Source organism: Schistocerca serialis, chromosome 8 (assembly GCF_023864345.2).
Source record: "Schistocerca serialis cubense isolate TAMUIC-IGC-003099 chromosome 8, iqSchSeri2.2, whole genome shotgun sequence".
Lineage (NCBI taxonomy): Eukaryota > Metazoa > Arthropoda > Insecta > Orthoptera > Acrididae > Schistocerca > Schistocerca serialis.
This window is the reverse complement of record NC_064645.1, coordinates 53,836,678-54,125,035: the sequence shown is the minus strand read 5'-3', so window position 1 is coordinate 54,125,035 and position 288,358 is coordinate 53,836,678. Positions and strand designations below refer to the sequence as shown.

Sequence of the window (288,358 nt, the reverse complement as noted above, 5' to 3'; positions counted from 1 at the left end):
TCTTGTTGTTTTGAGCAATTCGGCTATCACTTGTTTATTCTTTCTTAGCATTCCTACGGCCGTAATATTGTGAGTCAACAGTTATTTCATGTAGGCACACTAGTAAATCCGTTGTCCGTAGTGATTTTGCATCCCAGGTCATATAATGGACACAGAATTCGGTGGACGATATCAGTCACTCTATTTCATTCTCAAAATGGTCCTCCCGGTTGCATACCGACGTAAATCTCAAAATTATAGACATATGGATACTTGGCGTCCACCACCATAATGATCTCTATACCGAACTTCGGTGGATTGTTTGACATGTACGTCAAGGAAGCCCAGCGTCTCTTGAAACCGACTAACTCCTCATCAGTCTTAAGATTTTCTCTGAGAGTGTAATATTACTTACAGCTCTGAAGCATTATATTGGTAATTTGGCGTACTGAAACCAATCAGTCGTTTGCTTGACAAGCCTGGTCGTCTCTTACATCGTCAAAGCAGAGAGCACTTAGTAGGAGTCGGAATCTACTCTCAGATATAATTGTGCATACTAATTCAATGTCAGTACCTTTCGAATCGTCCCAAAAGTACTTTAGATTTCTTAGGCCTGCATGGCAAGTTCCAATTACTAATGAAATGCCTATAATTGCCTTGATATCTATCAGGTCAGTATGGGATGCATTTCTCTCTCTTTGATGTTTGCTTTTTATTGTGTCAATGCAAGTGTATGTCGAATGAACGAGAATGTTTCAAAAATCACCATCGAAAAATAGCAGAAATGATAGAAGAGTTGTTTAGTATCGTTAGCCAAACCTATTCGGCATGGTGGAAGAGCCAATATGTTGTGATACCTGGTTCTTGAGGTGAGTGGTGGGAACTTACTCCATGTCGCAGAATTACGAGAGTGAAAGGTAGCCAAACCCGACAAATGCACATTTTCATCAGCATCGTTTTCCTCGCCTTCCTGTTCCGTATCACACTTGTGAGGAGACACAGCCGGGACATTTTGTTCACCAGCCTTTCTTCACTTTCGCTCAAAACCTCACCGTCTACGTCGTCCTTCAATAGCCGTCACTGAATTTGTCCATCCATCTTATTTATACACTGAAGCGCCAAAGAAACTGGTACAGGTATGTGTATTGAAATACAGAGATACGTAAACAGGCAGAATACGGCGCTCTAATGGGCAACACCTATATAAAACAACAAGTGTCAGGCGCAGTTGTTAGATCGGTCACTGCTGCTACAGTGGCAGGTTATCAAGATTTAAGTGAGTTTAAAGATGGTGTTACAGCCGACGAACGAGCAATGCGACACAACATCTTTGAGGTAGACGCACGACCATTTCACGACTATACCGTGAATATCAGGAATCCTGTAAAACGCAAATCTCCGACATCGCTGCGGCCGGTAAAAGATCCTGCAAGAACGGGACCAACGACGACTGAAGAGAATCGTCAGCATGACAGAAGTGCAAACCTTCTGCAAATTCCTGGAGATTTCAATGTTGGGCCATTAACAGCCTCATGAATCCATGGACTCTGCATGTCAGCAGGATGGTAGATGCTCTGTAATGGTGTGGGGCGTGTGCAGTTGGAGTGATATGGGACTCCTGATACGTCTATATACGACTCTGACAGGTGACACGTACGTAAGAATTCTGTTTGATCACCTGCATCCATTCACGTCCATTGTGCATAATGAGGGACTGGGGCAATTCCAGCAGGACAATGCGACACCTCACACGTCCAGAATTGCTGCATAGTGGCTCCAGGAATACTCTTCTGAGTTTAAACACTTCCGCTGGTCACCGAGCTCCCTAGACATGAACATTGTTGACCATATCTGGGATGCCTTGCAACGTGCTGTTCACAAGAGATTTTCATTCCTTGGTACTCTTAGAGATTTATGGACAGCCGTGCAGGATTCCTGGTGTCCATTCCCTCCAGCACTACTTCAGACATTAGTCGAGTCTATGCCACTTCAGCCGACCAGTGTGGCCGAGCGGTTCTAGGCGCTACAGCCTGGAACCGAGCGACCGCTCCGGTCGCCGGTTCGAATCCTGCCTCGGGCATGAATGTGTGTGATGTCCTTAGGTTAGTTAGGTTTAAGTAGTTCTAAGTTCTAGGGGCTGATGACCTCAGCAGTTAAGTCCCATAGTGCTGAGAGCCATTTGAACCATTTTTATGCCACTTCGTCTTGCGACACTTCTGCGTGCTCACGGTGGTCCTGCACAATATTAGGCAGGTGTACCAGTTTCTGTCGCTCTTCAGTGTATAAACAACAATACAAAGAGTAGAAAATGACTAACTGCAAAAATGCGTACAAATGACAATACTATAAAAAGCGCAATGCTTTCGTAGTATTTATTACAGTACTTGTATCATATTTACCACAGTTTAACAGCTCTTTCAATCAGAAATTTAACTTCCACGAACGATCGCGCGGGCTACAGACGTAGCCAACAGACTTCAGCGACAGTTTATTTACACGTCTTTACGCCGCGGCAGTCGGCGTGCTACTACCGAGAACTGGGACTCATACCTGAGGAATACATGGAACGGCGGCACTGTAGCGCGCTGCTTGCTGATAATAAACTACTGGTTTGGTCGCTGTGCTACACAAGTAGCCCGCGCGTGCGCTCTGGTGTTAACAAAGAAGAAATGTGTGTATGATCTCAAGGGCATCGAATGTTGAGATGCAGTCGTATATGCGCACCTCTGGGGATCACAGGATTACTGAATTTCACAATTGCATGAAGACACTCATGTAGTCTTTCACTCGTCAGCATGCCTTCAACGATACTGTGGCAGCAAATATTCTAAAGATTGGGGGGGAGGGATCACAACGAGTGATTAGGAAATTGGCGTCGCGCGCACTGTTAATTAACGTCAAGGAGAAACATTACAAAAACTTGACTGCTACTCCAGACTGGAACAGGTGAACGAAGACACATTATCCAGTGGTGATCGTTACAGCTTGCACAAGGGGAATCATAACGGCGGTTCCAACCCAGTGGCGCCGCTGCACTACAGACAAAGAATAAACCGCCAAAATAACAAATTGTAATGTCACACGATGGCCACATCTCAGTTTGTTCAGCAGATGCCAGGTGACTTACCGTCTGTGAGGTGTGCCACATTTAAAACTACACTCCTAGTGGCGAGAATCCACGCAGAATACCATATCTTGTTCTGGACGGCAGTTTAATTTAATCTATACACGCTATGCTAACCTCCCTACTTTCATACTGATTCGTTACATGCTTTACTCACCTTCATTGTGTGGCAGGAAGAACCATTCTTATCATCTACAAAAAAATGTTCAAATGTGTGTGAAATCTTATGGGACTTAACTGCTAAGGTCATCGGTCCCTAAGCTTACACACTACTTAACCTAAATTATCCTAAGGACAAACACACACACCCATGCCCGAGGGAGGACTCGAACCTCCGCCGGGACCAGCCGTACGGTCCATGACTGCAGCTTATCATCTAAACACGTGACGGCCGATCAAAGTGATCGCCAGATAATCAATATTGGTTCCAAGTGAATTTAACGTAACTTCACACATGGCGGATGCATTTCAATATTCTATAGACGGATTCGCGAAGCACCCAACAGAAATGTACCCACTTCTTGCAGATTACTCACGTGTTGGCAGTAGACCACTGAGCTTACCAAGTCCATCTTAGATTATTTTTATCAAAATATTCCATAGATTATCACATGCTTTATTGACCTGTTAATTAAAGCTGAAACTTAAGAAAGACAACGTTATGAATTAGCTCTAAAATAAGATGGAACCGATGTGGTTCGACGGTCAGATCAGAACAATGTCAGTGTATAACGCAATCTGAAATTTACTTACAATAAATCACATTCAACACCATTACGCGGCTAAAATCACCGACCCCATTACTCACGTTATAGTCTATGTACTATCGACTCCTCTGTGAAGCGAAGGTACACTTGTCCAGCATATCGCCATGGCATACGTCTCTCACCTTCGAGGCTCTGGAGCGTCGTGTCCGCTGTTCCAGTCGCCCTTCCCCAAGGTGAGGGCGTGGAAGTTCATACCTGTTACCAACCTTGGATCGCACCACGTGTTTTTGGGATGTCGCAGATTCCTCCCGCAGTGGTGAACCTACTAAGTTGGTAACACAGCCCACCGCCTCTCTATCTCTGCCTAAGAAGGGGCGATCTGTAAATCACTCGGACTGCCACAATTACTGAAGGTCCGCACCAGGAGGTGGAAAGATAAGGGAAGGGGACGGATCTGCATCATAACTGAATAAATAACGCCACATTTGCCTTCTCCCTCACGTTTGGCTCTGAGTGCTCAGTACACAAATGAAAGGAAGATACTCAACGGCACTGATGGCTGTACATACATTATTACACAAATTAAATAAGATGTAATAAATTTAATGAAACTGGGTCCAATTGACCCCTTTCATCACCTAAATGTCCTTATGGGAATAGGGTACATATCATTCCAATAGACGTCATGATATTATGAAAAGCAAAGTTACTACTCACCATGCAGCGGAGATGCTGAGTCTCAGATAATTACAGCAAAAAGACTGTCACAAATAAAGCTTTCGGCCCGTAAGGCCTTTGTCAAAAATAGACGGCTGACGTGTGTGTCTGTCGTCTACTTTTGTCGAAGGCCCACAGGCCGAAAGCTTCATTTGTCACAGACTTCTTGCTGTGCTTATCTGTGACTCAGCATCACCGCTATACGGTGAATAGCAACTTTCCTTTTCATAATATTGTTAAATTCCATCCTGGATTTTCTGTTGTTCAATAGACGCCATAAGTCGTTGTGTAACGTCGTTACAAAAAATCTCCAAACCTCGGAGTTCTGCACCTTATTCTAAGAAAGGTTCAGAAGGACATAGTCCACATAACGTTTTTAATTCATATGTTATAAAAATGTATACCTACTGTATAAAGGGGAAGTATTATTAGCAAAACTTTCGAAACGTTCTTGACTAATTTATTTCAAATTCCGCCCAGGGGCTCAGCATTTATTAGCTGTGTACAGGCTAGGTGACCTCGGGTTCCTGAGCTGGAGGACGGGAAGTGCCGCCATTCGTCTGTCACCGTAAGCTCTGGACATGCCTCAGCAATCACTGTGCGGTGCGGCTGTGGAACTTTTGAGTGTCACAGTGAATGGGGGTCTTGGCGTGACCGGCTGGATCACGAGGATGGTAGAAACCTCTATAATAAGTCCCTAGATCTCAAGGTGTGCTGCGCGCGGTTGAAATGCGTGGCTATTGTGGTGGAACAGTCATTAGTGGACAACCTCTGGGGAACCTGCTCCACCCCAGTTGTATAAGGCTTTCCTAGGCACGCAGGGATCTGTCTAGGTGGATTTCCATTTCCTTAGCTACTCGCGGGACCGGGATGGAACCCTCGAAATTCCCTTCTTCTCCTGCCAGCGGAAAGAGTGGACCGCTGGTGGGTACGAACACCTAATCGAACAAGAAGGCTCGTGTAGCCAGTCCTCCAGACTTAGCTGATAATTCGGAAAGTCTTCGGTCTAGTAGAAAACTAACAAGACGCATGCTGGTCATGAGACTGTGTTTTTAATAGTGAAATACGAAGAGAGCATTTTCGAGAATTTTTCGCCTTTCTATATTCAAAGTTTTATAGAGGCTATTTCTGGCACTTTACAGTCAGTTAAGCAATTCTGTAGCGGAGCACTGTTGGCTGAAACATCTAGCTCCCAGAAAGTTAAGAACATACAGAAACGACAATTACTTGCGGAATATGCCATCGAAACTGAGCTGGACAGCGCCCTGAATTACGGTGGAGGTGTTATGATGTGCAGGGATCTGGTGGACATTCGCAAGGAGGAACTGAAAGATGAGTGCGCTCCCGAAGGTATAGTCGACGTGCGAAACATCACGAAGGGGATGTATGGGGAGTTTGTAAAGTCCGACTCCTATATCCTGACGTTTAATAGCACACAACTTCCTGTGCACGTTAAGGTAGATTTTCTTTACCTAAGTGTGCAACCTTATGCCTCCAACCCAAGGTTCTGCTTCAAATGCCAGCACTTTGGACATACTACTCTTGGGTGTAAGGGAGAAGCCACTTGTGGCAAATGTGATAAGGCCTATTCATCTCTGTTGAAATGTGTCAATTGCTCTGTAGCTCACCCTGTCTGGAGTTGGGAATGCAGTGTATATCGGGAAGAATGGAAGATACAAGAGCAGATTACTCTGAAGCACATCGCGTGTGGTGAGGCTAAGAAGATGTATAAAGGTACGCTGCCCCCAACGTCCGCTACCTCGTTTGCTTCTGTTCTTAAACAGCCAGTGAAGAAAGCCGATGCTGCTACACAAACGGAGGTTGCTAGTGCCAATGCACTTGTGCTGCTGCAGTTATTTCTATGCCTCTACCTACCCCAAGAACTTCAGAAAAGGCTGTGCTGCAGCCGTTGCAGAGCTCTCTGCATCTCCAAACATTGAGCCTGGGATGCCTTCCATTGCTGCCGTTACCACGGCCTCATCTATGACTCTGGAGCCCACCCAGGACAAATAATCAAAGTTCAAGCGTCCCCACTGATGAAGTCAAGAAGTAAATAGTCCAATGATATCGACGTTGTTCTCTCTGTCTCCCAAGGTTCTTCCGTAGAACTAATGGACCTTCATGTCGAACTCGAGCAATCATCTCATCCCAAGACTGAACCTCACCCTATTGTGGGCTCACCTCAGTGGCAGAAAGACAGGCTGAAGGTGCTAACCCTGTGACAGATGGCTTCCATCCTCCAGTGGAACATTAATGGCTTTAGGACTCATCTGGAGAAGCTGAAACTTCTAGCAAAGGAACTCCGACTGTGCCTGGGTTTATGGGAAAGGCATTGCCCCTGTATTATGGGGCTATACTCTCTGTCATATGGATGACCTGACTGGAAAAAGGACCAATGGAAGAGAAGCTGCTGTGTTTGTAGATCATGCACACTATTGCTCTGCTCTCCTCCCAACTACTGATTTGCAAGCAGTTGCAGTTGAAACTCATGCAAGTCGGAAGATCACTATTTGCTCACTGTGTTTACCTCAGCATGGTGGCTTTCACCTATCGTATGGAAGAACTTACCCAACAATTTTTCCTACTGCAACACTCCAGTGAACATCGTGTCCTTTGGTGCTCGACCTCTGCTTGCCCTAGGGGTCGAGTTTTGGAAAGTCTCATGACGTCTCATGAGCAATAGATCCCCAGCACAGGTACTCTCACTCATTTCTGTGCTGCTGCAAGATCTTCATGGCTATCGACCACTCATCCTACTCGCCAGCCCTTGTAGACTCCATCCTGTGGGAAGTCATTGACGATCTTCATTCCAGTCACAACTTTCCTCTACGCATTCACTTACTGGATGGAAGATTACTTGAACAGAAGCCACCAAAAAGGTCAGCAGAACTAAATGGACGCTGTTTAGCGATGTGGCTGTGTTTGAGCACCACAACAGCGTCCTGGAAAGTGTGGACTACATCACACGAATGATCCATCATGCTGCGAACTTATCCATCCCAAGGTCGTCAGGTCATCTTAGAAAGCAATGTGTACGTTGGTGGATCAGTGAGAGCCACCCTGCTACTCTGCAATATGGGCCAGGTGTGCGGCAGCTCTTCCACAGTTTAAATACCGCTCAACAGCAGACAACCTCTCAGCATTTCGAGTTGCGAGAGCCGAGGCTCGACACGTGGTTACGGAGAGCAAGAAAAGGTCATGGAAAGCGTTCCTGGACTATCAGTAGTTCCACGTGTTCTACAAACGCATGGGAAGCCAGCAGGTGGACTTCTGGTAAACACAGTCGATTAGCAATAGCAACAGTTCTAAACGGGGGTGTCTCAAAGGAACGCCCACAGACATCACTCAGATGGTGGCCAAGCATTTTGCTGCAACTACGGCCATTGCCAGCCAGGATCCAGCGTTTCGCCGCTACCGTCCAACTACTGAGAGTTGAAAGCTGGACAAAACAACACGTAATAACACTGCATAATATGGTAAATTTTAGAACCAGAAAATATATTGAATTAATAATTTCACTTTCTGTACTAATATGGACAAGCCATAAATACACAACAATACACTATAATGTTTACTACAAACTTCGTACTGTCTATGGATCTGATTAAAATCGGGCATAGGTTACCCTAGAAATAGCACTTTCGAAACACACATACAATGTCAATTTTGAAAAAGATAAAACACTAATAAATTTTGGTTTTATATTGACTTTAACTTTGCTGGTCAAATCAGTTCAGTACACTTCAGAATTTAAATGAATAGAAAAGAAAAGGGGGGGGGGGGACCCTGGAACTGTTACGATCACTGTACTGAAATTTTTGATTATCGAAAATCGTTAAGCACTCAAGATTTCCCATATATGAGTTGCTACTCTTTTTGTCTTATTCTTTAACTACCATTATTTTTGTCTCAAATTAATTAGCATTCATTACTAAACCAATTTCAACATTATCTTCCAACTTTGTCAGACCTATATTATTTACCAATATATTCATTAACAACAAAGTTCTTTAAACATCATTCTAACATAGATAGGTCTGCAGGTAATTATTATTAACATAAACTTTAAATCTTCATCTCGGGACTCTCGGATTGCACAACATGTGGAAAGGACCCTGTCTAGGTTAGAGATGAGGGTAATTAAATGATAGGACAGTTCTGGTAAAAGTTAAGTTGTTATTGAAGAGTAAGGAACAAAAGTAACACTGGCCCACACGAATACAGTACTAAACGTTTCAACCTGTTCGTATCGATGCGGCGGTTGGCGGGCGGCGAGATTGCGAGGCGCAGAGCACACATACACTCACAGCTATGGCTCTTGATGTATCGGCACTTCTTCATAGCGTCGCAATACTTTTCCATTTAGTGCCTATGGAATATTGCCATGCTGTATAGTCGTCGGTAACGGCACATCCGAGGCTCAATGAAACTACGTCTTCCAGGAGAGCCTCCTCGATCCAGAGCGTGTTTCTCAGACCGATGCCCAACTCCGACTACTACTGCTGAGCCCGCTATGCCGTGCCGCGCCCGTGTGCATTTTCCCGCGCTCGCCTGCCATCCACCTTTTACCGCTCCCCTACAGACAGGGTATTCACCCGAGGTTTTGCATTCTACAGATCCTAATACATTACCTACGTATGGACCAGGCGCACAATTACAACTTTAACATCTTACAACAGTTTCAACATTTCTTACATTTCCATTTTGTTGTAATATTGCTTGCAATTTGACATAAACATTAATATTCACATCGAAAATTGTTTGCAGTTCCTTTAACATAATGGCATGAAGCAAAAAAGAAATGAAATCAGGACATCGATTATACCAATTTATCGACAAACAGAAGCAAAATTTATTATATGTACAATAGTATAACGTTGTTGTTGTTACAAGCTTACAGTGTGGAGGTTTGAGGAGTGGGCTGTGAACACAGGTTTCTGCAGAAAAGTGAGTATGTACTCATTTTATTCGTTGCCTTTGAATTTTGATTTACCATTCTGGGCCTCATTCTTGGCTCAAACTGTCGTGGTTAACGCATCTGAGAGACCTGAAAGCCAGAACACTGAATGCACTTGTGTGTGTGCCTGAGGGAGCAGAGAGGGCACGTTTGCTCCAATTTTATAGAGCTTTTGAGTAATCCTGGTTGACTATGGATGCACAACTTACGGGTCAGTGAGGCCTTCTTACCTGAAGATTATTGACGCTACTCACCATGAGGGTATTAGGCTGGCCACAGGTGCTTATAGGATCAGCTCCTACCCAGTCTGTGTATTGAGGCTGGGTTTCCACCACTTACCTTATGGCGGCAACTCCTCATGGTGCGTCAGGCATGTATGTTCCTCGTAGCTCCGATTTCAGTGTAAGATAGAGCTGCTTGTTTGCCTCTGGAACGCCTTTTGTCCAGTCGTCCACGAGCGACATGGCCACTTGGGATTCGTGTATGGCAAGTGCTGGAGACACTAGGTGTGTAGCAAGTACAGCCCCAAATCCAGGGTTTTAACCACCTGCCAACGTAGTTACTGTAGAGGCACATAGCAGTTTTAGATTTCGTGCAGTACAGGGGAGGTGCACTCCTGCATATGTTTCTAATGCGTTACTTACGGACATTTCAACTGCGCACTACATCTTTAGAACTGTCTTTACGTCGGCGTCGAAACAGGGGGACTCTATTGACGGCTATGGTATTTTCCCTGATCGTATCCCTGAGATCCGACTGCCTCAAGACTGTACTGTCTTCGATACGGAATTATATGCGATCTTGCCGGCACTGGAACGGAATGTGATTCGCGTATTAAATTTCTTGTCTATTCCGATTTTCTGAATGCCCCTCTCTCTCTACAACGTTTGTACCCAGCAGATAAAGTAGTCCAGAATGTCCAGGATGCTCTCCTCCAGCTGCAATGACTAGGGTAGGAGGCGTCTTTCTGCTAGGTAGTAGGGCACGTAAGTACTCCGGCGAATGAAAGGGTGGACCTACCAGGCAAGGAGGCGTGTCGTGATGCTCTGTTAGATCGGTGCGTCACCCCCCTGTATGCTGTCTCTTCGCTGTTGAGATACAGAGTCTTGTGTCGACGGAAGGATGCGTGGCTGGAAATGACAGGCAATGAGCTCCTTCTAGTAAAGCCCACAACGCGGTCATGGCGTACCTCCTTCCAGCCGTGTCAACGGCGCGAGGTTCTCCTTACTCGTCTTCGCTTAGGGCACAGCCCTATGACGCACGGTTTCTTGCTCCGGCGATAGGACCCTCCAATCCGTGGTGCTTCTGGTGTACAGATCAGTGTATGCCACATTTTATTAGATTGTGTTTTATTTTCCCCCTACCAGCGGGCGGCGGCGGATTTGCCGGCTCATCTGCCCTGCATTTTGCGTAACGTTCCAACGAACGTGATGAGAGTTGTAAGGTTTTGTGATTTGTCCAACTTGTTTCTGAAAATTTTGAGGAGATGTTAACAGGGTGACTGATTCACCCACTCTTTTTGTAAGTAGTCAGCCAGTCACATTTCCCTGCGCCTTTTTTTAGCTCCTCTGTCGTTTCTCTTGCGTTTTAATCCAATGAACAGCACGTTTTACCCTTTCTCCATTGTCTTCGTGCTCCTGAGATAGAACGATCCGTGGTCAATGTGAGTGAGGTGGGATAGAGTGCATGAGTGTCATTTGATGGATTTCCTCCTCACTGCATCACAACATTTTCGTAATTTTGTACACATTCGTTTCTTTCAATGTGTGTAAAGACGCTGATAACCTCGCCTTTGAGCGCTTTAAGCTCTAAACACACACTTACTGTATTTCAAATTTTCACGCGGAGTTTAGCAAACATTTCGATGGTCATAGGATAAATATTTTCTATTATGTATGGTATAAAAAAAGAGAGGAAACGTTCCTAGGAAAAATATCGGAAAGGTCATGACCGATTTACTTCAGATTTTTACATGGTTCTGTAATAAACTTTTGGAGACAAAGACATAGACAGCACATTTTTAAATAAATATGGTATATAAATATATACATGTGCTTTTATATAAAGACAATGCATTGTTTAACGCTGTTACCAAAAATCTCCAAAATTTCTGAACCAATTTAGTTCAAGTTTCTTGTGCTCTAACAAACATTCAAACACACATAGGCTATACATTTACAATAGTTATAATATATAAATTAAATACTTAATGTATAAAGGGAAACATTATTTCGAAGAAATCTCGATAAGATCTTGAGCGGTTTACTTCAGATTTTTATAGATTACTCTAATAAAGGTTTGGGTGGACATAGGGTACATATTTTTAATAGATGGAATATATAAATTTAATACATGATACATGAAGGGTAAACGTTGTTAGTAAAGATCTCGAAAAGTTCTTCACTGATTATTTCCAAACTTTTGTGATACTCTAATAAATGTAGAGACAGATATACGTTACTAATTTTTGACATATATTTAATGTATAAATAGGAAACGTTGTTAGCAAAAATCTCGAGGACAAGTGGTTGACCGAATTATTTCAGATTTTTTCACAATATTAAAGTAAGCTTTCAGATAGAAATAAGCCATATATTTTAAAAATTATATGTATGTATGTATTATGTATGTATTATGTATTATGTATGTATGTATTATGTAACAAAACATGTCATAGTTGATTGTTCGTGCGCATGGCAATTTTATTTTTTAGCAGTAAAACTGTTGTATTTACACTTTTAAAACGCTCAGACAACCGTTAAAATATGAAATTTAGAGCTCTCAAAACTGTATTTTAACGGTTCTCTGAGCGTTTTAAAAGTGTAAATACAACAGTTTTACTGCTAAAAAATAAAACTGCCATGACATGTTTTGTTACTTAAGTTACATATTATTTATTAGTTTATGATTTGTTACAAAAAATTGTAGTAAGGCGAATACCTACAAGTACGTCCCTCGTCTGTTGGTGTCTACAGCGGAATGTCGTCCGCGAAGCAGCCGAGATTCCACGTAGTTTGAAGGATCAAAACGAGTGGGTGATGGGCCATTCGGCATGAGAAAAAATACAGTAGAGAGGAAAAACTTTTTGTTAAAAGAGACACTCTATCGTCAGTAATGATCAGATTCATCTGCGAAGAGCCTCTCTCACATTCGCTAGATGACTCTACAATTATCTTGATGGTGGTTGTCGACGGAAGCCAATTTGTGGGACAATTTGTTTTGTTTCCACAATTACCAAGTTCTCATTGTTGTCAAAAAGCACTCACGAAATGCTGTACTCGTTATCTCATTTGTTCAACTCAAAGCGAAGTGCAAGTGACTCAACTTCTTTCTTCCCAAAACTTTTGTCTTTAATGTCTTTGTGTGGAATTTATGCCACACTGCGCCCTGCACATTACATTATAGGCTGCAGTGCATAGAGCGAAGCAGCATCGGTAGCCGGTAGTCGGCAAGGCCCACGAGAAAGAAAGGGCGCGGCGCGTACGTCATGAAGGTAGTCGTGAACTCGCTCGCTCAGCTCAGCAGACAAAATGTGTTTCTAAACCTGTTAACTCGCAGCTGGGCGTGAAAGCACTAACGAGAATTGCATCTTCCACTGGAACCTGCTACTGTCAAGTCTTACTGATTAACCGTACTGCAGCAAAATTTAATTTAAGATCAATACTCGATATAAGTGGTATAATGGCTTGTTTATAGCATTTAGTGTCTTCTGCTTAACAATACTCATTACATGCTAGGAGTGGTGCCTTATACAACTGATAATCATTTTAGAATGATTTGATTTTATTGTACGCCGGTACAGCCGTAACAAATTATAAGTAGGCCCATGGACTTCCCATAATTATACGAGGTGCATTCAAGTTCTAAGGCCTCTGATTTTTTTTCTCTGGACTGGAAAGATATAGAAACATGCGCTTTGTTTTAAAATGAGGTCGCGTTCATTGTCAATACGTCCCAGAGATGGCAGCACCGTACGGCAAATGGAATTTTACCGCCAGCGGCGAGAATGAGAACTGTTTTAAGTACTTAAAATGGCGACGTTTTCCTTACTTGAACAGCGTGCAATCATTCGTTTTCTGAATTTGCGTGGTGTGAAACCAATTGAAATTCATCGACAGTTGAAGGAGACATGTGGTGATGGAGTTATGGATGTGTCGAAAGTGCGATCGTGGGTGCGACAGTTTAATGAAGGCAGAACATCGTGTGACAACAAACCGAAACTCGCACAAGCCGGTCTGACGACATGATTGAGAAAGGGGAGAGAATTGTTTTGGGGGATCGCTGATTGACTGTTGAACAGATCACCTCCAGAGTTGGCATTTCTGTGGGTTCTGTGCACACAATCCTGCATGACGACCTGAAAATGTGAAAGTGTCATCCAGGTGGGTGCCACGAATGCTGACTGACGACCACATGGCTGCCCGTGTGGCATGTTGCAAAGCAATGTTGACGCACAACGACAGCATGAATGGGACTTACTTTTTGTCGGTTGTGACAATGGATGAGACGTGGATGCCATTTTTCAATCCAGAAACAAAGCGCCAGTCAGCTGAATGGAAGCACACAGATTCACCGCCACCAAAAAAATTTCGGGTAACCGCCAGTGCTGAAAAAATGATGGTGTCCATGTTCTGGGACAGCGAGGGTGTAATCCTTACCCATTGCGTTCCAAAAGGCACTACGGTAACAGGTGCATGCTACGAAAATGTTTTGAAGAACAAATTCCTCCCTGCACTGCAACAAAAACGTCCGGGAAGGGCTGTGCATGTGCTGTTTCACCAAGACAACGCACCCGCACATCGAGCTAACGTTACGCAACAGTTTCTTCGTGATAACAACTTTGAAGTGATTCCTCATGCTCCCTACTCACCTGACCTGGCTCCTAGAGACTTTTGGCTTTTTCCAACAATGAAAGACACTCTCCGTGGCCGCACATTCACCAGCCGTGCTGCTATTGCCTCAGCAGTTTTCCATTGGTCAAAACAGACTCCTAAAGAAGCCTTCGCCGCTGCCATGGAATCATGGCGTCAGCGTTGTGAAAAATGTGTACGTCTGCAGGGCGATTACGTCGAGAAGTAACCCCAGTTTCATCGATTTCGGGTGAGTAGTTAATTAGAAAAAAAATCGGAGGCCTTAGAATTTGAATGCACCTCGTAGGACTAATAAAAGTAAGATTCCATAATAGCGGATTCCAGTAGAAGATTCAGTTTTAGTTTGTACAGACACGCCTAGTTACGAATGAACAGGTGTCTGCTGATTTGAGCGAGCGAGCTCAGGGCAACCTTCGTGACGTAGGCGCCAGGGCCTGTCTTTCTCGTAGGCCTCGGCAGTTCGTAGCTGACGTCACACCACCCGACGCCAGGTAGTCGCCTACTGTGGGAGCAACGTGGAACGTTCGAGGGGCTTCCTATGCTGGAGCAATGGGGGGCAACCGCATATCCCGCACAGTATGCTGTTGGAGGCTGCTATTAAGCTTTAGCTTCTAACCGTACCGGTGGTCTTGCTTGTACTGAGAGCAGTCATTTAATAATTTCAACAACTTTAATAATCATGTATGAGAATAGTTAGCTGTTTTATTAGAACTTCTTTTATTGAACTTTTATTAGATGTTGAGATGGACCAATCAGAAGCGAGGAGGAGGAGGACACATTCACGAAACGGTGGCTAAGCGGCTGCAGGATTCGCTGTTGGGACTGGCGTGTAAAGTCGTATGTTGTAAGTGGTAGGAGACTGAGTGACGCTGAAATGTTTCGTGTCATGTTACTAGAATTTATGTAAACTGAATGCTGAAGCATATTGCGTCCAGTGACACTGTTGTTCACGGTGTACAGGAAATATTTAAACTTTCAAAATTTACTTTTACTGCCTGTGTGCGCCTGTAGGCTCTTCACGGCAAAGTTTGAATAACCTTGGAGAGGTATTTGTGGCTTCCAAAGTCAGTGTCCGTTTCTTTATTTCGACCGAGTCATAATTTGAAATTTTATTTTTTGCAGCTCTGTTCGTCCTTGCCCCATTCAATATAGTAGAAACGAACTGGTGACCCGCTGAGAAGACGAATCCAATGGCCAGTATCTACAAACGGCATCCATGGGACATCTATAGAAGACACAAGGTGAGCTAAAACACCTCGAGGTAATCAGTGGAGATACAGAGCGGAAATGCAATCCAGTGTTAGGGACTTCAGTTTCATAGTGTCCGTGTTATTATCGTGTAACCTAAACGGTGAAATTCAGTGCCGGATGGTGTAATGTGTGGAAGCGGAAGTATACATACCAATTTTCAGTAGTGTATAGTAGGAACTGAGCATATGCCTTGGAGACCACCGTTTTGGTGATAAAAAGGTTTAATAATCTGCAGTGCACATCACGTTCAACTGCTTGTTTTCACTTCGCTATTTTTTCACTGTATTTGAGTTATATTTCGACCTGGTGCTTGTATCAACTACAGTGAATGAATTGGCCAAAGCTGCATCTTCCCGACTGAACATTCTCTTTCCAGCCGCTAGTGAAAGGTTGTTATAAAACTCAACAGGAGAAATGGACAATTCTTTAGTTTCGTTGCTGACAGGTTCACAGCTTGCTCATAAAAACTTCCCGGGCTATCTTCCAGAGCGGTAAATGTGTTAACCAACATCTGAGGCTCTTTGGAAGCCAGAAGTAAGTCTACATCTCGGTATTGTAATTTCTCGCTCACGTCTGAAAGTTCTTGAAATGTACATCAACGCCAAATCTAAAACAAAACACGTCGATGAGCAGTCCTTCATACTTGCATCTGTCCGAAGACGTGTTGGGTCTTCCTTAGCTGCTGCAAAATGGTCTGCAAGAACCTCCTAATTCTCCCAAAACGCTGAAACTACGAAAACTGGACGAAACCCACCTTGTGTCTAACACTGTTGCAGTTTTCAACAACTGGACGCCAGTCTCGTCTGCAAGCAAACGCACCTCTCGGCTGTTGTTTGGTGAGGTTTGTCAGGGCCGGTCCGTGTTCCGAATGTGCTCCTGCCGTGTCGCGCCGCATGCGTTCCCACGCCCACAGAGCATGCCGCGTGTGAGCTGTGCTCAATCGCCAGTGGAGCAAACAGACGAGGAGGTTGTAGTTGTCCTCGGCACTTATTTAGTTTAGTTGAGCAGAAAACAAGAGTCGGAAAGAAAGAAACGTCGTTACTGGGTTCACCCTCTATTCAGACTAGAGGAAATGGAGAATTCCATTCGATATTTAATAGTCTCGCTGATGATCCTGTGAAATTTGTGAAATACTTTAGAATGAGATTTACTAAATTCAAGAATTTATTGCAATCCCTTCTTCCTGAGCTTCAGACAAAATACGCGACAGCGTGTTTCAGATGAAGAAAGACTGGCTGTAACACTAACGTAAGAACTTCTAACAGCACTTAACACTAATTTTATATTTTATTATGTCTTGCGTATTTACACTTTTACTCTTGATTGTTTATTGTTTTCTTCTCTCTATTAATTCGTTTCAACTTACTTTCTTAGAAGTACCTTGCTACCGGGGATTCTCAAGTTTCTGTTAACTTCAGTTACAGAATATCCCCTGCATTCATAAATGGATCATCATTTCCGCATGTAAGCTCATATGGAAGCTTTAGTCGGCTGTTGAAATGCCGCAGCCAACTCAGGCAATGTCCGTTGTGCATTCCGACGGATTTGGCCAATTCCAGCCGGACAATGCGGCACCCCACACATCCGCAATTGCTACAGAGTGGCTCCAGGAACACTCTTCTGAGTTTAAACCTTTCCGCTGGCCACCAAACTCTCCAGACATGACATGCTGTTCAGAAGATATCTCCACCCCCTCGTGCTCTAACGGATTTATGGATAGCCTTGCAGGATTCATGGTGTCAGTTCCTGTTGTAACTGCGACCATGACGGTCACGGCGTAGCACTGACAGAAGGCGCGGCGGGACCCGCGGAGAGGCCCACGAAAAACAACGCAACGGAAGAGGACGGACACGACCAGCTTAGGACGCAAAGAATACGACAAGGCCGAACAACAGAGTCACAAGGAAACAAACTCGTACACGAACCAGGAAGTAAGTAGTCTAACGCAAAGCGAGGTGTAAACCGACGTAAGCGAGATCAGACTGACTGATTGAGCTTTTTTTTTTTTTCCTTTATTGAGTTTCGATTCCCCCTAAAGGGGGCGGGCTGGTAGCAGCTTATTACGCCGCTCTTCAGCCGAGTGACACGACAACTAAAACAAGAATAAAATAATACATACATAAGGAGATAAAAAAGGGGAACATAAAACAGAGTAAGGGGAGAAAATGGAGGTAAAAATACACTGACATGTAGACGTTGATTGGGGACAGTTAAACAAGTCACCAGAAAGTTAAAAAACACAGTTGGCGATTCTTAAAACACAGAGAAGACACTGGATGCGCATCCACAGGTTAAAAGTTGGCCACAGTATTAAAAAAACTCCGAAACAACACACTTAAAACCCAATTGGAGCACACACGACAAAGAATGAAACTACCAGGTGGGACCTGCCGAGGGAAAGGTCAGAGAGGGTGGAAAAGGAGGGGAGAGCATGGGGCAGCTGGGGAAGCGGCGGGATGAAGAGAGGAGGGGCAACCGTGGGTTCACGAAGAGGCAGGAGACACATGGGGCGGGAGAGGAAAAGGGAAGACAGGGCAGGAGGGAGCGCAGAGACACTGAAAGAAGGCACAAGAGATGGAGGGGGAGTAGGAGGGGGAAGCCGCTCAGGAGGAGGGAGGGGGAGGAGAGGGAGCCCTGAGGAGGAGGCAGGATCTGGCTGAGCGAGTGGCCAGCGCTTAAGTACGCTACCGGGGGCGCCGCTATTGGCCGCAGGGACCCCGTGTTCCACTGTGGCGCCCCCACGCTGAAAGCGGGCCAGGAGGCGCGCGCCGCGATGGTGCAGAGACCTCTATGGGTCTTCGACGTCCGTGACGTCTGGCGCGGATTCAAATTCCGTGGCGCGCGGCACCAGAGTTCCCTGTACTACTACTTCAGTCATTAGTTGATACGATGGCACGCCGTGTTCCGGCACTTCTGCGTCTACGGGGATCCTTCACGATATTAGGTAGGTGTACCAGTTTCTCTAGCTCTTCAGTGTATATAGGGTGCCCATAATTAAATTTCCAGTTTCAAAACTCTCTAGAAAGAGAACCGCTCATCAGAATGACTTCAAATTTGAACAGAATATTATTGACGCAGGGGGAAACTTCAAGGAAGAAAAAATGAAAAAGCTTTGACCAACAGATGGCTCTGTAAGCGTCAGAAAATGGTCACCAACAGACGTGCGGCACGCGGCTGTTCCTCTGATTTCGGGATGCCCAACATGAGTGACTCCACGAAGGATCGCGCGATGCTGCTAAAGCTCTTTAGAAGAACGATAACTGTACGCAGGTAGCCCCACAGAAGTCCCCGACGCTCAAGGGTAAGACAAAAGGCATTCGTCCGATGCACGCTAAGGGTCTGGAGAAAGTGATTACAAAATTTAAAAATACTGGTCCTCATCAAGGGCAATGTGGTAGAGTGAGGGAAGCAGCTAATCCGATGTCCGTCAGAGTTGTGGTCACAGCACTGAAGGAGGGGTCGAGCTGTAGTGTGAAAACAAGCAGTGCACGGGGAATTGCACGAACGTCGGACATACCTGCGAGAACGCTACGTAATATCCTACGAGACATCCTGCATTGCTATCTGTACAAAAGCACACATGTTCCAGAAGTTTCTTCCTGCTGACCTGCCAGCAAGAATTTGTTGCTCGCTTGGAAGTTGACAACCAATGGTGATATAACATTCTGTCGATAGACGAAGCCCATCTCCAAGGACATGACGGCCTCGGTGGCCGTGCGGTTCTAGGTGCTTCAGTACGGAACCGCGCTGCTGCTACGGTCGCAGGTTCGAATACTGCGTCGGGCATGGATGTGTGTGATGTTAGGTTAGTTAAGTTTAAGTAGTTCTAAGTTATAGGGGACTGATGACCTCAGATGTTATGTCCTATAGCGCACAGAGCCATTTGAATCATTTGAATCCAAGGACATGTCAATATACAGAATTGCAGAATATGGGCAACGGAAAACCCGCCCACACATTAACCGGTACCGCTGCATTCTGCAAAAGTGACTGGCTGGTGTTCGATGACGGCATCTTTTATCGCAGAGACGCGTTTTCTCGAGGAGTCCTGTTACCTGTACCGTCACTGGTAAACGCCATGAGAGTCTACTGCTCACCACCGTCATTTCCACATCTACATCTGCGTGGATACTTGCAAATCAAATTCAAGTGCCTGGCAGAGGGTTCATCGAACCACCTTCACAATTCTCGATCATTCCAATCTCGTATAGCGCGCGGAAAGAATGAACACCTATATCTTGCCGTACGAGCTCTGATATTCCTTATTTTATCGTGGTGATCGTTCCTCCCTATGTAGGTCAGTGTCAACAAAATATTTTCACATTGGGAGGAGAAAGTAGATGCTCGGAATTCCGCGAGAAGATTTCGTCGCAACGAAAAACGCCTTTCTTTTAATGACGTCCAGCCCAAATCCTGTATTGTTTCTGTGACACTCTCTCCCATATTTCGCTACAATACAAAACGTGCTGCCTTTCTTTGAACTTTTTCGATGTACTCCGCCATTCCTATCTGGTAAGGATCCCACACCGCGTAGCAGTATTCTAAAAGAGGACGCACAAGCGTAGTGTAGGCAGTCAGTCTCCTTAGTACGTCTGTTACATTCTCTAAGTGTCTTGCCAATAAAACGCTGTCTTTGGTTGTGGTGTTCCTTCCAATTTATGTTGTTCTGTAATACCTAGGTGTTTAGTTGAATTTACGGCTTTTAGGTTAGACTCATTTATCGTGCAACCGAAGTTTGAGTTCCTTTTAGCACTCATGTGGATGACCTCACACTTTAGGGTCAACTGCCACTTTTCGCAGCATTCACATATCTTTTCTAAATCGTTTTGCAATTTGTTTTGGAACTTCAACAGCGTGGACGTGTGGGTAGCATCGTTTTCATGCAACATGGCGCTCCCCTGTACATTGCACAACCAGTGAAGCGGCTGCTGCAGAGGTATTTCGGAAATGCAAGCCGCCGTTTCCCTACAGCCTGGCCGTTCAGATCACCTGAACTTCATACGTGTGACTTGTACGGGTTATCTGAAGGATGTTGCATTCAGTGCGTAGCTGAATTGAAGGCACGCATAGCACAACACATTCCGAACGTGACCCCCTCCCCCCAACCCCCCCCCCCCCTCCTTCCCCGAGGCACACCGATCTGTTGTGGAGTATGCCGGTACTCGATTTCAACCTGTCCCATAAGACGGTGAACAACATATTAAACACGTCTTGAGCCAGTCTCACGTCAGTTATAAACCGATAAATTTTATTTCTTGTGCAGTGTTCGGTCCTGGGATATTTAAAAACCGATGTCTTTTTCTTTAAGCTGTTCTTGGCGTCAGAACGACTAAAAACCGATATTTCCCAGCCCATGTAGTACGACTTTGCCGTCCTGGATGCGCTTACCTAACTAGGAATACCACAACTGTTGACTAACGAAGTTGTGCATTCATACACATTCAACAGTATTGATGGATTAACGTGCAACTCAAACCATTGCGATTCTTCTGTCATTTGTAGCAGACGGAATTTACTTGAAGATCCTTACAGTGCCATCTACTGGTAAAATGTTTCTTAATTTTTTTTGTTCCACGTCGTTTGCGCTCAGTCGATAGTACGATGACCATATCTGACGTCATTACGAGCAGTGGTTCTCTTTCTACAGCGTTTTGAAACTGGAACTTTAGTTATGGGCACTACATATTTATTAGTTTGGTGCATAAGTTCGTAGCGTTTTTGCTTTGCATGTTGGTATTCCGGTTGCTATGGGTTTATTTGTTGACTGTCGTCGTTTATTTGAAGTTTATTGTTGGTATTTGAATTTAAATATTGTCATTTTGTGATCTGGAGACAGTGAGTAGAACTGTGAACGCTAGAAAATAGAGTGCCAAGTAGAGAAATCGGAACGTGTGTGACATATCCTTCTATTTGTGTTTAGAAGAGGGTTGACATTTGCAGAGGCAGCCGGGAACATTTCTGCCGTGTATGGGGACAATGCCGCTGGACAGAGCACGGAGAGAAAATGGTTTTCTCGTTTTAAAATGGTTCAAATGTCTCTGAGCACTATGAGACTTAACATCTGAGGTCATCAGTCCCCTACAACTTATAACTACTTAAACCTAACGATCCTAAGGACATCACACACATCCATGCCAGAGGCAGGATTCGAACCTGCTACAGTGGTTCTCGTTTTAAAGAGGATCGTTTCTCCACGTTTCTCCACGTTCAGGTAGATTTCGGGGTTTGATGAAGATCGTTTAAACTCATTAATCCAAGTCAATGTTCCCCGGAACTTGGAAGTGTCATATACTGTGACCATTCCATCTTGCGGCTTTCGCGTGCAAAGGCGAAGGTTCAAAAATGGGGTGTATGAGAACCGCGTGCTCTAAGTCAAAAATCCAAAAATCAGCGGATGGCCATATGTGTGTCTCTGCTTGCTCGTCGTCAGTTGGCTAGTGAAAAATCCGACCATCCCCATTCTGTATTGTTACTGGTGACGACAAATGGTGTCTCTATGTTAATGTAACTAAAAGAAAGCATTTCAGTGGTGTCAAGTGAGAGCTCTTTTGAGGGCAGAGTGAAGGTCTGTTGTGTGTTGGGACGAAAGCCTGTTCTGCCTCAGTGCCAGTGATGGCTGTGTGTCGGTTAGGAGGAGGCTTTAGAAGGAGGCTGGTTGATGGCCTGCAACCAAACTGCCTGTGTGGTAGATACATTGGATCTACGTCTGGGGTTATTGTATGTAGTGCGATTTTGTATGGCAACAGAAGCACTTAAGCACTCTCGTGGTTATCCCACGCACTCTAACCGCAAATTTGCACGTTAATCTAGTAATTCGACCTATTGCACTGTCATTCACTAACAGCAATTTTGGGAGGGAGGGTCATTTTCCTATAGGGCAACAGGTGGCCCACATACTACTGCTGTAACCCAACATGCTCTACAGAGTGTCGACACGTTAGCTTGGCCTGCTCCATCGGCAGATCTGTCTCCAATGGAGTTCATTTGGGACATTTTGGCTGACAACTGCAGTGTCATCCACAAACAGCATTAACCATCCCTATATCGACCAAGCAAATGCAACATGCATGGAACTCCATCCCACAAACTACCGTCCGGCAACTTTACAACAGCGCGACCGCTACGGTCGCAGGTTCGAATCCTGCCTTGGGCATGGATGCGTGTGGTGTCCTTAGGTTGGTTAGGTTTAAGTAGTTCTAAGTTCTAGGGGACTGATGACCTCAGCTGTTAAGTCCCATAGTGCTCAGAGCCATTTTGAACTGTACAACAAAATGAATGCACGTTTGCATTCTTGCATTCAATATTTTGGAGATTACACAACTTATTAAATCACAAGCATTTCACATTTACAATGACTTATCTCGCACTAACATTCACGTGTAATCTAGCAATGTTAATTATATATATACAGGGTGTTACAAAAAGGTACGGCCAAACTTTCAGGAAACATTCCTCACACACAAATAAAGAAAAGATGTTATGTGGACATGTGCCCGGAAACGCTTAATTTCCATGTTAGAGCTCATTTTAGTTTCGTCATTCCAAAGTGATCAAATTGTAAATTTTCAGAATCAACATGTGTGGGCTGACGAGAATCCGCACGCAATTGTGCAATCACGTCATCAACACGGATTTTCTGTGACCGTTTGGGCAGGCATTGTTGGTGATGTCTTGATTGGGCCCCATGTTCTTCCACCTACGCTCATTGGAGCACGTTATCATGATTTCATACGGGATACTCTACCTGTGCCGCTAGAACATGTGCCTTTACAAGTACGACTCAACATGTGGTTAATGCACGATGGAGCTCCTGCACATTTCAGTCGAAGTGTTCGTAAGCTTCTCAACAACAGATGCGGTGACCGATGTATTGGTAGAGGCGGACCAATTCCATGGCCTCCGCGCTCTCCTGACCTCAACCCTCTTGACTTTCATTTATGGGGGCGTTTGAAAGCTCTTGTCTACGCATCCCCTGTACCAAATGTAGAGACTCTTCGTGCTCGTATTGTGGACGGCTGTGATACAATAAGCCATTCTCCAGGGCTGCATCAGCGCATCAGGGATTCCATGCGATGGAGGGTGGATGCATGTATCCTCGCTAACGGAGGACATTTTGAACATTTCCTGTAACAAAGTGTTTGAAGTCACGCTGGTACGTTCTGTTGCTGTGTGTTTCCATTCCATGATTAATGTGATTTGAAGAGAAGTAATAAAATGAGCTCTAACATGGAAAGTAAGCGTTTCCAGACACATGTCCACATAACATATTTCCTTTCTTTGTGTGTGAGGAATGTTTCCTCAAATTTTGGCCGTACCTTTTTGTAACACCCTGTATATATAACCTAGAGAAATGTATTCTCAAAATTTCATTCCTTTGCATTAAATATTTCTTGGTGATTCGATATTTTTGTGTTGTCATTGTACACTCCTGGAAATTGAAATAAGAAAACCGTCAATTCATTGTCCCAGGAAGGGGAAACTTTATTGACACATTCCTGGGGTCAGATACATCACATGATCACACTGACAGAACCACAGGCACATAGACACAGGCAACAGAGCATGCACAATGTCGGCACTAGTACAGTGTATATCCACCTTTCGCAGCAGTGCAGGCTGCTATTCTCCCATGGAGACGATCGTAGAGATGCTGGATGTAGTCCTGTGGAACGGCTTGCCATGCCATTTCCACCTGGCGCCTCAGTTGGACCAGCGTTCGTGCTGGACGTGCAGACCGCGTGAGACGACGCTTCATCCAGTCCCAAACATGCTCAATGGGGGACAGATCCGGAGATCTTGCTGGCCAGGGTAGTTGACTTACACCTTCTAGAGCATGTTGGGTGGCACGGGATACATGCGGACGTGCATTGTCCTGTTGGAACAGCAAGTTCCCTTGCCGGTCTAGGAATGGTAGAACGATGGGTTCGATGACGGTTTGGATGTACCGTGCACTATTCAGTGTCCCCTCGACGATCACCAGTGGTGTACGGCCAGTGTAGGAGATCGCTCCCCACGCCATGATGCCGGGTGTTGGCCCTGTGTGCCTCGGTCGTATGCAGTCCTGATTGTGGCGCTCACCTGCACGGCGCCAAACACGCATACGACCATCATTGTCACCAAGGCAGAAGCGACTCTCATCGCTGAAGACGACACGTCTCCATTCGTCCCTCCATTCACGCCTGTCGCGACACCACTGGAGGCGGGCTGCACGATGTTGGGGCGTGAGCGGAAGACGGCCTAACGGTGTGCGGGACCGTAGCCCAGCGTCATGGAGACGGTTGCGAATGGTCCTCGCCGATACCCCAGGAGCAACAGTGTCCCTAATTTGCTGGGAAGTGGCGGTGCGGTCCCCTACGGCACTGCGTAGGATCCTACGGTCTTGGCGTGCATCCGTGCGTCGCTGCGGTCCGGTCCCAGGTCGACGGGCACGTGCACCTTCCGCCGACCACTGGCGACAACATCGATGTACTGTGGAGACCTCACACCCCACGTGTTGAGCAATTCGGCGGTACGTCCACCCGGCCTCCCGCATGCCCACTATACGCCCTCGCTCAAAGTCCGTCAACTGCACATACGGTTCACGTCCACGCTGTCGCGGCATGCTACCAGTGTTAAGGACTGCGATGGAGCTCCGTATGCCACGGCAAACTGGCTGACACTGACGGCGGCGGTGCACAAATGCTGCGCAGCTAGCGCCATTCGACGGCCAACACCGCGGTTCCTGGTGTGTCCGCTGTGCCGTGCGTCTGATCATTGCTTGTACAGCCCTCTCGCAGTGTCCGGAGCAAGTATGGTGGGTCTGACACACCGGTGTCAATGTGTTCTTTTTCCATTTGCAGGAGTGTATTTCCATAATTCCTTCAAAACATCCAGTTAGCCATCCAATACCAGCTAAATGAATGGAGCTTCCTCAGTATCTGTGTCATTAAGCATCTAGACTGCTCGCTGGATGTGACAAAGTACTTATTAATGTGTGTGCAAATCGTAGGATGAAAGGTGTCAGTAGCAGACGGCCTTCAATGTGTTTGTTTGAACTCTAGCATAGTGTCGCTGAGATGCTGAAACATACGGACTGGTACACGCTCGAAGACAGACTCATCTATCACATGAAAGCAGACTTAGCACGCTTCAGAAACCATTGTGAAGTGAGGAACCTGGGAATACTGTCCTGCACCCTATGTATCGGTGCTGCATGGGCCGAGCATTTAGACACGACTGGACTACTTGCAGTGTCTACAATGCTGTATTGAGGCTTAATACGTGCAGTGTCATCAATCAACAGCACATCAGTGCTTCAAAGAAGCCTAATACTTTTCCACAAGACAGACAGCCTCTCTCTGAACGTCGACCAGGCGGCAACGCAAATGCGGCTAGAAGCCACAGGTCGCACGGACCTACTGTCTCCTGCCAGACACGTGGTCGAAAACAGATTTGGCTTTGTCCTAGCGCCAAGTAATACTGGGGGCAGCGCTCGAGCCAGACCACACCATATTGCACTGTGCGACTTTCCTGTGTCAAGTGCCGATTCCCAAAACACTCGAGAGCCACATCCGCGACGTCGCTGGGGAGCTGCCAGCTGTGGACTCAGAGCATTCGTGGCCTCCTACCCAAAGAAGACGGCTACTGTCTGGTGGTGGCAGACTGGTGGACTTGTAAATACATTACTGTTTAACTTTCTAATGGCTACCTGATGAACTGAGACAATTTTACTCTCTGGAGAACTTACTCTTTCTTCATTCACTTTTCACTTTAACACTGAGCGTTGAGCATCACCACGAACTTTGACTTTCATGAATGTGTGTTTAATGAACTGGCGTTCAGCAGACAAAAGTGTTTTTTTCTATTCCAAGAAGTGATTTATGTTTTGTTTCAGTCCACTTCAGTGTTCATGTGCTGTTAATCTTGGATAAATAAACTTCTGCAATAGCAGCCACCTCTTTTTTTTAAATTTTTCCGCCATATCACACATAGGTATTTAAACAGTGATTCTTAGCATGCATTGCAAATGTCAATACAGCGAGAATAAATCATGAAGTGTGGAGCAAAGCCAAGTCCCCTCTGCTGTGCAGCTGACAGCAGATTGCAGCTCGTGGGCGTGGACCTAGGCGTCGACATTCCGCCGCAGCGCTAATGGGTCGCAGATTAGGGGGAGGGCCGCGGGTCAGGTTTCGCGGCGCTGCGTCCACAGCTGGCGACGCCCCACTGCGCCTCGGGGGCGCCTCGCAAACATTTGCCTAACTGTCAGGACCGCACTCAATTAGGGCGGAGCCAGGCGACGCAAGGCCACCGAGGCACTCCTCCCCCTTCCCCCTCCATTCAATTTCCCCCCCCCCCCCGCCGCCGCCCTAATTACTAGCGGGAGCGGGCGCAGTGGGGTTCACTTGCTGGCGCCGCTGTCTACCGCCCACTGAGCGTAGAATACGAGGCTACCGGGCACCGGGACAGCCCGGCACCTGCTAGCAGACAACTGGAACGTGCCAGTGTTTGAGACGGGATGGATAAGTAGCAACTGAAGAATCAGCAAAATAGAATTGACCAGGAAAACCTTGTGTGCACCTTAACATGTGCAAGTAAGGATGGAGGATGTAACTTGGATTGCCTATCTTAGTGACCATGCAACATTTTCCTGGGAAATCTTATTTTGGCCACCCTGTAAGTGCGTTCCTGACACACGAGATTATTCATAAGCACCTCTGCAATTTCAGGAGACAACCACAAAAAAAGTACATGCTCTATCTGAACAGACCTCGGAACGTCCAACAGACTGACTGGCCAACATCTCATTCTCAGCCGACTGGCATCATTGGATGTGTATATGGGGCCCATGGGCTCCGAATACTGCGCCCTCTCTCCCAGTGGAGGTTCGAGTCCTCCCTCGGGCGTGGGTGTGTTTGTCCTTAGGATAATTTAGGTTAAGTAGTGTGTACGCTTAGAGACTGATGACCTTAGTAGTTAAGTCCCATAAGATTTCACACATACACTCTCTCCCTCTCCCGGCTGTTGTCAGTTTTCGTGACATGGAGCTGCCGCTGCTCGATCGAGCAGCTCCTCAGTTAGCATAAAGAAGCTGAGTGCACCCCAGAACACATAATCTGCTCGTACACTATGAATTACTTCGAAAGTAAACAGTCTGTTGACACATAGTATGAATTCAGGAAATATCACTGCTATGATACACAACTAGATCTTCATTCTCACAAGGTAATGAGGGCTACTGACAGGGCATCTATAATTGATTCCATCTTTCCAGAAGGCTTTTGACACCATTCCTCCATTCCTCAGAAGAGACTTCTAACCAATTTCGCGCCTACATACCGTTTCAGTTGTGCGACTGGATTCCTGATTACCTGTCAGAAAGGTCACACAGTACGCAGTAATCGACGGAAAATCATCGAGTGAAAGAGAAGTTATATCTGGTTTTCCCCGAGGAGTGGTTTTATGCCCTCTGTTCTTCCTGATCTGCATACAGTCAGTTCCACAAGAAAATGTACGCCGTTATCTGTATGAAATATTATAAATATATGTTTACATGAAAATTCGTATTATTAGTAATTTCACAATTACCCTACAGTTAATTCAATAGCCGCCATTATTGTCATTAGTTTTGCATCTTTTTGGCATGCTTTTCACGAGATTTTCTGCATATTCTGTCCGTCACGATCCCCATATATTCCTGATGTTATGTGACAGCTGATTCAAAGTATATATTATCCTTCCTTTAAGCTTCATCTTAATATACTACCAGACATTTTGATTGGATATGCAGCCGGAGACTTTACAGGCCGATCCATCGTGGACCTTCCATGGTGTTGTTTCTACGGTGTACAGAGACGGCTGCATTGTTTTTGGGTCCATTATCCTCTTGAAGCACCCAGTTTATTTGATTCGAACCAAATAGCTTCTTAATGGACCTCAGAAGGCATTTTTGATAAATACTGCACAGTTTTTCGGCGCTTAAATTGCCTGTAAATAAGTGCAAATAGCCAAAACCGCGTTTGGAGAGAGATCCACAAACATGCACTTCTACCGTGTGTTTGACAGGCCGTTGAAGCAACCTTTCAACGTTTTGCACACCAAGGTTTTGAAAGAGCGGACCAGGCCCAGAAAGGTGATGCCTCCTGACGCTTCATTTTAAATTGCAACCAACAAACAAAACATTCAATTCTCACACTGTTTATCTACACACTGTGCAAAAGCGCGTTGATTACAGATTCGAGACCATTATCAGAAATGTCGCTGTGGACGTTGCATTTAAAATTATGGCGAACACTTTCTTGTAGAACTAAATCTACACATCATAGGACACAATCAGAGCAGCTCTATTAGACTGTTTACGATCTAGTAAAGTTATCGGTAGATCAAAGCCAACTGTAGAATGACTTAAACACTATACCTGTTTGGTGCGAAAAGTGCAGTTGTCTCTGAATAAGGAAAAGTGTGACGTCATACACATGAGTACAAAACGAAATCTGTTGAATTTCTATTAAACAATAGTCCACGGTTGCAGCCATCGGGCAGTAGAACAAATGAAACTTAGAGAGTTGGCAGACGCAACATCCACGCGCTGTAATGTACAGCGAGGTGACAAAAGTCCCGGGATACCTCCCAGTAGCGTGTCGGATTTCCTTTTGCCCCGCGCTGTGCAGCCGCTCTGCTTGGCATCGACTCATCGAGTCGTTGCAGGTCCCTTACAGAAATAATGAGCGTCCATGTTGCGTCTGTAGCCGGCCATAATTGCGTAAGTGTTGCCATTGCAGGATTTTGTGCGTGAATTGACCTCTCGGTTATGTCCCATAAATGTTAGATAGGATTCATATCGGGCGATCTGGGTGGCAAAATCATTCACTCGGATAGTTCAGAATGTTCTACAAAGCAATCACGCACAATTTTGACCGAGTCACATGGCGCATTGTCATCCATAAAAATTCCATCGTCGTTTGCGTACATGAAGTCGACGAACGGCTGCAAATGAACTCCAAGTAGCCGATCATAACCATTTAGAATTTCAGTTTGACCAGAGAGCCCACAACATTCCATGTATACACACCCTGCACCATTATGGAACCACCACCAGCTTTGTTGACAACTTAGGTCCACAGATTCGTGGGGTCTTCGCCACACTCGAAGCCTGCCATCAGCTGTTACCAACTGAGATCGGGAGTCATCTGAGCAGCGCACGGTTTTCCAGACGTCTAGGGTCCAACCGATATGGTCACGAGCCCAGGAAAGGCGCCGCAGCCGATATCGTGCTGTTAGCAAAGGCACCCGTGTAGGTCGTCTACTGCTACAGCCTATTAACGCCAAATTTTGCCGCACTGTTGAAATGGATACGTTCGTCAAACGTCCACATTGATTTCTGCAGTTGGTTCACGCAGTGTTGCTTGGCTGTTAGCTCTGACAACTTACGCAGAACCCGCTGCTTTCGCTCGTTAAGACCGTCGACCATTGCGTTTTCCTTAGGGAGGAGCAAAAGTTGAAATTCGGTGCTTCACATTGTGGATCTCGGAATATTGAATTCCCTAACGATTGCCCACGCGTCAAGCTCCAACTACCATTCCGCGTTCAAAGTTTGTTATTTCACGTCGTGCGGCCATAAACACGTCGGAAACGTTTTCACATGAATCATTTGACTTCAAATGACAGAACCGCCAATGCACTGCGTTTCAGGGCTCTAGAGGCGCTAAACCTCCCATCCCACATGACAGCACAAAGTCATGTTGAACCAGGGCAAGAGTTAAGAAATCTGCATCTCTGGAAAAAAAGGAAACTGCCGATTACTGGCTTTTTTAAGATTTGTGTAGAGGGAAGACGATTTTCTCCAAAGTCGTGTGGCTTCCCAAACCAACAAGCAAGCAGACACAATCTTAAAGATTTTTATCTAAAGCGCCTGTACCTTGGAGCTTGTGTCCTAGCTATGAGGTATAATAAAGATTCTATCTCTAAACGTTTCTCAGATGCCGGAGTTTCTTATACAACTGAGGTGGCTCATGAAAGTGGTTCACAGGACTATTTGCAGTATCGGCGAACATGAAAACATGTGAATTTTTATTACATGTGGCTCTGCAAACAATACCTCGTTTACAACTCCACTATGTAGATGCATCCCTTCAGCCTGTCTCCCCCAGCCCAGGCTTCTGCTCTTAACGTGGCAGGTAGCTCGGCATTGTTCTGCTGGAGACCTGTCTCGATGAGGGGCTGCCCTGTCTGCCCTGTACGACTGTGGGACTGTCCGGTAAGATTTACTGAGGGATGGGCTTGCCCCCCATTGCTTCCAACCACCCAACATGCCGTTTCTATGAGCTAAAAACCATAAAAACACCCTACCAGGCTCCATCTACATCTGCTCAGGCCATTAACTATCTAGAGTCTCGGCCAACGTGTGTCAGGTTGTAATACAATCTTTAATAATTTTCCATATGCCGAAAATAGGTGAGAGAGTAAATTGTCCTCCCTCAACTTGTTCTTACTTGGGAATGGTTTATTAATATGGAGTTGGACCACCATTTGCCCTTAATACAGCTGTGATTCTTCTTGGAATACTGGCATATAATGATTAAATTGTCTCCAGTGGAAAGTTATGCCACTCTTCGTTCACAATCTCCTCTAACTGATGTAGTGACAAGGGAGGCGGAAATCTGCTCAGAGTCTACGCTCCATTACCGCCCACATGGGTTCGATAATGTTCCAGGCCAGTGAAGACGCTGCAACTCAGTTTCATGCTCCTCATACCACGAATGTACTGTCCTGGCTGTGTGAATAGGTGCATTATCGTCCTGAAATATGGCATCGTTGTTGGGGAACAACATTTGAATAATGGGGTGCACCTGATCACCTAAAATGTTCACATAACCGTTGGCTGTAACACGGCCTTTGAGAGTAAAGATGGGATCAGCAGAACACCATGATAAGGCTGCCGACACCATCGCACTTCCACCTCCACGCTCAACCTTTGGAATCTAGCAATCAGGATGGTGTTCTCCAGACGTAAACCCAGCCTGACGTTGGAAATAATGAAAACATTGAATTGTCGGACCATACGTCGTGTTTCCACTGATCAGCTGTCCAGGACTTATGCCTCTGATACGATGTCTTACCCTTCTTTGCGTTGCTTGTCGTCACTGACGGTTTCAATATATGAGCTACTCCACGAATATTCGATTTGTCGAGTTTTTGGCAGACAGTGTCGATAAATACGGGGTCTCAAAAATGGCTATTGAACTCTCTACTCACTTTAGACGCCGTAGTTTCGTGTTGTTTTGACACAATTCCGGTTAGCGTTGGACGATGTCATTTGGTTTTAGATTTGCGCCCACTATTATGTTTACACGATGATGTCTTTTCATGTTTTGTGTAAACATGCTAATCGGGCCCTCACAATTTGCCCTCTTTGGATCTCTTTTAGATCTTTCATTGAAGATCGACCTCGGCCTCTGAATGCAAATACGAAGTGTGCACCACTCGTAAACAACCTGTACTGGTGCGCACTGAACACGCCCAGTCCAGCGCGACGCGTGCCTTACCTGCGTTGTTGACTGTCAAACGCAACCGTCCCATTAGGACCTACTACCACTGTTCACATTATTTTGCCTGTCCCCTGTAGGAGGCAATGTCCCGAAGTCTGAAGTAACAATTTAACCATTCGTTTTTCATTTTGTGCTAGGACTTTCCTGCCGGCTATTTTCTGCCAGTTACTGCTTCCTGGCTTGCTGTGGTAAAGTGAAAAATGTAATCAAGTCAAACGTGAACTTTTGTCAATTAAGGCGCTATGCACATAACATATATTTCACATATATTGAACATATTTCACAAATATTTGTACACATACTCCATCTGTATCTCTGACGATTTTTTCTCTGCACTTTCGCTTCACGTACCGTACCTCAATGTTTACGACGTCTTATCTCCTGACCTGTGTGTCGTACAGTGGTATACTTCTGCAGGTACACTCAGCGGTATATGTAGGTACGGTCTTCGAAATGTGCTGGAAGTAATTAGTAAACAAGTAATGAACGAAAACCTCACGCCTGATGCGGCAGCTTTACTGTAAGAACGGCGGAAACTTAGTAACCGATTAACTTTTTTTCTTTTCATCATTCTGTGTGCTGCAAGCGGTAAAATTTTCGTAAACGTTTGAAATTGAGTGTAAACTTTGTTACAAGTGAGTAAGTGCTCCCAGTATCAAACAGTTGGTGAGAGAAAACTGATATTTTCCCGTCATAGGCTACACTTCTATTCAACCCCGCTCCCTTTTGATAGATAGGTTGTTCTTATCCCCACAGCGCTTGTTTCCAGATAGTAAGACAGATGTGTACCAAGTTTGGTCGATATCGATCCAGTGGTTTAGGAGAAGTTGTTGAACATACATATATATATTTTTGTAGTAAGTATGGATTTGGTTATTTGCTATCCTTCCTGGTGCTGCTGTTCTAATGTCCAGCAGTGAATATAGTAAACTTCCAACGCAAGAAAACTGTAGCTAAATGCAGAAAGTCGGACTGGCAGTTGGCCTTCAAGGTGGATACACGTCAGGTGTTGCTTGTAATTAGGCGAAGACATTAGTTACCGTTCGATTGCATAATGTGAAATATCCAGCAGTAACCGATTGGGGGAGATCTAAAGTGGAACGACCGTATGAAACCAGAAGTAGGAAAAGCAGGCTCAAGGATGAGATTCATTGGAAGAATCCCAAGGAACTTCAGTTCGTCCAATCACTCACCATAATCCTGTGCCAAAGTAGTGCACCCATGAAGGAAGACTCGTTTGACTGAATCTGAGTGAAACTTGGACCGCTACCAGGTAGGGGAAATAGAGGAGGTAGAGCTCTCCGTTCTTTTAGCGCATGTGAGATAGAGAGAGACTGTGTGCTCAATTCTAGTGCAGGAGTGTGCAACAGTTATAGAGATTTTATCCTCATTTGTTTGTTTTAATGAGCGGAAAGGCGCTGATAAACTCGTCGTTGAGCTTCCATAAGCACCAAACACACACAGACACACACACACACACACAGGGTCACGAGCGCGCGCTAAGATCCAAATAAAAGCGGCACGATTCTTGACGGGTTCGTTCAGTAATGGTGAGAGCGCTGCAGAGGTGGTCACAGTCGCAGACGCTAGGAGAACGGCGCCGTACATAGCGGAGAAGTGTGCTGTTAGTATCTCGAGTGGGTTTGTTCCGAGGAGCGTAGGAAAAGAAATTATTTCCACGCACACGAAATGACATGTAAAGCGAAATCTGAGAAAGTGTTCACAGTATGAAGGCTTGGCGGCCGTCGCTCCACCCATGCACTACTGGCGAATGTGACAGGAAAAGTGAGAAATGGCGACAGCAGCCTCCGCGACACAACTTCCCGTTCAGCACGTGCGCCTCCTGCTGTGTCACAGGACGGTTCGTGCACGCTGGCTTCTGTTGCGTAGCTCGTTACACGCAGTCACTGGTCGATTAAGTCTCGCGTGTCGACGCGTCGTCACTCAGCTGTGACGGCGACCGACAGAATGACACCGCCGCCTGCTCTTTTTTGTAGTTCCCCGCAAAGTGGACGAGCTCGAACCGGACAACAGTTACTCTTCAGTGAAACACAGTGGTGTTAAAAGATACGGTGAGCTAAGTGAAACTGGCCGCTTACCTCAGACGCAGAGGTTTAAGTAGCGCTGCCGCTGAGAGACAGAGCATGTGACGCGGGGAAAATTTATTTTTGGGTTCCAGTACTGACAACAGGTGTGCGCCACAGTAATCTCACACGGAAGTAACATGGATTCGTTCATGCTCATTATACAAGCGGTACACACACTGAAGGAAAAAAATCGCAACATCGAGAAGATTTGTGCGGCGTAAACGAAAGTTGGTACGCGTGTTTTTTACATCTGAAAGATGATGTCTGTTCAAATTTCGCGCCAGTCACATAAGAGTGGCGCCAGGAAAGCCACTATGAGCATGCAAATCAGTTTTGCTTTAAATACAATCTGTAACGGGCGTGAGCGTTACTTATCTTTGAGCCTGGACGCTGTGGGTTGATGTTACTCAAGAATGGCTTTAAGGTGACAAAGACGCCATTGTCAACACCTCACTGAGTTCGAATGAGGTCGTGTAACAGGGCTACGAGAAGCTGGATGTCGCTCTTACGATACCACTGAAAGACTTGGCAGGAATGCAACCACTGTACATGATTGCTGGCAGCGGTGATCACGAGAACGTACGGTCGCAAGAAGACCGGACTTCGGATGGCCACGTGGCACCAGCGACAGGAGAGACCATCGTGATCGGCGTATGGCTCTGGCACATCGTACTGCATCTGCAGCAAGCAATTTGAACGGCAGTTGCCACCACAGTGACGCGACGAACTGTTAGAAATCGGTTACTTCGAGGACAGCTGCGAGTCAGACGCTATGTAGCGTGCATACCACTGACCCCAAACCACTGCCATAAGCGACTTCAGTGGTGAGAGGCGAGACCTCACTGGAGAGCAGGGTGGAGGTCTGTTGTGTTTTGTGGTGAAACCCAGTCCTGCTTCTGTACCAGTGATGGCCGTGTGTTGGTCAGAAGGAGACCACATGAGGGTCAACCAACGTGTCTGCGTGCAAGACACGCTAGACCTACACCCGCAGAGATGGTCTGGGGTACCATTTCGTGTGCACTCACTATGCATCCTGACTGAAAATTTGTGCGGCACTCTGGTGATTCGACCAGTTGTGCTGCCATTCACGAACAGCGTTCTGAGACGAGGTAGGGTGTTTTGCAATAGGATAACGCTCGCCCACATATCGCTGTTGTAACCCAAGATGTTCTGAAGAGTGTCGACATGTTGTCTTGACCTGCTCGGTCTCCTGATCTGTCTCCGGTCGACCACATGTGGGTCATAATCGGACTCCTGCGTCGTCGATAAAGACCATTAACCGTCTCTGGACTGACTGACCAAGTGCAACACGCATGGAACTCCATCGCACAAACTAACATCAGGAACCCGTACCACATAATTCATGCACGTTTGCGTGCTTGCATTCAACATTCTGGTGTTTACACCGGTTATTAATATACCAGCATTTCACATTTACAATTACTTATCTCGCGCTAAAGATGTTACCTAAATACTTAAATATCTTACCTAAATATAATAAATATAATAAAATATGTTAAATATGTAACCTAAACAAATGTATTTCCGAAATTTCGTTATTCTGCATTAATTATATTTGTTGTTGCTATTTTTTTCCGTCAGTCTATTTGTAGAAAGGAATATGAAATAAAACTAAGGGTGTTGTAATTCAACACGACGAGTGCAGAAAAATGACAATAAAACACTTAGTAAACATTTGTGGTCCTTTCTCGTATTGGAAGCTGCTTTTAAATATCTGCTCACACAGGCAAAACAACAGTTCGTCGCCGGCCCCAGTGGCCCCGTGGTTCTAGGCGCTTCAATCCGGAACCGCGCTGCTGCTATGGTCGCAGGTTCGAATCCTGCCTCGGGCATGGATGTGTGTGATGTCCTTAGGTTAGTTAGGTTTAAGTAGTTCTAAGTTCTAGGGGACTGATGACCTCAGATTTTAAGTCCCATAGTGCTCACAGCCATTTGAACCATTTTTGAACACTTCGTCACCTGGGGTCGACGAAGGTGGCAACAGAGAACAGTCGACACGAAGTGTTCCGAGTGCTGGCGGCCAATTGATCGCGCCCTTCCTGTAGCCAGTCTGATTCATGTAAGTTAGCAGTCAGTAATAACATAGGCACACACGCAGCCCAAAGTGCCACCGCTCAATCTTATTATTGGCAAAATAGTTTGACGACTACAGCTTTCAAGAGACTTAACGGGCAGTATGTTTTACTATACTTAAAATCGTATACTAGGTGTTCAGAAACTATTCTTTCAAATTAATGCCGCAGTTGGAGAACATCAAAACAAATATATTTCCACTTGGAACCTATGGGCTCTGAAGTCAATTTGTAATGGTAAGAGACATTTTGTTAGCGGTACTGGCATAAGATGTCGTGTCAGTGTACAGACAGGGAGTGTGTACCAACATTCAAACCTGCTCCGCATACGGATCACTGACTCTGAGATCTGCTAGGAAACACACCGATTCATTCGCAGTCATCAACAGCGAATCGGTCCTAATGTGGGGGCCGACAATTTCGGTGATAGGTTGATTGGACCATATATTCTTCCATTCCGCCACAACGGTCGGGGATGTTGCATCTTCGTGGGGTGCGTGTTGTTAGAACTGCTGGAGGATGTGCCTCTGAATGTTAGACGAAGGATGTACTTCCAACACGATGGGTCGCCAGTGAGCCGTGGTAAAAATTGCTGTTTTGAAGAGCGCGCAACAGCGCGTAGTGTGAAGTAGTCGCCCTCCGTTTCTGGTGGTGGCGCCGCTGTGGCAGTCGCAGCTTTGGTATCTCCCTCTGGTGGGAAAGGGGAAAAGTTGCCTGGTCACGTGTATTTAAGGGGCGCTATGAGCTCGCCAGTCGCGGTCAGTCTGGGTCAGTCTCTCGTCCCCAGCTTGCTAGTCTGTCTCTCGTCCACATTTGTTAGGCAGTTAGTGTCAGCCTGTCATTCGGAGTGCTAGTATGTCTGTCGTTCGGATCAACCTTTAAAGCCGCCAAATGAGAGTCTTTACACTCCGCCAGTAAGAGAACTCAGGGAGTGGTCGCCCGGTCGGGGCTTAGTTCCTGCATCTGAGTCTGCCCGTTAGGCCGTCAGTCTGCTCGAGTTTGCTCAGGCAATGGTCATTGGCGGTTGGATCGATCGGTTGGTCGGTCGTGCACTGATACACAAGATGACTTGTCCGCCTTGAGCTTTGGAGCATGTGAGGTCGCCACGTCAGTCCAGTGGGCCGTGGCGTATAGCGAGGGATAGTGACTTCGCGGTAGACACGAGAGCAACAGGAGTCAACCAACGACATCTGTCTGGCTGGTGCGAGCTGCGACGCCGTGAGACGGGAGATCGGCGCGCCTTCCTGGCCCGTTGAAGCGGCTGCCAGCGGACTGTTCGGGAGAGCAGTTTTGGGGTCCTGCGCCAGGTCTTCTCGAGAAATCGCAGTTTATTAGAAGTTAAGTGATTGGTGACATGTTGTTTGAATTACTCTTCTTAAATTCTACTTGTTTTCTTGGTGAGGTCACCACCCGTTTTGCTTTGGGGTCGTCCCACCATTCTTCTACGTTTGCCCACCCGCAGGAAGGTGGTTGTTTATAAATTGGGTGGTCCGTTTTTCCCTTGTGGAGTAGGGGCGGGTTAGAGCAACCTGCAGTTCGGGTTGTTCGGTAATCTCCCTATCAGTCTACCGTACGTTAGTAGGTGCCTCTGTCATGTTTGTCGGATTTAGTGTGATAACGAATTTATTGCTTGGAGTGTAACGGCCTAATTCCTGAAATATGTTTTGATCTTTGGAAACTTTAATATTATTGCCTATGATCTTGAGAGGCGGTATCTGTGTACTGTAGAGCATCTTAACTATTGTTTGACCCACCTTGTAGAATTTTATATAAGATTGCATTTCATGGGCTTTTATTTAAATGATCATTTTAGTGTATAAAATTGCCACCCTTTCACCGTAAGACTTTTCTTAGAAGTTAAAATCAAGTTGCGCCTTCGGTGGCAAGGTTAATATTTTAATTGTTAGTGTTTTGTACCATTTGCATACCTCCTACGGGGGTACATAGTTTGTGTGCTTGTGTAAATTGTTAAAACTCTTAGTTTAAAGTTATCTGGTGTGTTGCAAATTTGCACCAGTGTAGTCTTTCAGAGGCTGTTGTGAGCGGTCATAACTACGGCCGTGCCAAAAGGGAGCGGCAAGGTTCTCTGCCCGAAAGCTCATACAGTCAAACCTTGTTTCTTTCTGCTTCTGAATAAATTGTATATTTTATATTTAGAGGGTGCTTTCTGATTATAATTTTAAATCTGTTTCTTTTAAAACATGCCTTTAGGCACTATTAAAGTGAGTGAAATTCTCATTTGTTAAAGGAATTTGGTTATGATTTCATCAGTTACTCCCTCGCAACTATTTGCATGCTTACATAGTGTGATTAAATGTGTTAATGTTCTTGATGAATCGCTAGTAAATAAAATAAATTCTGAAGAATATCCTTTGAAAATAAATCACGGTTCAGCCATCACAGTTCAGCTCTGTTGTGAGAAGCTGTCTTCGGGAATCGGTGGGTCGCTCGAGGTGGCCCTGTAGGCTGGCCGCACAGCTCACCTCGCCTCACGTCTCTGACTTCTTCCTCTGGACATGTATTTGTAGGATGGTCTGGATGAAGGACTTATAGCGTGGAATAATGGTAGAAGTATGAAATCCCAGCGGCGGTTGTTGGTGTTTTTATTGATTTTAGGCGATTATAGACCTCGTGTTGGGTGGTGGGGATGCATGCACACAAGATTAGTTTTGCATCAAACGTTTGCCCAACGTACTTTTCTGAATTAGGAAGAGGTGCTGGTTGGCCAATGGTGGAGAGATGGAAAGCAGGGTCACAGAATCGCGGTGGACTGCTACAGCCAGAGGTCGTGGCTTCTCTTTTAAGCTGGGTTTCCTGGAAGCTCCCATTTATTACAACAGTCTGTCGGGCGATGCAGGTGATGTTGGAAAGAGGAAATGTGTAATGGGTAGGGAGGTGAGCCGCGCCTTCAGAACACTGAGGTGACGTGTGATGAGCTGGTGCTTTGGGATGTGTGGAACGTTTGCGGTAAGTAGTAGAGGGGGCAAGACAGATCGCTGAGGTAGGCCAGCAGTAGGCTGAAGGAAGGGGGGGCAGGTGTGACTTTGGTTGTGGGACATGTGGGACGCAGGCACTGCACTAATTCCTCCCACTATTTGAGCCTGTGAGTCGCGCCAGGCATGGTCCAAGCCCTGGTACTCAAGTAGAACGGTAAACTGGTAATCAGGTACTCATGCCTCCAGGGCCTGGCACAGGAAGGGGCTAACAATGACGGAACACTATAGACAACGTAAGTAACGTTAAGTCATTTGTCAATCTGACCTGCGGAGTATTTTGTTTGCACAGCTTTTTAAAGTAGTAGTTATTCCTTTCATAAAGTTCCTCTTTGTGGGCTGTTTACTGGGCATGAAAATTCCTTCAAAGTTGGTGGGAAATGTTATAAGAAGGCTGCAACTACACGTTGATTTACAAAAGGGATGGCGTAATTCTGAATTCGTAGAATTGTCCCTGAAGATCATCTTGGTGAAAGTCATTCGAAATCTGCAACCAGAAATAATAGCGTTGTCAACGTATGCAGTATGACAGTATGGTAGGTCCTCATGAAGTAATGTTTTGCACGAAGAATTAACTATGAGAGGTATTTGTGAAAAAGTAGATGCCACGTTATTGGAATACTGGTCACATACAAGGGTGGAAACCAATCACAAAGCAGTACTTCGATTACATAAAATGACAGCTTCATCATATGGCTCTGAAGGAAAGATGTAATATTTATTCCGCTATCGATCTCAACATACAACCAATTTTCAAGCGGTTCTGCGATTCCGTGACGTAAACGGCTGAGCGAAAACCTTATGAATACTGCGCAATGCGAAAACGGATGGCGCCTGGTTGTGGTGACATGGTAAGGAAGAGTGTAAACAGTGCAAACACGAATGAGGAATCGTTTTAGCGACGATACGGGTCGCCAATGGGCAAATCTACTGACTCCGTCGGGGGGCGGACCGTTACGCCCTGACGCCTGGGAACGAGCGTCTCGTCAACGGGGAAGCTAGCCGTCTGTCCGCCCTGCTACTGTCGCGAGCATCAGTGCCAACGACTGAAGGGCAGTGAAACGATGAGTGGGCAACACCGTGTTGGTTGTCATCATCTCACCAGAGTACTTGGATGTCGGAGCCTTACTCGCTCTGTAAAGCAAGGTGCGCGCATCTGATGACAGAGTGCCGTGCCGGTGCAGGCAAAAGTACTCCAGAGCACACCGTGCAGTGTTCGTCGTTGAATATGGGGCTTTACAGCAGACAGTCCAGATATGCTCCAATGTTGACCCAACGATACAGTCAGGCACGACTGCAGTGGGCACGGGATCGTCGGCACTGGACCGTGGGGCGGCGGAAATGCGTCACCTGGTCGGCTGAACGGCGCTTCCCGCTGCACTAGAGCGACGGTGGAGTCGGGACGCGTTGTCATCCAGGCGCCAGGGACACAGGCGAAGGGAGCAGCGTTACACTGGCGGAGACACTCTCCTGCGTTTCCGTCTGACCTGTGGCAGTAACCAGAGACACAACGACGGCTGTGGGCTAACTAAACCTTATTGTGGACGACATGCATCCTTTCTTGCGTGATGTCTCCCTGGATGGTAATGGCAATTTCCACCACAATAACTTTCAGTGTCCCACGGCCAGATTCATGCTACAATGGTTTGAGGAGCGTGATAGTGAGCTCATGTTGGTGCCTTGGATACCAAATTAGCTTGGTCCAAACTCGATGAAACACATCTTTGTTATTGTTAGTCGCTAGCTCCGTGTCCACAAACCATAAGCATGAACTTTACATGAACTGCGTGACCTGTATGATGACTTCTGCTGCTGCATACATTTGCAAATTTACCAAGGAGTCGTCAGACGCATGCTATGCAGAATATGTTCGGTACTAAGCTCCAAAGGTGGTTCAGCACACTGTTAATCATATGGTCACTAGTTTTAGCTCATCAATGTCTTACTACATGATTACTTAAAGTACATTCAGATTCATAAGCAGAAGAGAGTATTGGGACAAGGAGCGTTCTGGCCCACTCTGCATTGTTGACAGATGTATCCAAGATGGCCACGATAACGTCTTACAAGATGGCGACAATGACATCATTCAAGGTGGCTTCTCTTGGTGGGAAGTTTGAATTGTTGTGAGAAGATAGGATAGATAAGTCATCCAACCACCACATCATCCTAGGAACTGGCACAAAGTTTGAATTTTGGTGAGAAGATAGGTCAATCAGATTACCTCCACTACCTTAATCACCCAACCGTCACTTCATCCTAGGAACTGGTGGGAAGTTTGAATTTAGGCTGTAAAGAAACGTCACTTGCGCTACCTCTATCAACCTAAGAAAATGGTGGGAAAGAAAGGGCACTTGGACTAACCTAAGTCACCCAACCGCTACCTCCTCCTAGGAAATGGTAGGAAGAGGACTCAGCCTGTGCTAGACATAAGTCTTTATTATTTTGCATGCACCAGTCTTTATTTAAACAATTTGATGCAGTACACCCACCCAGTGTGTTCACCACGAGGTCATGACTCCAACTGACCCAGTACACAGTACCACTGCCAGAGGACACTCTCATCCATGACATAATCCAAGACAGCGTCATAGTGTAATAGGTCCTCTGCTTTTTGCGATTTACATAAACGATCTGGTTGATGGTATTGACAGAGGCATTAGACTGTTTGCCAATGATGCTGTAGTCTACAGGAAAGCAGTATCACGTGAAAGTTGTGAGCAAATCAATGAGGATTTGCAGAAAATTAATGCATGGTATAATTACTGGCAGTTATCTCTCAATATTAGTAAGTGTAACCTACTGCGTATAACAAGGCGAAAATCACCATTAATGTACGAGTACAAAATAAATGCCCAGTCTTTGGAAGCAGTAACATCCGTTAAGTATCTGGGTGTGACTACTCGAAATGATCTCAAATAGAATGATCAGATTACACAAGTAATGGGCAAGGCGAACTGTAGATTGTGATCTATTGGTAGAATCCTGAAGCAATGCAGTCCTTCCACAAAGAAAATTGCTTACAATACGTTAGTTCGTCCAGTCTTAGAGTATTATTCGTCTGTATGGGATCCTTACCAGTTGGGTCTGATTCAAGAGATTGAGGAGGTCCAAAGAAGAGCGGCAAGATTCGTGACTGGTACATTTAACCATCGCAAGAGCGCTACAAATCTCATAGAAAGTTTGAAGTGGGACACACTTGCAGATAGACGACGCGCTAAACGGAGGGGGCTGCTCATTAAATTTCTAAATCCTGTCATCGCCGAGGATGTAGAGCATATATTATTACCACCAACTTTCAAATCGTGCAGTGATCGCCATTCAATGATAAGGGAAGAGCTCGCACTGCGGCGTTCAGGCAGTCGTTTTTCCCTCGAGTGATCCACCAATGGAACAGAGGGAGAAGGGGGGGGGGGGGGGAGGGATATGACTGTCGCGAATTGTACCCTCCGCCACACCCCTCTTGGTGACTAACGGAGTATATATGTAGATGTAGATGAACAGTTAACTGATAGGGTTGTTCTCATCAGAACAACAGCAAGCCAACGCTGACAACGATGGTTCAGGTACACAAGCCGACGTCGCAAGCTAAAAATGAAGAGATAGAGAAAGTATAAGAGGATACTGAAGGGCTAATTCAGTAAGCAAAGGGAGATGAAAATCTAACGGTTAAGGGGGAATGGAATGCGCTTGTAAGGGAAGGGGTAGAAGAAAGGGTTACCGGCGAATATGGGCTTGGTACTACGAATGAGAGAGGAGAAAGACTAATTGAGTTCTGCAATAAATTTCAGCTAGTAATAGCGAATGCTCTGTTCAAGAATCACAGGAGGAGAAGGTATACTTGGGAAAGGTCGGATGATTTCAATTAGATTACGTCGTGGCCAGGCAGAGATTCCGAAATCAGGTACTAGATTGTAAGTTATACCAAGGACCAGATGTAGACTCAGCTAACAATTTAGTAGTGATGAAGAATCAATACGCAAAGGAGTGGTATACGGAGTTTTAAGGAACGAGAAAATCCGCTTGAAGTTCCATGAGGCTGTAGATACTGCAATAACGAATAGTTCACTAGACAGCTCAGTTTGGTAAGGAATGGACATCTCTAAAAGGGAAATCACGGAAGCTGGAAAGAAAAACATAGTTATAAGAAGGTAACTGCAAAGAAACAGTGGGTAACAGAAGATATGCGTCAGCTGACCGATGAAAGAAGGAAGTACAAAAATGTTCAGGTAAATTCAGGAGTACAGACATAAAAGTCACTTAAGAATGAAAAAAAATGAAGTGCAGGGAAGCTGAGGCGAAATGGCAGCATGAAGAATATAAAGAAATCGAAAAAGAAATGACTATCGGAAAGACTGACTCAGCATACAGAAAATTCAAAATAACCTTCGGCGATATTAAAAGCAAGGGTGGTAACATTAAGAGTGCAACGGGAATTCCTCTTTTATATGCAGAGGAGAGAGCGGATAGATGGAAAGAGTACATTGAATGCTTCTATGAGAGGGTAGATTTGTCTGATGTGATAGAAAAAGAATCAGGAGTAGATATAGAAGATATAGGGGATCCAGTATTAGAATAAGAATTTAAAAGAGCTTTGGAAGACTTAAGATCAAATAATTCAGAGTGGGAAGATAACATCCCATCAGAATTTCTAAAATCATTGAGGGAAGTGGTAGCAAATAGACTTTCCACACTGATTTGTAGACTGTATGAGTCTGACGATATACTATCTGAATTTCGGAAAAATATCACCCACACAATTCCAAAGGTAGCAAGAGCTGACAAGTGCGAGAATTATTGCACAATAAGGTTAACAGCTCATGCATCCAACTTGCTGACGCGAATAATTTACTGAAGAATGGAAAAGAAAGTTGAGGATGTGTTAGATGACGATGAGTTTGGATTTCGGCAAGGTAAAGGCACCATAGAGACAGTTCTGACACTGCACTTGATAATGAAAACAAGAATAAAGAAAAATCAACACACGTTCATAGGATCTGTCGATCTGGGAAAATCTTTCAAAACTGCCAAACAGTGCAAGATGTTCGGAATTCAGAGGGAAACGGGAGTAAGCTATAGGGAGAGACGGGTACTATATGTAATATACGTACAAGAACTAAGAGGGAGCAATATGAATGGAAGACAAAAAACAAAATGCTCGTGTTACGAAGGGTGTAAGACAGAGATGTAGTCCTTCGCTCCTAGTGTTCAGTCTGTACATCAAAGAAGCAATGGCAGGAATAAAAGAAAGATTCAAGAGTAGAAATGAAATTCAAGATGAAAGGATATCAATGATAAGATTCGCTGATGCTATTGCTATCCTCAGTGAAAGTAAAGAAGTATTACAGGATGTGCTGAATGGAATGAACAGTTTAATGAGTATATGATATGGATTGAGAGTAAATCGAAGGAAGAAGAAAGTAATGAGAAGTAGCAGAAATGAGAACAGAGAGAAACTTAACTTCAGGTTTGATAGTCACGGAGTAGATGAAGTTAAGGAATTCTACTACCTAGGCAGAAAAATAACCCATTACGGATGGAACAAGGAGGACACCAAAAGCAGACTAACACTGGCAAAAAGTGCATTCCTGGTCAAGATGAGATTGCCAGTATCACAGATGGGCCTTAAATTGAGGAAGAAATTTCTGAAAGTGTACGTTCGGAGCACAGCATTCTACGGTAGTGAAACATGAAGTCTGGGGAAACCGGAACAGAAGAGAATAGAATTATTTGAAATGTGGTGCTGCAGACGAATGTTGAAAATTAGGTGGACTGATAAGGTAAGGAATGAGGAGGTTCTACGCAGAATCGGAGAGGAAAGGGATATGTGGAAAACATTTGCAAGAAGAAGGGACAGGATGACAGGACACGTGCTAAGGCGTCAGGGAATAGCATCGCCGGCCGGAGTGGCCGAGCGGTTAAAGGCGCTACAGTCTGGAACCGCACGACCTCTACGGTCGCAGGTTCGAATCCTGCCTCGGGCATGGATGTGTGTGATGTCCTTAGGTTACTTAGGTTTAAGTAGTTCTAAGTTCTAGGGGACTTATGACCACAGCAGATGAGTCCCATAGTGCTCAGAGCCATTTGAACCATTTGGAATAGCTTCCATGGTACTAGAGGGAGCTGTAGAGGGCAAAAACTGTAGAGGAAGACAGAGATTGGAATACATGCAGTAAATAATTGAGGCCGTAGGTTCCAAGTGCTACTATCAGATGAAGACTCAAAAAGGATGACCATCTTGTGACCACAAAATTATCTCAAAATGGAATTTATCTTTATCTTGCATACCGCTCAAAATGGTTCAAATGGCTCTGAGCACTATGGGGCTTAACATCTGAGGTCATCAGTTCCCTAGGCTTACAAACTACTTAAACCTAACCAACCTAAGGACACCACCCACGTCCATGCCTGAGGCAGGATTCGAACCTGTGACCGTAGCAGGCGCGCGGTTCCGGACTCAAGCGCCTAGAACTGCTCGGCCCCAGCGGCCGGACCATATCGTTAAAAGTTTTGTAATTTTAATGGACAAACATGTCCATATCAAAAGCTGTACGCACTTTAAGATAAAAAACAATTATGCTGTCCTTACATTAAGTTGTTAATCACGTTTGTTGTTAATTTTTTCACATAAAATTCCTCTCAATTTTCTTTAATGGTGTAGTTCCTCTGATTTACTACATGTCACTGGTCCATTCGCGTGCTGGACATGAAACATGAAGAAACTGTGTAAGACTTTACAAGTTGCGAGTAAGTCTCTGCATTATAAAATCCTCCTTCCTCTTGGGTGAATGATTAAATGTTATTTGTTCCACATGTTTACTGAAACAGGAGAGACGACGGATGGGATGATGGGAACGAATTTTCTTTGTATGAGCAAAATCTGTAATTGTTCGTCCGCAACTAATAGAGTGATTCGTCGCCGTGGAGGGAAATGTGAGTACTTCAACACTAGTATTAGCGAAGGAGAGCAGCGTTTCTTTAAATGGATCAGACATTGAAAACCAAATTTTAAAAAAAAACGCAGGTTCTATTATTGATCACGCTTTATGCATTTAACGTCAGGGCAATAGCTGCCGATCAGTAGCCCTACCATATTACTTACACCAACGTCGTTTTGGCCTCCGATTACAGCTTGTAATCTCCCCACGGAAAATTAACCTCTACCACGCAATAATTAATAATTATCAATCAAATCATCCACATTTATTCACTTTTGAAAAGTATCTGATCGGATTTTCTAGTAATATATGCGCCGAGAGCTCGTCGACGCCAAGGTATTTTTCTAGTACGTTTATTCTTTGGAATAACAGAGAGACATATATGTATTCTCCATGGTTGTTAGAGACGGATAACTAGGACAGCTTCGGAAGTATTTGTTGGAATATTGTCGGGTTGCTAAAAGAGACATATTTGCTCTTCTTCTCGCTAAAGCGAGCTATTAACGTTTGTGCCACTAGCGGGTTATTTGAAGAGAGAGAAAAACTGTAAACGCAAATTAAGAAAGACTTGGAATCAACAGAAAACGGAACATGTAATGGAGATGGATTGAATATACAATTTTCCTCAGAAATAAGGTTTGTGACCCTTTTATTCTAGAGTGAATGACGAATGAGTTCTCTGTCTGAATCATTCATGATTGTCTTGGCCCTGTAATTAGTGGGGAAGTTTCAGTTGCGACGAAGAGAGCCTGCAATCACCGAGATTTTATAAAATCGTCCAAAAAGGCTTCGGACACATCTGAAATTCTAAATCTGTCGTAAAATGAACGAATTGTTCAAACGATCGATTTTCCCAACTGAATGCAGCGCTTAACAAGAATAATAGATATAAAGATCTTTTACAGCAAGCCAGCCGCTGAGTATTAAGACGAAGGGCTCCACCAGAGATTCTATTGGGCTGAGTTCACGTAAATGAAATATTATATTTAAAACTGTATATAGATAAAGGACAGAGAGAGAGAGAGAGAGAGAGAGAGAGAGAGAGAGAGAGAGAGAGAGAGAGAGAGCGAATGAAATTAGAGAAAATACGCAGAATCCTCCATTAGTATAATTGTTTGCCTGTCTTATCACGGATCAGCCTAAAGATAAAACAGGAGGCCCTTACTTTATTGTACAGGTTTATGTGTGAGAGACATTACACCAAGTTAGCGGCAAGCTGCATTCACATACTTTCATCATTTACAGTATAATCCATTATAAGCTCTGAAAAATACATTCAAAAACAAGGTCAGGACAGGAAATTTTAATAAGATTTACACGAAGATAAATCTTTTTAAAAATAAATTTAATTAGTGTAAGTTATACAACATTATCACTTTCTGGTACCCATGCAGATAGAGAAGCTGCAAGAGACAAGATAAGTGATTCGAGACGAAGTAAGTTGTGAGTTTCAAATGGTTTCAGATAAAAACATAAGGAAAAAATACAGAGAATATAATGGTTTAGTGTCCATAGTATCTGGTACTCGGCGAGGCTGTGTATTTCTGTGTTCTTCGATAAAGTGAACCATTTGATTTTTCTTAACTTAAGCACAATAGTTGGCAAGAATACCTTGTTCCAACTTGTTGCGAAATTTTTAATTTAACGGGTCATAGTGGACCTTGTGATAAATTTTTACTTGCAACATGTGCTACGTGCAGAATATATGGGCACACAGCGGATTGCTGCTCAGAGTGTTGAACAAAACTTTGTCACAACTGTAGTTATTAAGGTAGTGTTTGGAGGCGGTACTAGTATGTTCACGAAAAATGGGAAAATAAACTGCACAATATAGCGCACACGCTAGCAGCTAGTACCCCTAGCCACACGACATTTCCATTTTACCAGCGATATGATAGCCACTATTATGGATCAAGTTTCTAAATAGTTAGAAGGCAGTGCACAGCAGAAAGTGTATAGTGAACAGTTGAACCAGCAGTTGCAAGCCTTACTGGCAGGACACCATCCACAGTCGGGTGTCGGCAAAATTAAAACTGCCGTACATGTTTCTTCCTCATCTGTTGATCTTGCAGTCACTAATCCTATAGCCCCTTCTCTGGGAAATCGAAAGAGGACATCACTGCATTTGTACACGATATATTAACCATGGCTACTTTAAGTAACTGGTCAAATCAAACGTGTTTGCAAATAACCAAGTAATGTATCCACATTTCCATAGTTAGCAGAGAGTTTACGGTAAAGGTATAGAGAGCAAAATATCTCACGGTTTTTAACGAAAAACTCGGTAGCGTGCCGGAGAAAGCCAATGAAACAGTAGTTTCCTGATGGGACAGGCAAAGTGAATGCACAGACATCCGAGCCGATACTACAGCCAGATCCAGATGGGGTCGTGCTTAAAGAAGCAGAGAAAATGGCATTAGAAGTTTTCCTGAGAGCGATTACTCCAGAGTTCTCTCTGCGGCTGCGAATGGAAAACTGTGAGGATTTAGCTGCAGCACATCTCGTAGATACACACCCGAGGTGGTTGGAAGACCCTTCCCATTTTGCTCCAAACGTTCTCAGCTAGATAGATAGTGAGCGACCTCTCTGGGTTAGGCATGTACGAAGACAAGCAGTAGAAACCCTTGCTCTCTGCAAGTGGTCATTATTTCGCTGAAATGTTAGTCCTGGATGGCTGATAGTCTGGGCTGCCATTTCTTTTCACTGCAAGAATCCCTCGGTCTGCGCCGAGAGTGTGCTATGTGATTGTTGGATACTGCGAGATGTGTTTTTCTTTATAATGATCATATTGAGGAAGTTATTAATAGTGAACGTAAATACGTCTAAAGTTATTGTAACCTAAAATGAAGTGTGTACTGCTACTCTTATGAGTGGATTCTTAATGAAACCATTGGTAAAGGATGTAGGCTTACTTTTGGTATGGATTTATTAAATTATAGGCCTATTTTTGTTTGTTATTTACGTCATTAATTTGCTTTAGGCAATATTATTTCGTGGAAGTAGCTAGATGTGGGATTGTGTCCATGAAAAATGCTAAATTGCTTTCAAACATATCTCCTGAAACGATGGGTGGTTGAAAACTGTATGTCCCAATGGCTCGAATATGAAACGACCTCTTTAAAACAATTGAGAGTTTACTTTTTCGCAATATAACTTTGTATTGGATACTTTCTGTGATAATAAAGCTTGATGTTGTGAAAAATTTTAAAATGTTATTAAAATTAAACCACCTTCTTAACAGAATTGATTGTTTGCTTTTTGGCAGTTTCTTCGTGTATTCGTTAGCTACTGCACTGACGGAAAATCAAATCACGACACTAAGAAGTCGGTAGGCGTCTTTCTGCATCTGGAAAGTGATATCTGTTCAGATTTCGCCTAGCTGCATCGGCAGTACTAGGATGTAAATGTGGTTTGCTTTAAATACGTGCTGTAACTGTCGTGAGCGATAGCTAGACACACTGGACATGGTCTGGGGTGCGATTTCGTACCACTGTAGGAGCGCTCTCGTGGTTATCCCTGGCATTCTGATCGCAAATTTGTACGTCAGTCTGGTGATTCGACCTGTTGTGCTCTCATTCTTTGAACGGCATTCCAAGGGGGTGTTTTCCAACACGATAACGCTCGTCCAGACGCCGCTGTTGTAGCGCAATACGTTCTACACAGTGTCGACGTGCTGCCTCGGTCTGCTCGACCACCAGATCTGTCTCCAGTCGATCACATATGGCGCATTATCGGAAAACAACTGCAGCGTCACCCACAAACAGCATTAACCGTCCCTGTATTGACCGACCGAGTGCAAGAGGGATGGAACTCTATCCCACAAAGTGACATCCGGCACATACGCAACACAATACATGCACAATACATTCAACATTGTGGTGGGTTCACCAGTTATTCATGTACCAGCATTTCACATTTGGAATGGTTTATGTCGCGCTTACATGAACTTGTGATCTTGCCTTGTTAATCACTTCAGTATGTTACCTTGACAAATGTAGTCCCTAAGTTTCTCTACTGTAGATAAATTGTATTTTGGTGTTGTGATTCTTTTCCATCGGTGTATGATGATAAAAATAAATTTTCTGAAAATTTTTTTTTCTTTATTATTGGGTCTCAAGAGGATTCAGCGCGATGGGAGTCGGCAGCGTCGTGTGACATGTCTCCTCCGCTGTGTGGTACGTGGCGACGTTCTGCCCTTCTGGCTGCGTGGTGCGTGCGCGCATCATTGTCACTGAAAGGTCAGAGCGGCAGCGAGTGGCGCGCGACAGGGGAAGTCCCGAGGCGTCACTGTGCGTCGCCTTGACCCGCGGCCTATGAGCTGCGAGACAACAAACAGAGGGCCGCCGCTCTGGATGGTGAGTGACAGCTCGGCACGCCGCGTCACGCCATGCAGCAGGAGCAGGCACCAGCGCGTCACGTGGCCCACACGGGAGCGCAGGCGAGCGCTGGGTGGCCGGCGTGTGCAGGACGCTCCCTCCACACCCACAGCTCTGGTCAGGCGTGCTGGCGGGGGGCCGTTAATGCGCTGGTGCCAGGCCGTGAGTCACACGCACTTCGCAGTCGCATAAATCTCTGTCACTCGTTGTAACAGTTGCTGCTTTCGTCTAAAGCAATGTAGCTATGATTTCAGCGATGAAATATTGTTGGATCTGAGGTCCGTCAGTTATGCAAAACACCGTGTTTCTCAGTACCCAAACATGTTTCGGCACCACTATGCCATCATCAGTTGGTTTTCGTTTTTATTTATTCTGCAATGTGAACATTTTTGTTAAATGATTATAAAATTATGTGCATTTTTAGTTCAAACAACAGATCGTTTCTTTTTGTAAATAGCCTTACATTTGATGTGAGCCGACCGGTGTGGCCGTGCGGTTCTAGGCGCTTCAGTCTGGAACCGTGTGACCGCTACGGCCGCAGGTTCGAATCCTGTTTTGAGCATGGATGTGTGTGATGTCCTTAGTTAGTTAGGTTTAAGTAGTTCCAAGTTCTAGGGGACTGATGACCACAGATGTTAAGTCCCATAGTGCTTAGAGCCATTTGAACCATTTGGTGTGAATGGATTTTCTGGATCACTTTTGTGTTAATTACTACAGCTAGCTTGTCATCTGCAAGCAAACGATGTTTATGAGAAGTGTTTTGCTGGGAGTTAACCTGTAATCTATAATGCAATTTAGTTTTTCGCGATGTTTTCGCGCCTATTTTTGTTGTTACTTACGTTTTCGTGTGGCAAGCACTTCCATTCTGCCCATCATGCTGAGGTGTTTTGATTCGCACGTAACTATAACAAGTATTTCCCACAAATAACGTAGTAAAACACTTTTCACTTCGCCAGAACACAGTGTGATTGTGCTTTGTTATCAAAATCAATATCGTTTGGTTGCAGATGACAAGTTACCTGTAGTAATTAACACAAACATGATCCAGAAAATTCATGCACACCAAATGTGAAGGTATTTACCAAAAGAAATAATCTGTTGTTTGAAATAAAAATGCACATAATTTTATAATCATTTAACAAAAATGTTCACATTGCAGTATAAATAAAAACGAAAATCCACTCATGATGGCACAGTGGTGCCGAAACATGTTTGGGTACCGAGAAAAACGGTGTTTTGCATAACTGGTGGACCTCAAATCCAACAATTTTAATTTCAAACACGGTCAACACAAGGAGCTGCAAATTAAAATGATGATGAAATATTTATTTACGCTATGTCAGTCATATCGTTATGGAAGCAATGTACGTTGCAGTCTACAGCTTTTTGTTGATTTGGGGTACGGGACCAAACAGCGAGACCATCGGCCCCATCGGATTTGGGAAGAGTGGGGAAGGAAGTCAGCCGTGCTCTTTCAAAGGAAACATGCCGACACTTGCCTGAAGCGGTCTAGGAAAATCACGTAAAATGTAAGTCAGGATGGCCGGACGTGAGTGTGAACCGTCGCCCTCCCGAATGTGAGTCCAGTGGGCTAACCACTGCGCCACCTCGTTCGGTTTCAGGCTACGGCATATAAAATTGTTGTACATAACACTATGTATTATATGTTTATATGGAATGTGTATGTGCGTAAATCAGCTGCAAAAACGCGTGTTAGGGTAAAAAAGTAAGAGGATTGGAACATCAAGAGAAATTAGCACACTAACGAAACAGCGTAACTGCTAAAACGTTAGCAGTTTCAGTGAACGCTAAAGTAACTAAAAAATGTATGCCAGATACCTTCCTCCATTTACATTAACATTAAATGTAAGATTTTTCACTTTGTGTCAAGAGCTTGTAAATGTCGGTTCAGAATTGGACTTGTTGACGTTTCCAACATTTCGCCTCTTCCTATAACAGTAGCACGAAACACTGAAAGACAATCCGATGAAATACAAGCGAGTACGATGTACAGCATTAATCAGGTCATACGCGTGAATGGATGTGGAATGGATATGGATATGGAGCGATACATATCGGAAAATCTGTTACATATCTATTACTGTACAGTTTGTTTGTCAAGATTAGGCACTGCGAAATAGGTATTGGTGACAACTCGCTTTTCTAAGAAGAAAGAAAGTTTGAGGAATTTGTTAAGAACTACCTCGAGGAAGCATTATTCAGATTATTAGGAGAATATTACCAGCATTTTAATAAGCTACCGTGTGCCACTGAAGAAGGCGCTAATATACCCAAGGCACTGCAATCCTTTCAGCACGATGCGTGCTTTACTCATGTTTTGAACACAGTCCTGAAACACATGCTGAATTATGATTATTTAATAAACAGCCTCGGAGTGGTCTATTCTATGATTCATGCTGCTAAAGGTTGTGCCCGTTTCGTGAAGAACACTGGTAACGTGAATCCCACACAGACAAGCTTGAAGCAAGAAACGGAGAGTAAATGTAACAGCTTTCGGAGGTAGGAGTCTCTGAAAAACTTACTGGTTTCGACAACAACAGTGCACACAATCATAATCCGTAGAATCTGGAGTAATCAGTTTAGATCGTGATACGGTTAATCAGTAGAAAAGTTTATTTGAAAACAAATTGAAACATACATACATCATATACAGGGTGGTCCATTGATAGTGACTGGGCCAAATATCTCACGAAATTAGCATCAAACGAAAAAACTACAAAGAACGAAACACGTCTACCTTGAGGAGGGAAACCAGATGGCGCTGTGGTTGGCCCGCTAGATAGCGCTGCCATAGGTCAAACGGATATCAACTGCGTTTTTTTTAAAAAATAGGAACCCCCATTTTTATTACATATTCATGTAGTAAGTAAAGAAATATGAATGTTTTAGTTGGACCACTTTCTTCGCTTTGTGATTGACGGTGCTGTAATGGTCACAAACATGTAAGTACGTGGTATACGTAACATTACGCCAGTGCGGACGGTATTTGCTTCGTGATACGTTACCCGTGTTAAAATGGACCGTTTACCAATTGCGGGAAAGGTCGATATCGTGTTGATGTGTAGCTATTGTGATCAAAATGCCCAACAGGCTGCTCGGTATCCTGGACGACATCATCCAAGTGTCCGGACCGTTCGTCGGATAGTTACGTTATTTAAGGAAACAGGAAGTGTTCAGACACATGTGAAACGTCAACCACGACCTGCAACAAATGATGATGCCCAAGCAGGTGTTTTAGCTGCTGTCGCGGCTAATCCGCACATCAGTAGCAGAAAAATTGCGCGAGAATCGGGAATCTCAAAAACGTCGGTGTTGAAAATGCTATATCAAAATCGATTCTACCCGTACCGCATATCTATGCACCAGGAATTGCATGGCAACGACTTTGAACGTCGTGTACAGTTCTGCCACTGCGCACAAGAGAAATTACGGGACGATGACAGATTTATTGCACGCGTTCTATTTAGTGACGAAGCGTCATTCACCAACAGCGGTAATGTAAACCAGCATAATATGCACTATTCGGCAACGGAAAATCCACGATGGCTGCGACAAGTGGAACATCAGCGACCTTGGCGGGTCGACATTATGGGAGGAAGGATAATTGGTCCCCATTTTATCGATGGAAATCTAAATGGTGCAATGTATTCTGATTTCCTACGTAATGTTCTACCGATGTTACTACAAAATGTTTCACTGCATGACAGAATGACGATGTACTTCCAACATGATGGATGTCCAGCACATTGCTCGCGTGAGGTTGAAGCGGTATTGAATAGCGTATTTCATGACAGGTGGTTTGGTCGTCGAAGCACAATACCAACAATACCATAGCCCGCACGTTCACCGGATCTGACGTCCCCGGGTTTCTTTTTGTGAGGGAAGTTGAAGGATATTTGCTATCGTGATCCACCGACAACGCCTGACAACATGCATCGGTGCATTGTCAATGCGTGTGCGAACATTACGGAAGGCGAACTACTCGCTGTTGAGAGGAATGTCGTTACACGTATTGCCAAATGCATTGAGGTTGACGGGCATCATTTTGAGCATTTATTACATTAATGTGGAATTTACAGGTAATCACGCTGTAACAGCATGCGTTCTCAGAAATGATAAGTTCACAAAGGTACATGTATCACATTGGAACAACCGAAATAAAATGTTCAAACGTACCTACGTTCTGTATTTTACTTTAAAAAACCTACCTCTTCGTCTAAAATTGTGAGCCATATGTTTTTTTGACTAATACAGCGCCATATCTCACAAAGCGAAAAAAGTGGTCTAACTAAAACATTCATATTTCTTTACGTACTACACGAATATGTAATAAAAAAAGGGGTTCCTAATTTGGAGAACGCAGTTGATATCCTTTTGACCTATGGCAGCGCCATCTAGCGGGCCAACCATAGCGGCATCTGATTTCCCCCTTCAAGCTAGACAAGTTTCGTTCTTTGTAGTTTTTTATTTTGAAGCTTATTTCGTGAGATATTTTTCCCGGTCACGATCAATGGACCACCCTGTATGAACAAAAGAAAAATGCAGCTACAATTTATAATACGTCCAGTAACCCGCAGCATCGATAACTGCTTCGTATCTCCGAGGCATTCTTGGAACCAAGTTATTCGCGTATTCACGTGGAAGAGAGTTCCAAATTCGTCGAATTTCCGTTGACAGCTGCTTCAAAGCGAGTTTTTCTTGTGCATGATACAATGTTAAGAATGGGTTCCCGGAAAAAAACTTTAATAGTCATTTTTTTCCATTTTACCGACTGACTTACGTTCTTCAAAGTCGTCCATGTTCTATATCAATTTACAGCGTGTTACCCCCTTTCGTGCAATGAACGTTGATTTCCCCGTACCTTTAGATTCCGCGGTATAGCTCGTTTTCGGACCTTTGGGGTGGCTACAGAGGAACACAGCTTCAAAACGCGACGAGTATACTGCAGTCATGTCTCTTTTTGTGTATCTGTCAGGAATTCAAAACAAACTAATGCTTTACAGACATTGCGTTCAGAACATAGATTTCCTTATTGGGCTACGAACGAACTAAGGCGTTATGTTTTACCATCTGTGTATAATGCCGGCCACGCTCATACTTAACAGACGGTAAGTTGTCTTTGAAAAGCAGCATGCGCCTTTTGTCTGACCTACTTCACTTCTTAATTATCCTTCACCTTTCCTCCAACTAGCCACGATCTGATAAGACATAAGTACGAATGTTAGTTTAAGTGAGAATAATCAATAATTTTTGTTCCAAGATCGTATCATGTTCTTTCATTTTTTTTCCGACTAGTACCCTTGGTATGTTATTGACGGGTTCTGCAGTGCAAGTACGAGTAAGTCTGACGGTATGAAGGCGAATAACGGACTTGGTCTGTATTTGTGTAGGCACCATTATGGATATCTCTCTGTGATCACTACGAATTGTTGTAATTATTCTGGAGCTGCTCGCTGTTTAATTTTACGAAGTATGATTTACTAGTGCGAACAATATTGGAGCACTAAGATATTCGAAGCTTACAAGGTCGTGAAAACGACAAACCAAGGAAGTTATTCCAAAAACATACATTATTTCATCGAAACTATTTTCGATTCACCGTCAATTTAACTTTACAGTACAGTTAAAGTATCAAGCGAAATTTGTGAGTGGATTGATGATTTCCTGGTAAGAAGGACACAGTGTATCTTGGATAGGCAGTCATCGTCAGATGTGGATGTGCCCGTGGAAGCGTGTTGGGACCCTTGCTGTTTATGTTGTGTGCTAATGACCTTGTGGACAATATTGATAGTAACCTCAGACTTTTAGCAAATTATGAAGTTATCTATAGTCAGGTACTCTCTGAAACAAGCCACATAAAAATTCAGTCAGATCTTGATAAGATTTGAAAGTGGTTTAAATGTTCATGAATGTAAAATGGAGCACTTCAAAAAACGAGAAAAAAACATGGTATACTATGACTATAACATTGTTGAGTCACAGTTGGAATCGGCCAGTGCCTACAAATACCTAGGTGTAACACCTTATAGGGATATGAAATTAAATGATCGCATAGCTCAGTCGTAGGTAAAGCAAATGGTAGACTTCAGAATATTGGCACAATATAGGGAAACGTAACTGAAAGTAATTTGCTCTGACTAGATCGTTCGCTCGTTCATGAGCATTAAAATGTTTGCCTCTTTTTACTTAAAACTGAATTTACTGTCCTGTGTTATAATAAGGTTGAACTTAAATTACTATTGCGAACAGCGGGTCTCAGTGCACCCATTTACGTAAAGACAAAACTAATTGGCGTTCACTGTGTAGGAAATTAAATCAAAATTATTACTCAGAAACCTCTACCAAAATCAAAACACTGCCCAAAACACTGAAACACTAAAATCAGGTAGCAATACTATGAAACACACACTGTTCACTGGCTCATTAAAAATCTGAATTATTAAAAAAATGCTTGGAACTTGCCCAATGGAAAAGCAAGATGAGAAACGAAAGCACCAACAAAATATGGAAAGAATCTCACCTGAAATATTACAGCATAATCAGCACCAACAGCACAGCATGAAGAAATAGCGACAGCAAAAATATGGTAAAATAAAACTAAAACAATCTTACTTGAAATGAAAATCTACTCTGTTCATTATAATTCATTATAATGACAATGCTGTATTTTAAACTCTTACAGTGAAGAGCCAAACAAACTGGTACACCTGCCTAATATTATGCAGGGTCCCCGCGAGGACACAGAAGTGCTGCAGAACGACGTGGCATGGACTCGATGGATGTTTGATGAAGTGCTGGAGGGAATTGACACGTTGAATTCCGTAAATCCGTAAGAGTACGAGGGGCTGGAAATCACTTCTGAACAGCACGTTGCAAGGCATCTCAGATATGCTGAATGATGTTCCTGTCTGGGGGGTTTGGTGGCCAGCGGAAGTATTTAAACTCAGAAGTGTGTTTCTGGAGGCCCTTCGTAGCACTTCTAGACGTGTGGGGCTTCGCATTGTGCATTGAAATCTGCAGCAATTTGCGGAAGGGTTGCACTTCTGGCACGCTGAACGATTCTCTTCAGTCGTCGTTGGTCCCATTCTTACAGTATGTTTTTCCGGCCGCAGCGATGTCGGAGATTTGATGTTTTACCGGATTCCCGGTATTCAGCGTACACTAGTGAAATGGTCGTACGGGAAAATCCCCACTTCATCGCTACCTCGGAGATGCGGTGTCCCATCGCTCGCGCGCCGACTATAACACCACTTTCGAACTCACTTAAATCTTGACAACGAGCCGCTGTAGCAGCAGTAACCGATATAACAACTGCGCCAGAAACGTGTTGTCTTATGTAGGCGTTTCCGACCGCAGCGCTGTATTCTGCCTGTTTACACACCTCTGTACTTGAATACGCATGCCTATAGCAGTTTCTCTGATGCTTCAGTGAATTTACTCCCTGTTTGTACCTACCGATATAGAATGTAGCAGCACTCCTGTTCATTGCTTCGAAATCTTCCTGTAGTACAGTGTGTTGGGGATCCAAAACATTGTAACAGTTCCAAAATGAAATTTTCAGTCTGCAGCGGAGTGTGCGCTGATATGAAACTTCCTGGCAGATTAAAACTGTGTGCCCGACCGAGACTCGAACTCGGGACCTTTGCCTTTCGCGGGCAAGTGCTCTACCATCTGAGCTGCCGAAGCACGACCCACGCCCGGTACTCACAGCTTTACTTCTGCCAGTATCTCGTCTCCTACCTTCCAAACTTTACAGAAGCTCTCCTGCGAACCTTGCAGAACTATCACTCCCGAAAGAAAGGATATTGTGGTGACATGACTTAGCCACAGCCTGGGGGATGTTTCCAGAATGAAATTTTCACTCTGCAGGGTTCACAGGAGAGCTTCTGTAAAGTTTGGAGGGTAGGAGACGGGATACTGGCAGAAGTAAAGCTGTGAGTACCGGGCGTGGGTCGTGCTTCGGCAGCTCAGATGGTAGAGCACTTGCCCGTGAAAGGCAAAGGTCCCGAGTTCGAGTCTCGGTCGGGCACACAGTTTAATCTGCCGGGAAGTTTCATTCTAGCAGTTGTTCTGAATGCGGTGTCCTTTATAGATCATCTACATTTCCCTAGAATGCTCCAAATGAAGTAAAGTGTAACACTCACCCTCTCTACAACCGGCTTTAGGTACTCGTTCCATTTCGCTTCGTATTGGAACGTTACGCGTAGATATTCAATAAATTCGACTGTGACAAGAAGCACACCTCTGATACTTTATTCGAGCGCTAGAGGTTGGTTTGTCTTACTTATCTTCGTTAGCTTATATTTTTCCACAGTAAGAGCAAGCTGCTATTCATCACACGAAACAGAAATTCCATGAAGTCATCTTGCATCCTGCTACACTCACTCAAAGGCGATACTCTCCCATTATCTTTAGCGTCACCAGTAAACAACCGCAGGTTAGTGCTCATCTATCCGTCAGACCGTTTACGTTTGTAAAGAACAGAATGGTTCTACCACACGTCCCTCAGGCAGAGTCACTCTGTCTCCGATGAAGTAGAATATACTGGGTCGCATTACTTAAAAAGTCTTCGAAACCTTCACATGTGTGATAACCAATTTCGTATGCTGCAACCGTCAGTAACAGCATACAGAGTGGCAGCCTGTCAAACGCTTTTCAGAAACCTAGGAATATGAAATCTGCCTGTTGTCCTTCGTGAACTGTTCGCAGCATGCTACACAGAAAAGCACATGTTGAATTTCGCAGGTGGATGCTGCCTACAGGGGTTGGACGAAAATAAAGAAACACCGCGAGAAATGCGTGCTTGAACATAAATCCTGATGCCGGTCAAACCAGCAGTTTCCGCTGTTTCATTTGACCACCTATGCAATGTGCTCAACACGTTGCAAATGTCACAGGCGGTCAGAACAGTGTTGTGTGTAGTTGTGAGTGCATCAGGTCAGAGCTAAGTGAATCTGAACACGAGCAATGGTAGGTGCTACTGTAACGAAGGGAGCCGAAGTGTTTGGTGTTCTCTATGTGTTTGGTGTTCTCTAAGAGGCATCACATCGAAGATTAATTCCGCATACAGGGCAAGCGGGAAATAACTTCCCCTAAGTCACAACGCGGACGTTAGTGTTTCTTAAGTGGCAGGTTTGTGATGAAAAAGTAAGAGGATGTCAGCTCCTACTGTCACTGCAGAACTGAATGTCGCACTCGCGAACACTGTCAGCGCCAAATTAACACGAAGGAAGCTTCTTCAGCTTGGAATTGCAAGGCGAGCTGCTGGAATTCCAAAACCACTCGACAGTGATGCAAACGCCCGTTACAGAAAAACGTGCTGCAGAAAACATAACACCTCGACTGTGGAGAAGTTGAAGAAAGTCATTTGGTCGGATGAGTCTTGTTGCACACTGTTTCTGGCCGGGTTTACGCCTCTGGAGTGAACCACTGTGGTGATGGAGGGAGCAGGGGGTGGGAGGGTGGAGTCTGCAGTGACTATTTGGGCAGCCATGTAGTGGTTTTCCATGGGCCCTGCCGGTAGTCTGCAAGATCACATTACGGCCAAGGATTATGTGAACGTTTTTGTGAATCATATCCATTCTATCGTTGAATGTTTGTTCGCCAATGGTAATACAGTGTTCCAAGAAGACCTGTCCACACGGATCGTATCAACCAGGACTCGTGTTTAGAGCACGAGGGTGGATTGCCGCAGTTCCCGTAGCCACCACAGTCATCAGATCTCAACATCATTAACCCTGTGTGGTTCAAAAGAGAACGCGCAAGTGACGACAGACAAAGATTAGCAGAGATTCGTGCGCGTATGAAAAGCGTACAACTACCACCGTCATACAATAGCAAAAGATCTGCCCGAAAAAATTCTGGTCTTATATAAATCGCTAATCGGGTCTAAGGCCTTCATCCAGTCACTCGTTAACGAGTCTGGTGTGGCAGTAGAAGATAGCAACATGACAGACGAAGTTCAAATTTCGCTTTTAAGAAATCATTCGCGCAAGAGATCGTATATTCATACCGTCGTTTCACCATCGCACCGTATGGACGACGTAGTAAAAGCATCCCTGGCGTACAGAAACAACTGCAAGAGTTCAAAACAAATAAGTCGCCCAGATTCGAATGAAATCCCAAATCGCTTTTCGAAAGTGTACTCTACGGCATTGGCCCCTTAGTTAGCCTGCATCTATCGCGAATTTCACGCCCAGCGCATAGTCCCAAGCGACTGGAAAAAGGCGCGGGTGACACCCCCATACATGAAGGGCCAAAGAACGGACCCACAAAATTACAGACCAATATCATTAACATCGATTTACTGCAGAATTCTTGGACATATTCTGAGAACGAGTTTTAGATGTTTCCTAGAAAGCTTATGCCCTCGAATCAGCATGGTTTTAGAAAGCACCACTAGCGAGGAAATCAGTTTGCCCTCTTCTCACATGATACACTGGCAAGTATGGAAGAAGGGAAACAGGCAGAGACCATTTTCCTAGATTTCTGAAAAACATTTGACTCGGTGCCACACGGCAGACTCTTAACGATAGAGCGAGCATATGGAATAGGTTCCCAGATATGCGAGTGGCTCGAAGACTCCTTAAGGAACAGAATACGTATGTTATCCTCGACGGCGTGTGTTCATCAGAGACTAGGGTATCGTCAAGAGTGCCCCACGGAAGTGTTATAGGACCGTTATTATGTTTCATATACATAAATGATGTGGCAGAGACGGTAGTACCAGTTACAGTTTATTATGTGGTGCTGTGGTGTACAGTAAGGTGTCGAAGTTAAGTGGCTGTAGGAGGAAACAAGATGACTTAGACAAAATCTCTAGTTGGTGTGATCAACGGCAGCTAGCTCTAAATGTAGAAAAAATGTACGATTATGCGAACGAGTAGCAAAAACCATCCCGTAATGTTAGGGTACAGCATTATTAGTGACTTACTTGACATAGTCACATCGTTTAAATACCTGGAAGTGACGTTGCAAAGCGATATGAAATGTAACGAGCTGTGAGAACTGTGGTGGGGCAGTCGCATGGTCAACTTCATTGTATTGGCAGAATTTTAGGCTAGTGCGGTTCATCTGTAAAGGGCGTCGCATACAGGCTGCTACTGCGATCTATTCCTGAGTACCACTCGAGTGTTTGGGATCTTCACCAGGTCGGATTAAAGGAAGACATACAAGAAATTCAGAGTTGGGCTGCTAGAATTACTACCCGTAACGTCGAACAATATGCGAGTATTACGGGCATGATTCGGGAACTCAAATGGGAATCCCTGGAGGCAAGGCGACCTTCTTATCGAGGAACACTGTTGATGGAATTTAGAGAACCGGCATTTGAAGGTGATTGCAGAACGATTCTACTGCCGCCAACGTACATTTGACTAAGGGCCACGAAGGTGAGGCACTAGAAATTTGGGTTTCTTGGAGGCAAATGGACAGTCCTTTTTTCCTCACTCAGTTTGCGAGTGGAACAGGAAAGGGAATAACTAGTAGTGGTACTGGGTACCCTCCGCCACGCAGTTAACGGTGGCTTAAGGGTTATGTATGTATATGTAGTTGTAAGAGAAGAGTGCGTGACCGCTATTCACCTCCGACAGCTTAAAAGAAATTTGGAATTATTTTGCAGGAAGAATAGGGTAAGATTCCGTTGAAAGCCATAGGAGATCTGTATTTATCCATTTCGACACGACTGGGAGCTGTTTCGAATGCCAAATTGATTTCTGCACCGTATTACATCCTCCCCATGAACCATGGACCTTGCCGTTGGTGGGGAGGCTTGCGTGCCTCGGCGATACAGATCGACGTACCGTAGGTGCAACCACAACGCAGGGGTATCTGTTGAGAGGCCAGACAAACGTGTGGTTCCTGAAGAGGGACAGCAGACTTTTCAGTAGTTGCAGGGACAACAGTCTGGATGATTGACTGATATGGCCTTGTAACACTAACCAAAACGGCCTTGCTGTGCTGGTACTGCGAACGGCTGAAAGCAAGGGGAAACTACGGCCGTAATTTTTCCCGAGGGCATGCAGCTTTACTGTATGGTTAAATGATGATGGCGTCCTCTTGGGTAAAATATTCCGGAGGTAAAATAGTCCCCCATTTGGATCTCCGGGCGGGGACTACTCAAGAGGACGTTGTTATCAGGAGAAAGAAAACTGGCGTTCTTCGGATCGGAGCGTGGAATGTCAGATCCCTTAATCGAGCAGGTAGGTTAGAAAATTTAAAAAGGGAAATGGATAGGTTAAAGTTAGATATAGTGGGAATTAGTGAACTTCGGTGGCAGGAGGAACAAGGCGTTTGGTCAGGTGAATACAGGGTTATAAATACAAAATCAAATAGAGGTAATGCAGGAGTAGGTTTAATAATGAATAAAAAAATAGGCGTGCGGGTACGCTACTACAAACAGCAGAGTGAACGCATTATTGTGGCCAAGATAGACACGAAGCCCACGCCTACTACAGTAGTACCAGTTTATATGCCAACTAGCTCTGCAGATGATGAAGAAATTGAAGAAATGTATGATGAGATAAAGGAAGTTATTCAGATAGTGAAGGGAGACGAAAATTTAATACTCATGGGTGACTGGAATTCAAGTGTAGGAAAAGGGAGAGAAGGAAACATAGTAGGTGAATGTGGATTGGGGCTAAGAATTGAAAGAGGAAGCCGTCTGGTAGAATTTTGCGCAGAGCATAACTTAATCATAGCTAACACTTGGTTCAAGAATCATAAAAGAAGGTTGTATACATGGAAGAGTCGGAAGAGTCTTGGAGATACTAAAAGGTATCAGATAGATTATATAATGGTAAGACAGCGACTTAGGAACCAGGTTTTAAATTGTAAGACTTTTCCGGGGGCAGATGTGGACTCTGACCACAATCTCTTGGTTATGATCTGCAGATTAAAATTGAAGAAACTGCAAAAAGGTGGGAATTTATGGAGATGGGACCTGGATAAACTGAAAGAACCAGAGGTTGTAGAGAGTTTCAGGGAGAGCATAAGGGAACAATTGACAGGAATGGGGGAAAGAAATACAGTAGAAGAAGAATGGGTAGCTTTGAGGAATGAAATAGCGAAGGCAGCAGAGGATCAAGTAAGTAAAAAGACGTGGGCTAGTAGAAATACTTGGGTAACAGAAGAAATATTGAATTTAATTGATGAAAGGAGAAAATATAAAAATGCAGTAAATAAAGCAGGCAAAAAGTAATACAAACGTCTCAAAAATGAGATCGATAGGAAGTGCAAAATGGCTAAGCAGGGATGGCTATAGGACAAATGTAAGGATGTAGAGGCTTGTCTCACTAGGGGTAAGATAGATACTGCCTACAGGAAAATTAAAGAGACCTTTGGAGATAAGAGAACCACTTGTATGAATATCAAGAGCTCAGATGGAAACCCAGTTCTAAACAAAGAAGGGAAAGCAGAAAGGTGGAAGGAGTATACAGGGTGAGTCACCTAACGTTACCGCTGGATATATTTCGTAAACCACATCAAATTCTGTCAAATCGATTCCACAGACCGAACGTGTGGAGAGGGGCTAGTGTAACTGGTTAATACAAACCATAAAAAAATGCACGGAAGTATGTCTTTTAACACAAACCTACGTTTTTTTAAAATGGAACCACGTTAGTTTTGTTAGCACATCTGAACATATAAACAAATACGTAATCAGTGCCGTTTGTTGCATTGTAAAATGTTAATTACATCCGGAGATATTGTAACCTAAAGTTGACGCTTGAGTACCTCTCCTCCGCCGTTCGATCGTGTGTATCGGAGAGCACCGAATTACGTAGGGATCCAAAGGGAACGGTGATGGATCTTAGGTACAAAACAGACTGGAACAGCACATTACGTCCACATGCTAACACCTTTTTATTGGTCTTTTTCACTGACGCACATGTACATTACCATGAGGGGTGAGGTACACGTACACACGTGGTTTCCGTTTTCAATTATGGAGTGGAATAGAGTGTGTCCCGACATGTCACGCCAATAGATGTTCAATGTGGTGGCCATCATTTGCTGCACACAATTGCAATCTCTGGCGTAATGAATGTCGTACACGCCGCAGTACATCTGGTGTAATGTCGCCGCAGGCTGCCACAATACGTTGTTTCATATCCTCTGGGGTTGTAGGCACATCACGGTACAGATTCTCCTTTAACGTACCCCACAAAAAAAAGTCGAGAGGTGTAAGATCAGGAGAACGGGCTGGCCAATTTATGCACGTCCTATGAAACGCCCGTCGAACATCCTGTCAAGGGCCAGCCTAGTGTTAATTGCGGAATGTGCAGGTGCACCATCATGCTGATACCACATACGTCGACGCGTTTCCAGTGGGACGTTTTCGAGCAACGTTGGGAGATCATTCTGTAGAAACGATCGAACAGCGGAGGAGTGGTACTCAAGCGTCAACTTTAGGTTACAATATCTCCGGCTTTAATTAACATTTTACAATGCAACAAACGGCAGTGATTACGTATTTGTTTATATGTTCAGATGTGCTAACAAAACTAAAGTTGTTCCATTTAAAAACACGTAGGTTTGTGTTAAAAAACGTACTTCCGTGCATTTTTGTATGGTTTGTATTAAACAATTACACTAACCCCTCTCCTCACATTCGGTCTGTGGAATCGATTCGTCAGTATTTGGTGTGGTTTACGAAATACATCCAGCGGTAACGTTCGGTGACACCCTGTATAGGGGGTCTATACAAGGGCGATGTACTTGAGGACAATATTATGGAAATGGAAGAGAATGTAGATGAAGATGAAATGGGAGATACGATACTGCGTGAAGAGTTTGACAGAGCACTGAAAGACCTGAGCCGAAACAAGGCCCCGGGAGTAGACAACATTCCATTAGAAGTACTGACGGCCTTGGGAGAGCCAGTCCTGACAAAACTCTACCATCTGGTGAGGAAGATGTATGAGACAGGTGAAGCACCCTCAGACTTCAAGAAGAATATAATAATTCCAATCCCAAAGAAAGCAGGTGTGGACAGATGTGGAAATTACCGAATTATCAGTTTAATAAGTTACAGCTGCAAAATACTAACGCGAATTCTTTACAGACGAATGGAAAGACTTGTAGCAGCCGACATCGGGGAAGATGAGTTTGGATTCCGTAGAAATATTGGAACATGTGAGGCAATACTGACCTTACGACTTATCTTAGAAGAAAGATTAAGGAAAGGCAAATCTAAGTTTCTAGCATTTGTAGACTTAGAGAAAGCTTTTCACAATGTTGACTGGAATATTCTCTTTCAAATTCTGAAGGTGGCAGGGGTAAAATACAGTGAGCGGAAGGCTATTTCCAATTTGTACAGAAACCAGATGGCAGTTATAAGGGTCGAGGGGCATGAAAGGGAAGCAGTGGTTGGGATGGGAGTGAGACGGGGTTGTAGCCTCTCCCCGATGTTATTCAATCTGTATATTGAGCCAGCAGTAAAGGAAACAAAAGAAAAATTCGGAGTCGGTATTAAAATCCATGGAAAAGAATAAAAACTTTGAGGTTCGCCGATGACATTGTAATTCTGTCAGAGACAGCAGAGGACTTGGAAGAGCAGCTGAACGGAATGGACAGTGTCTTGAAAGGAGGATATATGATGAACATCAACAAAAGCAAAACGAGGATAATGGAATGTAGTCGCATTACGTTGGGTGTTGCTGAGGGAATTAGATTAGGAAATGAGACACTTAAAGTAGTAAAGGAGTTTTGCTATTTGGGGAGCAAAATAACTGATGATGGTCGAAGTAGAGAAGATATAAAATGTAGATTGGCAATGGCAAGGAAAGCGTTTCTGAAGAAGAAAAATTTGTTAACATCGAGTATATATTTAAGGGTCAGGAAGTCGTTTCTGAAACTATTTGTATGGAGTGTAGCCATTTATGGAAGTGAAACATGGACGATAAATAGTTCGGACAGGAGGAGAATAGAAGCTTTTGAAATGTTGTGCTATAGAAGAATGCTGAAGATTAGATGGGTAGATCATATAACTAATGAGGAGGTACTGAATAGAATTGGGGAGAAGAGGAGTTTGTGGCACAACTTGATGAGAAGAAGGGACCGGTTGGTAGGACATGTTCTGAGGCATCAAGGGATCACAACTTTAGCATTGGAGGGCAGCGTGGAGGGTAAAAATCGTAGAGGGAGACCAAGAGATGAATACACTAAGCAGATTCAGAAGGATGTAGGTTGCAGTAGGTACTGGGACATGAAGAAACGTGACAGGATAGGTTAACATGGAGAGCTGCATGAAACCAGTCTCAGGACTGAAGACCACAACAACAACAACAACCGTATTACATGTGATAATGTGTTGTGTCTGTGGTGTGTCCATATTTTAGTAAACCCCTGATCACCTGAGTTGCTTTTCTGGCTTACGGAAATACGTTATCAGTCAGAATATACTTACGAATTCTGCAGAAAATCGACGGTAAGGATATTAGTCTGTAATTTTTACCTTTGTTTTATACAGGAGTCACCTGTGCTTATTTCCAGCCGTTGGGGATTTTGCTAGCTAATGAAGGGAGCAATGCCACAAGAACTCTCTGTAAAACAGAAACGGGCTTACATCCGACCCTGCCGACAGCTGCTTTCCAACGCCAGGAACGGCTACGTCTGTGAATGACTTTTAAAATGTGATATTTAAAACCTCAACATATTTCTTACTGTTTCTGTCACCACACTAGGTAGATTTACGAGTTACTTAATACAGCTCTTCCACCCGTTTAGTGGTTTTACATAGGATCTTGATTTTCTAGGACTCTCGGCACGCTCTTTCCCTAACGTATGACTGCGGGAGATGTGTACTTCGCGAATCAATCTTTTTATAGACACGCGAAGCATTTTTTCTGGGCTTACTCCACTTATAGGTTTTGTGGCGGCGTTCGTAGCGTCAAACAATTCGCTGTAGAGATGGCTTACGAAGTCACCGCCACACTTTTAATAGCGGGCCGACCGGTCCGCTGGAACAGTGAACAGAAAGATGAAAACCCAAACACTCTGATTAAATAAAAGTCGGTACTTATCTTTATTAACGAAGATACAGAAACACAGTAGTGAACTCGGTGTCTACAGAAATCTGTATAGTTCGAGTCGGAGCGGCTAGATCAGCGTCGGCTGACGACAAACAACAGCTCTGCTGCGATGAACACACAACTGACTAGCAAGTACACAATTCGGTGGCGAGTATACAACTGAGCGGCGAATACAGAACTGTCCTAGCGCTCGCGACTCCAGCGCTTAAGAAGCCAGAAGCCAGCAGTGGCGCGCGCAGACTTGCGGCGATTTCCTGTATCGCTGGCGCTGCTTATGCGGACGGCGTCCGGACTTTGATGCTGCCAACCTTTTGGCAGCGGGCTCGGGTGGCATTACTGGCTAGGATATAACAATAGGGTACACACTTCTCCAGAGTGCCAGGGTACAATGACTGTAGCCAACCAATGCCACACGCAAGATTGTTGGATGTGGTGACAGTTCCATCACTACAAAACCCCCGAGAAGTGTATGCCAAAAGGTAGTTCGCACTGTGCCACACATTAGCGTTTCGTCTAAATACTAACCGACATCGAAGAATTCTGCCTTTAAATTACTCGGAACGCATTATAAGTAGTCTCACCTTGCCTTCGCTGTCCCTATTGCAGCGGCAGGCGGGGAGGTGTGCTATTGACCCCTCATCAAAACGAGGTAACTGTTTCCAGAGTTCCACCTCGATGTCTCTTAACATATGTTATTAGATCAGATTTATTTAATTTATTTTAACGTCTTCAATTATTTCTTATACAATAATCATGAAGTTGATCAACTCTTAATTTATCCATTGTAGCTTTCTATTTGTTAAAAATAAAATTTATTACTTTGTAAAATACTAATATTTCAAAATTCGACTGGAAAAGAATTCTTATTTAATAGGTATTTAAAATTTTATTTATACAATAATTTTTCTTTCTTATTCTTCATATTATCTAAAACCCATTTTTTACATTTATTATTTTGGTTATCTTTATGTGAAAGTTTTCTATAAAAACAATTTAAATCTTTAATTTATTGACAAGCTTTCCATTTCTTTGTAGATTCATCAGTCACTTGTTTTTCATCATTATTCATCAATAATAATATTTCGAACATCCTTCACTAGGAATTTGTTGTAAATGGTTTTTGTAATGATATTACAAATATTTTTTCCACATACACAAGGAATTCGTTTTCCACTGTATACTTTTATATGATATTTATTTGCACATTGTCTATACATCGATCTATAACTATCTTATGTGCCTTTTTGTGAAGTATAACTATCAACTGACTTCTCATTGTTACCATATTTACACAGTTTTGATTGGACAGAGTCTGGAGACAGATTTAGCTGTTGCCTGAGAGCTTCCATTTATATAAAATCATTTTCATCTGTTTCCTATAAAGTTTCTGATTATTGTAATGTACCTTTCGATATATTTATTTCCTTAGAAACTAATTCTGATGATCTATTACAATCTATAACATATAAAGATAAATCAGTTGTACCAGCTTTAACTAAATTTTTGTGAATTCATTATATTCATAACAAGTATTTTGCTTGAAAAAAATACAGTAATTCATAAACATACCTGAATGCAGATTTTAATCCTGTAGGTAAACCTGGAAACCTTCTACGTATAATTCCTCATGATTTGTTTTTAAGATCACATTCATCTAAGCCTACATAGGAAAATTCATTAAATAGTAAAAATGTTCTACTAGAATAAGTGTTTATTACACCGATAATAATTTTTTTTGCATAATCCCATACTAGTTATTGATATTGGAAAGTCAAGCTTTAATTATAATGTCTGTAAATGTATCATATACATCAAGTCATCAACAAAAAAAAAAAAAAATAATATCACTCACGAAATAAATCTCTGGTGAACAGCCTGCATGGGACACAGTATTACGGTAAGCGACCACGTTGCCATCATCAGGTGCGCTGATGTACTGACTGGTGGTGGGCCGGCGCCAGGTATATATAGGACAATGTCCCTCCCGCTCCTCCCTCAGGGGTTTCCTATTAGTGCGCGCGGTCCGTGCCCCGCGCGCAAGCCAAGTACAACATCCGTTCTCCCGCTGTCTGGACGCTGCGTCCTAGGTCTTCTCGTTCAGGAGGGTCTGCCGGCACCGCTCTCGTTATAATCCCGGTGATCACGGGTTCCCACACCTTGCTAACGATGTAACCGCTGTCACGATTTAGTTGTGGCTCCCTTACTCTGATCTCTATGCCTTCTTTGATGACATAAACCCATTATTTGGAAGTCTGTGTCAGGACTTTGGTTTGGTCATAAGCCATGTTGTGGTGTTCCGACAGGCAATGCGCAGTGATTGCCGACTTACTGGACTGTTGCAGTCTTCTGTGCCGTTGATGTTCTCGGCATCGGTCCTCAGTGGTACGAATGGTCTGACCTATGTATACACTACCATGTTGGCAAGGTATCTGACAAACTCCTGATTTACATAGACCAAGGTTTTCCTTGACACTACCAAGAAGGCTCTTGGTTTTACTTGGAGAACGGAAGATGGTTTTCACTAGGTGTTTACGCAAAATTTTTCCGGATAAGGCCCTGTTGTTGTTGTGGTCTTCAGTCCTGAGACTGGTTTGATGCAGCTCTCCATGCCACTCTATCCTGTGCAAGCTTCTTCATCTCCCAGTACCTACTGCAACCTACATCCTTCTGAATCTGCTTAGTGTATTCATCTCTTCGTCTCCCTCTACGATTTTTACCCTCCACACTGCCTTCCAATACTAAATTGGTGATCCCTTGATGCCTCAGAGCATGTCCTACCAACCGATCCCTTCTTCTAGTCAAGTTGTGCCACAAACTCCTCTTCACCCCAATTCTGTTCAGTACCTCCTCATTAGTTATGTGATCTACCCATCTGATCTTCAGCATTCTTCTGTAACACCATATTTCAAAAGCTGCTATTCTCTTCTTGTCCAAACTATTTTTCGCCCATGTTTCACTTCCATAAATGGCTACACTCCATACAAATACTTTCAGAAACGACTTCCTAACTTTTAAATCTATGCTCGATGTTAACAAATTTCTCTTCTTCAGAAACGCTTTCCTTGCCATTGCCAGGCAACATTTTATATCCTCTCTACTTCGACCATCATCAGTTATTTTGCTCCCCAAATAGCAAAACTCCTTTACTACTTTAAGTGTCTCATTTCCTAATCTATTTCCCTCACCGCCAGTCGACTTAATTCTACTACATTCCATTATCCTCGTTTTGCTTTTGTTGATGTTCATCTTATATCCGCCTTTCAAGACACTGTCCATTCCGTTCAACTGCTCTTCCAAGTCCTTTGCTGTCTCTGACAGACTTACAATGTCATCGGCGAACCTCAAAGTTTTTATTTCTTCTCCATGGATTTTAATACCTACTCCGAATTTTTCTTTTGTTCACTTTACTGCTTGCTTAATACACAGATTGAATAACATCAGGGAGAGGCTACAACTCCGTCTCACTCCCATCCCAACCTCTGCTTCCCTTTCATGCCCCTCGACCCTTGTAACTGCCATCTGGTTTCTGTACAAATTGGAAATAGCCTTCCGCTCCCTGTATTTTACCCCTGCCACCTTTAGAATTTGAAAGAGAATATTCCAGTCAAAATTGTCAAAAGCTTTCTCTACGTCTACAAATGCTAGAATGTAGGTTTGCCTTTCCTTAATCTTTCTTCTAAGATAAGTCGTAAGGTCAGTATTGACTCTCGTGTTCCAATGTTTCTACGAAATCCAAACTGATATTCCCCGATGTCGGCTTCTACCAGTTTTTCCATTAGTCTGTTAAGAATTCGCGTTAGTATTTTGCAGCTGTGACTTATTAAACTGATAGTTCGGTAATTTTCACATCTATCAGTATCTGCTTTCTTTGGGATTGCAATTATTATATTCTTCTTGAAGTCTGAAGGTATTTCGCCTGTCTCATACATCTTGCTCACCAGATGGTAGAGTTTTCTCAGCCCCACAAAACGGAATAATAGCCAAGGCCGCCTCCTCCTGAGGTTCATCCTCAGTTTCCGCCAGTGCTGCAGGTGTGTGTGGGATGTAGAGCATTCTGAATTTGCCCTTGCTTGTAACCGTTCCTCCGAAACACGGTCTTCAGATGGTCCAATTCTTGTTGGAGACTGTCCCTGTCGGAAATGGTGTGAACTCTGTGTACATGAGGTTTGAGCACATTATTCTTTTGTGCCGGGTGGTGGCAGCTATCCACATGTAGGTACAAATCGGTGTGCGTCTTCTTGCTATACACACTGTGTCCCAAAGTGCCGTCAGCTCGTCTTCTAATTAAAACATCTAGGAAAGGGAGCATCCCATCCGTTTCGATCTCCATGGTGAGATGTGTGAGGAAGTCTGCCAGTTTATCTCTTCCATGTGGCCAGATAACGAAGGTATCATCCATACATCTAAGGAATCGGATGCGTTTTAGATGTGCTGATTCAAGAGCTTCCTCCTCGAAATGTTCCATGTACATATTTGCGACAATGGGTGAGAGCGGACTCCCCATGGCTACTCCTTCTGTCTGCTCGTAGTATTCACCCTCAAATAAGAAGTAAGTTGATGTCAGAACAAGTCGGAAAATGTTGGTGCTCTCTTCGTCAAATTTCTGGCTGATGAGTTCCAAGGATTCTGGTAATGGAACTTTAGTGAATAGAGATACCACGTCGAAACTCACCAGTATGTCGGATTCCGTAAGTGCAAGGTTGTTGATGCAGCCCAGGAAATCCATGGAGTTTGGGATATGGTGTGTACATCTCCAAACGTAAGGGCTAAGCAATTGTATGAAGTGCTTGGCGAGAAGGTACGTTGGAGCTGACAATGGGACATAACAGAATCGATTCCTTGTGCACCTTCGGCAGTCCGTAAAGTCTAGGAGGAACAGCAGTCCTCGGGCATAGCTTCTTTGTAATATTGCTGTAAAAATATTGTGGTAAAAATGTTAACCAGTTAGTTATTAATTGTGCATTCATATCACTACCTATCCATACCCACTACTTATAAGAAATATATAAACCCCCATTCACAAGTAATAAGTCATTGAATTTATTAATTCGACATAATGCTTCGACTGATTCATTTGTATTACTCCATGGTAATATTGGTGTATATTTTGGTATAGTTGGTTGTGTTGATATATATTTGAATGCCATCAATGTCATCTTGAAATAATTGTAAATGTGAACCATTACAGTATGGTAACATTACTGATTCATAAACATCTGAATGATCTAAACCTAATGAGTGACAAGTTTCATGAAAAAAATTCAGATAAATTTGTCTGATGTTATGGTGTATTTTTTTCAATCCCAAAGAACAACTGATCATCATTATTCATATGTATTTATACTGGATCATTATTCAGATTTGGAAAAAAATGCATGACCTAACACATTTCCTTTACAATCTAGGTTCTTGGCACAACAATGATCATATATTTCATTATTATGTAATCATCTTCTATTTGCAATTTAAGTATCAGGGTTATTGTTATCAAGATGAAATCTGATATCAGTATGTTTTTGCCATAAATGAAATGCTTTTTCTGTTATTTCTAATACTCTTTTAGTTGGTCCTTTATAGAACCATTCTTTTTATTCCATTTCTATAACTACCAAATGAATCTTTTACACCACATCAAGGCTTAGTCATAAATCTTAAAGTTTCTTCAGTAAACTCATGAGTTGTCTCAATATTGTATTGAAATAACACTAAACCTGTGAATACATCATCACTAACTTCAGTAAATTTTGTATCATCTTGAATGTTTAAATATCCAAAACCATAGAAAATTTTTAGAGCTTTAATCTTTACAGCAGATGTTGTTATTACAAACAACAGTAGTAGTATCTTCATTTATATACACCTAAAATATTATAAGATTAATTTCAACACAAGAATCAATGATATTTATTAATGAACCAGCATCTGCATCTGTACAACTTTTATTAATAAAAATAAAAAATCTAATAAAAAGTTTTATGATAAATGGAGCCAGTCATAGATCTGACACAGCCTGAAGGCTACTTAAGTAGCTGCTTTGTCAACAACAAGCTTCCATATAATAATAACCAAGTGTTAATGATAAGTGACAGAAAGAACAATCCCTGTTCTTATGGAAAGTGAAATGCCATTCTTTTAGGATATGAATGTCCTAGGAATGCAATTAAAGACCATTTTAAGCAAAAATATTGAAAAACAGATGAAAACTTAAACTTTGGTAGTCACATTTCAGTGCCACCGAAATATGTACAAAATTAAACAAAATTTATTTATGAACCAGGTTTATATTCATTAATCATGAGATACAAAATGCCTTTTGCAGATAATTTCCAAGAATGGGTTTACCAAAAAGCTTTACCATCAAGTCAGAAACATGGAGAATATAAAATAAAAGATCAAATAACACACTTAGAAAATTTAAAAAAATTAAAGGCGATCATATAGATCATTTAAGTTAACCAGTTGTTGATGCTTTAGATATAATACAAGAAAAAACATAGAAATAATTACTTTATCACCTCATGCAGTGGCAGCTGAGTTAACCTTTAAGCTGTCTCTTGTTCCTCAACCATTTAATGAAAATTTAAGAGCAACATTCAATTTTTATGAAATTATTTGATGAAAACTAGAATATAATTACTGTGTCAATAGCAAACAGTGAAAAATTTATGTACTCCATTATGTAGAATCGAAGAGAAACATCCTAATTGTGTAGAAATATTCAAACTTAATTATAAGCATACCTCAACAAAATTACACCAAAGAATGCAAGAAACTTCAAGAACTGTTTGTTGGTATAATTATTTTAATACTTTGAATTAATCTGCACAGGAACAATTGATTAACTAAATAATAAATCTAGGCACATTCTGAAGAATGCTTAAGCTGTCACTTCACCAAAATTGAGTTTATATTTTTTTAACAATTTCTCTACAAAACAGACAATTAATTTCTTCCTTTAACCATTCATCAACCATTCTTCATGAAAAATATGATTACAGTTTGTTGTCATAAACTAATGATTTTCATTACTTCAGCATATAGAACAACTTTCAATACGTTCTGAAGAATCTGTTTTTCATAAGTTTTCATTACTTCTTCTATGAAAGATTGTGATGACTTTTGACAAATTAAAATTAATTTCCAATTAACTTTATCTTTAAATTTTCTAATAAAATATTCAGATAATTTTTGATCACTTGATATTCCATCCCAACTTACTTTATCGTGAAACTAACCTTCATATAAATTCTGACAGATTGAAATAACCTTTCAACAATTTTTTTAATTATCTTTAAATTCTCTTATAAAACCTTCAGTCAATTCTTGATAATTTGGTATTTCTTCCACCTTGTCAGATTTATCTTCAAATTCTTGTAAAAAGTTTCAGATAATTTATGTGTATCTGATATTCCATCCCAATTTACTTTATCTTTATATTGTATTATAAAATCCTTAGCTAATTTTTCAGTACTTGAGGCAGAATCCCAACTTACATTACCTTGACATTGTCTTATAAAATCTTCAGATAAATTTACCTTCTGTAAGAAAATACAGTGAATATAAATTAAAGATAACTATAGAACAAAAAGAACAAGAAAATAACTATCTCAATCAAAATGAAATTTAATTGAAAATCATAAATGAAGAAAAATAAGAATTACAAAACAAAAAGAAGAAATTAGAGCAATTCAGTATGAATATGAAAAACTTTGTTGACAAGATCAATCAAAAAAGAAAAAAATGGGCATATTTACGTAGCTACCTCAAAAAGATATTCTTTAAACAATAGCCTTAAAGAGGGAAAACAGCCAATTTATCTATAGAAACTCTAATTTTAATTCTTCATACAACAGGAAACACACGTTTTAGATACATTACTACCAGAGTATGGGTGGGTGGAGATCACTCAGCACATTGCAAGGCATCCCAGATATGCTCAGTGATGTCCATGTCTGGGGAGCTTGGTGTCGAGCCGAAGTGTTTAAACTTTGAAGAATGTTCCTGTAGCCACGATATAGGAATTTTGGATTTGTGGACTGCCGCATTGTCCTGCTGGAACTGCCCAAGTCTGTTGGAATTCACAATGGATATGAATGAATGCAGATGATCAGATAGGATGCTTATGTACGTGTCATCTGCCATAGTCATATCTACACATATAGGGGTCCATATAACTTCAACTGCACTTGCCCCACGCCATTACAGAGCCTTCACCAGATTGTACTGTCTATTGCTGACATTCAGGGTCCAGAGATTCATGAAGTTGTCTCAATACTCATACACGAGTACCCACTTGATAGAGTTTGAAAAGAGACTCGTCTCTCTGTGTTTTGAAAGCTTCATGTGATAGATTAATTCCTTCATCAGCACATGTTAATTGTTCTTCTAGATTACTAAAAGATCCTCAGGATCAGGATAAATATCCTGGTAGATGCATCACAGGTCTTGGTAAATTATTTAAAGCCCAGTTTACGAATCCTTTTCAATGTTTTTCACTTTCCCAATATGTGTGAGGAATGATATTTAAATATCTAATCAAATATGGAATTTCTTTTGGATTACTGCTGATGAAATCACTTAATACATGAGTTAACATTTGAGATATTCCAACTTTTTCATTATGATAATTTCTTTTCCAGTCAATTTTGTAGTGCTCCAGCATGAATTCCTAATACTCTGTCGATTAAGTGATGGACATCATTCATCCAGATGTATTTGATTAGTTTTTCTGAATACTTCTTTGGTAGACCTTGGCCTGTTTTCATATGAACTTAAATCTATATCAACGTCTCTTCTTAAGTGTGGCAATTACTCATTGACAACTTGCTTTATGAGACCTTTATATGTTTTACCTCTGCTTGACTTTATCTTATTTGGATTTTGTCAGAATATAATGCCTTCGATTTGTACAAAATATCTGTATAGTTAGATAAAAAACATCATCAAATTTTTGGCCCGTGTCAACCACAATAATATGTTTTTTGGTTAAAAGATTCATTAGTCCATCTATAGCTTCATTTCTTTATGACCAATAGTTATATTATCATAACTGAATTAAACTGGTTAACTAACAACATATTTACATTGACCAACAGACCTGAATCCTAAATTTGTGTCTCCAGATTTGTTGATATAGTTTAACATTCTATCACTTATGTTTATCCTTTTAAAATAATCATCATCCTTTATTTTTAATTTCACTCTCCTTTATTTTTTGTCTGGATGCTGAGTTTGAACTCTCTTGTTTCTTTCTTCTTCATACTAATTCAGTGCATCTTGTATTTCTGACTCCCTTGATGTATAGTCGTAGTTACCAATATGACCTTCAGACCAATCGTGTAGTTGTCTAGTTGGTGACAAATCTCCAAAATTTTCTATATGACGAGAAAAAAGGGAATCATTTGTTTTCAATTTTTCTATTTTCTTCAGTATATTTCAGAATATTACCACCTAAACCTTTGATTCCTTTTTTACTTGTTCAATTGTATAGATAACAGGGCAATCTTCTTTTTATTTTTTCATACTCTTTTCCTGTTTTTTTCCATTTTTTAAACACATCTTCTAATTGTTCATTTACTCTTCTATTTTGTCTGTTTTTTTTTTCAGCAAAGTCTGGCTCATATTTTGTAAATATTTAATAAAGATGAAAAAATATTAACAAAATATTTGTAAATGTTTAACATTCTTGTATAATGTTTATGTTATGTTTGACATTCTCACTCAATGCTTATGAAATGTTGTATCTTATTTCTGAACTTGCCTCCATTTCCTTTTCTAGTAATGTCTGTCATAAAGAATCTAAACTGATCATTCCAGCATTAACTTTTCTTTAAAATCGTCAAACGTCTTTAAATCTCCACCAACAAACTCATAATAAATATTATTTAAATTTGTGTCATCTTCTCTGAAAATATTTAAAAAATTAAGAATACCTCTGACTAATTTGTTTGCTATTTTCGAGTAAGATTGAGCTAAATAAAAACAATCTATTCCTGTATGTATACCTCTAGTATTTATCAACAGTATATATCAATTTATATTTATCAATAATTATTGTTGCTTTTCCACATCCACTTAGTCCTATGATGGCTTATTGAATAGAATTTGGTAAAATTTACCATGTTTAAATTTTGAATTTTTCTAGGAACTCCTATTTTAGGTTCCAAATCAGAATTCATTTCTTTAAATAAAATTTTATTTATATATGTGTGTCATCTCTTTCAGTTGAGTGATGAATTATTTGTTAAAAAAAAAAAAAAGATTAACTGTACCTATATGAGACAGCTATAGTAATGTGGCACATTTTTGCTTTTATTCAATTTTCTTAACTCCAAATATTACATCAAAAAGTAATAAATTGTATTGTGATGGAGAAACGATCGAAATTCCTGTCAGTCAGTATAGTTTAAAATATTTACAAATTTTTTTCATTCGAAAATGTGTATTATAAACATTGAAGCAGCTGAAATTTTAGAGAGAGTAGCTATTGAGAATGAGGTAAATTATATATGGATGTAAACGATGGTTTTGGAAACGTACTTTGCTTTAGCAAACTCTGTTAAAGCCAATAAAAAGACCATCTTCCTAAAATTATTCTATTTAAATTAATCAAGATAGATTAATTAATATAATTTTTTGTAGAATGAGGAACAGGCGTAAGATTACTCCGTTCCCGACGACTTGTCAGTCAGTCTATTTCTTTTATCTTTTCAAACAGACGTATTAATCGAGACACCTGTGGTAAAAACCATTTTTGTAGGAATTTTCCCCAATGTTGCGTTTATAGACAGACTCTTGCACTAGAACCTGTGTGTGTTTAGTGTTCAGAGGCTGACACATAGTCATCTCATCTCTGAGGTCGACACCGTCATTATGCCTTAAGAGATTGATGTGACTGTCTTGATTACCCATATCCTGTGATAGAACCACCATCAGGGTGCGCAATGAGAGTTAAAGGAATTTGTCACATCTTGGTTATGATTGTCGGACTGTGGTTTGTAAATCACATTTGGGATATTTACAGACAAACCGTAATTCTGCAACCTTGTATTATGCCACCCATACGACATCTGATTATTTTTTATGTGAGTAATTTTACTTCTGGTTGGCATTACGCAAATCGCAGCAACCACCGTGTTTATTTCTGTGGAATAGTGCGCTCCTGTTTCCGTGGTAACCAGAGTGGCATCGATTATTGCACTTTCTTTTATGTTTGCGTTGTCGAGTGACGTTCGAGGTGACTGCACATGAGGAGCGCGACAGATGGTATCAGGCTGGCTAGAGTTATAATTCCGAGCTGCAACTTGGCCCCGTCATTTTGGCGTAGAGACGTGGAATTGGTTGCGTTGTATTAAACTTTCTGCGATTAAAACAGGAGAGAGGGACTGTGCAGTCGTTACTTCATAAAAGTGCAACGTGCTGGTTATAGGGTAGAATTTGTGTCGTTGTACGATATGCTCCATTACGACTGGCGTAATAATCACATACTTTAATTACAGTCGGTGGAGTATTTTGAAATATGTCCCTGACTGTAGGCAATTTCTGTTGTACGTCTGCAACTAGCATATTTATTTGGTCACGCCATTCAGGTATATCTTTACTTACTGTGACCTTGATTAGACTTAATTCCGATTTTATACACACATCAAAAAAAGTTTTCGATCACCCTGGTTCCAAGCTCTCCTGAAGATAGACGTTGACTGTGGATATTGTATCACACACACAACCCCTTTGACCGTTCAGAGATGTCGCTAAACCCACCCAAAGATGGGAACAACCATGCATGAGCAGCGCCTATTAGACGGAGGGGGTCCGACAGCCGATCAGTTCCAGTCATTCCACCAGGACGTAGGTACAGGGCTCGTGTTGTCTGTAGTGCAGCCATGCCTAGACGGTCAATACCGCGGTTCGATCGCATCCGCATTGTTACTTTGTGCCAGGAAGCGTTCTCAACAAGGGAAGTGTCCAGGCGTCTTGGAGTGAACCAAAGCGATGTTGTTCGGACATGGGGGAGATACAGAGAGACAGGAATTGTTTCACTCAGGCCACCCAAGGGTGGTGGTGGTTGACCCTACGGATTATAGTTCGGAGGAACCCTGACAGCAACGCCACCATGTTGAATAATGCTTTTCGTGCAGCCACAGGACGTTCTGTTACGACTCAAACTGTGCGCAATAGGCTGCATGATGCGCAACTTCACTCCCAACGTCAATGGCGAGGTCCATCTTTGCATCCACGACACCATGCAGCGCGGTACACAGGGGGCCCAACAACATCCTGAATGGACCGCTCTGGACTGGCATCACGCTCTCTTCACTGATTGACGCATATGCCTTCAACCAGAAAATTGTCGGAGACGTGTTTGGAGGCAACCCAGTCAAGCTGAACGCTTTAGACATACTGTCCAGCGAGTGCAACAAGTTGGATGTTCCCTGCTGTTTTGGGGTCGCACTATGTGGGTCCGACGTACGCCGCCAGCGGTCATGGATGGCGCCATAACGGCTGTACGATACGTGAATGCCATCCTCCGACCGATAGTGCAACCATATCGGCAGCATATTGGCGAGGCATTCGTCTTCATGGACGACAGTTCGCGCCCCCATCGTGCACGTCTTGTGAATGACTTCTTTCAGGATAACGACACTCCACTAGAGTGGGCAGCATGTGCTACAGACATGATGCATATCGAACATGCCTAGGATAGCTTGAAAAGGACTGTTTATGGACGTTGTGACCTGTCAATCACTCTGAGGGATCTAAGCCGAATCGCCATTGAGGAGTGGGACAATCTGGACCAACAGTGCCTTGATGGACTTGTGGATAATATGCCACGACGAATACAGGCATGCATCCATGCAACAGGAGGTGCTACTGGGTATTAGAGGTACCGGTGTGTACAGCAGTCTGGACCACCACCTCTGAAGGTCTCCTTGTGTGGTGGCGCAACATACAATGTGTATCTTTCATGAGCAATAAAAAAGGCGGAAATAATGTTTATGTAGATCTGTATTCCAGTTTTCTGTACAGGTTCCGGAACTCTCAGAGCCGATGTGATGCAAAACTTTTTTTGATGTGTGTAGATTCACCGGAATTCAGACATAGCGACTGTGACAGTTTCAGCTATGACACGATGTAGTTCTGAATTTAGTTTGTCATTTACCTCTGAATCCATATACGAAAGTCATTGTGAAACATTAGATGTCAGTTTTTCTATTTTACAAAATCTTTTTAAAGATCTTTAGATATGTTTTCGAATTCCACAGTCATGTCGTCCCTCATTGCCTTAAATTTTTGTAACAATAAAGTATTGAGATCAGTTGGTATTTGTGTATTCATTTCATGTGAAATATGACCGATGGGAACATTTGCTTCATGTGAAACATTATCATCAGAATGACGAGTTATTCTACGTGAAAGAGCACCTAACTGAGCACCATTTTCAGACAATAACTTATCTTTCATAATATCGGCATCAGTTTTAGAGCGCGGTTCAAGATCTTTTCTTGGCTACCGAAGGTCGAACACCAATAGACATCAATCGGAGGACGAAGAATGTGTATGGGTCAGCACGTCAGTCTAAAACCGCCGTTGTGGAATGGTGCGCGGCAGGCGTACTGCTGCTTCATTATAACACACGTCCCCATAAAGCAAATGCCCTAAGGCAGAAGTTACGCCAGTTGAAGTGGGAGATGCTCGATCACCCACCCAATAGTTCTGATCTCTCCCAATGCGGTTATCACGCCTTCTGTCCCTTAATAAACACGTTGAAGGGTCGATAATTCCTGTCGGACGAGGATGTTAGCAGAGAGTTACAGATTTCTTCACGCGGCAACAAACGCTATTTTACCAGACGGATATCGTCAACCTACCACGTCAATGGGATTAATTGTGTCAATGCTCACGGCGAGATTGCCAGATTGGCATGTCAATTCTGAACTGTACGGCCTTTGAACAGTAACTTTTAAATCGCCCTTTACATGAAATAGCCCGGAATTAAAATATTAATTTGCTGATCCACTATGAGGAAAGTTCGTTGCTGCCCCGTTTTGGAAGGACACGTTGAACGTCTGTAATCCTCCCCCCAACGAGCGTGGAGCAGCCCCGTCGCCTGTCCACGGAACTGCGGCGGTCAGCGATCGGGTCCTCCAGTCTGCACCAGACGGCGGAGACGACAGATCCGTCAAGCAGTGGTCGATATTCTAGGAATGCTCGCTGTCCAAATTCCATCCGCTACGGCGACAGAGATGGCATTGTGTGCAACCGTGACCTTGCCACTGTGCGTATCTCGCAGCTACCTCGACACGTCGCTAGATCGCGTCGAGTGTAAAGCTTTCAGAGGGCGCCGGCCCGTTATCGACGGTGAGCGCCTGCCGCCGTCCATTTGGCGTCCAGCGCCACTAATGGAGCGGCTGCGGCCTTATCTGGCGCCCCGGCCGCGTCGCTATCTCTGCGTCACAACGAGCGAGCGCCCAGCACTTTATGTAGTCGCGTGCGGCCGGCTGCCCTCTCCCCTGGTGCCGTCTCCATTTCGTAGAGGTCTTTGCCAAACATCACTTTACCGACTTTATTCTCTCATTAGCGGTAGCAGTAGCCTAGTGGGGCAAGCATTCCCACTTTATCTTTGCTTATCAAGTAATTAAAAAAGAACTATTAGGTGGTTATTAACTCTGTTACGCTGAAGAGAAGCAATACGGCTGCGCCCGCCCATACATTGTTGTTGTTGTGGTCTTCAGTCCTGAGACTGGTTTGATGCAGTTCTCCATGCTACTCTATCCTGTGCAAGCTTCTTCATCTCCCAGTACCTACTGCAGCCTACATCCTTCTGAATCTGCTTAGTGTATTCATCTCTTCGTCTCCCTCTACGATTTTTACCCTCCACGCTGCCCTCCAGTACTAAACTGGTGATCCCTTGATGCCTCAGAACATGTCCTACCAACCGATCCCTTCTTCTAGTCAAGTTGTGCCATAAGCTCCTCTTCTCCCCAATCCTATTCAATACCTCCTCATTAGTTATGTGATCTACCCATATAATCTTCAGCATTCTTCTGTAACACCACATTTCTAAAGCTTCTAATCTCTTCTTGTTCAAACTATTTATCGTCCATGTTTCATTACCGTACATGGCTACACTCCATACACTTTCAGAAAGGACTTCCTGACACTGAAATCCATACTCGATGTTAACAAATTTCTCTTCTTCAGAAACGCTTTCCTTGCCATTGCCAGGCAACATTTTATATCCTCTCTACTTCGACCATCATCAGTTATTTTGCTCTCCAAATAGCAAAACTCCTTTACTACTTTAAGTCTCTCATTTCCTAATCTAATTACCGCAGCATCACCCGACTTAATTCGACTACATTGCATCATCCTCGTTTTGCTTTTGTTAATGTTCATCTTATATCCTCCCTTCAAGACACTGTCCATTCCGTCCAACTGCTCTTCCAAGTCCTTTGCTGTCTCTGACAGAATTACAATGTCATCGGCAAACCTCAAACTTTCTATTTCTTCTCCATGGATTTTAATACGTACTCTGAACATTTCTTTCGTACCTTCACTGCTTGCTCAATATACAGATTGAATAACATCGGGGAGAGGATACAACCCTGTCTCACTCCCTTTCCAACCACTGCTTCTCTTTCATGCCCCTCGACCCTTATAACTGCCATCTGGTTTCTGTACAAATTGGAAATAGCCTTCCGCTCCCTGTATTTTACCCCTGCCACCTTTAGAATTTGAAAGAGAATATTCCAGTCAACATTGTGAAAAGCTTTCTCTAAGTCTACAAATGCTAGAAACGTAGATTTGCCTTTCCTTAATCTTTCTTCTAAGATAAGTCGTAAGGTCAGTATTGCCTCACGTGTTCCAATATTTCTACGGAATCCAAACTCATCTTCACCGATGTCGGCTGCTACCAGTTTTTCCATTCGTCTGTAAGGAATTCGCGTTAGTATTTTGCAGCTGAGACTTATTAAGCTGATGGTTCGGTAATTTTCACATCTGTCAACATTTGCTTTCTTTGGGATTAGAATTATTATATTCTTCTTTGAGGGTATTTCGCCTGTCTCATACATCTTGCTCACCAGATGGTAGAGTTTTGTCATGACTGGCTCTCCCAAGGCTGTCAGTAGTTCTAATGGAATGTTGTCTACTCCCGGGGCCTTGTTTCGACTTAGGTCTTTCAGTGCTCTGTCAAACTCTTCACGCAGTATCATATCTCCCATTTCATCTTCATCTACCTCCTGTTCCATTTCGATAATATTGCCCTCAAGAACCTCGCCCTTGTATAGACCCTCTATATACGCCTTCCACCTTTCTGCTTTCCCTTCTTTGCTAAGAACTGGGTTTCCATCTGAGCTCTTGATATTCATGCAAGTGGTTCTCTTTTCTCCCGAGGACTCTTTAATTTTTCTGTAGGCAGTATCTATCTTACTCCTCATGAGATAAGCCTCCACATCCTTACATTTGTCCTCTAGCCATCCCTGCTTAGCCATTTTGCACTTCCTGTCGATCTCATTTTTGAGACGTTTGTACTGCTTTTTGCCGCTTCACTTGCTGCATTTTTGTATTTTCTCCTTTCATCAATTAAATTCAGTATCTCTTCTGTTACCCAAGGATTTCTACTAGCCCTCGTCTTTTTACCTACTTGATCCTCTGCTGCCTTCGCTATTTCATTCCTCAAAGCTACCCATTCTTCTTCTACTGTATTTATTTCCCCCATACCTGTCAATTGTTCCCTTATGCTCTCCCTGAAACTCTGTATAACCTCTGGTTCTTTCATTTTATCCAGGTCCCATCTCCTTAAATTCCCACCTTTTTGCAGTTTCTTCAATTTTAATCTACATTTCATAATCAATAGATTGTGGTCAGAGTCCACATCTGCCCCTGGAAACGTCTTACAATTTAAAGTATGGTTCCTAAATCTCTGTCTTACCATTGTATAATCTATCTGAAACCTTTTAGTATCTCCAGGGTTCTTCCATACATGGGGTACGAAACTATCCATCGCACGCACGCACACACACACACACACACACACACACACACACACACACACACTCACACACACACACACGCACACATTCACACATATCCATTCGCTCCATCTCAACCAATTCTTAAATCCTAAAACCTAATACTATAAAATCCTAAAATATGCACCTTATACCAGATTCTTCAAATAACCCGACACAATGATTCTTTTCTTATAACATCCCTAGAGCTCAACGTCCCCACATTCTTAATCTATGCCAGCCTCATTGCGGTGTCTCCTCCCCGTGTGGAAACAACCATCACCGCCGCCTCGTCACTCTCACTGTGGTGCCAAGGAGTTTAATCTCCAGGTCACAGACGGAGAGGCGACACGCGATATTTATTCCAACTCCGATCTGAAGATCTCCACTGTCCTCCGTATCCTCAACAATTGCAGTCCCGCCTACCTTACATCTAAATCTACACGATTCCTCTGCAATCCACAGTTAAGTGCCTGGCAGAGCTTTCATCGAACCACATTCAAGCTATTTCTATACTGCTCAACTCTCGAACAGCGCGCGGGAAAAACTAACACTTAAATCTTTCTGTGCGAGCTCTGATTTCCCCTATTTTATTATGATCATCATTTCACCCTATGTCGGTGGGCAGCAACAAAATATTTTCACATTCTGAGCCGAAAGTTAGTGATTGAAATTTCATGACAAGGTCTTGTAATTAATGCCACCCCAATTCACGTATCATGTCCCCCGACGCCCTCCACCCTACTTTGCGATAGAACAAAATCTGATGCGGCTCTCACACAGCGCGGTAGTACTCTATAAAAGGACGTACAAACCTGGTGTAGGCAGCCTAGTCAGTGGACCTCTTGCATTATCTCAGCGTTCTGCCAATAAATTGTAGGCTTTAGTTTGCTATACCTAAAACATTATCTATGTGATCGTTTCGACTTAAGCGGATTCCTTTTCGTACTTTACACGTTTGATTATTTAGAGTCAATTTCCACTTTTCAAACCAAACAGACACCTTGTCTAAATCGTTTCGCAATTTGTTTTGATCACCGGATGACTTTTTAAGATGGTGAATGATGCCATCACCTGTTCAGATTGTCTCGTAAATCGTTTATATAGATCAGGAACAACAGAAGGGCTAAAACACTTCCTTGGGGGACGCCACATATCACTTCTGTTTTACTCGATGACTATCCGTCAATTACTACGAACTGTGAGAGAAAATTGGGAATCCAGTCGCACGTCTGAGGCGATACTTCATAGGCATGCAATATAATTAGATGCTGTTTGTGAGATACGGTATCAAAGTCCTTCTATAAATCTAAAAGTATGGGCATCCCCTGTCAATAGAAGCCGTTACTTCGTGAGAATAAAGAGCTAGTTGCGTTTCACAAGAACGACATTTTCTGAATTATTTTTGGCTGTTTGTCATTAACTCGATCTCTTCGAGGTGCATGTTACAGAATCCTGCTGCAAATCGACGTTAGCGATACGAGTCTGTAATTTAACAGATTACACCTATTTCCCTTCTTCGGTATTGGTGTGACCTTCGCAACTTTCCAGTCTTTAGGTACGGAACTTTCAACGAGCGAACGATTGTATATGACTGGTAAAATGGAACTATTGTATCAGAACACTGTGAGAGGAACCTGACTGGCACACAGATCTGAGCGGAGGCCATGTCTTTATTAAATGATTTAAGCTGCTTTGCTACATCGAGAACATCAAATTGTAAGTGGGCAGTTGCTATTGGTTCGAGCACTGTCCACCTGGTTACTGAGTGGCCTTCCACCGTCGATCGCATCTTCCAAACACGTCTTTAATTTACCTCTAGCGCCATGAAACTGAACACACCAAATCAGAGGCTCGCATCATCCGATACCTCTGCTGCCTCCAATAAAAAGACCACCATAACATGACTGCAAAAACCTTTCCCACCTGTCCTCACTGCGAGTCCCACCACCTTCATGAAGACTGCACCACACCAGAGGCAGTTTATCTACACAGCGCATGTTGCATATGCTATGGGCCCTACGACTTCAAGGACCCATAAGGTGCACTGCCCTAGATTTCTGCAGAAATTAACCATAAGCGCTTTGAATCAAAAATGTATGTATTAAACTGGGGACCTAGAAACGACGGAGAGGCTTCGTCCCGCCGTAGACCTCAGTGGATCACAACCCCACAACAGGCCACAGCAGTCCACAGAACCCACCGCCGCCCCACACCGAACCCAGGACTATGGTGCGGTACGGCCCACAGTGGATCCCCCCCACCCCTCCTCGGGAACGTCTCATACCAGACGAGTGTAACCCCAAATGTTTGCGTGGTAGAATAATTATGGTGTTCGCGTACATGGAAATAGTATTTGCGCAGCAACTACGGACACAGTGTAACTGAGGCGGAATAAGGGTAACCAGCCCACAGTCGCCGAGGAAGATGGAAAACCGCCTTAAAAACCATCCACAGGCAGGCCAGCACACAGGCAGTGAGCCTTGAGCAGCCGCTGTTGAAGTATCAGTGCAGCAGTAGTGCAGTAGGGAGTCGCATATTTAGCTTTCATATTTGTTTTGTAGTTTGATTCTTAATTTCTTTCCGAGTGTTTGTGCGCTTGCATATTTAATTGCATAAAATCCTTGCGTATTCTCGTATTTGAGAGGAGTTATATTGCTTATTCATAGCTGTAAAGTATAAATTCGCGGAGTCGTTAGTCAGTTGTTTGTTTTGGACAGCCAGTGCTTTCTGTTTATTTCGTAGAGTCAGTTAGCAGCAGACAGAGGCCAGTGCAGTTTCATCTGTGCTTGCAGAGTGACGTGCGCGAGCAGCAGTAGCAGAAAGTAGTCGTATATTCAGTTTTTCGTATTAGTTCCGCAGGTTTAATTCAAATTACTTTGTGTGTCTGTGTGCTTGTGTGGTGAAATTTTTCGGATCTTTGCGTATTTTCGAATTAGAAAGGGGTAGTATCAAATTTTAATAATGGTAGAGTGTAACATCGCGTAGGCGGTTGTCATTTGTACTAAGACAGGGGTAGAATCGCATTGTAATATCTGTGTAGTGGCGTAATTGTGGTCATTTGATTGCTTAGCTCGTAAGTAATTGTTCACATATCGCAGCTCAATCTGGCGCTGGTGACGCAACTGTGCAGTCGCATATTGCTGTTTTATTTGTCGCAACTCTATACGTCCAGATATTAGCAGTAGGATGGATAGAGTGTGTGCGTGCTGTGTGCGGGCGCAGGAGGAACTGGCCGCGGTTCGCGAGCAGCTGAGCGTGCTGTTGGCCACGGTCAGCCGCCTTCAGGCTGCTGCCTCGAGGTGCAGCGACGGCGGAGGGTCTGGCACGTAGCTTGAGACACCCCAGGTGTCGCTTGCTGCGTCTGCTGACTCGGCCGCCGAGGCACCTTCTAGTGTACCCGGCGCGTTGGGGCCGCCCTCACCTCAGGGTGAGTGGCGGACTGCAACGCGCTCGCGTCGCTCGAGGCGGAGGGTCAATGTGGAGGCTGACCGTCTGGCCTCGCCCGTTCATCCTGTCAGTGAGCAGGTGACCGCTCCTTCAGCAGGACCCGAGCAGGCAAACGGGCGCAAAGGCTTGCTGGTTATTGGGAGCTCCAATGTTAGGCGGGTGATGGAGCCCCTTAGGGAAATAGCGTGCAGGGCTGGAAAGAAATCCAAAGTGCACTCGGTTTGTCTGCCGGGGGACCTCATCCAAGATGTGGAGGCGGCCTTGCCTGAGGCTACCTAGCGTACGGAGTGCAGTCGTCTGCAAGTAGTTGCTCACGTCGGCACCAATGATGCCTGTCGCTTGGTTCTCAGGCGATCCTCAGTTCGTACAGGCGGCTGGCGGATTTGGTGAAGACCGCTGGCCTCGCACGCGAGGTGCAAGCAGATCTCTCTATTTGCAGCATCGTTCCCAGAGTGGACAGGGGTCCTTTGGTTTGGAGCAGAGTGGAGGGTCTCAACCAGAGGCTTCGTCGACTCTGTGACTTGCGCTATTGGGTGGGGAATTGTAGGACGCCCCTAGATAGGTCAGGGGTGCACTACACAAAGGAAGCGGCTACTCGGGTAGCAGAGTACTTGTGGCGTGCACATGGGGGATTTTAGGCTAGGCCGTAGTGTGAGGTGTGCTGATGAACACTCACCAGTCGAGGTGCAGGCAGGGAAATCAGGACGCGCTCAGTGTAAAGACACTTCAGCTATCAAGATATTAGCAGTAAATTTTCAGAGTATTTGGAACAAAGTTCCTGAATTTACTGCGCTCCAGGAAGCGTGTGGCGCGCAAATTATACTCGGGACTGAGACCTGGTTGAACTTTTAGAAAGTTCTGAAATATTTAGTGAGGGTTGGAACGTGTATCAGAAAGACAGATTAGACTCCGTAGGAGGTGGTGTCTCCATTGCAGTTGACAAAAATATTGTATCTATTGAGGTCGAAGTGGAGTGTGATTGTGAAGTTATCTGGACACGTTCAACAGGGCTAGGAGAAATAAAGTTAATTGTTGGGTGTTATTACCGGCCACCAGGTTCCACCGTGACAGTTCTAGAATCATTCAAAGGGAGTCTACACTCTGTATCGCAGAAGCACCCGGATCATGTTATATTAGTCGGAGGCGACTTCAGCCCACCTAGTATAGACTAGGATGTCTATGGATTCATTACAGGTGGTACAGACAAGCCGTCGTGTGAATTACTTTTGAACACATTATTCGAAAACTGTCTTGAGCAGCTAAATCGACAGCCAAGGCGTAATGGTTCAAAATGGTTCAAATGGCTCTGAGCACTATGCGACTTCTGAGGTCATCAGTCCCCTAGAACTTAGAACTACTTAAACCTAACTAACCTAAGGACATCACACACATCCAAGCCCGAGGCAGGATTCGAACTTGCGACCGTAGCGGTCGCGCGGTTCCAGACTGTAGCGCCTAGAACCGCTCGGCCGACGGACCTCACCGACGCTCTTGATGAATAGTCGCCTACATGTTATTTGTTTTTTTTTGTGTGTATACAGTGACTGTTCGAGAAGTATAGTTCAGTTTCAATAAACGACATTATACTGAGTGTTTTACAATACAGAGTATTCTTCAGAGGAAGAACTGTTTTCCTCTTGGTTGCGCCTACAAGTGCTTATTTATGTTATATGGTACACAGGGGTGTCTTGAGTGTAGTCTGCCTGGTAGGGGCCGTCTGTGGCAGACGTAGCAAAACCAACACTGAAATCTTTCCATGAAAGCTCTGCTTTCTCTGATTTTATTACGATTTTCATTTCTTCCTATAAAGGTGGTTGCCAACAAAGTATTTCCACATTTTGAGGACAAAGTTAGTTACTTAATTTTCTTGAAAAGATCCCGCTGCAACGAAAAACGCCTTACTTTTAATGTTTTCCACCTGAACTCGCGTATCATACCCTTGACACTCTCTGCCCTGTTTTGCGGTGGTACAAACATATTGCCCTTCTTTGAACTTTTTCGATGTCCTCCGGCAATCCTACCTGATACGATTCTCACACCGTGCAGCAACTCTCCATAAGAGGACGTACAAGCGTAGTGTAGTAGTTTAATAGACCTGTTGCATTTTTCTCAGTGTTCCTGTTGTGCCGTGCGTTCATACAGCGCGGTCGCCGCACGTAAGACGAGGCCACGGCCTTCTCGAGCTTCCGAGTGCCAACGCTCCGGTGGCAGCAGCGCGGCATACTTCAAAGTGCTCACAGTGGGAACGCCACAAGAGATGCAGCAGTCATACCGCAGGAGTCGACGGAGCTAATCAGGATGCAGCCCCACGTGATCAAGTGGCGTCGTCGCGGCCCATAAGAGGAGTCGTCTGGTGGGCGTCCTCGAGTACGGAGCACGTCTCTCAGTTGCGATGCTGTTACTGTGATAGTGTTTACGGCACATGAAATTTGGCTACGGACCTGTACACGAGTGGTTACGCCGACTTAATGGTTCAATTGGCTCTGAGCACTATGGGACTTAACATCTGAGGTCATGAGTCCCCTAGAACTTAGAACTACTTAAACCTAACTAACTAAAGGATATCACACACATCCACGCGCGATGCAGGATTCGAACCTGCGACCGTAGCGGTAGCGCGGTTCCAGACTGGCTACGCCGAGTTATATTTCACCTTGCTTTCAGAATAAATCTTCTAAGTTGTAATTAATTGGTAGTTTATACATGGAACACCAAAGCTCTGACAATAAATCGCGGGCTTTGATTTGCCTTACCCACACCATAATCTGTAAGATCGTTTCATCTTAAGTTATTCGTAATTGTAATCACTACGAAGTTAGTTGAATTTATAGCACTTAGATTTGTATGATTCATCGTATAACCGACATTTAGCGAATTTCTTTTGGTCCTCATGTGGATACGTCTACACTTCCAGTGATTTATAGTCAATTGTTACTTTTCATACCTAACAGATACCTTGTCTAAATCGTTTCATAATTTGTTTCCATCATCTGATGACTTTATATGACAGTAAACGAGAGCATCGTCTGCATACAATCTAAGAGGGCTGCTCAGATTCTGTCCTAAATCGTTTATGTAGATCAGGAACAGCAAAAATATGTTCAGATGTGTGTGAAATCTTATGGGACTTAACTGCTAAGGTCATCAGTCCCAAATTATCCAAAGGACAAACACACACACCCATGCCAGAGGGAGGACTCGAACCTCCGCCGGGACTAGCAGGAACAGCAGAGGGCCAATAACACTTCCTTGTGCGATACCACATTTGACTTTTGTTTTACTCTGTCACTTTCCGTCTATTACTGACATGAAATCCCGAATCCAGCTGTATAACTGAGACGATACTCCGTAGCAATGCAGTTTGATTAGAAGTCGCTCGAGAGGAACGGTGTCAAAAACCTTCTGTAAATCTAGAAATATGGTACTAATTTGAGATCTCTTATCGACAGCATTCATTCCATCATGTCAATAAAAAGCTAATTGTGTTTCACAAGGACTATCTTTCCTGAATCTGTGTTGTTTGTCAATAGATAGGTTACTCTTTTCTTCTTTTTTTGAGGTAATTCTCAATGTTCGGACACGACATTTGCTTCAGAATCCGACTGCAAATCGACATAAGTGATATGTTCTGTAATTCAGCGGATTACTCCTATTTCTTTTTATTGGGTACTGGTGTGATCTGCACACCTTTCCTGTCTTTAGTATGGATCATTCGTCCACCGACCGCTTGTATGTTACTGCAAAGAATGAAGCTGTTACATCAGCATACTCTGAAGGGAACCTAACTAGTATATCCTGGACCTAAGAACATGCCTTAATTGAATTATTTTGGCTGCTTCACTACACCGAGGACATCTACTTATAAGTTCAAATGTTGGCAACTGTTTTTGTTTCGAGTTCTGGATCATTTCGTCTTATTTGGTGAAGGAATTTCGGTAAACAGTGTTTAGTAACTCCGCTTTAGCGGCACTGTCATCGGTAACATAACCACGGTCAACGGGCAGTGAAGGTACTGATTATGTCTTAATGCTGGCGTGCTTTACACACCACACGGATCTCTATAGATGCTCTGCCAGATTCTGAAACGTGGCCTAAATGACATCTCGAATCCTGCATCTTACCACGCTAAATAACTTCTTATGAGGAGTAATTCAGCTCCTTGATGCGCCTTTTTTTTCTTTATTGAGTTTCGATTCCGGCTCGCAGCAGCTTAGTATGCTGCTCCTAAGCCTACAGAATTGGTTTTTAAAAGGGGAAGATAATAAATAATAAAAACAGGCGAGAAAATCGGAGACTTAAATGGTAACATGGCGGAAAAAATAGGAAAAAGGGATGATAATGCTAATAAAATACATACGAAGCAGACAGTTAAATTTAGACAGACAACTAAAAAAAAACGGCGACAGTCCGGTTTCTATTCGCAAGAAACATAAAATTCACACCCAGCGACAGCATGATTTCTTTTCGCAACACTGAACATTCACTTGAACACTGCACTAAAATGTTGGCAAATATGACATACCACAGCCGAGGGCAGGTGGGGGGAACCTAGACAGATGATGGGAAAATAAAACGGGGGGAAGGAGAAGAAAAACGAAGGGGGGGGGAAGGGGGGAAAGGAGTCGATGGAGGATGGGGACCCATAAGAAGGGGTGGTTTGGGCGGTGCTGAGCAGACGCGACAGGGAGTGGGGAAAGGCAGAGGAGGGGAATACAAAAGAACTCGGGGGGAGGGGGAGAAGGGAGGTAGGGAGAGGGTAGATGGGGAAGGGGGGAAAGAGGGAGCCCAGGGAAAGGATGGAGGAAAGGAGGGGGAGTGAGGATCAGAGTTGATAGGAGGAATAAATGGAGGGAGAGGGCTTGATGCGCCAGAGTCGATGCGAAATTAATGAAGAATTGCGCAAAAGTGTTGAGGAAGCCTTTGTAAGTACATATTTAGAGATGCTACGCAAGATGTCCAGGAGGATATGGGGATGCATATATCTCTGTCTAGTTCACGATAGCGCACATACAGATCCTCTGGATGCCTACTTTTCACTATTATGTAAGTGGGGGAAAGTCTTGTACTTAGAGGGTAGCGTATAGCAGTCTAGTGACAGATTCCAGAACCTCATGAACAAATGCACGCTAGAGACCCCCACAAGCTGTATCCGCCATTTTGTACAGTTTTTGTTGTTGTCAGGCGTGAGATTGTGTTTTGCGCAGCATTTGTAAGTATTTCGCGTTCTACACATTTAAGAGCAGTATAATATTTTAAAGTTGTTTCGAATAGTTAATAATTTTCAGGGACAAATTTTGTAGTGAGTAAAGCGCAATATATTTTTAGATTTAAATAAATTCCGGACAGTTAATCCATAGTTTATATATCATACAGCAGCTTCTGTAGTAGTGAGTAAAGTGCTATATATTTTTAGATTTAAATAACTTCCGGACAGTTAATCCATAGTTTATATATCATACAGCAGCTTCTGCCTTCAAACAGAAGAAGGTCTGTGACCACGGAACAAATGAGCTGAGTTTAATATCTTAACAATTATATGGAAATTTGTATTAGTGTCCAATTGCTTGTATTTCAGAATGTATTTAACTTGATAATACTTCTGCTTAATTTTAGCTGGCTTACTGATTGCTGATGTGCAATAAGGTAATAACGTAACAGATAGGCGATTACATATAGTACTGGCTAAATTTTCTCGACTGCAACGCTAGTAAATTTAAACCGAATGTTTCTTCATAGGTAATGATCAATGATGTACCTTGGAACATGTTTTCACGTTTGGGAGACCTTAATTTTACGGAATTTCCCAGGTACCATGTATATAAGGGACGTCGCCACCTCACTGAACCGTATGTGGCTCGCGTTCTTGCCATTCATAACTTGGTGTCTTGTGATAGCGGTAATCGCGTCTCGTTTCCTTCTTGTGTTAATGGCACCACTGTGTTTGGTAGTATTGTTTGTCCGCGAGTGGCAGCAGCAGCGGTTATCGATAGCCAGTGCTGTGGTAGTGTGTTTGGTGCGAGCGCTTTATTTCCGGGTCGGCGTGTGTGTGAGGCAGTTTGGCTTCGGACGGAGCAGCGAGGACGTCCGCAGGGCGAGAGCAGGCTGGCACTACTCGCCGTGTGCAGGCACTGTCCGACCGAGGGGCTGTAGCCGACGACCGAACCCAGGACGTTTGAAGTTGAGAGAACCTTATCCAGTAGCGAAACCTCCACTGTTTGAGATCTCACTGTTGTTCGCGTGTTGCTGCTCCCTGGGTCGGTGAGTCAAACCGCAACAACTGGAGTCTGTCAGGTTGGCGGAAGCTATTAGACGCCTTCTACTGCTTGATATTAGTTTGAATGTGGTGTTATTATTGGTGAAGTGCAACCAGCGGTATCTTACTGCCTAGTGGCCGCTAACGCCCCAGTTACCTGGTTTAGAGGTTAGCGTATTTTGCAGCAGTGCACTTATCCTCGTCTTGCCGATGCTGTTCAGCATCGCGTGTAAGTTGACAGCTTCTTTGATTGGCTTATGGATAATTGTTTTCCTTGTCTACCTTGGTTACAGTGGTTCCTTCTGGAGATGAAGTGCTGTCTGTCACTTCGCCCTCACCTGAAATATTCCATCGTTGTACTGGTTTCCTGGCGTTAGCTGGATTTGGTAAGAGGGTTCATTGGCGTTTAAGCTGCCTCTAGCTTCAGTTGCCCTCCTTGGGTGAACATTACTCTTGGGTGCCAGTCTCACTGCTTACACAGTTGTAGTGACCTTCCTCAGCTCGATCCGTGGAGCACTGTCTGTGGATCACTCTGCCTTACTCGGTGAAGTTGTCGTAATTCTATAAAATTTAACTTAATATTTTAACATGTAGTTGCCTTCCTCACTTGTAATTCCGGCCTGCAGCCTTTAATTGTTTGTAACATTGCTTGCGGCTTTCAGCTGACAAATAATTTTCAATTCTGTCTTGATAAGGCCTTCAGCCATCACTACAGCTTATTACAGTTTGTTAAGATTGTTTAAAAAGGGTTTTAATATTTTTTAACATGTAATTGCCGTCCTCACTTGCAATTCAGGCCTTCTCAAATTGCTTGTGGCTTTCAGCTGACAAACAATTTTCAATCTTGTCTTAATAATAAGCTCTTCAGCCATAACTATAGTTTGTTATTGTTTATTAAGATTGTTTCAAAAAGGTTTTAGTAGTTTTAACGTGTAGTTGCCTACCTAATTTGTAATTCAGGCCTTCAGCCATTGAGTATTCCGAAATTCCTTGTGGCCTTCAGCCGACAAATAATTTTGAATTCTTTCTTAATCAGGCCTTCAGCCATTAATTGTTTGTAACATTGCTTGTGGCTTTCAGCTGACAAATAATTTTCAGTTCTGTCTTCATAAGACCTTCAGTCATCAGTGTAGTAAATTCCTTTATAATGATTGTTAAAAATTATTTCCTCAAATAAAGCGTGTGTGTTTACTGTAGCCAACGGTACCTGATTGTGGCACCATCCACATTTGTTGCCTTATCCCGCCTCTCCCTGACTACCAGATCTCACTCACGCTTACAGGACCCAAAGGGGCACCTGCACATGGTTTGACAGCTGATGGTCACGTCACTTTGCCGGGGCTGCCAGTATCCTCCTGTGCAATCTATTGTACAGCAGGTGGCAGACAGTACTTGCGCGCATTGATTGCATGTCTGTTGCATTATTTTGTGAGCAGGTCTGTATGCTGTGCTATGCGCCATTTGAACAGTTTACGAGTTAATTTCGTGTCTGCTCAAATGTGTACTGCATTATTTAGGAGTTTGCATGTCTGTACTGAAATTATTTCGGTAATTTAGGAGTTGTTTGCTTGTCTGCAGAGCATTATTTAGGAGTACTTTACAGGTCTATGGGCTGTGTGGTGTCACCCAAAGCATGTCAGAGCATTTGTTCTGTATCAGTGTGATAAATATACTCTATCCATAAATAAATTGTTCCAAAATAAACAAAGTAAACTCCTTCCTTACTCTCTGCAGCAGCCCAGCGCAGGCTGAGTCATTTCTGCGCCATTTTCCACCTCCAGACCACCGTCTTGGATTACATCACAGGAGGGATGACAGCAGCCTCTGGTGGCAGTACTGTGTACTAGGCCAGTTGGACTCTAGATCTCGTGGTGGAGACACTGTCTGCAAAATAAAGACTTATGTCCACCACAGGCAGAGTCCTTTTCCCGCCATTTCCCCCACCCCGGACCATCATCTTGGATTATGTCACGGAACGGACAACAGAACTCTCTAGTGGTTTACTGTGTACTAGACCCAGACCTCATGGCAATATTGTGAACCCCATATATGAACATAATGGCGATTCAGTTTGCTGGATACATGAAATATTGCATCATTGGAGAAACAAATCTTCTTCAGAATGTAATTTCTTACGTCAGTGTTGCCTAGCATGTCCATCGCAAGCTGTTTGCACTAAAATTTGTACATAGGCTTTAATACCTGAAGCAGTTTGCACATTGTAGGGATGTAGCTGTAATCTCTTATACAAGACATTGTACACTACTGATCACCTCATTGCCTACTCTCTGACCATGGTATGCATTGATTTTGTCAGAGTCATTGCAAACGCCTGCTGTACCTTGTCCACGTTGTCATCTGAAAGAGATGGGCAGTTCGTCTTCGTTTTATGGCGAAAGCTACCTGTTTCCATAAAAGATATACTCGTACGCCAAGCCAGAATATTTGGCCGGGGTGGTGGTTTCCTTTCATACTATCTTCGAAACTTTTATTGCACTTGAATATCGGACGTTGTCATTATAAAGCAGGCCACAAATTGAACTTTCTGCTATGGCGTACACATTTTATTACCTTTTATTACGTCTTCAGGTTCAGTTTTGCGTCAGAATTGCATCAGCTGGAAGGATAAAATCTTTATGTTTGATCTTTCCACAAGCTGAAAGCCATTTATTAATATCTAGTATAGTTCCTAAGTTATTAAAGTTTAAATCATATAGATAATTTATGGACACCCTGAATATTAAAGTAAATTCCCACAACCTGTGTGCATTCCTCTTCATCTTGGAATAACTATTGCAACCAACATCCATTTCAACCTGCTTACCAAATCGTGTGCTAGCATCCTTACCTATTTATAGTTACTTCGTTTCAAGCGCTACTGTGTGTCTTCTATACAGGGTGAACATTAATAAAACCGGGAAACTGCAGGGACGGTTTAAAGATCTTGGGAACGGCACTGGAATTGATCTTCAAGCATGACAAAGCGTTCTTGACATCATCAATTCAGGAGTCCGTGTTCAAATGTTTCTCAAGTTCGTAATTACGTTAGAAGTTGATGAAGGCCAGCTTCGGAACTTTCTTATGGGAGTAGAAATGGGTTCTTCTTTCTCTTCCTCCATGACTACACTATTTAGCTTCTGACGAAGAGTCTGACAAATATTTTCTATCTTCTCTTCAGGCAGTACTAAGAGTTCCTTGAAATATGGATGAAAAACGGTAATCATGTAATGAGAATCCTATAGTTCGTTAACGACTTTTGGTTTTAGATACATTTCTGTACATCCTTTCAGCAATTTAACTTCCTCAATACCATCTTCGCTTTGGCATGTACCTTGTAAACTAAATGACCACGTCACCACAGAAGACAGGATCGGTTCCGTTTCGCCCTCCAGGTCATTTGTGGCCTCTTGAAAAGGTTCAAAGAAATTAATTACGCCCTACATTATATTGGGCTGATACGAAGATATCATTTTCTACATTTTTTCCAAACAACAATTTGACACTCTCATTTTTCTGTGAATGAAACAAATGCAATACATCAAGTAGACATTATATCATTTCGTTTCATCATTTTAATGTAATGCATTTTTCTCAACTCGCCCCCAAACAGGAGCATTTCTAAGCACTGCCTGTATGAATTCATAAATGTCAGGCAATTCTTTACTGAGCAACTTATCCAATGTGTGCCTTAGCGTTGTGTTTACACAATGCACTGCTCGTCGCAGACGTTGTGGGGTTGAAGAGCTTTCACAATAGAATACAGAAATCACCAACCACCAACAAAAACATAAGATCAGCCTATATCGAAAACACACATACGCAGACACAACACTAGACAACTTATCATGCCATCCTACCACACAGAAACATGCTGCTTTTAAGTCGATGCTACCCAGAGCAAACTGTCTTAACTTAGATGAAAACACCCTCAACAATGAGATAGATACAACAAAGACCGTTGCCATAAACAATGGCTACACAGCCAAAACAATTGACGATTTAGATTGACAAATACACAAAAGTTAGGCAACGAATGCCCACACTGTGGACGAAGAGAAAATATTTGGCAGGATCACGTACTTGGACCCCATATCACAAAAAATTTCTAACCTTTTAAAAAAAACAATGTAACTGTTGCATTCTCTACCAATAATATGGTAGGAAACTTACTCGTCCCTGATATAAAGTAAAATACACAAACATACATCAACAGTGGAACGTACAAAGTTCAAATGGTTCAAATGTCTCTGAGCACTATGGGACTTAACATCTGAGAACTTAGAACTACTGAAACCTAAATAATCTAAGGACGTTCCCGAGGTAGGATTCGAACCTGCGTCCGTAGCGGTCACGCGGTTCCTGACTGAAGCACCTAGAACCGCTCGGTCACAGCGGCCAACACTATACAAAGTATCATGAACCAGTTGTCCTTCGTACCGTGTACGGAAAACAGACAGAAACTTCAAAACTCATTTTCAGGAACACGTAAATTCTTTCTGTTTTGTTTGGCAGGAGAGCCAACACCATGTTACTAGAAGGAGGCCGAAAGGCACGCGTTTTAGCTCACGCAGGCTGGCGTGAGGTCTGGAACAGGACAAGGAAATCAGAATTTAGAAAAACGGACGTAGCTGGTGGAATACTTAACTTTAATCCATTAATGAAGAACGTCGGTCTTGACGGTACATGATTCACAATATCAGTAGTAACTGATAATGGCGCCTTGCTAGGTCGTAGCAAATGACGTAGCTGAAGGCTATGCTAAACTATCGTCTCGGCAAATGAGAGCGTATGTAGGCAGTGAACCATCGCTAGCAAAGTCGGCTGTACAACTGGGGCGAGTGCTAGGAAGTCTCTCTAGACCTGCCGTGTGGCGGCGCTCGGTCTGCAATCACTGATAGTGGCGACACGCGGGTCCGACGTATACTAACGGACCGCGGCCGGTTTAAAGGCTACCACCTAGCAAGTGTGGTGTCTGGCGGTGACACCACACTTTCAGGCTCAACCTATTCGAAAAATGAGTTGTTGCACAACATATATTGTAAACGAAACATGTCATCAACATTCTAGAAAACAATTTGGTAGTACTACATAAGGAAGACACTAAATCTGTTAGAACAACTGGAGATATACCTCCACTAAATCAAAAAACCAGTGTGTGTGTTAAATGAACAAACAGATTTCGCAAGCCACGTTTATTTCAGTAACTGTAAAGACCTAGTCTAAAGTTATTCGCTGCATAAGTCAACTGTTTAATAATCAGATCTGTAGTAGTACGGATAAATTCATCTTTGATCACACCATGTGCAAAAACATCTGTGAATCGTTTACTAACATGCGCGCAAATGTGCCTCTTGAGTGAAATGATATGCACGAACGGGATGGAGAAAAGAATGTATGATGGTGCTAAAACGTTAAAAACGCTGTTGTTGGATTATGTGGTAAGTTTACACTGTTCATCTTTTCCACTATTTGGCAAATATTTTCCGCGTCTGACTTACGAAAATTCATAACCTAACATCAAACTTTTTCATGACAGGAATATTCATTTCGCCTTATTCAAGAGCGAAAATAAAGCATATGTTTAGACAAATATCACGGCATAAGTGTATATTTTCATTTTTATAATTATATATTTTATGAGTTTTGGTAGGGGTGGCTTTAAATATTGTGGGCTAGCATGAGACTTTTAATTAACGTATACCGCGATAACACTCGTACGGACATCGGCTGCCCCGAAGTACGTACGATATATATATATATATATATATATATATATATATATATATATATATATATATATAAACTCAGCGCGAGGCTCACCGCCTTCTAATAAATAGTTTACGTGAGCGCTGCTATTTAGAAAAGAAAATATGCGTATTCTTACGCAAACTGTAATTATTAATATGGGTCTCAGGGGCTACTGGTTATTTATGTACCAAATTACATAATGATTAACTGAGATATTGCTGAATGTAATGATTTTCAATATTTCTTATTCATTATTTGCAAAGCAAAACTGGAGAGAATCTCATCTGCCGTTAGGCTGCCAAAATGAAACATACTGAACTCATTCAGTGCTGTGAATTTTGGTAACTGAAATTAATTTTAACTTCGAAATTAATTAAAGATCAAAATTGAGAAGTCTCTCGCATTTACATTTAATATTATGACAGGAAATTTTAATTAAATAATACAGTCAGCCTAATGGCCGACTAAATCCTGGTAGGGCAGATGAGCTCGCTGCACTTCGAAGTTCTGTAAAGGCTTTGTTGATTATAATTGATGGTTGCAATCATGAGAGGTGACAACTAAGTCAATAATACACACATTCTAGTAACAATTTCTATTATATTTTTCAAAATTACAGATAAAACTTACGTTAATTATCAGACAGTACTACAGTGGCGGCCTACCGCTAGACGAAACAAAACAGGAGAGTCAGTTCAATCAAAGAATTGTCTCTGATCTTCATGGCCTATGTTACACAGAGATTGTACCAAAAAAACTGTGTTTTGTTAATTACATTGATATTTGTGTTTCGATAATAATAACTTATGTTCTTTACTATTTGTTATACATCGCGCACACGTACACAGTCTTGAAATAATTTATAATTCACATATCTCATGTTCTGAGGCATCAAGGGATCACCAATTTAGTATTGGAGGGCAGCGTGGAGGGTAAAAATCGTAGAGGGAGACCAAGAGATGAATACACTAAGCAGATTCAGAAGGATGTAGGTTGCAGTAGGTACTGGGAGATGAAAAAGCTTGCACAGGATAGAGTAGCATGGAGAGCTGCATCAAACCAGTCTCAGGACTGAAGACCACAACAACAACACAACAACATATCTCATGACAAAAACTTCCTTTCCCTTTCTCCAAATGTCCATTTATGTGACATACCGTCACACAAGTTAAACCTGATGATGGACCCACAGGGTCTGAAATGCATCTACTTAATAAAACACGAAAAGTTGTGACTGAAGGCTTTTTTTAAAATTCATACTTCCAGTGTACTGAAGACAGTCACGTCTGAAGCTGCAAAATTTGCATAAATTAAATTAATTTTTCATATAACTTTATGAGAACATTTTCACTCGTTTTTGAAACGTCGCTGTCAGGACGGGAGTCGTGCATCGCGCCACGTTTACCCGCCCGAGCTCGGTTCAAATGGATCTAAGTAATATGGGACTTAACTTCTGAGGTCATCAGTCCCCTAGAACTTAGAACTAGTTAAACCTAACTAACCTAAGGGCGCCACACACATCAGTTCCCGAGGCAGGATTCGACTCTGCGACCGTAGCAGCCTCGTGGTTCCGGGCTGAAGCGCCTAGAACCGCCGGCTCCGAGCTTGGCAGCGGCCTGCCTCTGTGTGCTATCGCCGGCACCGTGACTGGCGGCAACGGAGTGCGCGGGCCACGGTGCGCTGTCGAGGCCCGCGGCTCTTTCGGGGTACCTGGCCCAGCCCAGATGTCAACAGGGGTGGGCGCAGCCAGGAGGCAGGCGGCGTCGGGGAGGCGGCAATCACTGGCTTCCTGAACCATCTGCACGCCTATGAGAATGGTGAAGGTTTGATACGGTAGGAACTGCGAGTTGTTGATTCTTTACAGAGAAAAATAACCCCTATGTAAAGTAATTAAGCGCTGTTTAAAATTACTTCCCATTTTATTTTTATTTATTAGGATGTCTGTCTCAAATATTTGTGGCTTGTTTGCCGCATTTTCAGCACCCACAGAATTTTTAGAATAATGTATCCTTTTCATCGCTGGTCTATTTCGCCACCTCTGAATCTCAGATGCGGCTATGTATTTCCCGACATCGTATTCTGGCGTTGCATTTCCTGAGGGCCTTGTCTCTCAAATCTTCATTCCGATTTTGATTTTCGTTATGAAGGTTCCCTTTTTCCTTTCCCCACTATGAAAATCATTATTACAGTATCTAGTTTTCCAAGAACTCTTCACTGGAATTTGTCGGACTGTGGGCGAGTTCCCATTGTAAAAATTCCGCTACTCGTATCTCTAGCGTTGTAATCTCCGTCGACGCTCCGAGCGGACGATTTATATCCGGTAGGCCGGACGTGGTGGCCTGGCGGTTCTAGGCGCTTCAGTCTGGAACCGCCCCACCGCTACGGTCGCAGGGTCGGATCCTGCCTCGGGCATGGATATGTGTGATGTCCTTAGGTTAGTTAGGTTTAAGTAGTTCTAATTTCTAGGGGACTGATGACCTGAGAATTTAAGTTCCATAGTGCTCAGAGCCATTTGAACCATTTTTTATATCCGGTAGTTTAGCCAGTACGCGCTCACAAAAATCCTGCGCCAACCCACTTCCGTGTTTCGAACTTGACCAATTTAGGAACTTATCCTGAAGTCGCGTTTGTCTTGATTCTCTCAAGAATTTGTCCAGGAAATAGCTGTCCAACACGCCGTTGGTAGCAAATATAAATGTCTTTTAGTGAACTTAGTTTTTGCGTCTTCCAACATTCCTCTCACAAAATCATCTTTACATGTAGCATGAAAATCAACACGAGGATATTTTCCATCATTTGTAAAACGTTTTCCTGATTTAACTCGTGGAACACCTATCACAGTAGTAGCCTGAATCGCTGCTAAGAATTTAATTCAGCCCTCACTTCTTTAAACTGCTGGTCATGCTGCACAGCTGCCTTCTTTAACCTCGATTCAAAATGTTCTCTACTTTTTAAGCAACTTCTCTTCAAGTTCTACTTCTCTACCTCACAAATTTTTAACCGATTTAATGGTGACTTTCTCAAGCGTATTTTGCCTCACTATACAATCCTTAATATCGCACCAAGCTCGTCCAGTATATTTTGCAACTTTACCCTGAAATCTTTTTTATACTGTGTCGACAAGGCTGTTAACCAGGCCAACCTCCTCAGAAATTATGCTCATGTCTGTTCTTATAACTTCTAATTTTCTATCAAAACGTCTTTAATCTCCGATTTAACTTTTTCCAACCCAGCTTTTACATTTCCATTATCTGAACTATCAGAAGTTCCCTGTTACATTTTTGTAGTCAATGTCCTTATATTAGCTTGTATTTCTAACAAAATTTTAATTAATCGTGACAATGTACCGTCTGAAAGCCTACAACCGCTCTCTGAGTTTGGAGTACTTGCCCCACGAAAATCGTCCCTATCAACATCCCCACTGATTTTGGACTAACTGGCCCACTAAGATTATTTGAACTGCACATGCTGCGTGACTGCTTGATCGTTGGAACCTCGATCACTGCCGGTAACTCTGTGGGTTCACACATACTAACACTATCGGCGCAAGTACTTAACTTGTCGGCCGTGCTGTCTGCTTCTGCTTTACTGCTGCTGACGCAGCAGTCGACGCTGATTAACTCAAGGTCTCCGCTGCTGCCGGCCGTTGCAGACCCGAATTCAGCACGCCCCTGCGTAGACCTCTTCTTCTTTCTTGAAGTTCTGCGGCGAACTGCCCCACATCTAATTTTTGCTGCCGATCCTCACGCAAGAAACTGCTGCACATTCTTTTTCTCGGAGCCCCCACGCAAACTGTCTATCATGCAATAGATCTGGATCACGGAATATTGTAGTATTAGAATTGCAGTTGTAGTTATAAAGGAATTAAATTCATATCCCGGAGAAAAACGCCTAATTGTGACTGTACCTAACAGCCACAGCCGAGTAGTGGCTCTTCTAAACAGCATCCCACACGAGGAAACCACTTGGACCTTTACTGGTGGCTACTCGTACTGTAGGTACCTGGGCTACGCTCCGCTCTCTTTCAAAAGAATAGCTCGATGTAGTTACAGGGTCGACTCGACACTCGGCTGCTTTCATACCCGCAGATAGTTCGCTGCAGATAATAACGTGCAGCTGTGACCCTGCTGCCAAATGGTCTATGAATTGGCTACAATCGAAACTTAATAAACCACACAGAAATATGAAATGAAAGATAAATTATTAATTTAATAACATGTGTTCTATTCTAACGCCTGTAATTGATTTAGACGACAGAGAATTATGTTGGATAACGTTCATTCAAGAAAAGACATCTAAAATAAACTGCAAGTGGTCCTACGATATTCAGTTAAAATACAGACAATAAACACCTTTATCAAAAGCACTAAAACTATGTTGAGAGCGTTACAAGAATAGTAGCAAAATACCCAAACTAAATGGTAATCAAAGTTACTCATTTCGTAGTCACAATACACGAAATATTCACCAGTTCAAAACAGTTCAGAGCACAAAATGATGATTCACACATTAATACACTTGATACAAAGAACAAGAACTCATAATATATCTATTCTCAGTTCCATAAATCAAGCGGTAAAAACAAAGTCCTACACTGGAGCACATTCAGATCTCTCGAAATACGAAGCCCCTTCAGAAGTTGAAGTACAGTAACGGTCGTTCACTGCTCAGAAGCAATCACCTAGACGCCAGAATCGTGCACATTACTCTAGATAGGTCTGCCTTCTCCCAGAACTCTTCAAAAAATGTGTCCAGAATCGCTCTCTTGAGCTCTTCACTCAAAATGTCCCAGTCTGCAGTTGACCCCCGTAGTGTTTCACTGCTGTCTGCTTTTCCATTGGCTGAAGGCCATCCCCACCAAAAATACATCGTTCTTAGTGTGCTACAGACATGATTTGGCTCAGATTGATCGCTACTTGGACTAAACTATTACGTTACAACAATATTTAAATAAAGAAATCTCATAAACATTCGGTTGCACTCAGTTCATTTACATTAAATATAAGCAAACGTTGGTTCTTAAATAAATAAGCCAGCAGTCTTGTACATGTTTACTCACCGTAAACGACAACAGATTGTCATTAAATATTATTTAAACAATTATTTATGCCTTCTTGTGAGAAGCATCTTTTTGTTCTCTTTTCAGTTGTGGTGCCTGTTAACAAATATGATAGACCACTTCTAAATTTGCACAGTTTCTTAAAAGCACTTGCAATCAGTATTTAAATAAAGTTACTGAAAAAATAGTAAACTGTTCATCAAATAACGATATAAGCATGACAATATAAGGTATTACTGCTGTTTCATTTGCTATGTGATTGTGGAGGATACAATGTTCCGAGAAACATTTATATCATGAAACTTGCGTAAAAGGCATCATAAATCAATAAATAAAATAGATATAGATATGTAGCATTCAGGGATGATAGCATTAGTATAACGTTATCATCTGAGATATCGTTTTTAAATTCAGAACATCATTGTGAAAATGTTTTCCCTTCTGAAATATTAACTTTCGTAGTTCTAAACATATTGAAATACTGTTGCGTTATTGAATTGCCTCATTTATCTGAGAACATTGGTCCATTTAGATTTGCTATAATACTTAATAAGAATTATTGTAGACCGTCAAAGAGCTGTAAGAAGATTTCAGCTTGTGTGAGACTCCACCTTGTCTGGAAACATTGTCTCCTGCACAAAGGCCATTGAAGCAACAGCTGTTAAATTTCCTGTACTGGACCTCTCCCTATTTCTGGCGATTCTGCTAATCTTTGCACTTGGACTTGCTCACACCGGTCACTTAGGCAGAAGATGGAACTACGGTGACATGCAATGATACCTGGACCTACTAACGTTCAGCCGGCCGAAGTGGCTGTGCAGTTAAAGGCACTGCAGTCTGGAACCGCAAGACCGCTACGGTAGTTCTAAGTTCTAGGGGACTAATGACCTCAGCAGTTGAGTCCCATAGTGCTCAGAGCCATTTTTGAACCTACTAACGTTCAGCCATACAACAAATTTGTCTGTCATCGTGCCAGTGATGAATGGCTCATTAGCTCGCCTAAATACGCATAACATTACACTGTGTACCAACTCGTACATTAAATTGGAAATAATTTTGCTGAAGTGTTACTTTGAGAAGTTGTATAATTCCATTGTCCTTCCGTTGGTAGTTTGTTATGAGTCATGAAATTGTGTTCTATAATACCTGTTGTTTTTGTGTAGGTATGTTAGTATAGTTTTGATATGTTAACACAATTAACAATTGGACATCTAGGAGCCAAGGGCTTATGTGTCTTTAATTACCCATAAAGTGTTGGACTTTTTGGTTTCATTAGAATATTTGTTTTCTTTTTGTATTCTGATAATACTGAGTTGGAATTTTTCATTCTATCGATCTGTTGCATGGTACATGTGTTACCAAACAGCTCTGACCCACTCAAAGCATTAATCCACATTTGGACAGCCCGTTTCTCGCAACATGAGTGGGCACACTGCGTACTTTGTACACATGTCTCAAATAGCTGTATTTATGTTAACAAGGTAAACATGCATGTGCCAATCACATTTTAATCTAAATTAAATGCAATAACGATAGAATAAACGTACATTATATGAGCTGAATCATTGTTTATTTCACAATAATATATTGAAGTTTCATTATATCTCTCTTTCCCCACCTGCAAGTCTCACAGCAATGTCCCACTCGATGCATTAAAGGGTAAAGTTGCATCAGATCGGAACCGCTTATTTGATTACAAATTATCTCGTTGGTAACTGCCTCATTATGGGATTGTGCTATGGATTATTTTCTTGTTCGCATCACAAATTTTGCTAGTATTGTTTCTCTGTTTTATTATATGTTATTTCTGCTCAGTTGGATCTATGACAACACAATTTATCACTGTATTAGTTGAGCAATAATGAAGGAACTGGTAACGGCTGACAACTGTATAACAACAATGGAGCGATACAAGACAATGATATTTGTGGTTGGCACACTTAAACAGGTTTAAACAGTGCAGTTTCGTCGGATACCATCCAGTCGCTTATTTGATTAATAATTACCTAGAAAACAATGGCCTCATTGTGGGATTGCTATGTTACCTCACAGTCTGGACCATTTTCTCGAACAGATCGTATTTTTTTCTCACCTAGTTCACTATTTATATTATCGCTGCTCAGCTGGATGTATGGCAGCAAAAATTAACACTGTGTTAGCTGAAACAACAATGGAGGAATAGATATGGGCTCATGAGTATAGCACAAGAATGAAATGGTAGAAGATAGTTTTACTTGTGCATGGTGTACCTATACACAAGCAGGCCTCCTTGAGGTTAATAGTGTAACAAAATAATTTATCTCATAAGGTACCCTTAAATCAATAACAACATTTTCTGTAAACTCTGATCAAGTATCAGACAGTGGCTAATTTGTCTTACCCTTCCAGTGAGGTCTGATGTCATCAGCACTCAGACATGTCAGTAAGAAATGAAAATCGTTTATACCCACTGAAAGTGTTGCATACGACTTCATACACAACACAGTGGTAAGAACAGATGGGCTACAGAGTAGTGGGGCAACTGTAAAGCTGGATGGAAGCAGAAATTATTAGAAAACAAGATAACAGAGTAAATGGAAGATTTACTCAAGCTGTTTTTCTCCAAATGAACAAAGACTCGTTACACAAAATGCAGCAAGAAATAAAGTCCAGGTCTCAATGTTAACAAGGATGAGGCTCTCTGTACTTAGCACGAACCATGGTGGCTCCTACATAGTGTCATGTACTGACATGTGAGTGGGCACTGTGGCTGCTGCCAGCTATCCTATATTGCATTGGCAGAGGGCGCTTGTAATGCAGAGCCAGATCATGCACAACTACTGTTGGTGTCTGATGGAAACTCGCAATTCAATTGCCTAGTTTGGCACCTCTGGGCAGGATCAATATATGATGCCACAGAAAATCTGAAGTAGTGCACCCCAATACCATCTCCATCCCAGAGATCTAGTAAATTTTTGTGTGATGTTCATAGAACACATGTCAAAATCGGAAGCCCTGACCATACTTTGATTTTTGTTAAGTTAGTATCTGTAGCATTTCTTACTCTGGGATATTTAGAATTAATGGTAGGTATGTAAATGATAATACAGCAAACAATTTCTTCCAAACTGTCATCTGTGAAGAAAAGCTGTAAATACTTGACTTGATACTTGGTGTGTCTTACTTCATCTGTGACTGCTAGTAAATGGTTGACAATATAATGCTGAGCTCTTCCTATTTTCCTGCCTTCTGAATCAGAGGTCAATAACTCCATTACATACCATCTTCCCCAACATAAAAGTCAAATTTATCGATAGTATAAGTTTTGTACAAAGAATGCTTACTTTCAGACTTACAATCACTTTCGAAGTTTGACTCTAGATTACTAAAATCCTCATTAACAAGTTCTTTGTCCAACCATTTCAACAGCTGCTCATGATCAATTAATCTCCTAAAAATAATAAGAAATTAAACTTCATTCAGTAATCAGTGTTGGTAAATAAAAAGATTCATAATTGTGTGATCACTAGGTTGAATAAATGTTCTAAATAAGCAAATAAATAAACAACTTTTCTAAACTTTATTGTTTGTATTTTGTAATATGACCAGGAAAAAAGTGCCTTGCAATACATTGTAAAGAACTGACATTGAACAAACTTTACAAGAATGCACACATAAACAGACACTCATCAGTTCATGGGTTTTGCTGCTTGAGACAATAACGACTATCTTCAATAATTGCCAGCGATTTGTTAAAGATGGAGGTGAACATAGAAAAAGTTGCTTACAGAAATCTTGACTTTCTAATTCACTGATGATTGAAAGTAAAACCAGGGACTCACATTCCACAGTGCCTTTAATGGAGAGCTAAACTGAAAGTTACTCCTGCGACAGTACTTGTGTGTTTGCTTTGAAATCAGTTTTAATCTGTTTAGATGAATGTAATATGAGATACAAAAATCGAACTACACTCTCTACTAACCTATAATTTATGTAAGTAATATCAGTAAGGGAGCTGCATGCACTTTGATAAATTATATGGGGAACTTATAAATGAAAATATTTAATCTGAAGGTTCATAGGAACTGAAAAGCAAGATACAGTAATCCTTCCTTCCTTACTGCTTAACGTAATCGTTTTCATCAGTATTGCCAATATGTAAGCTCTGTGTATTATTTCAAGCAATACAGATGATATAGATGTGGAAATATTTTACTTGAAGGTCCATTGTGCTTCCAAAGTGTGCAAAATAGTACATATTTTGAGAAATAAAACAGTGTAATTTCCATCCACATTTCGAATTTTGGTGGAGATCTATAATTAAACTTGCGTATTACAATGAGAAACTTCCAGTGTGTGTGTGTGTGTGTGTGTGTGTGTGTGTGTGTGTGTTTGTGTGTGTGTGTGCATGCGCTCACAGGGTTTTACATCACGTATCTTTATTACTTGTTGATTTTATTTAATGGTTGATTACAGAAAATACAGTCTTGACAGCATAGTTCCATTTTGTTAAAATTGAAGCAGTTCATTTCCTACTTAACCATGACTAGCCTAACCATTTCTAATAAACGCCCTTAATTTCGAGTTTTCTAACGATTCGTTATCTTCTCCTACTCCTAAATTAGTGATGAAAAAGAACCATAAAAACGTTAGGTTATGTGAGTACACAGCATCAGCATCAACACTCCCCAGTATTTAGATATCATTGTAACACCTAATTGTTTAATATGAGTGTTATACATGAAGAACGGGTCTGAATAATTACAATCAGAGTGCCTCCTTGTGTGCATGTTTGCTAGTACTTTGGTCGGATTTGGATGGGTCATTGGGGCCCAATTTTAAATGTCATCTGCAAGTGATTTCCTTTTAAACAAACGTGTTTATTTTGTGGAAATAACATACTTTAATTCATAATCATGTTTTAGGACCAGTTTGACGAATTTGTATGTGCATAAGTGAAAGATAACACCATGATATTTCAAATAAATGTTGTTGTACTTGATGTAAACATTGTAATATTCAACACAAACGTCGCAGTTTTTGCATCACTGATCTACTTTTGCTGATATTTTAGACTTGTAACAACGCAACATTTAACAAGATTTACAAATTTGAAGGTACATTGTGCTAGCCTAACAATCTGTGGAACAGCGATCGAACATTAGATGTTTGCAAGTGCAGACATCTGTTGGTGATGACAAGCAACTTAAGTCGATTTTATTTCGCGTTTTTGAAGGTTTTAAAAACATTATTTAGAGTAAATCTCATATCCAGCAAGTACATGTTACTACTTCATTAATTACGCTGCATAAGCAAATAGTGGTTTTTAACTATTTATTGAAAATATCTTGCATATATAGCGAATGATGTATGCCATATTTCCCATGAAACTTCCAAATGGAACCAGTAAACCAGCTGAAAACGACTATTATAAGTCAGTAACAACAACACAGTTGTGGTTACTTTTTTAACATGGGATCATTTCACACAAGGTACGTTTCATTTTAGTGTGTGTGTTTTGACGACGTATTTCAGATTAAGAAATACTGCTAATGTAATTTCAGGACAAACAATTTTTGAGGACAGCCTAGATTAAGCTACATAGTCATTGGCTTTCATTTTCATGCATGCTAAAATGCTAGACTCCGATTGGAGGGGAGGGCAGGGAGGTAGTACATTATGCCGTGTGTGTGTATTTGTAAAAAATTAGAAGTAAATTTGTGACACTATGTTATGCAGATAGATTGACTGTATCGTTACTGACTGCTGCTTGAGCTTCACTGATATCTAGAACGACTTGCAATTGATGTGGCTATATTTGCATCTCAACTATCTTAACCTAAACACGAAAACAACGTAAATTGCCCCGAAAAGCAAATTGACAAGACAGACAAGTGGTGCAGGGTGAATAAAACCACGCTGAACACAGAAAAAGCAAAGACAACGTAACCATCGACACCGCAGGAATCTCCTGGAACCAGGTACAAAATATTTCGTAATAACATTAGACTGTAATGCGTTTTTCCATAACCATGCTGAATATGTCAAACAAAAAGGGCCAAAGTTGATTGACTGAACAGGGAGTAAAAATACAAGATATTCACACACGGTAGTCATTCACTACTAGACAATGACTCAGGAGCCCTTCACCTAAAGCTCATGGCTGTCTAACCACTATTAGCAGCCTGAAGCCCAACAAAATTTATTAGCAAAGAGGTATTGGTGGACACCTAGCAGACAGTAAAATCAGTGGGGTACCATCAAACAGAGAATCATGTACAAGTAAAGTAAGGTCCTTTATGGCAACAGAATTCTATCAGGAATATATTTGTTTCATCAACGGTCGGAATGGTTCACAACATCGAAAAAATTCGGAACTGCTGGGTTCCAAATATGAATTATGTGTCTAACCTCCATTGTTTAACAGTCTATCAATACACATGATACCTTGCATTGCACTTTTAAGTCATATCTCATGTTTCCTGTCTTATGACCCACCGAGGAGTAGTGGTCATATCATACCTCGTCCTGCAGTTCACGTTTTGATTTCCTGTGGGCCCACTAAACGGTTTGAGCCAAATACAGTGATTACTCCTTTGAAAAAGCAGACGGGCCATATCGTTCTCAATTTCCTCGAAACAGAATATGTTCCCCATCTCTAATTACCCAGCAGTCAATGGGACATTAAATCCAGATTTTTCTGTCTTTCGATTCGACTGTCACACATTATATGAACATGTTATGCTGCAAAATTGTACTAATTCACATTTATTACAAATGAAAGTCGGTGCTACAAAAAAAAATGTTCAAATGTGTGTGAAATCTTATGGAACTTATCTGCTAAGATCTTCAGTCCCTAAGCTTACGCACTACTTAACCTAAATTATCCTAAGGACAAACACACTTACTTATGCCCAAGGGAGGACTCGAACCTCTGCCGGGACCAGCCGCACAGTCTGTGACTTCGGTGCTACAGTAACACATCACATCACAATAAATATTTACGCAGTAAGTGACGGAAATGAAACCAGACCGGAGCAGGAAAGGCATGGATCATCCATAAACAGCTGCTGCCCTGTTTTCAGAGTTCGGACATGAAGCTTAACATCTTGTCATGGACGAGACGGTGTACGTTCTTGTCGAACAAGACGTGGAAATGGTCGTAGCCCTCTAGCGGTACCACCATCTTCTTGACATTGCTTGGAATCATTCGAATCTGCCGCATACCTTCCTGTGGATGAGAAGAAAAATTACAAATGTGTTTGACGGAATTTCAGTAGTGCATATGACATAATGATGAACGAAAAGCCAGCAAGGTACTTGGGTCCTATCAACTGCGACATTCATGCAAACACCCACGAATGTACACATACTTTATGGCTACTTTTTGTTAGGTAACAGCTAGAACTTCTGAGGTTTTTGAGTAGTGAATCCAAATCTGGCCCCAGTTTCTTTTTCCTCTCATGAATAGTTTTGTCAACATGTAACGACATTATAACCAAGGTAAACGTAGATGTGCAGTGAACGATAACGTTAAGTTTTAAATGTGGACAAAAAAATAACTGAGGTGTGAAAATGAAAAAAATTCTTTATTACCAAAAACTGTGTGCACTCTCACTTAAGATTCCCTTTTCCTACAAGCCTTAGATCACCTAATAGAGTTTAAAAATGAAAATGGGGCTTCGTTATACAGGGAGACTGGTATGCTTTAGCTCCCCACGCTACTCACTCAAGTGCAAGCTTCATCTCCAAATAACTCCTGCAGTCTGTGCCCATTTGAACTGACGTACTGCAGTCGGCCCTTGGTCTCACTCTGCAGTTTATGCTTCCCCGATCCTGACTACCCACATTTTCCATCCAGCAGCGTATTCCTTAACGCCTCAATATTGTCCTATCAATCAATCCATTCTTTTGGTCAATTTGTGCCATACACTCACTTTTATACACTATCATTCTATCTTCTCATAAATTTGCCTACGTGAATGAATCTTTTAACTTCTCGAAAAACAACAATAAAATTGTGTGCCTTTAATGAAAATGTACCAAATGATACAACTGAAACTATAATTATGTATGGTAAAAATAATTAACTTCTGATATGCAGCATAGTATTTTAACAAAAACTTTAAGCTGGAAAATTTAGTATTAATTTTCAGTTTCAAAAACTTGGAAATCTATTTTTTTCTGTATAAATCAAGGCAAATAAACTGAACATGAATGATAGCTTTAAAAATCAAGTAAGTAAACTGACCAGTCATAGTAACAATTATTCACTAAATTAACAGAGCTGAAGAAATAAATCTTATAATATTTCAAAAGCTGAAATTTTGGTAACTAAATATGGTTAAAAGGTTATATTACTTTCAGATGATGAATTTAAAATTACTCTGCCAAATGGCTATAGTAAAATCTTTTTGACAAGACAAAGATGAATTGAAGAAAATTATTCGATTGAATTTCATATATTGAGGTAAAAAAGCAAAATAAAGATAAATCAATTCATGTTATTGAATTTGAATGAATTTCGGATTTTTAAAAATTTTAACTCAGTAAATTTAGTTGTTGAATATTAAATTTGTAACTGCATATTTTGTATTTTTTGAATTAAAAGAGAATTTATTTTGGGTATGTAGATAAATTTTTTAATGTGGGATACTGTAAAACTAAAATTTTGGTTCTATATTGAAAAATTTCAAAATAGATAATTATTATTAATTGATTTGTTAATCGATCAAAATTAAGTAATCAATGAAAGTTATTGATTAACAAAACAGGGAATTTTCGAAGAATATGGGTTTTGGTCCAGGAAACTCATACAATTTCTACTAGAAACATTGTCCAGAAATGTAGTGTTTTCATGTGACAGCCGTTTGAAGACAAATTTGCTAGCAGCAGGCAGTCATGGTGGTCAGTGCTTACATCACATCGGCTGATGTCATTTGACGTCTGCCCTACATGTCTGACCTGGTTTGAGGCTCATTCATGTGTGTGTGAGAGTTAAAACAACATTGTTGATTATGCATTTGCAGGATACACCAATATGATGGTTCTGAATGGTGAAGCTCATGGTAATGGTAGAGCTCCTCATCGTCTTTATCAAGATCATTCTCCACACCGTCCAGATTCATCGTACATCCTTTTCACTACAATTACACAATGGCTTCGTGAAAGGGTACCTTCACTGTCAGCAGGCGTGACTGTGGTGCTCCAAGGACTCACCACACATCCGTGTTGGAAGAGGAAGTACTGCCTTATGTTGAAGGGAACCTTTCAACAAGTGTGTGAGAAATTACGCATGCACTGGATGTTGCTCCCAGCACCGTCTGCTGTGTTGTGGCGGCCGACAACGACATTCATACCACTTCCAACATTCCATACCACCTTTAACATCCACAGAGATGTGACTGAGCCTCAAACCAGGTTAGAAGGGCAGGACAGACATCAAATGACGTCAGCCAGGCCGATGAAAGCATCATACACAGTGACTACCATGTTGTAAACCTACGTAGTAGACTTGTTTCCAAACACCTCTTGCATGGAAAGGGGACATTTACAGACACTGGCTTCCTTTAGTGCTCTCTCAATATACAGATTGAATAACATCGAAGAATGATCACACCTCTGTCTCACACGCTTCTCAACTACTGTTCCCCTTTCGCACACTTCAACTTACAACAATTTAGATTTTGTCACGTAATTAAGTAGCATGCTTTGGACTCAATTTGTTAGAGCCGATGGAATCATTATGTTGTTCTTTAGTATAAAACAAGGGAAACTACCTAGAGCGGCCCCTAGATGGTCAATAACACTAGAAAATAATATTATGCAGTATTATTGACCATCTGACTAGAAAGTGCAAAATATTGCGCAATATTATTGACTTTCTTCCTAGACTGTCAATAATACTGTGATTTGGAATGTTGATATAAAGACGCTGCTAGTGTGACAATCGCTCAACTTTGTTGCAACAGAAGAAAAAGGTGGATGAAAAATTAGGTCAAGGAGCGTCAAGGATCACTAATGAAAATTTGGTGAGAGAATTGAGTCTGACCGAAGAAAAAGAGATTATCATAACTTTATAAGTATTGATGGTCCAACATCTGATACATTACTCGAAATGACTGTCAACATACATAGTCGTCCCCTTACACTGGCACTTGCTCCCTTTCCGCCTTAGAATCTAGACTACGATGTTTTTATTCATTAGAAAATTCTTATACACTTCTAGAAGTGATTCCCCATTAGTCCACTAAACCTTTCGTTTAGCCAAATGTAGCACTGCCTGGTTGACCACAATGAGACAATACCATGCTTAAAGCAGTTGGTGTATAATCGTTTCTTGTTTCAGGAATTAAAGTGATGTGGTTGTAACACTTATTAAGTGGATAACCATCAGTTCTCAGAGATATAATGTTTCTTGTGTCACCTATAAAATTTAGGTGTTGTGGTTTGATACATTTCACAAGTGACCAACTCATTTACATGGAAAATGGCAATGTTTGAGTCTAGTACCCATTCCCATCCCCCATCCACGATAAATTTCTGCATGATCAAACAACAAACACAACAATGAGTGACGTTTACAAGTGTAGTATCATTGAAAGTAGTTAAAAGAAGTAATGGTAACATGTCATGCCTTGCAATAATATGTGCACTGAATGGTTATATTAGGATAGGTAATGTATCAACGCACATAAATAACTATATATACTTTTATTCATAATTTTGCGTTAGTTAATTGTTTTCAAACATTATCCTTCTTATAACTTTTCCATATTTTCTAAACAACAACATTCGAGTCATTTGTAACATCTCTGCTTTTGTACTGATGTGCTCTAATATTACAAAATGCCCAGCAGTTATTTATATGTAAATTCAAGGTGGGTAGAGAGGGTGGGGAGAAAGGAAAGGAAAGAAAAGGGGCTACTGATTTCAGCTCTAGCGGGACATTACGTGAAATCAACGGTGACGAGTGAAAATAAGTGACAGATCGGGATTCGAACCCAATATCTCCTACTTACTAGGCGGGTGCGTTAACCATTGCACCATCCAGGACAGTGCTAGTGCAACCGCGTAAACTATCTTTGCACACCTCACGGCCAACCCCATATTCCCACTGAGTGCCACCTATCCAGCGTGCATGTTCATTTCCCCCATGCTCGCTACTCTGAGATACCCATAGAAGGTCAGAGGTACTTTTGCATCTGCACTGAAGAAGGTGGATGCACTGCCGATCTAGGCGAATAAATTATATGAATGTGTGGGCTCTGTTCTTTCGGGCATCAATAAACTCTTCCCTTTCCTTTCTTTTCTCCCCCCTCCACCTTCAAATTACGTGTAATATCAGCTGCAGATTGCGCGTGGTTCCTGTGCTTTCGGTCATGTCTGTAAGAACTGTAAGAACAGACAGCACACATTCATGTAAGTTATTTATACATTCGACACAGTCCAGTCATTGCGCTCTTTCGTCTTGTTTTGAACTAAATTTCAACAAAAAAAAAAAGAAAAAAAAAACAGCGGACCCGTAGATACTCAGTCTGCAGACTGCCCACAGACGGCACAATATTTCCGAGCAGCGCAAAATATTTCGAAGCTTTTTGATGTTTTCAGTATCACTGCACAGCCTCTCAATCTTTCCCCTAGATGATCAATACTATTGCACTTCAGAAAAATTTGTGCCATATTTTTAAGGATCCAGGGGCACTTTCGTGTGCCCCTAGCGACCCACTTATTCTTCCGCTTCGATTAACGAAATGTTTGTACCTCTAAGCTAATTGTGAAAATAATGTCGATATTGGTTTAAGATTGGATTATTGAGCACTTACTACAATCATCGCTAGTTATCTGTACAGACTTATTTTATGTTTCAGCAGCCTAATTCCACTGGGGAGGAAACGTTTGATGATACGAAAATTACGTGCCATCAGCGTGGTATCACATGCACAATTTGCATCCTATTTCTTAGAACCTAAATTATTTTATATACAGAGTCCGATTATTGTTGCTGTGCCCCGCGACACGTCTTTATCGCATTGTACCGCACATTAATATCGTTTGTCATCACCAAACTTATCGTACTCCTACAGTGACGACTGCGCCTGGTCTTCTCGTAACATGGAATTCAACACGAAACAAACCGCAGATTCAGGCTCACTGTGGTTTTTTTGCTTGAATCAAGTCCTAACTGGAAACTAAACATGGTCATTTTCACTCCCGCTGTACCCTCTGTGATTTATGCCACCTCCGAATAGTTATCATTCTGGCGTAAAATGCAGTCTACCATTCCTGTCTTATTCCGAACTTTTTCTGGGATGAATTGCACACTGTTATAACTGCAATATAAATACGTAAAACTGCAACCAGTCAATTTTTTGAAACAGTTATTGGTTCATTCCATGAACCAGCTTCCTGGAATGAATAAACAGCTAGTGGGCTTTTCCCTGGAATGAATAAATAACTATTTCAAAAAATTGACGGGTTGCAGCTTTATGTATGTACATTGAATAAACTGTCATGCGTTCTTAAAAATCCGTAATGGATAAGCTTACTCTGTTGTAACTGTTGTCTGGTTAGTCTGTATATAACCTTTTTCTCCCAGGATTCTATCTCTGCTACCTTCAGAATTTCATATGGTGTATGGAGTGTCAAACCTTTTTTTCTAAGTGTTCAAATACAATAAACCTAGGATTTCCTTTCTTTAACGTATCCTCCACACTGATCAGCCAGAACATTATGACCACCTGCCTAACAGCCGGTACGAGGACGCGCCCAACTTTCGCACGGATAACAGAGACGACGCGTCGTGGCAAGGAAGGAATGAGGCCCTGGCAGGTCGCTGGGGGGAGTTGGCACCACATCTGCACACACAAGTCACCTAATTCCCGTAAATTCCGGGGATGGGGGTGATGAGCTCTGACGCCACATTCAGTCACATCCCAGATGTGTTCAATCGGGTGCAGATCCGCCGAGTTGGAGGGCCAGCACATCCACTGACACCCGTTATTGGGTTCCACTGCTGACCTTGTGACAAGGCGTTGAAAAATACCACTGCCGTCGGGAAACATGACAGTGATTGTGGTTGAAGTAGCTGTGTAAGTGGACTGAAACCAGCGTACGATACTCCTTCACTGTCATGCTGCTCCACTGGGCCCACGGACGCCCGTGTCAATGTTCCCCAGAGCATAATGGAGCCGCCGCGACGTTCCCTCTGTCCCGCAGTGAAGGTGTCAAGGAGCCATTCCCCTGGATGGCGACGGATTCGCGCCCTCTCATCGGCGTGATGAAGAAGGTACCGGGAGTCACCAGACTGTGTACTGCTCTGACCCTGCGCCAACGTCCATTTCCGATGGCCACGTGCCCATTTCAGTCGTAGTTGCTAGTTGCCGATTTCATGTGTCAACATGGCACATACATGGGTCGACGGCTGCTGAGGCCCATCGTTAGGAGTGTTCGATGCACTGTGTGTTCAGACACACTTGTACTCTGCCCGACAGCAAAGTCTGATTATAGTTCCGCAACAGTTCGCCGCCTGCCCCGTTTCACCAGTCGCCCAGCCTACGATGTCCGATATCTGTAATAAGGGGTCCCTGCCCAACACCACGACAGCGCCGGCCGTTGTGGCCGAGCGGTTCTAGGCGCTTCAGTCTGGAACCGCCCGACCGCTACGGTCGTATGTTCGAATCCTGCCTCGGGCCTCGATGCGTGTGATGTCCTTAGGTTAGTTAGGTTTAAGTAGTTCTAAGTTCTAGGGGACTGATGACCTTAGATGTTAAGTCCATTGTGCTCAGAGCCATTTGAACCACGACATCTGGACGTAGTTTCACCTTCGTTTCAAAACTTGTTGAAGACACTCACTACAGCGTTCGTCGAAAACCTGACAAGTCGTGCGCTTTCAGAAATGCACGTGCCGAGCGTCCGACCCATCACAATCTGTCCTCGGTCAAACTCAGATAAGTCGCGTGCCTTCCCCACTCTACACACGGACTGCACGCTCACTTTTACTACAAGCACCTTGAGTATGTCTGGCTAGCAGCCATTCCTCGACAGGTGACGCTGTTATCGCCTGAAAGGGTTTATATCGATAGTAGGTTAGTGCTCATAATGTTCTGGTTGATCAGTGTAACATAGGTCGTGGAATCAATAATGCATCGCGTGCAGCTACACTTCTGTGAATTACAAGCCGACCTTCCCCGAGATCGACTTCTGCTATGTTCCCCACTCTTCAGCAAATAATTCGTATCAGCGTTTTGCAACCATGACTTATTAAACCGGTGGTTCGGTAATATTCCAACTTGTCAGCTCCTGCTTACTTACGAAATGGTGTTATTACATTCGGGTATTTTGCCCGTGTCATATATCTCACTCATGATGTAGAATAGCCTTGCAATGGCGGACTGTCCAAAGAATCTCAGTAATTCTGACGGAATGTCTCCTGCTCAAGGGGCCCATAACAGAAATATAATGTGGGTCGTTATGTTGCCTCTGTTCATAATAACAAACATCTCGTATGTTACCCAATCCCGCGTTTTTGAATTTTTATTTTACACGCCTAGTTCCGTACGTCCAAATTGAGGAGCAAATCTCCAAGGTCGTGGAACGTGTCAGTGCATGAAAATGCAACATAAAAGTAACAACAGATTTAATAAAATATTTTAGAACCCAAAAGAAGACAAGCTATAAGTTTATCTAAACCCAGTCAACAACATAATACAGGATTCAGCTTAATATTTCAAGGAACTACCCAACAAAAGAGAAGGGGTGACCTACTGGGAAAACTCTTCAGTTTCTATTTGAAAGCGCGTAGGTCACTGCTAAGACTTTTGATTTATTGTGGTTGTTGTTGTTGTGGTCTTCAGTCCTGAGACTGGTTTGATGCAGCTCTCCATACTACTCTCCTGCGCAAGCTTCTTCATTTCCCATACTTACTGCAACCTACTTCCTTCTGAATCTGCTTAGTGTATTCATCTCTTGGTCTCCCACTACCATTTTTACCCTCCACGCTGCCCTACAACGCTAAATTTGTGATCCCTTGATGCCTCAGAACATGTCCTAACAACCGGCCCCTCTTCTTGTCACGTTGTGCCACAAACTCCTCTTCTCCCCAATTCTATTCAGTACCTCCTCATTAGTTATGTGATCTACCCATCTAATCTTCAGCATTCTTCTGTAGCACCACATTTCGAAAGCTTCTATTCTCTTCTTGTCCAAACTATTTATCGTCCATGTTTCACTTACATACATGGCTACACTCCATACAAATACTTTTAGAAACGACTTCCTGACACTTAAACCTATACTCGATGTTAACAAATTTCTCTTCTTCAGAAACGCTTTCCTTGCCATTGCCAGTCTACATTTTATATCCTCTCTACTTCGACCATCATCAGTTATTTTGCTCCCCAAATAGCAAAACACTTTTACTAACTTAACTGTCTCATTTACTAATCTAATTCCCTCAGCATTACTCGACTTAATTCGACTACATTCCATTATCCTCGTTTTGCTTTTGTTGATGTTCATCTTATATCCCCCTTTCAAGACACTGTCCATTCCGTTCAACTGCTCTTCCAAGTCCTTTGCTGTCTCATACAGAATTACAGTGTCATCGGCGAACCCCAAACTTTTATTTCTTCTCCATGGATTTTAATACCTACTCCAAATTTTTCTTTTGTTTACTTTTCTGCTTGCCCAATATACAGATTGAATAACATCGGGGAGAGGCTACAACCATGTCTCACTCCCATCCCAACCACTGCTTCCCTTTCATGCCCCTCGACTCTTATAACTGCCATCTGGTTTCTGTACAAATTGTAAATAGCCTTTCTTTCCCTGTATTTTGGCTCTGCCACCTTCAGAATTTGAAAGAGAGTATTCCAGTCAACATTGTCAAAAGCTTTCTCTAAGTCTACAAATGCTAGAAACGTAGGTTTGCCTTTCCTTAGTTTATTTTCTAAGATAAGTCGTAAGGTCAGTATTGCCTCACGTGTTCCCATATTTCTACGGAATCCAAACTGATCTTACCCGAGGTCGGCTTCTACCAGTTTTTCCATTCGTCTGTAGAGAATTCGTGTTAGCATTTTGCAGATGTGACTTATTAAACTGATAGTTCGGTAATTTTCACATCTGTCAACACTTGCTTTCTTTGGGATTGGAATTATTATATTCTTCTTGAAGTCTGAGGGAATTTCGCCTGTCTCATACATCTTGCGCACCAGATGGTAGGGTTTTGTCAGGACTGGCTCTCCAAAGGCTGTCAGTTGTTATAATGGAATGTTGTCTACTCCCGGGGCCTTGTTTCGACTCATGTCTTTCAGTGCTCTGTCATACTCTTCACGAAGTATCGTATCTCCCATTTCATCTTCATCTACCTCCTTTTCCATTTCCATAATATTGTTCTCAAGAACATCGCCCTTATATAGACCCTCTACATACTCCTTCCACCTTTCTGCTTTCCCTTCTTTGCTTTGAACTGGATTTCCGTCTGAGCTCTTGATATTTAAACAAGTGGCTCTCTTTTCTCCAAAGGTCTCTTTAATTTTCCTGTAGGCAGTATCTATCTTACCCCTAGTGAGATAAGCCTCTACATCCTTACATTTGTCCTCTAGCCATCCCTGCTTATCCATTTTGCGATTCCTGTCGATCTCATTTTTGAGACGTTTTTATTCCTTTTTTCCTGCTTCATTTACTGCATTTTTATATTTTCTCCTTTCATCAATTAAATTCACTATTTCTTCTGTTACCCAAGGATTTCTACTAGGCCTCGTCTTTGTACCTACTTCATCCTCTGCTGCCTTCACTACTTCATCCCTCAGAGCTACCCATTCTTCTTCTACTGTATTTCTTTCCCCTATTCCTGTCAATTGTTCCCTTATGCTCTCCCTGAAACTCAGTACAACCTCTGGGTTAGTCAGTTTATCCAGGATCCGTCTCCTTAAATTCCCACCTTTTTGCAGTTTCTTCAGATTTAATCTACAGTTCATAACCAATAGATTGTGGTCAGAGTCCACATCTGCGCCTGGAAATGTCTTATAATTTAAAATCTGGTTCCTAAATGTCTTACCATTATATAATCTATCTGATACCTTCTAGTATCTCCAGGATTCTTCCACGTATACAAACTTCTTTTATGATTCTTGAACCAAGTGTGTTAGCTATGATTAAGTTATGCTCTGTGCACAATTCTACCAGGCGGCTTCTTCTTTCATTTCTTACCCCCAATCCATATTCACCTACTATGTTTCCTCCTCTCCCTTTTCCTACTCTCGAATTCCAGTCACCCATGACTATTAAATTTTCGTCTTCTTTCACTACCTGAATAATTTCTCTTATCTCATCATACATTTCATCAATTTCTTCATCATCTGCAGAGCCAGTTGGCATATAAACTTGTACTACTGTAGTAGGCATGGGTTTCGTGTCTATCTTGGCCACAATTATGCGTTCACTATGCTGCTTGTAGTAGCTTACTCGCAATCCTATTTTTTTTATTCATTATTAAACCTACTCCTGCATTACCCCTATTTGATTTTGTATTTATAACCCTGTATTCACCTGACCAGAAGTCTTGTTCCTCCTGCCACCGAACTTCACTAATTCCCACTATATCTAACTTCAACCTATCCATTTCCCTTTTTAAATTTTCTAACCTACCTGCCCGATTAAGGGATCTGACATTCCACGCTCCGATCCGTAGAATGCCAGTTTTCTTTCTCCTGATAACGACGTCCTCTTTAGTAGTCCCCGCCCGGAGATCAGAGTGGGGGACTATTTTACCTCCGGAATATTTTACCCAAGAGGACGTTATCATCATTTAGCCGTACAGCAAAGCTGCGTGTCCTCGGGAAAAATTCGGCTGTAGTTTCCCCTTGCTTTCAGCCGTTCGCAGTACCAGCACAGTATGGCCATTTTGGTTAGTGTTAAAAGGCCAGATCAGTCAATCATCCAGTTTGTTGCCCCTGCAACTACTGAAAAGGCTGCTGCTCCTCTTCAGGAACCACACGTTTGTCTGTCCTCTCAACAGATACCCCTCCGTTGTGGTTGCACCTACGGTACGGCTATCTGTATCGTTGAGGCACGCAAGCCTCCCCACCAACAGCAAGGTCCATGGTTCATGGGGCAAGTTTCTTGTGGTAGCTTACTGAAAATGGATCTAGCAATGTACTGCACACCTTTATGCACAATAGTATAAGAAGTGCGACACAAATGGAGATTGGACTTCTGCCTAGTATTAACTGAGGAAAAACTATTAATTCTTGAGAATAAGGTGATTTTGTTAACAAGAAACGACAGTATATACATATTGAGAGGCCGGTGTCAGAATACCCAGACTAATGTACAGGAGTCGACAAGAAGTTTGCGAACTTACATCACTAATTGCCTGAACCGCCCTTTCTGGGCCAAAAATATCCTTTAAGAATGGGGAGAGTTACCCCAAAACATAATACCGTAAGTCATAAGCGAATGAAGATAAGCAAAGTAGACTGCTTTTCAAGTCGAACTATCACTTCTTTAGGATACCGTTCGAATTGAAAAAATGACAGCATTAAGTCTTTGAACAGGATGCTGAATGTGGGTTTGCCACGACAGTTTAGTGTCTATCTGAATACCTAGAAATCTGAACTGTTCAGTTTCACTAATCACATGCGCATTCTGTGAAATTAAAACGTCGGGTTTTGTTGAATTGTGTGTTAGGAACTGCAAAAACTTATTCTTACGCTGATTTAGCTTTAGATTATTTTCTACAAGCTATGAACTTATGTCATGAACGCCACCGTTAGAAACAGTGCTAATATGGCACACAACATCCTTTACTACCCAAGCGAGTGTCATCAGCAAACAGAAATATTTTAGAGTCACCTATAATAGTAGAGGGTATGTCATTTACATAAATAAGGAACAGTAGTAGCCCAACACTGATCCCTGGGGCACCCCCATTTGACCGTACCCCGCTCAGACCCCGCATCACAGCCATTTTCAACACTGTGAATAACGATCCTTTGGTGTCTGTTGTTAAAGCAAGAGCTGAACCAATTGTGAGCTACTCCCCGTATTCCGTAATGGTCCGACTTCTGGAGGAATGTTTTGTGATAAACACAATCAAACACCTTAGTCAAATCAAAACAGATGCCTAACGTTTGAAAACTTTTGTTAACTGCATCCAGCTACTCACATAGAAGGGAGTACATAGCATTTTCAATTGTTAAACAACTTCTAACATCGAGCTGTACATTTGATAGCAAATTATATGAAATAAAATGATCAATTATCCTTACATACACAGCCTTTTCAATAACTTTAGCAAACACTGATGGCATAGAAATAGGTCTAATATTGTGTACGTTATCGTTTTCTCCCTTTTCATAAAGCGGCTTTACTACTGGGTGTTTAATCGCTCAGAAAACGGATCATTCTTAAAGGAAAAATTATAAATGTGGCTAAGTACAGGGCTAACATGTGCAGCACAGTGCTTTAATATTCTGCTGTCCATGGAAGTTTTTAGTCTTGAGTGATTTAATTATTGACTCAGTCTCCCCCCTTGTCAATATCACAGAGAAGTTTTTCAGACATCAACCTCGGAAAGGCTTTTCCAAGACGCTTAACAATTCCTTGTAGAAACTAAGTTTTTATTTAATTCACCATCAACGCTGGGAAAATGATTGTTAAATACTGTACATGTATCTGACTTGTCAATAACAGAAATATTTTTACTGCGGACTGACTTTATATCGTCGACCTTGTACTGCTGACCAGACACTTGCTTCACAATTGACCACGTCGTTATAATTTTAGCCTGTGTATTAGCTATGCTATTTGCGTACTACATACTGTTTGCCTTCCTAATAACAATACTGTTTGTAATGGGCTGTTGTAACTTCTTCTTCTTCTTGTTGGTACCATAGACTTGTAGTGCGTCGGCTGCTCACAGGCGGCGTTCCCTTGCTTCTTGAACCAGCTCTTCGGAGCTGTTGATGCCAGTCCATGTCTTGATATTCTGTGACCATGATTGCTTCCTTCTACCTGCTGGCACTTTCCTTCTATTCTGCCTTCTAGAATTAATTGAAGAAGTTTATATTTATTTCCTCACAATGTCTTTCTTCTTTTAATTGGCCCATTAGTTCTCTATCCACACCAGCTGTACGCAGTACTTTAGCATTGCTCACTTTCTCAATCCATGATATTTTTAGTAATCGGAGCAAGAACCACATTTATGTTACTTATAATCTCTTTACAGAGGCTGCTTTAATTGACCAAGCTTCCGCTCCATAGAGTCGGAAGGGGATAACATAGGATTGTTCCGCCATTATTCTCAGATGGAGCGGCATGTCTGTGTGTGTCAGCATATTTCGCAGCTTTCGGAGCGTTTCTTTGGCAATCCCACAGAGAATCTTAATTTCATCATCACAATCAAGTTTCGAATTTATCACAGGTCCTAGATGTTTAAATTTGGCTACTTTCTCGATTTTACCACAGTTAATGACTAGGGACTCGTTTTGACCGGGGGTTGTTCCAGTTGATATCCATTTAGTTTTCTTCGAATTTATTCTGACGCCAAAATGCTGACCAGCTTTATCTATTTCTGTACCTCGGCTATGGATGGTGCGAAAAAAGCTGTGTCGTCTGGATACCATAAGTTCCAGATCTTCACTCCATTTACTTTTACACCAAACGAACCTGAGTCTTGCCTGGATGGAAAAATCCTGTCCAGATACAAACTGAACAGTAATGGGGACAGTACACAACCCTGGCGGACTCCTTTCAGTATTTTCACAGATTCTGTTTTTAAATTTTTGTTAATTTTGACCTCTGCTCTCTGATTCCAGAATAACTGTTGAATGATTCTTATGTCCTTACCATCCAATCCTATTTCTCATAAGATTGTGATAAGGGGGTCATGCTTAACGATGTCAAATGCTTTCTCATAATCGATAAAGCGTATATGGATTTCATGCTGATAGTTATAGCATCTTTGCACAAGTATCTTCATGCCAGACAACGCTTCTCGGGTACACATCCCCTTCATAAAGCCAAACTGGCTTTCTCCACAATACTCCTCACATTTATGATAAATTCGTTTATGTATAATTCTTAGAGATCAATCGAAATTCTGAGCACTTTTTTTGCATTTGCTTTCTTCGGTAATGGGACAAAGGTTGATTTCAGCCGTTCATCCGGGATCTGGCCTGAGCTGCAAATTTCATTAAATAGGGTTGTCTACGTTTATATGTCTACGCATTTTAAAATTTCAGTGGGTAAGTTGTCCCACAAGACGCTTTTCTGTTCTTTGTTACTTTCAGTGCATATTCTACCTTTGATGATACGATACATGGACTAGATTCTTCTTCACTTTGATTTACTGTCTTGTCTCTTTTGTCGTGAAACAGAGATGATATGTAATTCTCCCAGTGTTTTGTCATTTTTTCCGATTCGAATATAATCCGATTATCCTCATCTCATAAAGCAGTTAGGTTCTGCTTCTTGAAGCTTCCAGTTATAACCTTGATCTTGTTAAGGAAACTATAGGAGTCAGGTAACTTCAGCATTTCTTGTGCTCTAGTGCACACACATAATTGTGTCAAAAATGCGAAAGAACTCTTGTTTGTTACGTTTTCATGACTGAACAAATGATTAGGTTTCAATAAAATTTGATATGGACATTTCTTGAACCCCAAGGAAGGACATAGCCTTCTCGAGAAAGTAAAAATAAAAATAAAATTAAAAAAATAAGAAATTAAATATCCACCCCTAAGAGGTTGAAGGGAGTACATCAAAGAACAGAACCAATGTTAAAAATTATTAAATTTGTCGCATAATGTATACGTTGTATAATGTATAGTTACTTAAACAGCCCACGCTCTTTTGTACGCATTTCTCGGCAGTACGTGCTGCTGCATCGTGCAGTGGCACAGCTGGGACGGTTTGGGAGGGGGAGGGTCCGGCGTACGGCGTGAGCTGTGCCTAGTCAAATAGGCGGACACGTGAGGGCAGCCGATGGCGTTGCAGCTATAATAGCCTACTTAACCAGCATCACTCGTCACGGGTTCACCTGCAGGCAACAGCTAGTCTTTAAACATTACGCCATTCACTCTCTTGATTTCATGTACTCAAAGTCACTGACGACGTGATTGCTCCTGGCAGGTAGGCAACCTGCTGCCACTGCATGTAGGCAACTGAATGGGCAAAGGTCAGTATGGAGCAAAATAAGGAAAGGAGCAAATGTAAATGCCGTGCGACTAGGCGACTAGGGCCTCCTGTGGGGTAGACCGTTCGCCTGGTTCAAGCCTTTCGAGTTGACGCCACTTCGGCGACTTGCGTGTCGATGGGGATGAAATAATGATGATAAGGACAACACAACACCCATTCCCTCAGCGGAAAAAATCTCCGAGCCAACCGGGAATCGAAACCAGGCCGTTAGGTATGACATTCTATCGCGCTGACCATTCAGCTTCCAGGGGCGGACAAGGAAAGGAGGAAGGTTATGGTTTTAACATCGGAGCGACAATGACGTTATTAGAGGTGGAGCCCAAGGTCGGAATGTTTCAATGATGGGGAAGTTTCGGGCGCCCTTTTCAAAGGAACCATTTTGTATTTGCATAGAGGGATTTAGGAAAATCGTAATTCAGGATTATAGTGCACAAATGTGAACTGTTGTCCTCCCCAGCGTGGATCCAATATGTTGACAACTACGCCACATCACACCGATACATAGCTGCTGCCAATTTGCGTGAGTCGAAATAGTTTCAAGTTCAGTAACCATTATAGAGGTTGCTACATCCGCTGTTCGTCGATTCATTTAAACCAATTTGAAGGCATTATTTCAGTGAACTTGCACACCAAACGCTATCTCTTGTGGGAATGCGGGATGGCGAGTGAGCGTTTCACGGGTAGGTGGAGCTATGATAGTGGCGTGTAAAAGGCTGGGAATTTGGTCGGATGGGAAGCGTGCTTGGGTGGTCGAAGCGGTTAAGGCAAGCAGCTGCGTTAAGCGGGCACAAATTCCCTCTATTACCATCGATTCATTTCGATGCCCAAATGCGTCATTGATAACCTCTGAACAGTGTTCTTTCAAAGTGTAATGGATAGAAGTACTAAATCGGAAAATTTCCTTTCTCATGGGCCCGCAGCGCATATTAGGTCAAAGAACAAAGTATTAAAAGCTTTCCAAGTTGTGCTGCTTTTTCTATTAACACTTCATTACGAAAGTGTGCTGAAAAGCAATGCCTCGGAATTTTTTTTCTGTTCTCAATATTGGCTGAGATGTTACATATCATGCATATTACTCGGTAGACTTTGCTGCGTCGCTGGAGCAGTTTGCAACGCTCTGCCCATAGAGGGCTCAGTACTGTGGCGTGTAACATGGCGGTGTGTGTGTAGTGGACTGACCAGACAGCCAATCCACTAGGACGGGTAGCCGAAAGGCACGCGTTTAAGCTCACGCAGGCTGGCGTGAGGTCTGGAAAATGACAAGGAATTATAGTAGCCAAAAATAGTACATAGCTTCTGGAATACTTAACTTTAATTCAAAATTGTAGAACATCTCTCGTTACCGTACATGCTTCATTAGATACATAGCAAAGGATAGATGGCGCCTTGCTAGGTCGTAGCAAATGACGTAGCTGAAGGCTATGCTAACTATCGTCTCGGCAAATGAGAGCGTAATTGTCAGTGAACCATGGCTAGCAACGTCGGCTGTACAACTGGGGCGAGTGCTAGTAAGTCTCTCTAGACCTGCCGTGTGGTGGCGCTCGGTCTGCTATCACTGACAGTGGCGACACGTGGGTCCGACGTATACTAATGGACCGCGGCCGATTTAAAGGTTACCACCTAGCAAGTGTGGTGTCTGGCGGTGACACCACAGTGTGAGTACCTAATTAGGTGCGTGGTAAACTGGAAGCACGAATTCGAAGAATTCGTCACACACGGAGCACACTCTCTTTCATCGTGACAATGGCAGAATTCACACGACCGTTGCGGTATCTGGACCAATCCGCCGCCTTCAGTCCACTACCATCAGTAATACTTCATACAGCCCCAACTTGGCCCCATCCGATTTTCGTCTGCTTCCAGAACACATTCGAGGTTTTCAGTTTGGCACTGGCGAAACGGTGTAAGCAAAGGTGAAGTTGTGGCTCCGTCAGCGATGTCAAACATTCAGCAGTGGCGGTATCAACAAACTGTTGTCTCGTCGGGAGAAATGTGTTGATCGCCACGGTGACAACGTCGGGAAATAAATATGTAGACATGAAGAATAAAGCTGTCTAATGTGAATAAAGTTTGTTTTGTTTAAAAACTGAGCTGTGGCGACTGGCGCTAGTTACGTTCCACTTGCGTTGCTGATATCGATACTCGTCTGGTCTCGTATCTCTGACTGTTCCGCCTTTGGTTTTCCGGCTTGGCGTGTGTCCGGGAGTCTCTCTCCGATCAGCGTTCGACGAGGCAACATTGTTTTGAAAGGAAGCCTTCGTCTCCATCCGTGGTGCCTGGGCCTCGCCGTCCTCGTCGTTTCGCCGAGCATCGGGTGTACGGTGCTGATTAGTCGGGGCCTTTGCGTGCGAAACGTTGGTGGGTTCGTCGTCTCATGCTGGACATCTTCTCCTCGCACAACTGGAAGCATTAAGTTATGTAGGATTCATACTCTGATGTTAACCGGTGAAGATGTGTGAGACTTACGGGGCCATGTGGTATCTGCCGGAGATTAGTTACGGACAGTTCTGAAGTTGGTTCCACAGTGTCTTACGGATAGTTCTGAAGTTGGTTCCACAGTGTCTTATTCATTGAGGCTAATGTACTGCTTATTCTGCTTCAGGACATGTACAGTGTGTCTTATTTTGAGTGGCTTATATGGAAATCTTAGACTGTTTTAGGACACACTGTCCGGTCTGAGCTTGGTCGGGACTTTGTACGTGTGCAGCGGCCGTAGAATTCAACACAATTAGCTCCGGGTTGGTTTAATCACTTGCTCCAGCAGGATTTAGTATAAGTATTTAATGCGGGAATTTCCTTCAGCCTACTGTAAGTGGTGCCTTAAATTTTTGCTAACTTCTTAGAAGACTGTTGATTTACCAGGATCGCTCCGTAAGAATTTGCATTAACTCTTGGGAGCGTAATTATTATTAATTATAATCTTGGCTGTGACTGGAGCTTACACTGATTGGAATTTATTTGCGCTGCAGGAAATTTTCTCAAGACTACTTGTGCTCTGAGGTCGGTGCTGTTAACAAATCCTTGTCAGGGATACTTATGTTGGGCCCAGTCGGATTACACATCCACCGGTTTATGCGATCCTGTGAACAAGTTTTGGGCAGCAAAAGGTCGCACTGTCTGTCTTCCGCAGTGTTATTTTGTTCCAAGCGCCGCTATGGCCTTTAATGCTGTTGTTTAAAGTTAAGTTGCAATTTTAGAACGATTTTGAGTCATTCCATTTGTTAACTAAGAGAAGCTACCCTTTTATAACCTTATTGCTTCTGGAAGTTATTTAAACATTATACTAGTGGTTGAGATAACAACCGTCATTCTTATTTAATGTAAATTTTACTTATTTGCATATTGTTGGGGAACGCTGTAACCCTTGCTATCATTCTTGTTTGGTGAAGTGTTCAACTCCGTGTTCTCCTCCTTTCGCCACCTTGTGTTTTAGTTTAAGAATTTTTGGACTGTGGACTGTTATGTGGCCGGTTCAGTTTTATTAAATTTTTATTTTTCTCTTGTGCCCAGGAAGTTTTGGTAATTTTATGGCTGTTTAAATTTGGCTTGAAGGTTGTATCATTAGTATCTTAATTGTGTCGGCCAAAGAATGATTGTGTGAGAGTTATAATTGACATTTACTGTAATCGTTGATTATGGTTCAGTATTCAAGTTAATTGTTTAATTAAAACCTTAATTGTGTTTAATCCAATTCAGTCTGTCAAAAATAAATTTGTATGTTGTACCAGTAAAAACAAGGGGAGAAAGGTCCGAATAAAATTAATATATGGTGCCATTTTTTTTATTCTGTAATAATGGTAGTTGTTCTCTAATCAAAATTAAAATTATGTACAAGCCACAAGTTTGTCCATCAGCAAAGATCCGTAGCTTCCTAATTCATTGAGTAGCTATGTAATTTGAGCAGCAAACAGCTCAAACAGCTGCAAGAGTTTTCACATAAAAATTCGAAAACATTAAATTTTCAGAACGCCCTTGTAATAAATTTTATATACTATGTGATCAAAAGTATCCGGACACCCCCAAAAACATACGTGCATTGTGCTGCCACCTACTGACAGGAACTCCATATCAGCTACATCAGTAGTCATTAGACATTGTGAGAGAGCAGAATGGGGCGCTCTGGTGAACTCACGGACTTCGAACGTGGTCAGGTGACTGGGTGTCACTTGTGTCATACGTCTGTACTCGAGATTTCCACATTCTTAAACATCCCTAGGTCTACTGTTTCCGATGCGATAGTGAAGTGGAAACGTGAAGGGACACGTACAGCACAAAAGCGTACAGGCCGACCTCGTCTATTGACTGACAGACACCGCCGACTGTTGAAGAGGGTCGTAATGTGTAATAGGCAGACATGTATCCAGACCATCACACAGGAATTGCAAATGGCATGACGATCCACTGCAAGTACTATGAGAATTAAGCTGGAGGTGAGAAAACTTGGATTTCATAGTCGAGCGCCTGGTCATAAGCCACACATCACGTAGGTAAATGCCAAACGACTCCTCGCTTGGTGTGAGGAGCGTAAACATTGGACCATTGAACAGTGGAAAAACGCTATGTGGAGTGACGAATCATGGCACACAATGTGGCGATCCAATGGCAGGGTGTGGGTATGGTGAATGCTCAGTGAACGTCATCTGCCAGCGTGTGTAGTGCCAACAATAATACTCGGAGGCGATGATATTGTGTGGTCGTGTTTTTCATGGAGGGGGCTTGCACCCCTTGTTGTTTTGCGTGGCACTATCACATCACAGGCCTACATTGATGTTTTAAGCACCTTCTTGCTTCCCACTGTTGAAGAGCAATTCGGAGATTGTGATTGCACCTTTCAACACGATCGAGCACCTGTTCATAATGCAAGGCCTTTGGCGGGGTGTTTGCACGACAATAAAATGCCCGTAATGGACTGGCCTGCACAGAGTTCTGACCTGAATCGTACAGAACACTTTTGAGATGTTTTGGAACATCGACTTCGTGCCATCCGGCCGGTGTGGCCGAGCGGTTCTAGGCGCCTCGGTCCCTTAACCGCGCTGCTGCTACGGTTGCAGGTTCGAATCCTGCCTCAGGTTAGTTAGGTTTAAGTGGTTTTAAATCAAGGGGACTTTTTTGTGCTGGGGGGCTGCTTGAAGGCTTGCATTACCCTTTTCAGCCTTTTGCTGTACAAATACATTCATTTATTTATTATTTCAGTATTTTTTGCAAAAGTGCATTTGATCATATTTACAGTATAGAGTATGAGAGAGTATACAAAAATATAAAATAAAATAAATTAGAAATTGCAGTTTAAAGATTAATGATTCAAGTCATATTGAAATACAGTGTAAGTTTTATAGATATGCAATATTTTCCATCATGATTACTCCATAAATTCTATTTGAATACTTTAAAATATAAAGAGGTTGTAGCATACGATTAAAATACAGTACAGTAATATACAGTGCGGATGTGCTTTGAGGTGACTGATGTTTGTGCTTTAGTGTGGTGTTGCTTCATTTTATGTGTGAGAGCTGTGGTGGTGCTATTTTATGTTATTACTTAAGTGATTTGTTTATTTACTAACTATATGTGTGTATATGTGTATAGATAGATATTGACCGATTCGACATCGATACCTCTCATCAGCGCAGCAGTCCTTGAAGAACGGGCTGCATTCCCCAAGAAAGCTTTCAGCACCTGATTGAACGTATGTCTGCGAGTGTGGAAGCTGTCATCGAGGCTAAGGGTGGGCCAACACCAAATTGAATTCCAGCATTACCGATGGAGGGCGCCACGGACTTGGAAGCCATTTTCAGTCAGGAGTCCGGATAATTTTGATCACATAGTGTATCTATCTCGAAGAGTTCCTTTGGCAGAGTCATGCGTGCGATTAAGTAGTAAGAGGACAGACTAAAGGGGGCTCATGAGTGTCTGCTCTTACTTAGATAACAAATACCGGAAATGCTGTAAGAAGGTCACATTTGCCAGCTTGGTCTTGTCATTGAGAAGACTGTCAGGTGCTACATTTGCGTCGGTGTAGATTTTCATTTGTTCCAGTAAGTCCAGTGGTATGTCTTTGTTGACAAGGGGAAGTATCTGATGGGTCTGCTCCATGACAAATAACTGAAGTAAGTAACTAGTCGTAGATATCATTGAGTAGAAGTCACTTGACAATAATAATATATGTGATAGTAGTAGTAACAGTGGACGCCAGCACTGCGTACCTCAAAGGAGACCAGCCGGTCGCGCGTCCCGAGGAAGAAGGCGGTGGGCAGCGTCGAGTTGACGACGTGGTAGGCCGGCGGCCGCTCGCTGCCGTACTTGCTGAGGTTCTCCTCCCGGCCAAAGTCGAACGCCTGCAGGCGCTCTGGGGGCGACAAGAGGGACACTGTGTCATCCCACCTGCGCTACGAGTACTGTGCGTATGTGACGTGACGGGAAGAAGAAGAAAACTGCGAACTACAGACGAGGGCAACGTCACGAGGCAAAGTACACAGCAAGGGGACACGCAGCTGCACCTGCCATTGCGAGGACGCGAACGTCAGTAGCCGCACAAATAGGCACGTAAGCAAAGGCGGTTCAACTTCACTGCGTGTACACTGGGTCTCCTTTCTCAGCCTGTATCACCTAATCAACTACATTAATTGTATGTACCACAAAGTGCGTATGTACTTTTTTTTGTTTAAATTGAAGGAGAAGGGGGGAGAAAGAAAGGGAAAGGCAAGTTACGATATCTGCTGCATCAGGACTTGCCGTCCCGGTACGCGTCTCGGCGAACACACGCTCCCAACTGCCATGACTTACCCGCAGTCCCGCTCAATGTTCTCTATGCTGGCTACTTAGAGATTGCCGCAGGAGGTCGGACGCGATTCTCCAACTGCACTGAATGTGATTCACTTCGATGGGCAATGGCTCCACAGTATTCCGGGCGGATGCACTGTTAGGACCGACCTCCTGCCGTAATCTCCAAGTAGTGTGCATGGGGGCGTGCCCAGGGACTGCAGGTACGTGGCACTAGGTAAGAATGTGGATCAGCCGAGAGGCACGCCGAGATATGACAAGCAGTTGCGATAAATGCTGTGTCCGGGCAGTGAAGTGGTAAACGCTACCGCCAAGTAAGTGTTCGGTCAGAGGGTTAGCTGCCCTCTGTAATAATAAAAAAATAAAAAAAGAAAAAACTGAGTTAATGCACCGACGATGAACTTGAACAGGCGTCACGGGACGTCCGCCCCGAACAAATACAGCCCTACAACGAACAAAATGAGATCAATAAAAAATGTAAGCAGGAGAGCCAGGGTTCGAATCCTGGGCTGGCACACTTTTTACTCGTCGCCGTTGATGCCACACAGTCCTGATGCAGTTGTATCAAGAGTCACTTTCCTTTCCTTTCTCCCCCTCCTCCATCAGTTTTTATTATACATTTCACAGCTACGGATTCTGCCTGGTGTTTGTTCTTTCAGACACGTCAGAAAGAACAGGCATCACACATTCATATAACTTATATATTCATTTATTTTTAGCTAACTGTGCTACATATAAATTAAGTGACATCTTGCACTGATTGTACAACACTAGCGTTCAACACAGGACAGATTGGTGAATATATATCTATATACACACGTGTAAGAGGATTTCTGTTCGAGGCCGTTGCTCCAGCGTATATGCAACGTAGCGCGACTTCGATTCCAGTATACAGGATGGTACATTGATAGTGACCGAGTCAAATATCTCACGAAATAAGCATCAAACGAAAAAACTACAGAAAACGAAACTCGTCTAGCTTGCAGGGGGAAACCAGATGGCGCTATGGTTGTCCCGCTAGATGGCGCTGCCATAGGTCAAATGGATATCAACGTTTTTTTTTTTAAATAGGAACCCCCATTATTTATTACATATTCGTGTAGTACGTAAATAAATATGAATGTTTTATTTGGACCACTTTTTTCGCTTTGTGATAGATGACACTGTAATAGTCACAAACGTGTAAGTACGTGGTATCACGTAACATTCCGCCAGTGCGGACGGTATTTGCTTCGCGATACATTACCCGTGTTAAAATGGACCGTTTAACAATTGCGGAAAAGGTCGATATCGTTTTGCTGTATGGCTATTGTGATCAAAATGCCCAACGGGCGTGTGCTATGTATGCTGCCCGGTATCATGGACGACATCATCCAAGTGTCTGCACCGTTTGCTGATAGTCACGTTATTTAAGGGAACACGAAGTGTTCAGCCACATGTGAAACGTCATCCACGACCTGCAACAAATGATGATGCCGAAGTAGGTGTTTTAGCTGCTGTCGCGGCTAATCCGCACATCAGTAGCAGACAAATTGCGCGAGAATCGGGAATCTCAAAAACGTCGGTGTTGAGATTGCTACATCAACATCGATTGCACCCGTACCATATTTCTATGCACCGGGAATTGCATGGCGACGACTTTGAACGTCGTGTACAGTTCTGCCACTGGGCACAAGAGAAATTACGGGACGATGACAGAATTTTTGCACGCGTTCTATTTAGCGACGAAGCGTCATTCACCATCAGCGGTAACGTAAACCGGCATAATATGCACTACTGGGCAACGGAAAATCCACGATGGCTGCGACAAGTGGAACATCAGCGACCTTGGAGGGTTAATGTATGGTGCGGCATTATGGGAGGAAGGATAATTGCCCCCCCCATTTTATCGATGGCAATCTAATTGGTTCAATGTATGCTGATTTCCTACGTAATCCAAAAATTCAAATTGCTCTGAGCACTATGGGACTTAACATCTGAGGTCATTAGCCCCATAGAACTTAGAACTACTTAAACCTGACTAACCTAATGGCATCACACATCCATGCCAGAGGTCCTACGTAATGTTCTACCGATGTTACTACAAGATGTTTCACTGCATGACAGAATGGCGCTATACTTCCAACATGATGGATGTCCGGCACATAGCTCGCGTGCGGTTGAAGCGGTATTGAATAGCATATTTCATGACAGGTGGATTGGTCGTCGAAGAACCATACCATGGCTCGCACGTTCACTGGATCTGACGTCCCTGGATTTCCTTCTGTGGAGAAAGTTGAAGGATATTTGCTATCGTGATCCACCGACAATGCCTGACAACATGCGTCAGCGCATTGTCAATGCGTGTGCGAACATTACGGAAGCGAACTACTCGCTGTTGAGAGGAATGTCGTTACACGTATTGTCAAATGCATTAAGGTTGACGGACATATTTTGAGCATTTAATGCATTAATATGGTATTTACAAGTAATCACGCTGTAACAGCATGCGTTCTCAGAAATGATAAATTCACAAAGGTACATGTATCAGACTGGATCAACCGAAATAAAATGTTCAAACGTACCTACGTTCTGTATTTTAATTTAAAAAACCTAGGTCTTACCAAGAGTTCGTCTAAAATTGTGAGCCATATGTTTGTGACTATTAGAACATCATCTATCACAAAGCGAAAACAGTGGTCCAACTAAAACATTCATATTTCTTTACGTACTACACGAATATGTAATAAGAAATGGGAGTTCCTATTTGGTCTATGGCTGTGCGATTTAGCGGGCCAGCCATAGCGCCATCTGGTTTCCCCCTTCAAGCTAGACGAGTTTCGTTCTTTGTAGTTTTTTCGTTTGACGCTTATTTCGTGAGATATTTGGCCCGGTCACTATCAATGGACCACCCTGTATAAGCACCGACATGGAGGCAATACTCGTGTCTTTACAATGTCTTTACGGTAAATATGGAAACCTGAGCAGTTGCGACATTAGTACCAAATGCCTTCAAGCAGGATCAAGGTGCTGTATTCTTTTCTTGGCTGCCGAAAGACAAACCCAGGTAGACTTACACGTACAATGTGTATGGAGGCGGCACGTCTCTCGAAAATCACAACTGTGAAATGTTGAATGTCGCAAATCGACACAAAGACGCCGGTCGATCTGAGAGACCGGGCTTATCCGTTACACCAACTCAAGTGGGGCACAATCGAGCACCGTCTCTGTAGTCCTTGCGTCTCACAATGCGATTATCACGCCTTCCGTACCGAGCGAGGTGGCGCAGTGGTTAGCACACTGGACTCGCATTCGGGAGGACGACGGTTCAATCCCGTCTCCAGCCATCCTCATTTAGGTTTTCCGTGATTTCCCTAAATCGCTTCAGGCAAATGCCGGGATGGTTCCTTTGAAAGGGCACGGCCGATTTCCTTCCCAATCCTTCCCTAACCCGAGCATGAGCTCCGTCTCTAATGACCTCATTGTCGACGGGACGTTAAACACTAACCACCACCACCGGCCGCGGTGGTCTCGCGGTTAAGGCGCTCAGTCCGGAACCGCGCGACTGCTACGGTCGCAGGTTCGAATCCTGCCTCGGGCATGGATGTGTGTGATGTCCTTAGGTTAGTTAGGTTTAAGTGGTTCTTAGTTCTAGGGGACTGATGACCACAGAAGTTAAGTCCCATAGTGCTCAGAGCCATTTGAACTAACCATCCGTTCCTTAGAAAAAAATGGTACAAATGGCTCTGAGCAGTATGAGACTTAACTTCTTAGGTCATCAGTCCCCTATAACTTAGAACTAATTAAACCTAACTAACCTAAGGACATCACACACATCCATGCCCGAGGCAGCATTCGAACCTGCGACCGTAGCGGTCTCGGGGTTCCAGACTGTAGCGCCTAGAACTGCTCGGCCACCCCGGCCGGCCTTCCGTTCCTTAGACAAGGCCTTGAAAGGTCGACGATTCCAATCGGATGAGAGTGTGCAGCAGGGAATTACAGACATCTTCAAGTAGCGGGAGACGGTGGTTTCCTAAACGGGGATCTTCAACCAAGTTTGTCAGTGGGAAGAATGTCTCAATGCTCACGAAGATGTTGCCTGACCAGTATACCGATTTTGGACTTTACGACCTTTGAACGGAAATTCTTTCATCGCCCCTTACATAATACGTAATCACTGCTTAAGACAGGTATCCTTCGGTAGAGCACTACACACTTATAACCAACAGTGCACTTTAGAGAATCTCCACAGAGAAAATTAAAATTTTTAGTTGTAAAAATACAAGACCTTTTTGGTGAAAGACGTTGGTAAAAAACGAAAGTCAAAAAGCTCAATTATAGTATGAAGCAAAGACGATAAAATCGGTTACAATCTGATACAAATGGAAGGCTACACAAAACAGAACCAAGATACCGAACCTTAGGCATGCAAGGTCATAAATACTAAGTTCTAAATATTGTAATCGGATTTGGAACAGTTCAACCCCGTCGAATTTGACACTTATCGAACTAAGATACTAATAGCCAAAATTACTGTGTTTACATTTGATAATACGTAATTGATGTAGCAGTGTAAAAGAGAATATGCATCATTGGCTGGGAACTTTCTCACAATTCACCTGCGTGAAAACAGATTTCCGACATCTTACACGCTCCCAGAGATATTTTAGGTGAATGATTTAGCTGAATCAGCCTATTTTTTATCGAACTACAGTATAAGGGTGTGAAAACCCCCTCCCCACCCTACAACTAATCGCGCGAGCAAAGCAGGGTCGTACACTAGCCCACATGTACTTAGCGATGTGGACGACACATCAGTCGGGCACATCGCAGTGCCTTATAACCATCGACACGATACGATTGCTGCCGGACTAATGGTGGTAAAAGGAAATGTAGTCGACATTTCATGGAGCACGATGTATGATGAAGCTTTTTCGTGGAACGGATTACTGCGACATGCCGTGTGGCAACATGTCTGCAAGACATCACTTGAGTGCTTGCTTTCGTGGACGAGCAGTTGCACGGCTCGGAGCTGGTCTAAGTGTCACTACTGTGACCACAGTAACGGCTGTTCCCAAAAATGTTGGCTTGTGATTGAAACAGCCTGATGAAGGTGGAAATGGTGCGCGACAGCATACCGGTGGTCGTAGGCGAACCACCACACCGATACAGGATCGATACGTAGCTCTGGCGGCGAATAGGAGCAGATGTCTAATTCCTAGGCAGATTGCAGCAGACCTTGCAACTGCTACCTGTACTTTTGTATCTGCCAGAACTGTTTTGTGGAGATTAAACCAGGATGGTTTGTATCCTCTGAAGCCTGTTACAGGAATCCCACTTCTACCATCCATCAAATGCTTGAAATAGCTCTAAGCACTGTGGGACTTAACATTTGAGGTCATCAGGGTATTAGACTTAGAACTACTTAAACCTAACTAACCTAAGGACATCACACACATCCATTCCCGAGGAAGGATTCGAACCTGTGACCGCAGCAGTAGCGCTATTCCGGACTGAAGCGCCTAGAACCACGCCATCGTCGAGAAAGAGTTGGTTGTTGCACGGAGCATGTTGGTTGGGATCAGCAACAGTGGTCCAGAGTCATGTTCTCCGACAAACCCCGCTTCATTGTGGAAAGTGATTCTGGCCACCAGTTTGTGCTGATAAAGAGGGGAGTACGTTACACGCCACAGATGGTTCATGAACGCCATCTGTATGGCCTAGGCACTATGTATAATAGACAGGTATTATACACAACGGCCGAACACTGATGTTTATCTCTGCGCGACGTACCGTTGCAATTCTGAATCGTAGCCATTTGTTTATGGAAGACAATGCCCACTGAGACAGAACCTCTGAAATGTCGGACACACTGGAAAGTGAAGATATTGAACGTGTAGAATGCCCTGCATATTCCCGGACTTAAACCCTATATAGCATGTGTGGGACGCTCTTGGCAGTCGTATTTATCGAGGAACACTCCCTCTCCGAACCGTGCAAGAACTGAAAACCCCCTCGAGAGAGGTGGGACAATATACCGAAACTATCCCTCAAACAAGAGTGCATTCGTGCCCGAGGAGAAAATATTCGTTACTCAGTGTCCGATATCAACCTTTGCTGTTTTACCACGTGGTGAAATCTGTACAATGTTTCGTTACAAGTATATCACTCCACCTTTGTTATGTATGTACTGTGTTTCATGTTATCCATCATTGCTGGTAATAATTCCTGACCAATAACGTCTCTGTCCCGTAGCAGTTATCGAATAGTGTAGACCCTAGCATATGGCAGAGTTGCAATTAGGAGAAATTATTGTTTTCAACATGTTTGGGAAAAACATCACATTTTATCTTTGAATCGCGTATTATTCGAGACAACTTTATCTTACTATGTAAAACACATCAGCACAAAAAGAAAAAGAAACTGGTGATAAGGAGGGGTGGAATAAGTTGCTGAAGAATTTGGTACTTACTGGCCCTGATGTTCTGGAGGTAGTGTGCGTACGTGGTGGTGGGCAGGCCGCAGCTGGCGTGCGAGACGATCTCAGGCAGCCGCTTCTGAAATGCACCGCGAGTCGTCACACATCGCATTCACTGTACACACACTTCATGCAAACAGAAGAGGAGATATACAGGGCAGGGGAACAAGTACTGAAGTGCAAGGGAAGAGAGAAGCTTTCAGGGACGGCACGGGTATATGTAAGCGGGTTTATTTAACAGGCATAGCCACGTAAAGCGCACAATTTGGTAGTCACTGTTAACAAGAAATTAGCACGCATGACACGTCTCATCCTCTCCAGTGCCCTCCAGAACACGGAAAGCTCGCCATTAAATGAAATGAACTCTGGAGGCAACCGAATCTGGAGGACACGATCTGGGAAAACAACGGCAGTAGACAGTTTTATAAACCTCGATAAGGATGACGAGTGGCAGAATGTTTATAGTGCCAATAACATAGATGACAAATATAATGGTTTCCTCAACGTATTCCTCATGCTATTTGAAAGTTGATTTCCATTAGAACGTACTAAACGGGGTACTAGCAATAAAAGGCAGCCTGGGTGGCTGACTAGTGGGGTAAGGATATCATATAGAGAAAACTGGGAATTACATCAAAATGTTGGAAGTAGTCACAATCAAGCTACAGTACCCCATTACAAACAGTACCGTAAGGTGCTTAAAATGTTATTAGGAAGGCAAAGGGTATGTGGTACGCAAATAGCATAGCTAATACACAGGCTAAAATTAAACACCAGAGCGTTGTTGCCCCATGTATCAGCATTATCCTCAATTTATGAGCATGAATGAATTTTGAATACTAACCACAGGGGGCAATATTTTCTTTGTATTTCTAGGTAACTGGCGAATACCAGGTGCCCGAGTTTACTGACAGCATACTTCATTTTCTTTTCCTGCTGTTCCCCTGCTTTCATTCAGAAATGTGTGTCTTCTTTAACATTCTTCACTATCATACTTAAGATGAGCAAATTTCCTTACACTGTATATGATAACAAAGAAACAGGCTATGGCATAAACATAGTAACCCAGCAGAATATACATCTGCGTAACACCGGTGTAAAACATAATTGACAGCATATATGTAAATTCAAGGTGGATGGAGAGGGTGGGGAGAAAGGAAAGGAAAGGAAAGGGGCTACTGATTTCAGCTGTAGCGGGACATTACGTGAAATCAACGGTGACGAGTGAAAATAAGTGCCAGATCGGGATTCGAACCCAATATCTCCTACTTACTAAGCGGGTGCGTTAACCATTGCGCCATCCAGGACAGTGCTAGTGCAACCGCGTAAACTATCTTTGCACACCTCACGGCCAACCCCATATTCCCACTGAGTGCCACCTATGCAGCGTGCATGTTCATTTCCCCCATGCTCGCTACTCTGAGATACCCACAGAAGGTCAGAGGTACTTGTGCATCTGCACTGAAGAAGGTGGATCCACTGCCGATCTAGGCGAATAAATTATATGAGTGTGTGGTGTCTGTTCTTTCGGACATCAATAAACCCTTCCCTTTCCTTTCTTTTCTCCCCCCTCCACCTTCAAATTACATATAATATCAGCTGCAGATTCCGCGTGGTTCCTGTACTTTCGGTCATGTCTGTAAGAACTGTAAGAACAGACAGCACACATTCATGTAAGTTACTTATACATTCGATACAGTCCAGTCATTGCGCTCTTTCGTCTTGTTTTGAACTAAATTTCAACAAAAAATTAAAAAAAGAAAGAAAGAAAGAAAGAAAGAAACAGCGGACCCATAGATACTCAGTCCGCAGACTGCCCACAGACGGCACAATATTTCCGAGCAGCGCAAAATATTTCGAAGCTTTTTGATGTTTTCAGTATCACTGCACAGCCTCTCAATCTTTCCCCTAGACGATCAATACTATTGCACTTCAGAAAAACTTGTGCCATATTTTTAAGGATCCAGGGGGCACTTTGGTGTCCTCCTAGCGACCCACTTATTCTTCCGCTTCGATTAACGAAATGTTTGTACCTCTAAGCTAATTGTGAAAATAATGTCGATATTGGGTTAAGATTGGATTATTGAGCACTTACTACAATCATCGCTAGTTATCTGTACAGACTTATTTTATGTTTCAGCAGCCTAATTCCACTGGGGAGGAAACGTTTGATGATACGAAAATTACGTGCCATCAGCGTGGTATCACATGCACAATTTGCATCCTATTTCTTAGAACCTAAATTATTTTATATACAGAGTCCGATTATTGTTGCTGTGCCCCGCGACACGTCTTTATCGCATTGTACCGCACATTAATATCGTTTGTCATCACCAAACTTATCGTACTCCTACAGTGACGTCTGCGCCTGGTCTTCTCGTAACATGGAATTCAACACGAAACAAACCGCAGATTCAGGCTCACTGTGGTTTTTTTGCTTGAATCAAGTCCTAACTGGAAACTAAACATGGTCATTTTCACTCCCGCTGTACCCTCTGTGATTTATGCCACCTCCGAATATTTATCATTCTGGCGTAAAATGCAGTCTAGCATTCCTCTCTTATTCCGAACTTTTTCTGGGATGAATTGCACACTGTTATAATTGCAATTTAAATACGTAAAACTGCAACCAGTCAATTTTTTGAAACAGTTACTGGTTCATTCCATGAACCAGGTTCCTGGAATGAATAAACAGCTATTTCAAAAAGTGCGCTATTCCCTGGAATGAATAAATAACTATTTCAAAAATTTGACGGGTTGCAGCTTTATGTATGTACATTGAATAAACTGTCATGCGTTCTTAAAAATCCGTAATGGATAAGCTTACTCTGTTGTAACTGTTGTCTGGTTAGTCTGTATATAACCTTTTTCTCCCAGGATTCTATCTCTGCTACCTTCAGAATTTCATATGGTGTATGGAGTGTCAAACCTTTTATTTCTAAGTGTTCAAATACAATAAAGCTAGGATTTCCTTTCTTTAACGTATCCTCCACACTGATCAGCCAGAACATTATGACCACCTGCCTAACAGCCGGTACGAGGACGCGCCCAACTTTCGCACGGATAACAGAGGCGACGTGTCGTGGCAAGGAAGGAATGAGGCCCTGGCAGGTCGCTGGGGGGAGTTGGAACCACATCTGCACACACAAGTCACCTAATTCCCGTAAATTCCGGGGATGGGGGTGATGAGCTCTGACGCCACATTCAGTCACATCCCAGATGTGTTCAATCGGGTGCAGATCCGCCGAGTTGGAGGGCCAGCACATCCACTGACACCCGTTATTGGGTTCCACTGCTGACCTTGTGACAAGGCGTTGAAAAATACCACTGCCGTCGGGAAACATGACAGTGATTGTGGTTGAAGTAGCTGTGTAAGTGGACTGAAACCAGCGTACGATACTCCTTCACTGTCATGCTGCTCCACTGGGCCCACGGACGCCCGTGTCAATGTTCCCCAGAGCATAATGGAGCCGCCGCGACGTTCCCTCTGTCCCGCAGTGAAGGTGTCAAGGAGCCATTCCCCTGGATGGCGACGGATTCGCGCCCTCTCATCGGCGTGATGAAGAAGGTACCGGGAGTCACCAGACTGTGTACTGCTCTGACCCTGCGCCAACGTCCATTTCCGATGGCCACGTGCCCATTTCAGTCGTAGTTGCTAGTTGCCGATTTCATGTGTCAACATGGCACGTACATGGGTCGACGGCTGCTGAGGCCCATCGTTAGGAGTGTTCGATGCACTGTGTGTTCAGACACACTTGTACTCTGCCCGACAGGAGAGTCTGATTATAGTTCCGCAACAGTTCGCCGCCTGTCCCGTTTCACCAGTCGCCCAGCCTACGATGTCCGATATCTGTAATAAGGGGTCCCTGCCCAACACCACGACAGCGCCGGCCGTTGTGGCCGAGCGGTTCTAGGCGCTTCAGTCTGGAACCGCCCGACCGCTACGGTCGTATGTTCCAATCCTGCCTCGGGCATCGATCCGTGTGATGTCCTTAGGTTAGTTAGGTTTAAGTAGTTCTAAGTTCTAGGGGACTGATGACCTTAGATGTTAAGTCCATTGTGCTCAGAGCCATTTGAACCATTTGAACCACGACATCTGGACGTAGTTTCACCTTCATTTCAAAACTTGTTGAAGACACTCACTACAGCGTTCGTCGAAAACCTGACAAGTCGTGCGCTTTCAGAAACGCACGTGCCGAGCGTCCGACCCATCACAATCTGTCCTCGGTCAAACTCAGATAAGTCGCGTGCCTTCCCCATTCTACACACGGACTGCACGCTCACTGATACTACAAGCACCTTGAGTATGTCTGGCTAGCAGCCATTCCTCGACAGGTGACGCTGTTATCGCCTGAAAGGGTTTATATCGATAGTAGGTTAGTGCTCATAATGTTCTGGTTGATCAGTGTAACATAGGTCGTGGAATCAATAATGCATCGCGTGCAGCTACACTTCTGTGAATTACAAGCCGACCTTCCCCGAGATCGACTTCTGCTATGTTCCCCACTCATCAGCAAATAATACGTATCAGCGTTTTGCAACCATGACTTATTAAACCGGTGGTTCGGTAACATTCCAACTTGTCAGCTCCTGTTTACTTACGAAATGGTGTTATTACATTCGGGTATTTTGCCCGTGTCATATATCTCACTCATGATGTAGAATAGCCTTGCAATGGCGGACTGTCCAAAGAATCTCAGTAATTCTGACGGAATGTCTCCTGCTCAAGGGGCCCATAACAGAAATATAATGTGGGTCGTTATGTTGCCTCTGTTCATAATAACAAACATCTCGTATGTTACCCAATCCCGCGTTTTTGAATTTTTATTTTACACGCCTAGTTCCGTACGTCCAAATTGAGGAGCAAATCTCCAAGGTCGTGGAACGTGTCAGTGCATGAAAATACAACATAAAAGTAACAACAGATTTAATAAAATATTTTTGAACCCAAAAGATGACAAGCTATAAGTTTATCTAAACGCAGTCAACAACATAATACAGGATTCAGCTTAATATTTCAAGGAACTACCCAACAGAAGAGAAGGGGTGACCTACTGGGAGAACTCTTCAGTTTCTATTTGAAAGCGCGTAGGTCACTGCTAAGACTTTTGACTTCTTGTGGTTGTTGTTGTTGTGGTCTTCAGTCCTGAGACTGGTTTGATGCAGCTCTCCATGGTACTCTCCTGCGCAAGCTTCTTCATCTCCCATACTTACTGCAACCTACTTCCTTCTGAATCTGCTTAGTGTATTCATCTCTTGGTCTCCCACTACCATTTTTACCCTCCACGCTGCCCTACAACGCTAAATTTGTGATCCCTTGATGCCTCAGAACATGTCCTAACAACCGGCCCCTCTTCTTGTCAAGTTGTGCCACAAACTCCTCTTCTCCCCAATTCTATTCAATACCTCCTCATTAGTTATGTGATCTACCCATCTAATCTTCAGCATTCTTCTGTAGCACCACATTTCGAAAGCTTCTATTCTCTTCTTGTCCAAACTATTTATCGTCCATGTTTCACTTACATACATGGCTACACTCCATACAAATACTTTTAGAAACGACTTCCTGACACTTAAACCTATACTCGATGTTAACAAATTTCTCTTCTTCAGAAACGCTTTCCTTGCCATTGCCAGTCTACATTTTATATCCTCTCTACTTCGACCATCATCAGTTATTTTGCTCCCTAAATAGCAAAACACTTTTACTAACTTAAGTGTCTCATTTACTAATCCAATTCCCTCAGCATTACTCGACTTAATTCCACCACATTCCATTATCCTCGTTTTGCTTTTGTTGATGTTCATCTTATATCCCCCATTCAAGACACTGTCCATTCCGTTCAACTGCTCTTCCAAGTCCTTTGCTGTCTCTTACAGAATTACAGTGTCATCGGCGAACCCCAAACTTTTATTTCTTCTCCATGGATTTTAATACCTACTCCGAATTTTTCTTTTGTTTACTTTACTGCTTGCTCAATATACAGATTGAATAACATCGGGGAGAGGCTACAACCATGTCTCACTCCCATCCCAACCACTGCTTCCCTTTCATGCCCCTCGACTCTTATAACTGCCATCTGGTTTCTGTACAAATTGTAAATAGCCTTTCGTTCCCTGTATTTTGGATCTGCCACCTTCAGAATTTGAAAGAGAGTATTCCAGTCAACATTGTCAAAAGCTTTCTCTAAGTCTACAAATGCTAGAAACGTAGGTTTGCCTTTCCTTAGTTTATTTTCTAAGATAAGTCGTAAGGTCAGTATTGCCTCACGTGTTCCCATATTTCTACGGAATCCAAACTGATCTTACCCGAGGTCGGCTTCTACCAGTTTTTCCATTCGTCTGTAGAGAATTCGTGTTAGCATTTTGCAGATGTGACTTATTAAACTGATGGTTCGGTAATTTTCACATCTGTTAACACTTGCTTTCTTTGGGATTGGAATTATTATATTCTTCTTGAAGTCTGAGGGAATTTCGCCTGTCTCATACATCTTGCGCACCAGATGGTAGGGTTTTGTCAGGACTGGCTCTCCAAAGGCTGTCAGTTGTTATAATGAAATGTTGTCTACCCCCGGGGCCTTGTTTCGACTCATGTCTTTCACTGCTCTGTCATACTCTTCACGCAGTATCGTATCTCCCATTTCATCTTCATCTACCTCCTTTTCCATTTCCATAATATTGTTCTCAAGAACATCGCCCTTATATCGACCCTCTACATACTCCTTCCACCTTTCTGCTTTCCCTTCTTTGCTTTGAACTGGATTTCCGTCTGAGCTCTTGATATTTAAACAAGTGGCTCTCTTTTCTCCAAAGGTCTCTTTAATTTTCCTGTAGGCAGTATCTATCTTACCCCTAGTGAGATAAGCCTCTACATCCTTACATTTGTCCTCTAGCCATCCCTGCTTATCCATTTTGCGATTCCTGTCGATCTCATTTTTGAGACATTTTTATTCCTTTTTGCCTGCTTCATTTACTGCATTTTTATATTTTCTCCTTTCATCAGTTAAATTCAGTATTTCTTCTGTTACCCAAGGATTTCTACTAGGCCTCGTCTTTGTACCTACTTCATCCTCATCTGCCTTCACTACTTCATCCCTCAGAGCTACCCATTCTTCTTCTACTGTATTTCTTTCCCCTATTCCTGTCAATTGTTCCCTTATGCTCTCCCTGAAACTCAGTACAACCTCTGGGTTAGTCAGTTTATCCAGGATCCGTCTCCTTAAATTCCCACCTTTTTGCAGTTTCTTCAGATTTAATCTACAGTTCATAACCAATAGATTGTGGTCAGAGTCCACATCTGCCCCTGGAAATGTCTTATAATTTAAAATCTGGTTCCTAAATCTCTGTCTTACCATTATATAATCTATCTGATACCTTCTAGTATCTCCAGGATTCTTCCACGTATACAAACTTCTTTTATGATTCTTGAACCAAGTGTGTTAGCTATGATTAAGTTATGCTCTGTGCACAATTCTACCAGGCGGCTTCTTCTTTCATTTCTTACCCCCAATCCATATTCACCTACTATGTTTCCTCCTCTCCCTTTTCCTACTCTCGAATTCCAGTGACCCATGACTATTAAATTTTCGTCTCCTTTCACTACCTGAATAATTTCTCTTATCTCATCATACATTTCATCAATTTCTTCATCATCTGCAGAGCCAGTTGGCATATAAACTTGTACTACTGTAGTAGGCATGGGCTTCGTGTCTATCTTGGCCACAATAATGCGTTCGCTATGCTGCTTGTAGTAGCTTACTCGCAATCCTATTTTTTATTCATTATTAAACCTACTCCTGCATTACCCCTATTTGATTTTGTATTTATAACCCTGTATTCACCTGACCAGAAGTCTTGTTCCTCCTGCCACCAAACTTCACTAATTCCCACTATATCTAACTTTAACCTATCCATTTCCCTTTTTAAATTTTCTAACCTACCTGCCCGATTAAGGGATCTGACATTCCACGCTCCGATCCGTAGAACGCCAGTTTTCTTTCTCCTGATAACGACGTCCTCTTGAGTAGTCCCCGCCCGGAGATCAGAGTGGGCGACTATTTTACCTCCGGAATATTTTACCCAAGAGGACGTTATCATCATTTAACCGTACAGTAAAGCTGCGTGTCCTCGGGAAAAATTCGGCTGTAGTTTCCCCTTGCTTTCAGCCGTTCGCAGTACCAGCACAGTATGGCCATTTTTGTTAGTGTTAAAAGGCCAGATCAGTCAATCATCCAGTTTGTTGCCCCTGCAACTACTGAAAAGGCTGCTGCCCCTCTTCAGGAACCACACGTTTGTCTGTCCTCTCAACAGATACCCCTCCGTTGTGGTTGCACCTACGGTACGGCTATCTGTATCGCTGAGGCACGCAAGCCTCCCCACCAACAGCAAGGTCCATGGTTCATGGGGCAAGTTTCTTGTGGTAGCTTACTGAAAATGGATCTAGCAATGTACTGCACACCTTTATGCACAATAGTAGAAGAAGTGCGACACAAATGCAGATTGGACTTCTGCCTAGTATTAACTGAGGAAAAACTATTAATTCTTGAGAATAAGGTGATTTTGTTAACAAGAAATGACAGTATATACATATTGAGAGGCCGGTGTCAGAATACCCAGACTAATGTACAGGAATCGACAAGAAGTTTGCGAACTTACATCACTAATTGCCTGAACCGCCCTTTCTGGGCCAAAAATATCCTTTAAGAATGGGGGAGTTACCCCAAAACATAATACCGTAAGTCATAAGCGAATGAAGATAAGCAAAGTAGACTGCTTTTCAAGTCGAACTATCACTTCTTTAGGATACCGTTCGAATTGAAAAAATGACAGCATTAAGTCTTTGAACAGGATGCTGAATGTGGGTTTGCCACGACAGTTTAGTGTCTATCTGAATACCTAGAAATCTGAACTGTTCAGTTTCACTAATCACATGCGCATTCTGTGAAATTAAAACGTCGGGTTTTGTTGAATTGTGTGTTAGGAACTGCAAAAACTTATTCTTACGCTGATTTAGCTTTAGATTATTTTCTACAAGCTATGAACTTACGTCATGAACGCCACCGTTAGAAACAGTGCTAATATGGCACACAACATCCTTTACTACCCAAGCGAGTGTCATCAGCAAACAGAAATATTTTAGAGTCACCTATAATAGTAGAGGGTATATCATTTACATAAATAAGGAACAGTAGTAGCCCAACACTGATCCCTGGGGCACCCCCATTTGACCGTACCCCGCTCAGACCCCGCATCACAGCCATTTTCAACACTGTGAATAACGATCCTTTGGTATCTGTTGTTAAAGCAAGAGCTGAACCAATTGTGAGCTACTCCCCGTATTCCGTAATGGTCCGACTTCTGGAGGAATATTTTGTGATAAACACAATCAAACACCTTAGTCAAATCAAAACAGATGCCTAACGTTTGAAAACTTTTGTTAACTGCATCCAGTTCCTCACATAGAAGGGAGTACATAGCATTTTCAATTGTTAAACAACTTCTAACATCGAGCTGTACATTTGATAGCAAATTATATGAAATAAAATGATCAATTGTCCTTAAATACGCAGCCTTTTCAATAACTTTAGCAAACACTGATGGCATAGAAATAGGTCTAATATTGTGTACGTTATCGTTTTCTCCCATTTCATAAAGCGGCTTTACTACTGGGTGTTTAATCGCTCAGAAAACTGATCATTCTTAAAGGAAAAATTATAAATGTGGCTAAGTACAGGGCTAACATGTGCAGCACAGTGCTTTAATTTTCTGCTGTCCATGGAAGTTTTTAGTCTTGAGTGATTTAATTATTGACTCAGTCTCCCCCCTTGTCAATATCACAGAGAAGTTTTTCAGACATCAACCTCGGAAAGGCTTTTCCAAGACGCTTAACAATTCCTTGTAGAAACTAAGTTTTTATTTAATTCACCATCAACGCTGGGAAAATGATTGTTAAATACTGTACATGTATCTGACTTGTCAATAACAGAAATATTTTTACTGCGGACTGACTTTATATCGTCGACCTTGTACTGCTGACCAGACACTTGCTTCACAATTGACCACGTCGTTATAATTTTAGCCTGTGTATTAGCTATGCTATTTGCGTACTACATACTGTTTGCCTTCCTAATAACTAATACTGTTTGTAATGGGCTGTTGTGACTTCTTCTTCTTCTTGTTGGTACCATAGACGTGTAGTGCGTCGGCTGCTCACAGGCGGCGTTCCCTTGCTTCTTGAACCAGCTCTTCGGAGCTGTTGATGCCAGTCCATGTCTTGATATTCTGTGACCATGATTGCTTCCTTCTACCTGCTGGCACTTTCCTTCTATTCTGCCTTCTAGAATTAATTGAAGAAGTTTATATTTATTTCCTCACAATGTCTTTCTTCTTTTAATTGGCCCATTAGTTCTCTATCCACACCAGCTGTACGCAGTACTTTAGCATTGCTCACTTTCTGAATCCATGATATTTTTAGTAATCGGAGCAAGAACCACATTTATGTTACTTATAATCTCTATACAGAGGCTGCTTTAATTGACCAAGTTTCCGCTCCATAGAGTCGGAAGGGGATAACATAGGATTGTTCCGCCATTATTCTCAGATGGAGCGGCATGTCTGTGTGTGTCAGCATATTTCGCAGCTTTCGGAACGTTTCTTTGGCAATCCCACAGAGAATCTTAATTTCATCATCACAATCAAGTTTCGAATTTATCACAGGTCCTAGATGTTTAAATTTGGTTACTTTCTCGATTTTACCACAGTTAATGACTAGGGACTCGTTTTGACCGGGGGTTGTTTCAGTTGATATCCATTTAGTTTTCTTCGAATTTATTCTGACGCCAAAATGCTGACCAGCTTTATCTATTTCTGTACCTCGGCTATCGATGGTGCAAAAAAAGCTGTGTCGTCTGGATACCATAAGTTCCAGATCTTCACTCCATTTACTTTTACACCAAACGAACCTGAGTCTTGCCTGGATCGAAAAATCCTGTCCAGATACAAACTGAACAGTAATGGGGACAGTACACAACCCTGGCGGACTCCTTTCAGTATTTTCACAGATTCTGTTTTTAAATTTTTGTTAATTCTGACCTCTGCTCTCTGATTCCAGAATAACTGTTGAATGATTCTTATGTCCTTACCATCCAATCCTATTTCTCGTAAGATTGTGATAAGGGGGTCATGCTTAACGATGTCAAATGCTTTCTCATAATCGATAAAGCGTATATGGATTTCATGCTGATAGTTATAGCATCTTTGCACAAGTATCTTCATGCCAGACAACGCTTCTCGGGTACCCATCCCCTTCATAAAACCAAACTGGCTTTCTCCACAATACTCCTCACATTTATGATAAATTCGGTTATGTATAATTCTTAGAGATCAATCGAAATTCTGAGCACTTTTTTTGCATTTGCTTTCTTCGGTAATGGGACAAAGGTTGATTTCAGCCGTTCATCCGGGATCTGGCCTGAGCTGCAAATTTCATTAAATAGGGTTGTCTACGTTTATGTGTCTACGCATCTTAAAATTTCAGTGGGTAAGTTGTCCCACAAGACGCTTTTCTGTTCTTTGTTACTTTCAGCGCATATTCTACCTTTGATGATACGATACATGGACTAGATTCTTCTTCACTTTGATTTACTGTCTTGTCTCTTTTGTCGTGAAACAGAGATGATATGTAATTCTCCCAGTGTTTTGTCATTTTTTCCGATTCGAATATAATCCGATTATCCTCATCTCATAAAGCAGTTAGGTTCTGCTTCTTGAAGCTTCCAGTTATAACCTTGATCTTGTTAAGGAAACTATAGAAGTCAGGTAACTTCAGCATTTCTTGTGCTCTGGTGCACACACATAATTGTGTCAAAAATGCGAAAGAACTCTTGTTTGCTACGTTTTCATGACTGAACAAATGATTAGGTTTCAATAAAATTTCATATGGAGATTTCTTGAACCCCAAGGAAGGACATAGCCTTCTCGAGAAAATAAAAATAAAAATAAAATTAAAAAAATAAGAAATTAAATATCGACCCCTAAGAGGTTGAAGGGAGTACATCAAAGAACAGAAACAATGTTAAAAATTATTAAATTTGTCGCATAATGTATACGTTGTATAATGTATAGTTACTTAAACAGCCCACGCTCTTTTGTACGCATTTCTCGGCAGTACGTGCTGCTACATCGTGCAGTGGCACAGCTGGGACGGTTTGGGAGGGGGAGGGTGCAGTGTACGGCGTGCGCTGTGCCTAGTCGGCGGACACGTGAAGGCAGCTGATGGCGTTGCAGCTATAATAGCCTACTTAACCAGCATCACTCGTCACGGGTTCACCTGCAGGCAACAGCTAGTCTTTAAACATTACGCCATTCACTCTCTTGATTTCATGTACTCAAAGTCACTGACGACGTGATTGCTCCTGGCAGGTAGGCAACCTGCTGCCACTGCATGTAGGCAACTGAATGGGCAAAGGTCAGTATGGAGCAAAATAAGGAAAGGAGCAAATGTAAATGCCGTGCGACTAGGGCCTCCTGTGGGGTAGACCGTTCGCCTGGTTCAAGCCTTTCGAGTTGGCGCCACTTCGGCGACTTGCGTGTCGATGGGGATGAAATAATGATGATAAGGATAACACAACACCCATTCCCTCAGCGGAAAAAATCTCCGAGCCAACCGGGAATCGAAACCAGGCCGTTAGGTATGACATTCTATCGCGCTGACCACTCAGCTTCCAGGGGCGGACAAGGAAAGGAGGAAGGTTATGGTTTTAACATCGGAGCGACAATGACGTTATTAGAGGTGGAGCCCAAGGTCGGAATGTTTCAATGATGGGGAAGTTTCGGGCGCCCTTTTCAAAGGAACCATTTTGTATTTGCATAGAGGGATTTAGGGAAATCGTAATTCAGGATTATAGTGCACGAATGTGAACTGTTGTCCTCCCCAGCGTGGATCCAATATGTTGACAACTACGCCACATCACACCGATACACAGCTGCTGCCAATTTGCGTGAGTCGAAATAGTTTCAAGTTCAGTAACCATTATAGAGGTTGCTACATCCGCTGTTCGTCGATTCATTTAAACCAATTTGAAGGCATTATTTCAGTGAACTTGCACACCAAACGCTATCTCTTGTGGGAATGCGGGATGGCGAGTGAGCGTTTCACGGGTAGGTGGAGCTATGATAGTGGCGTGTAAAAGGCTGGGAATTTGGTCGGATGGGAAGCGTGCTTGGGTGGTCGAAGCGGTTAAGGCAAGCAGCTGCGTTAAGCGGGCACAAATTCCCTCTATTACCATCGAATCATTTCGATGCCCAAATGCGTCATTGATAACCTCTGAACAGTGTTCTTTCAAAGTGTAATGGATAGAAGTACTAAATCGGAAAATTTCCTTTCTCATGGGCCCGCAGCGCATATTAGGTCAAAGAACGAAGTATTAAAAGCTTTCCAAGTTGTGCTGCTTTTTCTATTGACACTTCATTACGAGAGTGTGCTGAAAAGCAATGCCTCGGAATTTTTTTTCTGTTCTCAATATCGGCTGAGATGTTACATATCATGCATATTACTTGGTAGACTTTGCTGCGTCGCTGGAGCAGTTTGCAACGCTCTGCCCATAGAGGGCTCAGTACTGTGGCGTGTAACATGGCGGTGTGTGTGTAGTGGACTGACCAGACAGCCAATCCACTAGGACGGGTAGCCGAAAGGCACGCGTTTAAGCTCACGCAGGCTGGCGTGAGGTCTGGAAAATGACAAGGAATTATAGTAGCCAAAAATAGTACATAGCTTCTGGAATACTTAACTTTAATTCAAAATTGTAGAACATCTCTCGTTACCGTACATGCTTCATTAGATACATAGCAAAGGATAAATGGCGCCTTGCTAGGTCGTAGCAAATGACGTAGCTGAAGGCTATGCTAACTATCGTCTCGGCAAATGAGAGCGTAATTGTCAGTGAACCATGGCTAGCAACGTCGGCTGTACAACTGGGGCGAGTGCTAGTAAGTCTCTCTAGACCTGCCGTGTGGTGGCGCTCGGTCTGCTATCACTGACAGTGGCGACACGTGGGTCCGACGTATACTAATGGACCGCGGCCGATTTAAAGGCTACCACCTAGCAAGTGTGGTGTCTGGCGGTGACACCACAGTGTGAGTACCTAATTAGGTGCGTGGTAAACTGGAAGCACGAATTCGAAGAATTCGTCACACATGGAGCACAGTCTCTTTCATCGTGACAATGGCAGAATTCACACGAGCGTTGCGGTATCTGGACCAATCCGCCGCCTTCAGTCCACTACCATCAGTAATACTTCATACAGCCCCAACTTGGCCCCATCCGATTTTCGTCTGCTTCCAGAACACATTCGAGGTTTTCAGTTTGACACTGGTGAAACGGTGTAAGCAAAGGTGAAGTTGTAGCTCCGTCAGCGAAGTCAAACATTCAGCAGTGGCGGTATCAACAAACTGTTGTCTCGTCGGGAGAAATGTGTTGATCGCCACGGTGACAACGTCGGGAAATAAATATGTAGACATGAAGAATAAAGGTGTCTAATGTGAATAAAGTTTGTTTTGTTTAAAAACTGAGCTGTGGCGACTGGCGCTAGTTACGTTCCACTTGCGTTGCTGATATCGATACTCGTCTGGTCTCGTATCTCTGACTGTTCCGCCTTTGGTTTTCCGGCTTGGCGTGTGTCCGGGAGTCTCTCTCCGATCAGCGTTCGACGAGGCAACATTGTTTTGAAAGGAAGCCTTCGTCTCCATCCGTGGTGCCTGGGCCTCGCCGTCCTCGTCGTTTCGCCGAGCATCGGGTGTACGGTGCTGATTAGTCGGGGCCTTTGCGTGCGAAACGTTGGCGGGTTCGTCGTCTCATGCTGGACATCTTCTCCTCGCACAACTGGAAGCATTAAGTTGTGTAGGATTCATACTCTGATGTTAACCGGTGAAGATGTGTGAGACTTACGGGGCCATGTGGTATCTGCCGGAGATTAGTTACGGATAGTTCTGAAGTTGGTTCCACAGTGTCTTACGGATAGTTCTGAATTTGGTTCCACAGTGTCTTATTCATTGAGGCTAATGTACTGCTTATTCTGCTTCAGGACATGTACAGTGTGTCTTATTTTGAGTGGCTTATATGGAAATTTTAGACTGTTTTAGGACACACTGTCCGGTCTGAGCTTGGCCGGGACTTTGTACGTGTGCAGCGGCCGTAGAATTCAACACAATTAGCTCCGGGTTGGTTTAATCACTTGCTCCAGCAGGATTTAGTATAAGTATTTAATGCGGGAATTTCCTTCAGCCTACTGTAAGTGGTGCCTTAAATTTTTGCTAACTTCTTAGAAGACTGTTGATTTACCAGGATCGCTCCGTAAGAATTTGCATTAACTCTTGGGAGCGTAATTATTATTAATTATAATCTTGGCTGTGACTGGAGCTTACACTGATTGGAATTTATTTGCGCTGCAGGAAATTTTCTCAAGACTACTTGTGCTCTGAGGTCGGTGCTGTTAACAAATCCTTGTCAGGGATACTTATGTTGGGCCCAGTCGGATTACACATCCACCGGTTTATGCGATCCTGTAAACAAGTTTTGGGCAGCAAAAGGTCGCACTGTCTGTCTTCCGCAGTGTTATTTTGTTCCAAACGCCGCTATAGCCTTTAATGCTGTTGTTTAAAGTTAAGTTGCAATTTTAGAACGATTTTGAGTCATTCCATTTGTTAACTAAGAGAAGCTACCCTTTTATAACCTTATTGCTTCTGGAAGTTATTTAAACATTATACTAGTGGTTGAGATAACAACCGTCATTCTTATTTAATGTAAATTTTACTTATTTGCATATTGTTGGGGAACGCTGTAACCCTTGCTATCATTCTTGTTTGGTGAAGTGTTCAACTCCGTGTTCTCCTCCTTTCGCCACCTTGTGTTTTAGTTTAAGAATTTTTGGACTGTGGACTGTTATGTGGCCGGTTCAGTTTTATTAAATTTTTATTTTTCTCTTGTGCCCAGGAAGTTTTGGTAATTTTATGGCTGTTTAAATTTGGCTTGAAGGTTGTATCATTAGCATCTTAATTGTGTCGGGCAAAGAATGATTGTGTGAGAGTTATAATTGACATTTACTGTAATCGTTGATTATGGTTCAGTATTCAAGTTAATTGTTTAATTAAAACCTTAATTATGTTTAATCCAATTCAGTCTGTCAAAAATAAATTTGTATGTTGTACCAGTAAAAACAAGGGGAGAAAGGTCCGAATAAAATTTATACATAGTGCCATTTTTTTTATTCTGTGATAATGGTAGATGTTCTCTAATCAAAATTAAAATTATGTACAAGCCACAAGTTTGTCCATCAGCAAAGATCCGTAGCTTCCTATTTCATTGAGTAGCTATGTAATTTGAGCAGCAAACAGCTGCAAGAGTTTTCACATAAAAATTCGAAAACATTAAATTTTCAGAACGCCCTTGTAATAAATTTTATATACTATGTGATCAAAAGTATCCGGACACCCCCAAAAACATACGTGCATTGTGCTGCCACCTACTGACAGGAACTCCATATCAGCTACATCAGTAGTCATTAGCCATTGTGAGAGAGCAGAATGGGACGCTCTGGTGAACTCACGGACTTGGAACGTGGTCAGGTGACTGGGTGTCACTTGTGTCATACGTCTGTACTCGACATTTCCAGATTCTTAAACATCCCTAGGTCTACTGTTTCCGATGCGATAGTGAAGTGGAAACGTGAAGGGACACGTACAGCACAAAAGCGTACAGGCCGACCTCGTCTATTGACTGACAGACACCGCCGACTGTTGAAGAGGGTCGTAATGTGTAATAGGCAGACATGTATCCAGACCATCACATAGGAATTCCAAATGGCATGACGATCCACTGCAAGTACTATGAGAATTAAGCTGGGGGTGAGAAAACATGAATTTCATAGTCGAGCGCCTGGTCATAAGCCACACATCACGTAGGTAAATGCCAAACGACTCCTCGCTTGGTGTGAGGAGCGTAAACATTGGACGATTGAACAGTGGAAAAACGTTATGTGGAGTGACGAATCATGGCACACAATGTGGCGATCCAATGACAGGGTGTGGGTATGGTGAATGCTCAGTGAACGTCATCTGCCAGCGTGTGTAGTGCCAACAATAATACTCGGAGGCGGTGATATTGTGTGGTCGTGTTTTTCATGGAGGGGGCTTGCACCCCTTGTTGATTTGCGTGGCACTATCATATCACAGGCCTACATTGATGTTTTAAGCACCTTCTTGCTTCCCACTGTTGAAGAGCAATTCGGAGATTGTGATTGCACCTTTCAACACGATCGAGCACCTGTTCATAATGCAAGGCCTTTGGCGGAGTGTTTGCACGACAATAAAATGCCCGTAATGGACTGGCCTGCACAGAGTTCTGACCTGAATCGTACAGAACACTTTTGAGATGTTTTGGAACATCGACTTCGTGCCATCCGGCCGGTGTGGCCGAGCGGTTCTAGGCGCCTCGGTCCCTTAACCGCGCTGCTGGTACGGTTGCAGGTTCGAATCCTGCCTCAGGCATGAATGTGCGTGATGTTCTTAGGTTAGTTAGGTTTAAGTGGTTCTAAATCAAGGGGACTTTTTTTGTGCTGGGGGGCTGCTTGAAGGCTTGCATTACCCTTTTCAGCCTTTTGCTGTACAAGTACATTCATTTATTTATTATTTCAGTATTTTTTGCAAAAATGCATTTGATCATATTTACAGTATACAGTATGAGAGAGTATACAAAAATATAAAATAAAATAAATTAGAAATTGCAGTTTAAAGATTAATGATTCAAGTCATATTGAAATACAGTGTAAGTTTTATAGATATGCAATATTTTCCATCATGATTACTCCATAAATTCTATTTGAATACTTTAAAATATAAAGAGGTTGTAGCATACGATTAAAATACAGTACAGTAATATACAGTGCGGATGTGCTTTGAGGTGACTGATGTTTGTGCTTTAGTGTGGTGTTGCTTCATTTTATGTGTGAGAGCTGTGGTGGTGCTATTTTATGTTATTACTTAAGTGATTTGTTTATTTACTAACTATATGTGTGTATATGTGTATAGATAGATATTGACCGATTGCTTAAACATTAGCATTAATATTAACATTGACGTTAACATTGACAGTGCCACTTTTCTTTATGTTGCCTGCTGTAGGTGGGAGGTTTGGATTGTTTGATGTTATACAATTGATTTGAGTTAATTGGGTGCTCTCATGTTTACATCCAGTCCTCTAATCACCTTAAGGGGATGACTTTCGTGGCAGTGGTGAACAATTGCACAAATTTTATGTCTATGCTACTTTTTATGTCTAACTTAGTTCTATGGTTCATGTGTGTGTGTGTGTGTGTGTGTGTGTGTGTGTGTGTGTATTTTCTGGGGTTAGTTTCTGTGTCTTTGGGTCAGGTGTGGGGGAGTGGGATGTCTTGGGTTAGTGGCTCCATGATCGGGGCGAGGTCTGGGTATTCTTGGCTGGTGTCGTGTGCTACTGCACGCGCAGAGTCTAGGGGACTGATGACCTCAGATGTTAAGTCCCATAGTGCTCAGAGCCATATGAACCATTTTGAACTTCGTGCCTGGCCTCGCCGACCGACATCGATACCTCTCATCAGCGCAGCAGTCCTTGAAGAACGGGCTGCATTCCCCAAGAAAGCTTTCAGCACCTGATTGAACGTATGTCTGCGAGTGTGGAAGCTGTCATCGAGGCTAAGGGTGGGCCAACACCAAATTGAATTCCAGCATTACCGATGGAGGGCGCCACGGACTTGGAAGCCATTTTCAGTCAGGAGTCCGGATAATTTTGATCACATAGTATATCTATCTCGAAGAGTTGCTTTGGCAGAGTCATGCGTGCGATTAAGTAGTAAGAGGACAGACTAAAGGGGGCTCATGAGTGTCTGCTCTTACTTAGATAACAAATACCGGAAATGCTGTAAGAAGGTCACATTTGCCAGCTTGGTCTTGTCATTTAGAAGACTGTCAGGTGCTACATTTGCGTCGGTGTAGATTTTCATTTGTTCCAGTAAGTCCAGTGGTATGTCTTTGTTGACAAGGGGAAGTATCTGATGGGTCTGCTCCATGACAAATAACTGAAGTAAGTAACTAGTCGTAGATATCATTGAGTAGAAGTCACTTGACAATAATAATATATGTGATAGTAGTAGTAACAGTGGACGCCAGCACTGCGTACCTCAAAGGAGACCAGCCGGTCGCGCGTCCCGAGGAAGAAGGCGGTGGGCAGCGTCGAGTTGACGACGTGGTAGGCCGGCGGCCGCTCGCTGCCGTACTTGCTGAGGTTCTCCTCCCGGCCAAAGTCGAACGCCTGCAGGCGCTCTGGGGGCGACAAGAGGGACACTGTGTCATCCCACCTGCGCTACGAGTACTGTGCGTATGTGACGTGACGGGAAGAAGAAGAAAACTGCGAACTACAGACGAGGGCAACGTCACGAGGCAAAGTACACAGCAAGGGGACACGCAGCTGCACCTGCCATTGCGAGGACGCGAACGTCAGTAGCCGCACAAATAGGCACGTAAGCAAAGGCGGTTCAACTTCACTGCGTGTACACTGGGTCTCCTTTCTCAGCCTGTATCACCTAATCAACTACATTAATTGTATGTACCACAAAGTGCGTATGTATTTTTTTTTTGTTTAAATTGAAGGAGAAGGGGGGAGAAAGAAAGGGAAAGGCAAGTTACGATATCTGCTGCATCAGGACTTGCCGTCCCGGTACGCGTCTCGGCGAACACACGCTCCCAACTGCCATGACTTACCCGCAGTCCCGCTCAATGTCCTCTATGCTGGCTACTTAGAGATTGCCGCAGGAGGTCGGACGCGATTCTCCAACTGCACTGAATGTGATTCACTTCGATGGGCAATGGCTCCACAGTATTCAGGGCGGATGCACTGTTAGGACCGACCTCCTGCCGTAATCTCCAAGTAGTGTGCATGGGGGCGTGCACGGGGACTGCAGGTACGTCGCACTAGGTAAGAATGTGGATCAGCCGAGAGGCACGCCGAGATATGCCAAGCAGTTGCGATAAATGCTGTGTCCGGGCAGTGAAGTGGTAAACGCTACCGCCAAGTAAGTATTCGGTCAGAGGGTTAGCTGCCCTCTGTAATAATACAAAAAGAAAAAAAGAAAAAACTGAGTTAATGCACCGACGATGAACTTGAACAGGCGTCACGGGACGTCCGCCCCGAACAAATACAGCCCTACAACGAACAAAATGAGATCAATAAAAAAATGTAAGCAGGAGAGCCAGGGTTCGAATCCTGGGCTGGCACACTTTTTACTCGTCGCCGTTGATGCCACACAGTCCTGATGCAGTTGTATCAAGAGTCACTTTCCTTTCCTTTCTCCCCCTCCTCCATCAGTTTTTATTATACATTTCACAGCTACGGATTCTGCCTGGTGTTTGTTCTTTCAGACACGTCAGAAAGAACAGGCATCACACATTCATATAACCTATATATTAATTTATTTTTAGCTAACTGTGCTACATATAAATTAAGTGACATCTTGCACTGATTGTACAACACTAGCGTTCAACACAGGACAGATTGGTGAATATATATCTATATACACACGTGTAAGAGGATTTCTGTTCGAGGCCGTTGCTCCAGCGTATATGCAATGTAGCGCGACTTCGATTCCAGTATACAGGATGGTACATTGATAGTGACCGAGTCAAATATCTCACGAAATAAGCATCAAACGAAAAAACTACAGAAAACGAAACTCGTCTAGCTTGCAGGGGGAAACCAGATGGCGCTATGGTTGTCCCGCTAGATGGCGCTGCCATAGGTCAAATGGATATCAACGGTTTTTTTTTTTTAAATAGGAGCCCCCATTTTTTATTACATATTCGTGTAGTACGTAAATAAATATGAATGTTTTATTTGGACCACTTTTTTCGCTTTGTGATAGATGGCACTGTAATAGTCACAAACGTGTAAGTACGTGGTATCACGTAACATTCCGCCAGTGCGGACGGTATTTGCTACGCGATGCACTACCCGTGTTAAAATGGACCGTTTAACAATTGCGGAAAAGGTCGATATCGTTTTGCTGTATGGGTATTGTGATCAAAATGCCCAACGGGCGTGTGCTATGTATGCTGCTCGGTATCCTGGACGACATCATCCAAGTGTCTGCACCGTTTGCTGGATAGTCACGTTATTTAAGGGAACAGGAAGTGTTCAGCCACATGTGAAACGTCATCCACGACCTGCAACAAATGATGATGCCCAAGTAGGTGTTTTAGCTGCTGTCGCGGCTAATCCGCACATCAGTAGCAGACAAATTGCGCGAGAATCGGGAATCTCAAAAACGTCTGTGTTGAGAATGCTACATCAACATCGATTGCACCCGAACCATATTTCTATGCAACGGGAATTGGAAGGCGACGACGTTGAACGTCGTGTACAGTTCTGCCACTGGGCACAAGAGAAATTACGGGACGATGACAGATTTTTTGCACGCGTTCTATTTAGCGACGAAGCGTCATTCACCATCAGCGGTAACGTAAACCGGCATCATATGCACTACTGGGCAACGGAAAATCCACGATGGCTGCGACAAGTGGAACATCAGCGACCTTGGCGGGTTAATGTATGGTGCGGCATTATGGGAGGAAGGATAATTGCCCCCCCCCCCATTTTATCGATGGCAATCTAAATGGTTCAATGTATGCTGATTTCCTACGTAATCCAAAAATTCAAATTGCTCTGAGCACTATGGGACTTAACATTTGAGGTCATTAGCCCCATAGAACTTAGAACTGCTTAAACCTAACTAACCTAATGACATCATACATCCATGCCCGAGGTCCTACGTAATGTTCTACCGATGTTACTACAAGATGTTTCACTGCATGACAGAATGGCGCTATACTTCCAACATGATGGATGTCCGGCACATAGCTCGCGTGCGGTTGAAGCGGTATTGAATAGCATATTTCATGACAGGTGGATTGGTCGTCGAAGAACCATACCATGGCTCGCACGTTCACTGGATCTGACGTCCCTGGATTTCCTTCTGTGGAGAAAGTTGAAGGATATTTGCTATCGTGATCCACCGACAATGCCTGACAACATGCATCAGCGCATTGTCAATGCATGTGCGAACATTACGGAAGCGAACTACTCGCTGTTGAGAGGAATGTCGTTACACGTATTGCCAAATGCATTAAGGTTGACGGACATATTTTGAGCATTTAATGCATTAATATGGTATTTACAAGTAATCACGCTGTAACAGCATGCGTTCTCAGAAATGATAAATTCACAAAGGTACATGTATCAGACTGGATCAACCGAAATAAAATGTTCAAACGTACATACGTTCTGTATTTTAATTTAAAAAACCTAGGTCTTACCAAGAGTTCGTCTAAAATTGTGAGCCATATGTTTGTGACTATTAGAACATCATCTATCACAAAGCGAAAACAGTGGTCCAACTAAAACATTCATATTTCTTTACGTACTACACGAATATGTAATAAAAAATGGGAGTTCCTATTTGGTCTATGGTTGTGCGATTTAGCGGGCCAACCATAGCGCCATCTGGTTTCCCCCTTCAAGCTAGACGAGTTTCGTTCTTTGTAGTTTTTTCGTTTGACGCTTATTTCGTGAGATATTTGGCCCGGTCACTATCAATGGACCACCCTGTATAAGCACCGACATGGAGGCAATACTCGTGTCTTTACAATGTCTTTACGGTAAATATGGAAACCTGAGCAGTTGCGACATTAGTACCAAATGCCTTCAAGCAGGATCAGGGTGCTGTATTCTTTTCTTGGCTGCCGAAAGACAAACCCAGGTAGACTTACACGTACAATGTGTATGGAGGCGGCACGTCTCTCGAAAATCACAACTGTGAAATGTTGAATGTCGCAAATCGACACAAAGACGCCGGTCGATCTGAGAGACCGGGCTTATCCGTTACACCAACTCAAGTGGGGCACAATCGAGCACCGTCTCTGTAGTCCTTGCGTCTCACAATGCGATTATCACGCCTTCCGTACCGAGCGAGGTGGCGCAGTGGTTAGCACACTGGACTCGCATTCGGGAGGACGACGGTTCAATCCCGTCTCCAGCCATCCTGATTTAGGCTTTCCGTGATTTCCCTAAATCGCTTCAGGCAAATGCCGGGATGGTTCCTTTGAAAGGGCACGGCCGATTTCCTTCCCAATCCTTCCCTAACCCGAGCATGAGCTCCGTCTCTAATGACCTCATTGTCGACGGGACGTTAAACACTAACCACCACCGCCGGCCGCGGTGGTCTCGCGGTTAAGGCGCTCAGTCCGGAACCGCGCGACTGCTACGGTCGCAGATTCGAATCCTGCCTCGGGCATGGATGTGTGTGATGTCCTTAGGTTAGTTAGGTTTAAGTGGTTCTTAGTTCTAGGGGACTGATGACCACAGAAGTTAAGTCCCATACTGCTCAGAGCCATTTGAACTAACCACCACCACCGCCTTCCGTTCCTTAGAAAAAAATGGTACAAATGGCTCTGAGCAGTATGAGACTTAACTTCTTAGGTCATCAGTCCCCTATAACTTAGAACTAATTAAACCTAACTAACCTAAGGACATCACACACATCCATGCCCGAGGCAGGATTCGAACCTGCGACCGTAGGGGTCTCGCGGTTTCAGACTGTAGCGCCTAGAACCGCTAGGCCACACCGGCCGGCCTTCCGTTCCTTAGACAAGGCCTTGAAAGGTCGACGATTCCAATCGGATGAGAGTGTGCAGCAGGGAATTACAGACATCTTCAAGTAGCGGGAGACGGTGGTTTCCTAAACGGGGATCTTCAACCAAGTTTGTCAGTGGGAAGAATGTCTCAATGCTCACGAAGATGTTGCCTGACCAGTATACCGATTTTGGACTTTACGACCTTTGAACGGAAATTCTTTCATCGCCCCTTACATAATACGTAAGCACTGCTTAAGACAGGTATCCTTCGGTAGAGCACTACACACTTATAACCAATAGTGCACTTTAGAGAATCTCCACAGAGAAAATTAAAATTTTTAGTTGTAAAAATACAAGACCTTTTTGGTGAAAGACGTTGGTAAAAACGAAAGTCAAAAAGCTCAATTATAGTATGAAGCAAAGACGATAAAATCGGTTACAATCTGATACAAATGAAAGGCTACACAAAACAGAACCAAGATACCGAACCTTAGGCATGCAAGGTCATAAATACTGTTCTAAATATTGTAATCGGATTTGGAACAGTTCAACCCCGTCGAATTTGACACTTATCGAACTAAGATACTAATAGCCAAAATTACTGTGCTTACATTTGATAATACGTAATTGATGTAGCAGTGTAAAAGAGAATATGCATCATTGGCTGGGAACTTTCTCACAATTCACCTGCGTGAAAACAGATTTCCGACATCTTACACGCTCCCAGAGATATTTTAGGTGAATGATTTAGCTGAATCAGCCTTTTTTTTATCGAACTATAGTATAAGGGTGTGAAAACCCCCTCCCCACCCTACAACTAATCGCGCGAGCAAAGCAGGGTCGTACACTAGCCCACATGTACTTAGCGATGTGGACGACACATCAGTCGGGCACATCGCAGTGCCTTATAACCATCGACACGATACGATTGCTGCCGGACTAATGGTGGTAAAAGGAAATGTAGTCGACATTTCATGGAGCACGATGTATGATGAAGCTTTTTCGTGGAACGGATTACTGCGACATGCCGTGTGGCAACATGTCTGCAAGACATCACTTGAGTGCTTGCTTTCGTGGACGAGCAGTTGCACGGCTCGGAGCTGGTCTAAGTGTCACTACTGTGACCACAGTAACGGCTGTTCCCAAAAATGTTGGCTTGTGATTGAAACAGCCTGATGAAGGTGGAAATGGTGCGCGACAGCATACCGGTGGTCGTAGGCGAACCACCACACCGATACAGGATCGATACGTAGCTCTGGCGGCGAATAGGAGCAGATGTCTAATTCCTAGGCAGATTGCAGCAGACCTTGCAACTGCTACCTGTACTTTTGTATCTGCCAGAACTGTTTTGTGGAGATTAAACCAGGATGGTTTGTATCCTCTGAAGCCTGTTACAGGAATCCCACTTCTACCATCCATCAAATGCTTGAAATAGCTCTAAGCACTGTGGGACTTAACATTTGAGGTCATCAGGGTCTTAGACTTAGAACTACTTAAACCTAACTAACCTAAGGACATCACACACATCCATTCCCGAGGAAGGATTCGAACCTGTGACCGCAGCAGCAGCGCTATTCCGGACTGAAGCGCCTAGAACCACGCCATCGTCGAGAAAGAGTTGGTTGTTGCACGGAGCATGTTGGTTGGGATCAGCAACAGTGGTCCAGAGTCATGTTCTCCGACAAACCCCGCTTCATTGTGGAAAGTGATTCTGGCCACCAGTTTGTGCTGATAAAGAGGGGAGTACGTTACACGCCACAGATGGTTCATGAACGCCATCTGTATGGCCTAGGCACTATGTATAATAGACAGGTATTATACACAACGGCCGAACACTGATGTTTATCTCTGCGCGACGTACCGTTGCAATTCTGAATCGTAGCCATTTGTTTATGAAAGACAATGCCCACTGAGACAGAACCTCTGAAATGTCGGACACACTGGAAAGTGAAGATATTGAACGTGTAGAATGCCCTGCATATTCCCGGACTTAAACCCTATATAGCATGTGTGGGACGCTCTTGGCAGTCGTATTTATCGAGGAACACTCCCTCTCCGAACCGTGCAAGAACTGAAAACCCCCTCGAGAGAGGTGGGACAATATACCGAAACTACCCCTCAAACAAGAGTGCATTCGTGCCCGAGGAGGAAATATTCGTTACTCAGTGTCCGATATCAACCTTTGCTGTTTTACCACATGGTGAAATCTGTACAATGTTTCGTTACAAGTATATCACTCCACCTTTGTTATGTATGTACTGTGTTTCACGTTATCCATCATTGCTGGTAATAATTCCTGACCAATAACGTCTCTGTCCCGTAGCAGTTATCGAATAGTGTAGACCCTATCATATGGCAGAGTTGCAATAAGGAGAAATTATTGTTTTCAACATGTTTGGGAAAAACATCACATTTTATCTTTGAATCGCGTATTATTCGAGACAACTTTATCTTACTATGTAAAACACATCAGCACAAAAAGAAAAAGAAACTAGTGATAAGGAGGGGTGGAATAAGTTGCTGAAGAATTTGGTACTTACTGGCCCTGATGTTCTGGAGGTAGTGTGCGTACGCGGTGGTGGGCAGGCCGCAGCCGGAGTGCGAGACGATCTCAGGCAGCCGCTTCTGAAATGCACCGCGAGTCGTCACACATCGCATTCACTGTACACACACTTCATGCGAACAGAAGAGGGGATATACAGGGCAGGGGAACAAGTACTCAAGTGCAAGGGACGAGAGAAGCTTTCAGGGACGGCACGGGTATATGTAAGCGGGTTTATTTTACAGGCATAGCCACGTAAAGCGCACAATTTGGTAGTCACTGTTAACAAGAAATTAGCACGCATGACACGTCTCATCCTCTCCAGTGCCCTCCAGAACACGGAAAGCTCGCCATTAAATGAAATGAACTCTGGAGGCAACCGAATCTGGAGGACACGATCTGGGAAAACAACGGCAGTAGACAGTTTTATAAACCTCGATAAGGATGACGAGTGGCAGAATGTTTATAGTGCCAATAACATAGATGACAAATATAATGGTTTCCTCAACGTATTCCTCATGCTATTTGAAAGTTGATTTCCATTAGAACGTACTAAACGGGGTACTAGCAATAAAAGGCAGCCTGGGTGGCTGACTAGTGGGGTAAGGATATCATATAGAGAAAACTGGGAATTACATCAAAATGTTGGAAGTAGTCACAATCAAGCTACAGTACCCCATTACAAACAGTACCGTAAGGTGCTTAAAATGTTATTAGGAAGGCAAAGGGTATGTGGTACGCAAATAGCATAGCTAATACACAGGCTAAAATTAAACACCAGAGCGTTGTTGCCCCATGTATCAGCATTATCCTCAATTTATGAGCATGAGTGAATTTTGAATACTAACCACAGGGGGCAATATTTTCTTTGTATTTCTAGGTAACTGGCGAATACCAGGTGCCCGAGTTTACTGACAGCATATTTCATTTTCTTTTCCTGCTGTTCCCCTGCTTTCATTCAGAAATGTTTGTCTTCTTTAACATTCTTCACTATCAAACTTAAGATGAGCAAATTTCCTTACACTGAATATGATAACAAAGAAACAGGCTATGGCATAAACATAGTAACCCAGCAGAATATACATCTGCGTAACACCGGTGTAAAACATAATTGACAGCATATATGTGAAGAGGAACAAATATAGGAAGTATAGGATTGCACCAACAAGAGAACCATATTAATGCGCATAACAAAACATATTATAAAGCATGCAGTGGAACAGTTTTTAAATATTTACAACAATAATTCCATTATTTCACAATTATTAGTAACCAGCAGAATAATGAACGACTGCAAAACGAAAAGGCAGACGAAGCACTTCGGTGATCTTAGAATCGTGCCTAACCTGGATGGCGCGCGAAGTGGCTCGGCTGTAAGATCTGAGTTAGTTTGGCAGTCTCGGGGGACGAACATGTTATCTGCCGGTCGGCGTCAGTTAAGACTTAATTAGCAATGTCTAGTGCGTAAATCAGAGCTGGTTCGGCAGTGTCGGAGGAGAGACTGTTGGCTGCCGTGGTCAGTGTCAGTTAAGATTTCATTGTTAATCCATGGTTTGTAAAAATAAAGCTAGTTCGGAAGCCTCATAATACAGTCATGTTGTCTGCCGCGGCCGGTGTTAGTTAAGACTTTATTAGCAAATATGGTTATAAGGACGTGTATCTGAGAACAGCGTGATTGTAACTGCAGGTTGCTGAACTGCAGGTTGCTGAACTTTTATGAGAACTTATGCATTCCACTCAGAGCGGTGGGAGCAAATAGACACCTGTACTGCAATCTTAGTGTAAATGAAATCAGTGACACGCCATCTGTGGTAACACACAGGCGGTATGAGAGAGAGAAGTATTTTTGAGAGGAGGGTTTTATCATACGCACGTACATTTTACCCTATCGCTTCTCCCTCTCTCTTTTTCAACTTGCCGTAACTACTGAGAAAATTTAGAGAACCGGCATCTGAAGCTGTCTGACGAACTATTCTACTGCCGGAAACATACAATGCGCGTAAGGGCCACGAAGATAAGATACGAGAAACTAGGGCTCACACGGAGGCGTAAGGACAGTCGTTTTTCCCTCGCTCTATTTGCTAGTGGGACAGGAGGGGAAATGACAAGTAGCGATACAGATTATCCTCCGCCACGCACCGTACGGTGGCTTGCGGAGTATCAGTGTAGATGTGGATGTAGATATAGATGTACATATTTTATAGGTACATAGGTGCATATTTCTCTTCCTGATAACCGTTTTCTTTAGTTACAAGTGCTAAAGCATACCTTTGCTTTCTTAATTTATTTTCATTTTCCGGCGGATTCTCGAAGCCAATTGAGCCTCTGGAATCCTAATCTCACCTTCATCATTCGCTCTGCAGTGCTTGCTCCATAAGGCAACTCTGCAACTCAGCAGGATTTTACACTGTGGGGTAGCATAGCCAGAGAATGAACTGCTGAATACGTCGATGTGCTCTACGTGATATTTTGCACGCAGCAGGTCTAGAAACGTGTTGATATTCAGTGTGGAGGTACATTGTAGATTATGTGGTACGAAAAGGGCTGATAGAGGATGTAGAGGTGAGAAGATATTGTCCAGGAAGATTTTATAACGTATTAGCTTTTCATTTCTTTCAATTATTGGGGTATACTTTAATGCATTTCAGTTAATTCCAGCTAGAATGCTCAGACTTTTTTATTGACTTGAAAAATCCTAGACAGGAAAACTATTTGAGTAAAACTTCTCTGTGTATTTCCGTGTCATTTCCCATGCCGTTGGGCCTTATTATTCAATCATTCTTCCACAAACTGGACTTCCTGCTGATTGTCACCAAATTTTTTCTTCAGTTTGGCCCGGATTTCGTTCCAGATATCGAGCTTCTGTTCATTGTTCTCGGATAATTCCCGAACTGCGATGTCCAAATAAAAGTAAACATTTGCACCTGTTGTATTTGGCGATTCCGTCGAATCCATTCAGTTTCAGTCTTCCGATCCTGACCGGCGGCTCTGGAAAACACTGTTAGATGCTTGCAGTGCAGTTGACTTATTGCTGTTTAGGTATCCATTGAAATCCCGAATGTACGGACGATGTACTGTTTTATTCTGGCTGCTGTCCATGTAGGTGACAGCTTTTACATTGCCTAATTGGAGCCTCAGGGATAAAGACCTTCTGAAGTGCCCAGCGTCTCCACCGAATAACATCACGTCGTAACCACAGTGAAGGCCCAATCCGAAGGCAGTGCCGTTAACGAAGTACAGTACTTAGCACTGGCAGGATATTTATTGTGAACACGAACATACAGCCAGAACAGAGCTGACTCCTGAATGGTGTTTGCTGCATCAAATATTCCAGAATACACAAAAAAATTACAAAGATAAGAAATTCCGAGAACGTTCCATAAATGATAAATACTAAATAAGAGATGCTTGCCCACATCACGGGGCTGTGGAGCTACCCACTACAACAGAGAGCATGCGTCACAACTAACGGCAACGTACACTGCGCGACACAATGAAAAGACCACCTGTATGAAAGCACGTAATTGTGTCCCTCTGTGACGCAGAAGTTTGAAATTAGGCTCAAATTTGCCTGCAGCATTCCTCTGTAATGGTGTGTTCCTCTGTAAAAGCGAGGCTCCCTGTGACGTCGCCCTCCGGCTTCGCAACATTTCAGACAGCGAGGTGCCGACAAACGTGGGAACAGAGGCTCCCGCTCAGAAGGTCATGTGACGTGTAAGGCGTGTTAATGATGTCACGTTGGCACCAAATTTCACAGAAATCCTGCTCGCCGCCACTGTGGACGTGACCCACGTTGAGAAAGCCGTCACACCCCCAGTTAGCCACATTTCAGCCATTCTTTCGACGTCTCTGCGATGAAGGTCAGCGTTGAAATCACGCTATTTCCTTATGAGTGGCCGAGCAAAACGTTTCAGACACCACCGTTCAGAATCGACACGAAGGGCGTCAATGAAACCGCCAATTTTCTTGGGGTGTCAATTCCCTCACAAGTCGCTATAGAAAATGACAGATCGTAGTGCGATGAGCAACACGAAGACATTCTTGACAACCTCTGACGTTCCTGACGCCCCGGAAGTATCAACACGTTTCTAAGGCCATTGTGTGACTGCGTTCCCTTTGAACGTGATGTTACCCCTTTGGAGTCTAGTGTGACCACCGCTTTTGCTCTCGTGTACAGGTTGCAACTACTAAGCACCATTAAAAACGATTCGACGAAATCTGGACGTTATTGGAAGCAGCGAAGGGCGCTTACGCTTTTCCTGTTTCACGTCCTCCTTGTCACAGGGGATTCGACACTGACACACACGTGAATAAAACGGGAAAGGATCCGCCTTAGACCTTCCACTTCCGAGAAACCCTCTGCACCGCCCGCCCACTTCCATTAAGAATTTAAACATGAACCTCTACCGACAGAAAGCGCGATGCGAGTAGCAGACGCCTGCAGGTAGGCAACTGGCATCAGAGCGGCGTCAAGGGGTTGCCTGGCTGTAGACACCTGGCACTACTTCATAGGTCGTCTCTGTACAGGTTCATTTCTGAAATAACCGTGGGGAGGCGCCAGCGAACGTTTTCCCGAGCTGGGGGATCTTAGCGACCCTCTGCCGTTTTATTAACACATGTGTAAACGCTGCACTCCCCTCATCCTCAGGGTCATGCCTGATAAGGATGAGAAACAAGTTCTAATAACATAAGCACCATTTGCTGCTTCGGATCGTGTCCAAAATTCGTAGAGTGGTTTTGGACCATCGCCAGTGGTTCCAGCCTGAGAGCAAAACTGCGGCCACCAAAGGGGTGCGACAACATTCAATGGGTATGTAGCCACACAATGTCCTTAGAAAAGTGTTGAAGCTTCCCTAGTGTCAGCAACATCAGAGGTTGTCAAGAACGTCTTCGTGTTGTTCATTGCACTGCGGTTAGTCATTGTTTATAGCGAGACGTGTGTGAATCGAGGCCCCAAGGAAACAGGCGGTTTCATTGACACCCTTCGTGTCGACTCTGAACGGCGGTCTGTTTGAAAGGTTTTGCACGCCCACTCACAAGGTAACGGCGTGATTTCAACACTGGCCATCGCGGTTCTGACGTCCATCCCACAGACGTCGAAAGAATGGCTCAAACGTGGCTAAATGGGGGTGTGACGGCTTTACCGCCGTGTCACACGTCCGCAATGGCGGCGAGCAGAATTCCGGTGAAATCTGGTGACAATGTGACGTCACTAACACGCCTTACACGTCACATGAACTTCTGAGCTGTGTCGGCACCTCTCTGTCTGAAGCGGCACCGAGTCCGAGGGTGACGTCACAGGGAGCCACTCTTTCCCACTGTCAGACACAAATGCTATAGCCAACCGCGAGCCAAATTTACAATTACCGGCCTTCTAAACAGTGATGCTTTAATTTTGTTTTGCACTATATGTGTAGATGAGAGTATTGTAAATAGGCAAGCTGATCAGACTCCTCTAGCCAGCTACATAGCATATGTTTAATATGCAGGTTATAGCCAAAGGTACGACCAGACTTTAACGAAACACTCTTCACGTCTAGAGGAGGGAAATATGTTGTATGGACATGCCTCGGAAAACGCTTAATTTTCATGTTAGATCTCTTCTTCTACAAGTCTTCAACACATTAATCACGGAAAACTCTCACAAAAACCACGTGCCAGCACAGTACGAAATGCTAATTTAAATGAAATATTCAAAATGCCTTCCTTTAGCAAGGATACATGCATCAACCCTTCATTTCACTGAATCCGTGATGCACTGACGCATTGCTGGAGAACTGTGTACTGTTTCACAGCATTCCAAAACACGGGCACGAAGACTCTGTACACCTTGTACCAGGACTACATACACGTGAACTTTCAAATGCCCCCACAAATGAATATCTGGTGGATTTACGTCCAAAGTGCATGGTGGCCAAGGAATTTGTTCACGATTTTCTGCTCTAAAATGATGGGAAGCTAAATAAACTCTGTGCATCGCCGTCTTTTTCCAGCTGTCTATCACTTACCGGTCATACAATGTAGACGAAATTTATTTTGTAAAATGATCGCTACAAGTGACGCTGTACCTCTCTGGTGTTTGGAACTCTCTGCGTGCAACGTGGAACCATTTCTTTAAAATCTTTTTGGTGCTGTGATGAAACGTAAAAGGTCTCAGTAGCATTATTTCTGATTTTCGACCATCAATTTCTTTCTGTTTATAGGGTGTTTTAAAACGCTTTTACAAACTTTGGGGGCAGGTTCCTTACACCAAAACAAGGAAAAAGGTTCAGATAAACATATCTCCGAAAGTCCTTAATTTAATAACAGTTTAAAAGACGACTGGAGGTCATCAACACATAACCTAATAATAAATCCTCGAATGTCAGGCACTTCCTTCCAAACACGAATGCATTCATCGAATCATGGACTGTCTGAGACGTTCGAATATTCCCTGATTGTTTCGAGCCGTTTGAGAAGCGTCCATAAAACGTCACTGAAGAGTCTCTGCATCTCGGTGGTCTGCTACACGAACCAGTTGTTTAAGGTACTCTCAGAGATAGTAATCCAAAGGCCGGAGGTAGGAGGAAGATATAGGCCATGGAACTCTTACTCGTGTACCTGTCCATGTGCTGTCGTAGATACCAACCAGTGTATCTCGAGCACTGAGACTGAAATGTCCTGCAGCTCCAACGTGCATAAATTACACGTTTCTTCTTATTTCCAGGGACACATATCGCTGTAAGACTGCTTTGATGAAGCTCTCCATGCTAGTCTATCCTGTGCAAGCTTCTTCATCTCCCAGTACCTATTGCAGCCTACATCCTACTGAATCTGCTTAGTGTATTCATCTCTTGGTCTCCCTTTACGATTTTTACCCTCCACGCTGCCCTCCAATACTAAATTGGTGATCCCTCGATGTCTCAGAACATGTCCAATCAACCGATCCCTTCTTCTGGTCAAGTTGTGCCACAAACTCCTCTTCTCCCCAATTCTATTCAATACCTCCTCGTTAGTCGTGTGATGTACCCATCTAATCTTAAGCATTCTTCTGTAGCACCACATTTCGAAAGCTTCTATTCTCTTCTTGTGTAAGCTATTTATCGTCCACGTTTCACTTCCATACAAGGCTACACTCCATACAAATACTTTCAGAAACAACTTCCTGACATTTAAATCTATACTCGATGTACGCACACAGTATATGACCAAATTATTCAGACGTCTTCTAGTGGATGTTAATATGGAGTGTGGTTACCAGTCGAAAGGCAGACCGTAATTTGTTCCAAGAGTACTGAGCCATCTGCTAACAGCATATAACCACATAGAAACATGTACTGTGCAAGCCATTGTCTTCAGTATAGTGTATGGTGGAGAGAGTATCACAACAATATTATGAATTTTATTTTCTGATCTCCTCTTATGTGCTGATCAAGTAAGCAATAATTGTCTGTATTTCTCTGTACATTGCCGTAATCGCTCTTATCTTATGATCATTATGCCAGGAGACACTACCTTAGAGTAGCGCTGCCCATGGGCGAGATGGTTTTGCGTGCTTCAGGGAAGCAGAGGGCCGTGCCAGGGGTAGCGTAGCTACCGGCAGGGCCTCCCAAGCCGGACGGGCCTCTGCAGAGGAGCCAGACAAAGTGTGTCTCACAACGTCCTTTCTTTCCTCTTATCCTATCCTGTTTCCCATCTCTTGTCTTCGGAGATACGGACTTCGTTAGCACTGGCATGCCATCCGTATAGGAAAGTGACAACTCCAAATTGAAACCCGGAATCGGCACTTCCGTTATGCACAGGTAGGGTCCAGCCGGAAATGAGCGGCAATTGCCTGCAGCCAACCTGACTCCGCACGTCGCGTCCTTTCGCTCCTGTGGAACCAGGCAGCTAGGCGGAGAGGGTGGCACGAATAGTGGGCGAGCTAGCCGTGACCTAAATTCTGCGTCTCAGGCGCAGCAGCATCCACGGAGCGGACACTCCACCCATGGGAAAACAACACGGATAGCGGCAGTTACCGGTCATAAGCTCGCTCTACTAGGCGTAGGAGCGGGTGCCAGGGGTCGCTATTGACAGTGGGAGTGCCATCGTAGGTCCACTGGCCAGTCACCGCCCGCTTCAAGCTGGGCAGCCCCCAGTCAGTTAGGTACCGGCCCGTCCTGCTGCCGATTGCTCCAGTGGGTGTATGGAACACCAGCATTGCTAAAAGTCGTCACCATAATGTCGACACCAGCTACTACAAAAATAAAACTTAAAAATAAAGCTATTTCATTACGCATCGGTACATGAAACATCCACACTATGCTGCAACGCTTCCCGGACGCCTGTGGAAGCTCACAAGAACTACGCAAAACGGCTGCTATTGACTTAGAGCTAGTCAGACTCAATAATGCTATAACATCACTGCAGGAAACCAGGCTACCAGAAGAAGGCTCAATACGGGAAGAAACTAAACTTTTTTCTGGAAGGGCAGAGAGGGTTCTAGCCTCAGACAGCGCTGAATCGGTTTTCCTGTCCGCAGTGACTTGCTGTGTTGTACCGAAAACCCGACTGGGATCTCAGAACGCATTATGACTCTGCGTTTCACAACAAGTAGTGGACCACTGTCGCTGAAACCTGTATGTGCACCAACACTTACCTCAGCTGCAGATGCCAAGGATCAGTTTTTTTATGAACAACATAGTGATGTGGTACAAGCGGAGCACTCTGGGGACCGTGTGTGCATCCTTGGTGATTTCAGCACTCTTATTGGTAGTGATTTTGCCACCTGGCCTGGCTGCCTAGGCTAACACGGTGTGGGCAAGATGAATGAAAATGGTCTACGGTTGCTTGAATTCAGTTCAAAATATCGGTTGTGTGCCACCAATACATACTTTAAAGGCAAACTGAACCACAAAGTCTCGTGGATGCACCCCCGCTCATAACATTGGTACCAATTAGGTCTTATTGTAACTAAAAGGAAACAGCTGCGTTACTTTCTTCATACACGTTCCTTCCTTAGTGCAGACTGTGACACGGATCATGCACTAGTAGCGAAAAAAGTGCGCTTTGTGACTAAAAAGTTCCACTCTCCCAGAACACCTTGCAAAACAAAAATTAATCTTTGCCAAACAAGAAACACTGCTGCAGTAAAAGTATTTAGTGACGAAATACGAAAAGAAATGGATCCCTGGGGCCCAGCCGCTCCCATTTCTGAAGACTAGCAGAAGATAAAATCGCTTCTTACCGTTACGGCTGGAAATGTGTTCGGTAATCTGGAAGGAAAATCCCAGGATCGGTTCATCGAGAACGTAGATATCCTCAAACCTCTCCTTGAGGCTAAGCGTCAGGACACTGTCATCTGGCATAAAAACCCATGCAGTTCTACACGCAAGGAGCTAAGCAAAGCAAAGGGAGTTATTCAACGCACTGTCCGTAACTTCATCAATACCTATTGAGAGCAACTTTGCACTGGCACACAGGAGCGTTTCAGTGCTGGCGACATTGGTGGTGCCTACTCGGGGATCAAACGGGCCATTCGATCCATTCCAAAGAAGAGCGTACCACACAAGGAAATAAATGGAAAAGTCATCACAGATCGAAATCGTCAATTGCACAAAAATACTTGTGTACCAGTCGTGTGTGCTGAGTACTCTCCGGTATGGAGCTGAGACTTGGGCGTCGTATGCCAAACAGGAACGAAAGCTCAACGCCTCTACCTGCGGTGCTTACGTAGCATCTTGGGTATATCATGGAGGGACCATGTGACAGATGACATGGTTCTGGAAACTGCAAAACAACAGAGTATCACTGCCACGCTCAAGCAACGTTGCCTGCGGTGGTTAGGACATCTGCATCGTATGGACCACTCCCGTCTGCCCCGGCGCACATTACTCAGTGAAATAGCAGGAGCAAAGAGACCTCGTGGAAGGCCTTCACTACGCTTTAGGGATTGCGTCAAGTGTGATATGTGCGCATTTAATATTGACAGTGACAAATGGGAGGAACTCGCTGACGATCGCAGCAAATGGAGGAAACTGACTGCAAATGGAAGCAAGATGCATGACCAAGTATGGCTAAATAACTTAGCTGCAATAGGATCTCTCAGTCATAAGCTTATGACTAACCCCCCTGCTGGAGAGACTCATATTTGCCTCGCTTGTGGGCGGCAATTCGGCTCCCGCATCGGACTTCTGAGCTACCAGCGGAAATGTCTTCAGGATGCCACTTGAATCTTCCGACAGGAAGCATGTCAGATACACCACTGGCCATTAAAATTGCTACACGAAGAAGAAATGCGGATTCATTGGACAAATATATTATACTAGAACTGACATGTGATTACATTTTCACGCAATTTGGGTGCATAGATCCTGAGAAACCAGTACCCAGAACAACTACCTTTGGCCGTAATAACGGCCTTGATACGCCTGGGCATTGACTCAAACAGAGCTTTGATGGTGTGTACAGGTACAGCTGCCCATGCAGCTTCAACACGATACCACAGTTCATCAAGAGCAGTGACTGGCGTATTGTGACTAGCCAGTTGCTCGGCCACCATTGACCAGACGTTTTCAAATGGTGAGAGATGTGGAGACTGTGCTAGCCAGTGCAGCAGTCAAATATTTTCTGTATCCAGAAAGGCCCGTACAGGACCTGCAACATGCGGTCGTGCAGTATCCTGCTGAAATGTAGCGTTTCGCAGGGATCGAATGAAGGGTAGAGCCACGGGTCGTAACACATCTGAAATGTAACGTCCACTGTTCAAAGTTCCGTCAATGAGAACAAGAGGTGACCGAGACGTGTAACCAATGACACCCCATACCATCACGCCGGGTGATGCGCCGGTATGGCGATGACGAATACACGCTTCCAATGTGCGTTCACCGCCATGTCGCCAAACACGGATCCGACCATCATGATACTGTAAACAGAAACTGGATTCATCCGAAAAAATGACGTTTTGCCATTCGTGCACCGAGGTTCGTCGTCGAGTACACCATTGCAGGCGCTCCTGTCTGTGATGCAGCGTCAAGGGTAACCGCAGCCATGGTCTCCGAGCTGATAGTCCATGCTGCTGCAAACGTCGTCGAACTGTTCGTGGAGATGGTTGGTTGTTGACTTGCAAACGTCGCCATTTGTTGACTTAGGGATCGAGACGTGACTGCACGATCCGTTACAGCTGTGCGGATAAGACGCTTGTCATCTCGACTGCTAGTGATACGAGGCCGTTGGGATCCAGCTCGGCGTTCCGTATTACCCTCCTGAACCCACCGATTCTATATTCTGCTAAGAGTCATTGGATCTCGACCAACGCGTGCAGCAATGTCGCGATACGATAAGTCGCAATCGCGATAGGCTACAATCCGACCTTTATCATAGCCGGAACCGTGATGGTACGCATTTCTCCTCCTTACACGAGGCATCACAACAACGTTTCACCAGGCAACGCCGGACAACTGCTGTATATGTATGAGAAATCGGTTGGAAACTTTCCTCATGTCAGCACGTTTTAGGTGTCGCCACCGGCGCCAACCTTGTGTGAATGCTCTGAAAAGCTAATCATTTGCATATCACAGCATCTTCCTCCTGCCGGTTAAATTTCGCGTCTGTAGCACGTCATCTTCGTGGTGTAGCAATTTTGATGGCCAGTAGTGTATATGATGATGGTGATGTTCTGTGTGGCTTTGTACGTAATGGTAAGGAGAGGTGGGCCACAGTGCGCTGCAGCAACTGTCATCGTAGGAAAGCTGGACATGAGCATAAGTTATGAGCGAAGAGCTTAGCATGGTGAACAGAAGATTTACATAACTTGTATTTCTCCAAGTGAACAAAGATTTATTACAAATAATTCAGCAAGAAATTAAGTCCAGCTGTCAACGTCCACTAGGATGGAACTCTGAACTATAGCACGAACGCTGGAACCAGAGCCGTGACTAGATGGCATCCTCGTAGCGTGTCGTAGCGAGCAGCCAGCCTGCTGGTGCGAGGTGCCCTGTGGCTGCACCGTGGCGGCGGCAGAGGTCGCTCGCATCCCAGAGCCGCCGAGGGCGTGGCTCAGTGGGTCCACACCGTTGCGTCCGCCACGTCTTACAAGACCGTTATCAACTTGCAATTCTGCTTCCAACTTCGCGACACCCATGGGGTAGTATCGATACGTGATACCACAGGTGACATGCCAGTCCACTTAGACAAGCTTCTAATGCCCTACTTACCTCTTCCTGGAAAATAACTGCCTTTGCTTCGTTACTCTCCATCAACTCGTATGAGTCTGCACTAATTTTCCTTGTACTATCGACAGAACTGTTACTCACACTTTCTGCTTCTATGATACCCTCACCATCTTGCTCCTGACTGAATATTGAACTATTCTGCTTCTTAGAGCGCTGTACATTCTCCCCCTTATTCGCTGAGATGTAAGTGTTTTTTTTAACCCTGTCAAACGCAACTTGGTCATTCGCCGTAATTGGTCATCCAGTAACAGAGCCTTGCAGATTCCACTAACCCAACTATAGATGACAAAATATTCTCAGCTAACTTGCCTCAATAGGAATAACTAAACAGGAGGAGCGAAACTTTCAAAGCAACCAACAGGCTATGCAGCTCTCTGTTATCACTTTTATGGCTGTTATGTAATGGTAACAGATATCTACCACGGAATACATGCCGTTGCGGCCTCGAGGCTTTGGAGTAATGTGATTTGTAGGAAAGCACAGTAGCATTTTATAGTCATACTTCACAGCAATAATTCCACCAAATATCGTAGTTCTGGTTTATTTGACATCAGTCTGTTCCATTTCATATTTTCCATACTAACTGCACTTAAAGGGATAATTCTTGTACAGGGACTGCCTTTAATATATTGGATTTTTATTTGAGGGAACAGAAGGAGTTTGTATCTGCTTTTCTTGAGACCTATGGGATAATTATTTGATGGAACAGTAGCAGTAATAATTCTTTTCAGGAGAACTTTGGAATAACATTTTTTCTAGGTAACCACTTTTAGCAAATGAGTTCGTTACACAGCATTTTTTGCCAACTCCGCTGTAAAATATGTGATTGTGTGCCCCTAATGCAATTTAAACTACGCAGAAACTCCATGACATGTACTCATCTTCCATATCTCCCTTGTCCGAAATATCGTGTACCCCAATGTGGATTGGTGTATGTCACAGTACTACCACGATTTATTACTGGGACACTTAGAAAGGATGCATACACTACACTCGCCCTTGTATGCATACTGTTATCAAGCAACCCAGTAGTAGCAGGATACTGTATAAGTGTATTTTCTATTGTTGTAGTACAAAAAAGCTACAACAGCAGCGCTACCTCTGTGCATTATAACTGGAATATTACGTTTTTTCGTAAGGTATTCAGACAACTTTTATTTTTCGACATGAGAAGAGATCTATACCCATACCTGTGTTTTACAAGAAGCACCACAAATTTGCATAGTGTTATTCTACACATCAAAACACCTGCATACAGAGGAAAATTAGGGGTGTGCATTTATCAATGTATTGGTCTTGGTATCTTTATAATGCGAGACGTCAGCTGAAAATGAATAGTACATCCAAGCCCGCATCTCGTGGTCGTGCGGTAGCGTTCTCGCTTCCCGCGCCCGGGTTCCCGGGTTCGGTTCCCGGCGGGGTCAGGGATTTTCTCTGCCTCGTGATGGCTGGGTGTTGTGTGTTGTCCTTAGGTTAGTTAGGTTTAGGTAGTTCTAAGTTCTAGGGGACTGATGACCATAGATGTTAAGTCCCATAGTGCTCAGAGCCATTTGAGCCAAGTACATCCAACTCAGCCAGTTCTACAGAACAACTAGAGTAAAACTGATAATACAGTGGTAACCAACTGTTAACCTCAGAAGTTACCCTGGCACTGAGGACTCATTTAATGTATATATGACTCTGATATCGTTTTCAGCAGAACTAAGACGAATTTTTTTACAAAATGATATGGACATTTTAGACTTTGGACTTTGGTACAAAGATCAATTTTGTTTATTTGGAATAAGACATCTGTAATTCTGCATGTGTATTAAAAAAAAGAACTTATTTCTTTCCTAAAATTTTGTCTATACATACACTATGCAGCGACGTTTCAACTGCGTGGAACTATGAGACAGCATATGAGAGCTTTCGCAACTTAGGAGGTGTAGCCATAAATGTCGACATGATCACGTGACCAATACGTCTAACATCGCGGTCCTTTAGGGCATATAAGAGGACTTTATAATCACAACTGACCAGTTTCCTGCTTTAGTAGAAAGTGTTAACATGCCTCATTCCAAGTTACGAAACATCCCTCAGCTATTAGGGAACAAAATGAGACCAAGAGACAAATGCTTTGGTGTATGGCTATTATTGGAGAACCTTGATAGTCTCGTTACTAACATTGGTAACATAAATTACACTGATAATGGCACGATCCTTAGCAAGAAGAATTTAAATGTTCTTACATTTATTACAGAATTGTCTTGAGACAACATTACGGTGATTAAAATCTGTAATAAAGTGAACTGTCAAGAACAGTTCGATAATGGGCAGCATTTAATGTTTATAAGGAAGTCAGCGGTACATTTAATGATCATCTACGTGACAAAGTCTCCAAGTTCGTCTCTGAGAGACATGGTGTTACGGCTAAGTTACCATTTCTCCTTCACGGGAATAGCAATGTGGCAGCAACAAGAATATTGGAAAAAATTCCTAAGCAAAAACTAAAAACCATTCCAAGGAAATACAAAACCCTATGGCTATACCATATATAGCGGACTTCGCCGACGATAGAAAAGATATTCTAATTGACCAACTGCCTGGAATATTACACGAGCTTGGTGTAGACGACAGCTTCCTTACAGATGTGGATAAGACGCAAGATTTTGCTGTGGCTTTCAACAAAATTGAGATGTGTGACTACCTAACGCCAAACCACAGTTTCTGTCTACAAGAAGACTTCCGGGGAAATGTAACGTTATTGTAAACAATATTAAGACAGCTCGAGTAGGCTATTTAACGTGGACGAGCTGTAATTCCAGAGTAAAGGTATATAACGAAATGATGTGTCAAACTACAAGGCCAGAAGTGAACTAAAACGTCGATAACCGTTTTATCCACTTTATAAAGCGCCCCTATACACATCTAAGAGAAACTTTTATATCTTCCTTGGTTAAAGAACCTGTTATTAGCAGGCTGGAAGCTATGATTTATAAATGTGGAATGCACGGTGTGTTTGAGGCTCTGCAAGAGTGTTTTAGTGTATCAGATGCCAACAAACAGTATTTACATTGTGCTCCATTATACGCTGTGCCAATAGCTTCTATATGTTTTAAACTACCAGACAGCTCACAGAACAGCTGCTTTATAGTGCGAGGGCTGTTCGGAAAGTAAGGTCAAATCGAGTATCAAACGGAAAAGCACAGTCAAAACCCAGTGAAGCCTTGCACATATGTGTTGGGCAGTGTCTCTAGTATACCTGTCGAACGCGTCATCTCGCTCTTTTCAGTTCTAAGTGCACAGTGAGCATATAAAGATACCTAGACAAATAGTGTCTACACAAGGTATGAAGGCCTGGAGAGATCATCCACCTGGTGTTATGTAGCCCACATAATATTACTTTGATGCACTTCCTTCTTTATGACTATTCTCAGTCGCCCTCTGCTGGAACAGTGAAGAAGTATTGCAGCGTTTCCGGTGGGAAGTGTTCGGTCGCTGACAATACAGCCCGTAATTAGCTCCCACTATGTTTTACCTCTGCTCACATGAGCCGCTGACTACGAAGACAACATTGTGGCACAGTGTAGAGAAACTGCGGAAAGCACAAGCATCCATCTGTGACGAAGGTACTGGAAAGTTGGTACAACGCTACGACAAATTCCAATGTCGGAAAGGAGACTACGTAGAGAAATGACTGGAAGGCGTAGCTAACTGCTGCAAATAAAACATTTTTCATTTTCACCGTAGTTTCCAATTCGCGACCGATCGGACGTAACTTTCCAAATAGCCCTTGTATACTGTTCTTCGTCTACTGAGCAATAAGAATATCTGAAACTTACTGGTGTGCAAGAAAACGTTCCAAACAACAACGTCTGAGAAAACATTATCTATGTTCTCTCTACCGACAGTTTTACTTATTTTCCTGTGTACTATGTGGAGATCGTTACTACAGATTACAATAAAGACGACATAAATATTATACAAAAGTGCTATATTAAAGCTGGAGAAACAAATTTTTCTCATGTAGGCCACTGTTCTTCAAAATAACATCAAATATAGATGTTACTGAATAAGGATTGGTCTCCACAAGCAATGTTATTAGACAGGTCTTAAGAAAAATAACCATTGTATCAGAGAAAGGAGGCTATTCCTTTAAGAACAGTTAATGTGTTTTGTGTAGAAGAACGAAAACTAGAAATGGAAGAGGTCGAAGTCCAAAAATGTAACCTGGTGTATATGGCTAAACCAGTTTCCATGAAGAAGGAATATAAGCTGTTACAGGAAAAAAAGTCCACTGAAGATTTACAAACAAGGGTTACATATTACTTTGAATACAGCTTATGTAAATATCTAGATACAAGTAGGAAATACAAGACATCAGAGTTTACTTTAAATGCCAATAGAAAGTGATTATACTTTGCAGTATTTACATGAAATGTGATGGACTAGATGGTGCCCACCTAGCGACAAAACAGCCACTTGTGAGGATTAAAACTGATGGAATTACTTCCTTTAATGGTAACTCATTTAACCAGTTCTAAACTTAAAGCTTCTTACTGGAATTCCACAAGAATATGGAGTGAAAAGTCGTAATTGTACGTCCAAGAATATGTGGAAGGTTTTAGCAGTAGTATAATGCAGGAAACATTAAACTTACTGAATGCTTCCAGCTAAGAAAGTTGCAAGAAGGTACCAAGGCAATAGTTAAGCCGCAAAAGAGATATTTTCGAGGAAAAAATGGATATGTACCAGAATTCGAGATCATAACTTTGTTGTGTTTGTCTAATTATTGTCTGGAGAAAGAAAGAAATGATTTTCATTAAAATTTAAACTATAAATTAAAAGATAAGCTGGACACTATAAAAATCACACCAAACAAACTTAAGAATGAAATTTTACCTTCATCTAAATGCAAATACAAAAAATTAATAAGGATTTTGTTCAGGAATATTTGTTTCCTTAATCCAATTTACGACTGCCAAATATACACTATGTCACATGGATTGAGATGAATTACAATAATAGTTAACATGCCATAGGTGACTTTAGTTATCTTTATCACAGCTTTGTATATACCAATTACCATGTAGCAGGGCTGACATCAATTCTTACTTTCTTGTGTGTTAATAACACAGAATACTAGTGAATTGCAGTTGCCTTAGCTTCATTTGCACTCTAAAATTGCAAGATCTATACAACAGATGGAAATAATATTTGAGGAACTACCTTTTTCCAATTGTAATCACCTCGCCCAATATTTTGTGTGTGTTTGTTTGTCACTGTAGCATACTCAGTATAGGGAGTAGGTCTGGAATGTTCTTCAAAGGTGTATCCACCCATGTTAGGTCCAGGCTTAAGTCCAGAGGTGGATCCACATCCATTTAATCCAGAATTGTGTTTCTAGCAGAACGCACCAATATTAGATCTAGGATAACATCTGATCCCCTCCACACCCTCTACTCCCATGACAAAGCAACACATACAAAAAAATATCACTTTTAACTTTCCACTATTTTTACATGTCCACTGCAATGCTATAGTATTGTACTTACCTTGCCAACAGTCTTGATAGTGAGTCATGAATTATACTAAGTCTTGTATTTTATGGTTAGTAACATATCATAAGTCCTGGCAGTACTTTTTATACTAAGGTCTCTATTTCATATCTGACGATGGTAATTCTGGACAATTGTATCTTGCACTTTTTTTTATTACCGGCCATTTTTAAAAGTGAGTATTGGATGAATCTGGCAACCATGTAGTCTGTCCCAGCTTTCCCACCACTTTTTGGTTCCTAAGTCATAGAGGGATTACAGTATGTCATCACTTCTAATAACTGGGTAATAAATTATAGTGATAAGAAAGACAAGGTGTGACTGAAAGTGGCAGGTCGTTAATAACAGTAATAACTTAGATTCATCTTCTTGTGTAAATCTGGCAATCATGAAGGATGTACCAGCTTTCATAGCGAACAGGATTACACATTTTAACATTTCCAACCATTTTTATTTCACCCAATTAGCGTAGGGTAGTGTGGGAGGGGGTGGAAAGAGGGTAGGGTGACCACGAATTGACCTTGTGGGAGATCTGGCAACAATGCAGACTCTCTTGGAACCAGCTCTGTCCCATTACTAATTGAGTCTGGCACTACACTGACGAGAAAGTGGCACATACCCTCTCACCTCTTGCTCAAGACGACCCCAGATTTGCTTATTCACCAAGCTTAGCCATTGTCTATTTATGTCAGCTGAGATAGCACATAGGTTTACTTAGAAAGCGTTACAAATTCGGTAAAGTTCTTTATGAAGACAGGGAGGAAATTGGCCTTTGATATACAACAGAAAGCACTAAATTCCGCTCTTGTGCCACACATATAGCCTCTACTGAGATGTTTAAAAGTCATACTTACCTGTGATCAATGAAGGCCTTGAATATGCCCTGTAAATCTTCATTACTTGGATCCTGGTCTGCACATTGATCACACTTGGTCAGTACCCACTGTCTTTGGTGAAATGGTAAGTGGAACTGCTAATTGGTCCTTGAATTGTGGCATGATTTCAGTGAGAAACTAGAATATAACTTGTCATACCTACCTGAGAATGATCCTGCATTTATATATATCATAACCCTAGAGCACTAGTTAATACCTCAACTGAGAAGGTATACCTATTCATGATGTCAACAGAATCCACTGTGAGGTTGGTGAGGAACTGAAAGATGGCCAACATATCTCCATCAGCAATTCTACAGGTGCACCAAGCTTGACCACTATTATCATATCTGAGAGTGTAGATGGGTCTGCTCACAAATTCATCAGATTACAACGTGAAGGCGGTGAGGAATTAGAACATAGCCTTTCATGTCTTCTACAAGATGACTGCAGGTTCGCTCATGCCTCAGCACTCCTTTAAACTGTAGATGTTACCTCAAATGAGGCAACAGGCAGGCGCACTCTGCATGTCAGCAAAGTCTGACTGGCGAGAAATTGGAAATTAGTCATACACATCAACCTAACGGTAACCTCAAATCTGCACAAATCTGTTTATGTGCCACACTTAACCAATCTCAGTTGAGAGAGTGAGTAAGCAAATTAACAAGATTGGCTCTGAGCACTATGGGACTTAACATCTGTGGTCATCAGTCCCCTAGAACTTAGAACTACTTAAACCTAACTAACCTACGGACATCACACACATCCATGCCCGAGGCAGGATTCGAACCTGCGACTGTAGCAGTCGCGCGGTTCCGGACTGAGCGCCTAGAACCAACAAGATTGGTCACGTCAAGCATGAGTCTGTTGAGAAACTGGGACACAGGCTGTTGTTCGTAACAAGGCACCAGTTTTAACTACTCACTCTTACCTCAACACTAGAACCACTGATATTTGAACATACCTAGAACCACAACTGGGTCACTAATGACCTTCGTATCTTCCCCTTTTATTATCCTGTATCAGTGGGTTATTGTTAGCACTAATGAATGTATTCTTTGAAGTACTGGAAATTTTATTATGAAATCAACAAAAATAAAATAGCTTGGAACCGTGCTCACTCCCAGCTATGCATATTCGTGAACTTTGCTGTCTATCTGTGTTTGGTTTCCCGCCCTTGTTGCAGTTACATCGTGGTTCTTCTTTCTTCTACGTGTGGCATCAATGATGTGTATCGATATTTGCGCCATGTACCATCTTTGGTTTGGTGCATGTAGTTTCTGGCTAGAGGGTCTGCAGGCAGTCGGTCGGTTGTTGCGGACAAGGGGAGTTAACTTCGAGCGGTGCAGTCGGCTGGGTCCGCAGGCGGTCCCTGCACAGTGTCGGAGAGTGTGTGGAGCTGTCTGATCGCTACGAGCTTCGTGGTTCACCGTCAAAGTTGAGTAGTGGTTTCGACTATCCAAGCCACGTCCATTCATGTTGTTGTGGTTCGTTTTCTGTTGGGGAGGTTTTCCTGTTCGCAACATCGAGTATTTCTTCTGCTGAAATTTAGCCGCCATGCGGTGCAATTAACTATTTTGGTTGACTACAACTCGAGTGCACCAGTGAAATTTTCTGCCATGTGGTCGTTAGTGTTCTGGTTACCTGCCCTGGGCACTGACGCAAATTCAGGCAGTGTTCTTTTGGGTGAAGTTAACTACATTACCGTATTTCAAATTCAAGTGTACCAGCGGAATTTTCTGCCTAGTGGCCGTTAGTGTTCCGGTTACCTGCCCTGGGCACTAACGTAATTTCAGGCAGCGTCCTTCCCTCACCTGTTGTCGCTGTCCAACATGGTGTGTAATCTTGACAGCTAATACATACTCCATTGTAGATTATCACGTTTGTAACTTTTTCTGTTTAAGTTCTCATATACTGATTGGCGGGAAGCAAACTCTTGTGTCGGTCGGTCCATGGCTGTCCCCTGGTTGGGTTCCGACGGATCAAATGTAGTTGGGCTCACCATCTGTCTCGCCTAAGTGAACGAGGGCAGACCGACCTCCCTGAAGGCTTCTAAGTGCCGTTGTCTTTCCCACTGGTGTTTAATTATATGTTTTCAGCTACTTAAAATTTAAGGCTTATGGTTATTATTTCTTTTTTAAAAAAAAATTTGCAAAATTAATTGTGGGCTTTCAGTCTCGCAATCTTATTCTTAAAATTATCTTTCTAGCTTAAACATTGAAGCCTTCTGCTTTTAAAAGCTTATGGTAATATATTTTAAAATTTTGAAACTTAATTGTGGCCTTCAGCCATTCGTATTGCACCTAGCATATGTTTGTTCTGTCTGCTTTGCCTTGAGCCTTTTCACTTAGCCGTGATATATGTTTTTTATTTATTTTATTTGCGTTTTAAGTGCATTTTTATATTGTTGATTTTTAAGATTTCTTGTATTTAAACATTGTGGCCTTCTGCCTTTAAAAGTCTATAGTAAAATATTCAAAAATTTTAAAACTTAATTGTGACCTTCAGCCACTTGTGTTGCACCTTGCACAAAATGTAAAATTAAGTATAATCGCTACTTACCTTATTTCACGAAGACTCACAGAAATTCAGCACTCTACACAATAATGCAAAAGAGTGACAAACGAAATAATTAAGAATGAAATTACAATGAAATCCAGATCTTTGGCTGCTAACAGTCGTTGATAAATACGAACGGGGACAGTTGAAAATGTATGTCTCTACCGGGCCTCGAACACGGGATCTCCTTCTTATATGGCAGACACTCTATCCGACTGAGCCATCGAGGACTGAGATAACAGTGCGACTGCAGGGACTTATCTCTGGCACACTCCCCGTGAGACCCAAACTTTCAACTTATGTCCACGCATTATATTTTTAGTGCCCCTGCCCACTATGCTCATTACTCGTGGCAGTCAATCTACCGATTCCCGTATGAGGTTGAGCAATGTGAGTGCATCCGCACTGAAGAAGATCATTGGCCACTTAGCCTTATCTATATGGAAATGGTATCTGTTCTTTCGAAAATGTCCGAAAGAACAAATACTATCTCCATAAAGAATTAAGAAGTCATCCAGCCACTGTTCTAGTATTTACTGATATGGCAGGCAATAAGCATCTGAGACATAGCCTCACACATCTACATCACAGAGACCACAAAAAATGAACTTGTACCACTATAGTTTGTGCTTCAGCTGGGATGACAGCAAGCATACCAATTTGTTTGATAAAATTTTGGAGGAGGCTGATAAAAAACTGGAAATGGCCTCTTAAGTCCTTTTCAGCACAATCATAGGCCTGCACATGCAGCACCATTACCTGCTAGCTATTACTTCAGCTGTGACAGGCCTATTCATGAGGTATCTGGGTCTGTCGTGAGGCTGGTGTGAAACTTGAACATGGCTCACATATACACATCAATAGCCCAACAAACTGCTCATGTGCCATTATCGGTCACTAGCTTCTATCGTGACAGACAGTGGCGTGGGTTACTTATGAGGACAGCAGGACCAGAGAGAGGCGAGAAAGGAACTGAGAAACAGCCTCACGTTTCTAACGTAGTGAGTCCTAAAGTCAGTAAATGTGCCACACTAGCTAGTATGTGAACTGAGGTTTTAGATAAGCATATGTAATAGGTCAACAGAGTCTTCAGAAGGCCAGAGATACACTGAAGTGTGGACTCTCAGTTCTTCCTCAGGAATACCCCAGGCTTCATCCTCAACTGCCATGCTTCGATACTAGTTGCAACCAGAGCTGGGACAGTAGACAGACATACTCACCAGATTACCACAGCTCAACATAAAGTTCGTTATCAAGTGGGATGTGGCCACACTTACTTTCCTCACGTTTTCCCCAGGGCTGCACATAGTGCATGCTTATTATCAGGTAGTGCTCCAGTTCAAACAGTGGGAAGGTCTACTCATCTGCTGAGAAGAGTGGTGCCTGTGTCAAGTATTGGAACACGGCTTCACACTTCTTCCTCAGTTGGCCCTTAGTACTACACGTGTGTCATGGTCAGACAATAGCTAGTATCTCAGCCGAGATACTCACCAGTTCATAGAATCCAGAGTGATGCCTATGAGCAACTGGTACATGGTGTCGCATGTTTTCCACAGGGTGAGCCAAATCTGCTCATGTACGATGCTTTGCCACTGTGTAATACTTCACCCGAGGGAGCGAGCAAGCCTGCTCATCAAGAAGACTGAGTGCAGCATAAAACCACTGACAGTCTGGAATAATGCGTTGCATTCCTTCCTTAAGAGGACCCAGGTCAGCACACTTGTCATGCTTAGCCACTAAAGCTAAGAAGATATATTGCTATACACAATGAGGTAAGGAGAGTCTAGTGAGGGAATGTGGCTTGCATATTTTCAGTAGGTATGACCCAAGTCTGCATATGTGGCATGTTTAATCAGTAGCTAGTATCTCATGTGAGACACAGGAAGCTGATTCCCCATTTCTCCAGAATGCAACATGAGACTATTGAGGAGTTGCAACTTTTCCTCCCGGGTCTTCTTGTTTGTGCACCACCCTTCGCATCCAGATATTACCTCAGTTCAAGCAGTAAGGAAGCCTATTCACCGAGGCAGCAGATAAGAGCATGGATCTAATGACGGAAGGGACAAGGCCATGCACATATACGTTGTCCAATGTCATTAGTGTGACCATGTGTGAAACGCTTGAATAATCACATTTTTCAGTGCAAAACATGCAGGAAGAGAGTCAACAAGGTCCTGGAAGGTACCAAATCGGATGTGAAGCCATGTCGACTCCAATGCCATGGAGAGAAGCACTAGATTTCTCTGCTGAGGGTCGATGGTGTGAATGGCCCGTTGAGGTGGGCCCATAAATTCTCGATTTGGTTTAAATCCAGGAAGTCTGGTGGCCAGAGGAGTATAGCAAACTCATCCTGGTGCTCTTCTATCCACATACGTACACTGTGAGCTGTATTACATGTTGCACTGTCCTGCTGATAGATGCCATCACGCTGAAGAAAAGAAAAAGTAAATGTAGGGATGGACATGGTCCCCAAGGGTATGTGCGTACCTGCATTGATCCATTATGCCTTGCAGATTGAAGAGATTACTCATGAAATCCCAGAAAAACTTTCCCCAGACCAAAATGCTCGTCCCTCTGGGCTGAACCCTTCCAGTGGCTGCTGCAGTGTGTTTGCTTTCTGCTTGATGGAGCATAAAACGTCTTTAATCCCAAAAAGTCATCTGTAGCTTCTCAGTGGACGTGATTTGCGGTATTGGCTTGCAAGGTCCAGCCTTTGTCACTGATGAACAGCAGCAAGCATGAGTGCATCAACCAGTCGTCTGCTGTGGAGGCCCATATGCAGCAACGTCAGCTGAATCGTCGATGAGGAGTCACTGTTGGTAGACCCTCTGCTCATTTGGTGTGGTTCTCAACAGTTGCACGTCTATTCCCCTGTACACAGCCAGTGCACCAGAGTTGCATCAGCGCCAATTTTGGATTAGCTACTTTGGCATGCATGGTATATTTCAACCATGGCCGCTTGTCAACAGTTTACAAACTTGGACATTTCGGAAATGCTTCGATCCATGGCCCTAAAGCCAATGATCGTGCCCGTCTGGACGTCAGATAAATCATTCCGTTTTCCACAATACGACAACGACTGAACTGTTTTATATGTCTGCTGGACATACCTTATGTACCCTTCATTACTGTTGCAGCCATCTGCCTTCTATTATTCGTTGTTCCACGTTGACGTCGAACATGCGCGATGGTCACATTAATTTGGCTAGACCATGTACGTAGGAGGGCAGCACATTGTAACCTCTGACGCATTTTGCGACAACCTAGTAACTCCAGCTAGGACAGTTGACCTAGTCACGAAACAGGTTGTAACGCCGGAAATGCATATCCTCTTATTTCGATCCATTGTATTATAAATTTTTTCCTTATTTTGTTACCTGAAGATATGACGTTTCTGTGTCTATATATATTGTAATTGTTTTACTATATATATATATATATATATATATATATATATATATATATATATATATATATCGATGTATAATTGGTTTGTTTTGTAAATACTATTTGTATTTTTACTCTGGGTCTTGCCTAGGGAAAACTACGCTATCGAACGATTACTTCGATAGGTCGTGTGGAGAACCAAAGTGTTTAGGATCTTTGGTAGTGTTAAGTCTGCCGCGTGGAGCACGGGCAGAGAGAGCCTGGCTGAAGTAGGGCGGTGGAGCAGGTGTGTTGAGTGACGCTCCCGCGAGTTGCTGCGCTTCCAGGGTTTGGCAGCGTGTAGTTGCGCTCGACTTGCTATGATAGTTTCTGGCATGGTATCGCAGACGGAAACATTAGCTGCCACACATCAAGAGCCCGTTTCGCCTGGTGACCGCGCAGAGAAGAAGGCGCGCCAAGATCTAGCTTCTGCAACAGCTATGGCCGACATAAGTGATTGTCGCCAGCTCCTCGATCGACGACTTCAAACCTTCGATCAACCATCAAGGAAGACTGAAAGCACGTCAAGTTTTAGAACTGTATGGCAGACCTCAGCTTTTCAAGCTATTCCATTAGCATCACTAAAATAGAGCAACTTACCATGAACCTTTGTTGCTCATTGTCCCAATTGTATTACCAAGCAGGGCCCCTTCCTTTTCCGAAATGAACTCGAGTGTCGTTGAAATTCAAACGCCAGCATTAAAGTAATATCATTCGATTTCAGTGCTTTAATTTCAAAGTTCAGTTAAAGTATTCATATCTGGCTACAATATTTAGATTACATAAGCACAAATTAAGAGCGCGAGTTCTGTTAGCATATTTTAGCTTACCTGTGACTGCAACTCAGCTTGGTACTTACTAAATTTTACTATTGTTAGTTGTTCAGAATCATTTAATTCAAGTTCAAAGTTAAATCTCTTAATTCTAAATTGCGTAGATTCAAGTAGGTTTTGAAATGATTGTTGAGGTAGCCCAAAACTAACCTTATTTTATTGAATTTCGTAGTGCTTCAGAAACAAAGTTCACTATTAATTTCAGTCACTAAATTAACTTTCATTTTTCTGGTTTGATTAATTGTTTTGCTAAAGTAAGTCAGAGTGTAGCGAAATTAATTACCTCTGACAAACATTCAGTTTTCACACAACACGTGTCAACCTTCAGTTGCCACGCTTTTAGTGCTAATTATATGTGCAATATCCTTTCTTTTTCAGTAATTATAGTAGTTGTTCATAGGACTGGCGACCGTAATTTTCCCCAAATTTCAAATGTCTAATTAACGCCAGTTAATTGTTAACGTAACGACCGCACATTTACTTTCTTTATTAACTTTACCCTTTTTCAAAATTAATTTCCACCAGTATCATTTGCATTTTTCCTTTCACTTAGATGTAACTTTTTCCTCCCTCTTTACTGACAGATGAACTCTGGTAACGATTGGTTTTCCCAAATTTCCATTAGGTACATGCGGTTTAATTTTTACTGTCATTAAGGTCGATAAGTGAGGGGGAGGTTAGAAGGTCACCTGAATTTGGCAGGGGGCCAAGGAGAAACACGTGTCTTACTCATTAAAACTGCAGGTTTGCACGTGCAGCATCCTTGGCTGCTAGCTATAACATGTTCTGAGCTGTTGGCCAGGCGTACTCACCATGTCAGTTGAATCCAGATTTATGTTAACACCGAGCTGAAACAGTGCCTCGCAGAAATTCCTCAGGGGTGATCCAGATCTGCACATTCGCCATGCAATGTCCGCAGTGGTGCGAGATCGAGGCAATATGTCACCTGGCACCTGCCACAGCGCCCTCTGGGGACAGCAGAGGCCTCAGTAGAGCAAAACAAAATGCACATAATGACAGGAGGGGGCGCAGTGCCTGTTGGACACTACTGCACTACCCTGACAGAACGCCAGACTGAGAGCACAAAATTCTGGTGAAGATTTGAAGTGGTTGTCTCGAAATATGATGTGCACGTAACCCAGCATAGAGTATTCTGGACACTAAGGGACACATAGGGAAAAAAGTGCAGTTCCATCACAACTTACCTTGGGAATAGGCCTTATATTGTCATATGCAGGAAAAAGATTCGTTGAAACCTTTAAAAACTGCAACTTCTGGACAATAAAATTATTTTCAACTAAGTTACAGCACTTCATTTCCAAAATGGGTACAAAAGACTGCAAAGATACATAATGACATTGTACAAATTAGTAACATATATATTTGTTCTCGTGAAAAAATAATTAAAAATGTGTTGCTCATGGAGTACCAACCTTTAATCCGCCAATTAAACGTAATAATAGAAAAAATACAACAAATTGCTTTAGTAGTGGGGTAAAGCAGGTTGCGACCAAATAGGAGGCATTATTCTCTTATGTAAACAAGCTGGCCAGTTGCGCTAGCCTATGTTTTGTTTGTCTAGGACGTAATTAATGGACTATAACTGTCATGATAGTTACAATTAATAGCAAATAATACTCTCATGATGATGGCCGAGTAGGACACTTGCATTCATATCACATTATTAGTGATACCTGCCAGGATAAAGATGGTAATTTATGACTCAAAAACGGAGTTTTCCTACCACCATAGTGCAATACGTTCCTTCCTCCACCACTACCCACACCCGCTTAGAGTCTCCAGCATCCTCTGCCTGTTAATCCTCTTCTGTACCTAACTCGAGCAGCAGCAGCAGCAGTTAATTGAGATGGTGCTACAAATACCTGGTATAGTATGCCACCCACCTGTATTGGCCTAGTTTTCACAAATGTTCTGCAAAGTATTGCACCCAATTCTACTTTCTACAACCTACATTACTGTTTATAGTTTCGTGGCTAATTTTACTGATTTTTTTAAAGAAAACACAGATTTCATTACAATTCTGGCAACTTCTACCCAACTGCTTTTACAGTACACGCATTGAAAACAGTTTAGTTGCTATTTTCCCGATTCCTTAAGAAGACAGTTGAAAATATGGGTTTTGAGATTTAGTTTTCCAGCTTTTTTAAGACAACATGTGCAAATATCCGTTTCTCTGCTATTTTATCGATTTTCAGGAAACATGTAATATGCGGCGTTAATTTATTAGTAAGCTTCATCACCAAACTGTAAAGTTCTTTACAGTTTTTACGCAATTCGTTAAAATTTTGTAGATTTTGCCCCAGTATTCTGCAAGTAATGCTTTTTTCAAGAAGACACACTTAAATATGGCGCTTTAAATGTGTAACAACTAACACACAATGCATACACCGCAGCAAACCAAGATATGACGCTTTTTTCATTTTTTAGGTAATTCGTTAAAGGTGAAATGTATGTACTTGGCTAATAAGTTCCACATCTGCGTCACTACGCCAGGGGTACAAACAGTTGGGAAAGAGCTACACAAATTACTGAAGTACAAACAAAAACGTTTAGTTTCCAAACTCCGAACAATGTATTCCTATCGCACCACACTCTGGAATGCTTGTGTTAATACCATGATGGCGGGGGAAGAAAGGCCACAATTACTTCTATATTTAAAACTGAAAAAAAGAAAAATGCAACACAGCTTTCCAGCAAAGTATTCAAAATGCTTCGGTCCATACTGCTACCGCTACAGCCGCTGACTGGAGACCCCCTCCACTGCAGCACGTCTTGGAGCTGACCTGCCTGACTGCTGAGGATGGGGAGCTCACAAGGTCAAACAGAAAATTAAGAGCACAGCACATATTTTGTCTTGACTGGCGGTGGCGCTTTCCACCCCTCCCCTCCCCTCCCCAGTCCCATTGCAAGCATACACCCAGCGCAGTGGTATACCATTTACGCTGAATATATCAGTTCTTTGTCACACAAAGCATTTTTATGTTTCCAGAGGCATATGACAAATGTTTTACGAAATTCATGTTGATTATGGTCTGACAGTTCCAGTTTTTGTTTTCCCTTATTCCAACAGGATCTGTTCCAATTACGCTTCAATTACAGCAGATGGTTCTCCCTTTGTTCACGTTTCGCTACTATAGCGATCACAGTATGTCACTCCTAGAGGTCCTCAGTCCTCTTTATTTTTCCTCTGCAGCGAATACGATTTGTGAATGGCGTGTGCAAAGAATGCCTGTCTGTTAGCTAAAATTCTGAGCTGCAGGGCAGTCCCATAACTTTATTCATAGAATTTTATCCACAAGTCGACAACGCAAATTGTGTCTGTGTATTAAGATTTTATTCCATAAGTTTATAGATACATAGAACTCCCGGAAGACTGTGCACTATACACTTACTCTTCTTTGTCACTCAACTGAAAAGTGTTCTACACGACACTTTCCATTAACAATAAAGTGTTGCCCCATACTGTTGCCTTTGACATATCTTCCATAAATAAGGAAAATAAAACTACAGTCTTCAGTTTATCTAGAATTTCGATCTACAACACCTTATCGCTGAATTTGGACTGCCAATTATGTTTGGTTCAACAACACCAGCCATCACCCACACGCTACAAACTGTCCCGCAAGTTGCTAGGATAGCGCGCTAGCCTTCCTCTCGTTTAAGTTCCAACATGCTAACACTGTTGCGTGTTACGAGAAGCGGTCTACATGCGTTTTGTAGGAACATAAATGAGATTCCATGGAAGAAATTCTGAAACTCTCTGATTCAACGGTGGTAGGAAGTGACGTATACACCCCCACTGATTTTTAACAAAAATGGTTCAAATGGCTCTGAGCACTATGGGACTTAACATCTGAGGTCATCACTCCCCTACAACTTAGAACTACTTAAACCTAACTAACCTAAGGACATCACACACATCCATGCCCGAGGCAGGATTCGAACCTGCGACCGTAGCGGGCGTGCGGTTCCAGACTGAAGCGCCTAGAACAGATCGGCCACACCGGCTGGCGATTTTTAACAGTAAAGCCCCAGCATGATGCATAATGCCTGTCTTGCGACACATAACACATAAGTCACCCGAACTATATGACTGCATCGGTGCCACTCCACATATTCTTCTACGATTTTTACTACATCTACTGATTTGTAGTCAGTAGCATACTACAAGAGTACCAGGATCTTTTCACTTATTCACATTCAACTGTTAATTTTATTATATTCAGCTCCAACTCCCATTCCTCGTGAATTGCTGCAGCCTATTGGTGCTGATGCCTTCCTGTAGGTAACAGCGCATATCTGCACACATACCTTGCAAGCCACTATATGCATGGTGAGGTCTCAGTCAGATCATTATTACCGATTTTCGTCCCTGTTCCACTCACACTCGTATTGATCAAGTAAAAATGATTATATGCCTTTGTACACAGCCAGTTCCCTGATGACCGCTACCCAATATATGCTATGCCAGAAACACGATTATGGTTGCGTAATGGGGTCAGATATTACGTTGAATGCATAGTGATTAATTAGAAATAAATTGTCTTCTTGTTCAAATGGGATATTTGTTATAATACTATTTCAACAGTGCCACAGTGCTTCCAACACGTTATCTATTGGATTATTTACACTGGTGTTACTACAAACGGTCAAACACAAATCAGAGCTACTGCAAGAATACAGAAAGATTTAGGATTTGATCACATTATTATTAATTTTTTTCCCTCCAAGGCTATTCGAGAGTGGACTGACTAGATATTGTATTCCTGTTAGAGAAGTACATATCGTATTCATTTTCCACATGAGCAGTGCAGATTCGTTCAGTAATACTTATTTTTATAAACACATCCATCAGTATTTACATGGAAGACGGAATTGCACTCTTAAGTGACACGCAGAAGGGATTTGTGTCTGCTCACCTGAGACACATAAGTCGATCTGTCAGTTTGGATTACTTCCCTTAATATTTCTGCAAATGAATCTGGGCCTGACATAACCATCCTACTTCAGCTTGATCTACATGGTTACTACTAGGCATTTTACTGCAGTTAATATTTGCCTTTTCAGTAGTTGCAAGGGCAACAGTCTGGATGATTGGCTGATCTGGCCTTGTAACACTAACCAAAACGGCCTTGCTGTGCTGGTACTGCGAACGACTGAAAGTAAGGGGGAACTACAGCCGTAATTTTTCCCGAGGGCATGCAGCTTTACTGTATGGTTAAATGATGATGTACTCTTGGGTAAAATATTCCGGTGGTAAAATAATCGCCCATTCGGATCTCCGGGCGGGGACTACTCAAGAGGGCGTCGTTATCAGGAAAAAGAAAACTGGCGTTCTACGGATCGGAGCATGGAATGACAGAACCCTTAATTGGGTAGTGGATTAGAAAATTTAAAAAGGCAAATGGATAAGTTAAAGTTAGATATAGTGGGAATCAGGGAAGTTCAGTGGCAGGAGGAACAACACTTTGGGTCAGGTGAATACAGGGTTATAAATACAAAATCAAATAGGGGTAATGTAGGAGTAGGTTTAATAATGAATAAAAAAAATAGGAGTGCGGGTAAACTACTACAAACAGCATAGTGAACGCATTATTGTGGCCAAGATGGACACAAAGCCTATGCCCACTACAGTAGCACAAGTTTATATGCCAACTAGCTCTGCAGATTATTCAGGTAGTGAAGGGAGAAGAAAATTTAATAGTCATGGGTGACTGGAATACGGTAGTAGGAAAATGGAGAGAAGGAAACATAGTAGGTGAATATGAATTATGGGTAAGAAATGAAAGAGGAAGCCGTCTGGTAGAATTTTGCACAGAGCATAGCTTAATCATAGCTAACACTTGGTTCAAAAATCATAAAAGAAGGTTGTATACATGGAAGAATCCTGGAGATACTAGAAGGTATCAGATTGATTATATAATGGTAAGACAGAAATTTAGGAACCAGATTTTAAATCGTAAGGCATTTCCAGCGGCAGATGTGGACTCCGACCACAATCTATTGGTTATGAACTGTAGATTAAAACTGAAGAAACTGCAAAAAGGTGGGAATTTAAGGAGATGGGACCTGGATAAACTGACTAAACCAGAAGTTGTACAGAGTTTCAGGGAGAGCATAAGGGAACAAATGACAGGTATGGGGGAAAGAGATACAGTAGAAGAAGAATGGGTAGCTCTGAGGGATGAAGTAGTGAAGGCAGCAGAGGATCAAGTAGGTAAAGAGACGAGGGCTAGTAGAAATCCTTGGGTAACAGAAGAAATATTGAATTGAATTGATGAAAGGAGAAAATAAAAAATTCCGTAAATGAAGCAGGCAAAAAGGAATACAAACGTCTCAAAAGTGAGATCGACAGAAAGTGCAAAATGGCTAAGCAGGCGTGGCTAGAGGACAAATGTAAGGATGTAGAGGCTTATCTCACTAGGGGTAAGATAGATACTGCCTACAGGAAACTTAAAGAGACCTTTGGAGAAAAGAGAGCCACTTGTATGAATATCAAGAGCTCAGATGGCAACCCAGTTCCAAGAAAAGAAGGGAAAGCAGAAAGGTGGAAGGAGTATATAGAGGGTCTATACAACGGCGATGTACTTGAGGACAATGTTACGGAAATGGAAGAGGATGTAGATGAAGATGAAATGGGAGATAGGATACTGCGTGAATAGTTTGACAGAGCACTGAAAGACTTGAGTCGAAACAAGACCCCGGGAGTAGACAACATTCCATTAGATCTACTGACGGCCTTGGGAGAGCCAGTCCTGACAAAACTCTACCGTCAGATGAGTAAGATGTATGAGACAGGCGAAATTCCCTCAGACTTCAAGAAGAATAAGAAATTCCAATCCCAAAGAAAGCAGGTGTTGACAGATGTGAAAATTACCGAACTATCAGTTTAATAAGTCATGGCTGCAAAATACTACCGCGAATTCTTTACAGACGAATGGAAAAACTGGTAGAAGCCGACCCTGGGGAAGATCAGTTTGGATTCCGTAGAAATGTTGGAACACGTGAGGCAATACTGAGCTTACGACTTATCTTAGAAGAAAGATTAAGGAAAGGCAAACCTACGTTTCTAGTATTTGTAGACGTGGAGAAAGCTTTTGACAGTGTTGACTGGAATACTCTCTTTCAAATTCTGAAGGTGGCAGGGGTAAAATACAAGGAACGAAAGGCTATTTACAATTTGTACAAAAATCAGATGGCAACTACACTCCTGGAAATGGAAAAAAGAACACATTGACACCGGTGTGTCAGACCCACCATACTTGCTCCGGACACTGCGAGAGGGCTGTACAAGCAATGATCACACGCACGGCATAGAGGACACACCAGGAACCGCGGTGTTGGCCGTCGAATGGCGCTAGCTGCGCAGCATTTGTGCACCGCCGCCGTCAGTGTCAGCCAGTTTGCCGTGGCATACGGAGCTCCATCGCAGTCTTTAACACTGGTAGCATGCCGCGACAGCGTGGACGTGAACTGTATGTGCAGTTGACGGACTTTGAGCGAGGGCGTATAGTGGGCATGCGGGAGGCCGGGTGGACGTACCGCCGAATTGCTCAACACATGGGGCGTGAGGTCTCCACAGTACATCGATGTTGTCGCCAGTGGTCGGCGGAAGGTGCACGTGCCCGTCGACCTGGGACCGGACCGCAGCGACGCACGGATGCACGCCAAGACCGTAGGATCCTACGCAGTGCCGTAGGGGACCGCACCGCCACTTCCCAGCAAATTAGGGACACTGTTGCTCCTGGGGTATCGGCGAGGACCATTCGCAACCGTCTCCATGAAGCTGGGCTACGGTCCCGCACACCGTTAGGCCGTCTTCCGCTCACGCCCCAACATCGTGCAGCCCGCCTCCAGTGGTGTCACGACAGGCGTGAATGGAGGGACGAATGGAGACGTGTCGTCTTCAGCGATGAGAGTTGCTTCTGCCTTGGTGCCAATGATGGTCGTATGCGTGTTTGGCGCCGTGCAGGTGAGCGCCACAATCAGGACTGCATACGACTGACACACACAGGGCCAACACCCGGCATCATGGTGTGGGGAGCGATCTCCTACACTGGCCGTACACCACTGGTGATCGTCGAGGGGACACTGAATAGTGCACGGTACATCCAAACCGTCATCGAACCCATCGTTCTACCATTCCTAGACCGGCAAAGGAACTTGCTGTTCCAACAGGACAATGCACGTCCGCATGTATCCCGTGCCAACCAACGTGCTCTAGAAGGTGTAAGTCAACTACCCTGGCCAGCAAGATCTCCGGATCTGTCCCCCATTGAGCATGTTTGGGACTGGATGAAGCGTCGTCTCACGCGGTCTGCACGTCTAGCACGAACGCTGGTCCAACTGAGGCGCCAGGTGGAAATGGCATGGCAAGCCGTTCCACAGGACTACATCCAGCATCTCTATGATCGTCTCCATGGGAGAATAGCAGCCTGCATTGCTGCGAAAGGTGGATATACACTGTAGTAGTGCCGACATTGTGCATGCTCTGTTGCCTGTGTCAATGTGCCTGTGGTTCTGTCAGTGTGATCATGTGATGTATCTGACCCCAGGAATGTGTCAATAAAGTTTCCCCTTCCTGGGACAATGAATTCACGGTGTTCTTATTTCAATTTCCAGGAGTGTATAAGAGTCGAGGAGCATCAAAGGGAAGCATTGGTTGGGAAGGGTGTGAGACAGGGTTGTAACCTCTCCCCGATGTTATTCAATCTGTATATTGAGCAAGCAGTAAAGGAAACAAAAGAAAAATTTGGAGTAGGTATTAAAATCCATGGAGAAGAAATGAAAATTTTGAGGTTCGCCGATGACATTGTAATTCTGTCAGAGACAGCAAAGCACTTGGAAGAGCAGTTGAAGGGAATGGACAGTGTCTTGAAAGGAGGATATAAGATGAACATCAACAAAAGCAAAACGAGGATAATAGAATGTAGGGTCATTCCATGCCAAGTGGTCTAAACCTTCCCACCATCATGTCTCCAATTTTCTTCAAATTTTATCTGTAGCACTAGTCAAGTGCTAAATTAAGTTTCTCAAGATTTCAAGCCTCTAGCTGCAATACTTGCTGATCTACACCCCCTTGTCTGAAGGGTAGTAAGTTCGCATGCGCGCGACATCAGACAAAATGCCATTTTTGGGGTCTCATAAAATTGAAACCAATTCATAAGAATGGTTAGTAAGATGAGACCCTGTACAGTTTTTTGTGCTGATTCAAACGAAATTAATTATAAGATTACTGATGCAAAATCCGGTCAAACAAGTCGACTCAAAGTGTACCCCTAATTCTGTCGTGACTTAATGCGACAAATTTTGACCAATATTCAGACTGCAATAATTTCCTTGCAGATAAAGATATGGACTTGAACTTTTTACCAAGTCTTATCTTTGTGCTGGACATAATACAGCTGGATTTCCAACTACCCAGGCTTTATAGTCGCCTTGCAAAATCTCTTCAAATTTGGCAGTGTCAGCGCAAATGGCTTTATTTACCAAAGTTCAAAGCCCATTACTACAAAATAGTCAGCCTGGATTTAATTGTGAATAGTATCATCTGAAAGAGAAACTCTTGCTCTACGAGATGGATATATTTTTCTTTTGCAACGCTTCCATTAAGTGCTTATTTACTCAGGTCAAAGTATCTTATATTTTGTGTGCGCAGTGCCCTGCGTTGGTCCATGATGGCTGAGCCATTACTGGTTATCACAATAAAACCAGCATCCCCATCGCCATAGGGGCCACGCCCGATAGCCATGCAGTAACAGCCACGGGTGGGTATCTTTACTGCAGGTTCCCAAGCCTGATTACAGGGTGTCTTTACCACAGGATCCCAAGCCTGATTGTGGGTTTCTTTATGCAGGTTCCCAAGCCTGTCTTCCTCAGTTACTTCATCATTCTGGAAGCATCGTTGATTTGCAAGAGAATGCTTTCAGGAAAACTGTATTGCCGACCAGATGATGTCACTGATGGAGCTGGAATAACACCAATGATAAGTTGTTCTGGAATCCAGCAAGTATCACGTCTTAAGGGCCAATAAAATGAACTTGCAGGACCATGAGGATGCATAAAGCTTATGAAAGCATCTTTCTGTTCGACTGAGATTTCAACGATGTTTCCAATCCACCATTTCTTTTCATAAATGCAAGCAACATACTGCCCAGGCTGAAGATCCATGACTTGAACTACTACTTCAGCAGCACTAATTTTGGCCAAAAAAGATGTCGCATCATTAGAAACTCTACTGACCTTAATTGTCGTCATATCAATGGGCAAAAAATGGTGGTTTTCTCTTGTGCCAGCTAGAGTGTGCCCTTGCAGGAATCTTTCTTCTTGAGAAGCTTTTTCTTCTTCAACTTCCTCTTTGCTGATGAAAAAGAATTTGATTCCATTGATATTATCATTGCAGAAGTTGAAAAGATCTTTGGGTGTTAGAATCTGGTTTTCATATGGACGTTGCAAACTTGCTCTTGCTGCCAACCGTTTTGTTGTGCCTCCAATGCCATCACAAGGCGACTTTCCATGGCTTGTTCCAAAGAAATTCCATTCTGCTGTTATTTCAAAATCTTCTTTGTGATAGCATAAGTTGAGAAAATTCTTGAAATTCTTATATTGTGCAGCTGAACCATCACTGAAGTAGTGGATGTGGCTTATTTTGGAAAATTGCATCTTCAGGTAATTGATTACTTTTCCAATGTAAACATGGACAGTAATCGTATCGTGTCGAAGGCAGTCACTAATAACACAAAGATTCACACATTGCACCTCTTCGTTTTCACAGTAGTAGACTACAAATGGATGAACTGTTGCTTGACTGTTTTCCCAGTGAAAGCCTTGCACTGCATCTTGAACAATAAATGAATAGTTTTCAGCAAAATCCATTAGTATTATGAATTCGCCTTCTTTCAAATCAGTTTTGAGAGCTTTCAGGTGCTGGCTTTGATGCTTGGCAATGTAGTGATGACAAGACAGGTTCCAAATTTTTGCTGCAATATCTTCAACATACTCTTCTGTTGAAAGCTGCTTTGTTTCTAAAGTATCCCTGTCGGTATGAATCCATTGTTTGTACTCAATCAGTTCTTCAGGGTCATTATCTTCAAAATATGTTGCAATAACTGCTTCTACACCTTCTGGACCAGGGCAGTTTTCACAACGATGAAGCATACAATCCTTGTTTTCCAAGCTGCAAACAGCTTTGCTAAGAATTTCCTTGTAGTCTTCATTGATTGATGCACCAGTGAGCATAAGCTTGACATTTTGGTGTATTGTACAGACACAAACTGAGTGCATTCCAGCAGAGCCAACTGTAACACACCATTTTGGTCTAAGCTCGCAAAACTTTGAGAAGCCAATTTCTGGTCCATTTTGCTTCTGATAAGACACGTACATTTCCTTCAAATTGCAAAGCAACAACCGCTTTTGCTTGTACACCTTTGTTCCTGAAATTCTCACAGGCACACAGTCTTTCTTCCCTGGACAAAGTCTGCTGAATTCGTCATCTTGAAAAAAGTCATGTACTTTCTGAACAACTTCATCTGAAAGCTTCCTTCCTTGCCGATTTGCTGGAAAAGCTAGAACACCTTGCTCATTCTTCAGTTTTCTCGCTTGCTTTACCATTCTTTCTGATACATTAAATGCTGTTGTCGTATCTTTAATTGTCCAGCTTCTTGGAACCAAGGTCAATATTTGAACTTTTGTCCTACGATTTGACACTTTACATTTTTCTTTCAACTCTTCTATAAGATTATCAAGATCTGCACAATTATTGCATGGGCGACTTTTACTTGAACTTGGCTGTTCATCGTAATTGATTCCTACAGCAGCAGCAATTTGATTCCCAATTAAACTTTGTGCATCCAAGATCTTTCTTTTTGCATAGCTTTGCTTATCTCTTTTACTTAGTTGTCTTCTTTTCAATGGTGAAGCACCAATAAATGATAAACTTTTGTTGATGGCTGGTTCAGTTTCATCCGTTGTGAAATCTTGTTCAGATTGGGTTGATAGTGATGATGAATCTTCTAGCTTTTGGTTCAGTGCCGACATGCAGCGAGGGCAAAGCTTCTGACCAGGTTTTATATCAATCACTTCTTTTTTCTTTAACAGGCAAAGTTTGGCAGCTGTTTCATTATCAAGCAGTCTAAGTCCAGCTTTTACATTGTGATTCCTCTTCTTGAATGGATTGCAACATTTCTTTTGCATCGCTTGATATTCATGTAGGAAGAGGGCTTCATGGTGGAAGCAAATGATGGAATTTTCGTCAAGTTTGGCTTCTGAACGCGAAACAAGCAATTTCTGGTCACATTCTGTGAAATCACTAAACGCTTTGAATCCAGTCTTCTTAGCATAGAAGATAACATGGCACTTCGATGCAGCAGCATCTTTTCCAATTGAACAGGGGGCCAACGATTCTTCTTCTTCATTAACTTCTGACATCTCTCACTGGCCAATCACTGAATAAAACACGAATGAAATATCCAATTATATCAGTAATTCTAAGCGACTATTAAGATTCAAATTCCTAGAAATGAAGAAAAATTAGTGCATCGCGCATACAAAATATAACAACTTTGATGTGAGTTAATGAGTACTTAATGGTCGCGTTGCAAAAAAAACAAATGTCAGTCTTGTAGAGCAAGAGTTTTTCTTTTAGGTGATACTATTCACAAGCAGATTCAGGCCAACTATTTTTTAGTAATTGGCTTGAAACTTTGGTAAATTTTACCGTTTGTGCTGACACTGCCTAATTTGAAGAGATACTGCAGGGCGACCATATGGCCTGGATCATTGCAAATCCGGCTGCATTATGTCTAGCACAAGCATGAAGCTTGGCCAAAAGTTCAAGTCCATATCTTCAACTGCAAGGAAATCATTGCAGTCTTAATATTGGTCAAAATTTGTCGCGTTGTGTCACGACAAATTTTGAAGTATACTTTGAGTCGAGTTATTTGACCGGGGTTTGCATGAGTAATGTTATACATAATTTCGTTGGAATCAGCAAAAAAAACTGTACAGGGTCGCATCTTACTAACCATTCTTATGAATTAGTTTCGATTTTATTAGACTCCAAATATGACATTTTTTTTATGTTGCATGCACACGGACTAAGTACACTTCAGACAAGGGGGTCTAGATCAGCAGCTATTGCAGCTAGAGGCCTGAAATCTTGGGAAACTTACTTCAACACTTGACTAAAGCTACAGTTAAAATTTGACGAAAATTGGAGACCATGATGGTGGGAACTTTTTTCAGTTTTAGACCACTTGGTGTGGAATGACCCTGTAGTCGAATTATGCCGGGTGATTCTGAGGATGTTAGATTAGGAAATGAGACGCTTAAAGTAGTAAAGGTGTTTTGCTATTTGGGGAGCAAAATGACTGATGATGGTCGAAGTGGAGAGGATATAAAATGTAGGCTGGCAATAGCAAGGAAAGCAATTCTGAAGAAGAGAAATTTGTTAACATCGAGTATAGATTTGAGTGTCAGGAAGTCGTTTCTGAAAGTATTTGTATGGAGTGTAGCCATGTATGGAAGTGAAACATGGACGATAGATAATTTAGACAAGAAGAGAATCGAAGCTTTCGAAATGTGGTGCTACAGAGGAATGCTGAAGATTAGATGGGTAGATCACATAACTAATGAGGACGTATTGAATGGAACTGGGTAGAAGAGGAGTTTGTGGCACAACTTGGCTAGAAGAAGGCAACGGTTCGTAGGACATGTTCTGAGGTATCAAGGGATCACAAATTTAGCGTTGGAGGGTAGCGTGGAGGGTAAAAATCGTAGAGGGAGACCAAGAGATGAATACACTAAGGAGATTCCGAAGGATATAGGTTGCAGTAAGTACTGGTAGATGAAGACGCTTGCACAGTATAGAGTAGCATGGAGAGCTGCATCAAACCAGTCTCAGGACTGAAGACCACAAGAACCTACAGCTAGGACAGCTCCGGCCAATATCTACGCTGACTCTAGCCTAGTGAACACACTACGTAGCCTTCAGTAGAAAGTTGTATCTAGTTGGGCGTAACGTCACTTTGTAATTGTGTAGCGTAGTATTTTGGTTATTATTTCTTTTCACTGTCTTGTACTTTTATCTGGCATTTGCCACTACAAGAATTGTTGGGTTTCTTGTCGTTCTTTCGTTTGGAAATCAGCACACGCCAAGAAGGCGTGTTAGTTACATAAAGTGTGTTCAGACTTGATCGTTAGTTCTTTCCCGCAGTCCACAGGACACTACAGTTTCAATGAGAGTGTAAGGGATTTCTTGTCCTATTCGTGTGCAGTAGGTATATTTACCATCATATCTGTTACACCTCCAATCACCGATTCCGTAAGGTCTCCCCACAATTCGTTACTGCCATCTTGTAGAAAACGCTATTGTCTGCATACATCCTAACATCCAAACACACCACTAGCCTCTGTACATGACTCTATTATTATTGTTTACCCTTCCGTCTCTCTCTGGTGCTGTGATCAAGTGAAAATTGATTAACTATATACCATCTTACATACCGTAATTTCCTTTGTGATTACCAAACCCGATATTGTTAGTCAATGGCGAGAATGTAGGGGGTTAGTTCTACCAGAGCAACGACGAAAGAAACCTGGCCGCACCCTGAATATACAAGAATCCACCAGTAACATCAGACCTATAACATCTACTACAATCAAATAAGAGTCTCTACATGTCTCTGTATGAGTCCCAATCTCTGTTGTATTCATGTTATCATTATGCTGGTTTGCTATGGGATATATGATGGTGGTGGCAGGGCAATATCTGAGTATCAGTTTTTGTTTGAATTTCCCCAAGAACTTTTCACGAGAAATACATTATTTTCTCTTTTTTTTCAAATTGGATATACTGACATAATATGATCCTGACAATGTCGAAGAGCTTCTAGCACTATCCATCATATCATACTTACATTGGTGCAGTTGCTTCTCAGATTAGTCACAACCATGCACAATTCTGAGGTAGTGCAAGAGTAGAGGAAGCTTCAGAGTGTAATCACGTCATTCTTCATTACCCCCACATGCTGTTGGAGGGTTGACTGACAATGATATACACTCCTGGAAATTGAAATAAGAACACCATGAATTCATTGTCCCAGGAAGGGGAAACTTTATTGACACATTCCTGGGGTCAGATACATCACATGATCACACTGACAGAACCACAGGCACATAGACACAGGCAACAGAGCATGCACAATGTCGGCACTAGTACAGTGTATATCCACCTTTCGCAGCAATGCAGGCTGCTATTCTCCCATGGAGACGATCGTAGAGATGCTGGATGTAGTCCTGTGGAACGGCTTGCCATGCCATTTCCACCTGGCGCCTCAGCTGGACCAGCGTTCGTGCTGGACGTGCAGACCGCGTGAGACGACGCTTCATCCAGTCCCAAACATGCTCAATGGGGGACAGATCCGGAGCTCTTGCTGGCCAGGGTAGTTGACGTACACCTTCTAGAGCACGTTGGGTGGCACGAGATACATGCGAACGTGCATTGTCCTGTTGGAACAGCAAGTTCCCTTGCCGGTCTAGGAATGGTAGAACGATGGGTTCGATGACGGTTTGGATGTACCGTGCACTATTCAGTGTCCCCTCGACGATCACCAGTGGTGTACGGCCAGTGTAGGAGATCGCTCCCCACACCATGATGCCGGGTGTTGGCCCTGTGTGCCTCGGTCGTATGCAGTCCTGATTGTGGCGCTCACCTGCACGGCGCCAAACACGCATACGACCATCATTGGCACCAAGGCAGAAGCGACTCTCATCGCTGAAGACGACACGTCTCCATTCGTCCCTCCATTCACGCCTGTCGCGACACCACTGGAGGCGGGCTGCACGATGTTGGGGCGTGAGCGGAAGACGGCCTAACGGTGTGCGGGACCGTAGCCCAGCTTCATGGAGACGGTTGCGAATGGTCCTCGCCGATACCCCAGGAGCAACAGTGTCCCTAATTTGCTGGGAAGTGGCGGTGCGGTCCCCTACGGCACTGCGTAGGATCCTACGGTCTTGGCGTGCATCCGTGCGTCGCTGCGGTCCGGTCCCAGGTCGACGGGCACGTGCACCTTCCGCCGACCACTGGCGACAACATCGATGTACTGTGGAGACCTCACGCCCCACGTGTTGAGCAATTCGGCGGTACGTCCACCCGGCCTCCCGCATGCCCACTATACGCCCTCGCTCAAAGTCCGTCAACTGCACATACGGTTCACGTCCACGCTGTCGCGGCATGCTACCAGTGTTAAAGACTGCGATGGAGCTCCGTATGCCACGGCAAACTGGCTGACACTGACGGCGGCGGTGCACAAATGCTGCGCAGCTAGCGCCATTCGACGGCCAACACCGCGATTCCTGGTGTGTCCGCTGTGCCGTGCGTGTGATCATTGCTTGTACAGCCCTCTCGCAGTGTCCGGAGCAAGTATGGTGGGTCTGACACACCGGTGTCAATGTGTTCTTTTTTCCATTTCCAGGAGTGTAGTTTTCCAGCAAGATTAGCCTATTACTTCTCTTACCACGTAGTCAGCAGGCATATATGCAGTGGTAGTTGATCCCAATTGTAGTATTGAGGTCTTCATGAAATGTTCAGGTGGAATTTCTAGCTGTTTGATTGCTAGAGATAAGTCGAACTGTCAGTTCTTTGTTCATCCACAGGTGACATTGGTGTATGTATTGAGATGCATAACATTGGCTTTCTACCTTACAGAGTCTGGTGGAGAATACATGTGACATCTAACCCACATCCATACTCCATTCCCATAGAAAAGATGGTTGTCGATAAACTCCTGTAATTTTGTGAGATGTATATCCACCAACAATGTAATCGAACAGTAATGGAAATTTTCGTCAGTTTATACGAAATAGTTACATTTACATGTACCTACACCTGTGCACCAAATGCTAGTTTCGTTATATCCCGTAAAGTACACATATAGTGGTGGATTCAGTAATAACCATATAATACCTATTTTGTAGTCGTTCACATCAAGCTAATGTAGTATGACTACACATGGAAGTGTGATTCATCCACAGAAGATGAAGTGACTTATTAAAACACCTATTCCAACGATTTTTTTTAGGTATTGCTTCATATTCTGGGTCTCTTACCAGATTGTATTAACAGGAAATCCAGTGGGGAGTGGCATGTATGGAGACGTATAGCTGTAGTGGGTTGCTAAACACTCTCCTTTGTGTTGGCCACTGCATGAAAGTTTTACTGTTGGAAATCTGAGAAATATGTTCTGGACGATACATTACTTTTCACATGCGCGCCTCACAAAATTATGGGTTTTTACTGACAGTCATCCTTTCCATGGGAACGGAGTATGGATATGGCTTCGATGTAACGTGGTACACTAACAAGGGAACCTCCCCATCGCACCCCCCTCGGATTCAGTTATAAGTTGGCACAGTGGATAGGCCTTGAAAAACTGAACACAGATCAATCGAGAAAACAGGAAGAAGTTGTGTGGAACTATGAAAAAATAAGTAAAATATACAGTTTGAGTAGTCCATACGCAACATAGGCAACATCAAGGAGTGCGGGATGGCAGGAGCGTAGTGGTCCCGTGGTTAGAGTGAGCAACTGCGAAACGAGAGATCCTTCGTTCAAGTCCTGCCTCGAGTGAAAAATTTATTTTCTTTATTTTCGCAAAGTCCATTCGTTCATTGACGTCTCTGTTCACTCTAATACGTTTATGTCTGTGTTTCACCTCCAGTGAAAAGTTTAATATTTTATTTTCAGTTTATGAGACAAACTCTTATGTTTTCATCACTTTTTTGGGAGTGATTATCACATCCACAAGAAAACCTAAATCGGGCAAGGTAGAAGAATCTTTTTACCCATTTGCCAAGTGTACAAGTTAGGTGGGTCGACAACATATTCCTGTCATGTGACGACCATGCCTTCACCAGTGTCGTATAGAATATATTAGACGTGTTTTCCTGTGGAGGAATCGGTTGACCTATGACCTTGCGATCAAATGTTTTCGGTTCCCATTGGAGACGCACGTCCTTTCGTCTACTAATCGCACGGTTTTGCGGTGCGGTCGCAAAACAGACACTAAACTTATTACGGTGAACAGAGATTTCAATGAACGAACGGACAGATCATAACTTTGCGAAAATAAGAAATTAAAATATTAGCTCGAGGGCGGACTAGATCCGCTGACCTTTTATTCCGCAGCTGCTCACGCTAACCACGGGACCACGGCGCTCAAGAACTCAGATTACCCTAGATGTTACCTATCTTAACGAATAGACAACTCAGTTTGTATATTTTGTTTATTTTTTCATAGTTCCACACAACTTCTTCCTGTCTTCTCGATTGATCTGTGTTCAGTTTTTCAAGGCCTATCCACTGTGCCAACTTATAACTAAATCTGAGGGGGGTGCGATGGGGAGGTTTCCTTGTAAGTGTTAGGCATCATGATGTGCACACTTGCGCCATCTGTGGATGTTCTGAGAACTGACAGGCCAATTTGTGTGTAGCAGTTTAATGGGTAATAATCCCACCTGTATGTTACACACAGGCTTTAACACTACAATTCAAATCAACGAGTAAGTAATGGGTATGTTTGTAAATTTATCAGACTAACAACTAGGAGGGATTTGCATATCCGATCTCTTCGAATATATAGAGCTGTTGGAAAAGAATAATTGCTCATTTTTAATCGAGGTATGTGTGGAGAGATCTCAGAGGCTGGTAGGAGCAGTGCCAGCCAGCTGATGATAGAGTGGCACCTCACCTATGTCTCAATGGCTGCTGACAGGGGGGGGGGGGTCGCTGGCGGGGGGGGGGGGGGGAGGGGGGGGGGAATGAGGGCGATGCAGAAGGGGAAGGTGAATGAGCGAAAGCCCCACTGCCACATTGCCAGTCAGGACAACTAAACGAGAGGTCTGGGCTCTTAACGCTTAACAGTGCTGGTCTTGTACGTCGCTGTCATTACGTGTGGACTAGCTGAAACTCGTGGTTGCTTACTAGTTATAACTTGTGTGCACAAATATGTAGTTGTAATTTCAAGACATTCTAGGTTTATTGGACTTCCCCCTTTAATGTACATGTTTTGGCATATCAAATGTTAAGTCTGAATCCATGGATGAAATTTCAGTTCAATAGTGATTATCACAGAAAGAAACGGAAAAGGTGTTTCGGTATTCAAACACATACTCCGTTATGCAAGCAAATGATCTTTACGTTTAATTTTTTTTACAGCCCGTCTAAATCTAAATGAACACAAGAAAAAGCAAAATTACCGTTCATTGTGGAATAGAGTGTTATAAAAACTGAAACCTGGAGAGATACATAGTCCTATATTACACTAAATAGAATCATATCCTCTGACTGATTTCCTGATTTGCCTGTAGGAATACCCTTTATAACAACACAATTTGCGAAAATAACACAACAAACGTGTACTCTGAATCGTCACCAAATATGTCGTTCTCATCATCTGCAAACTCGTGCGACTTTGTAAATCAGACGTTTCTCCTCTTCACTTCTCAATTTGAACACAAAATCGACACAAAAGCATACTAAACGCACTAAACAGAGAGAACTTTAACATTAGCTGACGCTAACGAAACAAGAGACGATAGCAAAGGTTTCAAAACGACGAGTTTTTCCAATGATACCGCTACTACCATCTAGCAAAAATTTTGAAGCCTGCAGATCTGACAGAATTTTGCGGCAGCCGCAAATATATGTCTGACACCGCTGAAAGTCATCGTAACTGGCATGACGTAATATCACGTCAGCCACACGCAAAGTGTTAATGTTCGGCTGATCCTCGTGAGTTGTCCAGCTCCAGTTCGCAGGCAGGCCGGCTCCATGGCGCGCAGCAGTGGCGGAAGGGGGGATGGGGAGGGGGAGGGGAGCGCTGCGGACGCATCACGGAGGGGTCCCGCCGCAATTGTAGCCTTTCTTCCATGTCCTTCGTTATATCGAGCCAAACACACTGGAGCGTGCAGTGCCGTTCAATAAGTATTCACTGTCCGGAGTACGGTAACTTCATTTAATTTCTGTTTGTTCTTCAATAATGTGCATAGCTCCCTCTCTCTTGTTCTCATTCCGGTTGTAGCGTGGGACGTATTAGCGCAGTCCACAGCTTACTCTGTAGGGACGTTCCCGCCGTTAGTTTTTAAATGTCCAGTATAGTCATGCAGTGTTAAGGGAGCTGTTAGTTACACCACACACTAGAAGTGCGGGAGATAAACTTGTGTTAAGAGAAATGTAGGCCCGCTGTGTAGTTGTTGCTGTGGTGTGTAGTCCTGAAAAAAGTGCCTATTTGCATAACACTGGGAGAAAATCGACAAAATTTTGACGAACTGCCTGAGAACCGTAAATAGTGTCATATGTTAGTGTGCTCGCAGGTTATGCACTGTTGTGATAACTGTTAGACATTTAAATCTCTCTATTTAAGTGAGTATTTTTGAAAACGTAGTTATTTGCGGAATACAAAACTGTTAAGGCTCTCGTTGCCACTTATTGACAAACTGCCTATTCGCTTCTGTCTCGGGTTCTTCGGCCCACGTTCGTCTAGTGATTTTACTGACGTTTCGCCAGCACGAGTGGCTGGCATTGTCAAAGCTTCACCCTCCATTGCCGGTGGTGGACTGGCGCCGAGCTCGCGGCCGCAGACTATATGTACCTGGCGCGCCAACGTCCGAGGGTTTCTCCCCGGTCATTTCCGGTGTGGTTCTCCTCTTGCTACATGCGACGGTCATTCGCTGGAGTACGGGAAGCCAGGATCCGTTTACCTTAAGGCTTTCCTCTTTCTTCTTGAAACTGTTCGCGTGTTTTTGTATATTTTGCGGAATACTGGAGGAGATTCGAGAAAATTTTAAAGAATTGCCTAAAAACTCTATACTGGTGGTGATGGTTGTTAAATACTGCAAGCCATTTATTTATACGTTTTTTCTTGAGAATCGAACACACAGCACCTAAACACGAATTTACATGTATCGCCATGAAGAATCGCTAAAAGTAGTCACAAAACCGATACTTGCGTGCATCTTCTTAAAAGGTGGGAAGCATAGCAAATAAACCCGAAGTTATGTGCACCTACTTAAAAAGTGGGGGGAAAGTCACTAAAATACACTCCTGGAAATTGAAATAAGAACACCGTGAATTCATTGTCCCAGGAAGGGGAAACTTTATTGACACATTCCTGGGGTCAGATACATCACATGATCACACTGACAGAACCACAGGCACATAGACACAGGCAACAGAGCATGCGCAATGTCGGCACTAGTACAGTGTATATCCACCTTTCGCAGCAATGCAGGCTGCTATTCTCCCATGGAGACGATCGTAGAGATGCTGGATGTAGTCCTGTGGAACGGCTTGCCATGCCATTTCCACCTGGCGCCTCAGTTGGACCAGCGTTCGTGCTGGACGTGCAGACCGCGTGAGACGACGCTTCACCCAGTCCCAAACATGCTCAATGGGGGACAGATCCGGAGATCTTGCTGGCCAGGGTAGTTGACTTACACCTTCTAGAGCTCGTTGGGTGGCACGGGATACATGCGGACGTGCATTGTACTGTTGGAACAGCAAGTTCCCTTGCCGGTCTAGGAATGGTAGAACGATGGGTTCGATGACGGTTTGGATGTACCGTGCACTATTCAGTGTCCCCTCGACGATCACCAGTGGTGTACGGCCAGTGTAGGAGATCGCTCCCCACACCATGATGCCGGGTGTTGGCCCTGTGTGCCTCGGTCGTATGCAGTCCTGATTGTGGCGCTCACCTGCACGGCGCCAAACACGCATACGACCATCATTGGCACCAAGGCAGAAGCGACTCTCATCGCTGAAGACGACACGTCTCCATTCGTCCCTCCATTCACGCCTGTCGCGACACCACTGGAGGCGGGCTGCACGATGTTGGGGCGTGAGCGGAAGACGGCCTAACGGTGTGCGAGACCGTAGCCCAGCTTCATGGAGACGGTTGCGAATGGTCCTCGCCGATACCCCAGGAGCAACAGTGTCCCTAATTTGCTGGGAAGTGGCGGTGCGGTCCCCTACGGCACTGCGTAGGATCCTACGGTCTTGGCGTGCATCCGTGCGTCGCTGCGGTCCGGTCCCAGGTCGACGGGCACGTGCACCTTCCGCCGACCACTGGCGACAACATCGATGTACTGTGGAGACCTCACGCCCCACGTGTTGAGCAATTCGGCGGTACGTCCACCCGGCCTCCCGCATGCCCACTATACGCCCTCGCTCAAAGTCCGTCAACTGCACATACGGTTCACATCCACACTGTCGCGGCATGCTACCAGTGTTAAAGACTGCGATGGAGCTCCGTATGCCACGGCAAACTGGCTGACACTGACGGCGGCGGTGCACAAATGCTGCGCAGCTAGCGCCATTCGACGGCCAACACCGCGGTTCGTGGTGTGTCCGCTGTGCCGTGCGTGTGATCATTGCTTGTAGAGCCCTCTCGCAGTGTCCGGAGCAAGTATGGTGGGTCCGACACACCGGTGTCAATGTGTTCTTTTTTCCATTTCCAGGAGTGTAGCAGTTATATGTGTCTGCTAAAAAAAAAATTAGTACATTTAGCCCCTATACCGTAAACAGCGTCGTAAGTTGCAGAAAACGGTCTTGGATGCGATAGTCTGCCGGACATTTGTGACAGCCAGGCCAGGACTGCTGGGTGCCGTGTTGCAGCAGAATATTTGCGCTGTCTCCTGAGTTTAGCGCTGCTGCTGCTGCTGCTGCTGCTGCTGCTCGGGCGAGGAACAGACTGGGAATGACAGCCGCGAGAGGCCGCCGGGGAGGCTAAGGGGGTCCAGTCAGCTGGCCGGTTTGACAACAGAAGGGCACAGTACCACCCACTTGGCCACAATATGTCTTCGCCCACTGCTAGCCTTTAGTCACAAGTCGTGATATTTATATTTCCGTACAGCATTTTATACTTTGACAACGTAATGTCACACTCGACATCAGTAGAAATAACTTGTTTTGCAAATGCTATCTGTATATAATAATAATGTAACATTTTTGTATTACTGTACCTTAGAATTATTAGTATCTGTGTTTATGTGGAAATGTAACATCTTTACATTTGGATATTCGTAAATATTTTAATGTTGTTACCAGTCTGCTGTGAGACGAAAATTGTTCATATGGATGTAAGTATATATACACTCCTGGAAATGGAAAAAAGAACACATTGACACCGGTGTGTCAGACCCACCATACTTGCTCCGGACACTGCGAGAGGGCTCTACAAGCAATGATCACACGCACGGCACAGCGGACACACCACGAACCGCGGTGTTGGCCGTCGAATGGCGCTAGCTGCGCAGCATTTGTGCACCGCCGCCGTCAGTGTCAGCCAGTTTGCCGTGGCATACGGAGCTCCATCGCAGTCTTTAACACTGGTAGCATGCCGCGACAGCATGGACGTGAACCGTATGTGCAGTTGACGGACTTTGAGCGAGGGTGTATAGTGGGCATGCGGGAGGCCGAGTGGACGTACCGCCGAATTGCTCAACACGTGGGGCGTGAGGTCTCCACAGTAGATCGATGTTGTCGCCAGTGGTCGGCGGAAGGTGCACGTGCCCGTCGACCTGGGACCGGACCGCAGCGACGCACGGATGCAGGCCAAGACCGTAGGATCCTACGCAGTGCCGTAGGGGACCGCACCGCCACTTCACAGCAAATTAGGGACATTGTTGCTCCTGGGGTATCGGCGAGGACCATTCGCAAGCGTCTCCATGAAGCTGGGCTACGGTCCCGCACATCGTTAGGCCGTCTTCCGCTCACGCCCCAACATCGTGCAGCCCGCCTCCAGTGGTGTCGCGACAGGCGTGAATGGAGGGACGAATGGAGACGTGTCGTCTTCAGCGATGAGAGTCGCTTCTGCCTTGGTGCCAATGATGGTCGTATGCGTGTTTGGCGCCGTGCAGGTGAGCGCCACAATCAGGACTGCATACGACCGAGGCACACAGGGCCAACACCCGGCATCATGGTGTGGGGAGCGATCTCCTACACTGGCCGTACACCACTGGTGATCGTCGAGGGGACACTGAATAGTGCACGGTACATCCAAACCGTCATCGAACCCATCGTTCTACCATTCCTAGACCGGCAAGGGAACTTGCTGTTCCAACAGGACAATGCACGTCCGCATGTATCCCGTGCCACCCAACGTGCTCTAGAAGGTGTAAGTCAACTACCCTGGCCAGCAAGATCTCCGGATCTGTCCCCCATTGAGCATGTTTGGGACTGGATGAAGCGTCGTCTCACGCGGTCTGCACGTCCAGCACGAACGCTGGTCCAACTGAGGCGCCAGGTGGAAATGGCATGGCAAGCCGTTCCACAGGACTACATCCAGCATCTCTACGATCGTCTCCATGGGAGAATAGCAGCCTGCATTGCTGCGAAAGGTGGATATACACTGTACTAGTGCCGACATTGCGCATGCTCTGTTGCCTGTGTCTATGTGCCTGTGGTTCTGTCAGTGTGATCATGTGATGTATCTGACCCCAGGAATGTGTCAATAAAGTTTCCCCTTCCTGGGACAATGAATTCACGGTGTTCTTATTTCAATTTCCAGGAGTGTACATGTACTGTACCTAAGAATTATGTAACCACCGTTGGAAACAGTACGTCTCGTTTTCGTCTTAATTTTGCAAAAAATTGGTGCCATCTCGTAATATACCTACATACATATGTACGCATATCGTTACCAGGAGAAACAAAACTGACATCCTACAGCTAGGAACATTGAATATTAGATACCTTATTCGGACAGGTGCGTTAAAAATTTTGAAAAGGGAATGGATAGGATGAAGTTGATTATAGTGAGAGTAAAGTTCGGTTGCAAGAGGAACAGGATTTCTGATCAGTTGAATACAGTCTTATAAATACAGAATCTGATAGGGATAATGCAGGAGTGGGTTAAATAATGGAAAAGAAAACAGGGATGTTGGTAAGCTGCTCTTGGTAACATTGCGAATACGTTATCGTAGAGCAGATAGATACTAATCCGTCAACCACAGTAGTAAATGATTTTCTAACTAGCTCCTCAGATTATGAAGAGATTGAAGAAATGTATTATTATTCAGATAGTTAATGGACACGAAAATTTAGCTACGATGGAGGACTAAAATCCGATTGTAGGAAAAGATAGAGATGGAAAAATAGTAGATGAAAATGGACTGTGAAAAATGAGTGAAAGAGGAAGCGACCTTGTAGAATTTGGCACAGCGCATTATTTAATCGTCGCTAAGATTTGGTTTAAGAATCGTGAAAGAAGATTTTATACCTGGAAGAAACCTGGAGAGGCCGGAACTTTTGAGATTGCTTATATAACGGTAAGACAGAGATTTCGGAACAAGATTTTAAATTGTAGGACACGTGTACATCCACAAATTACTCGTTATGAACTGCATATCAAAACTGAAGAAAGTGCGAGAAGGTAGGAAACTAAGGAGATGGGACCTCGATAAGTGAAAAGAGCGAGGGTTTTGAGAGTTTCAGAGGGAGCATTAGGCAAAGATTGACTAGGACAGGGGAAAGAAATACCATATAAGACGAATGGGTAGCTTTGAGAGATGAAATAGTGAAGGCAGCGGAGGATCAAATTGGTAAGACAACGAGGTCTAATAGAAACCCTGTGGCGACTGGAACCTGCCTCAGTGGCGCGGCACCAGACACAGGGTCGGACATCGTGTATACGGATTACGTGACGTGGGGCCCCGGACTATAAGATGTGGAACTAACGGTGGGACGTTAATGGTAGCTCCCAGCAATACATTTTGTCACTGTATTAGAGGCTCGCCTGTACACTGAATTTCTGATAGTCCTTATCTAGATCTGACCTTTGCGTACCTAGTGAACTCAGCGCTCGTAACGAATTGTGCACATTCGCGTGTATATTTATGTATACCTATTGCTGCGAATAGCGGTACTATTGTCTTCTTTGAAGTGAAGATCTGACATCTCTCTGCTACTTTTTTTAAAATGCCTCGTGTTTTTCTTTTAAGTGTGACTTCCTTCTGTCGTTTTTCTTGACTTAAGCCTGACATAACTCGTGCTAGTAGCGCACTCAAAGCATTATCAGAAATTACACTTTTTTGTGGTGATATAAACGTAATACTTCTCATAATTTCTTTACTTTTAGATATTTAAGTTTTTTAGTCTTTGCTTTAGATACTTTATTTGATCATGATTGGAAACTGTGGATGTTGTAGTAGGGGGGGGAGGGGGGGGGGGGTTGGGTTGGGTTGTTTAAGGGAGGAGACCAGACAGCGAGGTCATCGGTCTCATCGGATTAGGGAAGGAAGTCGGCCGTGCCCTTTCAAAGAAACCATCCTGGCATTTACCTGAAGCGATTTAGGCAAATCATGGAAAACCTAAATGAGGATGGCGGAACGTGGTATTGAACCGTCGTCCTCCCGAATGCGTAGTAGGAAAGAATGTAGCAAGATGCATTGTCGCAGATGTAGGATGTAGTTTCACTGGGATGAATATAGTGGGGAGAGCTCTGGTTAGTTCAATGAGGCCCTCTCCTGGAACTGCAAAATATGCAGCAGTAATAGACTTACAGAGGAGCAGGAAAAGAAGACCTGTGTGCTTCAGGCACATCTGGATCAAGGAGAGAGGTAGTAAGGGCGAAGCTCTGCAGGGGTGAGAGAGGTGGTCAGGAACTGGCCTTTCGTGGGAAGGTGACCTGGTGATGATGTGTCGGTGGGAAAAAGGTTCCAGCTGCCAGAGCTGAGGCGAGAGAAGCTCCAAGATGGGGCAGCAGTAGGATGTGTGCAGGAGATCTACCTGTTACTGGGAAGGGTACGAAGGGCACCAATGTTAGGAAGTAGATAGAGGGTGCCGCTGCTAGCTATCAGTCAGGCAGAGGTGCAGGCTCTGAACTGCAGGACAAGTATTGGGAGAGGTATCAGGTCAACAGCATTTTCAAGACAAATGCTGGACCAGATCAGGTAACTGAAGGTTAAGAGCATTTCTGAGAGGATTTCACAAAGGGTGACCAGGTAGTGATAGCGGGTTGGACAGGGAACAGCTTGGGTAGGGATGGGGCTTACAACGTAGTTGGTGACCAGAGAAATATAGCTTCCCTAACTGATATTGCCAATGGGAGCACGGTTAAGTTGTGCCAGGGCCTGACTTCCCTCGTCTTGGCAGTGCTGTTCGGCGAGTCAGTGTGAAACTGAAGATCGTGCTAATGACTCCTGTCCGTGCACACACGGCGCTGATGCCTGTGGGAACTGCTGGGAAGTGGGACCACAGTAAGCATGGTCTCCACCTCAGCAGGGAAGTTAATACACGGCTACACACCTGTTGTCATAGGTACCTGTTGTCATAGGTATGAGGACTAGTTATTTCCTAGGATAAACCAAGACAAGAGGCTGGCGCCTCTTATTAAGCACCTCAACCGTTTTACACATTTTTTCATTGTGTGCACAGGAGATAGAATATTCCACATCAAAGTGCACAAACACCACGGATATGTCTTACTATCAAAATGTGCAGTTTATTAAAAATAAAGTACACCAGCTTGATGCTGAATTGCAGGCTGTCAATAGTGGGGTAGTATGCAATACAGAGTACTGCTGTAGATATAAAGATCTGCAGTATGTAGTGCTATTATAACATGACTGTTCAAGTTTCTATTGTAGAACTACCTTAAATGGAGTGGGATAATGGATTTATATCAGAGGTGGCACATATTTTAAACTAACAAAGCTAGACACACACATGAAGTCTATTATTCTGTTTGTACCGTAAACCTAAGGGAGTGTGGGCACTTTTTTTGAAAAGTGCTTCCAGCTAACATAATAATACGTGCAGACGCGAATGTTAACTCACGTGCTGAAGGTGAAGTTAGAAATATATTCCTAAACATTTTAAGCATTTTTGGTATGTTACAAATGGGAAACACCGCTCCTAATGTATCAAAGAGTTCAATATCATTCTTAGACCACGCACTTACAAATATTGTCAGGAAAAATTGTAAGGCATATATAAGAGAACTTGTTCTTTCTGGTCATTACTGTCAGATAAAAAAATTGAAGTCGGGCTTAGCAAAACACACAAAGCTATGGGGTGCAAAAGGATCTTCTCGGAATGTAAAATGCGTACTTTTTATAGGGTATTGTTGAATCAAACCCGAAATAAAGTGTATACGGAAAAAATGTAGAGGTTAAGTTCTCTAGATTCACCACATGGTTTAAATTAATTTTCGAACTGACTTTTCTGAAACTAGCGGCTTCTACAGCAGCAGCAGCTAGTGTAAATGAATGGATGTTTGCGGGCATTAGAAAGCCCTTGAAGACACTTAAATTTCTCAGTTCTTTACAAAAGCGCTACACTAGTCTACAGTTCATAGAATACGATCACAGATATAAAAAAATGAATGGGAGAGTACTGCTTGCCACCAAAAATAGCAGAATAATGCTTAATTCAGAAAATAAAAGCAAAGCAGTGTGGTATGTCATGAAACAAGAAGCCGAGAAGATGGAAACCAATACAATAATATACAAATTAAAGATGGGGTGAATAATAAAAAAACCCTTAGCGATTGGCAAATCCTATAAATGAATATTTCTCTAGTACTGTAGAGAAGTTGCAGCAAAATCTTCCAATAACACACGTAGCATGCACAACGACTCATATTTTTTCGAACAACAGAGCTTGACGTCAGAAAGACAATGCAGAAAAAATGGGAAGTCAGGGTGTGTACCCGAGGTTCCAGTTTCCGTTCTGAAGGAGTGTGTAGACAATATAAAAGCCCCATTAACAAATATAATAAACGAGTCCTTTATTTCACGTACATTTCGAGAGTACCTAAAGCATTCACGAGTTGTTCCCCTACTAAAGAAAGGTAATGCAGAAAAAAGTGTTGAAACCTGCAGGCCAGTTTCACTACTGTTTTCATTCTTAAAAATAGTTCAGTCTGCCATGAAGGGGAGAGTACTGCGTTAAATGAATGAAATACAACATTTTTAGCGAAACACAGTGGGAGAAGTACATCAGGGTCCATTACAGGTATTACAAAAGCGATAGTTGAAGATCTTGATGACTGTTTTATAGAAGCATATTCCTTGACTTGTCCAAGGCTTTTGACACCGTTGACAATGAAATACTTCTAAACAAGCTAGAGTGGCCGGATATGAGAGAAAACGTGAAAAATTGATTCCAGTCTTACCTAGGGCGCAAAAGATAGATGTAGTTCGCTTATCTGCTGATGATAAAGTTTCAATAAAAAATTACCAGACAATAAACTTATAAATGTATGTGTTCTAAGGGAATACATTGGGTCCAGTTCTGTTCTTAATACATATAACGACTTTCAAGATAATGCAAAACGTGGAGAAAAGGTTCACTTCCCTAATGACAGCATCATCACAATTACTGATAAAACACCACAACTCCTACCAGAAAAAGCAAATGAAACCCACAAAGATGTTTGCGACTGAGCAGTACGTAATAAATTAACGTTGAATATAAAGAAAACAAATAATAGACATTTCGCCATAAAGAGATAAAACAACTCTGTCACTTTAAGCATAGATGATAAGTTTACTGATCATGTTACATGCACCAATGTCTTAGGGATGGACACTGATTGTCAGGTATCAGGGAAAGAACACAGAAACATACTGAAAAATAGAACGACATCAGCGTGTTATGCTCTTAGGGTTCTATCATCACTTTGTAACAACCAGTGTCTTGTGGTGACATGTTTTTCCTAAGTACTCTCAATTCCTAACGATGGGACCCTTTTTTGGAAATCGATTGCACAGAATATGGACACAATTTTCAAATTACAGAAAAGGGCCATAAGTATAATAACTACAAGTAGTGGTTTGGTTCGTTGTAAAGAGCTATTTAAACAACCGGGCAGCATTACTGCGCCAAATGAGCACATCTATCAAGCTCTGGTGGACATTATGGGAAAGTAGTACTAAGTATTTCATCAACAGTTCTGCACATAATCATGGAACCGGAAACGGTTTAGATTTACAATTACCACAACAAAGAAACAAGAAACTCAGAACAGCATTTGCTGTGTGTTTGCGTGTGCGCTAGTGTGTGTGTGTGTTCAGAGCTTATGGCGCTCAACGGTTAGCCGTTGACATTAATTAGACATTAAAAGACGCGAATATGGATAAAATCATTAAAATTGTTGCACACGGTCAGTAGCAAATGTATAAAATGTCACTCATTCACTCACACGGACCTTACTCGCGTTGAGCCATACTATCACTCTACCTCATAAGCCTGAAGACAACTGAGAAAGGGTGGAAGGTGCTAGACCTGGGGCTAAGAAAGACGTAAAACTGTAGAAGAGCTAAAAGAAAGACACATGGAAAAATAACTGGCTGGCCACTTACAAAAGAACATGGGTGAGCTAGTCAACCTATTAATACATTAAAAACATGTTTCTAAAATTTTCGGAAACAAGTTGGACACATCACAAAACCTGAAAAATCGCACCACATTCGTTTGAACGTCCGCTTAAAGTAGAGGACAGATCTGCCGGCAAATCTGCCGCTGCTCTCTCGTCCGAAAACAAAACACGGTCTAGTAAAATGTTGCGAACTATGATGATATGTACGCCGCAAGCATCGCGCATTGGATGGTCCTCTCGCCATAACAAGAAGCCACATGTCAGAGGATTGTGTCCTATGAGGAGAGCCGCATCTCGTCTTCGTGGCTGAAACGAAGTACGCCACGGCCGCGTAGTGGACTTTACGGGACCCAGTTTATTATCTGGCACTGTCTTCCCATCGACACGTGACTCTGTACATCAAAAGCGACGTGATAGCATGCAGGGGGATGGCACACTGAAATAATTGAGGATCACGACATGCCTCCTTGGTTCCTACATCCGCTATTTTATTATATATATATGCCCTGGCACCCAGCAGAAAGACACCTCCTTCCCCAGCTGTTGTAGTTGGAGGAGGGCGTTTTGGATATTTTGGACTACTTTGTCTGCTGGTTACAAGCGATGAAGAGAGTGAAGGCCACTCAGAGAATCAAAACAGACAAGGATATTAGCAGTTGGACATCTCGTCTGCTCCAGTGCCCTTAAGAGTACATATAATTCTGCATCAAAGACAGTAAAGTCTGTCGGACCTTGAATACATGATCAGGGAAAGCAGCAGAGCAACTAAAAGAGTCCCCCTGTTTCAACCTATCCGTAAATACACCTGTGGAGTTGTGGTACTTACCTAAAATGTCATAAGATAATGTATTAGAAACATATGCAGGAGTGCAGTCTTTCTTATACCACACAAAATCTAAAATTACGTTGGGCCTCTCCAGTGACCAGGGTGGCAGGCGGTTAGAACTCAGGCTGTGGGGCTGTACTTGCTTCACACAAGTGACTCCAGCACATGTTGCATGTGTATCCCAATCGGCGTTTTTGCCCGTGGGTAGTTGGAGAAAAGGCATTCCAGAGGTGGAGGAGCAACAGTATGGTACGCAAGTGAAGTCGGAGCTGTCAGGACGTTACATGCCTCATGCAGTGTGAGGAGTTGCCGTCGGATGTAAATGGTGGTTCATCGGCCTTAGAACAAATTCTGGGTTGGGGCTGGCATTGTAAGCTCCGTTAGACAGCCGAATCCCCTCATTGCGGTCGGTGTCCATCACCTTCAAGGCCTAGCCGATCGATAAACTATGCACGCACAATCTAGCCGTGAAGTCACTAAAGCCCTATAAAACTGTAACAGACCTGCCCCGTCTGCTCCCCAAGACCTATGGCTAAGGTACTTTAAGATATTCAGGCGTTCTGGGTTCTGGCTTTCAGATCTCTCAGTGTGGTAACCACGACAATTTGGAGTAAAAAATGAAGCCCAGAAACCTTAGTGAGTCTTTAAAATATAGAATGGTACCCCTCATACGTAAGTCATGAACATTAAAAATACGACGAGAAAGATCAAGATGAACACAAACACAATTATCTGATGAAAACTGAAAAACCATATTTTCGGCCCACTCTTCCAACTACCGCAGTCGTAATTGACAAGTCGCTGTGGCAACACTAAGAGAGAAAACACCGTAGGAAGACGGGGTCATGGCCACGAAAGCCCCACTGATGTAGTTGTGCTGAATACTGTGTCTCCAAGTAGTGTCATGCGCTATAATGATATCAAAGAATATGCCAATATGGTGATGTTTACGTAGGAAAGACTGCTGGATGGCTGCCTCTAGCAGGGTCAGGTTGTCTACAGGGGACTGGAATGTCCAGAATCCACACTGAGAGCTCCTAAGGAGTTGCCTGAAGAACCATTACCTACAGGGTCTTTCCCAAACAGTTCATTAAGGTGATACTCTAGTGACTACTGGGATTAGTGCTGTCCTTTTCTAGTTTGAAGTGCGATATCAAAACTACCTCTTTCCACTAGCTGAGGATGTGATCTGTCTGCCATACCAGAATAAAACTTTGGAGGAGGGCTTCCTTTGGCACTACTGACAAATGTCGAAGCATGCAGCAAAGCATGCAGTACGCTGTTTGGTCCTTATTAGGTGCAAAATGACGAGTCTCAGACAGCGCCAGTTCCAGCCCCTTCATGGAGAAAGAGTAGTTGTAAGATTCTCAATTGTTGAAATCTGAAGTCCAATCTGCCCTCTCCATAGTTTTACAGAACTAACGAAACGCTGGATCCTGGCTGCCATTGGCAGTAAGTTTTTGCAAAATGCTCTGCTAGCATCTGAGTGATGTCTCTGGGCTATGGTTGGAGTCACCTTCGTTTCATTAGTGCTGCTGTTGGTAAACGACTGTATTAACGGAAAATCCTTTTGATGGCTTACCATAGTTTTATAGAATAAGTGGAATTGTTGATCGAGTCCAGGAACGCTTACCATGACCTTTCCAAGCTCTCCTTAATTATGTGTTGAACGTCGGCTCTTGTGAACAGACGGGCTGTGTGGTTGTGTCTGCTGTTGAGCAGTACTTAAACCATCGAAGAGCTGCATGTTGCGTGACGCTTACCAGTCCACCAAGGCACAGGTTGCCTCCTAAGATGACCATAGGACGTTGGGATGGGTTGCGGCGTGATGGATCATTCTTGTGATGTGGTCCACCTATTGCTGGACGCTGTCTCAGTGTTGAAACAGAGCCAACTGACTGAACAGCTTCCAGCTAGCCCGGCTGACCATCCACTTTGGTGGCTTCTTTTCAGGTAATGCTCATCCAGTAGGTGACTGTGAAGAGGTAAATGGTCAGTGGACAGAGTGTACGAGCAGAAAGAGATTTCGATAGCTGAGAATGACCCAACAGCAGCACGGAAATCGGTGGGAAAACTTGTGTTGAAGATTCACATATCGTGAGGTGTCGTGAGGCCATCCAAAAACCGACCTGTAGGGCAAGTAGAGGTCGAACCCCACAAAACATGATGGTCATTAAGGTCTCCCAGTATGAGGAACGGTCGGGGAAGTTGTTCCATTGGATCCGTGAGAGCCTCAGAGTCGATTCCATCTTGCGGAGGTAGATACAGGGAGCAAACAGTGATCCTCCAGCACACGTGAATTTCAATGGCAGCTGCTTGCAGATCAGCAGCCAGGGGGCAAGCAGAGGAGTGGTATGCGCTGTCGAGAAAAACAGTGACCCCTCCCTCGGCCATTTCGCCTCTCAGGTCATCCTTGTGATAGAGCATATAGCTAGGTAGTACAGGGGAATCAGACAATTTAAAATGTTATAATTAAATTCTCCCTGACACATTTAAGTCTCATCTTCGATAAGGATGAAAGCTGAAGAAATGAATTAAAATTTGTGCCACACCTGGGACTCAAACCCAGGATTCCTTGCTTACCAGGCAGAAATACCGACCATGACACGACCACATGACTGTAGTCAACATTTCTGTACGAACTATTCAAGTCCCTGACCAATACAAAATTCATATATATTTAGCTTATGTCCCCGCAAATTCTCACTATTTCCGGGACTCTCTGGCATTGGAATAGCACCGCAGAGTCGGACGTAATGGGGAAGCCCAGTAGTTCAAGTGAATTGAAGTTTGTGTTCGGGAGAGCACTGGACTCGGGTAGTCCATGTAGCAACGTTGGCTACAGTACTGCAGTGGTGTAATGTTCAGTGTTTATGCCTAGTAAGTGAGAAGACCCCGCCATGGCACAAATTTTAATTCATTTCTTCAGGTTTCATCCTTATTGTTTTAATATGTTTCCTACAAACAAACACAGGGAACGTTCCCGGGCTAGGAGTTTTAGTTGCTCTACGGGTGTCCAGAACATATTAATGTTCCGTTGTAGGATGGGAGCCATCTGTCATGAAGGTAGCATTTCATCCTTATTTTCTGCCAGGGAGGGGAGCCTGCAATGGGCGGAAGCTCAGACATAGGGCGAGATGATTGACGCAGTCCGACATCAAGGTCTATCGGGTCTGAAGAAGGCAGACGTCAGAGAGGATGATGTCGACATCATAGGACTTTGTACTTCCCATATCCGTCAGTGGAATATTTTTCGCCTTCGACTTCAGTTTTTTTGTCTGAGGCGGAGTTCTGTAACGTCAGGACCACAGCCATTTCTGAAGTTCATGGGGGAGGGACAGGTTTCTAAATGACTGCAGTAGAACAAGTGCATTGACAAAATCAGGTACCAGTGGTGACAGAGGGAACTTCCCTTTGTGCAGCAGTATCAGTTTTCTGACTGCTGTTTAAGTACTGAACCAAAGGACATGCGAAAGTTGGCGACAGCATGCCTTTATACATTTTTGGCCTTATTACATGGAATGTCCTTTGTAACCTTAAGCCCCTGTATCTTTCCTTGTTCAAGACATAAGCTGCAGTCCTGACTCCAGACAGGTTGAGCCCCAGAGCAATTTACACACTTCAAGGGACATGAAAAAGTGACACGTTCATGGGGGGTCTTATCACGTTTGCCACAAGTGGCTTCTCGCTTTCACTCAACAGTAGTATGCCCAAAGCTCCGGAATTTGAAGCAGCACAATGTGTTTGGGACATAAGGCCGCACGCCGAGGTGAATAAAATATGCCTTAACGTGCTCTGGAAATTTAATGTTGCTGAAAGACAGGGTACAGGAGTCGGATTTGACACGATCGCCATTCACCCTTTTCATGATATTCTACACATCAATTACTCGTTTCTGGGCTCACTCAACTTTCAGTTCTTCTTTGGAAATGTCGACCAGATACTTGCATGTCACAACATCTTTGCGGTAGTTCAATGTGGCATGCAGTTCAGTTTCAATGGCATACTCCCCAAAGCATTTCGCTTCCTGTAGGGTTGTTGCTTGCTGAGAACTAGAGGTTTCAACCAATAGTGCCCTATTTCGTAGCTGGTTGACTAATTTTAATGTCCCTGTGATGCCTTTCAAAGCCTTTTGGATGTAAAAACGGAGGACTTTCTCAAAGATTCCCGCTCGTCTCTTAACTATCATTAATAAATTTTGTCCTGCAGCATACATTCTGATACTAAATCCCAAACTACTTTTAACAACTTCATAATCTGAAGGTGGTGGTGGTGGTGTGTTGGGGTTTATGGGCGCTCAACATCGAGGTCATCAGCGCCCTGACGCACATTAAAAAAAACGAATGTGGACAGACCTAAGAAAACTAAAGCACACACTCAAACAAAGCAGGAAAAGAAGGAAAATGCTACATAAGAAAGTAAAACCTAAGGAAAGGGGAAACATAGCAACAAGAGCTCATCACATGAGGCCTCTTGTGTGTCTGGGTGTTTGTACCTCCAAGCAGCCCATCCATTCTGCTGGGAGGAGGAAAAAAAGATTTAGAGGGGTCCATTTCGATCCCACGAGCAAAATTTGAAGGTCCCATAAGAGCTCTGGTGCGATTGGGTGTTGGTAGCACCAAGCGACCCACCCATTCTGCTAAGAGGAAAAGGAGATTTCGAGGGTCCATTTCGGTCCCATAAGCAGCTAAGGGAATATAAGTCCACCTAGACAGAGCCCCGTGTGCCTAGTCAAGCCCTATACATTTGAGTTGCAGCAGGTTCCCCAGAGGTTGCCGGTTAAGAACTGTTCCACATCAACAACCATGTACCTCATCAGCAGGCAGCACACCTTCAGACTGAGACAGTGGTCACTGAAGCATGCCCAGAGGTTACAGTGACAGGAGACTTGCGACGACTACCAGCAGCCAGCTCAGTAGCCCCAAAGTCGCCAAACCTGTACTCAGAAAATGAATGCTGAGCGCCTGAGGGCAGTCTTTGATATTAAGGAATAAAATTGTATAATGAACTCCTTAGAGATATGAATGAGATTATTAAGATATATCAGTTCAAAAAGGCCGCTAGACATTTTTCATAAAAAATGCAATCAACGCTATTGAAGATTGTTTGGAAGAAGCAGAGTAGTGGGTAGTGATCAAAGGGGTTAACTGCTACAGTTATTATTGTGAGAAATTTTTTACGTACTGTGGTGGACTTAGAAGAGCAAATTACTTTTGTTCAAATTATGGTCTAACTTTCCTGCCGTTTATGGCAGCTAAACTTAATAATGGTCATTGATCGAAACTAGTAGCGAAATGTGCAACATAAATGACAGCCAAAAGTTTCACAATGAATTTGAACAATTGACTGCAACACTCTGACACATCTTTTACAAGACGACATGTATCAGGATGTAATATTTTGTTATTCTCTTGAGTACATCCCACTTATCATGTTTGGTGGAAGCGGGAGGGTGGGAGCATGATGATTCAGTTTTTCTAATGGATTGAGCGGAGGACAGGAGACAACTATGATGCATAACTTAATATTGTTGAGTCAGTTTTCCAAGCAGACTTGAGTTAGTACAAGAACATTGTAGCATTTGCACATCCCAGACATCGTCAGCAGGTGTTCTTAGTGTGTACAGAGATGAAGAGCGAAACAATGTTTTATAATATAAGTTATCAGAAGCAAATTGTCTGTAAATCAAACATCTTCTGTGGTTTTCTTAAATCACTTCCGGCAAATGCAGGATGGATCCTTCATCAAACTATTGGCCACATTATTGTCCTATCCTTACAGAGCATAGTTATGTATTCTGTATATATTTATATTTTGAACTACTGAATTTTATTGCATCGCCATGACGTAGAGAATAAGACGGCATCAGCTGAAAACTGCTTGGGTTTGTCGTTATATTTTGGGGAAACTGAACTATCTTGTTACTGACATTGGTAACGTAAATTGCCTGCAAAATAGCATGCTCTTTGGCATTAAGTGTTTAAACCTGCCTACACTGATTATAGAGCTATTACAGTGGTTAAAATTTGAAATAAAGTGGACTGACAAGAATAATTAAAGAAGGGCAGTCTGTGATGTTAAAGAAGGAAATGAGTGGTGCATTTAAGAATTATCTACATTCTAATTCTAAATTCCCCGAGTCCATCACTGAGAGACATAACGTCAATGTGGAACTAGAACTTCATTTGCACAAGAAGAACAATGTGTCAAGAACAGGAATATTGTATAAAATCGGTAACGAAGCTCTGGAAACAATTTCGAGGAAATATAAAAATCCTGTGGCTACAATACGTAAAGTAAAATTGGCTGAAATAAAAATGGCTGTATTAATGGATGAACTGCTTGCGGTATTGCAACAGCTTTGTTTGGACGGCTATTATTTCATGGACTTGGATACAACATAACGTTTTACTGAGACTTTTTAAGATGGAAATTTACAATTGCCTAACATTATGCCATGGCCTCTCTGAACAGGAGGACGTCCAAGGAAACAGCGTTGTGATTGTGAACAATGGTAAAATATTCAAAATAGACAGTTTAAAGTGGATGAACACCAATTGTAGACTAATGCTTTATAAGAAACTCGTATGTTAATCACAACCCCCGACAGTGAAGAAAGATATCAATAACCAGCTTATTGATTTTATAAAGTAATCTGATACGCATCTATGTAAAGAACATGGTGTTACCAAACTGAAAGCTGCTGGATCATGTATTCGACTATGAGGAAGACTAATTACAGTAAATGCCAACAAATAGCATTTGCTATGTTCTCCTCTGTACTCTACGCCAAATGATTTTATGTGGTATAAACTATCAGCTAGCATATAGAACAGTTGCTGTGTTTTGTTCAACAATGTTCTGCAATTATATGCATAAAAGTTGACTGGTGTAGGAGTAAACTCCCAGACAGTAAAGACAGCCTGCTTATAGTTTTACCTGCAGACTATTTGTAATTCATTAACATAGACGCCAAGAAGGACAACAGAAGTATGATATATAATAAATATTACACTAAACCGGGAAAAACATTTTTCTCAGTCCTAAACATTGTTCTCCACAGTATCATCAAATACAGATTTTCTGAATTAGGATTGCTTGCAACAAGTAATATTATTCCACACACATTGAGAGAAAAGCAATGTATCGAACAGAGATAAACCGTTCCCTATTAAAGAAACTACTTTTTTAAGAGCAGTTAATGTGCTATGTGTATGCAAGAGGAAATGTGTTATGTGTATGCAAGAGGAAACCTAAAGTTTATGATACCGAAGTTAAAACATGCAGAACACAGTATTTAGCGAAAACAGTTTCCATGAAGGAAGGGTATAAAGTGCTGTTCGAAACAGAACAAGCCACTGCGCAAGTGTAAGCAATCCTTGTATACTATTTTAAACATATTGTATGGAAAAATCTGGATATGACTGCAGAATACAGAGTATCAGTATTTCGTGTAAATGTCAATGTTAAATGAATGTGCTCTATGGAGCACTATTACCGAACAGTGGATCCTAGGAATTCACTGTTTTAGAGCATATACAGGTAATCCGTTTATAAATCTGTGTCCCCATTTGGATATGTATCAACATGAGCGACTGGCAACAGAGAACCCATCTGCAGAGTTTAAAACTGATGGAATAAGTACATGTAACAACTATTTGTTTTATAAAGTGGCTAACTTAGAGTTCTGTATGCACATTCAGCTATAATATGGGGAAGAATTGCTATCATACACTCAAGCGGATGTGAAATGTCTTAACAATATCTAAATGCAGTCAATAAAACGCAAATTAAAAATTCCCTAATCCTCTCAGCTGGGAAACTACAAAAAGGAACAGAGCTAATTGTTAAGAGCATGCAAGAGATGATTTATAGATAAGAAAATTAAATATGTATTAGAATTGGAGATCCTGCCCTCTGTTTGGTAAGAGAATCAGATGCCGACAGCCTTGCCGTAGTGGTAACACCGGTTCATGTCAGATCACCGAAGTTAAGCACTGTCGGGCTTGGCTATCATTTGGACGGGTGACCATTCAGTCTGCCGACCGCTGTTGGTAAGTGTGGTTCACTCAGCCGCTGTAAGGCAAATTGAGAAGTTACTTGATTGAGAATTAGCGGCTCCAGTCACGAAAACTAACAACGGCTAGATCTTCATACCTGCATCCAGTGACGCCTATAGGCTGAGGATGGCACGGTGGTCGGTCAGTACCGTTAGGGTATTTCGAAGCCTGTTCTGACGGAGTTAAAAGAATTAGATGATTCAGATATAGATTTAAATTACGAATTTAAAATAAAGCTGGATGTTAGTAAAACTCTACCCAACAAACATATGTTACAAACATAAAGAAGCAGCTTTCTTATGTGTTTAAATGTATGTGCTTAGATCACTAAACCATTTTTATAACAAGGCTTGTTTTCTCATTCGCCGCCCCGTTAGGTAACGAACAAACAATTGCAGAGGTGCAAGCAAGTCTTTAAGGTTCCTTTTATATGGAAAAATCTCGATACAATTGGGGAATACAACATAACATCGTTCCCTGTAAATATCAGTGGAAAGTGGAAAGTGGTTGTACGTTGGTGTACTCACAGAAAGTTACAGATTTTTGTGATCCTCTAATGTGGTGAACATCCCCAAATCAGTTTATGTACCTATTTCTCATTTGGATCCGCTTAAAAGGGATTATTGTATCAACACTTAGTGGTCTCAGCATTGTGAATCTAATAAGAGAAAAACCATCTGCAAAGTTTAAAACTAATGTAGTAGGACACTGTAACATGGCCATGCACGTTAGCACTCTGTTTCTGGGATTTTTGGAGGCACGCCATTCTGGATAGAATCCGCCCAGTGGATTAAGGAAGAGGTCTAGTGGGCTGACCAGCCAGGATATGGTTTTTAGGCGGTTTCTCACATCTGACTATTTCAACGAGAGGCTGGTACCCACATCCCATCTCAGCTACGTAATTCGTAAATATTTGGGAAGTGCTCTCACACTTTCATATCGCATAACAGCAGACACAAGACAGTTGGGGTAGACGAATGACATTCCATTGGAAAGGGCTGGTTGCAGGAAGAGCATCCTGACACCCTGTACAATTAACAATGTCAAATCCAGAACAACATCTGGATCCAATGATACTTTAGCAGTATTACTGTGCAGGAAGTAGAATATTCTTTAGTACTCTCAGCCACAAAAATTGCAAGAAAGAGTGCAACTAATTGTAAAAACCATACAAGTGACAGTTTATAGGAAGAAATTAGATATCTCCTTTGTTTTTTATCAAATTTTTGGCTGTCGAAAGAATTATATGATTCAGACGTAGATTTAAATTATAAGTCAAACTTTAAACTATATGCAAGTGAAATGACACCATTTCAGAGACCTTACTGGTCTCATACAGATATGATTTTATGTATATAGACTGAAGCAGTTGTTGAAAATTTGTACCAAGACTGGGTATTGAACTCAGGTCACCTGCTTACTAGGCAGGTCCGTTTATCAGTATGCCACCTTAGCACAGCAGTCCACAGTTCGCACTACTGCACTGATTAGCCTGGAACGCCTCCCTCCTGATTCCAAAGTCTCACTGGCACCCCGTTTTACTTTTAATTCCCCATGTATAAAACAATATGCAAGTCTTAAGAAGCTGTACTTTAAAATTTACCGTAGGTTTCGTGTATAACACGAACACAGTGTCTTGCACGATGTGGGTTCTAGTGGTGGGAGGCCACGCTCTGATTGCTGCATACGCTGGGCCCTGATTGTTGGATTGTAGCAGGTGACGTATCAGCCTTACCTGAACGAAGACGAATCTGGAGCTACCTCGAAAAGAAGTGCGGGAAAATAGATGTTTCAGTTGGCACCTTAGGCAAGGGATTGAATGAAGCTGCTAAATCAGCTTTTCAGTATTCAGTTCGATCCAAGCTGCATGTACTTACAGCGATAAAGCAAAGTCAATCCACATCATCAGCAAAAGATGATAGATGCTTTATACTCGATGATAATATCAACACTACAGCGTCGCGATGATAGCCTGTATATAGCCTCAAATGGTAGATGGCAGACACTCACCAATCCATACCTTGTAAATTCAGTGGGTACATAGAACAAACTGCAAGAGCAAGATGGTGAAGCACATTTCAGAGACCTAACTACTGTTGTAAAATACACTCCTGGAAATTGAAATAAGAACACCGTGAATTCATTGTCCCAGGAAGGGGAAACTTTATTGAAACATTCCTGGGGTCAGATACATCACATGATCACACTGACAGAACCACAGGCACATAGACACAGGCAACAGAGCATCCACCTTTCGCACCAATGCAGGCTGCTATTCTCCCATGGAGACGATCGTAGAGATGCTGGATGTAGCCTTGTGGAACGGCTTGCCATGCCATTTCCACCTGGCGCCTCAGTTGGACCAGCGTTCGTGCTGGACGTGCAGACCGCGTGAGACGACGCTTCAACCAGTCCCAAACATGCTCAAAGGGGGACAGATCCGGAGATCTTGCTGGCCAGGGTAGTTGACTTACACCTTCTAGAGCACGTTGGGTGGCACGGGATACATGCGGACGTGCATTGTCCTGTTGGAACAGCAAGTTCCCTTGCCGGTCTAGGAATGGTAGAACGATGGGTTCGATGACGGTTTGGATGTACCGTGCACTATTCAGTGTCCCCTCGACGATCACCAGTGGTGTACGGCCAGTGTAGGAGATCGCTCCCCACACCATGATGCCGGGTGTTGGTCCTGTGTGCCTCGGTCGTATGCAGTCCTGATTGTGGCGCTCACCTGCACGGCGCCAAACACGCATACGACCATCATTGGCACCAAGGCAGAAGCGACTCTCATCGCTGAAGACGACACATCTCCATTCGTCCCTCCATTCACGCCTGTCGCGACACCACTGGAGGCGGGCTGCATGATGTTGGGGCGTGAGCGGAAGACGGCCTAACGATGTGCGGGACCGTAGCCCAGCTTCATGGAGACGGTTGCGAATGGTCCTCGCCGATACCCCAGGAGCAACAGTGTCCCTAATTTGCTGGAAAGTGGCGGTGCGGTCCCCTACGGCACTGCGTAGGATCCTACGGTCTTGGCGTGCATCCGTGCGTCGCTGCGGTCCGGGAGTGTATATGTGCCGCAGAGATCAAACTAGGGGTCAGAGATTGAACTGCAATTAAAATACGTTTGGGTTTCAGAGAGCAAAGAACAAGATGTAGCAAGTGTATGTGTGTGTGTGTTTGTGTGTGTGTGTGTGGTGATGAAACTGGGTGGTTTCCGTGAATGTCGACAAAGTTTCCCACAGCCCTCATCCCCTTAGATTTCATACCCCCACATGCACGGATCACAAAGGTCAAAAGTCAATTTCGATTCAAAGTCGCTATTGTATTCCTACTGAGCATGATCCAAAATTTTTTAAATTAAAAAAGGAGTAATTTCTGTAAACAGTTTTTTACTTTTAAGTAGCCCCAAGACAAATACACTTAAGTAGGAAGTGTGAACCTTACCACTAGGGGCTCCGGAAGGAGATGGTAAATCTTGAGGATGGTGCTGTGCGGCTCGGTGTAGAAGACGGAGGGCATCCAGAGCAGTGCGCCTCTGAGCACGTGGTGTGCACGTGGCCGGCGCTGCAGCCACGTGTAGAGCGCCCCCCCTCCTGAGCTGTGGCCCAGGTAGAAGGGCCGCGCGTCGCCCGTGGCGCGCTGCGTCAGCCCCACCAGCGCCTCCACGTCGTACTCGCCCATGTCGTCCAGGCTGCGCGGCAGAGGCAGGCAGAGCGCGACAACAGGTGGTCAATAGTCGGCACCGTACACGTTTGCTGCGCATGCTGCCGCAGTGTCTCTAACTAGCATTTTGCCACTGCTTCAGCTGCGTATGCATGCACCATACGTATTGTATACACCGCCTCGTCTCCCTCTCGTTCTCCATCTCCTCCTCCCTCCCTCACTTCCCATCTTCTCCCACTGCTCTCTTACTCCCATCTCCCTCTCTTCATCTCCTCCTTCCCTCTCTCGCACTCTCCATGTCTCGCCGCTTTCTCCGTCATATTCTGCCCCTCTCTCTGTCCAGCTCCCTCCAGATAGATTAACCCCCACCCCCACAGCTATGGATCTTACCCCCAAAATACTCCTTTACCGACAGTAAGTGTCATGCGCCTCATATGCCCCAAGTTTACTTGAAATCGATCCAGTGGCTTAGCAGCACACGGGGGATGTACACACATAAATGGTATATGAAAATTCCAATTTCAAACCTCTGTAGAAGAGAGCCACTGCTCAGGACGACGTCAAATTTGAAAAGCATACTATTGGCGCATGTGGAAGTGCCGTGGAACAAAAGGAATGTATTGAAAATTTCACCAGTAGATAGCGCTGTAAGTGCCTTACATTATATGATGTCTGCTGCAAATAACAGATGCATCGCAGTAAGTGGTTTGAATTGCATGTTACACCATCAACACCGTTCAATGCCCATGGCTGCACAGGATTGCCAATTAACAGTTATTTTTCTGAAACTTCCTGGCATATTAAAACTGTGTGCTGGACCGAGACTCGAACTCGGAACCTTTGCCTTTCGCGGGCAAGTGCTCTACCATCTGAGCTACCCAAGCACGACTCACGCCCCATCCTCACAGCTTTACTTCTGCCAGTACCTCGTCTCCTACCTTCCAAACTTTACAGAAGCTCTCCTGCGAAACTTGCAGAACTAGCACTCCTGAAAGAAAGGATATTGTGGAGACATGGCTTAGCCACAGCCTGGGGGATGTTTCCAGAATGAGATTTTCACTCTGGAGCGGAGTGTGCGCTGATACGAAACTTCCTGACAGATTAAAACTGTGTGCTAAGCCATGACTCCGCAATATCCTTTCTTACAGTGCTAGTTCTGCAAGTTTCGCAGGAGAGCTTCTGTAAAGGTTGGAAGGTAGGAGGTGAGGTACTGGCAGAAGTAAAGCTGTGAGGAGGGGGCGTGAGTCGTTCTTGGGTAGCTCAGATGGTAGAGCACTTGCCTGCGAAAGGCAAAGGTCCCGAGTTCGAGTCTCGGTCCGGCACACAGTTTTAATTTGCCAGGAAGTTTCTTATCAGCGCACACTCTACTGCAGAGTGAAAATCTCATTCTGGAGTTGTTTTTTCTGTTAGCTAGGCAAGCCCGTCCATCACACCAGATGGGAAAAACTGGTTTTTAATTGACCCGAGGCCACTGTTTTCTGCCACAAGTTGAAATCGAGAAACAGCATGTTCCACAACAGATTGGAGTCTCTTAGGAATCACGTTGGGAATGGGTTGCGGAATGTGTATTTACAGTTCAGCTACTTTTATAATTGGAGCACTGAAATACATCTTTCAGGTAACCCCACAGCCAGGAGTCACATGGATTACGGTCAGGTAATTGGGACGTCCACGCTGTAGGGGCGTGACGGCTGATAGTTCCAGCATTTTCGAATGCCTCTACAGCAGCAACTTCACTGGCTGTGCAACGTGCAGACGAGGGCCATCTTGCATAAAAATGTTCCTATCCACACGTCCACGCTGTTGAAGGGCTGGCGTGACGTTGGACCACAAAAGACATTCCTGCCGCTTGTCGGTGACAGTATGTGTAACAGGACCCATAGGACTCATCTATTCGATAAAACACGGCCCTACGGTAAACGATGCCCTCAACCGTCACCAGTTAGCCACATTTGCAGTATGAAGTGGTACCAGTTAATGTGAGGCGGATTTTCCGCTGCCGATTTTCTGCCGTTCTGCATACTGACATGTCCTTGGAAACGATAATAGCCTTCGCGTGTCCACAAAATGTGCTGTGGCCATTCATTGTCCACTTCCATGCAAATCAGAAATTGGAGAGCGAACGTTTGTTTGGAAATTTTGGAAATTTGTGGTAAGGTCTTATGGGACCAAACTGTTGAGGCCATCGGTCCCTAAGCTTACACACTACTTAATCTAAGTTAAACCAACTTACGCTAAGGACGACACACACACCCATACCCGAGGGAGGACTCGAATTCCCGACAGGGGGAACCGCGCTGACCGTGACAAGACACCTGAGACCACGCAGCTACCCCACGTGGCACGTACGTTTGTCTTGCTGGCCGGTCAGCAGGCAGCAACTCCTGAACGCGTCTGATTTTGTACGGTACATTTACAGGATCGTCTTTCACCTTATTTTTATTACTAGCAGCTTTCACTTTCTTTCTTTCTTTCACTGGTGCCATGTCCCACACTGACGCAGAGTCGGCATTGTTAGGAACGGATTTGGCAAGGTTAGTATGAGGGGGTGGCCGGATGCCCTTCCTGCCGCCACCCCGTACCCCAGGGATGGAATCAGTGTACACCTGCTGTCTGCGTCTAGTGTAATTCATGGAATAGTGCGAACGTGTTCAGATGTCGGCGAGTCGTGTAACTGAGGCGGAATGTGGGGACCAGCCCGGTTTTCACCTAGCGGGATGTGGAAAACCACCTAAAAACCACATCCAGGCTGGCTGGCACACCTGCCCTCGTCGTTAATGCCCCAGGCGGATTCGATCTGGGGCCAGCGCGCCTATCTGAGTCAAGGAAGCAGCATGTTAGCGCTCTCGGCTATCCTGGCACAGTTACTAGCAGCTTTCAGTAAACTATTCAAATTGGAAAAAGCATTACCATCTTCTTCCTCCTCCTCATCTGAAATACTATGTTTCTGCAACCCTTCCTATGGTGTTGTCAGAACTATTTACATTACCCCATTCTTCTTCCTCTCCTCATTCTTCGTCTTCACCTTCTGAAATTACCCCACTCACTTTATTCAAAAATTCCTCAAAACATGCATCCTCTCCCTCCTATATTTATGTAGCATTAATTCCACAGTCTATATGTAGCCTCTCATCTGTTCTGAACTGCTGGTTCACCTCCACTTCCTGATCTGAGTATTTACTTTCTGTACCTGGTTCCCCCTCAAAATGGTCCCTGTGATCTCCATCTGAACTTTCCCTCTCACAAAAAGCCACTGAATTTATTCGATAATCAAATTGTTTTTCAGTGACACTCTCCTCTGCCCTATCGTTTTCACTAACATTATTTTCAAAACGTTGTGTAGGTACCGTTCTTACCAAGGGCGTCGCTAGCGGGTTTACTTTATACGGGTTCAGTCTGAAAACGCTAGCGTCATCACAGACTGCTAACAGTTTTCCTGCCGTGTTACGTCGTTGCCTCTGACGTTTCTATCACCTGTCGGGCCGCGCCTACCCGTTACGTCATCGACCTGCAGCTGACTGCACTCGAAATGCCAGGCCTGGTGAATGAACCCGCCGCCACCATTACCTCCTCTGCTACCTCTTCCTCTATAACTGTCCGCTCGTGGCACGCCCATCATGTTTATATCGATGTCTGCTCTGTTTTCATCAGGCCTAGTGGGAGGCCTATATTCTCTCCTAGCACTCTCTTCTGCTTTCAAAAGGTTCTCAACTCTTTCCAAATAATGAACAAACCGGCCAATGTCATCCCTGGGTGCCGAAATGATCTTATTTCGCCAATATAACGGCTACGTATTCTCTACTCCCATAATGATCTGCTCTGTTTCTACTTTTGTATTTAAATATGACAAGGTAGTTACCCACTTTTGCACAAATCTTTTAATATTATCTCTCTTGGGGTCGTACTTTTCCCCTAACCAAAATTTATTCAAAACTTCCATTTGCTTCCTCTTTCCCCAATATTCTTCAGAAAATACCTGTTTGAACTCTACTAATTTATAATATTTATCTGAAGCCAAATTTCCCCAGATTCTTGCCTCCCCCATTAAATTTGAAGTAATGAAACTTATCTTTTGCTTGTCATTCCACACTTTAGGTAACACGTCTTCAAAATCACTCCAAAATTCTTTAAGGTCAACATTCTTATTGGGATCAAATTTCAAGAATTGGTGATACATACATAGGCAATTTCTGATGATTCTACAGCACCATTAGATACTGCACAAAAGTTATTGTTATTACCACTCTGTTCAACTTCTGTTAGTCTACTTTCATGGTTACACATCTGCTCATTTACCTACTGACTAATGTTAGTTTCAATATTAGTGATTTTATTAGACACTTGCACTCCAAATCTTGCACACATGTCTTTCCCTTCTTTAATTTGAGTTTCCAATACCACATGACTATACTAACAGTGTCTTCCTACTTTGTGAACCTGTCCATTAACTTTTCTTAATTCAAAATTTATTTTCTCTTTCATTTGTTCGCTATCCTCAGCAACTTGCTCAATTCGCGAATTTAATTCAGTTTTCACCGTTACAATAGCAGTATTACATTCTTGCCTGACCTGATTAATGTCACTTTTAACATTGTTAGTGAACACAGTCTTTCATTCTTCAAGTAACCCTCAAATTCAAAATTTTATTTTACATTTTGGATTCCATCTCAGCTGCCAAATTATTGGACCTTTGGTTAACCTCCAACATTAACCCATCAACTTGAGTGTGTAACTCATTTATTTCCAAACCTAATTTATTCGTTTTAGTATCAATGGTAGTACCCATTTTATTTATTCAATATCAGAAATTAATGACGTTTTAACTTCACTACCATTTGCTTCATATTAACATTCATCTGACTCATATTCTTTTGAATATTTACTAACATATCTGAAACACTTTTTGTTCACAAGCCACTGGGTTCCTGTTTCGTTTTAGGAATAGACACAGGCATATATTTAACATCACCTTCCACCGTACTTAGTCCATTATATACCCCATAGTTAGACAACAATGACAAGTGTAAACCACTGTCCTCTGTTCTTGTTGTGGTCTTCAGTCCTGAGACTGGTTTGATGCAGCTCTCCATGCTACTCTATCCTGTGCAAGCTTCTTCATCTCCCAGTACCTACTGCAACCTACATCCTTCTGACTCTGCTTAGTGTATTCATCTCTTGGTCTCCCTCTACGATTTTTACCCTCCACGCTGTCCTCTAATACTAAATTGGTGATCCCTTGATGCCTCAGAACATGTCCTACCAACATGTCCCTTCTTCTAGTCAAGTTGCGCCACAAACTCCTCTTCTCTTCAATTATATTCAGTACCTCCTCATTAGTTATGTGATCTACCCATCTAATTTTCAGCAAGCTCTATCTATGTTTGACCAGAATACAGGCCACCGCTTTCGCCACGGCTACCAACTGCTCCGACAGCTGACAGTGTGTGGCGGAGGGTACCTTCAGTACCTGTATCGGTTCTCCCTTCTATTCCAGTCTCGTATTGTTCGTGGAAAGAAGGATTGTCGGTATGCCTCTGCGTGGGCTCTAATCTCTCTGATTTTATCCTTATGGTCTCTTCGCGAGATATACGTAGGAGGGAGCAATATACTGCTTGACTCCTCGGTGAAGGCATATTCTCGAAACTTCAACAAAAGCCCGTACCGAGCTACTGAGCGTCTCCCCTGCAGAGTCTTCCACTGGAGTTTATCATCTCCGTAACGCTTTCGCGATTACCAAATGATCCTGTAACGAAGCGCGCTGCTCTCCGTTGGATCTTCTCTATCTCTTCTATCAAACCTATCTGGTACGGATCCCATACTGCTGAGCAGTATTCAAGCAGTGGGCGAACAAGTGTACTGAAACCTACTTCCTTTGTTTTCGGATTGCATTTCCTTAGGATTTTTCCAATGAATCTCAGTCTGGCATCTGCTTTACCGACGATTAATTTTATATGGTCATTCCATTTTAAATCACTCCTAATGCCTACTCCTAGATAATTTATGGAATTAACTGCTTCCATTTGCTGACCTGATATATTGTAGCTAAATGATAAAGGATCTTTCTTTCTATGTATTCGCAGCACATTACACTTGTCTACATTGAGATTCAATTGCCATTCCCTGCACCATGCGTCATTTCGCTGCAGATCCTCCTGCATTTCAGTACAATTTTCCATTGTTTCAACCTCTCGATATACGACAGCATCATCCGCAAAAAGCCTCAGTGAACTTCCGATATCATTCACAAGGTCATTTATGTATATTGTGAATAGCAACGGTCCTACGACACTCCCCTGCGGCACACCTGAAATCACTCTTACTTTGGAAGACTTCTCTCCATTGAGAATGACATGCTGCGTTCTGTTATCTAGGAACTCTTCAATCCAATCACACAATTGGTCTGATAGTCCACGTGCTCTTGCCTTGTTCATTAAACGACTGCGGTGAACTGTATCGAACGTCTTGCGGAAGTCAAGAAACACGGCATCTACCTGTGAACCCGTGTCTATGGCCCTCTGAGTCTCGTGGACGAATAGCGCGAGCTGGCTTTCACACGATCGTCTTTTTCGAAACCCATGCTGATTCCTACAGAGTAGATTTCTAGTCTCCAGAAAAGTCATTATACTCGAACATAATACGTGTTCCAAAATTCTACAACTGATCGACGTTAGAGATATAGGTCTATAGTTCTGCACATCTTTTCGACGTCCCTTCTTGAAAACGGGGATGACCTGTGCCCTATTCCAATCATTTGGAACGCTACCCTCTTCTAGAGACCTACGGTACACCGCTGCAAGAAGGGGGGCAAGTTTCTTCGCGTACTCTGTGTAAAATCGAACTGGTATCCCATCAGGTCCAGCGGCCTTTCCTCTTTTGAGCGATTTTAATTGTTTCTATATCCCTCTGTCGTCTGTTTCGATATCTACCATTTTGGACAGCACAGGGACTGGGTATGCGGCTGGTCCTGTAAGCACCTGTGGCCAGCCTGAGCTCCTCATAGTAGGCTGCGTTAATAATCTTCAGGTAAAGGGGCCTCGCTGACCCATACACTCTGCATCCAAAGTCCAGCTGTGAACGCACAAAAGCTCTATAAAACCAGAGAAGACGTGTCCTACTGCTCCCCAAGACTGGTGGCTAAGGCACTTTATGATATTCAGTGCCTTCTGTATTCTGGCTTTCAGGTCTCCCAGCTGTGCTAATCACGATAAGGTCAAAATTGAAGGGAGAATCGTCAGTGAGTCACTAAAATGTAGAATTATGTCCCTCGGGTACAAGTCAGTTAAATTAAAAATACGACAAGAACAATTAAAATGAACATACATAAACACTTATCTGCAGAAAACTAAAAACTCGTGTTTCCTCGAACCCTGTGTACTTAAGTTGCAACTGACGGGTCTCTGTTGCAGCATTAGAGGAACAGAAAACACCAAAATCTTCTACAAATAAAGAATGCGTACAGGACTCATTATGGCAGTGTGTGGATATTCAAGACACCTATTTTGAAGAATTTTAGTCCGATATATGAAAGTATTCAATAAATGTTGTGTTCTAAGACAAGTCTTTTTATTTACACTCCCTATTTACCCAATAAAACTTCTACATCATGCAATAAGTATATACTGTTATCATATATTGGCAAATATTTATAGAGAGGAAATGAGAAAGAGAAAGTAAAGCTAATATGCCAAAGACAATGTTTTGGCTACAGACAGGGCATGACTTAGGACTGGGGAAACACAGGAAAGTTATCCACCAAATTCTTTTGAGGGAACTAGCCCGACATTTTCCTGCAGCAACTTCGGAAAATTGTGTAATCCTACACATGAGTGGCCAGACTAAGTCTGAACCATTGTTAACCCAAATTTTAAGCTATTACCTACAGTTTGCTATACGAATTCCACAACCCCGCTACCTGAAGTTATATGTGTAGAGAACAAATGTCAGGGCCGTTATTCGTTGCATGTTTTGCTAAATTAAATGCTCACCTTCAGTACACACCTGTAACTGGTCAATAGCGATGCAGTAACATTGCAACCTTAGATACTAACTGGCCGAGCGGTTCTCGGTGTTTCAGTCCTGAACCGCGCGAGTGCTACGGTCGCAGGTTCGAATCCTGCCTCGGGCATGGATGTGTGTGATGTTCTTAGGTTAGTTAGGTTTAAGTAGTTCTAAGTTCTAGGGGACTGATGACCTCAGATGTTAAGTCCCATAGTGCTCAGAGCCATTTGAACCAATTTTTTTTTAGGTACTGACTGCTCGCTGTAAATATTTATTGTTAAAAATTATCTCAAATAGTTCGCGTAAGTAAGGATAGAACAGTGAATGTACTCTGTTACAGTGAAACAAGAGTATTTTGAGTCAGGATCATTTCATTTAACGTTGCTGACATTAAAGAATGTGACAATGGGGTTGCCATAACACGAAATTATGTCCGTGACGTAATGCTCAAAGCTGCTCAACTCCAGTATTATGTGTATGTCACGCTAAATCGCACTTTTGTGGCAGGGACGGTACTTGTACTCAGTCTGCCCAGATCACAAGCAAAACGTCCATTGCCATTTATATTTATTCTCAATTAATTCTGAAGTCTACGATCAGCTGTTCTGCCTTGATATATTCGGTATTCTGTAGATTCATCTGCTCTCAAGGATTTCTGCAACACCATTTAGTGTCACTGGAACATCACTGATTTCATTCTGCTGCATCCGCATTCGTTTCTATTCAGTGGATTTCATTCAATTCCTATGTATGTATCCCCACCTCCCCCCCCCCCCCCCCAGTGATGCTACTCCCACAAACCCTATTGGAGAACCCATGGGAGTATTGTTCAGAAACTGCCAAATTCTTCATGTGCTCACTCGCGAGTAGGAAACCCGTGTTCGTTACCAGTGTGTCACAATATTTCACCAGTCACGACATTGAGGATGGAAAGCTGTGCAGAGCGACTGACCCCTCCTGTCGCCTCCCTGAAGGGGGATTGTAGGGGGGAGGGGATGTGGCGGCTACTCACTTGAAGCGGCAGTTGCGCTGCTGGCTGCACCCGTGGCCTGTCGCGTAGGCGGAACCTCGCAGGTTTCCCAGCATGACGTCATACCCCGCTTCGGACAAAGGTTTCACTGTCGGCAATGGAAAAAGTACTGTCATTCATACACTTCATCAGTCATAACGGAAGGTCGAGACTGCGTCAGACATCAGGATTTTTATCAAGAAATCTGCATGCACAGGATGGTGTCTTCCAACAAATGGTTCATCAACATGCTTAACCATCCACTCCCCTTTCTACTTGCAGTGAAAACTCTAACAAGCTTTAGAAATGTCGTATTGGTACCTTTGTCTTCTTTAAGGCTAAGAGGTTTCCAATCCCGTTGCTCGTGACATTGTTGGAGAGGGAATGAATGTCGGTCTGGTGATGATGGGCACTTCAGACATTCATCTGAAGTTGTGTGGACAAATTATGGAAAATTGAAATCCTGAGTGTGGCTGGACATTGAAACCTGGTTCTCCCAAATCTGAGCTCCTGCCTTAAACACTGCTCGCTTTTTTCAGTAGCTCTGCAACAAGTCCCTAATAAATATAGGCCATTCAGTCTCTGAGTCAGTATGTAAAGATTGTCCATCAGGACACTTTGCGTACACTCATACCACAACATGGAATTGTACTATCCCAGGAATATTTTCATAATATCGTGCAACATTACTCATCATAGTATTGAACTCCCTGGGCTAGCAGGACAGAGGGGATGCGGTTTTATTTGTGGAAAGGGGCCAAAATAAGTTGCTGTCAGTTGCACTCAACATACAAACTATATGTTTTAACACACAAGCAAGAATCAAAAACTCTCAAGGTTTTAACGAGAGACCTCCTTTGATTTAATTTAAATCGGCTGAAGGCCACATCGAAAATCTAAGGCACAAGGCCTAAGCAAGGAACTGAGGTACAGGAGTTCTTCTGCAGGTTTCACTTCTCCACGAAAAAAAAACATTATCTTCAATATAAATAGGCTGAAAGCTTTAGCTTAAATTTATCCCATAGAAGTCGGCTGAAGGCCACACATTAATCAAGAAACAGTATTATGGCTTAAGGCCGAGACAAAGATTTTCTATGTTTAATCTAAATAGGCTGAAAACTCGGATGAAGGCTGCATATCAACTAACAATTTAATGGCTTAAGGCCTAGGAAGAAGAGCTTCAAATCTGAAAAGGCTGGAGGCCTTATGTTAAAATATTTCGTGTAAAACTCGGCTGAAGGCCTCAAACTAAAATATAACAATGTTATGACTTAATGGCAAGACAACGATTTTGAATTTTTAATTTAAGAAAGGTTAAAACTCGGCTGAGGGCCACGCACCATGCAGAACACAATTTTACGGCTTAAGGCCTAAAGGGAAGAGCTTCTAAATTTAACTAAAATAGGCTAAAGGCTTTATCCTAAAATGCTTCACATAGAATTCGGCTGATGGCCACTTACGAAACCCAAACAATCTCACGGCTTAAGGCCCAGACAAAGAAACTTCCAATTTTTGATTTAAGCTGGAAAACTCGGTTGAAGGCCACATAAAAACTAAAAAATATTTTTTATGGCTTAAAGCCTAGACAAATTTTTCAACTTTTAATTTGAAAAGGCTGAAAAGTCGGCTGAAGGCCACATACCAATTTGAAACCAACTTATGGCTCAAGGCCTAGGCACAAGGAATTTTCAATTTTAATTTTGAAAGGCTGAAACTCGGATGAAGGCCTCATACCAATCAAGAGACTTCTCTTTACGGCTTAAGGCCTAAGAAGAACAGCCTTGCGATTTTAATTAGCTGAACTCTACTGAAGGCCACATAGAGTACTTAAGACTAAAAGGGAAATCACAGCGTACAACACAAGCAGCAGCGCTCGGAAGGTTCTAAGAATCGGCCTGCGAAGGTAACACCAACACATGTTTATGTGAGACAGGCAGCCAGACCGATCACCTTTTAAGCGGAAGGCAACTCAACCAAAAGCCAGCTGACGAACCAACCAACGAGATCAGTTCTGCTCCACCCGACCAGAAAAACGACGACAAGATGTCAATAGCACAACGTTCTGGATACTGGTGCCCAATCCAGCCAAGTCAGAATAAACGCCGAAACCTACCAACAACACCTCAACTGTCGAAATACACGCCGTGCTGGTCAGCATCAACACAATGAGTAAAATACACTATCAAAAACTATGCCAATGACCAGGACAGGTCACTGGAACATCAACGTGGACAAGGCAGAAGATACAGCTAGTACACTTCATTAATGAAGGAATGAATTAAATTAAGTTAAACACCAGACAGGAAGACCAATTCTAGCCGACCTCAATGCACACACGTTGTTGCTCACGGAAATCTCCCAGAAAGCGACAGCCAGGATCAAACGAAGAGATGTGATAACAGTTGACACTTGGCAGTAGGTTAAGCGAACGCTCAATTTCAGTGTCCAGGATCGGTGGGCGACGAACTTCGTAACCCTCCCAAGAAGTGCTTCACAACTCCAACTGCGTGTGCACGCCGTCAACAGCTCTGGCCTGCCCACACACCACGGAGACTTCCTCACTGCTCTGGTCCAACCAACCGACTGGTAGGCCCGGAAACGGTCAAAGCACCAAATACACGTCGGCCGATGAGACTACTGGCTGAACGACCAACCAACGGCCGTTCCCGCTCCAGTATCCTTCCGTTGGACAGTTCGAGTGTGTCGCCAGCGGCTGGCCAGCACTGGCTGTCAGCGCCTTACAGGCACTCCACTCCATCCCTCACTTCAGTGCTGCTGCGTCCTGACTCAACTCCAGACACACGACCACCCGGAAATACTATCGGTCGCTCCAAAGTTGGTACGAAAGTGCACTTATCGATAAGTGCGGCTGCTGCCACTCACGGCAGGAATGGCAGGAAGTTAGTGACACCAGTAAAAGAAGTAAGAAAACGAGGCGGCAGTACCGTAAGAGAAGATGAGAAGCAATCAACGGCATGAACACGAGCCATGCATGGCTCAAGTATTATAACTTTCTATTTGGTTTATAATATTATCACGGTAAATGACATACAGTTCTTCCAGATATGTGATCTGATTGGTTTCCTGACGATGAACAGAGTGTTTGCAATCTTTAATGATGAATAAATTAATAAGGAATATAACTTCATGTTCACAATGACAACTACAACCGAGTAATTAGAAATGAATGAAAAATCGAGAAAAAACCGGGACATCTTATTGGTAATTGCGAAGTTGGACAAAGATTAAAAAATAAAACTGGAAAGTGGTGGTTGTAATCTTGGGAACTATGAGATGAATGATCAATAATAATAGAATGTAAAAGAATAGTGACCACACGGTAGTTGAATGCTATGACATTTTCTGAGACAATGTTTATATTTTGTTTCATGATGCAGAAATTGGATAATATCTAAAGTAAAAGTGTGTCTAGAATACACATATACAATTACAGTAGGACTCATAATAATGTTTCACATCACTAATTAGTCTGTTACCTTTTATGTAAAAATGACAGAACACATAACCCTTAGGGAGTCTAAATCCTAGTTGCCATGGCAATTGAAAGAGGTTTTATATTCCAAATAAAGGTAATCAGAGAATGAAAGATGTATTTTCTATTTACATCACATTTCCCACTATACAGGGTGAGTCACCTAACATTACCGCTGGATATATTTCGTAAGCCACATCAAATACTGACGAATCGATTCCACAGACCGAACGTGAGGAGAGGGGCTAGTGTAATTGGTTAATACAAACCATAAAAAATGCACGGAAGTATGTTTTTTAACACAAACCTACGTTTTTTTAAACGGAACCCCGTTAGTTTTGTTAGCACATCTGAACATATAAACAAATACTTAATCAGTGCCGTTTGTTGCGTTGTAAAATGTTTATTACATCTGGAGATATTGTAACCTAAAGTTGACGCTTGAGTACCACTCCTCCGCTGTTCGATCGTGTGTATCTGAGAGCACCGAATTACGTAGGGATCCAAAGGGAACGATGATGGACCTTGGGTACAGAAGAGACTGGAACAGCACATTACGTCCACATGCTAACACCTTTTTATTGTTCTTTTTCACTGACGCACATGTACATTACCATGAGGGGTGAAGTACACGTACACACGTGGTTTCCGTTTTCAATTACGGAGTGGAATAGAGTGTGTCCCGACATGTCAGGCCAATAGATGTTCAATGTGATGGCCATCATTTGCTGCACACAATTGCAATCTCTGGCGTAATGAATGTCGTACACGCCGCAGTACACCTGGTGTAATGTCGCCGCAGGCTGCCACAATACGTTGTTTCATATCCTCTGGGGTTGTAGGCACATCACGGTACACATTCTCCTTTAACGTACCCAACAGAAAGAAGTCTAGAGGTGTATAATCAGGAGAACGGGCTGGCCAATTTATGCGTCCTCCACGTCCTGTGAAACGCCCGTCGAACATCCTGTCAAGAGTCAGCCTAGAGTTAATTGCGGAATGTGCAGGTGCACCATCATGCTGATACCACATACGTCGACGCGTTTCCAGTGGGACATTTTCGAGCAACGTTGGCAGATCATTTTGTAGAAACGCGATGTGTGTTGCAGCTGTTTGGGCCCCTGCAATGAAGTGAGGACCAATGAGGTGGTCGCCAATTATTCCGCACCATACATTTATAGTCCACGGTCGCTGTCGCTCTACCTGTCTGAGCCAGCGAGGATTGTCCACGGACCAGTAATGCATGTTCCGTAGATTCACTGCCCCGTGGTTTGTGAAACCCGCTTCATCGGTAAACAGGTAGAACTGCAACGCATTCTCTGTTGATGCCCATTGACAGAATTGCACTCGATGATTAAAGTCATTACCATGTAATTGCTGATGTAGCGACACATGAAACGGGTGAAAGCGGTGACGATGCAGTATGCGCATGACACTACTTTGACTCAGTCCACCGGCTCTCGCAATGTCCCGTGTAGACATGTGTGGGTTCATGGTAACAGCAGCTAACACACAAACTGCACCCGCTTCTCCTGTGACGGGCCTGTTACGGACCCGTTTGCGTGCTACGACCATACCTGTTGCATACAGTTGGCGGTAGATGTTTTGCAATGTGCGGCACGTTGGATGCTCTCTGTCCGGGTATCGTTCTGCATACACCCTGCAGGCTTCAGCTTCATTTCGTCGACACTCGCCATAGACGAGTATCATCTCCGCCTTTTCAGAGTTCGAATACACCATGGTCACAGTTCCTACAACACTACACTATCACAGACGTCTGGTAACACGGTGTACTACAGTTGGTCTGCGTGCGGAGACGAATGCAGAATAACAATAGCAGCAAGCGCTACATGCGGACACTGCGACAGCTAGACCAAACCACAACAGTGCACTACAGCCACACTCGTAAACACGCTCGTCATCGTAAACATGTCCCTGCAGATGCTGCTCGCCGACCGTGGCCCTTGTTTGTTACAACACGTAACTGAACGTCGGAGGTTTCAAGCGTCAACTTTAGGTTACAATATCTCCGGATGTAATTAACATTTTACAATGCAACAAACGGCACTGAATACGTATTTGTTTATATGTTCAGATGTGCTCACAAGACTAACGTGGTTTCATTTAAAAAAACGTAGATTTGTGTTAAAAAAATACTTCCGTGCATTTTTGTATGGTTTGTATTAAACAATGACACTAGCCCCTCTCTTCACGTTCGGTCTGTGGAATCGGTTCGTCAGTATTTGATGTGGTTTACGAAATATATCCAGCGGTAACGTTAGGTGACTCACCTTGTATATGTATTGAAACATTTCCCCCAACCGCTTACAACATTGATAACTACAGCCTCAGTAGTGAGGCTGTGGGCGCACTATTGCAAGATTTCCGATTCCCTATCAATGATGACATGCAATGTTCCCATATTTCCCCAACCCACCTCTCTAATACCACAGGACATAACTTTATTTATAAAGTAGCAGGAAATTCAAAACTTATGAGAAATTTAAAATAGCACAACACTGCTAGAGGGTTGTTCCCACCTCTCTGACGTCTCAAGCTACTTATCCTAAGTGAAAAATGTCGAGAAACTAAAAAATCCTAGACAGACAATTGTCCAGTTGGTGTGTAATTAAAAAAATCCAAGATGGTGGACTGTGGGATATTGGTCACCAATATCCCACAGTCCACCATCTTGGATTTCTTAAAGCCAGGTCACTTAACTCCAAAATCCTAATCCAAGATGGTTCATCTGGGGAATCTGGAGCAGCTTGCGTTTTTTACAGATTTTTCACAACCATATGACATCAGAATTAAACATTGCTAAACTATGGATACTAGTGCAATCTGCATGGTTACCAGGACACTTGCACTAAGCATGGAATGCAATGGGGTTGACCCTACATAGTTGCAAGATTTCATATATTCTAGGTTTAAAACCATGTCATAATTTTAAAAAGGTATATAGTTAAAAGAATCACCAGCCTTTGTGTTTAAATCTCACACATATTATATGTTCGAACAGTTTCTCCCATTGCAGTTCCCTTAAGTTTAAGTCCACTTGTCATGTTTCTAAACAACTCCCCCAATCAGTTGCTAGCCTATTTGTGCTGTTACCACTACCACTGCAGTAGGATAGCAATGGTTATATCTTTGTTTAAACAAAATGCGGTGTAAAGAGTCCCCTTCCACAGTCAGAGCGACTGTGCAGGCCCTCAACTACTTGAGACCGCCACCACACTTCCTGGATTGTGACTTCATAGACATCATAGTGCTGACTACCATGCAGTTGCTGTTGTGTGATGGCTGGCGTATATTGTAATACCATCTGACGCATCCACTGTCGTGCTGCCAGAGAATTTGTGGGACAGAACATAAATATGTTTTCCCATGCAGATCATAGCTTGTGTCTCCGGACTGAAGCGCCTAGAACCACTCGGCCACAACGGCCGGCTCAGCTACTGGTACTGCAACACATTTTTAAGATGCTGCAGCTAGAATGCACTGTCAAGTTAAGGCAAATACAGTGTCAGGCTGTGGCATAACTTCCGATTATAGAATGTTATTTCACTTCTGATGATTATTAGCTTCTGTGAACTATCACTGGCTTGCCTGCTTAGTATTACGAGCAGAAAATGACGAACGTTCAGCACTGCAAGATAAAATATATTCCCTACATGTAGTCTCTGTAATGTTTGGGTGGTTTGGAAAATGGCTAGTTTAAAGCATAACAACCCTCGTTTATTATGTGTAAAAATGTGTACTATTATTGTCCAGTTTGCTGTTTCTTTGAAGTGTCATGTAGTCTCAACTGTGTCGCAGCACACATTAGCATTGTCAGCAGCAGACCGTAAACATTTTGTTTTGCAGAATAATTCTCTAGCATGGAGTTACTATAATATTTGGCTGACTTTGCAAGTATAGCGACCTTCGTTTTTTACGTAAACGATTGATTACAACTGTTCTGCATGCTATTTCCTCAAGGTACCGTGTAGTTTTCACTATGTGAGAGGAGAACAGTGTGAGCTGACATACCAAAGATGTTCTGGGTCACATGTGGTTCCCCTTCATCGAAATGCTTTGGCTCAAACTCGTCTAGGGGTTGAACCGCAAGTGTCGCATTACATGCTATAAATTAGACACTTGTGACCCTTTGGTTAAACTATCTGGCTGATTTCGAGTTTGCGAAATACAAAGTTAATATAACATTTAATAATAGTAATAATAATATCGGGAACTAAATTAACGACCCATAAATGGTGTAGGCCACACAGTTGCGATTTGGTCAGAGTAATGCTTATTCAGAAAGCAAACTAATAGCGAAAGTAGTCCTATTTAGAGTTACTGTTACACTCGAGCGCGTTCCATTTCATACGGTTCGATCATTTACAATCTCATCTCAAAATACAAGTTATCTACTCGAAAAGTCAGAGTTCACACTAGGCGCGCGGCTGCTCACCGCTTAGAAACTAAGTCCCGCGATACCACTCAATGCGAGAATTTTTTTAAGTCGTTTCACTTCCTAGCTACCTTAAGACTGACTGTCCGCTTTCGCGTCTGCATCCGAGCTGTACCCTCCGGGGACTCCAGCCGAACTGTCCGCTTTCGCGTCTGCACCAGGACGGTTCCTCTATCCGTCCCCAGCCGCGTTTTCCGCTCGCCGAGCATCGTCACTGAACTGACTACTGCAGTTCCCTTCCCTGAAGCCGTCCATCTGATTGGCTACAGCTTATTCTACATTATTTAACATTTTAACATATTTGAATAACCAAAGCTTGACCACTTTCACGTTCTAAATAAAGTAACAATAATATCCATTACATAATAAACGTTACATTCTTTTACATAAAACCAATACAATTTACTTCTTAGGTTTGAATGCCACGGCGAGTAGCCTTGCACCAATGTGCTTTCTGATAAATAAATAAGGAACAAAAGTAACTATTATGCACTAAGCTTTACAACAAACATTCTATTACCTAATGATTTAATAAGGTGCCATGTTGTCATCGTTCAATGTGTTTTGTTTGGACGAAGTGATGATCTGATACTTAACTGAAAATACTGATAATTTAAATTTACTATAGCTTTTAAAGAAGTAAAGTTACAGAGTTGTCGTTTTATTGATGCGCTTCTATATAAAACGTCGATCGTTAAGATCGATCAAAGCGTTCAGATTTTAGCATTCAGGTCTTTGTTACAAAACTTGTTAATTTCACTTTAACAGTAAATCCAAATGTATGATAGATACGTCCAGTATTCCAGTTTTAATGGGGGTCGCCATGAAAAGTTATGGAGGATGGCTGATTAAAATTACTGTGGCATGATTCCCTGCATTACTACAGAATTAAATAGTTTTCATATATGTTTCCCTTTATGGCCGATCTTAGGTCCGCCATATTTAACACTGCTACATCTCCTTGGCCACAAGCGGCTTCTACTGGGTTTCCCTACGACGTACGTTCTCGTCTGTCTCAATTCTACACTACAGCGCTTAGGCCTCAATAGACAATAGACGCCTCTGAGTTTCCCCATCTCGTGGTGGATCTGCGCCCATTGTGGTACGCAGTCCTGGACGACAGGGTTCGTTTCACAATTCCTGTAGGCTGACTCATTTGGCCATATATTTAAATGAGAGCGAAATGGTCGTTAACTCACAAGATGACAGCGATTTGAACTGGAAAATGAAGTAGATAGCATATCATACGGTCACTATAATATCTAACTCTAAGTTCTAACTGTATGATGTGCAGAGCACCATCTTATACGCATGTATACAGATCAATAGCGTCTGTCAGTTGGGAATTTTTTTTCCAGGTTACATCCTAACAGAAGGTGGAGGGCAGAACGGATGAGTTAGCTAGAGTGTCTGATGTGCGATTTCCGCTGTACTCGCCTACCAGATCAGTGTCAGGTTGGCAACAACTCAGACATACACATGGTAACACTGCTTTCCCACGGAACTTTCAAGACAAACTCATCCACGCATTCACAAGGGGAGGCCGCCAATTGTGAAATTCAGATTCAATTCGTACTGCGCATGATAAAAGCTCATGGCCAGAGGTGTAATGTGGCAAAGCACCAAGATGCACTTCTCAGCCGCTGTCGAGAAAATCGACAGTTAAAAGAAACCGTTGCGGTGAAATACTCTCAACGATTAATCTTTATCGACAGCGTCATAGCGCAGCGGTAAGCGCTCGGGTTCGTAATCCGAAGGTCGCCGGATCGAATCTCGCGCCATGCAATTTTTTTTTTTAGTATTTGTTTTTTGTTATTCAAATGTGTCTACACACACACACACACACACACACACACACACACACACACACATACACACACATACATATATATATATATATATATATATATATATATATATATATATATATATATATATATATATATAATTCCCGGCAATCAGATGCAACAATTATGCATATAATAAGTTGTTGAAGGTCGTTTGTCGTGGAAAAACTGGCGACTTCGAACATCATTATGTTTTCCGCAAACAAAGTTGTATTTCACAAATGTTATTGATTGTCTTCACAATGTTAACCACGTATAGTTAACGGAAGACGTAGAAACGATATTCCGAAACGAATACGTATAGCGTAAGTCAAACGTTCGAATTAGAATAGAGACCCCACGAACACAAATTTGCTGTGGCAGGTATGAAATATAAGCTCCGTTACTCGCTCGTTACACTTGAAGGACAGATGTTGAATGGGCCGAAACGAGCCGCCGCATAAAAGCGTAGTTGCCTGCTAACATATATATATATATATTTGAATTACAAAAACCTAAGAATAAAAAAAATGTTGCATGGCACGAGATTCGATCCGGCGACCTTCCGATTACAAACCCGAGCGCTTACCGCTGCGCCACGACGCTGTATAAAACTATTAACCGTAGAGGGCATTTGACCGCAACGGTTTATTTTAACTGTCGATTTTCTCGACAACGGCTGAGAAGTGCATCTTGGTGCTTTGCCACATTACACCTCTGGCCATGAGCTTTTATTATGCGCAGTATGAATCGAATCTGAATTTCACAATTGGCGGCCTCCCCTTGTCAGTCACACAGAGAGGTGTGCAGGAAACGATATGAATCAAAGAGGAACAAATATATAATAAATAAACACGTTTTACAACTCATCCTCCCTTCTGAGGCACATTGTCAAGGCAAAAGAATAATTTTCAGTGTGGCTGGCGTATTGTGAGGACGCTCAGATATTCTGAACTGATAACGCTCATGAGATGGGACTCACCGTACCGTTTCACAACTTCCAAAATTACAGTTTTAACCCACCAGCTGTGAATAACTTAAGGTGACTCGCTTTGTATAGATTCAGTCCTTAATATCTAATGTGACAGTGTTTTGAGAGCAACTCAGATCAAGCACAAATAAGACCTTTTGCCGAAAAATGTACCTCATTCCTTTCCCCCATCTGCTCCTATTCCTCGAACATATCTGCATCCTCTACACCTCCCGCCGTCTTGAACCCCCTCACCCCCTGGTTGCTCCTCTCCTCTCCCATCCCCACCCCCTGCCACGTCTTCACCGTTGTGTCCCCCCTACCCTCCATCTCTACACCCTACATCTCCTTTCCCAAGGTGGCTTCCGTCACCTCCCCCTCCCGGATGATGCCCTCTCTCCCTCCATTTATCCCTCATATCAACTCTGATCCTCCATCCCCCTCCTTTCCTCTGTCGTTTCCCTGGGCTCCCTCTCCCCCCCCCCCCCTTCTGTCCTGTTTTTCTCCCCACTAAACCTCTCCCTACCTCCCTTCTCCCCCCCAGTCCTTTTGTATTCCCCTCCTCTGCCTACCCCACTCCCTGTCGCGTCTGCCCCCCACCCCCCTTATGGGTCCTCATCCTCCTTCAGCTCCTTTCCCGGCTCCCCCCTTCTTTTTTACTCTCCTTTCCCCCCTTTTTTTTTGTTTTCCCATCTTCTGTCCAGTTTCCCCCCACCTGCTCTCGACTGTGGTGTCACATTTGCCAACTTTTTAGTGCAGTGTTCCAGTGACTATTCAGTGTTATTTGTCTTTCTCGTGTTGCGAACAGAAACCATGCTGTCGCTAGGTGTGAATTTTATGTCCTTTGCGAACAGAATCCAGACTGTCGCCGTGTTTTTTAATTGTCTATTGTTTTCCCTGTCTGCTTCGTATGTATTTTTATTAGCGTCATCATCCCTATGTTGTTGTTTTAAGTTCCACGATTTCTTTTCGCCTTGTTACTCTCTAAGTCTCCGATTTTATCGCCTGTTTTCTTTTTTTTATTCTTTGTTCTCTTGATCTTTGTCACAAAATCTGTCGGCTGAAGAGCGGCATACTAAGCTGCTGCCAGCCCGCCCCCTTCGGGGGGAATTGAAATTCAATAAATGAAAAAGAAAAAAAAAAATGTACCATATATGGTGTTATTTCAGTAATATCATGGACGCTACTACTTAGTTGACTGAGGTTATTACAATGAGCTCAGAGGTCATCTTCTCCCTACTTATATTCATTCTTGAGTATATGTGCTATAGTGAGGGGAATAGTTTTACCCGTTCCCCAAACACAACAGAAAACAATGCTCAAATGACCATCATGCCCACGCTTATCATTCGCAAATAAATTATATTATTAATTTTCAGGGTGATTCTGAAAGAAATGATGAGCTGACATATTGCGTATTCTGAATAGTAAGTTAAGGGACCTCTGTGGGAATCTGTTATTTGCACAAATCCCTTATGTAATTTTTTCTGACACATTACTAAATCAAATCGCCTGTTACTGTTTCCGTAAGGAGGATTCAGGTTTGATGCCTGGCCTAGCCATATTAATTTGGGTTTCCGAAATTTATGCCACAGAATTGTAGGTAACTGCTGGCACATCTTAACAGTAGAATATAACTGTAACATTGTTCATCTTCTATCCATTATTAATAATTTGAGAGAAACGTCTGATACAGTAAGTATTTATCGTCATTCATTATTATTACTCTACAGCATATTTAAATATTATTTACCTAGTGGAATTATATGATTATGTGACAACATTGTAGTGGTCATGTGGAGAAGAAAATAAATAATAAATACTTACAAGAAATATAATAAAGGGAGTAATAATGAAACATAACTGATGTCAATAAAACTGTAAGGGAAGGCTGTATTCTGTCAGTGTTTTCAGCTGATATCTACAAGAGGCAATGGAGAGAGTGAAGGAAAATAATTAGACAGGAAAATGTAGAGGGAAGAGGTAAGAAATATGAGCCTCATAGATATTGTTGAATGGGTCACACCCTCACAAACCAGAAACTGATTAAGGATGAACTAAACAACAGAGTAAGTATTTGGATATAAAAAATTGACTTTAAATCAAAATAGAAATTGTAGGAGCCATGGCCAGAAACGCATCATAGTATGGGTGCGACATCCATATTTTTTTGGAAATGTAGGATAAAATCGTATGAGAGGAGAATGTTAAAAACTATATGAATGATAAATTAAAAAATGAAAAGGTAATGGAAATAGCGGACCAGTTTAACGCTGTCACAAATTTTGGGCGTCACTATGAGAGAGGGAACTCCAATGGAGCATTATGTGAGGCCAGCAGGCAGGTGCAGAAGCTCTGTTACGCAAATTCATAAACAAGCCAGTTTTCCCACCGCAAGGCGGGTCGGGCTCAGGTGCGACACAGCAGAAAAGCAGTGCGGCTATGAACCAGCCTAAGGAAAGTATCCACACCATGGGACCGCGAAAATATTGATCCGATTGTCCCTGGAAATAATGTATCGGCACAACCTAGTTGCCAGTGTAGACACTATTGATCCTAGCACAGCTATGCACAGGTCTGATAGCACCCTTCACGACACCACGGCCACGCAACTCTCCGCCACATGATCGGTCAGTGAGCACCCGGAGTCAGTCTGGGCATCCACCACCACGAGTCCAGATCACGAAGCTAAGTCTGTATCTGTTAATTTGGAGCAGTACGACAGATGAGCCTCAACAACAGCATCCAAACTTGTGCCTTGGAGGGCAGCAGTTTAGGCTGATGGCATTACGACTGTCATCCATCCACACCGGGGTGAGCTTCTCTTGCAGCAGCAGCAGACTTCTAAGAGACTTAGGGCAGACATTCACGTAGCCAACCCTTTTTGCTTGCGGCTGCACAGCGCCAACTGGGGCATGTGCTGCTGAGTGAAGCAAACAGTGCCAACAGAGTAGGACACAGATGGAACACATCCAGCGCAGCACCACCACAGCCTTCTGCCCCTAACGGCCGAGTAAGCGGACCATTGCCAGCACCGGCCAGCACTAGTGCCTCAGCACCCTGCCAATGTACCACCTGTACGCCATAGCGGACTCACTCGCCCCGAAATGGTTCAAATGGCTCTGAGCACTATAGGACATAACATCTGAGGTCATCAGTCCCCTAGAACTTAGAACTACTTAAACCTAACTAACCTAAGGACATCACACACATCCATGCCCGAGGCAGGATTCGAACCTGCGACCGTAGCGGTCGCGAGGTTCCAGACTGAAGCGCCTAGAACCACTCGGCCACTCGCTCGCCCCGTATCATTACACAAGGAAGAAGGTCTGTGGAAAACGTCAACAGCAAAAGGGTCTGCAGTGGAAATGGCGTGTCCTATATGGGGCAGTCGTCAAGAGGTTAACAGTGAGTTTCCCTCGACTTCCTTATTGGTTTGTTTGAGAAGCATACATACATTAATCTCTTATTGCAAGTGAGTATAACTTGGAATATATGCATGAGAGAAATGTGTACAATTATATCGTTAGTTTACAAGAGATGAGATTGATACATACGGATAGACGTCTCGGGGAAGGGCAGGAGGAAGCTGTCAGAGCAACCTATGAGCCCTGAAACGGCCAGCAGAGCCCCACGGCGGGGAACGCCCGGCGGAACTAGCACGCGGTGAGCTGTAAGCTGGTAGCCGTCCTCAGTCTCCACCGCGTGCGTCTCGCACGTCCAGCCGTAATCCCTGCATCCGTCCAGCTGCAACAGTTCACAGTAGCTGCAAGATCCGCGGCACCCTGCCCCTGACTGAACAGTAGCACCATTAATATCCTGGGGCTGGTCTGGACTGGCAGCACTGGCGAAGGCAGGCCACTCACATCCCCACCAATGAGATTCTCGTTCAGTAAATAATGCCAAAAAACTGTTTACACTCATTAATGCACAACTATTATAAAAATGTATGTATATACACTACTGGCCATTAAAATTGCTACACCACAAAGATGACGTGCTACAGACGCGAAATTCAACCGACAGAAAGAAGATTCTGTGATATGCAAATGATTAGCTTTTCAGAGCATTCACACAAGGTTGGCGTCGGTGGCGACACCTACAACGTGATGACATGAGGAAAGTTTCCAACCGATTTCTCATACACAAACAGAAGTTGACCGGGGTTGCCTGGTGAAACGTTGTTGCGATGCCTCCTGTAAGGAGGAGAAATGCGTACCATCACGTTTCCGACTTTGATAAAGGCCGGATTGTAGCCTATCGCAACTGTGGTTTATCGTATCGCGACATTGCTGCTCGCGTTGGTCGAGATCCAATGACTGTTAGCAGAATATGGAATCGGTGGGTTCAGGAGGGTAATACGAAACGCCGTGCTGAATCCCAACGGCCTCGTATCACTATCAGTCGAGATGACAGGCATCTTATCAGCACGGCTGTAACGGATCGTGCAGCCACGTCTCGATCCCTGAGTCAACAGATGGGGACGTTTGCAAGACAACAACCATCTGAAGGAACAGTTCGACGACGTTTGCAGCAGCATGGACTATCTGCTCGGCGACCACGGCTGCGGTTACCCTTGACGCTGCATCACAGACAGGAGCGCCTGCGATGCTGTACTCAACGACGAACCTGGGTGCACGAATGGCAAAACGTCATTTTTTCGGATGAATCCAGGTTCTGTTTACAGCATCATTATGGTCGCATCCGTGTTTGGCAACATCGCGGAGAACGCACATTGGAAGCGTGTATTCGTCATCGCCATACTGGCGTATCACCCGGCGTGATGGTATGGGGTGCCATTGGTTACACGTCTCGGTCACCTCTTGTTCGCATTGACGGCACTTTGATCAGTGGACGTTACATTTCAGATGTGTTACGACACGTGGTTTTACCCTTCATTCGATCCCTGCGAAACCCTACATTTTAGCAGGATAATGCACGACCGCATGTTGCAGGTCCTGTACGGGCCTTTCTGGATACAGAAAATGTTCGACTGCAGCCCTGGCCAGCACATTCTCCAGGTCTCTCACCAATTGAAAACGTCTGGTCAATGGTAGCCGAGCAACTGGTTCGTCACAATACGCCGGTCACTACTCTTGATGAACTGTGGTATCGCTTTGAAGCTGCATAGGCAGCTGTACCTGTACACGCCATCCAAGCTCTGACTCAATGCCCAGGCGTGTCAAGGCCGTTATTGCGGCCAGAGGTGGTTGTTCTGGGTACTGATTTCTCAGGATCTATGCACCCAAATTGCGTGAAAATGTAATGGCATGTCAGTTGTAGTATAATATATTTGTCCAATGAATACCCGTTCATCATCTGCATTTCTTCTTGGTGTAGCAATTTTAATGGCCAGTAGTGTATTTATGAGTGTATGTATGTATATAAGTTTCACGTCTCCTCCTAAACCATAGGACCGATTTTAACTTAACTTGTAACATATATCCCTGACAGTGTGTAACGAATGCTGTTGGGGTAGAAACAACACACCTACCATGGCTCAGGGGATATGAAACCATAAAGAATGAGATGCGTGAAAAACTGCCGCATCATATATGACGTTTAAGCTTATTACTTCTGTGCCGCTAACTCTATTGCCAATAAATGTCGCAGTATCCATATACACCGCTAAATGTATACACAAAATTATATCATGGTGCCACAAATAGTTCAGGAGATGGGACGTCATGGAGACTCAAATGCGTGAAAAACTGGCGCACCATGCATGACATTTAAGCTTGTTACTTCTGTGCTACTAACTGAATTCGCTACATATATATGACAGACAGTATCCACAGACTTTGCTGTTGTTGTCGTTTAGGGTGCACAGGATCTCAACAGTGAGACTATCAGCGTCCTTAGAAATATTAAAAGGAAACGAATATGGTGAATATGGCTAAAATTCTTGACACTCTGTCTATCTCTCTCTCTCTCTCTCTCTCTCTCTCTCTCTCTCTCTGTCTCTCTCTCTGTCTGTCTCTCTCTCTCTCTCTCTCACTCACTCACTCACTCGCATTCACCCGCACACACACGTATATTCCATATCACACGCCGTAAAGCGAAGGAGAAATAGTAGAAGACACTACACGTGGGAAGAAAACGGAAGCAAACGACAGAGGAGCTAAGGCAATGGCACAGGGATTTGTGGCTGTGGTCTCATACAGATCCGATTTTACGTACACAGGGTCACCCATATCTATTTTTTTATGTAGTAAAGAAGGGAGAAACAAGCACAAAGCAGCACTGCTACAACTCGCCACGTGCCGCAGCGGTACTCCGTGAGCGCCGCAGCCCACCAGTTTAAAGGTCCAGAGTCAGCGGCAGGGCGGAGGAGGTAAGGCGCGCAGGGGTCGAATGCCGACGCCTGGCCACGATGTCTCCCACCTCTCACCACCGAGGTGCACTGTCAAAATGTTTGGTTTCTCTTACATTCAAAAATCAACAATAAATTGGAGTTATGCATCAAAAATTATGACATCATGTGAACTAAAAAGAGCCATCTTATACACTGGGATCGCTTTATACACACATCAAAAAATGTTTTGCTTCACCCCGGTTCCCAGAACTCCTGAAGATAGACGTTGACTGTGGATAAAGTATCACAGACACAGTCCCTTTGACTGTACAGAGATGTTACTAAACCCACTCAAAGATGTAAAAAAAACCAGTCATGAACAGCGCCTTATTGACAGAGGGGGTCCGACAGCCGATCAGTTCCACTCATTCCACCAGGAAGAAGGTACACAGCTAGTGTTGTCTGTAGTTCAACCATGCCTACACGGTCAATACCGCGGTTCGATCGAGTACGCATTGTTACTTTTTGCCAGGTAGGGCTCTCAACAAGGGAAGTGTCCAGAGGTCTCGGTGAACCAAAGCGATGTTGTTCGGGGGTAGAGGAGATACAGAGAGACAGGAACTGTCGATGACATGCCTCGCTCAGGCCACCCAAGTGGTACTTCTGCAGTGGATGACCGCTACCTACGGATTGTGGCTCGGAGGAACCCTGACAGCAACGCCACCATGTTGAATAACGCTTTTCGTGCAGCCACAGGACGTCGTGTTACGTCTCAAACTGTGTGCAATAGGCTGCATGATGCACAACTTCACTCCTGACATCGATGGCGAGGTCAATCTTTGCAACCACGGCACCATGCAGCGCGGTACAGATGGGCCAAACAACATGCCGAATGGACCTCTCAGGATTGACATCACGTTGTCTTCACCGATGAGTGTCGCATATGCCTTCAACCAGACAATCGTCGGAGACGTGTTTGGAGGCAACCCGGTCAGGCAGCCGGCCGGAGTGGCCGTGCGGTTCTAGGCGCTACAGTCCAGAACCGAGCGACCGCTACGGTCGCAGGTTCGAGTACTGCCTCGGGCATGGATGTGTGTGATGAGCTTAGGTTAATTAGGTTTAATTAGTTCTAAGTTCTAGGCGACTGATGACCTCATAAGTTAAGTCGCGTAGTGCTCAGAGTCATTTGAACCATTTTTTGAACCGGTCAGGCTGAACGCCTTAGACACAATGTCCAGTGAGTGCAGCGTGGGAGAGGTTAACTGCTGTTTTGGGGTGGCATTATGTGGGGCCGACGTATACCGCTGGTGGTCATGGAAGACGCCGTAACGGCTGTAAGATACATGAATGCCATCCTGCGACCGATTGTCCAACCATATCGGCAGCATATTAGCGAGGCATTCGTCTTCATGGACGAAAATTCGCGCCCTATCGTGCACGTCTTGTGAATGACTTCCTTCAGGATAAGACATCGCTCGACTAGAGTGGCCAGCATGTGCTCCAGACATGAACCCTATCGAACATGCCTGGGATACATTGAAAAGGGTTGTTTATGGACGACGTGACCCACCAACCACCGTGAGGGATCGACGACGAATCGCCGTTGAGGAGTGGGACAGTCTGGACCAACAGTGCCTTCATGAACTTTTGGATAGTATGCCACGACAAATAAAGGCACTCATCAATACAAGAGGACGTGCTACTGGGTATTAGAGGCACCGGTGTGTACAGCAATCTGAACCACCACCTCTGAAGGTCCCGCTGTATGGTGGTACAACATGCAATGTGTGGTTTTCATGAGCAATAAAACGGGCGGAAATAATGTTTATGTAGATCTGTATTCCAGTTTTCTGTACAGGTCCCGGAACTTTCGGAACCGAGGTGGTGCAAAACTTTTTTTGAAGTGTATATAAGCGGGCAGACAGTAAGAGGCGGTTGTCATTTCACCGGTCATCACCAGTCGTCCAATCGTCGGAGTATCCGCGCCGCTGCATACAGTCAGAGACTCTTTCTGTTACCGTATGGGTGTCATGGAAACACCATGTCTGTAGTTCAACTTCTTCTCACACCCGATACACCCCAGCGGGGCTGTGAGTTCCATGACAGACGATCCCAAATCGTTAGCAAAAAAGTTTTGTTCATTAAGTCAGTGAACTCGACCATCTTGTATTGCTATAGATCAATGACTTCCTTTTCGCTGTCATGTCACATGTAATGTATCGCCATTCCATTTACGCGGTTGACTGCTTTCATCTGGGTCATCGGGAAGTAAATGTCGGCATGTAAGAGATCCATGGACACAATCGAAACAAAGGGGTGGCGTAGAAGGAAAGCCAGTATCTGGTGAAGCAGTTTCCAGCACTCGCGTGCTGGGCCGCAGTTCAATCTGCTTTTGTCCGTATCTACCGATTTGCAAGGCGGAATATGGGATCCTCAATTAGGTGAATGGGACAGAGCCTGCGTCATGTAGGAAGTTTTTCGTTAGTGACCACATACTACGTTGAGCACACAAAATTAGACTAGAAAGGCGAGTGGATGGCTCACCAAACCCGCGTCCAGTCGGCCCTTATCTTATGGGACTTAACTGCTAAGGTCATCAGTCCCTAAGGCTACACACTACTTAACCTAAATTATCCTAAGGACAAACACACACATCCATGCCCGAGGGAGGACTCGAACCTCCGCCGGGACCAGCTGCACAGTCCATGATCGCAGCGCCTAAGACCGCTCGGCTAATCCCGCGCGGCCAATCGGCCCTGGGGTACCGTCATTCAACACTGCTAGCCGGATTCCAGCGTTGGAGGACACTATAATAAATCTTTGCTGTCGGTTCCATGTCTCTGATATAACTCCCAACGTGTAAGTGTTCCACGAGAAACGTCCTATATGAGATAGCCAGGGCGACAAATGTCCAACAGGTACCGGTGGGCCCAATCTGTATAGGACCACATCTGCTATCAGAGTGCCACTAACATGGTCTGTTTGTGAAAGCCAAAGTCGCCGCATTGATGTGTATGAGTCCAACACCTTCGTTGGGAACGGTATGAAAAACTGCACCCGCAGTCACCACATGTCTGACCGCTGCCTGTATTGTGGACCATTATGTCTGTCATTGATAATACATGGGCGTAATGGTTAAATGAGAAGCCACATACCCATTGACGTACCGAGTTTGTTGCATAAGGTCCAGCGATCTAAATTTGTTGAGGCGAGCGTGCATTCGGGGTCGTTGTAAGACCTTATGATACGTAAAGGACTCCACACCTTGTATTTGCCGATGGAGTTATATCCCTAAACATTTGAGCATTGGGGCATTTGTCAGGGATACATCAACTTCTGCAGGCTTGCCTCGTTTCACCTACATATAGCGTGATTTTCGTAAGTTGATCACACTACCTGGCACCGCTCCATAATGTTGGGGCCAGGAAAATGCCATACGTATTTCGTCACCAGTCTGTGCTAAAAAAAGAACATCACATCATTGGTGTACGCACCACATCGAAAGGTCACAGAGCGAGGGTTAATTCCCTCCAAGGGTCGCCGTAGTCCGTGAAGAGCTGGCTCGAGGGCAATGGAGAATAACATGGCAGTAAGAGGACAGCCCTATCTGGCGGACCTGTTGACATGGACGGGAGTGGACCGATAGCTGGATCAAACGAAGCAAGACACATGTCCTCACGCGTCGGATGTCGATGTTTTCCGTAACTGTATGCAGGAATCCGTGATCGGCGGGATCGAAAGTATGGCCGAAATCCAGCGCAGCAGGAGCACCAAGGAGACAGCATGGTTATGTCACCGCTTCTACGTTTCTGTAAGTGCTCAAAGTCGTAAACACATTAGTGTTTTCTCCGAGGCAGGTTTGATCAGTGCGAATGGCCGTCATTACCGCACAACTGAACCTCTCACGGAGGATGTGAGTCAACAGATTGTAGTCTGTGGTTAGCATTGTCAAGGGGCGGAAATAAAATGGGTGACAGCCTCCACCAGATTATGCCACCGGAATCAAGAGGCCCTCTGTAAATTCAGAACCATCTGAATTCACTGAGAGTCTATTAAAAAGCGGAGTTCAGGAGTTCTCGCTACATCCTGATCAACTTTGGGCCCATAAGGTAATAATAATAATAAAAGTTTTTTAAGTTCGAGAGGGAGTCCGTCAGTGCTGGGCGTCTTTCTTGTTGGAAGCACCGAGCAACATGGCCCGTCGTAGTTCTTCGAAAGTCACCTCTGACAAGAGCGCTGCATCGTCTTGTGGGTTCTGAGAGATGGATAGGTCGAATAGGACTTCCCTGACTCCAACATCCATGTTGCAATCTCGCTCGTACAGAAAAGTATATGACTGTGTGAACGCTCGGACGAAATTCATTTGTATTATCGACTCATCGTCCATCCTCTGTCTCCACCTCTGTAATGAGATGCCTCTTGAGTCGTCTCCTCCCTGATATTCTGAGGGAACTGTAATATTATCGGGTTTCAGATTCTTTGCATATGAGATATTTGTCATAAAAGAAAAGGACAGCCAACGAGCTGTAGTTCGTAAAAATGCTAAGCATCACAGCGCGAGAGTAAAGAGACGAAATATTTTTTTTATAATGTACCCCTATACCAAGACGCGCGTCCAGCGTTTAAATAATCTAAATAAACACTATGACCCGCTGGGCGCAGATATTTAAAATCAATGCCGCAGCGCTTGATAGTAAGATGCTGCGAAACAGAAGAAAGAACAATCATCTTTTGTTAAGAAATATTCTAGAGACTTCATTATCCCTGCTACTTTTGGTCGCAGACATGTTAAGACGTACAACATAGCATTGCTACAAGTTGTATTTTTATTTTGTGTAAAAACAATGTGAAACGACGAACAAACATTTCGGTAACTCGGTTGTGGATACAATGTACTTACGCATATGCAAGGACATTTAATTTTAAGAAGGAACGGACTGACAAAGCAGCGATTATTGGACTGCGCCATTTACAAAAGAAATATCAGATGTAAGTCATGCATTTATTATGTATTTGTCAATGTGTAGAAGTTTAATGCCAATTTGTTCAAAATATATTAATATTTTACGATGCAGTAATTTTCATCTTATTCTTTTCTTCCTCTAACCAAAAATGATGTTCAAATGTATATGAGCTTTGTTACAGATTCACTCTTTCTCGCGGTGTCTCGAGTGTATTTGGGAGACCACTAATGTGTTCAATCTATTAATCTTTCTCTTACGAAATTCCACTCACTTGCTTTCATTTCCATTTTTATATTGAAATAGGACCCTTAGGTATTTTCATCGAAGATTCCGATTGCGTGAAGGCAATCCGGGTTGAAAGGTCAATTATTCGCCTAATCAGTCGGTACATCTCCTGAACACAATCGAGAACCGACGCATCGGTGATCAATTAATGATCTCTCTCTCTCTTTTAAAATCGTACAGGATTGTCGTAAGTATGCAATCTAGCGTTAGATTACATTTTGTCAGTAAATATTACCAACCAACAGTTGCAGCATCACTATTATTAATAAGCAAGTTCCTAACGCAAGAGAACGTCGTTCGTCACTGATATCATTAGTGTCCCTCGTCTGCATCCTCACACACGCGAATCGTAGTGCGTTCATGCGTAGCAAGTGTGCCTTGACGTGGTGTCTGCTGATTGTCGTTCTGGCGACGGCGCTTGCGCAGCCAGTTCACGGAGAACAATACAGTAGAAATCAGCGGTCGAGGTTTACCAGCGCTCTCTAACACGCCCACAGCTCGACAATGACGGGTTTGACGCACCATAACCACCACTGAAGTGTGGAACTGTAGGCGGGTAAACACCGTTGGCGTCTGCTCCTGGTGGACTCAACCACGCGTCTGGAATTTAACTCATCAAGCAGTACCACACTGGGGTACCACGGACCCGTACTGCGTCGGACGCGTTGGTGGGGGCGCGTGAGAGTCCACACGTACACTGGGTGGTCCGTGACCGCTGCCACACCTCAGCGTCGACAACTGCCGATCGTAGGCCGCGTGCGATGTAAACTGTATCCAAACGGCTCGCGGAATGGTTAGTAAAGTATGTGCTTTCCTGCCGACGGCCGTGATCTATTACCCATTTGTCCAACGAAGCCAAGTCCGTTACAAGCGCCTGAAGTGCGTGGCAGGTGATCGAGTGCTGCATCTGGTCGAATGGCCTAAGCACGCAACTGAAATCTCCACGTACTGCCAAGTGGTCGGCATTGCCCTGGAAGAGCATTGGTGTATCTTCGGCATGAAAGGTCCGGAGTTCTCCCCATTTCTCGGTTCTGAAAGGAGCGCACAGGCTCACCAGAGGAAGTGAATGAACGGTGAGTGCGACACCACAGGCCGATGGTACATACATCAGTTGCCATAATTCCTTCCCTGAGCAGAATACCCGTCCCTCCTCCGCCCACATCTAAACACAGGCCGTAGGCGTCATATGTGTAGCTATCGAGACAGAGTCCTGGTAGGACTTCTTGAACAAAAACAACCTCCAGATCCTCATCTCATGCTGTTGTTGTTGCGGTCTTCAGTCGTGAGACTGGTTTGATGCAGCTCTCCATGCTACTCTATCCTGTGCAAGCTTCTTCATCTCCCAGTACCTACTGCAATCTACATCCTTCTGAATCTGCTTAGTGTATTCATCTCTTGGTTTCACTCTACGATTTTTACCCTCCACGCTGCCCTCTAATACTAAATTAGTGATCCCTTGATGCCTCAGAACATGTCCTACCAACCGATCCCGTCTTCTGGTCAAGTTGTGCCACAAACTTCTCTTCTCCCCAATCCTGTTCAATACTTCCTCATTAGTTATGTGATCTACCCATCTAATCTTCAGCATTCTTCTGTAGCACCACATTTCGAATGCTTCTATTCTCTTCTTGTCCAAACTATTTATCGTCCATGTTTCACTTCCATACATGGCTACACTCCATACAAATACTTTCAGGAATGACTTCCTGACACTTAAATCTATACTCGATGTTAACAAATTTCTCTACTTCATAAAAGCTTTCCTTGCCATTGCCGGTCTACATTTTATATCCTCTCTACTTCGACCATCATCAGTTATTTTGCTCCCCAAATAGCAAAACTCCTTTACTACTTTAAGTGTCTCATTTCCTAATCTAATTCCTCAGCATCACCCGACTTAATTCGACTACATTCCATTATCCTCGTTTTGCTTTTGTTGATGTTCATCTTATATCCTCCTTTCAAGACACTGTCCATTCCATTCAACTGCTCTTCTAAGTCCTTTGCTGTCTCTGACAGAATTACTATGTCATCTGCGAACCTCAAAGTTTTTATTTCTTCTCCATGGATTTTAATACCTACTCCGAATTTTTCTTTTGTTTCCTTTACTGCTTGCTCAATATACAGATTGAACAACATCGGGGAGAGGCTACAACCCTGTCTCACTCCCTTCACAACCACTGCTTCCCTTTCATGTCCCTCGACTCTTATAACTGCCATCTGGTTTCTGTACAAATTGTAAATAGCCTTTCGCTCCCTGTATGTTACCCCTGCCACCTTTAGAATTTGAAAGAGAGTATTCCAGTCAACATCGTCAAAAGCTCATGAAGTATCCTGCAGAAAACGGGTTTGGATAGAAGAAGTAATGCCGTTGACACTCATCGTGGCGAAGCGGAAAGCCTATCCCATCGCGACGGCTGTCCTTGGTATTAAAGATGGGCGGTATTCGCGCTGTGGAGTGTCGACAGGGCGAAATGACAGAAAGAGGCGATTGAAGGTCAAGCTGGCCCAGGCGTCTGTCGCAGTCAGCGTGGACGCGGCCAAAGCATCGGTGTATCGTCACGGACCAGAGACGCATCCTGCGCCCAGTCTCCTGCACACAGCCTCCTAGCGAGGTCGATAACACTGGATCTCGAGAGGCATACGAAGACGTGAGTGCATCCCCCGGGACGCGGGCTTCAGTGATCCGCATCCCCTCAGTGCGCGGACCCACCGCTATTGGGGGAAGACGTCGAAGAACCGTGTGGAACGTCAGGATCGGCCGAGTCGGACCGGTGTATCGCTTGTCACACCTCATCAGCTGTCGTTGCCACTGTTTCGGGGGTTATGCGCCTTTTATTATGCCGCTTGAGCGATTTCTGTTTACGCTGTCTTGCCTTCGCGTCCGGCACAGGGCAGGGGGTGGAGACGGCATCCTCTTCTGCAATTTCCACCGCAATGTCGGCTTGTTGCAGCAGTGCATGCGCGCCACCTGGGCTGGACGAGAAGGCAACAGAGGCATCGGCGCTGGAAGATGGTGGGGGCTCCTCAGGAACTGTTGCAGGGGCGTCCAAGAATTACACCAATATAGAAGGGTCGTCATAGACAGCTGGCGTCTCCCGTCTCACAGCCGCGACCTTAGAGATCGCTATCGACGGTCGAAACCGATCGCCAGAGGACGCCCACACGAAACAGCGTTGCAAGCATTCCGTACTTACATGGCCTGCCTCTCCACATCCGCAGCTGGTCCTCGGTTGACCATCGTAAATAGTTACTGACCAGCGACCAGCGATCGTGAGAGACAGGAAGGTACGTATTTGGCGGCGCAGCTCGATGTGGACACGTCGCACCCCATTACAGATGGGGTAAGTTTCGAAGGTCTCCCATTTTTCGGCCTTATGGCCGAGGACTGTGCCATAGGGTCGGCGAGCAAGGGTGACTATGTTGGTTGGAACTTGAAATGGTATCTAAAACACGCGTACATTTTGAGTTCCCAGTTGAGCGTGTTCAAGTGTTAACCACGCCCACTTTTCCATCAGAGTGGCAGAATCGGTAACCTTCCATCGAGGGGCTGAGTAGTTTGTCATAGCCCTCATAGTCAGTGAATTTGAGATATACAGTGCTACAGACGATAGATAAGTGGACACCCAGCAGCTCTTTCGAATCAATGTGCATCACGTCTCGTAAAAATCTCTCTACTTCATGGGCGTTGCGTCTGGAGTACGCTGCGTCAACCCGTAAACGCGACGGGGAGCAGCCAAGGACAAGGCCAAGTACAAGGTCGACTGCAGGCAGGCGCGTTGGCTGCTAAGCCAGCTTGGCACAGCTCTTCACACGACTGCAGGAGACCCGAGTTCGGTTTTCGGCCTTGGTACAAGTTTTCACTCAGCGCTTCATTCTATATACGTAAAATTTCACGACTCTTGGCGACACACATACCACGGAAAAGGTCGTAACTACCTCAGTGAGAACAGAAAGACATAAGTATTGCTCTAACGCGCCTCTGTAAAAAACGGTCCGAAATTTCTTGTGCTCTGCACATATGTAAAGATTTTTGGCACTCGATACACGCGAGCAACCAACCTAGAGCAGTCCGTGAGAAAAACATGGTGGGTCTAGATGAATATCTGCCACTTTTTACCACTTGACTGCGATTTATAATGATCGAGAAGGCCACTTTCAAAGAGAACTGCGAGCGCTTGATGTGGAAAGTCAAGTTTGTTGGGATGACACCAATTCGTGGTATCAACACCGTCTCGCCTTTGGGTCTGTGATGCGTAACCCGGTGGCACTGCGCAATCTCAGTGCATCCAGATAAGGCAGCACAATGACGAGCACACCCATCTTCAGCTCCAGCTTGTGGGGCTGCACTCCAGACAGCTGTGGTGAGCTCAGGAAATGTACAGGGTGCGCAGTGACGTCGTCTTTTGTCATCACAGTATTGACCGACGTGTACGTGATCACCTCGCCAGCTGCCTGCAGTGGAAAACTCTACTGAAAATTACTAGAGCAGAATTTCGTCTTTTTACTGATATAGAAAAACTTCAGGTCTGTTAAAAGAGACATGATATGCAATATCCCTCATCGTCCGTATAGTCATGCTTTTACAAACTACAGATTCATGACTAAATGATGATAAAACTGATTAAGTTATACGATGACGGGCAATTAATCTATACCTGCCTGTGACCATATTTGCATGGCTATCTGAAAAGAGTACTGACGGCAGAACGCTTCTACTGCAGATCTCGAATAATGTATGAGTATTCAAGATTTTCATTCACATTTGCCCTTATCGTCTAAAAAAAAGTGTCACCTCAATCTGATAATAACAAGTCAACGAAATGAAATTGTATGATAAATAAAACTATAATATTCACTTTAGAAATCTAAAACAATGCTTGCATAAAAATATTGCTTTTCAAAAGATTCTTGCCAATTTGTCATTTAGACAATCTCCTTGGATGAAGCCACATTTTGAGATTAATGCACAAAAATATATGAGTGCAAGCAATTATTTTGGGAAGATGTTTCAAATTTATGAATAATGGTCTGTTTGCTAAACTACGCAAAATACACGAAAGAGAGAAAAAAGGCTAGCGATATCTTAGAATGTTGATACCAGTAGCGGCGTTGATTCTATAACGTAATTTTCAAAGCAGCGCAATTTTTTACGAAAACTTCATGGGTATTGAACTAAACAGAATTAATCTCGTGTTGTATAAAGAAATGACAGTGGAAATCGCTACTTTAGATATTTCAAAGTCCCATCTTATAGACTTTCGTTACGGATGGATACTAAACAAGTTTCCAGAAAAGCATGTAAAACTGTGTTAGGCAGATACTGACAGCTTAATTTCTCATTCTAACCTCAGGGCGTTTAACCTTTATTTGGGTGCCGAAGGGGGTTTTGGTCCACCCATTGGTGTGCGTCTACTGTTAAAAATTATAGCTTTGAACAGGTCTTATACATTTTAACTACAGCAGTAGTTCACAAATATTATTAATAGTTATAGATGTTAGGTTGAATCGATGAAAACTGACATATCTGTGATGACACATTACAGACACTACCCTGACTCCTCAAATTAAAAGCAGGTTTGCGCGTGTGTGTGGTCTGACTTTACGGGCGGTCAACAGTTAGTTTATCAGCACCCTGACACATTTAAAAGGAACGAATGTGGATAAAATCACAGAGAGGACAAAACCTACACAATGACACTCATGCAGTCACTACCACATAGCTCGCAATCACTCTATCTCACACGCTTTAAGGCAATGGAGAAAGAGCGAAATCTGCTATACCAGGGGTTAAACACAATAACAACAATAACAGAAGAGATCTCGACCCCCTCGTACTCTTACGATTTATGTACAGCCCTGCAGGATTCATGGTATCAGTTCCCTCCAGCACTACTTCAGACATTAGTCGAGTCCATGCCACGTCGTATTGCGGCCCGATATTAGGCAGTTTCTTTGGCTCTTCAGTGTACAATGACACAATGTTGTCATGCTCATTACGTGCCCAGACATAATTATGATAATTAACGAGAAAGTTAAGGAGTGAGTAACAAAGTTTATGTTGTCGAAACTGAATGGCGTTATGCACCTGCATTTCCGTCTGTATTTTCTTGGATATTAACTGATTCTGTTTCCCTCCACGAAAAAACTCATGGAATGTGGGTCACATGTAACACCGAAAATGCAGATAAAATACCTTCGACACCAGCCCAAATTTTTCGCCGTTTAATATCTGTTGATAACTTGTAATTTACTGCTATTTCTGAATCTGTAAGCTTTATTACAGAAACTATATTTAATACGTAATGAATATGATAGTGTATTTATTTGTGAACGTATATAACTGATTGTAGCTATTAATGTAAATATTCTGAATTGTTGGATAATTGCCAAGGGAAGTCTGTTGAAATGTATCGATAGCAAAGACATGCCGGCCGCTGTGGATGAACGGTTCTAGGCGCTTCAGCGTGGAACCACGCGACGGCTACGGTCGCAGGTATGAATCCTGCCTCGGGCATGGATATGTGTGATGTCCTTAGATCAGTTACGTTTAAGTAGTTCTAAGTTCTAGGGAACTGATGACCTCATATGTTAAGTCCCATAGTGCTCAGAGCCATTTGAACCATCTCTTAGCAAAGACGTAATGGCAGTAGCTGTGCCGTTGTTTATCTTTGTGTATGAAGAGTCTCCGTCGCGATGCGAGCAGAGGGAAGACACAACAGCTTGAGTCTTGAAAGAGTGCGGAAGTGTGTTTGTTGGGAGCTCTCGTAGACACGGTTTACAGTTACGATGGCCACAATGCAGGCGGACCTACTTTATTAATCAGTGACTACTGAGAGCATGGTAGGAGTGGACAGGCAGAGGAAGCTGCAGTCCTGACTGTTGCCTGTCCCATAGATATCCCTGGCTCTGGAGACTACTCGTGGTTCTCAACCAGCAGCAACAGCAGTAGCTCTGCACTGTCGCCGGCTACATTCTTCGTCGTCCGCGTTTTAGCTACAACATAAGGCATTATTCAGTGGCATTTTTTTGACAAACTTTAATGAGTAACTTTCTTGAATAATAACCTGCAGTAATTAAAACTTGTAGGACAGCAGTGTTGTCTTTGTCCTAACCAAGTAGGATCCCTTTCCTTTCCATGCAATCATCGGGTGTCGTAAAATATGAAGAACGGTTAAGTATTTATTTCCGGTTTTGTGTGCTTACTAATGACCAGTTTGAGTCTAAATTTTGCTTCTTCAGTAAGTGTTCATTCTGGTATTTCGTAACATACCCTTAATTAATTTGCAATGTGGAGTATTTACTCACTTAAAGTAACGTAAAATGTCACCGGCAAAGCTAGTAACTGAAGATATAGCGCAAATTACTCTGTATTTAGCTTAGCGAGTGATATCTGTTGGCTTGCTACGCATTTTACCTAGTAACTGAAGATATAGCGCAAATTACTCTGTATTTAGCTTAGCGAGTGATATCTGTTGGCTTGCTACGCATTTTACCATTAAAAGAAGTAAATCTGTTGATCATTTGCTTAAAGTAAATTCAATTCAATCTTGCAAGAACTAAAACCAAATTGCTCGCCTTTTTTTTTTTTTTTTTTTTTTTTTTACTGATTTCGCCTTACGTTATGCTGAAGTTACTGGAATTCATGTTTTACGTAATAAAGTTACAGTCAGTCATTTATTTAGCCAGCAACTTCATTTGACTTTGCTTTCAAAATGCAATATTTCAGAACAAGTAACTTCAGATTCAGTGCTTCCTGATTCATTTATTTTCTTACAAACTGTTGGGGGTTGTGTAAAAGCGTGACAACCTTCTGTTGCCTTGCCAGTGACTATTTGCTTAATTTCCTTTGCCGTTACCTTTCTCAGCCCTCCCAAGGGACGCTGCCTTGTCGGCGGCACCTTCAATGCCGGGGGAGGGGGGGGGGTGGCTTGCGTGCACCGACCAAGTCATAAACGTGTCGGTCAACGTAGGACAGAGAGGGCTCTGGAGACGTGGTGAAGCCAGTCTGTCTGAGGGAGAAAATCCGACATAAACCCTGGTACTCTTGGTTGGGCGTTGATTATGGGTCTAACAACCCCATATCGGAGAAAGACAGTAGAAACCGGGCTGATGATACTGATGGACGGTCCGTGCAAGGAAAAGGACACGGTAAACGGAAAAAACGATATCTAGTTTACTACTTGGAATGTCGGAAGTTCGAACAAACCAGAAGCTCTACATGCACTCAAACAAGAGATGGAGAAATGCGCACAAGAGTAGCAGTAGGTCAGATGGAAAGTAGATGTTACTATATATTCTGTTCATCGTAAGAATAAACCTGATGTATTCTTCCACGTTTGCTTGAATCTCATTGGATTTTGTTTCACGTCGGACGGAAGCCAAGCCGAGTCCAGCAAGTACGTTCATAAGAATACGTTTTGTGCTGTGTTACACGCACGTAGACTGGGCGATAATGCGGGACAACAGCTTTACCTCCGCATTAAACTTGGACAGCACTGGCCAGCCAGCTGGTCCAGCTAACCTGCCATGATGTGAGCAGCTGCAGTTCAGACGTAAAAAGAAACGGGCAAAGAACAATAGAGTTTGGAATGTCATTTAATTTTTGAAGAGGATTAAATAATATTCGGCAGAACAGCACTAGCGCATGCTTCTTGGATGACCGGATAGAAAGCATAAAATGCTCTCGTTCTCACCTAACGTAGTATTCTAATTACAAAAAGGAGTGATGAAAATTCCTAACTTAAACACAGGGTAATTTTTTGAGCGAGGGATGTGTGTTGCAAAAGTATACTCCAGGTATTTCACCGTAGTGTTGAATACTCAAGCCACTGAAGGTATTAATTACAGTCAGACGTCTGGTAATCCCTTATATGCTTCATAACCGAATCCAAGAAATAAATTTCAGTTCTGAAACTCTCATCTGTTACGTTGATGAGTCAATTAACAACAGAATCCACGAAGCCACCCAGACGCCGAGTTTTCTCCTCTTCTTTTATGACGTGCCGTTCTATATACCGCCAGCGTTCAGCAGTGACGTGTGATCTGGCACCCTAACAGTCTTGTTATTCCTCGGGCCAAACCACTTAACTTGGCTGCAGATCACTTGTGTTGGGTTCATATTGTAATTGACAGCGGCACATGTACAAATGCAGCATTTCCATGGTGTGCTCGATGCTGTGAAAGTGATTGTTTTTAATGTTTCTACGACACTTACCACTCTGGTCCGTGTGAGACGAAATCTGACGCATGAAACAATGGACATAGTCAAAATAAAAGTCTCTGGTTTGTCACTTTTGCACTAAAAATCAAATCTTTCGTAAAATATCTATAATTAAGAATTTATGTTTGAAATGAGAACAGGAGTTCCGCGTGCAATATATAATTAGAACCAAGATAATGTATGTTACTCATAAAAATGATTTACAATTGCGAGAAATAGGTATTTCGAATTGAACGAAAAAGTAATGACTAAGGCACAACTTGGACCAGCTATCCATGAACTGCACTGTGTTATCTATCTATTCCGCTGTACATCCACGGTGTATTTGTATCTCAACTGTGTTAAATACAGCCCCTTGAAAAACTTCAAAGCCGATTTTTTCTGTAAATTTATGAAAAACATTAAGAACAACCTATTTTTCACAACTGTCTGCCCGTGTTCCACAGGCATGTTTTTGTACGGAGCAGGAAACAGCCTCAGCAATTTTCATGCTGCGTATTAACAGCGCGACAATCGGCGCGCAGCAGTATGGAGACTGACTGTACACGATTCTTGTAATAAGAACTACATAGCTAAAGTGTGATTAAGAAAAACTTTGATGACTGTTAATACACTATAATATCTTAAAGTTTCATTTAACGTAACTTAGTAATAATATTTCTCGTATATAAGTGGGGCATACTTCCAAGAGCGCAACAACACCAGTGTACGTGTGCTTCGGCTTCCGACCAATCATCGCGTTTGTGTTCGTTTGCATCAGGTTTATTCTTATAACGAACACAGTATAGAAGTGGTAATTATACAATTTTGTATTGTGGAGGTATAGTGGAGGAATAGTACAGGTGGTATAGTATGTGCCACAGGCTTTCTTGTAAATAATAAGCATAAAGCAGTCATAAATTTTAACACAGTAAATGAAAGGATGCGTACTTAGTCTAGCACGTGTGTATGAACCTACAGGAGATGATAAAGGCGAAGTGAAAGACGACTTTTATGGTCGAGTGGAACAGGAATTAGAGGCAAGATGTGAAGATAGTGAGAGGCGATATCTGTACAAAAGCGGGAAAAGAAGAAGCCTTTAGAGAAATAGTAGGAAATAAAAGTCTGCATTAGATGTAATATATAAACGGACAAAAACTTATGGACTGTACTGTGGGCAATGCAGGGGTAGTGAAGAGTAAGGAGCTACAGAGAATGAACGTAAGAAAAGCAACATGGCATTACTTTTTATCAAATTCACCATGTTGTAATTGACAAGAGACATGGATCTGACATTCTTGAGGTTGATAATTGCAGGGTACCCGACTTCAATACGGATCGTTACACCGTAAGAGTGAAATTCAGACAAGGCGTAGCTGTCTTTATACCCAGAGGGAAGACAAAAACTCCACGAAGATACTACGTTTCTAAGTTAAAAGAGAAGGGAGTATCAGAAAAATATGAAACAGAACTGCAGAAGAAGTTTGAGGCTAAACAAAGCTGGGCTGTGGAATTATTATGAGAGATGATCTATAAGAGACTGCATAAGTAGTCTTAGGTACAGAAGAAAGGGTTGAAAGGGCAGGATGGTGTGATGTAGATTGTAAAAAGGCGGCACCAGAGGGAAATGAGGCAAGAAGGAAAATGATAAACATGGAAACAAAAGCCAATACACAAGAATTCAGCCGGCCCCTGTGGTCGAGCGGTTCTAGGTGCTTTAGTCCGGAACCGCGCTGCTGCTACAGTCGCAGGTTCGAATCCTCCATCGGGCATGGATGTGTGTGATGTCCTTACGTTAGTTAGGTTTAAGTAGATCTAAGTCTAGGGGACTGATAACCGCAGATTTTAAGTCCTAGGTGCTTTAGTCCGGAACCGCGCTGCTGCTACAGTCGCAGGTTCGAATCCTCCATCGGGCATGGATGTGTGTGATGTCCTTACGTTAGTTAGGTTTAAGTAGATCTAAGTCTAGGGGACTGATAACCGCAGATTTTAAGTCCTAGGTGCTTTAGTCCGGAACCGCGCTGCTGCTACAGTCGCAGGTTCGAATCCTCCATCGGGCATGGATGTGTGTGATGTCCTTACGTTAGTTAGGTTTAAGTAGATCTAAGTCTAGGGGACTGATAACCGCAGATTTTAAGTCCCATAGTGCTCCGAGCCATTTTTGAACAAGAATTCATGAAGAAAAGGAAAGACGCAGATGGAATTTGTAGAAGAAAGAAACGAGAATTACAAAATGGAGAAATGGATTAAGTAGCTAGAAGAAGAATATAGCGGCAAAGAGGTAACGAAATTCTACAAGAGAGTTCAAGAATTGAAGGCAGGCTTTCAACCACGTACTGTGTTCTGCAGAGATGACGAGGAAATTTTATAGGAGGAGAAGAACAGATTTTAGACCGCTGGAGCTAAATATTTCAGTGAGCTGTTGAACGTCGCTACGGAGAGGGAGAAATACTGGAAGAAGATGAAACAGAGAGCAACCAACCATGGAAAAATGTTGGCCAGGAAGAAATGCCTGTACCCCCACCAACATCAGAGGAAGTTAGACGGGCAACAAAAAGCCTGAAGAATAATAAGGGTCCAGATAATAATAACATTTCAGCAGAGATGATCAGTGGTGGAAGTGAACATCTGACATGATATGTCCGACAACTGATAATTGAAATGTGGGGAAAGGAAATGATGCCAGACCATTGGAACTTGGCCATCATTTTCCCGATTCTTAAGAAGAAGGATAAAACAAATTGTGAATATTACCCCGGTATCACTTTAGTTAGAGTTGTGTATCAAGTATTAACCAAAGTAATTGCTATGAGACTTGCTTCACTTATAGAAGTACTTGGAGACTACCAGTGTGGGTTTCGACGGGGCAGATCAACAAGTGACCAGATCATCACTATAAGGCAAATAATGGAAAAGTGTTATGAATATAATGTGGGTGTACATCAGCTTTTCTACAATTCAAACAGGCCTATGTGTTAAAAAGAAAAAGCTGCATCATACCCTAATGGAAATGGAATTACCATATAAACTAAACAGATTGGTACAAGTGACCCTAAGCAGCACAAGATGCCAAGTAAAAGTAGAAGAAAAACTCTGTAAAGAATTTGAGGTCAGCCAACGACAGAGTGATGTATTATCTACACTACTCTTCAACATACTGTTGGAGAGAGTGATAGGAAGGGTGGAGATGATAACCTAGGTGGCACTCTATTTAACAGTACGAACGAAAATCTAGCGTATGCCGATGGTGTGTGTATCCTGTCTAGAAGATTGAAAGAATTGGGAGAAGGATTCGGCAGATTAGAAAAGGAGGCAGAACAGTTGGCACTACGAGTAAATAACACCAAAACACAATATCTCATCGCTTCCAGGAAAGACGTGGTTGTTAAACAAAAATATATTAAGCTGAATGGAGGGAATTATGAGAGATGTGAGAAATTCCAATACCTGGGAGTGCTGGTCATGGAGGATAACAGTATAAGAGAAGAAATAAAAGGTAGGATTGCTGCGGAAAATAGAGCTTACTGGGCCCTGATTAAGATCTTTCAGTCACGTAGCATAAGCAGAAAATCGAAGGCGACTCTCTATCAAACAGTCAAAAGATGAACAATGAGGGAAGTAGGATTTCTTGAGAAGACGGAAGAGGAAAATGTTAAGGAAGATTTTTGGACCTGTAAGTGAGGCAGGGCGATGGAGAATGCTGAGAAACAAGGAACTGGAAGAACTGTGCAGAAATGCTGACTCAGTTACTGAAATCAATTGTAACAGACTGAGGTGGCTGGGCCACGTAGAGCGAATGTCGGAGGATAGATCTGTCAAGAAGGGCTACAGAGGAAACCCAGGTCACAGACGATGCAAGGAGATACCTCGAAAACGATGTCTGGAGGACGTGAAAAATGATCTGAGAAGATGGGAGTAAGAAGGTGGGGGAAACGAGCCAAAGATCGTCAAGATTTGCTTTAATTGTCAGGGAGGCCGAGGCACTATATATGGATTGTAGCGCCAACGAGTAAGTAAGTAAGTATTCATTTCTTAGGATTGTGGATATACATTGCCCAAGTGGGCTGGCGACCGTTTAATTATCCCTTTCTGTTGCAGATTAGTAATTTTTGTACTGAATATTATGTGTCACCCTTTCCTCCCTAGCCGGCCGGTGTGGCCGAGCGGTTCTAGGCACTTCAGTCTGAAACCGCGCGGCCGCTACGGTCGCAGGTTCGAATCCTGCCTCGGGCATGGATGTGTGTATCTTCCTTAGGTTAGTTAGGTTTAAGTAGTTCTACGTTCTAGGCGACTGATGACGTCAGAGCCATTTGAACCTTTCCTCTCGGTAGTCCTTGAGCAATTGGTCTGAATTACACTCACTTCAAAATTATTATCAGTATTTAGATTAGGTTTAGCATAGATTATTCCTTCAGAAGGGTTCATTGTACACTTTCCTCCAGTTAAACTGTATTATTTTCCTTAGCCAACGATAGCCGTTCTCTGCAAAATTTCATAAGGCACACACGATCACCGTCATCTATGTCTAAAACCAATTGGCCTATTAGCAAAGGGGAGGTTACAAAATGGTTGTTGCCAGACTCATAATTGTGGGATCCGCTGCTATTGGTAAACGATTTTGGTTACCAGAAATCTTCTTGATGGCTTACCATATACTTGTAGAAGAAATTGAACGTCTGACAGAGTCTGGAACGCCTGCCATGACCTTTTCTTCCTCTCCTTAGTTACGTGTTGAACCTTTGATCTCGCGACTCTTCGGCTTTGAAGTTCTCTGCTACTGGACGGTACTTAAACCGTCAAAGAGCCGCCACATGCCTGCCCAGACTCCTGAGCAGCTCTCACCAGTCCACCAAGATACAGGTTGCTACGTAAGATGCCCTGAAGATTTCGGGATGGATTAATCAGAGTTTACCCATTCCTGGATGCTGTCATGGTGTCCAAACACTGCCAGCTGATTGAACTCTGTCCAGTTAGCCCTGACGACCATCCACTTAGGTGGCTTTTGTTCAAGCAATCATCCATCCAGTAGGGGGATCCACAGTGGGAAGTGGTCACTGGAATGAAGGTGATCAGTTGCTTCCCACTGAGTGGAGTTTTCTATTGGTCTGGAGCAGAAACATAGAACAATGGCTGAGGACGAGTAAGTAGCAGCTGAGAAATGAGTGGGGCTGCCCGCATTAAGGTTGCACAGGTATTAAGACATCATGAGGTTCTACAAGACTCGACTCCTAGGGCAGGTATAGCGCGAGCGCCATAATACATTATGGGCTTTGAAATCACCGCATCCTGATGAGGTAAGTAGATAGTGATCTATTGACCCACATGAAACGCAATGGCTATTGCTTGTACGTCAGTAACTAAGGGAAGAGTAGAGAAGTGATGCGTGTTACTGATAATCATATCAATCTCTCCCTTGGCTCTGTCCCCAGTCATGTTATCCTTACAAAACATGGGCATCAGTCGCTGCAAAAACACAAGCACAGGGGGTGTCCTGTGTCAGGAGTCTCAACTCCTTCACATGTGTCATAAACCCATTAATGTTCCACTGTAATACGGGAGCCGTGTACCGCTAGCATTGTCCACAATACTGTTGTGGTTTACTTAGATTCTTGCAGTTTTGCTTCTTGTTTTAGCTTCTTTTTCACGAACATGTCTCCGACCTTTCCCCGCAGGAAGCTGATCTGCATGCCTTGTCTGATTTTCTTTTGTAGAATACTTTCCATTGACCGAACAGTTTGGTCAGATAACCCTCTTTCGTTAGTACATGATTCCTGCTACCTGTGATTTCTCAAGTTCCAATCCAGCTTGCAGAAGAAAAACTTTCCGTTTGTTATGTTTCTTTTCATTCGATCTTGGATGTTGCTGGATGAATATAGTGGTTGCATTGATTCTCTTTGTTCACTTTTTACAGGTATGCATACGAGACTTTATATCAGTGGTATCAGTTCTACCTTTAGTGTAATTATAATATGTACTTAGGGGTTTTTATTCTTCTTTCCTGTTTCAATGCCTTCAAATTGGTGCAGTGTTGATAACATCAACAAGTTTTTACTTGGTTTTGTATTTACTATTCAGGGTACCAAAATAAGAGCTGGCCAGCCTGTTGTTGGGTCTGTGAACAAGAGCACTGCTGAATACAGCTGTCGAGTTTATGTGTTCTTCATTACGTCTGGAATTTGACTGAAGAATTTCTGCTATAGTACCTTTGCAGTCTTGGCATAACTCTTCTGTCAAACCCACCGACACAGTATTGGTCTGTGGTAATATTTCGACCAGTATTTTTTACGTCTAACCGATGCGTAGTACCTGTTTGTAGTAATAATCCGACCAGTATTTTTTACGTTTAACGACAGCTTCTAAACCTCTTTCGTCCTTGAACAAACTCTGTATTTTACCTGCGTAGCGTTCCACATTGACGACATGTCTGTCTATTGCGTCTGACGTCACGGGTGTAAGGATGCAACAATTCTCAGTTTCACCTTCATAAATACGTTTGAGGAGCAGTGCCCTTTAAACACGCTCACCATCTCATCAATGGCGAGATACAGAACTCGTTTATACAGTAGTGGGAACTTACTGTTCGCTTTGTTAAAAGCCTCACGGATTGCTGCGAGTCGGCCGCAGTGGCCGAGCGGTTCTAGGAGCTTCAGTCTGGAACTGCGCGACGCTAAGGTCGCAGGTTAGAATCCTGCGTCGCACATGATTTGTGTGATGTCCTTAGGTTAGTTAGATTTAAGTACTTCTAATTTCTAGGGGACTGATGACCTCCGATGTTAAGTCCCATAGTGCTCAGAGCCAATTGAACCATTTTTGATTGCTGCGAACTTATATGCTTCCTGGCGAGCAGTTTTGTCATCAAATTTAATGATTCTAATTAGTTTCTTGAAACGTTCTGTTTCCCTAATACCTCAGTAAATAAGCAGACCCATTAGATTTGGCCAGAGATCGTGAAACGTGAAAGAATTGTCCTTATTTGCAGTGATCACTATTCTTATAAAGGCATAGTATTTTTCTCACTAGTACAAGTAACATTTAGCCCAACTGTCTGTTCATTTGAATGTTTTGCTGTAAGATTCTTAATGGCAAGTGTGAAAAATAACATCAAGGCTTCTCCAGGGGAACTGGAAACACCAGCTGGAGGTACTATTGCCTGCCCCATTGTTGTATTTTGTGAGAGACCTCCTAGGTATTCTGAGCTGTGAGATAAAAATCTTCTTCCAGAGTTGGCCACAGTCACATCCTGGTGGTCACTACCTGAAACCACAGAATCTTCATCCTCTCTACCGTCCACACGACTTTCGCGCTCTGAATCACACTCGATAACACCATCATCTTCATCTTCACTCCCCGAGTTAGAAGCCGTATCTAAAAATTCATTCAGAACTCTTCCTAAAGTTGAATCGCCTATTCTTTTGGACATTTCTGACTCTCGATGTGAACTGAACGCACTGGATGCATGCAAGACAAATAACAACTGAATCTCATCAGCAACCACTTCCTCTGAAAATGAGAGAATATTAAATGCGCCAGCAAAGAAAAAACATGGATTATATGAATGCATAGGGTCTGTTCTTTCAGACACACCTGAAAGAACAGACACCACGTGTACATATAACTGATTCGCCTAGATGGACAATAGATCCACCTTCTTCAGTGCGGATGCACAGGTACGTCCGACCTCCTGCGGGAATGTCAGAGTAGCGAGTGCGGAGGACACGGACCGGGACCGCGGATAAGTGGCTTTGTTTCGGGGAGCCAAGTGGTTGACGCTACTGCCTAAACTGCCTAGTGAGCAGGAGATCCAAGGTTCGAATCTCAGTCCGGTACGCATTTTCGCTCGTCGCCGCTGATTACGCCTAATGCTCCCACGTAGATGCTATTTTCCTTGACTTCCGGAAGGCGTTCGATACAGTTCCGCACTGTCGCCTGATAAACAAAGTAAGAGCCTACGGAATATCAGACCAGCTGTGTGGCCGGATTGAAGAGATTTTAGCAAACAGAACACAGCATGTTGTTATCAATGGAGAGACGTCTACAGACGTTAAGGTAACCTCTGGCGTGCCACAGGGGAGTGTAATGGGACCATTGCTTTTCACAATATATATAAATGACCTAGTAGATAGTGTCGGAAGTCCTATGCGGCTTTTCGCGGATGATGCTGTAGTATACAGAGAAGTTGCACCATTAGAAAATTGTAGCGAAATGCAGGAAGATCTGCAGCGGATAGGCACTTGGTGCAGGGAGTGGCAACTGACCCTTAACACAGATAAATGTAATATATTGCGAATCAGAGGTGTACAAATTCCCCTTGCAGCCTGCTTGCCCCTAGCACCTCTGCAACCATTCATGCAGGTCAGCCTGCCGCGATGTAAACACAAGAGTGCGCGTGTACTGAGGCATAGTGGGCAATGCGGCCGATACGGGCTCCCGCAAGCCCGGGCTACCTGGGTTCCCGCAAGCCTGCCAAGCTTCACGGGACCCGCTCAGCTTGCTGCGCCTGACAACAGGTTGCGCTGTCAGGCTACCGTGACTAGAGTAGCCAGGTAGTTAGCCTGCAGTTCATTTATCGCAACGGTGGAGGCAGCACAATGAATAGGTCGAACTTTAGTGAGATTGAAAAAAAATTGACAACTGGCGAATACATGCTGGTAACGAAACAGAGCAAAAGTGCCGCATGGGAAACGTTTTCGTGTGTTTATGAGGCCGCTTCAAATAAATCGGTAGGTGTGTCTCAATGCAAACTATGTAAAAAGCTCTTAAGTACTTATTCGGGAACCTCGAGTATTATGTGTGCAAATTTGACAAGCAGTTCCCTCACTCCGTAAATATCTTGAAAGAGGACAAAGATTTAGTGGCCGAAAAGTGCGTCGAAATGTGTGCTAAGGACCTGAGACCATTTAGCAGTATAGAGGGAGAAGTATTTCTTAATTTAGGGCAGACACTGATCGACATAGGTAAAAAATATGGCTCAGTTGATATTAAAAATGTTATGCCTTCCCGAGTGACAGTAGCTAGGAAAGTTCAAACCTTAGCTGATAAAGTGCGCAGCAAAATGCTCCCAGATATAGTGCATGCGATTCGTTCTGGTATATGTGCCAGTACAATTGATCTATGGACAGACAATTACAAAGGGGTGCATTACATGTCCGTGACAATGCATTACATAAATTCAGACTGGCGTTTGAATAAATATGTACTAATGTGCTCTGCGTTTCCTGTCTGCCCAAAAACTGGCTCGAATATTCGAAACGAGTTGGAAGATGGCTTAGAAACTATGGGTGTTTCTCGTGAAGACATTGCCAAAATTACGTTTGTCGCAGACCAGGGCAGTAACATTGTCAAAGCTCTCGAAGTATATCAGCGTCTTCCATGCAAGTCTCATAGTATAAACACAGTCTTGAAACATGTTCTGAGCTAACAGTTTTTGAAAGAAAATGTTCCAAATATATTAGCCATTCTTAATACAGTGCGGGCTACGGTTTCGTACTTCAAGAGAAGAGGTCTCTGTGTGAGACTGAACTCATCTTTAAAGCAGTGGGTTTCAACTCGTTGGAATAGTTATTTTGACATGCTTGTATCAGTCCATTCTCAGATTGATTCAGTGAAGGCTGTTTTACATAATGAAGGTGCCTCTGATAAGATGCTGGGCTATGACCACCATATAACTGGCCAGCTTATAGAATTTCTTAAGCCGTTTAAAGAAGCCACAGTTGATCTAGAGAGTGACAAGGATCCAACCCTACATTTAGTTCTACCGTGGTTTTATGCCTTAAAAACTCACTGTACCGTACGGGATAACGATGAAGAGGTTTGTAATTTTATTCCATCTGAATATTATAGAACCACTTGTGAAATATGTATGTTGAGAAAATGTATTTTCAGGACATGAAACCTTTGAAACAAGGCGCTGATGCATTCCTAGAACAGAAAATGTGCGTTAGTATGTTGCATAAAATTGCAACGTTTATGGTGGCTAACTACCGCACATTAAGAAAGTTAACCGAGGATGAAAAAATTGAAGTTTACCAAGCAGCACGACAGATGTGTGCTGAAGGTAAGCTCCTAAGATAATGCATATATTCTTCATCTACATGTACATGGTTACTCTGCAAGACACACGCAAGTGCTTAGTTGAGGGTTCATCGAACCACTTTCAACTTATTTGTCTCCTTTTCTCGAATTTCGCGCGGGATAGAACACCTACAGCTCTCCGTCTGAGCGCTGCTTTTTTGTATTTTATTCTGATAATCATTTCTTCCAATGTATATGGGACTCAACAATATCTCTTCGAATTCGGAGGTGTAAGTTGGTGATCGAAATTTCATATATAGATCGCGCCACGTCAAAAAACGCCATTGTTGAAATGATTACCACCCCAACTCTTGTGTAATTTCCGCGACACTCTTTCCCCTGTTTTACGATAATACCAAACCAGCTGCCCTTATTTAGACTCTTTCGACCTCTTCCGTCAATAGTAAGGCTCTCCAACTTCGTAGCAATGCTCCAAAAGAGTGTTTTGTCATTAAAACGCCTACAGCATTTTCTGTGTGTCCATTCCTATTTAAGTAGGTCGTAATTGTAATCAGAGGTATTAAGTAGAATCTACAGCCTTTAGATTTGACTGGTTAATCTTGTAAACGAAGTTTAACGGACTTAGTTTAGTACACAGAGGGATAACCTCGCTCTTGTCATTATTTATTGCCAACTGCTAATTTCCACACCAAAAATATATACCTTATTTAAATCGTCCTGCAGTTAGTTTTGATCTTCTGGTGACTTTACAGGACGATAAATGATAGCATCATCTAAAACCTATTATAATTTCAACTATGTGTAGTACGATCTTCACATTATTCTGCAAATATTAATTGGAACCTGTACAGTTTCAGTACAAGTGCCCAATCACAGCAACCAAGAAACAAATCCAGGGCCGTACAAAATGGCGAAATTTGAGGACTGGGCAGAAGAGCCTCCTCTCCTACATGATGAAGTCAGCAGATACTTGCAAGAACACTGTGTGAACGAGGGAGATATTCTACAGTGGTGGAAAAATAACTCCCAACGACTTCCTCGACTTGCGTGTGTGGCAAGAAAAATATTAAATATACCAGCCACTAGTGCGTCTAGTGAGAGAATTTTTAGTTGCGCTGGAAACCTAATTAGCGAAAAACGATCACGTCTTAATGCAGACAGACTTAACGATCTCGTCATAATTAATTCAAACACTAATCAGCAGACACATTGAAAATACAGTAGAACATTAAACGGGAAATATGAGTTTGAGCGCAAATTTACTAATTAAGAGTGCAGATTTCTTTCTTGTGCTTTCTGGGCGTCAATTTCTGAGATAGAAATTTTGTAATGCATACAGTTCATTTTTATTTTAGACTAAAATTTTTGATTTCAATCCTTCCAAGTGACATTAATTTTTGTTTGTAAACCATTTTCTGTTACTTGGGTTTGCAAAAGTAGCCAAATATTTTTAGGAGTATCTGGTTTGGCCTAAATAATACTTTCAGGGGAACTGAAGGAAAATTTGTAAAGATTTTATGTTGAAAAGTGTTCTGCAAAATAAAATATTCATTTGTGGAGTAAGGCAATACACATTATGAGTTTAAATTACAATTTATTTTGTTGAGTTCCACACACACTGCAAAATGTAATTTTATTCTTGTATTTCTATATTAAGGGGAATCCCACATGCAGAGTCAAGATGCTGAAAACCTAGACACTACAAATACTCCTAAAATGAAGAGCGTCTTTTTCCATGAGTGTATTGTAGTAGGAATATAATGGAAACTCTGAGCAACTCTCCACATCGTCTATATCTGCGTCATGAGGATTCAGACTCGTCGTGTAGGTCTGTGTTATGAGGGTCTAGAGTCGTCGTTTAGATTTGCATCATGCAAGTAAACACTCGTCGTCTTAGTCTGCATCATGATGGTCCGAAATATGGTCCCTCATGATGCAGACCTAGATTACAAGTGTGGACTCTCATGACGCAAACGTAGGAGCCGCGAAAAATGGCTCAGGGTCGCCATTGTATTCCCAGTACTATAGTTTTTAGACGAACTGGATACGAAACAAGTCCTTCGATTTTGTTAAAATGCATGTTGGCAATTTAGAATGATTTTTCCAACTTCGAATGAATTCACAGAACCAGTAAAATACATCCTGGAAACGTAGTTAAATATTTATATAATTGGTGTCATACTTGGCTGAAACATACTAAAGTTAAAGAATCTAGACTTCCAAAATCTTAATTTGGTTCTCATTGCAGTACAGTGGTTAATAGGGGCGTAGATAATTTATTCTTCTGGGGAGGTGACCAATCTTCTTTTTGGGGAGTGGAGGTTCCCTTCTTTAGTACAAATATCCATCCGTTTCGGTGTTGAAAAGTGCAGCACAGACTGCATTGCGTTGCCTGGGCATTTATTTATTCCATACTCTCGTAGTCCATCTTCCCTCCCGCATTTTCTCTCTATCCATTTAGTCCTCTCCCACTATCTCTTTGATCACCTCCACCCCCCCCCCCCCCACTCCCCATCCCTTGGCCGGCCGAAGTCGCCAAGCAGTTCTAGGCGCTACAGTCTGGTACCGCGCGACCGCTACGGTTGCAGGTTC

At 43.2% G+C, this 288,358-nt stretch overlaps 1 protein-coding gene across 1 annotated transcript; it reads right to left on the bottom strand.

Moving 5' to 3' along the window:
* Nucleotides 1–111,947: 111,947 nt before the first annotated feature.
* Nucleotides 111,948–244,346, bottom strand: LOC126416452 (lysosomal acid lipase/cholesteryl ester hydrolase-like). Its single transcript, XM_050084180.1, has 8 exons — nucleotides 244,247–244,346; nucleotides 235,018–235,264; nucleotides 193,099–193,254; nucleotides 166,861–166,945; nucleotides 159,816–159,958; nucleotides 140,603–140,687; nucleotides 133,575–133,717; nucleotides 111,948–112,402 (listed from the first exon to the last, which is right to left on the bottom strand). The coding sequence occupies exons 1-8, from the start codon at nucleotides 244,318–244,320 to the stop codon at nucleotides 112,253–112,255; spliced, it is 1,083 nt and encodes a 360-aa protein (XP_049940137.1). The 5' UTR covers nucleotides 244,321–244,346; the 3' UTR covers nucleotides 111,948–112,252.
* Nucleotides 244,347–288,358: the final 44,012 nt, after the last annotated feature.

Bases quoted from the DNA above. Each gene is read 5' to 3' on its own strand.
- LOC126416452 (XM_050084180.1), bottom strand. From the start codon at position 244,320: ATGCTGGGAAACCTGCGAGGTTCCGCCTACGCGACAGGCCACGGGTGC. The intron at 166,946-193,098 runs GTGAGTACGCCT...GGTGCATTTCAG, and splicing joins ATCTGGATTCAACTGACATG to AAGCGGCTGCCTGAGATCGT. The intron at 112,403-133,574 runs GTACGCAGTGCT...TCTCATCCACAG, and splicing joins ACCGGCTGGTCTCCTTTGAG to GAAGGTATGCGGCAGATTCG.